The following is a 239,367-nucleotide window of genomic DNA, read 5'->3' as shown; positions in this document are numbered from 1 at the left end:
TTGCCGCTCCTACCGCCGTAAGTGTAAGTACAACTACATCATCAAGGCTACGATCGAAGATAATCAGTTCAGCACTGAAATAATAGCGGTGGAATGCCAGTATAATATTTAATTATTTATTTTAATTTTATAAATTTAATAGCAAAATAAATAGCGAATATAGGATACTCGTACAAGTAAATCTGTAAAGATCTTAGGGGTACATCAGCCGACATATATTATTAAATTTTATTTTGTCGGCCTTAATTAAATTTCCACCCTGCCGAAACTTTATTTATTTAAATTTTTAATTGAATTGATTTTTCGCCTTATGAATAACCGTATAGAGTAGTAAATAACATTTTACATCTGACTTAATGACATCTGGGTTTATTCGGTTTAACTTTACAAAACGCGTATCTCGACAAAGCCATAATAGAAAATAGTTAACAATCAAATGAATTAAATTAGAATTTAAATACGTCACGTGTGACATGAACAGACAAGGAGAGCAAGATTTAATGTATTGTTTCTCTTTCTTCTTTCAATGGAACGTTTTTACAGTTTCTGTTCCTCAAAAGAGGTCAGTGGTTAACACTAAACTCAAAACGCAATCTTAAAAAAACTTGATGGGTCAATGACCTGTCCCAGTAAAGTGAGGTAGTGTGCGTGAAGTGCGCTTGTGTGTGAAATGGGGTAAATTGACAGAATCTGAAAATTTACCCACCTCTACCGTCACCTTAAATGACATACTTGTAGAAGTAAAGTCAAAGACGGTGCAATATAGGGATATAGACAATAAGGGTAGGTCTCCGATTTGCATAGCTGTCATAGAGAAAAAAATACATAGAGTGCTCACTCCATACATCAGTTCAGACTATTAATTTCAGTGTCTACATCTAGCATCGAGTAGCGGAACTATCAGTACTGCTACTTGACAATAGATGTAGCACCGACCGGAAAGTCTTATCTCAACAGCATAAGACTTTCCGGTCGGTGCTACATCTATTGTCAAGTAGCAGTACTGATAGTTCCGCTACTCGATGCTAGATGCTAATAGTCTTTTTGGTACTAAAACTGATGTATGGAGTGAGCACTCTATGTATTTTTTTATCTATGTAGCTGTTGACTTTCGTTGTCATAGGTTGAAAGATTTTCATCGCGAGTTTTTTGATTCTATAATACAAGACAGTGTCTAACGACTAGTATACAGAAACTTGCAGTAGGTATAGGACTGAAGTGTAATAATTAATAAAACTATGTTAAAATTTAAATCAGTAGAATAAAACTAAAATCTAAGTAGGTAGGTCGTAGTCGTAGGTCTGTACTCTAACTACGATCTCACAAGACACGGCCGCAAACGACAGTTTACTCGCATCCAATTTTGAACATCATTTTATAACGTTACAAGTAAAAGTCGTTATTATTTTATACTAACCTCGGCATAAGTGCTGGTGGCCTAGCGGTAAGAGCGTGCGACTTGCAATCCGGAGGTCGCGGGTTCGAACCCCGGCTCGTACCAATGAGTTTTTCGGTACTTATGTACGAAATATCAATTGATATTTACCAGTCGCTTTTCGGTGAAGGAAAACATCGTGAGGAAACCGGACTAATCCCGATACGGGCCTAGTTTACCCTCTGGGTTGGAAGGTCAGATGGCAGTCGCTTTCGTAAAAACTAGTGCCCACGCCAATTACTGGGATTAGTTGCCAAGCGGACCCCAGGCTCCCATGAGCCGTGGCAAAATGCCGGGACAACGCGAGGAAGATGAACCTAGCCATAGTAGCTGTTAGAATATGGATTTTAAAATCTGAAATAAACAATAATTATTTTTTTCTACTCCAGCACTTAAATGTGTCAATTAAATGACTGACAGTGATATCTAAAGCAATGTCATTTGAATGATTTGTCTATAGGCTCATAAGATGACTGCTAGCAGTCTGCTAGTAGTTTTTTTTAAAGATACAAGTTCCGATCATCTTGATTGGAAGAGGTATGTTTTCATTTACAATACTCTTTTTTTTTTAAATAATAACTCAATTTTTTTTAAATAATAACACTTTTTTTTTTAATAATAACTCTTTTTTTTTTTTTTTTTGCTGCAGCTGTCATAGAAAAAGTAATGTATGCAACAGCTCATAATTGGTTCTTAAAATTCTCGGGTCTTTTTTTACAAAACTCGACTACGTCTCGTTTTGTAACTTCGACCCTTGAATTTTAAGAACCCTTATTATATCACTGTTGCATAAACTACTATTTTATTTTTAGGGACTATTGTTACTGCTGAATAAAACCCATCGTAATATTTAACCGTATATTCATCGTTTCTTCTTGTTCCCCCCATGATTACTCCCCCCCTTCCCCTTCCCCTTGATCCGGCGCCGCACGCCGGCCGCATTCTCCGTATCATCATCATCATCATCCGCGCCGCGCTTGCGCCCCTTCGTGTTCCGCTTGTCTTCTAACTCTTTCATTTCCTAGATATAACAAGAGAGCAATTCTTAAAAAGCGGCCAAGTGCGAGTCGGACTCGCCCGCCGAGGGTTCCGTACTTTTCAGTATTTGTTGTTAAAGCGGCAACAGAAATACATCGTATGTGAAAATTACAGCCTGGTGACAGACAGACGGACGGACAGACAGAGGAGTCTTAGTAATAGGGTCTCGTTTTTACCCTTTGGGCACGGAACCCTAAAAACGACTTATGCACATTTGAATACCTATGAATTGGCGATTATCAGTAATGCCTTCGTTGATATAGTTGAGGAACGGACTTATCATGTTCAAATGTTTTAAATATTGGCCAAGATATTTATATATACAATTAATTAGTTGTTATTAGGTAGGCACTTATGAAAAACGACCGTAGTTATAAAAGGACCTTCGTGAATAAACATAAAAAGTGAGGCTGGATTGTGTTTTGAATATCGCAAAATAAGTAAGGTCAAATGTGGCTAATTCCGTCATACTGACTATTCCGTCTACTAGTGTTTTTCTCAAACAACGAACAAAATTGATAATTTCATCGACAAAGCCGCGATTGCTTTTAGTTTCAGCAATCGAAAGCGGATGTTTTTTTTTTCCTACGATTTCAAAAAACAAAGAAATATACGCGCGTGGACGGAGTAGGACGGAGTTAGCCACATTTACCTTAATGTTAACTAGCGACCCGCCCCGGCTTCGCACGAGTTAACAAATTATACGTAAACCTACCTCTTGAATCACTCTATTTATAAAAACCGCAACAAAATCCGTTGCGAAGTTTTAAAGATGTAAGCATACACAGAGACAGACAGCGGGAAGCGACTTTGTTTTATACTATGTAGATATTGACATTTCTAAGTCATAAAATTTGCCTCGTCGAGATTGGAACCTATGTTATGTCTGAAAAAGTCCCATACAATATACTTACAATTTTGGTGAGCCTCTGCGCCTCGGCCACCCGCTCCTGCAACACCATCACCTCGCTCTCCTCAGTCGGATAGAGCGGCATCTGCTTGCCGATCAGCTGCTCTATGCGCTGGTACAGTTCCACGTCGTACTGAAACCATAGCGGGGCTATAGGGTAGGTGCGTTAGTTTCATTTTCATACAAATTGAAAATGTGAAATTTAATTTTGACCCCAAAAAAACTATTGATACTGGATAGGAATGGAATCGATTGGCATACAAAAATAGCATGTGAAAAATATAAGTTTTCATTTTCATACAAATTGTATGGGAAATGTTTTCCTCGATTTGTGGCTTTTCTAGCCGGAATTTTTTTTTGGTTCCATACAAGCTTTTGATCCTCAATACGAATGGGATCGATTGGCATCAAAAAAAAAAGTTTGTCAAAAATGACCCTTTTCTCGCACCCTGTATGTTTTTTTCAAAATCTGAAAGCCAATCTTCATTAATTTGAAATCGAGGGAAGGTCTTCTAAGACCGTTTTCTCGTAGCAGCACGGGATCTGGTAGCTGCCCTCACTGACCCAAAAAGAAAATCCACCCTGTATTGTTTAGACATTAGGATTGCAATAAGTCCTGTGCAGCAATGTAGGTTTATATTCAAATTACGTCAAGTGGACGAAAACTAGAGCTGGACGAAAATTAACGCACCTACCCTACAACGCCGAACTAACAATCCTGGGTGAACACGTTTACCGCTAGTGACTGCTACTACTCTGTTCGTTGGCGCTTTGCGCTACAAAGCGGAAAAACACGTTATCGGCTACAAGCGTAGCGCACAGCTCGCTCTGACAGTGAATGCGTTAACGTGCTAGCTGAAATTACATCAATATCAAAATGAAAGAAAAAGTTTAACACATTCATTGCCACCCAGGCAAACAAGACATCCGCGCCAGGCCATAAAAATTTCGTCACATAAAGCTGTAGTACCACGATCCCGACTATCGGGTCGGGTTTTCGGCACTGAATGTGAGTTTACCAAGGATAGGCAAGAACTCACTTCATTAGAAAGGTCTGAATGGGCGGTTCCAAAGGCCGCAATGTCTAGTATCCTATCCTATCTAAAGTCTATTTTTTTATTCGGTAGACTGAAATGACAGTTAATAGTATGGAATGACATTTCATGTTCATACTATTAACTGTCATTTCAGTCTACCGAATAAAAAAATAGACTTTATAGTAGGTATATATTGATAAGATAAGATAAAAGATAGTTTATTCAAGTAGGCATAATTACAATGCGCTTATGAACGTCAAATAAAGCTAGGTAGACCGGCTCCAACCCTACACCTCTGCCCCGAGAAGATTTAAATCCCCCCTCAATTGGAGGAGGGTATCCCAATATGGGACCGGCAACAAACTCGGCGGGACACATCTTTTCAAAAATAATTACATCTTATAATTAACATGCATTACGAGAAAATAAGGGAAAAAATACAATTTAAATTACTATAGAATTCATTGTTACCTGTGAGACAAAGGTGACGGCCTTACCGGCCCGGCCGGCGCGGGCCGTGCGGCCCACGCGGTGGATGTAGTCCTTGCTGTGCAGCGGAATGTCCAGGTTGATGACTACGTCCACATGAGGGATGTCCAGACCTCTGCACAATAAGGTACAATAGGGATGATGACTGATGTTGAATTTTATAACAAAATCTAGTAAAATAGATAGCAAACGAGCAATTTATCACAATAATGTGGATATTGTTGACGACCGGTCTGGCCTAGTGGGTAGTGACCCTGCCTGTGAAGCCGCGGTCCTGGGTTCGAATCCCAGTAAGGGCATTTATTTGTGTGATGAGCACAGATATTTGTTCCTGAGTCATGGTTGTTTTCTATGTATTTAAGTATTAGTATATTATATCTATCGTTGTCTGAGTACCCACAACACAAGCCTTCTTGAGCTTACTGTGGGGCTTAGTCAATTTGTGTAAAAATGTCCTATAGTATTTATTTATTTATTTTATTTATTTATTAAAAAAATTAAAATAAAATATTGAAAAATTACAAAATTACAGGACCTGAAAGTTTCAAAATTTAAGTTTTTTTTAACTTCCAAAAACGATAAAAGTAAGGGTACCATTCGATTCCTTACATTTCATACAAAAAAATATTGTATAGCAACTATATACATAAACGCAATATTTCACCGACAAAAACGCAATTTTCTTGTTTTGTCCATACTAAAAGAAGGGCGATGACGTCACGGCCTCTGGCCGTTTTGTATAGGGCGTTTCGCGAGTGAAGTGCGACTGTCGGACTTTGACTACAATTTCTGACTTTTTTGTTACTTTAATGCAATGGGTCCCATATAGACATTTGATCCTAAAAACAAACCCGATCGATTGATACCATAAAAAAAAATTAGTCATGTAGCCTATTGTGAGATTGTAACACAGTTAACAGACTTTCCTTTAACCTTTTAACCGCCAGACGGCGAAGGAATATGCCGTGCTCTCGACGCCAGGCGATCGCAATTATTTAAGCGAAGTTGAACTTTACGAAGTCCCGCGTAAATCCCTATTACATTGGCGAAGTTGTCGGCTGTAGCCGTCGTTAGCAAGACTTTTCGATGACGGCCACAGCCGACTGTGGCGGTCAATGGGTTAATGACCAGGTTAGGTAAAAGAAAGATTCGAAAGGTCTGCTTTGCTCAGGACACGATAATCGATAATAAGAGACGTTTATACATTTTCACCACACCAACTAGTATTTAAAGACTCTCTTGTAATTTTATAAGTAACACGGGACTTAATCGCGTAAAACTTCAATATAAGGCTCTCTTGATTGTTCAAAAACTGATAAGAAAGTTGCATTTTATCCACATGTGAGGAAAAGTAATCAAATGCAAATCTTGAGTTGTTTCCTTATGTTGGTTGATAGAATTGAATTTTAAATGATGATTTTGCATGATCAATATTTAAAAACATTCATTTCGAATTGATCTTGTTTGATATTTTACAGTTAGTATTTTCCTTGTGTGAAACATGAAAAATTTTGAATTTTTAAAATCTCTAAATTGCACTTTTCGAGTGGTTTTCGAGTCGCTAGTGTCGCTAAGCTCGTGGTTTTTGGATTTCGCAATCTTTCGCTTGCTCGGGTATCAATATTAGCACGAGCGGTTAAACAACAACTATGCTCCCTTGTAAAACAAATAACTATTATCGTTTGCGTCAAATCCGGTAGTTCTGATTTTTTACATAAGGACACACTAACCTGGAAGCGACATCAGTACAGATCAAAATCGATCTGAGAATTCTTGAACTTGTTCAAGGCCGCCAGTCTCTTGTTCTGTGACATCTGCCCGTGCAGCGGTACAGCGGCGAGGCCTATAGTTCGTTTTTTTTAGCATTAGAAATAAGATAAACAATCCTGACGTGTCTTTTTATTGAAAAACACGTTTTAAAAATAAATAATGGCAAATATGTAACAATTATGAATCTAATACGATCATTTATATTCTTCGGCTTTCATAAGTAATGGTTACTGATTTTTAAAAAGCGTTTTTCAATTAAAAGACATGTCAAGATCGCTTACCTTCTTTCTAATGCTAAAAAAACGAACTATAGGTTGCGCAGTAGTAGCGCGGCTCGCAGTGCGCCGGCGCACGTCGCCACGAACACGATGAACGAGTTGCCAGAGAGCTCGTTTAGGATGTGTACGAGGTATTTGTAAAACAAATAACTATTAGCAAATCCGGTAGTTCTGATTGTGCATAACATACTAACCTGGAAGCGACATCAGTACAGATCAAAATCGATCTGCTCTTATTCTTGAACTTGTTCAAGGCCGCCAGTCGTTTGTTCTGTGACATCTGCCCGTGCAGCGGTACAGCGGCGAGGCCTAGGTTGCGCAGTAGTAGCGCGGCCCGCAGCGCGCCGGCGCACGTCGCCACGAACACGATGAACGAGTTGCCGGAGAGCTCGTTTAGAATGTGTACAAGGTACACGTCCTGGAAGAAATTAATTTATTATCAACCCCTCGGCGACTGAAATCCTGGTATCCACCCTGTGCCGCAGCTGAGAGCCTGAGTAGCTTTAACATTTCGGATAGGTGGAAAGCGGAATGGTCTGCTTCGGCAACGTTTATCTGACCCAACTAAAGAACCAAAAGTGTTTGACCTTCCTCGGAAAACCTGGTGCCAACTGAATAGGCTGAGTACCGGACAGGGCAGCTTCAATTCAGCCACACACAAATGGGGATGTACGGCTTACCCACTTTGCGAATGCGGAGAGGAAGAGTAGACCACTGAACATATCTTCCAACGCTGCCCACTCCACTCATACCCTGGGCCTGCTGAGGACCTGAACACCGTGACACCTGACTTGGTTGCAAGCAACCAAGCCAAGGCTTGGCAACCTCAAGGCTACACTCTGATTGCCCTCAATGTATATTATTGCCATACGACTAAATAAAATAAAATATTTAGGGCTTCAATAGACCTTTCAACAAATGGCAAACGAAATGGTTAAGTAAGAGAAAGAATTCAATCGATCAATCAACAACATTAACTGTAACTTTCTTGACTATTCTAGAATGCACTGCTTCAGTAATTGACTATTCACTCTTGCATGTAAAATACCAAGATAGTATTAATCGAAGAGCACAGACTACAGAAGTGAATTCCAATCCATAGAAGTCTGCATCTGTATTTTCCAAATTCTTAGGAAAATACTAATTTGTACTAACCTTATATTTCACGGGGATGAACACATAGTACTGCTGTAGCTTATCCACCGTCTGGTACTTAGTGGACACCTCCACCTTCACCGGGTTCTGAAGAGACGCTCGCTGCAGCTTTTGCACCTTCTTGGTCATGGTGGCGGAGAAAAGGTACGTGCGGCGCTCCCGGGGGATCACGCGGAGGATCTTGTCCACTTCCACTTCGAAGTCCATGTTGAGGATGCGGTCTGCTTCGTCCATGACCTGAGAATGTTTTTATTACTTCTGTTGGTTCTATAATTGGTGATACAGACTTTGCATTCCGAAGTTTATAAACACCATAGAAGCCCTTAGTTGCGGTAAAGGCTTGGCCAAACACAGAGCGCGCCACCGCTCGCTGCCTAACGTCCGATCCGACTGATGTGACCCAGCGCGACGCGGCGGCCCGCCGAGTCCGCGCGGCGCAACGCTGCGCGGACGCAAGCGGCCGCGCGGCGCGGGGCGCGACAGAAGCGGGGCGTGAAACCGGCGGGACGCAGTCTGTTTGACGTCGGTAACCTGAGCATGTGCCGCGGACGCGGCGCTGCGTCGCGCTCTGTGTTTGGCCAAGCCTTAAGCCACATCAATCAGTGCACTAAATACCTTCTTATAGAACTGTCTTTGTTCACAATGGTATATTATATATTATAGCCTTTTCTTCCATACTCCTTCTTTTAGTTTATCTATGCGTTTTCGAGCAAGTTGTTTTGTTTGTTTGTTGTTTGTATGGATCCCTCTCTGGGTGAAGGCCTCCTCCAGTTTTTTCCAACTTTCTCTATCTTCACCTGTCTCCATCCAATGGTAATTACAAACATAATATCGTCAGGTGACAAGCAGAAGTCACCACAACAAGTTCATAGCCATAGTGACCCATATTAGTATAATTACGACAAAGTATGTGGTGTGCAACTGAGTTGCCAGTTTGGCATTAATTCTTGTTGGTATTATAAATTAAAGTATTTTTTATTAGTGCATCTTTTTCTATACCCTAGTCATATAAAAAATAAACAGGATAATAAAGCCACTTACCAGATATTTCAATGCCTTCAGGTTGAATCCTTTAGTATTTTCCAGATGGTCAACAAGTCGGCCGGGCGTGGCGATGATGATGTGCGGTTTTTTAGAGAGAGTGAGGGCCTGCGCCACCATGTCCATGCCTCCCACTATTACTGCACATTTTACTCCTATACTGGCTCCTATAAAAAAAATTAGTATGAATGAATTCGGCAATACAAATATTCTCTGTTGAACATCATATTAAAAAACTCCCTACATGGAAAATTATGTTATTGAAATCAAGAAATGGAAATTAACCAGGTTAATCATGTTTATGAGTCATAAACATGATTAACCTTGTTAATTTGTCATAAATTATGACAATGTGTAATATGATGAATGATGAAGCCCCTGCTTGGCGCCTGAAAGCCCCCGTCCTTTTTAATTGCATATAACTTTTAAAATTCATGTTTCTAAAGCATGGCTCACCAAATGGCTGACCGCGGTTCGCAACTTCGCATCCAGACTGCCAACCTATTATATTTTTTTTGGTTATTTAATAAACTCAAGGAGAAACGGACCACAATGGTCACTTTATTTTAAGCACCGGACACCTGTAGAAACTAATTGGTGACCCCTGATCTAAAGCATTCCTAAAACAAGTTTTTTATAGTATAGAAAAAAAAATATGTTTCTTAAACTTACCAAGTGCTTCAAACTGTTCTGAAATTTGGAATGCCAACTCTCTAGTAGGTGTAAGTACAAGGGCAAAGTATCTCTGTGGGTTTTCGAGCAGCGCCTGCAGGATAGGCAGTGCAAAGGCACCAGTTTTGCCAGATCCCGTCTCTGCAAGACCTATGATGTCTTTGCCCTGCAGTGCTAAGGGTACTGCCTCTTTCTGGATTTTTGACGGGTTCTTCCATTTTAATTCCTGACATGCTTCGCATAATACGTCGACTACGCCCTGAAAATGTAATAGATAAAATACTGACATGATATAACCTCAAAACAATAGTTTCTCCAAATGTTTAAATGTACAAATATATAAGGCAGATGAGCGATTTAACGCAAACTGTGGTTATATAGAAAATCTAAATCAAAACAATACAAATATAAAAGTACCACATACCAAGTCTTTAAAAGTTACAGTTTCTTCGGTTTCAACAATTTCTTGCGGTTGTTGTTCCTGCTCTTCTTCTTCTACAAGTTCCTGCTCTTCTTCTTGGCTCTCATCCCCAGATTCTCCGTTGCTAGAAGAATCATTGTCTTCAGTCATTTTAATGATTTTTTTATAAAATCTTTAATAAATAACACGCAACACGTGAGAACTCTCCGTACCCCGTACACAACTGTCACTGTCACTGTCAAGTCAAAGTCAAAGTCAAAAGATTTTTTAAATGTCGTTTACATACTAGAAGAGAGCACGTGTTAGACGTTTAAAATTATACCTCAAACATTCCAAGACACTTTTATTGAGGTGTTTTTCAATAAAGTTAATAAAAACAGTGTTTCGGCACACAAATCTTGGTTTCTCAAGCATTTCAGCGGTATTTTTCCAGAAAAACTCCCTAACTGAAACGTCATTGACGTCAAATTCGGCGTCGTCTTGTAGAGGTTATAGTATTGTTGTTTTATTAAAATTTATACGAAATAAGACAGTAATAATGGCTAAGCATCATCCTGATTTAATTTTCTGCAGAAAACAGCCCGGCGTCGGTAAGTTTTAGTAATTACATTGGTAAAGTATCTTCACGATAATAAAGTGCAATCATAAAGCGTTTCGCTTTATATTCTCAGCTATTGGCCGACTGTGTGAGAAATGCGACGGTAAATGCGTGATATGCGACTCGTACGTGCGGCCGTGCACGCTCGTGCGCATCTGCGACGAGTGCAACTACGGCTCGTACCAGGGACGATGCGTGATCTGCGGTGGGCCCGGCGTTTCTGACGCGTATTACTGCAAAGAATGCACTATCCAAGAAAAAGATGTAAGTAGCTCATACTTAACAATACTTACTGGCAACTAGACCCTCTGAAAGCCTAAAGCTTGTAATGTCCACTTTTAAGAAACCCTTGCCTTTAGTGGTGTGAAAAAACTTATGAGGCAAATGGAGACAGACAGGGACAGATTAGGGTGCCCTAACAGATTGAGCCATAAATATCGCATATACATACATTTCTAAATCAGGGCTATTGCTTTGTATGACAGAATCCTTTAGCGGGACTTGTCTATTTGTAATTCAGTTAAGTCATTAACAGAAACTTAATATTTCACCACTCTAAAATGATGTAGGTCACCTAAAGGGTTATCAGAAAAACTAAACTTTTAAGTCCACCTGTAGTGACATTCCTAGGCTCTTGTAAATTGCCCTAATATCAAGCTAAAATACCACCTACTTTAGTATCTATCCACTACATGTCTTGATATTATTATTTTTATTTTTCAGAGAGATGGGTGTCCAAAGATTGTGAACCTGGGAAGCTCAAAGACTGATCTGTTCTACGAGAGAAAGAAGTATGGATTCAGAAGACACTAGTAGTAGCTGTAACTTTAGGCTATTTGTATTATTAAATGTGTGACTTGGACTTTAAAATGGGTTTAACCTTGGTTTAACTTAGCCCTAAGTGAAACCAAACCATATGCAAATGTATGATTTGTAATTTTTCTTTTATGTATTTTTTATGTATATTTCATAGTAGTGAAATGTTTACCGATCTGCTGATTGTGGTCGGTGCAACCAGTGGGAATATATTTAAACCACAACATAAGCACCTAATCACAAATTTGGTTTAAAAAGGACACTACTTTTCTGACAAAATGTGTAATATATCTTAATTTAAAAGAAATATTTTGGTCTGCAATAATATATGTATTTCGTTCCATACCTTTGTGATAACCTAAAAGTTTTTTAAACAACAAAACTGTTCCAACTTACTATTCCATAAAGTATTTTTTCCATTTGCTTGTATGACCATTCCTATAAAACCTGACACAAGAACAAAACATTTGTAAATAAAATTCCAATGTAATTTTAGTTTTAATAAGCCTTTATTTACAATACATACAAACTTCAACCTGTTTTGTTTGTTATTCAAGAAATGACAATATTAAAAAATTAAGGGCAAACCTAATTTCATATTGTATTTATTTTATGCCTACATCTACAATTTATATGGAGGGCTCAGTGAAAACTAAATACTATTACTACTTATACTATACTAAAACTACAAGGAAACACTTTATTGTCAAGTATAATATTTACCTACTACTAAAACTAGTTATTATTATGTTGAATAGTCTTTACATAAATATATACACTATACAGTCAACTGCACAAACAATAAAACAGGATTATTTTCCTAACATATTTTATATTACAATATTAACTTAGGCTACTATGCAGTGTATACCACTTCAGGTTACAGTTACACAGATAAGTCACCTTTTAAAACACTATATATATAGGTAGTTAATTTTACCTTTATTACACAAAAATACCATATTAAATGTAAACTAACATATTTAATTAAACTAAAACTACAAATAAATTAAAATAAATACTAAAATAAAAGAAACTTACCTATACAATAAAATAAAAACCTAATCATAAGAAGAATACCCCATCCAGCAGGTCCGCCTGTGGCATAAGGTGAGTATAAGGTGAATTTTTCGACTTGGGCTGGTAGTGAAAGTTCATCTGATAAAGCTCAACTGTACTTCAAACTGTCATTTCTTACGACTTGTGTAACTGTAACCTGCGTGGCAGTAAACTCTAGCTGCCTCTACTGCCTGCGCTGACGACGCTGTTGGTCGACGAGCCAGCGGGATTAGTCCAGATGTTAGGCTGGTCCGATGATCCCATGTCAGAATACGCGGGGCGCGCGGGTATGATCGGCGAACGAATGCATACGCTGAAAATAGTAACACTAGTTAATTTGAACAATTTTGCATGGTAAGATCTTGGTAAATTATTGGTGCTTCGGTAAAAAGGAGCATTAAAGTGATTATGAAATATAGTTTGGTATTTAGGTCACTAAAAAAGGCGCGAAATTCAAAAAGTGTTAGCATGGAAGGTTGATACGCATGTTATGAATTTGCCGCCTTTTTATTAGTGACGGAAATGGTTGGCCAAAGTATATGTTAAGTACAAATATTATTATGGAAGTTATCTACATATAAATGTAATTTAAAATTAAATCAGTGTCTCAAAAGATTCATCTAGTTTTCACACGTGGAATAGGGAATGTGCTTGAAAACTATTAGCGATGTTGGTTAACATTTTATAATTTATTTATTTGTTAATATATTTTTAAGTAAGTAGATAATTTTATTACCTATAGACATGCATTTGTATTATTATATTTGAATTTAGATTTATTAATTTAAGGCCCTAGCCGTCAGCAAAATTTCGGTACGGGTTTGTGACGTGGAAATCTGCTGACAGCTTTTGCCGACTAAAGCGACCGGAGGGTTAATTTTGTTATGTTACTTTGCGTGCGTGCCATGCGCGGCAAGTCTTACGACTAACCTGTCGGGGTATCAGCTTCCGAATATAGTCCTACGAACATTTATACATTATTAAAATGGCATATTAAATTCATATATTGTAGCACATTTTGTCCGAGTAGGAAAATAAATAACCTCACTGTTTTTGGCAGATCCTCAAGTTCGCCATTTCCTCGGGTGGCAGTCATTTAAACTATTATACTTACGTGAAACTTTACCTACCAAGTGATAGTCAGCAAAAACTTGTAGGTCCCGCCATACATTGGAAACAGGTCCCGTAGATAACATGCCAATCGCTGACGCTCCGTAGTGAACGAAACGCAACTGTCACTGTCACATTATAAGTTCGTTTTTTTAGCATTAGAAAGAACTTGAAAGAAGGTAAGCGATTTTGACATGTCTTTTAATAGAAAAACACTTTAAATATCAATAACTATTACTTATGAAAGCAGAAGACTATAAAAGATCGTATTACATTCATAATTGTTACATATTTACCGTAACATATTTTTAAAATGTGTTTTTTAATTAAAAGACACATCAAGATTGTTTACCTTATTTCTAATGCTAAAAAAAACGAAGTATAATATGGAAGAGTGATAGAGAGACACAAAGCGATTCGACGGCGAAGAGATAGCGATTGTCACCTAGACCACGCCAAGAAGAGATGCAATGGCAAGAAACAAGATGCGACATGCAGGTTCTGCCAGGAGTCAGAGGAGACTGCAATGCACATTCTCTGTTCCTGTGGACCACTAATGTCAAAAAGAAGTACCTACTTAGGGCGGCATGTATTGCAAGCCTATGAGGTACAGAACGTTACGGCCCAAAGCATCTGTAATTTTCTGGATGCAACGGGCATTAGTAATGAACTTTAAAGGGCCGTCACAATAGATCAATACTTGGTCGACGTGACACTCAAAGGCCCGATACCACCCCAACCCCAATAATAATAATAATAGACCACGCCCGTTCGTTCTTTCAGTCTTTTCTGCAGAACGGTATCGGGTGTTTGTTAATTCTACAACTACTTTCTAAAGACAAAACCACACAAATACATACAAACTTACGAGTTGACATCCTCCAGTTTCTTCAGCAGCCGCTCGTTCTCCCGGCTCAGCAGCTCCTGGTCCCTGAGCAGCTGGTCCCTCACGCCGAACAGGTCTTGGTTCTCGGTCCTCAAGGCCGAATTCTCGTCCATGTGGAGTTGGACGAGCTCGACTAGCTCTGATTGGGGCAGCTGGTAGAGCTTGTTGGCTTCGAGTGCTGGAGGGGTGTTGCGGGGACGTTGATGGTCTGTGAATAGTAAACATAAGTAGGTACTAAAACCGGCCCAGTGCGAGTCGGACTCGCGTTCCAAGGGTACGTAAAGTCCGACTCACGCTTGACTGCACATTTCTAATAGGTTTTCCTGTCATATATAGGTAAAGAACTATTTTGTGTATTTTTTTTTCAAAATTTTAGACCCAGTAGTTTCGGAGACAAGGGGGGGAATGGTCATTTTTTGCCTTTTTTCTTGAATAACTGCTAAAATTATAAAAAATATATATTTGAGATTCTTACAATGAGCTCTTTCATTTGATATGTAACACGATATAGTTTGAAAAACTTTATTTTTTAATTTTCTGACGTACAGACAGACGAGTGCATGATCCTAATTAGGGTTCCGTTTTTCCTTTTGAGGTACGGAACCCTAAAAAAACTAAAATGGGATAGAGTGGGAGCAAGCTGACTCTGCATGGAATTTGCAATGACACAGTGCAGAATGTCATTATTAATTTCTATGAATGACATGTTTATATGTTTAAGGCTCATTTAGACGGCGCGCGAACTCGCATGCGATTTTAGTTACATTGCGGACCATTGAGGTTACACCAATTCAGCCGACCGATCAAATAACGCAATGTAATGAAACTCGCATGCGAGTTCTCGCACCGTCTAAATGAGCCCTTATAATGACACACTCTCACTTTGTTCTGTTCGCATCGGTGGTCGGTGCACAGTTGGCGTAGACTCTATTATGTATGAGACGATGTATTAAGTCGGCGATTATTCCTTCTATGAATGGATAATTTCAACTTGTAAATTTGTAAGCAGGGACTTAGAACTCAGTTTTGGTCCTTCGAACCGGATAATGTTTCGTGTAGGTACTTACTGCTGTACTCCATATTGTAATCTGTATGGACGTGTAGCGCAGTTCTGAGGTGTTGGTTTTCTGCTTGGAGAGCTTCCACCTCTCTCTTCAGACTCAGAATGAGCGCATCTCTTGCGTCCTGCAATCAATTAATTCTCTTGTATTAGGTACCTAGAATATGTGCAATTCATGATTTGTTATTAACTTATTAAAGATGCCTACAAATTCTGTAAATTTTTGTAATGACATGAGTAATCGATCATATCTGCGGCCTAAATTTGCAGTGTACGTAAAGCAGTTAATGTTTTGAGAGTGCCTAAAGTACGGTACCTATATAAAAGTATCTTATAGTGTGCAAAACTTGAATCATTGTTTGTCATAGACGAAGTTATTACCATTTTGACGATAGGCTTGGTTTTGATCTTCTTAGCTCGGGCTGCATATCGTAAAGTGTTGACCGTTTCGCTTATGTTTGATCTCGAAGGGGCTATACACGCTATCTGTGGTAAAACAATTTTCACATGTGATCGCTTGACGAAAATAAAGCAATTTAATTTTAACATGAGAATCATGGGAATGTGCGGGAATCAATACAATAATAAAGCAATTTAATTTTAACAGGAGAATCATGGGAATTTGCGCGAATCAATACAAATAGACCTACTGGAACAGCTAAAATTAATTGTTAAAAAAAAATTTAATGCTTTGATCTCGGACTGTGTAGAACACAAAATGACTAGTGTAATATTTTGCCTATATCTCTTTTAGTCTACATCGCAAACGGTCTAGATTTCTAGAACACAAAACGACCACATATAGGTAGGTTAGGTTCGTTAGGTATCTTCAAATGGCCGAAGGCCAAACCGCACAGAAATAGGAGCCCCGCGCAGCGGGGCTCCGTCGACATCGCTAACGTAAAGATAAACCGACGAAATGTAGGTAAATAAAGGTCTAAATAATTGTAGTCATTTTGTGTTCTAGACCGTTTGCGATGTAGACTAAAAGGGATATAGGCAACTACACTAGTCATTTTGTGTTCTAGACAGTCCGAGACCAACCCTATACAGGTATAGGTATATATAGGTATACTTACTGTTGCTCTAAGTTAAACTCTAAGGTCTTTCTTTACAAGCTCTTACTACAATACAATAAACACAATACAATACAAAACTCTATTAAACTCAGAGTTCAAAAGGCAGGCCAGGCAGTGCCCATAATTGTCTTGGCCAGAATACCGTAAAGGTTTATCTTACCATTAGAGTAACACCATTGCCCGCCAGACTGTCAGCTAACAGTTTCGTCAGCTTGCTGTCCCGGTACGGTATGTGGCCTCTCTTCCTACCGTCGCTTAGTTGAGCTATGCAGTATCCTGGAAAAAGGAGTAATTACTTCTACTTAGTCAAAAGTGGTCATGGTGGCGTCAGAATGAAGAACATAGACGAATTTACATCTCATTTCCCGCCAAAGTTGGGAAAACCTTAGGTCCCCTAGGAAGGTGACAATCATATATGTATTGTGGTTTCTAACCGAGGTAATGGATGTGATAACACTCTCCTGAATGTTAACACATTCATTGCCACCCAGTCAAACAAGACATCCGCGCCAGGCCACAAAAATTTCGTCATAAAAAGCTGTAGTACCACGATCCCGCGACTATCGGGTCGTCCGGCCTGGGAACGAAATCATAAAATTCCCGATAGTTGGGTTTTCGGCACTGAAAGTGTTACAGAATCACCATTACACCACTCACCTAAAACCATAAGACTTCTATTAATATTATTGGCCTCCTCCAACGTCTTGCCCGTGCTCTGCGTCTTCTTGGTCATCTCGCTGCCCGCCAAGTCCACGAAGTTGATCTTGCCGTGGGTGGAACAGGTCACGTCGCCGTCGGTGCGCAGGTCTCTTCGCACCCGTACGCAGAGTAACGTGTGCGAGCGGGATGAATGGCTGTTCATCGCGTGCGCGCCTACTGCGCGGTTACGCATGCCTGAGGGGAAAATTTTGAATTAAAGTCGTATAGTCAACTGAAGAGATACGTTACTCCTGAAGTGATTCTCTGCATAGGCAACTGAGCCTTGCCATGACCTCACTGTACTGAGACTTCCCTTAACCTTAAGCATCACTGTCCACGTAGAATCCTCTGCTCTCCTTCGACCATCGCATTTGTAGCGGCTTCTGAGCGCTGCCTGGGTTCAGCAGGTCTATAAAGTAGACTATGTGGAATGCCCTGAGCTTACCTTCCTTCAGCACAGCGAACAGGTCATCCAGCTCTTCGCAGTCGACAGTGAACAGGTTCTCTACGTAGAACCCTCTGTTCTCCTTCAACTATCGCACTTGCAGTGGCTTCAGTGCTGCCTGGGTTCAGCAGGTCTATAAAGTAGACTATGTGGAAGCCCTTGAGCTTACCTTCCTTCAGCACAGCGAACAGGTCATCCAGCTCTTCGCAGTCGACAGTGAACAGGTTCTCTACGTAGAACCCTCTGTTCTCCTTCAACTATCGCACTTGCAGTGGCTTCAGTGCTGCCTGGGTTCAGCAGGTCTATTAAGTAGACTATGTGGAAGCCCTTGAGCTTACCTTCTTCCAGTACAGCGAACAGGTCGTCCAGCTCTTCGCAGTCGACAGTGAACAGGTTCTCTACGTAGAACCCTCTGTTCTCCTTCGACCATCGCATTTGTAGCGGCTTCTGAGCGCTGCCTGGGTTCAGCAGGTCTATTAAGTAGACTATGTGGAAGTCCTTGAGCTTACCTTCCTCCAGCACAGCGAACAGGTCGTCCAGCTCTTCGCAGTCGACAGTGAACAGGTTCTCTACGTAGAACCCTCTGTTCTCCTTCAACTATCGCACTTGCAGTGGCTTCAGTGCTGCCTGGGTTCAGCAGGTCTATTAAGTAGACTATGTGGAAGTCCTTGAGCTTACCTTCCTCCAGCACAGCGAACAGGTCGTCCAGCTCTTCACAGTCGACAGTGAACAGGTTCTCTACGTAGAACCCTCTGCTCTCCTTCGACCATCGCACTTGCAGGGGCTTGCGAGCGGTGCCCGGGTTCAGCAGGTCTATCACCTGAATGTCAATATTACAATGTATGCGTGTTCTGATCAGGAAACAAATAAAAACAGAATGTTCGTTGAGACGGTGAATTAATTACATAAAAAGAGCCGTCCAAATGGGAGACACTTAAAAGTAGCTTTGTGGAGATAGGAACTCTACCAAATAATCTAATCAATAGGTAGTTAGACTAGTTAGCTATAAAATCGTTTCAGAAGTGTGGCGTTTGAAGTTGTTGAATAATGATCTTAAGAATTTTAAAATGTCATATTAATAATCTGGTTGTGGTCTATCTATGCTCGTTAATTTACGCATCGCACAAGCCATGTATGGTCTTCAGCATATACCTACAGTTTTTGGCGTGGTCCCCTTAGAATCTTCTTAATTGGATCTTACTGTAGTTACTAGACCTCTTTCAATTATTTCAACTGCAAAACTAACCTTCTCATTGTAGATCTCAAGGAAGCTAGCTTTCAGTATGAAGTGGCATTCCGGACGGTCGTGTATCAGCCGGAACAGGTACACGAAAGACCGCACCACCAGTCCGTGTTCTTCGGAGTAAGGGCTTGCTCCGCGTTCCACCTGTAGGCGAAAATGGTATTTATCTCAGCTTTAGCTGCTGACTGTACTTAAGGATGAGAAATCTAACATCAAACAAGCTTTATTAGATACTTTCCACCGTTAACGTTCCTCGTTCGTTTTAGATTAGGTACCTTAATTTTACTGCTGTATTTAATTTCGCAATTAACTTAACGCCGGTATTAAAGAACAGTTAGCTTGAGAAAATTATATTAGTAGGTACCATACTTTCTACAACATATTATATAGTACTAATTGTAATAAGTGTGTAAAGTAACCTGTTTGCCACTCTATGGTTCTCGAAATGAAACCCTGTCCTTAAAAAGGTCGACTGGATTCGAAATAAAGTCGGAAACGACCCTATTAACAACCTTAATGTTATTTCTAAAGACTTATCGAATGATGTGGCACACGTTTATTTTATAGGTAGGTACTGTAGGTAGGTACCTACTCAATTTTTTTTCACTTTTAATTACATGTATGTATGGAGTGACGGACATGACGAAACTATAAGGGTTCCGTTTGTGTCGTTTTGGTTACGGAACCCTAAAAAGAAAATAGGGGTAACCAACACTGTTTATCGTCAAATTTATTCCAGGAACCTTTAGCATTTTCATCCCTATAAATAAATCGTTTCTTTAAACACGGGTCTTAAATTAGTCCATGTGATTTGGTGATGACCCATAATCAATAGACGGACATCACATATGCTGATGCTGGCACAATCGCAAACATACGACAGTTTTCTTTTGTCACGATTAGCTGGCCAGACTACCTATATAACAAATTGACTATTTCAGAATTCAGTTTTGACGCCGCCGTGTTGTGTATGAATTCTATATTTTTTAGGATAATTAGGTACTTAAATGTGATTTCCATTAATTTCAAATGCCATTAATATAAGACCCGATAATATTATATGGATGTTGGCGGGCGAGATAATGAACTTTTATGGCTAAAAAGTACCTATGTGAACTTGGCACCCGACCTTGACCAATTTTTTATTTATATTTTTTTTCTTATAGTATTTTGTTTGTAGTTGATTGTAGTTAAAAGGATTTTATTTGTAGTTGCCCCAAAAAAAAGTTATGGGGGTGAGAAAAATCCCAGCACCCCACTTTTGAAATCTTATGCTTTAATTGTTGATCCTGGCTTAGAATCGTTTGTAGTTGATTGTAGTTCTTTTATTTTTATTTGTACTAGCCAATTAACTCCAAAAAATAAAAAAATAAAAAAAGCCTTATGAGCCCGTTGATGTCTTTTCCCGATAAAGAGCTTTTTGGTGAAATTAAACACGAGAGCGCGTTTATGTCTTTTACAAGGAAAGGACAAACGGTCCGTTGTACCAAACCGTCAGTCACCCTTAAAGTATTCTCTTAAAGTTATAATATAATGGTAATTACACACCATCACTACTAAGTGACGTTGAACAGTCTGTCAAGTGTGAATGCTGCAACTGACCCTAAGTATGATAAAACTTGATAAATCCCACACTGTGTTGATTGATTATGGGTAAAATCGTTTATACTGTTTGTAGTTATTTGTAAATCTTTTAATTTCATTAGTTGTTGCCAAACTAAACGACTAAACTTTGTTTTAATTTCACTATGAGAGCTTTTTCAGGATAATTTAATAATATTTGAAAAACTTGGAAAATCGTAAACGTTTATGATGGATTCTGGTTCAGAATCGTTTGTAGTTATTTGTAGTTCTTTTTATTTCATTTGTAGTTGCCAAACAACCCCACAAAAATCGATTCGATTTCACTATGAGAGCTCTTCTCATGACAATTCAATAATATTTGAATAACTTGGAAAATCGTACACGTTTATGATTAATTCTTGTTCACAATCGTTTGTAGTTATTTGTAGTTCTTTTCATTTCATTTGTAGTCGCCAAATAACCCCACAAAATTCGATTCGATTTCACTATGAGAGCTTTTCTCATGACAATTCAATAATATTAGAAAAACTTGGAAAATCGTAAACGTTTATGACGGATTCTGGTTCAGAATCGTTTGTAGTTATTTGTAGTTCTTTTCTATTCATTTATAGTTGCCAACCAACCCAACAAAAATCGATTCGATTTCACTATGAGAGCTTTTCTCATGACAATTCAATAATATGTGAAAAACTTGGAAAATCCTAAACATTTATGATGTATACCGGTTCAGAATGGTTTGTAGTTATTTGTAGTTCTTTTCATTTCGTTTGTAGTTGCCAAACAACCCCACAAAAATCGATTCGATTTTACTACGAGAGGTTTTCTCATGACAATTCAATAATATTTGAAAAACTGAGAAAACCGTAAACGTTTATGATGGATTCAGGTTCAGAATCGTTTGTAGTTATTTGTAGTTCTTTTTATTTCATTTGTAGCTGCCAAACAACCCCACAAAATTCGATTCGATTTCACTATGAGAGCTTTTCCCATGACAATTCAATAATATTAGAAAAACATGGAAAATAGTAAAAGTTAATGATGTATTCTGGTTCAGAATCGTTTGTAGTTATTTGTAGTTCTTTTCATTTCATTTGTAGCTGCCAAACAACCCCACAAAAATCGATTCGATTTTACCACGAGAGCTTTTCTCATGACAATTCAATAATATTTGAAAAACTTGGAAAATCGTTAACGTTTATGATGAATTCCGGTTCAGAATCGTTTGTAGTTATTTGTAGTTCATTTCATTTCATTTGTAGTTGCCAAACAAAACCACAAAATTCAATTCGATTTCACTATGAGAGCTTTTCTCATGACAATTCAATAATATGTGAAAAACTTGGAAAATCATAAACGTTTATGATGGATTCTGGTTCAGAATAGTGTGTAGTTATTTGTAGTTGTTTTCATTTCATTTGTAGTTGCCAAACAACCCCAAAAAAATTGATTCGATTTCACTACGATAGTTTTCTCATGACAATTCAATAATATGTGAAAATTTTGGAATATCGTAAATATTTATGATGGATTCTGGTTCAGAATCGTTTGTAGTTATTTGTAGTTCCTTTCATTTCATTTGTAGTTGCCAAACAACCCCACAAAAATCGATTCGATTTTACTATGAGAGCTTTTCTCATGACAATTCAATAATATTTGAAAAACTTGGAAAATCGTTAACGTTTATGATGGATTCTGGTTCGGAATCGTTTGTAGTTATTTGTAGTTCTTTTCGTTTCATTTGTAGTTGTCAAACAACCCAAAAAAAATCGATTCGATTTCACTACGAGAGCTTTACTCGTGACAATTCAATAATATTTGAAAAACTTGGAAAATCGTTAACGTTTATGATGGATTCTGGTTCAGAATCGTTTGTAGTTATTTGTAGTTCTTTTCATTTCATTTATAGTTGCCAAACAACCCCACAAAAATCGATTCGATTTCACTATGAGAGCTTTTCTCATGACAATTTAATAATATGTGAAAAACTTGGAAAATCGTAAACGTTTATGATGGATTCTGGTTCAGAATCGTTTGTAGTTATTTGTAGTTCTTTTCATTTCATTTGTAGTTGCCAAACAACCCCACAAAAATTGATTCGATTTCACTACGATAGTTTTCTCATGACAATTCAATAATATGTGAAAAATTTGGAAAATCGTAAATGTTTATGATGGATTCTGGTTCAGAATCGTTTGTAGTTATTTGTAGTTCTTTTCGTTTCATTTGTAGTTGTCAAAAAACCCAAAAAAAACGATTCGATTTCAATACGAGAGCTTTTCTTATGACAATTCAATAATATTTGAAAAACTTAAAAAATCGTTGACGTTTATGATGTATTCCGGTTCAGAATCGTTTGTAGTTATATGTAGTTCTTTTCATTTCATTTGTAGTCGCCAAACAACCCCACAAAATTCGATTCGATTTCACTATGAGAGCTTTTCTCATGACAATTCAATAATATGTGAAAAACTTGGAAAATTGTAAACGTTTATGATGGATTCTGGTTCAGAATCGTTTGTAGTTATTTGTAGTTCTTTTCATTTCATTTGTAGTTGCCAAACAACCCCACAAAAATTGATTCGATTTCACTACGATAGTTTTCTTATGACAATTCGATAATATGTGAAAAATTTGGAAAATCGTAAATGTTTATGATGGATTCTGGTTCAGAATCGTTTGTAGTTATTTGTAGTTCTTTTCGTTTCAATTGTAGTTGCCAAACAACCCCACAAATTTGAATTGTATTCTAGTGCCAAAGCTTTCTTATGACAATTCAATAATATTAGAAAAACTTGGAAACTTCGTCACTTTTATGATTGATTCTGGTATAGAATCGTTTATTAATGAATTTAGTATTTTCTTTTCCTTTCATCATCTTCCTCGCGTTGTCCCGGCATTTTGCCACGGCTCATAGGAGCCTGGGGTCCGCTTGGCAACTAATCCCAGTAATTGGCGTGGACACTAGTTTTTACGAAAGCGACTGCCATCTGACCTTCCAACCCAGAGGGTAAACTAGGCCCGTATTGGGATTAGTCCGGTTTCCTCACGATGTTTTCCTTCACCGAAAAGCGACTGGTAAATATCAAATGATATTTCGTACATAAGTTCCGAAAAACTCATTGGTACGAGCCGGGGTTCGAACCCGCGACCTCCGGATTGCAAGTCGCACGCTCTTACCGCTAGGCCACCAGCGCTTTTCCTTTATAAAAGCAAAATAACGGGAGAAAAAATAATTTCACTACGAGAGCGCGTTGATGTCTTTCACAAGGAATTGGCTAAGTTAGGAAAAAACTTGATCAATCCTACAATTTCCTCGTTGATTATTGTTCAGAATCGTTTGTAGTTATTTGTAGTTCTTTTCATTTCATTTGTAGTTGCCAAACTACCCCACAAAAATCGATTCGATTTTACTACGAGAGCTTTTCTCATGACACTTCAATAATATTTGAAAAACTTGGAAAATCGTAAACGGTTATGATGGATTCAGGTTCAGAATCGTTTGTAGTTATTTGTAGTTCTTTTCTTTTCATTTGTAGTTGCCTAACAACCCCACAAAACTCGATTCGATTTCACCACGAGAGCTTTTCTCATGACAATTCAATAATATTTGAAAAACTTGGAAAATCGTTAACGTTTATGATGTATTCCGGTTCAGAATCGTTTGTAGTTATTTGTAGTTCATTTCATTTCATTTGTAGTTACCAAACAACGCCACAAAATTCAATTCGATTTCACTATGAGAGCTTTTTTTTTTTTTTTTTTTTTCAATTTATTTGGGACAAAAAACAGTAACACACAGGGTTAAGACACAGAAATAGAATACAAAGGGTAATAAAGTGTGAGACCAACAACATCGTCCACAGATTACTAGATTACCTTTTCTCATGACAATTCAATAATATGTGAAAAACTTGGAAAATCATAAACGTTTATGATGGATTCTGGTTCAGAATAGTTTGTAGTTATTTGTAGTTCTTTTCATTTCATTTGTAGTTGCCAAACAACCCCACAAAAATCGATTCGATTTCACTACGATAGTTTTCTCATGACAATTCTATAATACGTGAAAATTTTGATAAATCGTAAATGTTTATGATGGATTCTGGTTCAGAATCGTTTGTAGTTATTTGTAGTTCTTTTCATTTCATTTGTAGTCGCCAAACAACCCCACAAAATTCGATTCGATTTCACTATGAGAGCTTTTCTCATGACAATTCAATAATATGTGAAAAACTTGGAAAATCGTAAACGTTTATGATGGATTCTGGTTCAGAATCGTTTGTAGTTATTTGTAGTTCTTTTCATTTCATTTGTAGTTGCCAAACAACCCCAAAAAAATGATTCGATTTCACTACGAGAGCTTTTCTCATGACAATTCAATCATATTTGAAAAACTTGGAAAATCATTGACGTTTATGATGTATTCCGGTTCAGAATTGTTTGTAGTTATTTGTAGTTCTTTTCATTTCATTTGTAGTCGCCAAACAACCCCACAAAATTCGATTCGATTTCACTATGAGAGCTTTTCTCATGACACTTCAATAATATTTGAAAAACTTGGAAAATCGTAAACGTTTATGATGGATTCAGGTTCAGAATCGTTTGTAGTTATTTGTAGTTCTTTTCATTTCATTTGTAGTTACCAAACAACGCCACAAAATTCGTTTCGATTTCACTATGAGAGCTTTTCCCATGACAGTTCAATAATATTTGAAAAACTTGGAAAATCGTAAACGTTTATGATGGATTCTGGTTCAGAATCGTTTGTAGTTATTTGTAGTTCTTTTCATTTCATTTGTACTTGCCAAACAACGCCACAAAAATCGATTCGATTTCACTACGATAGTTTTCTCATGACACTTCAATATTATGTGAAAAATTTGGAAAATCGTAAATGTTTATGATGGATTCTGGTTCAGAATCGTTTGTAGTTATTTGTAGTTCTTTTCGTTTCATTTGTAGTTGCCAAAAAACCCTACAAAAATCGATTCGATTGCACTACGAGAGCTTTTCTCATGACAATTCTATAATATGTGAAAATTTTGATAAATCGTAAATGTTTATGACGAATTCTGGTTCAGAATCGTTTGTAGTTATTTGTAGTTCTTTTCATTTCATTTGTAGTTGCCAAACAACCCCACAAAAATTGATTCGATTTAACTACAATAGTTTTCTCATGACAATTCCATAATATGTGAAAAATTTGGAAAATCGTAAATGTTTATGATGGATTCTGGTTCAGAATAGTTTGTAGTTATTTGTAGTTCTTTTCATTTCATTTGTAGTTGCCAAACAACCCCACAAAAATCGATTCGATTTCACTACGATAGTTTTCTCATGACAATTCCATAATATGTGAAAAATTTGGAAAATCGTAAATGTTTATGATGGATTCTGGTTCAGAATAGTTTGTAGTTATTTGTAGTTCTTTTCATTTCATTTGTAGTTGCCAAACAACCCCACAAAAATCGATTCGATTTCACTACGATAGTTTTCTCATGACAATTCTATAATATGTGAAAATTTTGATAAATCGTAAATGTTTATGATGGATTCTGGTTCAGAATCGTTTGTAGTTATTTGTAGTTCTTTTCATTTCATTTGTAGTTGCCAAACAACCCCAAAAAAATCGATTCGATTTCACTACGAGAGCTTTTCTCATGACAATTCAATAATATTTGAAAAACTTAGAAAATCGTTGACGTTTATGATGTATTCCGGTTCAGAATCGTTTGTAGTTATTTGTAGTTCTTTTCATTTCATTTGTAGTCGCCAAACAACCCCACAAAATTCGATTCGATTTCACTATAAGAGCTTTTCTCATGACAATTCAATAATATGTGAAAAACTTGGAAAATCGTAAACGTTTATGATGGATTCTGGTTCAGAATCGTTTGTAGTTATTTGTAGTTCTTTTCATTTCATTTGTACTTGCCAAACAACCCCACAAAAATTGATTCGATTTCACTACGATAGTTTTCTTATGACAATTCGATAATATGTGAAAAATTTGGAAAATCGTAAATGTTTATGATGGATTCTGGTTCAGCATCGTTTGTAGTTATTTGTAGTTCTTTTCGTTTCAATTGTAGTTGCCAAACAACCCCACAAATTTGAATTGTATTCTAGTGCCAAAGCTTTCTTATGACAATTCAATAATATTAGAAAAATTTGGAAACTTCGTCACTTTTATGATTGATTCTGGTATAGAATCGTTTGTTAATGAATTTAGTATTTTCTTTTCCTTTATAAAAGCAAAATAACGGGAGAAAAAATAATTTCACTACGAGAGCGCGTTGATGTCTTTCACAAGGAATTGGCTAAGTTAGGAAAAAACTTGATCAATCCTACAATTGCCTCGTTGATTATTGTTCAGAATCGTTTGTAGTTATTTGTAGTTCTTTTCATTTCATTTGTAGTTGCCAAACTACCCCACAAAAATCGATGCGATTTTACTACGAGAGCTTTTCTCATGACACTTCAATAATATTTGAAAAACTTGGAAAATCGTAAACGTTTATGATGGATTCAGGTTCAGAATCGTTTGTAGTTATTTGTAGTTCTTTTCATTTCATTTGTAGTTACCAAACAACGCCACAAAATTCGTTTCGATTTCACTATGAGAGCTTTTCCCATGACAATTCAATAATATTTGAAAAAACTTGGAAAATCGTAAACGTTTATGATGGATTCTGGTTCAGAATCGTTTGTAGTTATTTGTAGTTCTTTTCATTTCATTTGTAGTTTCCAAACAACCCCACAAAAATCGATTCGATTTCACTACGATAGTTTTCTCATGACAATTCAATAATATGTGAAAAATTTGGAAAATCGTAAACGTTTATGATGGGTTCTGGTTCAGAATCGTTTGTAGTTATTTGTAGTTCTTTTCATTTCATTTGTAGTTGCCAAAAAACCCTACAAAAATCGATTCGATTGCACTACGAGAGCTTTTCTCATGACAATTCTATAATATGTGAAAATTTTGATAAATCGTAAATGTTTATGACGAATTCTGGTTCAGAATTGTTTGTAATTATTTGTAGTTCTTTTCATTTCATTTGTAGTTGCCAAACAACCCCACAAAAATTGATTCGATTTCACTACAATAGTTTTCTCATGACAATTCAATAATATGTGAAAAATTTGGAAAATCGTAAATGTTTATGATGGATTCTGGTTCAGAATCGTTTGTAGTTATTTGTAGTTCTTTTCATTTCATTTGTAGTTGCCAAACAACCCCAAAAAAATCGATTCGATTTCACTACGAGAGCTTTTCTCAAGACAATTCAATAATATTTGAAAAACTTGGAAAATCATTGACGTTTATAATGTATTCCGGTTCAGAATTGTTTGTAGTTATTTGTAGTTCTTTTCATTTCATTTGTAGTCGCCAAACAACCCCACAAAATTCGATTCGATTTCACTATGAGAGCTTTTCTCATGACAATTCAATAATATGTGAAAAACTTGGAAAATCGTAAACGTTTATGATGGATTCTGGTTCAGAATCGTTTGTAGTTATTTGTAGTTCTTTTCATTTCATTTGTAGTTGCCAAACAACCCCACAAAAATTGATTCGATTTCACTACAATAGTTTTCTCATGACAATTTAATAATATGTGAAAAATTAGGAAAATCGTAAACGTTTATGATGGATTCTGGTTCAGAATCGTTTGTAGTTATTTGTAGTTCTTTTCATTTCATTTGTAGTTGCCAAACAACCCCAAAAAAATCGATTCGATTTCACTACGAGAGCTTTTCTCATGACAATTCAATAATTTGTGAAAAACTTGGAAAATCATAAACATTTATGATGGATTCTGGTTCAGAATAGTGTGTAGTTATTTGTAGTTGTTTTCATTTCATTTGTAGTTGCCAAACAACCCCAAAAAAATTGATTCGATTTCACTACGATAGTTTTCTCATGACAATTCAATAATATGTGAAAATTTTGGAATATCGTAAATGTTTATGATGGATTCTGGTTCAGAATCGTTTGTAGTTATTTGTAGTTCCTTTCATTTCATTTGTAGTTGCCAAACAACCCCACAAAAATCGATTCGATTTTACTATGAGAGCTTTTCTCATGACAATTCAATAATATTTGAAAAACTTGGAAAATCGTTAAAGTTTATGATGGATTCTGGTTCGGAATCGTTTGTAGTTATTTGTAGTTCTTTTCGTTTCATTTGTAGTTGTCAAACAACCCAAAAAAAATCGATTCGATTTCACTACGAGAGCTTTACTCGTGACAATTCAATAATATTTGAAAAACTTGGAAAATCGTTAACGTTTATGATGGATTCTGGTTCAGAATCGTTTGTAGTTATTTGTAGTTCTTTTCATTTCATTTATAGTTGCCAAACAACCCCACAAAAATCGTTTCGATTTCACTATGAGAGCTTTTCTCATGACAATTTAATAATATGTGAAAAACTTGGAAAATCGTAAACGTTTATGATGGATTCTGGTTCAGAATCGTTTGTAGTTATTTGTAGTTCTTTTCATTTCATTTGTAGTTGCCAAACAACCCCACAAAAATTGATTCGATTTCACTACGATAGTTTTCTCATGACAATTCTATAATATGTGAAAATTTTGATAAATCGTAAATGTTTATGACGAATTCTGGTTCAGAATCGTTTGTAGTTATTTGTAGTTCTTTTCATTTCATTTGTAGTTGCCAAACAACCCCACAAAAATTGATTCGATTTAACTACAATAGTTTTCTCATGACAATTCAATAATATGTGAAAAATTTGGAAAATCGTAAATGTTTATGATTGATTCTGGTTCAGAATAGTTTGTAGTTATTTGTAGTTCTTTTCATTTCATTTGTAGTTGCCAAACAACCCCACAAAAATCGATTCGATTTCACTACGATAGTTTTCTCATGACAATTCAATAATATGTGAAAAATTTGGAAAATCGTAAATGTTTATGATGGATTCTGGTTCAGAATCGTTTGTAGTTATTTGTAGTTCTTTTCATTTCATTTGTAGTTGCCAAACAACCCCACAAAAATCGATTCGATTTTACTACGAGAGTATTTTCACATATTATTAAATTGTCATGAGAAAAGCTCTCATAGTGAAATCGAATCGATTTTTGTGGGGTTGTTTGGCAACTATAAATAAAATGAAAAGAACTACAAATAACTACAAACAATTCTGAACCGGAATACATCATAAACGTCAATGATTTTCCAAGTTTTTCAAATATTATTGAATTGTCATGAGAAAAGCTCTCGTAGTGAAATCGAATCGATTTTTTTGGGGTTGTTTGGCAACTACAAATGAAATGAAAAGAACTACAAATAACTACAAACTATTCTGAACCAGAATCTATCATAAACATTTACGATTTTCCAAATTTTTCACATATTATTGAATTGTCATGAGAAAACTATTGTAGTTAAATCGAATCAATTTTTGTGGGGTTGTTTGGCAACTACAAATGAAATGAAAAGAACTACAAATAACTACAAACGATTCTGAACCAGAATTCGTCATAAACATTTACGATTTATCAAAATTTTCACATATTATAGAATTGTCATGAGAAAAGCTCTCGTAGTGCAATCGAATCGATTTTTGTAGGGTTTTTTGGCAACTACAAATGAAACGAAAAGAACTACAAATAACTACAAACGATTCTGAACCAGAATCCGTCATAAACGTTTACGATTTTCCAAGTTTTTCACATATTATTAAATTGTCATGAGAAAAGCTCTCATAGTGAAATCGAATCGATTTTTGTGGGGTTGTTTGGCAACTATAAATAAAATGAAAAGAACTACAAATAACTACAAACAATTCTGAACCGGAATACATCATAAACGTCAATGATTTTCCAAGTTTTTCAAATATTATTGAATTGTCATGAGAAAAGCTCTCGTAGTGAAATCGAATCGATTTTTTTGGGGTTGTTTGGCAACTACAAATGAAATGAAAAGAACTACAAATAACTACAAACTATTCTGAACCAGAATCCATCATAAACATTTACGATTTTCCAAATTTTTCACATAATATTGAAGTGTCATGAGAAAACTATCGTAGTGAAATCGAATCGATTTTTGTGGGGTTGTTTGGCAAGTACAAATGAAATGAAAAGAACTACAAATAACTACAAACGATTCTGAACCAGAATTCGTCATAAACATTTACGATTTATCAAAATTTTCACATATTATAGAATTGTCATGAGAAAAGCTCTCGTAGTGCAATCGAATCAATTTTTGTAGGGTTTTTTGGCAACTACAAATGAAACGAAAAGAACTACAAATAACTACAAACGATTCTGAACCAGAATCCATCATAAACATTTACGATTTTCCAAGTTTTTCACATATTATTGAAGTGTCATGAGAAAACTATCGTAGTGAAATCGAATCGATTTTTGTGGGGTTGTTTGGCAAGTACAAATGAAATGAAAAGAACTACAAATAACTACAAACGATTCTGAACCAGAATCCATCATAAACATTTACGATTTTCCAAATTTTTCACATAATATTGAAGTGTCATGAGAAAACTATCGTAGTGAAATCGAATCGATTTTTGTGGGGTTGTTTGTCAAGTACAAATGAAATGAAAAGAACTACAAATAACTACAAACGATTCTGAACCAGAATCCATCATAAACGTTTACGATTTTCCAAGTTTTTCACATATTATTGAATTGTCATGAGAAAAGCTCTCGTAGTGCAATCGAATCAATTTTTGTGGGGTTGTTTGGCAACTACAAATGAAATGAAAAGAACTACAAATAACTACAAACGATTCTGAACCAGAATCCATCATAAACGTTTACGATTTTCCAAGTTTTTCACATATTATTGAATTGTCATGAGAAAAGCTCTCGTAGTGCAATCGAATCGATTTTTGTGGGGTTGGTTGGCAACTACAAATGAAATGAAAAGAACTACAAATAACTACAAACGATTCTGAACCAGAATCCATCATCAACGTTTACGATTTTCCAAGTTTTTCAAATATTATTGAATTGTCATGAGAAAAGCTCTCGTAGTGCAATCGAATCGATTTTTGTGGGGTTGGTTGGCAACTACAAATGAAATGAAAAGAACTACAAATAACTACAAACGATTCTGAACCAGAATCCATCATCAACGTTTACGATTTTCCAAGTTTTTCAAATATTATTGAATTGTCATGAGAAAAGCTCTCGTAGTGCAATCGAATCGATTTTTGTAGGGTTTTTTGGCAACTACAAATGAAACGAAAAGAACTACAAATAACTACAAACGATTCTGAACCAGAATCCATCATAAACATTTACGATTTTCCAAATTTTTCACATAATATTGAAGTGTCATGAGAAAACTATCGTAGTGAAATCGAATCGATTTTTGTGGGGTTGTTTGGCAAGTACAAATGAAATGAAAAGAACTACAAATAACTACAAACGATTCTGAACCAGAATCCATCATAAACGTTTACGATTTTCCAAGTTTTTCACATATTATTGAATTGTCATGAGAAAAGCTCTCATAGTGAAATCGAATCAAATTTTGTGGGGTTGCTTGGCGACTACAAATGAAATGAAAAGAACTACAAATAACTACAAACAATTCTGAACCGGAATACATCATAAACGTCAATGATTTTCCAAGTTTTTCAAATATTATTGAATTGTCATGAGAAAAGCTCTCGTAGTGAAATCGAATCGATTTTTTTGGGGTTGTTTGGCAACTACAAATGAAATGAAAAGAACTACAAATAACTACAAACTATTCTGAACCAGAATCCATCATAAACATTTACGATTTTCCAAATTTTTCACATATTATTGAATTGTCATGAGAAAACTATTGTAGTTAAATCGAATCAATTTTTGTGGGGTTGTTTGGCAACTACAAATGAAATGAAAAGAACTACAAATAACTACAAACGATTCTGAACCAGAATTCGTCATAAACATTTACGATTTATCAAAATTTTCACATATTATAGAATTGTCATGAGAAAAGCTCTCGTAGTGCAATCGAATCGATTTTTGTAGGGTTTTTTGGCAACTACAAATGAAACGAAAAGAACTACAAATAACTACAAACGATTCTGAACCAGAATCCATCATAAACATTTACGATTTTCCAAATTTTTCACATAGTATTGAAGTGTCATGAGAAAACTATCGTAGTGAAATCGAATCGATTTTTGTGGCGTTGTTTGGCAAGTACAAATGAAATGAAAAGAACTACAAATAACTACAAACGATTCTGAACCAGAATCCATCATAAACGTTTACGATTTTCCAAGTTTTTCAAATATTATTGAACTGTCATGGGAAAAGCCCTCATAGTGAAATCGAAACGAATTTTGTGGCGTTGTTTGGTAACTACAAATGAAATGAAAAGAACTACAAACGATTCTGAACCTGAATCCATCATAAACGTTTACGATTTTCCAAGTTTTTCAAATATTATTGAAGTGTCATGAGAAAAGCTCTCATAGTGAAATCGAATCGAATTTTGTGGGGTTGTTTGGCGACTACAAATGAAATGAAAAGAACTACAAATAACTACAAACGATTCTGAACCAGAATCCATCATAAACGTTTACGATTTTCCAAGTTTTTCACATATTATTGAATTGTCATGAGAAAAGCTCTCATAGTGAAATCGAATCGAATTTTGTGGGGTTGTTTGGCGACTACAAATGAAATGAAAAGAACTACAAATAACTACAAACAATTCTGAACCGGAATACATCATAAACGTCAATGATTTTCCAAGTTTTTCAAATATTATTGAATTGTCATGAGAAAAGCTCTCGTAGTGAAATCGAATCGATTTTTTTGGGGTTGTTTGGCAACTACAAATGAAATGAAAAGAACTACAAATAACTACAAACTATTCTGAACCAGAATCCATCATAAACATTTACGATTTTCCAAATTTTTCACATATTATTGAATTGTCATGAGAAAACTATTGTAGTTAAATCGAATCAATTTTTGTGGGGTTGTTTGGCAACTACAAATGAAATGAAAAGAACTACAAATAACTACAAACGATTCTGAACCAGAATTCGTCATAAACATTTACGATTTATCAAAATTTTCACATATTATAGAATTGTCATGGGAAAAGCTCTCGTAGTGCAATCGAATCGATTTTTGTAGGGTTTTTTGGCAACTACAAATGAAACGAAAAGAACTACAAATAACTACAAACGATTCTGAACCAGAATCCATCATAAACATTTACGATTTTCCAAATTTTTCACATAATATTGAAGTGTCATGAGAAAACTATCGTAGTGAAATCGAATCGATTTTTGTGGGGTTGTTTGGCAAGTACAAATGAAATGAAAAGAACTACAAATAACTACAAACGATTCTGAACCAGAATCCATCATAAACGTTTACGATTTTCCAAGTTTTTCACATATTATTGAATTGTCATGAGAAAAGCTCTCATAGTGAAATCGAATCGAATTTTGTGGGGTTGCTTGGCGACTACAAATGAAATGAAAAGAACTACAAATAACTACAAACAATTCTGAACCGGAATACATCATAAACGTCAAAGATTTTCCAAGTTTTTCAAATATTATTGAATTGTCATGAGAAAAGCTCTCGTAGTGAAATCGAATCGATTTTTGTGGGGTTGTTTGGCAAGTACAAATGAAATGAAAAGAACTACAAATAACTACAAACGATTCTGAACCAGAATCCATCATAAACGTTTACGATTTTCCAAGTTTTTCACATATTATTGAATTGTCATGAGAAAAGCTCTCGTAGTGCAATCGAATCAATTTTTGTGGGGTTGTTTGGCAACTACAAATGAAATGAAAAGAACTACAAATAACTACAAACGATTCTGAACCAGAATCCATCATAAACGTTTACGATTTTCCAAGTTTTTCACATATTATTGAATTGTCATGAGAAAAGCTCTCGTAGTGCAATCGAATCGATTTTTGTGGGGTTGGTTGGCAACTACAAATGAAATGAAAAGAACTACAAATAACTACAAACGATTCTGAACCAGAATCCATCATCAACGTTTACGATTTTCCAAGTTTTTCAAATATTATTGAATTGTCATGAGAAAAGCTCTCGTAGTGCAATCGAATCGATTTTTGTGGGGTTGGTTGGCAACTACAAATGAAATGAAAAGAACTACAAATAACTACAAACGATTCTGAACCAGAATCCATCATCAACGTTTACGATTTTCCAAGTTTTTCAAATATTATTGAATTGTCATGAGAAAAGCTCTCGTAGTGCAATCGAATCGATTTTTGTAGGGTTTTTTGGCAACTACAAATGAAACGAAAAGAACTACAAATAACTACAAACGATTCTGAACCAGAATTCGTCATAAACATTTACGATTTATCAAAATTTTCACATATTATAGAATTGTCATGAGAAAAGCTCTCGTAGTGCAATCGAATCAATTTTTGTAGGGTTTTTTGGCAACTACAAATGAAACGAAAAGAACTACAAATAACTACAAACGATTCTGAACCAGAATCCATCATAAACATTTACGATTTTCCAAGTTTTTCACATATTATTGAAGTGTCATGAGAAAACTATCGTAGTGAAATCGAATCGATTTTTGTGGGGTTGTTTGGCAAGTACAAATGAAATGAAAAGAACTACAAATAACTACAAACGATTCTGAACCAGAATCCATCATAAACATTTACGATTTTCCAAATTTTTCACATAATATTGAAGTGTCATGAGAAAACTATCGTAGTGAAATCGAATCGATTTTTGTGGGGTTGTTTGTCAAGTACAAATGAAATGAAAAGAACTACAAATAACTACAAACGATTCTGAACCAGAATCCATCATAAACGTTTACGATTTTCCAAGTTTTTCACATATTATTGAATTGTCATGAGAAAAGCTCTCGTAGTGCAATCGAATCAATTTTTGTGGGGTTGTTTGGCAACTACAAATGAAATGAAAAGAACTACAAATAACTACAAACGATTCTGAACCAGAATCCATCATAAACGTTTACGATTTTCCAAGTTTTTCACATATTATTGAATTGTCATGAGAAAAGCTCTCGTAGTGCAATCGAATCGATTTTTGTGGGGTTGGTTGGCAACTACAAATGAAATGAAAAGAACTACAAATAACTACAAACGATTCTGAACCAGAATCCATCATCAACGTTTACGATTTTCCAAGTTTTTCAAATATTATTGAATTGTCATGAGAAAAGCTCTCGTAGTGCAATCGAATCGATTTTTGTGGGGTTGGTTGGCAACTACAAATGAAATGAAAAGAACTACAAATAACTACAAACGATTCTGAACCAGAATCCATCATCAACGTTTACGATTTTCCAAGTTTTTCAAATATTATTGAATTGTCATGAGAAAAGCTCTCGTAGTGCAATCGAATCGATTTTTGTAGGGTTTTTTGGCAACTACAAATGAAACGAAAAGAACTACAAATAACTACAAACGATTCTGAACCAGAATCCATCATAAACATTTACGATTTTCCAAATTTTTCACATAATATTGAAGTGTCATGAGAAAACTATCGTAGTGAAATCGAATCGATTTTTGTGGGGTTGTTTGGCAAGTACAAATGAAATGAAAAGAACTACAAATAACTACAAACGATTCTGAACCAGAATCCATCATAAACGTTTACGATTTTCCAAGTTTTTCACATATTATTGAATTGTCATGAGAAAAGCTCTCATAGTGAAATCGAATCAAATTTTGTGGGGTTGCTTGGCGACTACAAATGAAATGAAAAGAACTACAAATAACTACAAACAATTCTGAACCGGAATACATCATAAACGTCAATGATTTTCCAAGTTTTTCAAATATTATTGAATTGTCATGAGAAAAGCTCTCGTAGTGAAATCGAATCGATTTTTTTGGGGTTGTTTGGCAACTACAAATGAAATGAAAAGAACTACAAATAACTACAAACTATTCTGAACCAGAATCCATCATAAACATTTACGATTTTCCAAATTTTTCACATATTATTGAATTGTCATGAGAAAACTATTGTAGTTAAATCGAATCAATTTTTGTGGGGTTGTTTGGCAACTACAAATGAAATGAAAAGAACTACAAATAACTACAAACGATTCTGAACCAGAATTCGTCATAAACATTTACGATTTATCAAAATTTTCACATATTATAGAATTGTCATGAGAAAAGCTCTCGTAGTGCAATCGAATCGATTTTTGTAGGGTTTTTTGGCAACTACAAATGAAACGAAAAGAACTACAAATAACTACAAACGATTCTGAACCAGAATCCATCATAAACATTTACGATTTTCCAAATTTTTCACATAGTATTGAAGTGTCATGAGAAAACTATCGTAGTGAAATCGAATCGATTTTTGTGGCGTTGTTTGGCAAGTACAAATGAAATGAAAAGAACTACAAATAACTACAAACGATTCTGAACCAGAATCCATCATAAACGTTTACGATTTTCCAAGTTTTTCAAATATTATTGAACTGTCATGGGAAAAGCCCTCATAGTGAAATCGAAACGAATTTTGTGGCGTTGTTTGGTAACTACAAATGAAATGAAAAGAACTACAAACGATTCTGAACCTGAATCCATCATAAACGTTTACGATTTTCCAAGTTTTTCAAATATTATTGAAGTGTCATGAGAAAAGCTCTCATAGTGAAATCGAATCGAATTTTGTGGGGTTGTTTGGCGACTACAAATGAAATGAAAAGAACTACAAATAACTACAAACGATTCTGAACCAGAATCCATCATAAACGTTTACGATTTTCCAAGTTTTTCACATATTATTGAATTGTCATGAGAAAAGCTCTCATAGTGAAATCGAATCGAATTTTGTGGGGTTGTTTGGCGACTACAAATGAAATGAAAAGAACTACAAATAACTACAAACAATTCTGAACCGGAATACATCATAAACGTCAATGATTTTCCAAGTTTTTCAAATATTATTGAATTGTCATGAGAAAAGCTCTCGTAGTGAAATCGAATCGATTTTTTTGGGGTTGTTTGGCAACTACAAATGAAATGAAAAGAACTACAAATAACTACAAACTATTCTGAACCAGAATCCATCATAAACATTTACGATTTTCCAAATTTTTCACATATTATTGAATTGTCATGAGAAAACTATTGTAGTTAAATCGAATCAATTTTTGTGGGGTTGTTTGGCAACTACAAATGAAATGAAAAGAACTACAAATAACTACAAACGATTCTGAACCAGAATTCGTCATAAACATTTACGATTTATCAAAATTTTCACATATTATAGAATTGTCATGGGAAAAGCTCTCGTAGTGCAATCGAATCGATTTTTGTAGGGTTTTTTGGCAACTACAAATGAAACGAAAAGAACTACAAATAACTACAAACGATTCTGAACCAGAATCCATCATAAACATTTACGATTTTCCAAATTTTTCACATAATATTGAAGTGTCATGAGAAAACTATCGTAGTGAAATCGAATCGATTTTTGTGGGGTTGTTTGGCAAGTACAAATGAAATGAAAAGAACTACAAATAACTACAAACGATTCTGAACCAGAATCCATCATAAACGTTTACGATTTTCCAAGTTTTTCACATATTATTGAATTGTCATGAGAAAAGCTCTCATAGTGAAATCGAATCGAATTTTGTGGGGTTGCTTGGCGACTACAAATGAAATGAAAAGAACTACAAATAACTACAAACAATTCTGAACCGGAATACATCATAAACGTCAAAGATTTTCCAAGTTTTTCAAATATTATTGAATTGTCATGAGAAAAGCTCTCGTAGTGAAATCGAATCGATTTTTGTGGGGTTGTTTGGCAAGTACAAATGAAATGAAAAGAACTACAAATAACTACAAACGATTCTGAACCAGAATCCATCATAAACGTTTACGATTTTCCAAGTTTTTCACATATTATTGAATTGTCATGAGAAAAGCTCTCGTAGTGCAATCGAATCAATTTTTGTGGGGTTGTTTGGCAACTACAAATGAAATGAAAAGAACTACAAATAACTACAAACGATTCTGAACCAGAATCCATCATAAACGTTTACGATTTTCCAAGTTTTTCACATATTATTGAATTGTCATGAGAAAAGCTCTCGTAGTGCAATCGAATCGATTTTTGTGGGGTTGGTTGGCAACTACAAATGAAATGAAAAGAACTACAAATAACTACAAACGATTCTGAACCAGAATCCATCATCAACGTTTACGATTTTCCAAGTTTTTCAAATATTATTGAATTGTCATGAGAAAAGCTCTCGTAGTGCAATCGAATCGATTTTTGTGGGGTTGGTTGGCAACTACAAATGAAATGAAAAGAACTACAAATAACTACAAACGATTCTGAACCAGAATCCATCATCAACGTTTACGATTTTCCAAGTTTTTCAAATATTATTGAATTGTCATGAGAAAAGCTCTCGTAGTGCAATCGAATCGATTTTTGTAGGGTTTTTTGGCAACTACAAATGAAACGAAAAGAACTACAAATAACTACAAACGATTCTGAACCAGAATCCATCATAAACATTTACGATTTTCCAAATTTTTCACATAATATTGAAGTGTCATGAGAAAACTATCGTAGTGAAATCGAATCGATTTTTGTGGGGTTGTTTGGCAAGTACAAATGAAATGAAAAGAACTACAAATAACTACAAACGATTCTGAACCAGAATCCATCATAAACGTTTACGATTTTCCAAGTTTTTTACATATTATTGAATTGTCATGAGAAAAGCTCTCATAGTGAAATCGAATCGAATTTTGTGGGGTTGCTTGGCGACTACAAATGAAATGAAAAGAACTACAAATAACTACAAACAATTCTGAACCGGAATACATCATAAACGTCAATGATTTTCCAAGTTTTTCAAATATTATTGAATTGTCATGAGAAAAGCTCTCGTAGTGAAATCGAATCGATTTTTTTGGGGTTGTTTGGCAACTACAAATGAAATGAAAAGAACTACAAATAACTACAAACTATTCTGAACCAGAATCCATCATAAACATTTACGATTTTCCAAATTTTTCACATATTATTGAATTGTCATGAGAAAACTATTGTAGTTAAATCGAATCAATTTTTGTGGGGTTGTTTGGCAACTACAAATGAAATGAAAAGAACTACAAATAACTACAAACGATTCTGAACCAGAATTCGTCATAAACATTTACGATTTATCAAAATTTTCACATATTATAGAATTGTCATGAGAAAAGCTCTCGTAGTGCAATCGAATCGATTTTTGTAGGGTTTTTTGGCAACTACAAATGAAACGAAAAGAACTACAAATAACTACAAACGATTCTGAACCAGAATCCATCATAAACATTTACGATTTTCCAAATTTTTCACATAATATTGAAGTGTCATGAGAAAACTATCGTAGTGAAATCGAATCGATTTTTGTGGGGTTGTTTGGCAAGTACAAATGAAATGAAAAGAACTACAAATAACTACAAACGATTCTGAACCAGAATCCATCATAAACGTTTACGATTTTCCAAGTTTTTCACATATTATTGAATTGTCATGAGAAAAGCTCTCATAGTGAAATCGAATCGAATTTTGTGGGGTTGCTTGGCGACTACAAATGAAATGAAAAGAACTACAAATAACTACAAACAATTCTGAACCGGAATACATCATAAACGTCAAAGATTTTCCAAGTTTTTCAAATATTATTGAATTGTCATGAGAAAAGCTCTCGTAGTGAAATCGAATCGATTTTTTTGGGGTTGTTTGGCAAATACAAATGAAATGAAAAGAACTACAAATAACTACAAACGATTCTGAACCAGAATCCATCATAAACATTTACGATTTTCCAAATTTTTCACATATTATTGAATTGTCATGAGAAAAGCTCTCGTAGTGAAATCGAATCGATTTTTTTGGGGTTGTTTGGCAACTACAAATGAAATGAAAAGAACTACAAATAACTACAAACGATTCTGAACCAGAATCCATCATAAACATTTACGATTTTCCTAATTTTTCACATATTATTGAATTGTCATGAGAAAACTATTGTAGTGAAATCGAATCAATTTTTGTGGGGTTGTTTGGCAACTACAAATGAAATGAAAAGAACTACAAATAACTACAAACGATTCTGAACCTGAATCCATCATAAACGTTTACGATTTTCCAAGTTTTTCAAATATTATTGAAGTGTCATGAGAAAAGCTCTCGTAGTAAAATCGAATCGATTTTTGTGGGGTAGTTTGGCAACTACAAATGAAATGAAAAGAACTACAAATAACTACAAACGATTCTGAACAATAATCAACCAGGAAATTGTAGGATTGATCAAGTTTTTTCCTAACTTAGCCAATTCCTTGTGAAAGACATCAACGCGCTCTCGTAGTGAAACTATTTTTTCTCCCGTTATTTTGCTTTTATAAAGGAAAAGAAAATACTAAATTCATTAAATAACGATTCTATACCAGAATCAATCATAAAAGTGACGAAGTTTCCAAGTTTTTCTAATATTATTGAATTGTCATAAGAAAGTTTGGCACTAGAATACAATTCAAATTTGTGGGGTTGTTTGGCAACTACAAATGAAACGAAAAGAACTACAAATAACTACAAACGATTCTGAACCAGAATCCATCATAAACATTTACGATTTTCCAAATTTTTCACATATCATCGAATTGTCATAAGAAAACTATCGTAGTGAAATCGAATCAATTTTTGTGGGGTTGTTTGGCAACTACAAATGAAATGAAAAGAACTACAAATAACTACAAACGATTCTGAACCAGAATCCATCATAAACATTTACGATTTTCCAAATTTTTCACATATTATTGAATTGTCATGAGAAAAGCTCTCGTAGTGAAATCGAATCGATTTTTTTGGGGTTGTTTGGCAACTACAAATGAAATGAAAAGAACTACAAATAACTACAAACGATTCTGAACCAGAATCCATCATAAACATTTACGATTTTCCTAATTTTTCACATATTATTGAATTGTCATGAGAAAAGCTCTCGTAGTAAAATCGAATCGATTTTTGTGGGGTAGTTTGGCAACTACAAATGAAATGAAAAGAACTACAAATAACTACAAACGATTCTGAACAATAATCAACCAGGAAATTGTAGGATTGATCAAGTTTTTTCCTAACTTAGCCAATTCCTTGTGAAAGACATCAACGCGCTCTCGTAGTGAAACTATTTTTTCTCCCGTTATTTTGCTTTTATAAAGGAAAAGAAAATACTAAATTCATTAACTAACGATTCTATACCAGAATCAATCATAAAAGTGACGAAGTTTCCAAGTTTTTCTAATATTATTGAATTGTCATAAGAAAGTTTGGCACTAGAATACAATTCAAATTTGTGGGGTTGTTTGGCAACTACAAATGAAACGAAAAGAACTACAAATAACTACAAACGATTCTGAACCAGAATCCGTCATAAACGTTTACGATTTTCCAAGTTTTTCACATATTATTGAATTGTCATGAGAAAAGCTCTCATAGTGAAATCGAATCGATTTTTGTGGGGTTGTTTGGCAACTATAAATAAAATGAAAAGAACTACAAATAACTACAAACAATTCTGAACCGGAATACATCATAAACGTCAATGATTTTCCAAGTTTTTCAAATATTATTGAATTGTCATGAGAAAAGCTCTCGTAGTGAAATCGAATCGATTTTTTTGGGGTTGTTTGGCAACTACAAATGAAATGAAAAGAACTACAAATAACTACAAACTATTCTGAACCAGAATCCATCATAAACATTTACGATTTTCCAAATTTTTCACATATTATTGAATTGTCATGAGAAAACTATTGTAGTTAAATCGAATCAATTTTTGTGGGGTTGTTTGGCAACTACAAATGAAATGAAAAGAACTACAAATAACTACAAACGATTCTGAACCAGAATTCGTCATAAACATTTACGATTTATCAAAATTTTCACATATTATAGAATTGTCATGAGAAAAGCTCTCGTAGTGCAATCGAATCGATTTTTGTAGGGTTTTTTGGCAACTACAAATGAAACGAAAAGAACTACAAATAACTACAAACGATTCTGAACCAGAATCCATCATAAACATTTACGATTTTCCAAGTTTTTCACATATTATTGAATTGTCATGAGAAAAGCTCTCATAGTGAAATCGAATCGAATTTTGTGGGGTTGTTTGGCGACTACAAATGAAATGAAAAGAACTACAAATAACTACAAACAATTCTGAACCGGAATACATCATAAACGTCAATGATTTTCCAAGTTTTTCAAATACTATTGAATTGTCATGAGAAAAGCTCTCATAGTAAAATCAAATCGATTTTTGTGGGGTTGTTTGGCAACTACAAATGAAATGAAAAGAACTACAAATAACTACACACTATTCTGAACCGGAATCCATCATAAACGTTTACGATTTTCCAAGTTTTTCAAATATTATTGAATTGTCATGAGAAAAGCTCTCGTGGTAAACTCGAATCGATTTTTGTGGGGTTGTTAGGCAACTACAAATGAAAAGAAAAGAACTACAAATAACTACAAACTATTCTGAACCAGAATCCATCATAAACGTTTACGATTTTCCAAGTTTTTAAAATATTATTGAATTGTCATGGGAAAAGCTCTCATAGTGAAATCGAAACGAATGTTGTGGCGTTGTTTGGTAACTACATATGAAATGAAAGGAACTACAAATAACTACAAACGATTCTAAACCAGAATCCATCATAAACATTTACGATTTTCCAAATTTTTCACATATTATTGAATTGTCATGAGAAAACTATCGTAGTGAAATCGAATCAATTTTTGTGGGGTTGTTTGGCAACTACAAATGAAATGAAAACAACTACAAATAACTACACACTATTCTGAACCAGAATCCATCATAAACGTTTATGATTTTCCAAGTTTTTCACATATTATTGAATTGTCATGAGAAAAGCTCTCATAGTGAAATCGAATTGAATTTTGTGGGGTTGTTTGGCAACTACAAATGAAATGAAAAGAACTACAAATAACTACAAACGATTCTGAACCGGAATACATCATAAACGTTAACGATTTTCCAAGTTTTTCAAATATTATTGAATTGTCATGAGAAAAGCTCTCGTGGTAAAATCGAATCGATTTTTGTGGGGTTGTTTGGCAACTACAAATGAAATGAAAAGAAGTACAAATAACTACAAACGATTCTGAACCAGAATCCATCATTAACGTTTACGATTTTCCATGTTTTTCTAATATTATTGAATTGTCATGGGAAAAGCTCTCATAGTGAAATCGAATCGAATTTTGTGGAGTTGTTTGGCAACTACAAATGAAATGGAAAGAACTACAAATAACTACAAACTATTCTGAACCTGAATCCATCATAAACGTTTACGGTTTTCTCAGTTTTTCAAATATTATTGAATTGTTTTGAGAAAACCTCTCGTAGTAAAATCGAATCGATTTTTGTGGGGTTGCTTGGCAACTACAAATGAAATGAAAAGAACTACAAATAACTACAAACCATTCTGAACCGGAATACATCATAAATGTTTAGGATTTTCCAAGTTTTTCACATATTATTGAATTGTCATGAGAAAAGCTCTCATAGTGAAATCGAATCGATTTTTGTTGGGTTGGTTGGCAACTATAAATGAATAGAAAAGAACTACAAATAACTACAAACGATTCTGAACCAGAATCCGTCATAAACGTTTATGATTGTCCAAGTTTTTCTAATATTATTGAATTGTCATGAGAAAAGCTCTCATAGTGAAATCGAATCGAATTTTGTGGGTTTGTTTAACGACTACAAATGAAATGAAAAGAACTACAAATAACTACAAACGATTCTGAACCGGAATACATCATAAACGTCAACGATTTTCCAAGTTTTTCAAATATTATTGAATTGTCATGAGAAAACTATCGTAGTGAAATCGAATCAATTTTTGTGGGGTTGTTTCGCAACTACAAATGAAATGAAATGAACTACAAATAACTACACACTATTCTGAACCGGAATCCATCATAAACGTTTACGATTTTCCAAGTTTTTCAAATATTATTGAATTGTCATGAGAAAAGCTCTCATAGTAAAATCGAATCGATTTTTGTGGGGTTGTTTGGCAACTACAAATGAAATGAAAGGAACTACAAATAACTACAAACGATTCTGAACCAGAATCCATCATAAACATTTACGATTTTCCAAATTTTTCACATATTATTGAATTGTCATGAGAAAACTATCGTAGTGAAATCGAATCAATTTTTTTGGGGTTGTTTGGCAACTACAAATGAAATTAAAATAACTACAAATAACTACACACTATTCTGAACCAGAATCCATCATAAACGTTTATGATTTTCCAAGTTTTTCACATATTATTGAATTGTCATGAGAAAAGCTCTCATAGTGAAATCGAATTGAATTTTGTGGGGTTGTTTGGCAACTACAAATGAAATGAAAAGAACTACAAATAACTACAAACGATTCTGAACCGGAATACATCATAAACGTTAACGATTTTCCAAGTTTTTCAAATATTATTGAATTATCATGAGAAAAGCTCTCGTGGTAAAATCGAATCGATTTTTGTGGGGTTGTTTGGCAACTACAAATGAAATGAAAAGAACTACAAATAAGTACAAACGATTCTGAACCAGAATCCATCATTAACGTTTACGATTTTCCATGTTTTTCTAATATTATTGAATTGTCATGGGAAAAGCTCTCATAGTGAAATCGAATCGAATTTTGTGGGGTTGTTTGGCAACTACAAATGAAATGAAAAGAACTACAAATAACTACAAACTATTCTGAACCTGAATCCATCATAAACGTTTACGGTTTTCTCAGTTTTTCAAATATTATTGAATTGTCATGAGAAAACCTCTCGTAGTAAAATCGAATCGATTTTTGTGGGGTTGTTTGGCAACTACAAATGAAATGAAAAGAACTACAAATAACTACAAACCATTCTGAACCGGAATACATCATAAATGTTTAGGATTTTCCAAGTTTTTCACATATTATTGAATTGTCATGAGAAAAGCTCTCATAGTGAAATCGAATCGATTTTTGTTGGGTTGGTTGGTGACTACAAATGAAATGAAAAAACTACAAATAACTACAAACGATTCTGAACCGGAATACATCATTAACGTCAACGATTTTCTAAGTTTTTCAAATATTATTAAATTGTCATAAGAAAAGCTCTCGTATTGAAATCGAATCGTTTTTTTTGGGTTTTTTGACAACTACAAATGAAACGAAAAGAACTACAAATAACTACAAACGATTCTGAACTAGAATCCATCATAAACATTTACGATTTTCCAAATTTTTCACATATTATTGAATTGTCATGAGAAAACTATCGTAGTGAAATCGAATCAATTTTTGTGGGGTTGTTTGGCAACTACAAATGAAATGAAAAGAACTACAAATAACTACAAACGATTCTGAACCAGAATCCATCATAAACGTTTACGATTTTCCAAGTTTTTCACATATTATTAAATTGTCATGAGAAAAGCTCTCATAGTGAAATCGAATCGATTTTTGTGGGGTTGTTTGGCAACTATAAATGAAATGAAAAGAACTACAAATAACTACAAACGATTCTGAACCAGAATCCATCATAAACGTTAACGATTTTCCAAGTTTTTCAAATATTATTGAATTGTCACGAGTAAAGCTCTCGTAGTGAAATCGAATCGATTTTTTTTGGGTTGTTTGACAACTACAAATGAAACGAAAAGAACTACAAATAACTACAAACGATTCCGAACCAGAATCCATCATAAACTTTAACGATTTTCCAAGTTTTTCAAATATTATTGAATTGTCATGAGAAAAGCTCTAATAGTAAAATCGAATCGATTTTTGTGGGGTTGTTTGGCAACTACAAATGAAATGAAAGGAACTACAAATAACTACAAACGATTCTGAACCAGAATCCATCATAAACATTTACGATATTCCAAAATTTTCACATATTATTGAATTGTCATGAGAAAACTATCGTAGTGAAATCGAATCAATTTTTTTGGGGTTGTTTGGCAACTACAAATGAAATGAAAACAACTACAAATAACTACACACTATTCTGAACCAGAATCCATCATAAATGTTTATGATTTTCCAAGTTTTTCACAAATTATTGAATTGTCATGAGAAAAGCTCTCATAGTGAAATCGAATTGAATTTTGTGGTTTTGTTTGGCAACTACAAATGAAATGAAATGAACTACAAATAACTACAGACGATTCTGAACCGGAATTCATCATAAACGTTAACGATTTTCCAAGTTTTTCAAATATTATTGAATTGTCATGAGAAAAGCTCTCGTGGTAAAATCGAATCGATTTTTGTGGGGTTGTTTGGCAGCTACAAATGAAATGAAAAGAACTACAAATAACTACAAACGATTCTGAACCAGAATCCATCATTAACGTTTACGATTTTCCATGTTTTTCTAATATTATTGAATTGTCATGGGAAAAGCTCTCATAGTGAAATCGAATCGAATTTTGTGGGGTTGTTTGGCAGCTACAAATGAAATAAAAAGAACTACAAATAACTACAAACGATTCTGAACCTGAATCCATCATAAACGTTTACGGTTTTCTCAGTTTTTCAAATATTATTGAATTGTCATGAGAAAACCTCTCGTAGTAAAATCGAATCGATTTTTGTGGGGTTGTTTGGCAACTACAAACGAAATGAAAAGAACTACAAATAACTACAAACCATTCTGAACCGGTATACATCATAAATGTTTAGGATTTTCCAAGTTTTTCACATATTATTGAATTGTCATGAGAAAAGCTCTCATAGTGAAATCGAATCGATTTTTGTTGGGTTGGTTGGCAACTATAAATGAATAGAAAAGAACTACAAATAACTACAAACGATTCTGAACCAGAATCCGTCATAAACGTTTACGATTTTCCAAGTTTTTCTAATATTATTGAATTGTCATGAGAAAAGCTCTCATAGTGAAATCGAATCGAATTTTGTGGGGTTGTTTGGCGACTACAAATGAAATGAAAAGAACTATAAATAACTACAAACGATTCTGAACCGGAATACATCATAAACGTCAACGATTTTCCAAGTTTTTCAAATATTATTGAATTGTCATGAGAAAACTATCGTAGTGAAATCGAATCAATTTTTGTGGGGTTGTTTCGCAACCACAAATGAAATGAACAGAACTACAAATAACTACACACTATTCTGAACTGGAATCCATCATAAACGTTTACGATTTTCCAAGTTTTTCACATATTATTGAATTGTCATGAGAAAAGCTCTCATAGTGAAATCGAATTGAATTTTGTGGGGTTATTTGGCGACTACAAATGAAATGAAAAGAACTACAAATAACTACGAACGATTGTGAACAAGAATTAATCATAAACGTGTACGATTTTCCAAGTTATTCAAATATTATTGAATTGTCATGAGAAGAGCTCTCATAGTGAAATCGAATCGATTTTTGTGGGGTTGTTTGGCAACTACAAATGAAATAAAAAGAACTACAAATAACTACAAACGATTCTGAACCAGAATCCATCATAAACGTTTACGATTTTCCAAGTTTTTCAAATATTATTAAATTATCCTGAAAAAGCTCTCATAGTGAAATTAAAACAAAGTTTAGTCGTTTAGTTTGGCAACAACTAATGAAATTAAAAGATTTACAAATAACTACAAACAGTATAAACGATTTTACCCATAATCAATCAACACAGTGTGGGATTTATCAAGTTTTATCATACTTAGGGTCAGTTGCAGCATTCACACTTGACAGACTGTTCAACGTCACTTAGTAGTGATGGTGTGTAATTACCATTATATTATAACTTTAAGAGAATACTTTAAGGGTGACTGACGGTTTGGTACAACGGACCGTTTGTCCTTTCCTTGTAAAAGACATAAACGCGCTCTCGTGTTTAATTTCACCAAAAAGCTCTTTATCGGGAAAAGACATCAACGGGCTCATAAGGCTTTTTTTTATTTTTTTATTTTTTGGAGATAATTGGCTAGTACAAATAAAAATAAAAGAACTACAATCAACTACAAACGATTCTAAGCCAGGATCAACAATTAAAGCATAAGATTTCAAAAGTGGGGTGCTGGGATTTTTCTCACCCCCATAACTTTTTTTTGGGGCAACTACAAATAAAATCCTTTTAACTACAATCAACTACAAACAAAATACTATAAGAAAAAAAATATAAATAAAAAATTGGTCAAGGTCGGGTGCCAAGTTCACATAGGTCTAAAAAGTGACGAAATACCTACACGAGTACACAACCAGTTTTGTACCTACGCCGATCGATGATGGGTAGTAACTAACGGGGACAATTTTAGATTCCATCGTCAGATTGCGGCCAAATAGCTTTTGAATAGTGCTGTTAAATCTACCTACTACTCAATTATTTTAGTCATTTTAAGAATTCAGTTTGTGACGCCGCCGTGTTGTGTATGAATTCTATATTTTTTAGGATAATTAGGTAGGTACTTAAATGTGATTTCCATTAATTTCAAATGTCATTAATATAAGCACCGATAATATTATATGATTATGGATGTTGGCGGGCGAGATAATGAACTTTTATGGCTAAAAAGTGACGAAATACCTACACGAGTACACCTATGTACCTATATTAGGTAACTAATAAATAATAATGGAATATAAGGAACCTACATCGCATGCAAATTGAAGATAGCTAAATTAGCAAAGTTGGTTTTCGCTGCGAGTGCTGATTTTGAACCCCAAGCAAGCGAAAGACTACAATAGAAATACGGACCCACACAAGTTTTCACCTCAGCGGCGGTAACATAATTATATTACAGGAACCTGATTCAGATTTGAGAATTTGTTACATCATCATCTTCCTCGCGTTGTCCCGGCGTTTTGCCACGGCTCATGGGAGCCTGGGGTCCGCTTGGCAACTAATCCCAGTAATTGGCGTGGGCACTAGTTTTTACGAAAGCGACTGCCATCTGACCTTCCAACCCAGAGGGTATATAAACTAGGCCCGTATTGGGATTAGTCCGGTTTCCTCACGATGTTTTCCTTCACCGAAAAGCGACTGGTAAATATCAAATGATATTTTATACATAAGTTCCGAAAAACTCATTGGTACGAGCCGGGGTTCGAACCCGCGACCTCCGGATTGCAAGTCGCACGCTCTTACCGCTAGGCCACCAGCGCATTATCCACCAGCGCATTATTAGAATTTGTTACGGTTTTGATAATATTTTAATATGACCCTAAAGATAGCTCACGCTGATTGGTGCATGCGAAATGAAGTGAAAGTCGTGCGTGGAGACGATCGTCAAGGTCGTATCAAATGCATAACATATTGTTAAATTCGAATCGCCCTCCAGGGAAAAATATCAAAGCAAATATATTTGTCGATAGATAGATAATAGGATCCTGTCGGTTCTTATATCATCATGTTTATCTACAACTATTACCAATAATGACCATTTCCAAATAAATCAGGACCCCATCCGTGAATTAGGTACCTACTCCTTCAACAATGGCCTATATGTTATACACGACACAAAAGATTTTAGTGCAACACGTGACGTTAAATGTCCACGTCCATCACACGATTTGAATAATGACCATGCGCCAAAGGACACAGATAAATGGCCGCAGCGTCACGCTACGTAATCAGCGCCCATACATAAATAATCGAGGGTAGTTCAGTGTCGTAACTACCTTTGAAATTCAAACTAATTTAAACTTTATTATTGTGTAGAAAGCGGCAAAGTTGAGTGGGGGCTTCGTGAAAAGATTTCGGGTGTCGGATTGTGATTTGGGAAAGTAAATTTGTCGGTTTCATTTGTTTAGTGTATTGTCTGTGAGCTGTTAAAATATCCTTCAGGTGACAAGCGTGATATACGACATATGTATGTTACACTAGTAGGGCAAAGAAACTTGTAACACGTGAAAATATAGGGCGAGCGCCGCAGTGACAGGGGCAAGTGTATTGCAAAAGAGGTGAAGATACTTGCAGAATAGCCCACCGATACCTCTATCACTGTCAGTATTTAGAGGTAGGATGATTTCTTCGCATTTTAAATAAATCAGTATCCACATTTTTCAGGGTAGTGCGTATTCCAGCAAAACAGGGCACGACCGGGATTTGAACCCGGGACCTCTCACACCCAAAGCGATAATCATACCGCTAGACCATCATGCCGCTCGGTTTTCATTTTATAAATCTTCAGCACAATCCATAAAGGTTGTTTCGAACATTTGTGTAAATTTATACACCTTTGTTTTACGTCTGTACTGTACCTACAGATCATCATTATTTTATGACTCATAGTTTGACTGCAATAACGTATGGCTTTAATTGCGTAATAATTGTACAGTACATTTTAAGTACTACGTATGAAATCACAGAAAAGTGTGCCTAAATAATGAAAGCGATGTGTTTAAGTATGAAGTCCCAGGTGTCTTAATTTGCCAGACAAAATTGTATTGTTTAAAATCCACAATACAAGGGTTAAGGGTTCTTTAAGTATCATCCAGGAAATACTTATTTTGAAATCCTAACTTCGTGCGTAAGGTAACCCTAAATAAGTTTACTAATAAGGTTTCAGTCGTAAACCTTTGGTTTGGGTACGGAACCCTAAAAACAAAGCACCTAAAGTCTATTTTTTAATAGACTAAAATGACAATTCTTAGTATGAAATGACATTTTATGTTCATACTATGAACTGTCATTTCAGTCTACCGAATAAAAAAATAAATTTTAATATTAGTTAAACAATTAAACTTATTCCAGCTTAAAATGATCTTACCAAGCCCGGTGGGCCGGTCAGAGTGTGCGTCTTGCCGCTGCCTGTCTGCCCGTAGCAGAAGGCGGTGCAGGAAAACCCTTCGACTGCCATCTCTAAGAGCCGCTTCACACCGGAGTACTCCAGGACGTCCTCCTGGGAAATATAAACAACAATGTTAAATGCTAAAACAGCCCTACATTTGATGATATAGCACAGAATAAATAATAGTACTACCGTACAGAAAGGAAACTACCTACAAAACCGAAGTTTGACAGCGGTTCAGGGTCGAATCATGCTCTCCATTTCTAATATATGGCACTATTCCTTTCGGCTATTTAGAGTTGTCAAAATTCAAGTAATTATCTTATGTGTGGTCGTGCTCGCAAAGGGACGTCAAGTGCCAACCCTAATAATTGCTCGGAGCAATGCTGAACCGAACGGAGCCGAGTTTGCTCGAAGCGAGGAGTTTCGCACCCCTGGCTATAAGTATCAACTACATTGGCTATGTCTCTGGAAACGAGATTTAGCTTCAAAACAAGTTTAAAATAGTATATTTTGTATAGTTTTCTACGATGATTGCACATCAAAAAGAAAATCAAAGATTCAAGATGATAGGTATTCCTTCTCACCTGAGTAGCTGCAGGCTCGAAGACCACATTGTACGAAAACACCTTGGACTTCTGTCCCGGGTTATGGCAGATGACTTGTCCCTTGCCGGGGAATTCCAGCATGTCACGCTCTTGGCGCGCACGCTCCTTGTGGTTGAGGGGACGAACTCTGAAAGAAAAGCTTAGGTTTTAAAAATGGCTGCTGTGTTGGACGATGGTTGGAAATCGTTATGATTCAGTAGGTACTCCTAATCGCTGTCAGAAATAGGTATTTCTGACAGCGATTACGTTTTACGTTTCTAATGACGTTTTTAAGGTTAAAAACGTCATTAGACGCAATTAGGAAATGCACTCGTGCCTACTTTTTTTACGATGAAATGCAAAACAGGGCACGACCGGGATTTGAACCCGGGACCTTTCCACCCAAAGCGAGAATCATACCGCTAGACCATCATGCCGCTTGATTTTCATCCTGAAACCACCAGCCAGTAGAAAAATGTCTGGATCAAACACGGACATAGCTTTCCTTACTAGACCTAGACCTTGTTGTCTGATTAATCCATATTGTAAGATTTAAAAATTTCCAAGTATTTATCAACAACCTCCCGGTCCCGGGTTCAAATCCCGGTCGTGTCCTGTTTTGCTTTACCTACCAACAGCGCAAATGATTATGAGTATGAGTATGTTCAGGTAAATTAGAACTTATAAGCTTATAACAGAGGTCGTAGACTACCTACATAAAAAACATAGACGTTTGAGCTATTTGTAATGTATTTAATGCAAACTTTTGCCTACTTTTAATGGTATCTTACACTGTTAAAGTGTTTTTATAGGTACAAAGTTTCTCATGAAACAAGTAAAATTGTGGATTATAGAATCCACCATGGCGTCCATGACAGTTTGTCAACCACTTCGGGCGTGCTGTCATGCTGTGACACAATCCAATATAAATAATTACAGTGTTCGCCGATGTATGGTATGCGGCTTTGGGTTCATGGTACAAGTCATAGGCGAATTTGCAAGAAACACACAAATACATGAGCTTATGAGTATCAAAAATAGTATGACGGAGGATTATAGGATGCAGAGTTTTTGTAAATAACGTAGGTACCGTAAAGTAAAAAAAATAGTAGGTAGGTAATATCCGAGCCACCTCATTAAAGTCCGTTCTGCACCAACTTTGTCAAAAAACGCTCGACATGTTTCACTTCGTACCGAGAAGTGTCATCAGGAGCTTGCGTTTACGGTGACGGACCGGCGCAGACTGCGGGCCGCAGCTCTCCGCGCCCCGTGACCCGTTTTTAATATATTTACTATGTCTTTTGTCTCACGGAAGTTTTGTTATTAAAACTTTGTCAAACGTCATAATTTGGGGCATTATCTATGAAAAGGGACCTTATTGTCGATGGCGCTTACACCGCACAGCGTCGCACGGCATTGTATATATATCGGAGCATCGTTAATAATGGCGTAAGCGCCAACGACATTATTGTCGCCTTATGCATTGTCGGCATTATTGGGACCTTATAACGTAACATTTTCATAGTAAATTCACGTTTACGGTGATCCTTCACCACCCTGTCTTTGCAATTAATTGTGCAGAGTCCGCTTGGTTCGCCTATAGGCCTCATGCAAAGTTTATATACTTGGTCAACCAGATCTTGACAGTAGAAAAAGGCGGCAAATTTGAAAAATGTAGGCGCGAAAGGAATATCGTCCCATAGAAAATTTGAATTTCGCGCCTTTTTTTACTGACAAGATTTGGTTGACCAGCTATATTTGAACGAAATGTTTTTTATTACGATGTTTGTTACCGTTATATCATGTTACAAATGCATTTTCCGTTATTGAATTATCATTTAAATGCCTAAAATAATAAATAAAAAGTACAAAAATTTGCCCGCGTGAAGCTAGTGAGGGAAACGCTACGCCATTGGTAGAAACGTCACGTGACGTCAATCGTTTCAACAAGTTGTTAAGTTAAGACCAACCAAGAGTGAAAGGAATGGCATTATTATCTGAGTAGCAATAAACGGCATACGTCAGTTGCATGCAAAAGAGCTGCGTGACGTCATCACGCGCGTCGAATTCTCGCCAAAAATTACGAGCGTTTCAACCGCTCAAAATTTTTCAACATTTTAATATTTTTTAATAAAATAATGGCAATTTTTATAAAAGTATTTTTATTTTTCCGGTGTTAAAACGATATAAATAATGATTAAAAAAAAGAAAAAAAAGTCATGTATGAAGACTATGAAGCTAATTGAACATGCCGCTACCACTTTTCTTTTGTAACTCTTCTTCCACAATGCAACGTCACAAACATGGTTTCATTCAAATGAAAATCGATTACTTTAATGCGAAGTCTGTGTCAACAGCCGCCGTTAATATTCGGTGACCATTCTAACCGTCTTTGTTCGTCTTTCCTTGTTCTTGTTCTATGGAAAAGGTTTTTCACCTGCAATTTGCGATTATTTAGCGTGTTTAGTTTGGCCTTCCACTTGACTTTAGCAGCTTTAGGTTGAAGACAAGGGCTAGACAAACAAATGGTGGGTGGTTTGATATTATCAAGGGAAATGTATAATGTCGAGGACAAATATCAATTCCGAAAATAATAGTTTCAATTGAACTAATGCATTGTTTACATTTAACACCTTCCAACGTGTGGGTCGTTTAAAGGAAAAAGAAAGGAAAATTACTCTTTAAATTGTCCATATGTACCTACCTATATGACCTATATCTGATCTAATTGTTTAAATTAGTAAATTTTTTCGGGTTAGTATCATATAGTCAAAAACGCAGGTCGTCAGTTGCTTCATGGACCGTTTACGTTTTAGACTATCTGCAAATTTGCCCAAATGATTTTTAGGCGAGTTGACGCTGTAGACACAGTACACTAAGAACAGTAGTGAATCTAAGGCCGCTCGGCAAGTTATTTACCTACTCTTGCATTGGCGCTTAGGGTTGTCACTTTTATTTTTAGTTAAATATTATTTGCGTATTATGAGTAGCACTAGATTTCTATTTATATAATATAATGAAATGTTCTATCAATTCATAAATGTGGTATAAATTAAGGCCGGTAAGAGCAGGCAAATGCGAGCGTACTCGAATGCGCGCGATTACAGTCGCGGTACGGCCCACACTGTCGCCACCGTATTCCCCCGTATATTATGCGAATGTGTGCGTGGCAGCGCGTGCGTACACAGCGCCCGGCGCGCACGCACACATTCAAGCCGGCAGCGGCACATTTCTATGAAGATTCACTACTGTTCTTGTACTGTGCTGTAGACGACCTGCGTTTTTAACTATATGATACTAACCCAATTTTTGAACCAAAAAATATGATTTTCAAAATATAAGTGCCTACCTTTTACCTAATTCCTGAAGCGGGTTTCGTTCTGGACAATAGGTATTCATAATTCAGATGTATCTGTCATTGACCATCAATCTCTGTGATAACCCTTACAGTTTTTAAGTACTTAATAATTTAGGTTTTCAAGTTAGGAATTTGAAAAAACTATAAAATATGTTCACATACACATATGTACATTTGGATTATTAGTAGGCACTTAATACTGTAACCGTATGGTTTACCTGACTACGACGTTGATGTTGTCTTCGTCCGAGTTAAGGGTGGTGCTGGAGCCCCGGGAGCTCCGGTCCAGGCTGCCGGCCCTGCTGCCACTGAAACAAGACCATGGTGATTAGGATGGACTATTGAAGTTTCAATTGAGTAGAAAGTAGGTAGATGTAAAAAAGCGGCCAAGTGCGAGTCGGACTCGCCCATGAAGGGTCCGTATTTAGGCGATTTATGACGTATTAAAAAAAACTACTTACTAGATCTCGTTCAAACCAATTTTCGGTGGAAGTTTACATGGTAATGTACATCATATATTTTTTTTAGTTTTATCATTCTCTTATTTTAGAAGTTACAGGGGGGGGGACACACATTTTACCACTTTGGAAGTGTCTCTCGCGCAAACTATTCAGTTTAGAAAAAAATGATATTAGAAACCTCAATATCATTTTTGAAGACCTATCCATAGATACCCCACACGTATGGGTTTGATGAAAAAAAAATTTTTGAGTTTCAGTTCGAAGTATGGGGAACCCCAAAAAATTGTTGTTTTTTTTCTATTTTTGTATGAAAATCTTAATGCGGTTCACAGAATACATCTACTTACCAAGTTTCAACAGTATAGTTCTTATAGTTTCGGAGAAAAGTGGCTGTGACATACGGACGGACAGACAGACGGACAGACGGACAGACGGACAGACGGACAGACAGACAGACAGACAGACAGACAGACATGACGAATCTATAAGGGTTCCGTTTTTTGCCATTTGGCTACGGAACCCTAACAACGGTTGCACTCCGGGAGTGCCGATAGAAGTGAAAACTCACCTCACTATGCTACCGACGCCCGGTAACACGATACATACGTTTAGCGGAGTTATTCTATTTATTTATTATATATTATTATCATTCTCAAATAAGATCACACTTTTTCATTGACATGTTTATTTACATACTGCCATGACAACGTCAAATTATTTGAACATAGGTAAAGAGTCTTGAAAAGGAGTCCGCAACATAAATGTCAAATAACATTGAGTTTTTCTTTATTGATTTAAATGCCATTTAAATTATGAGTGGCCACCTTACGGTCACGTGATCGCCTTACGCTGTCTCGAGTTTATCATTTTTTCCCCACCTCAAAAAGTGCCCAGCGCCGCTAAAGAAGTTTTCACTTCAAAAATTGGATCACCAGTGTGTGTCTAATCTAATAGATGTTTTATTACATTATCTGTTAACAATACCGGCGATAGTATACGTTCAGACGTAAGTAAATGCGAGCGTACATTACAGACTGATAATCCAATTTAATTTCAACCAGATTAAGACTGAATAAGGTTGGTGACATATTTTAAATTTAGGGAAACTGGGGAGGGTTGATCACCCCTTTTGTTTTTAGCATACATTTTCTTAACTATTTGTAGTATTGAAAAACTTTATAGACCATACGACTCAGAATTTATCTCTTCATTAATAGTTTGAATTAGAACAGATTTGTGCAATAAATTAGATCATTATTTAATGAAAACCCATACTGTTGACTTTTACCATGTGTCCCCTATGTAAGGGAGACTTGTTTACCCCTGGTCGGGAGCCTTGATCCTAGGGGGATCAAGTGACCCTGGTTCTTGGGACACATGGTAAACATATTTTTACCATGTCTCCCCATACCAGATTCTCATTGATTATATAACTCGGATCGCTATTAGCAATGCATCTATAATTTGGAAAATACACAGCAAACATATATATATTGCATCTTCCATGCTTTGAAGTTGTATTTCCGGTAATCAGATGTCTAAACCGAAGGGATCAAGTCTTCCAGATTTGGGGACACTTGGTAAAAAGATTTTAAGTGGCAATGTCATATTTCGAGGGTAGTATCTACATTAATTTATTCACTTTTTCTACTCCAGCACTTAAATGTGTCAATTAAATGACTGACAGTGATATCTAAAGCAATGTCATTTGAATGATTTGTCTTATGAGTATAATACAACTGCTTTATTTTTTTTAAAGATACAAGTTCCGATCATCTTGATTGAAAGAGGTATGTTTTCATTTACAATAATAACTCTTTTTTTTTTAAATAATAACTCAATTTTTTTTAAATAATAACTCTTTTTTTTAATAATAACTCTTTTTTTTTTGCTGCAGCTGTCATAGAAAAAGTAATGTATGCAACAGCTCATAATTGGTTCTTAAAATTCTCGGGTCTTTTTTTACAAAACTCGACTACGTCTCGTTTTGTAACTTCGACCCTTGAATTTTAAGAACCCTTATTATATCACTGTTGCATAAACTACTATTATCTACAGAAAATTAATATATGAAGATATCAAACACATATTAATCCATAATCTTATACTTTTAAAAAACAATGTAATCGTATTATCCATAAAACAACATAAAATAGGGAATCAATTTTTGTACAAAAAAAAAAACAAAAATCTAAGTTATTAACATAAAATTTCTTGTAACAAGCTAATATTTTTAAAGTTCTTATGAAGGTATTTTTAGCGTCAGATACCTACACCAATTTTATTTTTTTTACCCATCACTGGTCGTTATTGTTTACTATAATAAATAAGTTTAGAAATTTACTGCTCACGTTTCGAGGACGGTGTTTGAGCTGCATAATCCTAAAATCCTTTCTATGGACCGTCGGTTATATAGTACATAAGGTCGGAAAGCCATTGAAATAGTATTTCATCCATAAAAACAAATATCGTCGGTTGAAAACCAAATATCGTTATAAGTGTTTTTTGTCGACCGAGTAACATCCCCTGTGTGTAAAACGTTTAACTTGATAAAAAAAGACCAAGTACGAGTAATTCGTAAAATGTTGATGTCAACTTTAGTCAGTCTTTTCAAACGCCACGGGGATAATTCCGTTTTCGATGTCGGTTGTATAGTTAAAAACTGAATTATACGCCATTAAATTCCGTTATAATAAACAATAATGAGTCAAAAACCTTGAAAGTTTAAATCAGTGTTTCTCTGGTCGTACTTTCGCAGCATGATTTACTAAAGAAAAGAAAATATTTATGATAGCTCTATGAATCATTTTGTAAGTAAATTTATTACAATGTATACTTGATCGCTTTGGGGGTGATATGATCCCGGAATCATATCTCCCCTGAAGAAAAAGACAAAGTCTCCCCATACATAGTAAGATTATAAAACGTGCCGTACTCGAAACATGTGTTCGCGTATATCAATGTAATCCAAGTTAATCATCACTTCAATAAACAACAAATAAAATAAGCACACTCAATAACATCATTTCCATCTCATATTATAAAATAAATCCAGTTAAAGCTTACCGAAAATTTAATATAGTACGCAGAAAATCTTTCACCGTCCGCCATTTTTGAACCACTGACTTTTCCGATACAGTGCCATGACAGAACGTGAAGTTAGGAACGAATGAATGAGTGTTACCAGCGCAAAAAATTGTATCTCGTTTGGTTTGATTAAAAATGAAGTTTACCAAGTGTCCCCTAGGGATCGACCCTCCCCACCCTCACCTAGTTGTGTGTCACCTGTAGGGCTAAGATGGTCGACTCTTTATCATTTGTCACCATGCGATGCGTGTCTACACCGTGTTTTTATTGAATTCCGTTAACTTCGGGGTATGGTTAAGTACGTTTAAGAGAACTAAATGGCATAGTTAATTTTGAAAAAAAAAATTTTTTTTGTTTTTTTTTTTTACAAAAAAAAAATAAGTTTAAAAACTAATTAAATGTAGCATGTAGCGTTGTTGTAACACGGGCATTACATTTAACTCAACCAAACAATTGAAATCTGTGACATATCAATGTCATTTCGAACATCGATCGATCGAGATTGTACCTAAGTTTACTAGCAAATGTATGAACTCATTCTAAACACTAATCAATATGTAAACCGGCCCTAAGGCAAGTGTACACGCTTGTAGAGGCCTTATAGGAAAAAAATAAATTATTGATGATCTCCGAAATGGAGTTAATTAGAATATCGGTGTCTTTGAGAAAGTTACTTGATTTAAGCTCAGGAATGCACCCTTGAAATTAACGGAAATCAAAAAAAACACGGTGTATATCAGGTCTATATACGGTCTAACAAATATGTAAGTACGAAAGTGACGCATCGCATGACAGGTGATAAAAATGCGACCAATACCGCTGCTAATAGCGACTGCAACTCTATATTCGACTCTATCATTATCATTGCATCCGCCAATATCGGCTATTAAAAACTAAAACATACAAAGTTGACAATGTCACATAATTGCAGAATACTTATACCTTATTGCAATAAAGATAGGAATCATTACGGCATAATGACTGCAGCAAACAGAGCCTTGTAGATATAGATCGAATGTGACGACAATTGCCTGTTTGTCCGCTCATCTGTTGACATTAGTGTCGATCGGTAAACAACTGTTATTTTATCCATATTTTACTGATAGATAAATCGTCAGGTGACCACCAAAGCTCACTAATTACTACCACAAGTTAATAGCCATAGTGAACGATAATATTGCCAAAATAAGGTACATTTTGGTTTAAATATTCTTTTGTAATTAGTGTGTTTTGCTTGTCACCTGACGAATAGTTTGTCATTGATTAGTTTTTAACAGTTTTCAACCAGCGAGTGTAATTGTGATAAACTGAAATATATATGTCATATACGAAAGAAAAAATGACCAAGACCGCCAGTGCCCAGAGCTGGAATCGAACTAGTGTCCCTTTTCGTTTTGCGCAGTAGGGCATCTGCTCACCAAATTTCACTACAATGAGTGGAGAAATGCGAGCTGTAGGGGAGAGAATACGAGTATTTTGCCAAGCCGAAATGAAAGCCTTCACTCGGTCAATAAAGATTCTCAGTTTCGGTTACATCTCGCCAAGGGATGATGACAAAGATATAGAGAACATAAAATGGATAACATTTAGTATTCGATTGAAAAATAAACAATCTCACAATAATATTTCAAATATCACGTTCGCTGCAGTAACGGGTCGATTTGGCCCTCTCTGTAAGTATGGCTAATTTAGTCCCTGGCGCACACGACAAAAAAGTACGATTTACGCCAAATGATGATGATGGAATTTCCTTTTGCAGAGTTGCTCCTTTTGACTCACAGATTGATTTAGGAAGGGGAGCCAATCGAATTTATGATGCACAATTTTGACTTCAAGGGGGGTGCCCCCCGAAATTTGTAAAAAATAAGGTTTTGCTATTTGGTCAAGTTTGGTATCATTTTCGTGTAACTCAAGGATGATAAATTCATTTCAGAAATTCATTTATATGGTCTCATATAAATAATATGAAAAAAAAAATAATAATTTGCTATTTTATTTTTTTCCGAATAAATGCCAAAAAAATTCTTATTTTAATATATACACCAAAAATAAAAATTTCATGAAATAGCCCTACTATTCCTCATTATAAAAAGTATACACATGGCATATTTATTTCTAAAAAATGTGAAGAAAAAAAATAAAATGTAGACCTACTTTCCACCACAAGCTCACCGAATAGTATACAACGATGTGTGTTACAGCTATTAGAGTTACGGCGTTTGATGATGATGAGATACCTTTTAGCATAATGAGTCCTTAGAACCCTTAGATCATTTTAGGAAGGAGAGCCACCTTGATTTTTGGTGCGGTATGGATGAAAGGGTGGGGTGTGATTTGTCCCATACAATCATAAAGTTATGAAAGCACCTGTTTAGGTTTCTGCATTAAGTTTGGTGTCATTATCGAGAAAATTAAAAGAAAAAAAAGGGAAATGGACAAATAATTACATTATTTCGTATTTTAAAGATTTTACCACCTATATATTTGTTTACACTCATTAACATTGCTTATGCTCGGTGCACAACCTAATCCGATTTAAGAGACGTAGCTATACGGAGGAAAATAATTTTGTATTTTGAAGATTTAATCACCTAAATGATTTCTTCCTTTTCATTTACTCAAGAATGTCACCAAACTTATTGCAGAAACCTAAACAGGTGCTTGCATAAATTTATGATTGTATGGGATAAATCATCCAAACCTTTTCATCCCGACCGTACCAAAAATCAAGGTGGCTCTCCTTCCTAAAATGATCTAAGGCTTCTAAGGACTCATTATGCTAAAAGGTATCTCATCATCATCAAACGCCGTAATTCTAATAGCTGTAACATACATCGTTGTATGATACTATTCGGTGCACTTGTGGTAGAAAGTAGGTCTACATTTTATTTTATTTTTTTCACATGTTTTAGAAATAAATATACCATGTGTATACTTTTTAGGGTTCCGTAGCCAAATGGCAAAAAACGGAACCCTTATAGATTCGTCATGTCTGTCTGTCTGTCCGTCTGTCCGTCTGTCTGTCCGTCCGTATGTCACAGCCACTTTTCTCCGAAACTATAAGAACTATACTGTTGAAACTTGGTAAGTAGATGTATTCTGTGAACCGCATTAAGATTTTCACACAAAAATAGAAAAAAAACAATAAATTTTTGGGGTTCCCCATACTTCGAACTGAAACTCAAAAATTTTTTTTTCATCAAACCCATACGTGTGGGGTATCTATGGATAGGTCTTCAAAAATGATATTGAGGTTTCTAATATCATTTTTTTCTAAACTGAAAAGTTTGCGCGAGAGACACTTCGAAAGTGGTAAAATGTGTGTCCCCCCCCTGTAACTTCTAAAATAAGAGAATGATAAAACTAAAAAAAAATATATGATGTACATTACCATGTAAACTTCCACCGAAAATTGGTTTGAACGAGATCTAGTAAGTAGTTTTTTTTTATACGTCTTAAATCGCCTAAATACGGAACCCTTCATGGGCGAGTCCGACTCGCACTTGGCCGCTTTTTATAACGAGGAATAGTAGGGCTATTTCATGAATTTTTTATTTTTTGTTTATATTAAAATAAGAAAAATTTTGGGATTTATTCCGAAAAAAATAAAATAGCAAATTTGAATTTTTTTCAAATTATTTATATGAAACCATATGAATTAAATATCAGAAATGAATTTAGCATCCTTCAGTTACACGAAAATGATACCAAACTTGACCAAGTAGCAAAACTTTATTTTTTACAAATTTCGGGGGGCAACCCCACAGAAGTCAAAATTTTGCATCAAAAATTTGATTGGCTCCCCTTACTAAATCAATCTGTGAGTCAAAAGGAGCAACTCTGCAAAAGGAAATTCTATCATCATCATTTGCCGTATAATTAAGTATGCACCAGGGACTAATTGCGATGATAACTAATCGCCACAGCGAATGTGAGAAACTAATTTGTTTTGTAATTAATATAAAATTTTATCGAACAGGTCTGTGAGCGATATTACATTTATTACATTAAAGAAAAAAAATCAAAATTCACCGCTTCGGATAAAACTTGAACTTCTTCTGAAAGTTCGCGAGTTCTAGTTTTTACGCAAGTTTACCATTTTTCCTTTAATTTATTTTTATTCCAGATTCCGTGAATCCACGTGTTTTGAGACTTTTGAGCCATGATTCGAATGGTGTTTGCTCGGATGAGCAATTGAGCATAGTTTATGCATGTCACTGCCAATGCCAGGGGTGTATCGATTCAAATCGCGCGATAACAGCGGTTGCATTACTTATTCATGTATTATTACATAAATTTATAAATATTATGGAGTTATTGGAACTTATAAGAACCACTTTTTAGGGTTCCGTACCCAAAGGGTAAAAACGGGACCCTATTACTAAGACTCCGCTGTCCGTCCGTCCGTCCGTCCGTCTGTCACCAGGCTGTATCTCACGAACCGTGATAGCTAGGCAGTTGAAATTTTCACAGATGATGTATTTCTGTTGCCGCTATAACAACAAATACTAAAAACAGAATAAAATAAAGATTTAAGTGGGGCTCCCATACAACAAACGTGATTTTTGACCGAAGTTAAGCAACGTCGGGCGGGGTCAGTACTTGGATGGGTGACCGTTTTTTTGCTTGTTTTGCTCTATTTTTTGTTGATGGTGCGGAACCCTCCGTGCGCGAGTCCGACTCGCACTTGGCCGGTTTTTTCATTACACTTGGACTAAGAATCAATTAATAGTGTAATTTTATATTAATTAGTTTTCATTTCTCATGCTCTGAAAGAGACTGTTTATTTATGAAGCGAGTTAAAAGTGAGGTTTTGCCCTAGGGAGTTTTACTTTCCAAGTACTAAGCTAGTATTGATCTGGTATTGATCTGTTGTTGTCCTAGACCCAGGCAAGGGCCCAGTGGGGTCATGAGTAGGTATCATGACCGACATGACATAAGTCTAAAACGTATCACTAACTACCGGTACCGGACTTAAGTTATTTCGTGGGTGTATTTTATTTTAGGTTCAATGAAAGCGAAGTAAACCATAAAAAGTAACGTTATAATTATAAAAAAATGTAAACAATATAATGTAATAGAGTGCGTGACTAGGTATAACATCATATTGTAATCCACTTCACATCGTTACATAACCTATAGTATAGGTAATCGACTTTAATAATTGTGTAGGTACAGTTTAATTTAAAATAACCCTACCTTAAATTTTACGTAGGTAAGTAATTTTTAGGGTTCCGTAGCCAAATGGCAAAAAACGGAACCCTTATAGATTCGTCATGTCTGTCTGTCTGTCTGTCTGTCTGTCTGTCTGTCTGTCCGTCTGTCCCTCTGTCCGTCTGTCTGTCCGTCCGTATGTTACAGCCACTTTTCTCCGAAACTATAAGAACTATACTGTTGAAACTTGGTAAGTAGATGTATTCTGTGAACCGCATTAAGATTTTCACACAAAAATAGAAAAAAAAAACAATAAATTTTTGGGGTTCCCCATACTTTGAACTGAAACTCAAAAATTTTTTTTTCATCAAACCCATACGTGTGGGGTATCTATGGATAGGTCTTCAAAAATGATATTGAGGTTCCTAATATCATTTTTTTCCAAACTGAATAGTTTGCGCGAGAGACACTTCCAAAGTGGTAAAATGTGTCCCCCCCCCCCCTGTAACTTCTAAAATAAGAGAATGATAAAACTAAAAAAAATATATGATGTACATTATCATGTAAACTTCCACCGAAAATTGGTTTGAACGAGATCTAGTAAGTAGTTTTTTTTTATACGTCATAAATCGCCTAAATACGGAACCCTTCATGGGCGAGTCCGACTCGCACTTGGCCGCTTTTTTTATTTATGTATAATTTGAAAAATATTCAAAATAGTATTATTTAAATGACCTATCGCTATCGGTCGTGCTTCTAACTAGGCTCTACTCTAGAAAGTAATACTTAACAACAATAGACTTATTGTCTGGCAAGTATATTTTTTCAGCCGAAGGAGGCTAATATAAAAAGAAAGAAAGGCGCACAGGTCTCATACAAACGTGTTTTTATCAACTATGTAACGCAATAGGTAGCTAATCAAATATTCGTCAAGTGACAACCGTTTATAGAACAAAACGACAATCAAAACTTAAATAATGTACCTACTCTTATGGAATTGTAAATTTTTGATCGCAGTTGTTATCGCGATTCATTAACCGACTTCCAAATCTAAAAAGGACGAGATTATCAATTCGGTTGTATGTTTTTTTTATGTAAGTTTTTATTTCAATTTGCGTTTATTAATCAACGATTGTAATATTGGCTACTGCCTTGATATGCAGATTAATACGCTCGCTGCGATACGGGGTTCTTTTGACCCCGTTTATAATATAATGATATGGTTAATTGATTACTTGCAATCGTCAAGAATTAATGTGTTGTTTATTGCATAAGTCCTCTAACTATAAGTAGGCCTAATAATTAGCCAGCTCATAAAAATAGCGCTACCACATTTGACCTTTATTAATATATTCTGCGCCTATTGTATTTTTAGTTTTTGGGATCTGATATATTTAATTAAGCACGCATATTTTGCGAGTTTATGCAGACTATGCAGAGTAGTTTAATTTTAGTTATGCTAATTATATTTTATTGTACTTACCTATTGTTCAAGCAAACTACCGCGTCCTGTCTAATGATCTTGATAAGTTCATGTATTTAATTATGCTTGGACAGAACGAGGATAAATTGGCGATATTAATACCATAATACCCGATTATTTAACTATTTTTGGCATATATATATATATATATGTCGGAATCGTGGGCATATCATACTATCAGGAGCACATCAGGACCTTCAATCATGGATGGCGAGCCCTCGTCAATGAAATACGTTATTCAACTCACAGTCTTTACTGGATAAGACTGATTACAAATTGCACACGTTACACTTCTTATTCAAAGCAAACCAGTGGATTAGACCCAGGAACCGCCACAGACGTCATCTTCTCCCGTTCTTTCTCATCATGTTCTCGTCTGAAGATTGATTGACAGCATAACTTCAATTCTTCTGGCTTTCACATAGAAGGTAGCATCCTATAGAAGTGGTCTACGCGTGCCTCCGTGAGGGACAAAACATATAAAGTCGACCAATCATAGCGTCGTATTGCGACGTTATGATTGGTCGAATTTATTTGTTATGGTGGGCAACAAATGAATTTGACTAATCACGGTGGTCAATTTACGGTGGGGAATAAAACAAGATGTGAGACTGTGACAAGGACAAACAATAATAGCGCTTTCTCTGCTACTCCTACTGAAAGATACATAAGACTATCCCGTTCTGTCAGTTATCCCCACCACTCATGCCTAATCCAGTTATACTTGATTCATGGGCTTTCATTTGTTTTTGACAGCGCACTCTATGACGCCTTGGCGGAACTGCGCCGAACCCCACTCAGGTGTACTAGCTGTAACACCCTAGTTTGCTCTATTTGTCAAAGATTGCGTGATGAAACGCCTCTTCAAGGCGATAGACGGCACAATTCAGTAATGTATTAAGGCCAGATGTAAACACGACTGCAAAAGTACATACCTACTCCCTTCATGAATTCATTCATCAAGTGGGTACGCACTTTTGCAGCTCGTTGTATAGGACTACGCATTGATGATGTAGGCACTCTTTTTTAACGGCAGGGCAGTCTAGTAAAGTTATCCTTAAAATTTGGGGTCCTTCTTCAAAAAAATAAACGAAGTTCTCAATTCGTCTCAATGTTTTTTTTTAAATATGTCTTTTTAAGACTTCAGTATATCACAGCAAAAATTCTAAAATCCCCTTTAAAAGACTGCTTAACCATTTCCTCAAGTTACCGAGTTAATATTTAAGAGTACGGTCAGGAGTGACAGCCGCTAGCCGCCGTCGAAATGTCAAGGGCTCTACCTGCTTAATATGTATAGGCTTTTAGTGAACCTAATTGATTGGGAGGGAAGTTTTGGGTAAGCAACATCGATTTTATAATATGTTTTTGTAAGGGAAATTAAACAACGAGGGGGAACATCGAATGTTCTGGATGTGGAGTCTACTATTACTGTTACCTAGATTATACAATACAATACATACATACATACATCACTAGCTCAGTGACCCAAAAAGGATCTTGGCCTCTGACACAAGAGAGCGCCAGTCTGCCCTATCCTGCGCCACTTCGCCACTTCACTATCTAGATTATAATGTGTAGGGCCCATTTAGACGATGCGAGAACTCGCCTTAAAATACCTGTATTACTTGCGAGTTTCATTACATTGCGGGTTTTGATCAGTCGGTTAAATTGGACGTAACCAACAGTCCGCAATGTAACTAAAATCGCATGCGAGTTCGCGCGCCGTCTAAATCAGCCCTAATTATTCTAGGTTAAAACTCTAATTTAATGTTTATATTTAGGTACATTTTATAAGTCAATACATTAATTATAATAATTTTAGATCACAGCTACTTGCGACTTGGAAATTGGAATCTTGACATTTAATGTAGGTATGTCACTTTGTCTATGTAAAAATCTATTAGTATGGTATAGTTACTTTTTAGTCTTTCTACCCCATTTCCACGTAGGGGTTTAATTTCGAAACACACTTTTTAATTCTTAGTGGAGCCTTATAACATTTCAAATTTCAAGGATAAAGTACCTTCAGGTTTATTTATTCAGGTTTTTAGGGTGTGCGTTCTAGACAGCAGGTAAATATCTATCTATCTATCTATCTAATACCTTTAAACGAGCAATTCTTGTTTATTTATTTATTTATTTATATATATATATATATTTCGGGGATCTCGGAAACGGCTCTAACAATTTCGATGAAATTTGGTATGTAGGGGTTTTCGGGGGCGAAAAATCGATCTAGCTAGGTCTTATCTCTGGGAAAACGCGCATTTCCGAGTTATTATATTTACACGTTGAGTAATTTACCCTGTAATTCTAGGTAGACTAGACTTAATTAATTCGCTGAAAGCACCGTGCTGTTAAAAGACAAAATGATCAAGCAATCCATAACATGCAAACGTAGGTTTACCTTACCTACTTGAATTAAACTAAACTAACTAGTAATAAATTAAAATTGGAAAATACAATCTTGGGTGGGACTTGAACCCACGACCATTTGACACGACTTACAGATTGGCAGAGACTGGGCTATCGATCCAGTGGTGCCATGCCATCTGAGCTACCAAGACCGTACATAGCTAAGAACCACCGCCAGGAAACCCGCTATCACGTAATAAAACCTTGCCGAAATCGGTCCATCCATTGGAGAGCTACGACACCACAGACAGACAGACCCCTCTTTTTGCTTCGGGGGTTAAAATATATTACCTATACAAAACAAATCGATTTTAGATCCTTTTATCGATCGTAGACTTCAGGGACAAATGTCAATCGTCTCTAAGGGGCCCACTGATTAACAGTCCGCCGGACGGTATCGGCCTGTCAGTTAGAACCAAAAGTTGACAGTTCCGAACAACTGACAGGCCGATACCGTCCGGCGGACTGTTAATCAGTGGAGCTGCCTACACCAATTTCTTAGAACGACCACTCAACTTCTTGAAAGCATGAACAATCCGCAACACGCAAAGCTCAACTGAATCACTTGATGGAGCGTTTCGGCCGCCCGCGAGGTGCTGTTTCTCACTACATCACGCGTAAGTGTGAGATCATAGCTCTTTGTATTGCTGAGGGATTACTGTGAACTTGAGTCACTTGATTTACATAGATGGTAGATAAGGTTGAATTATTGTGTGTCCAATTATATGGTTCATACAGCTGGTCCAAAAGAGTTGGTCAAGTTCAACTTGGAGATAAACGTACTTTATACGCAGTAACTTACAGATTAAATAACTGGCGAAACTTATGCAGTGTCTCTACACGAATTTAGAACGAACGTTGTAATTGGATCTTAAATATCTTAATACACTAGTCTTCAAACATAAGTTGTTATTTATTTATTTATTTAAACTTTATTGCACAAAATATATACAACAATGTACAAATGGCGGACTTAATGCCAAATGGCATTCTTTACCAGTCAACCATAGGACCAAACAGAGATACCTTCAATTGGTGCAGAGAGAGAAAATATATTGAGTGAATTAAAAAAAGCAAAGTATACGTATAAATTACATAAATAAATAAAATATATATAAACTACCACATATTTATAAAATACATACTATAAATATAATAATGATGATGGATAATATATTATTCGAACTCTTGCTTTAGCAAATGCTTACGTAACATCCGCTTGAAAGAAAACTTACTAGTAGCTTGTCTAATATTTAGAGGGAAGTTTTTAAAACAAATAACGCAGTTTTCAGGCATCAAACTAGAACCCTAGAAATTGAGAATAAAAAAAAAAAAAAGTTTAAGCTTCTTCATCTTCCTACAGTTGCCCCAACTTTATGCTACGGCTCTCTAAGGAAGCCTGTGATCCGCTCGGTTACCTTATCCCAAAAAATTGCGCTGGAACTAATTTGACGATTTTCCTACCCAAATGGAGGGATTAGTCCGGTTTCCTCACGACGTTTTCCTTCACAAAAATGGTAGAAGGGCCAAAAAAATGTACTCAATTTACTTTCCACGCATTTCCGCAAATAATAGTTGGCACTTTTACTGAACTTATAATCGCATGCAATATCGGGGATGACTGTGAAAAATGTAAAACGGTAAAGGTTAACCTCCTCCGCGCATTGAAGGGCTTAATGAGTTCCATTGCTATCAACCTTGGTCTAAATAGTTAATACGCACCGTCATTATGTGAGAAACATATTATGTCTTACAAATTGGAGTTTGGCTAGTGTTGCTGCCTTTTCCGCTGTTTATGGGTGTCTTAAATTTTTGCAGTAAATACGTAATTTGGGTAATTGAAGCAAATTTAACGTGTCATATACTTTCTAGCGGTGACATATATGGTATCGTACAAAATTCAAACTCACATAAAAAAAATTACGACAAATGTACGAAATTGTACGCTAGTTTAAAAAAAATGACGTACTTATGAGGGTTTGTTAGCTGTACGTCCAATACGCAGTTCGTCCAAATGATATTTCAATTCGCATTTCGTCCAACACGTATTTGGTCCAACATGCATTTCGTCCAACAGCGTTTCGTCCAACGCGTATTACGTCAACACGTATTTCGTCCAACCGCATGCCGTCCAACATGGATTTAGTCCAACACACATTTTGTCCAGTAGGCATTCCGTCCAACTCGTATATGTAGAAGTCTTGTCAAGAAAAATATAATTATGCGTCTCTCATTACTGCAGCCACGGGTCATTTATGAAAATTCGAACCGTTTGTCTGAGTTACGTACACCTTTGTACGAGTTGTACGACACAGCTGTGCGTGAGCGGCGCGTTTTCGTGAACCTTGTAGGAAGACACGAAGGTGGACATTGGGCTTTGGGCGGTAGCCGCACGCGTCAGTTGACGTATTTGGCGGTCAAGGGGTTAATGGAATGGAAACAAAGATTCATTGATTGGCGAACGAGCGAGCGAAGCGAAGTTCTACCAATCAACTGGAACACAAGGCTGGGTAGAGAGAGGCACGTCCCGGCATTTCGATATTTCTTGACTGAACTATCCGAGGATTTTTTTTTGTTACTTATTTATAATAACAGTACAGCTATCATGACAATGCCCAATGCGATAGTGTAGCAAATATTTACATAGGACAAAACAACACAACACAACAATTATTTCTAAGAATTATAACATAATACAAAGTGATTTTACTGAAGTCATTCTCCGAACAATGAAACACATCAATCCGGGTAGCAACACGATTGAGCGTGCGCAGGGCCCTCGTCCACGGCGCCTCGCGCAGCAGGCCGGTGCGCGCGCGCGCCTCCGCCAGCAGCGGCGGTCGGCGTCGGCGCCACACATACCGCGGATAGTTTGTTACGCTATAACTAAATATAGTATATTTGTTCTAATTCAAATGAAATTAGGTAAACGGTAATTTTACTCAAATGGTACCTTCTCCCTGTCACTGTCACAGATATATGCCTCGTTCACACAACTTTACATGAACGCGAGATTTCCAAGCATTCCCTGCGCAAAGTTGTCAGCTCGCTCGCAAACCAAAGAGTCTACCGCGAACACTGAAGTCCGCAAATTGCGGGCATTTTTCTGTTTAACTCCAATTGGACGTAATTAAAGTGACAGAGAAAAATGCCCGCAATTTGCGAATTTCGGTGTTCGCGGTAGACCCTCAGGATGGAACTGTCGCATATTTGTTAATCAACATTAAGTAACGAACGTCAATGAGGAATTTCACATGCTCAATGTGTGTTGTGTAGGTATTTATTCTTATCCTAGTCTTCCTTAGTCTTGTCCCAGAGAACGGGACGAGCTTCCACTAGTGAAATTAAAAAGTCGACATCTAAATTGTCAGCCATTTTTGTGCATTAATTAGCACGTGAGAACTATGCAACAGCAAAACAATAACTACCGAGCGGTGCGCCGTCCGCCGGTGTAGCGGCACCGTGCCGTCGCACCGTGCGCGGCACCGTACACGGCACCGTGCCGCGGCACGACGCCGTGCCGTTACACGGTGGCCGGCGCCGCACCGTGGACATGTGGCCGGGCCCTAACAACAGTAACACCAGCGGGTCCCAGTAGCACCATATCATCGGCGTAGCTGATATTATTGACATTTTCTCATTTCCCATATCCTCTTAATAGACGAATCACGAAATGGACGAACTCCGTAATGATGAATCGCGAAATGGACGAAATGCAGAGTGACAAATCGCGAAATGGACGAACTGCGTATTGACGAATCACGAAATGGACGCATCATTTATGGACAAACTGCGTAGTAGACGAATGGACAAAATGCGATTTGGACGAACTGCGTATTGGACGTCCAGCTAACAAATCCTTATGAGAAAACACTTGACAACAATGACCAATCTATCACCGCTAGGAAGCATACTCTCTGTCGGGCACTATCTACGAGTATTATGTAGTTTTCGAGTTTTAGACTTAACTTGTAGATTAGAAAATACGTACGAGAAGCATTTAAAGCGGTTCTTTTACCATTTTACCTTACCCCTTTGGACAGCAGGCATATATGTAAGTCTCGCGTGCCGTACGGGGGTCAAGAAGCCAGCCCCTACGGCCATTACCGCCACAACCTTCATTATTTAATCAATATCAAAGGTGTCTTCCAATCCAATATTACTCGTAATACTAAGTGCTATGATTTATTGTTATTTTTGTATTGGTACTATCTTTTACGTCTAAGCATAACGATTTTTCCGAGACCACGGGGACAACGCCGTCCTCGAAACCTCGGAGGTAAATCTTAAAACTTAGAAAGGTAAGCGATTAAGTCCCGTTGATAACAATAACAACACAACAACAATTTAATAATAACGATTTTTTCCACAAAATTCTTTGAAATACTTAAGAATTATTAAAAGTTTGGAGGTATGCGATACCATAAATCATGTAAGTGATTTGGAGGATATAGCGGATCTGATGATGTAGTTGGAACCTTCCAATCAACTGGTCAAAAGGACGCTTCCATGAAAAAATGCAACCACATGAAGTTTCGGCTCATTAAAAAGGTTTCGAGGTAATTTGATAGACAAGCAAAGGACATGCGTCATATGAGGATTATAAGGTACAATCTTGCATGTGCAATTATTTTTGAATGACCTAGAAACTGTTAAGGCACAGCTCTGGAAAATTTCTCGCAGACCTCAGAAGTCTACTTCATTAAATAATGGGTCAAGGTGGTGGAACATTAAATTTTAGGCAGAACATACCTGAAAATTTTCTTGTTTATCGCAGGTAAGTCAAGGGAGTTTGATCTCTTCATGTAAGTACCGTTTTTCTCCATACTGGTAGGATGAAAGCGGCGTATGTTCACAGACCTCCCACTTCTCCACAAGTACCATTCATTCATTCTTCCGAAAGCCTTTTTCTGTCGATAAGAAATTTTATAAAAGGTTAGGAAAGGTCCCAAAGACTGAAGTCTGTTAAGCCAGTTAATCATTATTCTTTTTTAACGGAGTAAAGTCGGGAGTAGAATATTATAAATGTACACCATAAATATCAAATTTCAATGAAAACCTGCTGTTTATGATGGTCTTGCCAACTATATTTAACTGTAGACTTAACTTAGACGGATTTAAACAGAATATTAAAAAGCTTTCGGAAAAATTCATTACAGAGAACTGAGTTTTAGCACTCTCACTACCCTCTTAAGGATTTTAGACCAGGCATACTCGATCTTTTTTTATAAGGACCACGATGAATTTGCTTAAAGGTGACGGCAAGGTTATGTAACTATACCAGGATCACCTGACGGGCCGCAGGTTGGTCTATAGACTCTAGACTAAAGAACCTAACTCACCTGCCATTCCTAGACCGGCTGCGCAGACTGTCGTCATCTCTGCCCCAGGTCTTGCCCAGGGCTGGAAGTTCTACGGAGCTGGAGCCTTTGGTAAGCCCCGAGGCCCCGGGTTGCTCCGTGCTGCGCGCTTTGCGAGTTTTTACTTCTTTCCCTGCAATCATTTTGAATGTTTTGATATTTTTTATTGAGACTAATATGTCAAGGGTTACCCTGAATAATACGAGTATATGACCATCAAAATCTCAAAATAATACATAAGTATTAGATTTAACAGTAAATAACAATGAACAAGAATGAACAATGAAGAAGAAATGTTAGTTGACCTCAGGATCGACTGAGGAAGGGATTAACAACTCGTACTCACTCGTAAGCTACTTTTGGCACACTATTATACAAAATACTTACCTAGGTACCCTTATTTTTCGTACCTTTTCTCAATTCCCTTCGGCCCTTCCCTTTTGTCGGTACTATCCTTAGTTTTAACACTCTTCGAAATGCTCCTTGATAAAGCCGTTGACGGCGCCCCCATCAGCGTCTGCCGATGGTGGTACAACGGTACACCATAACACAGCCCGACTGCTGGAATACCTGCAAAACCCTCACCTTCCATACTAGCCAAGTCTTCAGCGCTCTTTTTCTTAATTCTCCTGAACAGAGCAAGTAGGTGGTAATACACAACGGCTAAGACCTGCAAACACCTTACCTTTCGTACTGGCCAGGGTTTCGGCACTTCTCGAAATGCTCCTCGATAAAGCCGCTGGTGTGGCCCGCATGGGCGTCTGCCGATGGTGGTACACCATATCACGGCTCAACGGCTGGAACAGCTGTAAATTCTCCAGCACCATCTTGGTTTTTCATTTTTACTTAACGGTCTTTTGACAGTTCTTGTATATGACTGCACTGCGGTTTTATTTAAAATTGGACGGCGTTTGGACACCTATTAAGTAGAGCGTTAGTAATGATCCAGTAATTTTATACATTCTGCGTTTGCGTCAAATCCGGTAGTTCTGATTTTTTGCAGACTTGTTTATGATGTGGGCCCAATGAATAATCCAAGTTTGTGACCTCGAGCGCCGAACGCAACTTTGTCAAAAATCGAAAAATCCGCGAAAATTTCGTTTTTTTTTTAGTTTTGGGCGATTCTAACCCTAAAGGACTAGTTTTTGATAGTACCTTCCGTAGACGTTTTTAAATAAGGCTACATTTGCTACAATACGAGATTAGAACTGTCTCTGTAGATTGAACAGTTTCCGAAATAAAGGCTTTCAAAATTTAGATTTTTTGAAAATGAGCTCGTAAGCTAAGTGAGTGCAGTGAGTATGCACTTTTGACTCAGACCATGCCGCTTGGCACGATTGTTCCTAAGGTCAAACAAAGCTGATTTGGCCCAGTGGCTACGAGATCGTACCGTGCCTACCCCCCCAAAAAGGGAGGGGAAAGGTCGGATCCCCAGGTCCAATCTTTGCTATATTTCTTTCTACTCTTAGCAACTAGGGCAAGTTATATATAATTTTCATATAATTTAGTTTAAGGAAGGTACTATCAAACACTAGTCCTTTAGGGTTACAATCGCCCAAATCTAAAAGAAAACCGAAATTTTCGCGGCTTTTTCGATTTTTGACAAAGTTGCGTTCGGCGCTTGAGGTCGCAAACCTGGATTATTAATTGGGCCAACATCATAAATAAGTCTCCAAAAAACAGAACTACTGGATTTGACGCAGAAGAGCCACGTTACAAAATTCTACAATTTCACTGGATTATAAACTTAGAGTGTGAAGAGTTTTAAATGATTTGTTATTAGTTAACAAATGCGGGTCGTAGAAAGTAGACAGTAAAATATTTTATGTTTTGATAAAACGTGAATTGATTACTTGTTTTCTATTTGCGATAAGCTGATAGATAAGATTTCATTGACTGCCAAACAAGTCGAATTTATTAACGCTACCTGCGCTGAAAAGTAAGTAATTGGTTTACACAACAAAAAAAACTTACTTTTCAGGTGTACTAAACTGTGTAAAATAAACATAATATTGCCCAATGTTTCTGTAATAACTATCGATAGAACCAAATATCAGAATTGTAAAAGTGTACCCCATTGTCTGACCTACAAAATATGTCATGTCACAACATAACAATCGATTTAAATATCGTCTTCCTCAGTGTCGTGTGAACGTCCGAGTGTCAATGGACATCGATAACACATTGTTTGTTAATAATGCCAGCACAACACTAAAACATCTACAAACTTATATAAATTTAAAAAGTAAAATCTATTTCAGTTGACAGTATTTTTTTTAAATATTTCACATTCCGAGTGGAAAGGCGGGAATTTTTTTCAATATGGCGGCGCGGGTGGCGGCAACGCGCGCGAGGCTTAGACTGAATTGCTTTCAGCCATAGGGGTTAATTCAACCAAAGCTTTTTCGTCGATACAACTATAATTTCATATTTTGTAATGGCGTGGGCCGCGGGGTATATTTAATAGACGTTCCTCTAATAAGGGTGAGTCGTTAGTATTTCAATTTTTTTGTTTCTACGAGGGTAAGTACAAGTAGGTACCTATATTACCTATAAGTATATCAGCAGTTCTGTTTTAGCACCTACCCATTTCTGCGTAAAAATAAAAAAATCAAAGAGAGCTTATAATTACTAAAACAACTCAAAAAATAAAATTCACGATTAAGGCATTCAGAGAAGACTCCAGAGAGGTTACTTTTTTTAAACTTTTCAGTTACAGTGAAAAAGATGTGTTGGCCCAATCGACTAATCAGAAAACTGCAAGCACTTTTTAAACGTAAAGGGCCCACTGATTACCAGCCCGCCGGACGATATCGGCCTGTCAGTTGTTCGGAACTGTCAAAATTTTGTTCTAACTGACAGGCCGATACCGTCCGGCGGACTGTAAATCAGTGAGCCCCTTAACAGTCTTGTATTTTAGCCAATAAAAAACATATCCGATGAGAATCTTAACTTGCTTGTATCTTGTAAACTTGGCAACGAAACAAACCCCTAATGCCGAAAAGGCGTCGAAGAGGGTATATTTATGACAAAGTTTTTTTTTGCTTAGTATTTAAGTAAACTTCAATTGGCCTACAACTCTACATGCAGCTACTTAACTATGAATTTAAAATAAAATAAAAACTATACGTATGGACCGAAGTCTAAAACAAACGATTTTTTCTTTAGGGTCAAAAACTGATCATGTCATAAGTAGAGTTACAAAGGCTCAATATTATTTGTTGTATGCTTAAAACGATAAATCAACCCAATCTAATGAATTAATAACCGCTTCAGTCTTTCACACTTGCGTAACATTGTTTAAATAGCTAGAAATACTGTCGGCGTCAATTAAACCTCAATTTCATAGTGTTATGTTATGTTACAGACTTCTATCACACACATCATTATTATGACTTTCTCGTGGGCGTTTGTCTATCAATCAAGGTTAAATATTACAAGGTTTTAGTAAAATGTAATTTTCCAGGAATATATTTTCCACAATTCCACATATTGCATGATAAATATGAATATTATTCACTAAACATTGCCCGCCTATTCACTTATATATTTTAGTAATTCATATTTTTTTAGGGTTCCGTACCCAAAGGGTAAAAACGGGACCCTATTACTAAGACTCCGCTGTCCGTCCGTCCGTCCGTCCGTCCGTCCGTCTGTCACCAGGCTGTATCTCACGAACCGTGATAGCTAGACAGTTGAAATTTTCACAGATGATGTATTTCTGTTGCCGCTATAACAATAAATACTAAAAACAGAATAAAATAAAGATTTAAGTGGGGCTCCCATACAACAAACGTGATTTTTGACCGAAGTTAAGCAACGACGGGCGGGGTCAGTACTTGGATGGGTGACCGTTTTTTTGCTTGTTTTGCTCTATTTTTTGTTGATGGTGCGGAACCCTCCGTGCGCGAGTCGGACTCGCACTTGGCCGGTTTTTTATGATATAGGAGGCAAACGAGCAGACGGATCACCTGATGGTAAGCGATTACCGCCGCCCATGGACACCCGCAACACCAGAAGGGTTGTTAGTGCGTTACCGGCATTTAAGATGGGAGTGCGCTCTTTTCTTGAAGGTTTGAAGTTCGTATCGGTCCGGAAATACCGCAGGCGACAGTTCATTGCATAGTTACTAGCTGTGCGAGGCAGGAAGTTTTCAGTCAAAAGTAAAATTTGTTTTTTAGGCTGAAGTAATAAGGTGATGTACTATTGTAGGTGATGTGTTATTGGCCACCACAATCGTAAAGAAACGAGCTAATTGAAGCCGTATTGTTAATTAGGAGTGGCCAGATACTATGTAGTGGCCAATAAATATATACAGTAGTCACGCTAACTTATAAAGGATTAAGATTAATGATCATTATTAATATGAAAAGTAGGTACCTATCATAAACGTGTAGTTATAAAAATATTTGAAAGGGCGGAAAAGGATCTTTCCAATAACTAAATATATAATTCGTAATTCGTAAACATAACTATGACCACGACAATGCTTCTCGAAGTAATTTATTCAAGTACACTATTAATACATATATTATGCATAACATACCATCCCATCCCCCAAAATCCAAAGACCTTCTCAAAGTGAATTTTAAATCGTAAAACAACTGAAAGGTCGAAAACTTTGGGAATAGTTAAATCTTAAATTAACATTGACTCTGATAAGTAGTTAATATTGTTTTTCTACTCCAGCACTTAAATGTGTCAATTAAATGACTGACAGTGATATAGTCTAAAGCAATGTCATTTGAATGCTTTGTCTATAGGCTCATAAGATGACTGCTAGCAGTCATCTTATGAGTATAATACAACTGCTTTATTTTTTGTAAAGATACAAGTTCCGATCATCTTGATTGAAAGAGGTATGTTTTCATTTACAATAATAACTCTTTTTTTTTTTAAATAATAACTCTTTTTTTTTTAAATAATAACTCTTTTTTTTTTAAATAATAACTCTTTTTTTTTTTAAATAATAACTCTTTTTTTTTAAATAATAACTCAATTTTTTTTAAATAATAACTCTTTTTTTTAATAATCTCTTTTTTTTAATAATAACTTTTTTTTTTTTTTTTTTTTTTTTTTTTTTTTTTTTTTTTTTTTTTTGCTGCAGCTGTCATAGAAAAAGTAATGTATGCAACAGCTCATAATTGGTTCTTAAAATTCTCGGGTCTTTTTTTACAAAACTCGACTACGTCTCGTTTTGTAACTTCGACCCTTGAATTTTAAGAACCCTTATTATATCACTGTTGCATAAACTACTATAATAAGTCAAGAAGGTTATGAGTAATGAGGGCCGTCAGCTGCTTCGTTCCATAGCTTTGACGCTATTTCAGTTTACACTTGACATTATTCACCACCCGAATGTTTTATGCGTATGGAGGACAGCCCCTGTAATGGACAAGGTCATAATGTGTGTGTTTTTAGGGTTCCGTACCCGAAGGGTAAAAACGGGACCCTATTATTAAGACTGCAAGTGTCCGTCTATCTGTCACCAGATTGTATCAGAACCGTGATAGCTAGACCGTTGAAATTTTCACATATGATGTATTTCTGTTGCCGCTATAACAACAAATACTAAAAACAGAATAAAATGGATATTTAAGTGGGGCTCTCACACAACAATGATGATTTTTGGGTAATGGTACAGAACCCTTCGTGCGCGAATCCAACTCGCACTCGGCCGGTTTTTGCATTCTATTCTTTGCCACTTTTGTTGATAAGTGTGTCTTTAAGAGTGCGTGTGGTGAAATAGTACATTACATACCTAGGGAGGTGAATTCATGAATGCTCCAGATCACAGGTGTTTGTGGCCCGAACCGAAGGACATAGGCCATAAATATGCGATCTGGGGCTTTACGAATTATACCGCCCGTGGCGGCCCGTGGTTTGTCTAAAGTTTTACGTCTTGCCTTGGTCTTGTCTTGGCTTGGCTACGCGAGGAGAAAATCCCACTTACGGGCCTAGGGTGACGTAAAATATGTTTCACTTGTGTTATACTAGTAGGTAGCTAGTAGTTTAAAATTGCCCATCTATTTTTGCGTGCCATGCTGTACTGTATAAACCTATCAATTATTAACTACGTACAAATGATGTAGGGCGACACTCAGAGGGTGACGAAGGCCGTCGACCCGACTGACCACTGATTTAACGTGTCTGATACACATTAATAATTGAGAGCTTGCCGTAATAGTATTCGACATGTGAAAATTTAAATAATTTGAGTTTAACAACAAAATTTAACGTCTGCGAACGATGCTATTAAACTTCGAAATAAATTAAAAGTGGAAAACAAAATACAATAATTAATTTAGTATGGGATAGCGCATCATTACTGGTGAAAGTGGTGAATTTCCAATATGATTTGGAACTCTGGTAGCCGTTTAAGAAGTGTAGTACTCTTCCGGTAGATGTCGCTAAGAGCCTCCCTAGGGCTCATATAGGTGGAAATATTCGCTGAATTGGGTACGGTATTAGTAGCTCAGATGGCAGAGTGGCTCTGTACTAGTGATCCAGTGTTCCAGTGGTCGTGGGTTCGAGACAGTGAATTTTTCCACTTTTAATTTATTTCGAAAATATAATCATCTCAAGCGTAGTTGGTAGCCTCAGCGTAGCCACTAACAGGCGTTCCTCTCTGTCGAAACTCGATGCCCAATGGTCATACACATTACGAGTATATGGACTGACGTTTATCTGACATTACGTTACGTTACGTACAAATATCCATACATTTGACGTGCCCCTCCCCCGCAAAAATCGGCAGACTGTTTTGTACAGAAAATTATAGACAAGGCGTCTCCACTTGGTTATATCCTCCAAGTTGGTAGCCGTGAAAAGCCAAGTGGGGGATTATGAGTTTTTCCCCATCATTTTTGCATCTATTTTAGCATGTAGTCTTGGTGGTTGATATTCGTGTTCCGTGATTTTATGAATAGAACCTTATTTGCTTTCCAATCATCGTCTTTGGACATTCTGTTGAATGAGTAATGGTTTCCGATACATCAAATATCAATAAAAACGGGCCACTACCCATAGAAGTTTTCATACAAAATTACGCATTTTCTTAGATCTTGAGTGTAGTTTAATTATCCGTGGCATTCAGCTTTCTTAATAAAACGTGTATTAATTGTGTGTAAAATAATTAGTGGAAAATAGTTTTCTTTCGTGACTTAGACATTTACTTATTTACTTAAATAATTGGTACCATTAGATGCCAAATTATTTAAGGAACAGTAGTTTTAAACGCATCATTAAGCTATAATTTATTTATTCTATTTTATTATTTAGTTAATAAAACTGGTAAAATATGTAAGTACCTATGCTATGTAGATTTGGATAACCTACCTTTAAGTACTCGTACTTAGTTTAGTTATACCTATTATACCTAATGCGTAACTTGTTATAACTTCACTTCATTGGTGGATTTAAAACAACAAAAATAGCCACAGGAAGCAGTTGTTTTTAAGTAACATACAATAGGGTATTTGAGTACTATAAGTCAAATCAGTTTCTTTTTTCGAACTGTCAAAACGATTTTGCTCCTATGGAATTTATATGAAACACTCGCATGTGACGTCACAATCAAATTACCTACTCTTTATAATTTTATACGGGTTTTAAAATAGAATTATTGTCTAAAGGTGACAGTCCATTTCCAACCGCAGCTGTACTGTTCATTTTACTATGGACATTGACAGTAACAGCGGCGCGTTCAGTACCAGTAGTGCAGCTGCGGTCAGAAATGGAATGTTACCCTTAAAATAACTGCTGTCGACGTTTCTCTATTAATCTTCTGGTGCTTTATTTCATGCATGATGTAAAATAACTTATTTTAAATACAGTCAAATACCCTATACAATAATAAAAACTTCTGAAAACTTGAAAACTGAAAGCTGAAACGGAGACATTCACTAACGCTCGGTCAATAAATGCGAAAATAGGTAACTAATATGTCTGTCTGTTAACTTCTCCACGCTTAAACCGCTGAGCTGATTTAGATGAAATTTGGTATGGAGATAATTTGAAAGGGCTTAAATGACAATTTATGTTAATCATCATCATGATGCCACGCAGACGAAGTCACGGGCAAAAGCTGGTTTTGTATATTATTGTCTATGGTATAATTTATGAAGCATGAGTCACAATGTCAACGTCCACTCCGTCACGCTTGACGCGGACATCTGTCATCCGCCGTACCCGCGAATTTAAAACGAATTATCATCAAAATGGCGGCTTATTGGCAAATAACGACGGCAAATTGTGCTAAGTGATTGTTGTTTTAACGATGTAACCGTTAGGTTTGGAAGATTTATAATTTCATTCATTATATCTAGTACTTGGTAGGTTTTTGTAGTTTTTGTTATGGAATGTATCGATGAAATGATAATACGATCAAACTTTTTCATAGTTACAAATTAGTAGTAGAACCGGAGCTACGAGGACGAGTGGTTTAAGTTAGCAAATTCCTATTCTAAATATATAATAATAATAATTTGAGCCTATATACGTCCCACTGCTGGCCACAGGCCTCCTCTCATGCGCGAGAGGGCTTGGGCTATAGTCCCCACGCTAGCCCAATGCGGATTGGGGACTTCACATACACCTTTAAATTACATTTATTATTCTTTATTTAGTTGAACTCTTAGGCTAGGTGATTTATTATTCTCTTTATTCATTTTTCGTCTTAAGTTAGGTTTTATTACAATATGGATATAAAATTAAAATATAAAAACACTTACAAAAACAATATAAAAATATTATACACATATTATAAAAAAACCTAACCTAGGGTGCCGCCAGCAGCGGGGCAAGGCCCAAGCTGCCGGTGGTCAGGGCCGCAGAGAGAGGAACCGGCGGACTATCCGCGCCGTGTCCAAGATCACCGCCTTCTGCATCTGGCCTTATTATTATTATTACATATGACATCTAAAGAAATCGTATAAACTAACAAGACCAAGAGTCACCATTTGCTACACTTTATTTTTAAATAGTGTCGGTTTTCCTAGCTCCATATTAGATGACTTAGGTTAATACAGTTAATAGAAACAACATCAAACAAAAAACTTAACAATTTCGCGGAGTAATTTGTCAAAAAAACACTAACGAGGGGTTCTAGTGTATGGTCGGTTGGCCACAAGCCCCTCGACGTGTCAGCCACGGTTCGCTGCGCCGCCATTTTCGGTTCAGGTGTAGTTTAGATACGCCTTGTTCGCATTCACATACGATACGGCACTAATTGTCTACCGCGGAAAACAAAAAATAATTATTAAAGTACATATGGGGCTTTTCCGCACTAGTGCGTAAAATAGCACTTTTCGTGCGTATGTCGAAACCTTAAAGTGCCATATGTACTGTAAGACGTTGTTCGATACACGTGCGAATAGGTAATTCGCAACTCGTGTCGATTTAAAACACTCCCTTCGATCGTGTTTTAATTTATCGTCACTCGTTTCGAATTTCCTCTTTTTCGCACTTGTATCGAAAATAACTATTTCGCGGCCTATATTACGCCGGCTGAGAATACGTTTGTGCCATATCCATTTTTGAGCAAAATCGTTTTTTAATGATTTCTAAAATAACAAAAAATATGCTATAGGTAATTGACACTAATCGGTTTTTGAAAAATAATATTTTTCGAAAATGTTGTGCCATAATCCGCATTTTACTATGGGATAATTACACTCGGTTAACAGAAAATTATCACAAAAGTTTGACATATCTAAAACTTTTGTGTCATATCATGTATTGTACGTTTAACATTTCCTCATCATAAACGGATATGGCAATTATAAAAATGCTTTTATTTCACGATTAGCTCTATATTCACAATATTTGTATGGTACTAGAAATAGTAAACATATGTGTCTAAATGATAAATAAGTTCAATATTTCCTAAATGTAAAACTATTCGAAAAACATTTATTTTTTATTTTTTCGCTGTCCTGTAAACCAATGTAAGTGGCGTATGGCACAAACGTATTCTCACCCGACGATTAGTTGCCGATGGCAATCACAGCAGTTTGAGAAGTGGCGATAGGCAGCAAATAAGCAATCGGCTATTTTCTGGCACAAGAAAGTTCAAGAAGTTGGCGGCCTAGCCAAGGTGACAATCGCTTGCGCTTCGCCATAGAATCGCTTGGTGTCTCTCTATCACTCTTCCATATTAGTGTGACAGTGACAGTTGCGTTTCGATCGCTACGGAGTGTAGGCGATTGGCACGTTGGCTACGCGGTCAGAGTGGACAGAATCTTACTTACTGCTGTGGCGTAACGACCCGAAGTGGATCTTAGCCTCTGACACGAAAGACCGCAATGGTGTGGATAGAATCTCGTGTGAACAAAAGAAATACATAATATTAATTGCCACTGGGGATGTCCTTAAAGTATGTTTATGTGTAGCCGCCTTTTTTCTCAGACTTAACTGGACAACTCCCGTGAGATTACGACATATTGAAATATTTTAAATTTAGTTAGTGGTTAATTTTTTTATAATTTTATATAACCCCTGGTACAAGTTCAATGAGTTTTCCAAGAGACATCACCACCACTAGAATTATTAATAGATGACACCTTGCTGTCACCTCTATTGACAATTACTTAAGTTTCAAGATGAAGTGTACTGGGACCGCGTCGAGCACCAGTACGTTTACCTTACTAGAAGGACTGTAGAAACTTTGAATGGAGGTGGAATAGCCAATAACTAGAGGTACTTATTAAGTATACAACATGGCCCTAGAAATGAAGTGGGTATCTCAAAGTTCTGGTCATATCCATGGACCTCAGGTCAAACAGTTTAGAGACCTCTGGTATAATGGAAACAGTGTGCGATGGAAAACAATAGCGCTTCCTCTTCCTAGGTACTTGATCTAAGTTCACATCTCTCAAACTGTTCGCATTTAATTTGTACGCAGTTGAGGTGAAATAATAGACAATAATGGCACGATGACGCGGGCTCTTTGTACATTTATTTTTTGGATTTTATGTAAATAAGGCTAAAGCTAAAGAAAATAACTGTTCGCGTGCCAGGAACTTTATTTGGTCACAAAAGAGATAGTAAAACTATTAGTTCACCTCTCTCAAACTGTTCGCATTTAATTTGTAGGTACTCGGTTAAGGTGAAATAATAGACAATAATGGCACGATGATGCGGGCTCTTTGTACATAATTACTTATTTTTATTTTATGTAAATCCGAAGGGCTATAGAATAACTGTTCGCTTGCCAAGAACTTTATTTGGTTACAAATTAATCAAATTACTTACAACTGTCTTTAGAGATAGTATGTATCAGAGGGCCTACCTGGAACCACGAACGATGTTTTACCTCTATGTCGCAGTTACGTACGAATTCACAAGTGCGAGAGAGGGGCAAAACTTCTTTCTTGTTTTGCGGTAGGCCCTAAGATCCGATTCGCGGCGACCCATCCAATGTAGAGCGGTAAAAGCGTAGGTATATTTTAGGTACCTATAGAAGCGGGAGAACCAAACACCTGGGTGCTTAGCCAAGATGTCAATCGTTCGCTCCGTAGGTAGCGGTAATCTCACTCTATCACTCTTCCATATTAGTGCGACAGAGACAAGGGGAGGAGGCTAGGGGAGGGCAAGTTGATATGTTGCGGAAGAGTACCTACTTCGGCGTTCCTGGGACCTCGCCGTATAGCATAGCATAGCGTATAGTTTTAGTGGGTAAACCTGGGGTCTCATTAGCCCACAACAGGGAGTCCCACATAACCATCCCGGCCCGTCCCCGCGCCGGGTGGTATGCGTAAAGCATTTCCCCTCTTTAAAAAAAATCGCCGGAGGCCTAGGTTACAGCCATTTTACTCGGAAACTAAAGAGTATAAAATAAATAAATTAAGGAATTCCGGCGCCTGATTCAATAAATTATTTAAAATGCATATTATTAATTACATTTGAAATACTTATACATAGTATGTATAAGTATTTCAAATGTAATTAATAAGATACTTCCCTATATTGTAAAACCGCTCCCTTTAATATAAAAAAACCGGCCAAGTGCGAGTCGGACTCGCGCACGGAGGGTTCCGCACCATCAACAAAAAATAGGGCAAAAAAATTGTGTTTGTTGTATGGGAGCCCCACTTAAATATTTATTTTATTTTATTTTTAGTATTTGTTGTTATAGCGGCAACCGAGATACATCATTTGTGAAAATTTCAACTGTCTAGCTATCGCGGTTCATGAGGTACAGCCTGGTGACAGACGGACGGACGGACGGACGGACAGCGAAGTCTTAGTAAAAATACCTAAAATTCGATACAGAATTATAGTTTCTTAAACAATGGGCTCGAAAGTAAAAAAAAAAATCTTTTCGACAATAACCTGTCCAGTAACTCACATACAATGTAAAGGTACGCGCAAAATCCATCTCCCATCGCAAACAGCCGCACAGCCTTCGAAAAGTTCATCTCATACAGACGGATGGACGACCAAACAAAAAAGCCAACGATTTGCCTTAATTATAACAAGCGCAGGGCGCCTGCGCGAGCGGTCAGTCCGCCATAGGCCAGCGCGCAACGCACAGCGCAACGGCCAATTCAAAATCAAATTCGAATTTTAAATCCAACTTCAGTTTTTTTAGTTTTTAATTTTATAATCTGTATCATAGACAAAGGAATGTAAAGGCTGGTACAGATTGCGTTTTTGTCGTGCTTGAAACTGGTTTGCGTTCAGTGCATTTGCGGATGAGAATGAACTTTTTGTAGAAATTACAAGTGATTTCATACTGAGATGGGGCGCCTGAACATGCTGGTAAGATTTTACGAGTTTTTGCAACATGCCTCGTTAGATTAAATATAATGGAGTACCTACAAACAAATAGGTTGAATTTAAAATGTGAAATGACCATAACTATTATTTGGATTTTTTATTTTAACTTCCTGTCTAGATTAAGTAGGTACATCGGTTTGATCACCATTTAGTCAAACTTCTTGCGATTATTTACCGAATGACTATAATTTCTTAAAACAATAATCAGCCAAAAAGATAACAAGGTCATATGTGATTTTCACACATTGCGTGTTAAAAAAAACCCATAAAGATATACCTATTGTATAAAATCACACAGCTATCCTATAATCTTGATCTATCGACCATGGCACAATTATAAAGCGATTACGAACAAACCAGCCGCAGTGTGTAAATATGTATAGTGTGTAGACAACTTTAAAACTACTAAATGGCAAAACCATAGCATGTGTGTTAGGAATAAAAAATAGTGAGTGGGACTTGCGCTTCGAGTGTTTCGTACCATCAAACAATACAAATCCTCGTTATTGCACGTCAAAATAAAATTACAGGAAAACACTCATAATACAATAAAGACAGAGGTAAACAAAAGGCGGCCTTATCGCTAAAGAGCGATCTCTTCCAGACAAGTTTTAGGAGAAATAAAACTGTAAATTCAACTAATCATACAGTTTTATAACCTTTTAAATATTTATGCTTAAAATTATTTAAAAAAGTTCCCTTAAATATTTAATTTATTATTTATTTTTCAACATTTTTTGTTATCGCGGCAATAGAAATACAAATACACACTGAAGAAAAGAATCCACTGTACCTATATTACAGTTAAGAGCCCATCAACGTGCACACTAGCACCACTGCCAAATAATCGTGATTATTTCAATTAACGAAAGATATTTAAATAATCTTTAATAGAAAAAACCGACTTCTCTAACTACTAGCCTATAACCCACTTAACGGCGCTTATACTTTATTTGGTAATACGAGTATATATACATTTTATGGTAATCATAGGGGTTTATTTAGTTTAGGTATCATCGTGGTTTTCCGGGTCAAGGTCCGGGTTCGAGTACGGGTCCGAGTCCGGAGTCCGGGGCCCGGTCCAAGTCAAAATCGAAATTCAAAATCACAAAACGTGTACTATGCGTCGTTAAACAGTTCCACTTCATCAAGTGTCACTTTTTTGAATGTATATGCTTGATTTGTTGATAAAAACACAAAAATCACTATTACCTACCTAGTCACTAGTACCTATGCCTTTAAGATTTGAGGAGTTCCCTCGATTCCTCATGGATCCCATCATCAGAACTGGGTTTTGACAAAAACGGGACCAATCTGTATGTATATACATACAATAAAAAATTTTTTTTTCAAAATCAGTCTAGTAATGACGAAAATATGGAGTAACAAACATAAAAAAATAAATAAAAAATAAACATACAACCGAATTGATAACCTCCTCCTTTTAGTTTTGGAAGTCGGTTAAAAAAGGGGGCCGCTACTTACTGTAACTTGTATTAAAGTACCTTTTGAATCCAGCAACTTAGAAACTAGTTTGATGTATTCAAAAGGTACATTAATACAAGGTACAGTACGTAAAATGTCATTCAATAGAACTTGCTAACTATGTAAACAAACCGCCATACTAAAATTGACACTGAATGTCAATTTACTAGTAACTTTTGTTTACATAGTTAGCAAGTTCTATTGAATGATACTTAGCGGCCCCCTTTTTTAAAATATCTTTCGTTAAATTGAAATAATCATGAAATAATCACGATTATTTAGCAGTGGCGCTAGTGTGCACGTTGATGGGTTTGCAACTTTGCATAAGCTTCACAAATATGTGGTTTAGAAATATTATAACTTTAATAGATATAAGGTAAACGTACCTACTGATGGTGCTCGACGCGGTCCCAGTAAATGTCATCTTGAAACTTAAGTAATTGTCAATAGAGGTGACAGCAGGGTGTGCATGTCGAGCATTAGTACGTTTACCTTACCTAAGACGCGCATATTTTCCGAATAAGGGTTTAAAAACGAACGCTAAATATCTCGATCCACTAACCTCCATAAATAGTTCAATACACAAAAACCAACAATTAACCACACACGCAAAAAATCCAATGTTTAATGCGTGGCCTCCAAAAAACAATAGGGTGACATCACATGAAATGAAATTGCCAAGTACGAAGGCCGGATTATAATCATTGTAATGTTTGGTTACTTGTGCCGGAAGGGGGCTATTACGTTGAATAAGTCTTGACTCTTGCGACATGGGACGTGTGGTCAAAGGTTGACCAGCCCTTATTTTGCAATAATCACAGAGTGGCTATATGTTGCGTTGTTCTGTAGGTTTCGAATATGTTCTTGAAAATCTGCGTGATCCTACTTGATATATATTATATACAAGCACATATAGATGCACCGCTGATGTGCCGTTAGAACGTTTCTAAAATTGCTGAGTTTCCATATTTTTTTATGGGATCCAAAATGTTCCATTCCAAAATGAACGTTTCCTTTGTTTCCCGTGAAATTTTCCTGAACTTTCCAAGAACATAAAATTTTCCAAATATTTGGAAACTTTCTGTAACGCGTTGTAACAGAGCAGGGGTCGGTAACCTTTTTAAGAAAAGAGTAGAATTCACCAGTTATATGAATCTCAAACAGTTGAAGAGAAATGTTGTTTTCAGTGGTCTATAAGAACTCTCAAAATTATTCATAACCTCCCGAGAGAGTATTTTTTGGTCTCAAAATTATTCATAACCTCCCGAGAGAGTATTTTTTGGAATACTTATGTACCTACAAAAATTTGTACTTCAGTCGCAGGGGGAGAGGATAAATATCAGTGTTTCATTATTTTACCGGTGGCCATGTTATCCATACACCAATTAGTGCAAAACGTACCGCGACCTGACCCCAAACGAGTTTAGCGGACCCAAGAGCCACCTTTAATACCTTTTCAAGTAAATATGGGTCATACATAATGGCTAGGTTGTCAAAAATATACGAGTATACGTCAATAAAGCTTACTAAAATATTGGACTTAATAGTTAATAGTACATGTACCTAATTTATTATTGTCATTAATCATTCAACAAAAACCAAACGCTTCAATATGATAAGTAAAAACACACGCAAAGCATAAAAAACGTGGAAAACATCAGAGTTCTCCTAGTTAACTATTTACATATTACATTGTAGCCTTAGATATTCTGTAAGTACAATAATTTGTGGTTAGGTACACTTTTTAATTTTTCCCCAACGTATACCTATCCTACGACGACATTTTTTAAAGCAAAAGACCTAAACTTAATTTCTTGATGTATTAAGTTTAAATTACAACTACAAGGACCTAATACCAAGGACCATATACACCCTGTTCGGTAAACTCGTGCCTAAACACCTAGTAATTGCCTAGATCGCGTGAGATCGTATAACGTAAGTAATATTACATCTCCGCCAACAATGACTTCGCCTATTAAAAGATTTTATCGCAGTACCTAACTCATTATTGTTAAAAAATGGTTAATGGACATCATATTTATGTAAATATATACCTTACACCTGCTTCCTTGATCTGCGGACCCGGAAATATGGTAATGTTACTAATGTTCTATTAATAGACTACCTAAGTAATTTCAAATTGGGTTTTTTGTTACATTTAGTAGTACATAATTGTTCCAAAGTATACCTGAATATCTTATGTAGGTATGTTAATTGAGCCAATGTCGAATCAAGCCATTTAGAATTCTGAACCATATTTTTACCTTATTATAGTACAGTAAGTGGCCCAACCCACGTTGCCACACTAGCTGTACATAAAAGAGGATCAGGGTACTTACCTACTTATGTTAGGGTACCAACTGTACCTGCCTACCATATCATTAAGTCTTCATATGAATGCCACACCATATCCATATTTAATTATTTAGACAACATTATTTAAACTCTTATTTAATTATGTACCTACATTTTTATTAGAATTTAACACCTTTTTCAGCTATAGAGAAAGTGCAAAATGGTTTTTTTTTACAATTTTCTTCTTATATTTCAGGTGTTTTCAACTGTCGCATTGACATATCTCCTGCAAGCTTCAAACGCAGGAGAGACAGTCCTGTCCACAGTCCTAACACCATCCAACGCCGTGGTCCTGAGCCGACAAGGTCGGAGTTACTACGATGATCGATACGGCCTCGGGCGACCCTACGACCGGCTAGAGTACGACCGACCGGCGCGTTGCGGTCGCTGCGACGACCGCTACGACGACGATTACGACCGCTCACGAGACCGCTACGATGACGACCGCCGTGGACACAGACCCTCCAACCGCTTAGACAAAAACAAAAACTACGACGATGATGATGACAGAAAATTCGGATCCGATAGAAGAAAAACGAATGGAACAGATGATACTGACGATGACGGTAAAAAGAGACCGTACGATGACGAAAAAAGACCAAGCGGCGGCAGGAGAGACCGCGACAGAGATCGCGATAGGAACCGCTACGATGACAGAGACCGGTATCGACCGGACTACTACGATAGGTTCCTAAGAGACCCTTACAGGGAAAGAGAACGGCCGTATTACGATGATCCTTACAGACGACCGTCGTATGAACGATATCCTAACCAGGAGCGATACGACGATGGGTACAGTGGAGGGTATGGCGGTGGATACGGTGGTGGAGTCAGCGGGTATAGAAGGCCAGTGGGAGGGTACGATGAGCGGTATGACAGAGGCAACGGATATGACGACATTTATGGAGGCTATGGACCTAGCGCTGGCAGAGGGCCGCATGATAGGTGAGTTCATAAAACATTAACTACTAAGTAACTTATTTTAACTGTAAATTGCGCGCAGTTGCAATTCTACCTCACTATGCTTAACAAACCCAAGTAAGTGATATTTGAAAATTAATTACATTTTTTGTCGTATTCTCACTTACGCAATAACTTCAAAGTTCATACTGGTAACTCCAATATGAAAAAAGTTAACATAGATAATTTGGAAAATAAACCAGAAACTATATTTTAGTTTTAAATCAATATTATGTACATTTGTCTTTGATTTTACAAATCCGCAATCCATTTTGGTTATGTTACGAATGCATGCGGTCTGTCAAATTCTAATTTAAAGGCGCCCACTGATTAACAGTCCGCCGGACGGTATCGGCCTGTCAGTTGTTCGAAACTGTCAAAATTTTGTTCTAACAGTGGGCCCCTTAACGGACCTTTTCTACGATGAGATTAATTTGATATTGTATCATAAATCAGGTCGCACTAATGTGTCACTCAATTGCGAAGTTCAGTGGCAGAAAATGACCAGTCCGTTACACGTATCCATGTCGGTTGTCAATAGAGCACGCTTTCCCGAATTACTGCGATATATAATGGCATAACTGTTTGTCAATGGATCATCATTGTCCTATTGTAGATAGCGTGAAGAGTTGACCGAACTTTTTAGAATTGCGTAGTTTTGATACAACAAAAATCTGGTCTGTGTGATTTACTTAGGTACTAAAATTAGCCTCTTTGTTCACATAGGTACCTGTTTAAAAAACTCCCTTCCTTTCCGAGAGAGAGACTGCCGTATTCGAACTTCAAGATATTCACAAGAGACGACACGTACTAGATCCATTCTAGATACGTTATAGTTTAGATTTCAACTAGTTCTCTTTTGCAGCGCAATTCGGGCAACCAATGTCACTTTTACGATAGATCGTGTTAGATATCTATTAGATGTGAATTAGATCTATAATTAATATCTTGTGGAAATCGTTCAAGAGTATCTCCAGAATCGCGGAAATGTCAAATTTGACAGGTTAAATCTTAAACATATCGTTATCGTATCTTGGCGATGTCTAAAAGATATCTAATAGATGTCTATTACAAGATCCGAATCGGACCCAGAGATTCATACACGCAAAGTAGGTAAGGTACGTAAAGCTAGTCTGTGCGGAAAGAGAACAGTCGTGGAATGTATGGGGCCCAATACAATCCACGACTCTTCTCTTTCTGCACAGAATCTACGCTACACATTTTTTTATTGTAGGTATAGTTTGTCAAAGGACTGTCTCATTTCAAACATAGAGAAAATCACACTATATTTGTCTTAAACTATTTGTATATACTAGCACCCAAAAAAAAGGATGAGTATAGTTTTTTTGGTTCTTATTTACTGACACATTGGTTTGACCAACTATAGATAAGATGATAATCGCTTACCTAGCTTACCTACCATCAGGCTATTCGTCTGCTCGTTTGCCACCGCCATATATGTACATCCGTTCAAATAGATTTTATCTATATTCAGTCACTTCAAAATAATCGCGATGGCAATACCGTTACAATTGAAATTGATTTGACAAAAACTCGACATATATAATTGGACCACACATATCTGACACAACCGAATAGGTAATTCTCATAAAAAAAGTTCTTCTGATATGTGCCGCCATATCCGTAGCGATTGGCATGCGATAGACATAATGACATGACAAACTTGATATTTCTACTTATAAAAAAATTGCTGTTTTGCAGCAACACTAAAGTATATCTTAGGTATAATCTTAAAAAGGATTCTCATTTTCTCAAGGATTAAACGCTTCACACACCTTAGAGGTGCTTCATTCAGTCGTACTAATCCATTGACATAGATATCTAGGGACTGGCTTTACGGGCAATAATAATGAGGCATGACAGGGGCCAGTACAGCGGTGTGAAATCGCTACAACGCGATTGGTTGATGAGTTCGCATCACGCGCGCGATTGGTTGACGAGTTCGCAACGCGCGCTATTGGTCGCAACTAGTCGCGATAGACTGCGCGATTGGCTGGAATTCGTGGGTAGCACCGCTGAACTAGTACGATGTTTAGTGCCCCATTAGCCCGTCCTTAGATATTATACGTCAATGTACTAATCCTATCTGATTCTACAAAAAAATCCTTGTTCGTCCAGTCAGACTGTGACTAAACGCGGTTACACCTTTACGATTTAAGATTCTGAATTAAGTCTGATACTGTGTCTTAATACATCTAAGGGCCCACAGATTACCAGTTCGCCGGACGATATCAGCCTGCCAGATGTCCGGAATTGTCACCTTTTGCGTTTAACCTTACGTTTAACGGACAGGGCGATAACGTCCGGCAAACTGGTAATCTGTGGGCCCCTTTAAGCGCTTGCACTTTACGTAATGTTTACTTACTAGGTAAGTACTAAATAAATCAAAACACAAAATAAATATTTTCTTAACTTACGTTTTAGTATTACCTAATCTAAAACGTACCTACTGCTCGATAGCTTTTAACTTGGTATTAACTCTAAGAAACACATCGAAACAAGATCCTCAACATGGTACTTAGACGTCACAATAGCTGCAATAGCAGTTAGTTCAACATAACGCCAACACCGATTTCATTTAGACACCTCGTAAACGCAAGACAAAATCTACACACTACATAATTAACAGTACTTTATATCGCTATCTACCTCTAAATACCTAACTTGCTGGAATTAATTCACCTAAGTTTTTTCCCGCCATGTTTTTCACCGCCATTTTTTTACGCTGGCTGGGCAGCGGTTGAACCCATACGGTTATTGAACTTGCGTTTCCTGGGTGTTCCAATTTCAAATTGAGACGGTCGTGAACCATGGACAAGTAGGTGCTTAGTTTTTTTTATCAATCACTGTTAGGGTACTCCCCTACCATTAAAAATAGAGAGTACTTTATTTTACCGTTATCCTAATTACTCAAAGTTTGTTGCCCTTTTTATTAGCACCAAACGCAAACTACGCTTTTGTTTTTGTTACAGAGATATTTATTCCTCACTCGATAACGAGCATGAAAGAAATTTCATAAATTGCTTTATTATGTAGAGTATTTTAAATGTATCGCCCTAATGAATTCAAAGTGGCTAATGTTGTTATGTTACTATTTAATTACTGTTTTTCTATCCTGATGAACTGCTACAACAATTTTTCGTCATTCAGTCATTTAATTCTCTTTCCTCAGTCATGCCCTTTTCGAAGTGGTTGTGGTTATTAAATTAAATTAAATAAATAAATTAAATAAATAAATTAAATAAATTCTTTATTTCATAATAGTATACATTTTTGTGATACAGGGGATGGAGCCGCCCGGTAAGCTTATGCTTGTGTTGGGAGGCACCGCTCTTCCCTAGGTTTATAAGTAGTACAATATTTATTTTATTTTATTAACATTAGGTAACTAAGATAACTAAGATATGTAGGTAATTATACAGAATTACTAGTTAATATGTTTTAACTTAATTCTAAAACATGCATTACAACACAGCTACAAGTACACTGTTTCTGTTAATTCTTACTCGTTTCGTTTGATTTAAGGTGTGAATATCGACTGAGACAGGTGTTTGTGAGTGTGTGCGTGTGCGTGTGCGTGTGCGTGTGCGTGCGTGTGTGTGTGTGTGTGTGTGTGTGTGTGTGTGTGTGTGTGCGCGTGTGAGTGATTGAGTGTATTCTAGTACTCTGTTCTTAGCAGCTTCTCTGTTTCGTCGAAGGTTTTAGTTTTAAGCCATTTAGTGAGATGTAATTTACATTCGTGGTATGTTTTTGAATGAATATCTAATTCTCTGTTAATTTTATTATAAAGGTAGGCCGACTTTGAATTAAACTGCGATCTTGCAAAGTAAGTTCTCGTACGTAAAAATTTAGCTACATTGACCATATTTCTTTTGTTTTTATAATTAGGGTTGTAGGGTATTAGTTTGTGTTTTTTCAATATTGATTGCAGAACATATAATTTCCTTACCGATAGAAGATCAGTAGTTTGATAAAGCATTTCAGTAGGATATCTAATTTTTTTGAAGTACATGACTTTTATGAGTGCACGTTGTGCTCTTTCAAGATAGATAAAGCGACTTTTCGCTGCACCACCCCAGACCGATATGCAGTACAATAAGACAGATTGCACCAGGGAGACATAAATTTCGTTTAAGATGTTGCGAGGCTTTGTAAGATTTGTTTTACCTGGTGTAATGTGCCTTAGCGACTTAAAGATCCAGAGCAGTTTTCTGACTCTACCGATTACTTGGTCAAGGTGGGAATACCAATTTAAATGCTCGTCCAGTTGTATACCTAAATATTTCGTTTCAGATACTTTTTCAATAGTTGGACAGTTACAAGTAGAAAAATCAGTTTGCTGACACGAATGAATTTTTAAATCTATTAGAGTAGTCGGTTGTGAGATGCTAAAACAAACATATTTTGTCTTATTGGTGTTTAATGTTAGTAGGTTCCTCCTTAACCACTTTGATATGTGTACCATTCCGAGTTCAGCTCCGACATTTACCTCTCCCCATGATTTTCCACTAAAAATGACAGCTGTATCGTCAGCATAAGAGAATATTTTTGCGCCAGGAATGGTCATATCGCAGAGATCGTTGATGTAAACTAAAAATAAAGTCGGACCCAGAACACTTCCCTGCGGTACGCCATATTGGACATCCTCATCCTCGCTGACATATTCGCCCAGTTTAACCCGTTGCTTTCGGCCATAGAGATAATCTTTAAAAAGTAAAAGTGGTATTCCTCTGATACCTTTTCTCTCCAACTTTTGCACAAGAATGGGAAGAGAGACTGTATCAAAAGCTTTCTTCAGATCTAGAAAGACAGCTAGGCACTTGTTGTTGTTATCAAGGTTTTCTACAACTGAGGAGGTAAGAGATATTACTGCGTCCTCAGTTGATCTTCCGTGTCTGAATCCGAACTGTGAATTAGATAAGAGATTAAATTTGGTTAAGTATTTTAGTAATCTGTTATTCAGAATTTTTTCTAGTATTTTCGAAATCACTGGCAGGACTGAGATAGGTCTGTAGTTGCTGATGTCGTCTCTCTTTCCACTCTTGTACACGGGAGTAATAATAGACGTTTTAAACGATTTAGGGAAAATTCCTAAATTAAAGCTAAGGTTCATTATGTGAGTTATGATAGGGACTATTTCATTGGCAACATATTTAAGAAATTTTGTCGATACATTGTCCCAGCCAGGCGCACTACTTGATTTAAGATTTATAAGTGTAGTGTACACTTCGTCTTGGTTAGTAGGTAATAATACGAAGGATCCAGACTGACATGGAAGATTGCTGAGGGAAGCGTTTAATTCTTCTTGAGAGTCAGGGCAAATTTGTTCGGCAAGCTCTTTTCCTATGTTAGCAAAATATTTGTTTATAGTGTCAGCTGATTCCATAACAGTAGGTTTGACATTTAAAAGCTCAGCATTAAGTTTATTAGGTTTATTATTGTATGTAAGTGTTTTTATATTTTTCCAAAGGAGTTTATTATTATGCATAGATTTTTCTAAGAGTTCTCTTTCGTATTTTCTTTTAAGTTTTTTTAAAAGATTGTTACAATAGTTTCTGTATCTAATGTACGTTATTTTTGTAATTGCGTTATAAGGATTATTTTGAGCCTCTTTTTGTAGCTTATTGCGATTTCGAATGCAGCGTAATAACCCTGGAGTGATCCACGGCTTTATAATGCGTTTTGAGCTAGGTATTAGGGCAGTTTTAGTATTTCTTTTTATAGCTTCACTAAGCGTACTTGTAAGCCGGTCTGTGACAATGTCAGGATCAGCACAAAACATTAGTTCAGGCAGGTTTTGTTGTTTTAAGTATTTGAGGGCATTTTCAAAGTTTATAGTGGTTTTTTTGTAATCGTTAGAAGGTATTTTTTTCGATTTGGCTACAGAAAGAAATGTCGTGTAATGGTCAGTTATGGTTGTCTTTATAATGGCTATAGTAGGGGTAGATTTGGTTTTATTAATTTTTAAGATAAAGTGATCTAAACAGTTTTTGTCACGCGTTGCTTTCGTGTGACCAGCTAAGAGTCCAAATAATGATAACGTGTTTAAATAGTTAGTCCTGTTTTTATATTCATATGACTGTTCGATTTCATTAGGTTTTTTTATTAAGTTTATATTAATATCACCAGCGATTATTACGTCGCTGCCCGGCCTTAACGATTCTAAGCTAGTTTTAAGAGTATCTATAAAAGGTTCTGCATTGCTATTAGAAGGAGATCTGTAAATACAATAAACTATATTATTTAGGATATCCACACGAAGACAGGATGCCTGGGATAATGATATTTCTTGTACATAATGTTTTATGCTATTCCTAACATATACTACCACACCGTCGTTCTGATTCAGCTGGCGTGAGGTACAATAAGCGTCATAGCTTGAAAGCTGGGGCACGGGCTTGTTAGAATTTAGCCTGCATTCCGTGAAGATAATTAAATCTGGCGTGTGTGCAAAGCTGGACAGCATGACTGAAAAGTCATCAAAGTTGCGATAGATGCTTCGTATATTTTGTGAGATTATTGTAAAATCATTTTTATTTGTGTGTAATGTTTTTGTCAGTTCCTCAATACTTTCGCATTCAATAATGTGTGCTATCTCAATATCATCTATTTCAGTTATAGCATGTAAGGTGTCACACATTTTTAGGGCTCAAGTGTAAACACGTCAGTATTAGTAAAATGTTATGTATGTAGTAGTTAAATATGGCTAATAAAAGACTGTATTGATGACTGTAGTAGTACGGCAGGAACCAGAGTAAGCGTAGTGGGCAAGTAGCAATTAATAAACTAAGAGTTTGTAGATAGGCGGGTGGTGTGTTTTTAATTCGGTAAGTGTGTGAGTGTTTGTTACGTTTGTATGTGAGTGAGAGTAAGCTAAGTGTGTACAAGTAAACAACATTAATTCTAAGTAAAAACACAAGCATTATGACTAATAATACAAGCAAAGTCCGATAGTGCACAATTAAATAACTCATGTTCAAATCCAAGCTTAGAGTATGCATGTTACCGATGCCGGCTAGTCAGTCCTGGAACAAGCGCTGAACTTGTGCTTCCGAGTTTATTTGGATTATTTGAGATTCGTCAGTCTGTCGAACGTAAACCTTGCCATAGGAAGTCCAGCAATACTTATACCCTTTCGACTTCTTGAGGTCTCGAGCGAGGAAGTGGAGCCGGGAGCCTTTGGAAGTCAGGTGCTCCGATATATACACCGGGGTGTCTTCCTTGGTTTTAAAACCTAGATGTTTAGCACAAAGCTTTGTTGACTTACTGTTGAAGGTCTTGGCTGCCTTTATAAGTTCTAATTTTAGTAAAGCGGAGTTTGTTTCTACAATAATTGGCATGTTCTGTTGATCTTGTCTCTTCCCTCGCACCCTGTAGATATCCTTTATGTCCCCCTTGTTTATATTACATTCTAGATTTCTAGATAGACAGGTTACCATATCCAGGAGGTCCTGCTTGGTTTCATTCGTTTTCCTCGGTACGTTTTTTATTTCTATATTCGTCTTGCGGGTCCCAATTTGGATTATGGTTATGGTGATAAGGATGACACCTTGTCCCTGCTATCATTAGTGTCTTCATATCCCTAGTCGCTCTTTCGAGGCTTGTGTGTCTCCAGTGCTACAGTTTGCATTACATACTCGACAACGGATTGCTAGACTAGAGTCCGTCTAAGCTTACTCTGCTCAGAGCTCAGACTTGACAAATCAAGGCAACCCACGTCAAACTCTTTTAAACTATGTTTGAAAGATTGAGCTTTTTCAACAAGCCACTGCCACATTTTGTTGGTGGAAATTACCTAGGTGCAAAGATAACTTAGACGTCATCATCATTTCTGCTTATTAAATACTAGCAAGGACCATAACCAAATATATTATATTATAATATTGGTTATGGTCCTTGATACTAGTATTCTCAAAGAACCCCCCTTGTTAGCCCCTGCAAGGCAAAAAAAACATAACTGTTTGTCCTAGTTTCAGACCTTGGGACGAGACCTACCGTGGCCAAGCGGGTTGGGACGCGGGCGGCAGGGGCTACTACTTCGCATCCGGAAGACCAGACGCCGGCGCAGCTGGTGCTTGGGGCAGACCGCAATATAGCAGGTAAGATTAAGATGTTCCACGGCAAAAGGTACCTTATGGCAGTTGGAGCTTACGTCGCATGGCGCCGCAATAATAATAGCGCGCGGCGGCGGAGCGGCGTTAATAATAGCGTAAGCGCCAACGGCCATAAGGTACCTTTACCCGTGGGACGTCACATATATACTTCTATTTAAAAAAAAACGCTTCGTAATATTACATGCCTAACATGTCTAACAGTGGCCAAAATAACATACCTAATATGTATCATGATTATCATGTCACTATATAGGTATTTTTATTTTTCATATTTTGGTACCCTTGTGGAGTTTTTTCGGACCAAGATTGGTCTCCAACATAAATATTTATATTTACTTATTGAGAAACAAACAGTCATTCATTAACATTAATCAGATGATTAAGCAGCAGTAAATAGACCTATAGTTTCCTTAATTTACGTATATATTTTTTTTGACATAGGTATATAAAGGCTTATTTGTAACTTGTAATACAAGTGGAAGTCCCTTTCTAACATAAGCTGTCAAAGAGTGACATCCGCTTGTATTACAGCTTTTGAGAAACGGGCCCCAGGACTTTGTAAACATTTAATAAACGTATAATTATCAATATTTCAGCAGACCTGAAGTAAGCAATGGATGGCAGAACGTCTACCGCGATCCTTATGCTAGCGGCGGCGGTGGCGGTGGCTACGCACCAGATACAGGCTACGGTGGCTACCGGCAGGACTCAGGAGCCAGCTACGGCCGGCCTAGTGGCTGGCACAGTGTGAGCGCACGGCCTTATAGAGACCAGAGGTGAGAATCGATCGTATCAGCCACTTTCAAACGTCTACATTTAGATACAGAAGGCCTAGAGGTTGGCGTTAGTGATCGGCCTTATAGAGACTTGCAGGCGTATTATGGATGGCTTTATCCACGTGATAAAATAACAGTCACTTTTTAACACTGCGGGATTGAAAATGACGGACCTATATTCAGACATGTCTACCGCGATCCTTATCCCATCGGCAGCTAGGTACCTATGTGACTTTAAAATAGAAACTAAAGGTATACTTGTTCTGGTATTCTCCGAGTCTTAATAATCGTAGAACGCGTATCTTGTATGTTTAAATAATTAGCCTAAAAGTGAAATGTTTCACTCCTGATTAATTAACAGAAGCTAATCAATGTATCGTGATAATATTATCACGATACATTTATTATAATCGAGTATTACTAGTGCATGCTGCTACTATAATTCATATGAATTCAAGTTTACAAATATATAGGTAGGTACCTACCAAAACTTTATACCTACTCGTATGTTACAGATAGGGTTGCCAGTGCATGTGTTCCCGATTCCCGACAAAGTGAAAATTGTCCCGAAAACCAGCATCAAGTTATAAAACAATAATTTCAAGCTCTGAACTGAGCGTCTACCGCGAACCACGTTCGACGTGTTGCCTCTCTGTCGCACTTGTAAATTCGTACGTAAGTGTGATAGGGAGGTAACACGTCGAACGTGGTTCGCGGTAGGCCCTCTGTCGTCGAGCGAACCAGCGACCCGCGTCGAGCCCGTCAGCGCGCGCGCGGGGCGCGCGTGGCGAGATTGGGCAGAGCAGCTGACGTAGTGCCAATAATGTAAAATATCGTTGTTTTTAATACAATTAATTTCATTTTAATGGTTCATTTTCCCGACTTAAGGCCCAAAATCCCGAATAATTCATATTTTTTCCCGATAATAGCGCCTTTCGATCTGGCAACCCTAGTTACAGACGTGTATTCTCTTTAAAGTAATACAAAATAAAATGATATTTTTTAAATTTCAGCGGAGTAAACTCCTTGGACACCAGACCAGCTTACAACCAGCCATCCCGCACCCAATCCAGCGCTTACGGGCAGGATAATCGTGGCCAATCCAGCGCTTACGGGCAGGATAATCGTGGCCAATCCAGCGCTTACGGGCAGGATCATCGTGGTCAATCCAGTGCTTACGGGCAGGATAATCGTGGCCAATCCAACGCTTACGGACAAGATAATCGTGGCCAATCCTACGGCCAGGCCAATTATGGCCAAGCCACTTATGGTCAGTCCACGTCTGGAAGCAGCAGCACTACCCCTGGGACCAGCTACTTGTATCAGCGGGAAGATGAACAAGTGACGACGAAAATAGTTGATGAGATCACTAAGCCGCCATCTTAAATGTTGAGCTGGAAAAAGACCCTTAACCCTTATAGAGCACATTTAGCACGCCAAAAATGACCAGCCTATAAAATCATCTTTTCGTATTTTTTCTTATGCAGAATTTTTAGGAGTTTAAAAAGGCGATGAGGCTTGAAAAGTGTTTTTTTTTTTAATTTGGACCATTAAAGGGTTAAGTTTAACTGCCTAATTTAAAAGTATGACATTTCCAAGAATTTTTAGAAGATGTGTAGGTAAATGTATTATGGCAATACGTTTTTAAGCTCAATCGTGGTGATTTTTTTGGGAAGTAGTTTTACAGATAAAAAAACGTGGGAAACATTTCATAAATTCGAAAAGTGACTTGAATTTATGAAACCGAATCCACCTTGAATTAGAGATACATGTTAAATGTTAACTTAGACATATAGACATTAAAAAAAATTGTATTAAGGATATTATTGAATAAGATTCAATTAAGGAACAAATGTATTGTGTGCTCATATCAACTGCCTCTTCTTTTATTTAATGTTTGTACAGGAGGCTGCAAAATTGCATGGACACGACACGTATGCAAAATTGCATTTAATTTCTAAATCAGTAAATTTATTCATAAACTCGTCATCCAATCTTGCGACGACTCTAACGCCTTGACATTTCGACGACGCGTGTTCAGATATTTGTGAGCGCCTTGGCCGCTCCGATGTATATGATGGCGACTGTACAATAGATATTAAGAACAATAGGATACTATAAATAGGTAACAGATAAATCTATGCCACTTTCTTACCAGTTCTCAAAAGTAAACAAGGTGTACTTATTTATGTATGTGCTAAATAAGTCATTTGATAATAATAAACAATTAAGTACATTGCATGAAGTTTTACATAACATAAACTTATCTATGGTTTAATTTTAAGCACATTTGAATACCGCAAAGCATACGCCATCTAGCATAGAGTAGTGACATCATGTTGATTGAAAGTTATTATAGAGGGCGCAGGGTGTCTCACTTAACAAATATTACGGGAATCCCCGAATAACCCGAGTTAATGAATAGGTTAACATACATGTAGGTACAATAAAATGCAAATACTCTTTGTGCAATAAATCACTTCAATAGAAAAAAAACAATACAAAATAAAACTGCAACATAAGCAGAGGTAAACAACAGCCGGTTAACTGTTTAAAAAATATTTAATTTTATATACATAGGTATAGTGACTGCTTGAGGTATAAGACCTCGTGAATCTCTATTTCTCCGCCATTTTGAAATATTTCCACAAACTGATTCGAAAGCATTTTTCAAAGCGGAAAGTGTTGAAACGGAGACCTCCACTTCGCTCGGTCAATGAATATCAAAAGATAAAAAAATATTTATTTTATACTTGAAGTTGTCGTTAAATTAATAAGCTTTTGTTTTTCTGTAACTTTGCCTTCATTAGAAAATAATAAAATTAAAAATACTTATAGTCGATAAAAAGGCCTCCGTTTGCCAGGTTAGTTCAGACGAGCATAATTTTAACTACTATTAAGTACATAAAATATACTTACAATGTAAGGCTTTTTTTTTTCAAGCGAACTCTATATTAGTCAGACACTCAACAGACACCTGTGTCAACAGCCGACGTAAGATTAAAGCGTGGATCGACAATGTGAAACAATTACTTACTATATTTGTAATTACTCATCTCTACGTTGTAGTAAAAACAAAACAGTTGATTACGAAGCACGTACGTTGTAGTAGTTGCCCTGACAACTGTAAGTAATGTGTGTACCTTATTTACCGAAGGCATTAAACAGCAGGTTTAATCACTTTTAAATGCCTCTCTCACTCACCTGGCAACAAATTGCACGATTTTGGATACATTGCCGGCTAAGTTAGTTCAAAGAATTCAAATAATCGATCAAAAGCAGCAATGTATGTATCAAAACGTCTTGAAAGCCAAGAAAGCAAAAACCATTCTACTCGTACATAAAATAACTTAGGTGCTTTGCCGAACAGCCTTGATATCCGCTTAACTCAACAATCAGTCATCGAGAGGAATTCAAATTATTGGCGTCAATCGAGCAATTAACGATAACATATTGATAAAATAAAGGATTATTTCTCTATATCTGATAACGTCGTTCGCTCGTCCACTAGGCTTGCTGCAACTCCTTGGCACCGCCACGTCGGTAATACATTTTTTTTAAAACAAGTGTCAAACGGAATCAAGAGCTTTTAGTGCGCCTAACTTTTGAAAAAAATAAACTGCTTTTTCAAGCGGTTTATTTTTTTTAATTTCGCGTATTTGGTTTAGATACCCAGTGATTTTGGCAAAATGACGCAACAGGACTCAGTGAATGTGACGGAAAATGCTGAATCAACAGTTCAAGCAGTTGACAATGCGGGCTCTTCGCTTCTTGTTCCCGGTAAAGGGTAAGTTTAAATAAACACGATCCTTATAAAATACATACTTATCAGTATATAATATTAGTAGGTAGGTATAGATGGTCAACCAAATCTTGTCAGTAGAAAAAGGCGCGAAATTCAAATTTTCTGAGACGATATCCCTTCGCGCCTACATTTTTCAAATTTGCCGCCCTTTTCTACTAACAAGATCTGGTTGACCAAGTTTATATTAATTATATCACCGATGACATTTAAGATATCGTTCCATGCTCTACTGAACTTACAGCTCAGTCAGAATAGATTACCCAAATATTAAAACCTTAACCTATATATAATTTCGACGGGACAGCCTAAGATAGGTACTTTATCTCAAATCATCTCAAATAAAACACTTGTAAATGATACGATAAATGTTTGTAATTATTTTCCAATTGCTATAGGATACATGATATGTATTTGGTAGTGCAGTACATAAATGATTAGAGAAATAAGCGTATAAATCAACAAATAGTTTCTACCATATCTAAAGCCTTGAGCCTTTTATCCAAATCATTAATTTATCAGTATTATCTATGATGATCGCTTACCTAGCTTACCTACCATCAGGCTATTCGTCTGCTCGTTTGCCACCGCCATATATGTACATCCGTTCAAATAGATTTTATCTATATTCAGTCACTTCAAAATAATCGCGATGGCAATACCGTTACAATTGAAATTGATTTGACAAAAACTCGACATATATAATTGGACCACACATATCTGACACAACCGAATAGGTAATTCTCATAAAAAAAGTTCTTCTTTTTTTATGAGAAATTACCATTAAAAATAGAGAGTACTTTATTTTACCGTTATCCTAATTACTCAAAGTTTGTTGCCCTTTTTATTAGCACCAAACGCAAACTACGCTTTTGTTTTTGTTACAGAGATATTTATTCCTCACTCGATAACGAGCATGAAAGAAATTTCATAAATTGCTTTATTATGTAGAGTATTTTAAATGTATCGCCCTAATGAATTCAAAGTGGCTAATGTTGTTATGTTACTATTTAATTACTGTTTTTCTATCCTGATGAACTGCTACAACAATTTTTCGTCATTCAGTCATTTAATTCTCTTTCCTCAGTCATGCCCTTTTCGAAGTGGTTGTGGTTATTAAATTAAATTAAATAAATAAATTAAATAAATAAATTAAATAAATTCTTTATTTCATAATAGTATACATTTTTGTGATACAGGGGATGGAGCCGCCCGGTAAGCTTATGCTTGTGTTGGGAGGCACCGCTCTTCCCTAGGTTTATAAGTAGTACAATATTTATTTTATTTTATTAACATTAGGTAACTAAGATAACTAAGATATGTAGGTAATTATACAGAATTACTAGTTAATATGTTTTAACTTAATTCTAAAACATGCATTACAACACAGCTACAAGTACACTGTTTCTGTTAATTCTTACTCGTTTCGTTTGATTTAAGGTGTGAATATCGACTGAGACAGGTGTTTGTGAGTGTGTGCGTGTGCGTGTGCGTGTGCGTGTGCGTGCGTGTGTGTGTGTGTGTGTGTGTGTGTGTGTGTGTGTGCGCGTGTGAGTGATTGAGTGTATTCTAGTACTCTGTTCTTAGCAGCTTCTCTGTTTCGTCGAAGGTTTTAGTTTTAAGCCATTTAGTGAGATGTAATTTACATTCGTGGTATGTTTTTGAATGAATATCTAATTCTCTGTTAATTTTATTATAAAGGTAGGCCGACTTTGAATTAAACTGCGATCTTGCAAAGTAAGTTCTCGTACGTAAAAATTTAGCTACATTGACCATATTTCTTTTGTTTTTATAATTAGGGTTGTAGGGTATTAGTTTGTGTTTTTTCAATATTGATTGCAGAACATATAATTTCCTTACCGATAGAAGATCAGTAGTTTGATAAAGCATTTCAGTAGGATATCTAATTTTTTTGAAGTACATGACTTTTATGAGTGCACGTTGTGCTCTTTCAAGATAGATAAAGCGACTTTTCGCTGCACCACCCCAGACCGATATGCAGTACAATAAGACAGATTGCACCAGGGAGACATAAATTTCGTTTAAGATGTTGCGAGGCTTTGTAAGATTTGTTTTACCTGGTGTAATGTGCCTTAGCGACTTAAAGATCCAGAGCAGTTTTCTGACTCTACCGATTACTTGGTCAAGGTGGGAATACCAATTTAAATGCTCGTCCAGTTGTATACCTAAATATTTCGTTTCAGATACTTTTTCAATAGTTGGACAGTTACAAGTAGAAAAATCAGTTTGCTGACACGAATGAATTTTTAAATCTATTAGAGTAGTCGGTTGTGAGATGCTAAAACAAACATATTTTGTCTTATTGGTGTTTAATGTTAGTAGGTTCCTCCTTAACCACTTTGATATGTGTACCATTCCGAGTTCAGCTCCGACATTTACCTCTCCCCATGATTTTCCACTAAAAATGACAGCTGTATCGTCAGCATAAGAGAATATTTTTGCGCCAGGAATGGTCATATCGCAGAGATCGTTGATGTAAACTAAAAATAAAGTCGGACCCAGAACACTTCCCTGCGGTACGCCATATTGGACATCCTCATCCTCGCTGACATATTCGCCCAGTTTAACCCGTTGCTTTCGGCCATAGAGATAATCTTTAAAAAGTAAAAGTGGTATTCCTCTGATACCTTTTCTCTCCAACTTTTGCACAAGAATGGGAAGAGAGACTGTATCAAAAGCTTTCTTCAGATCTAGAAAGACAGCTAGGCACTTGTTGTTGTTATCAAGGTTTTCTACAACTGAGGAGGTAAGAGATATTACTGCGTCCTCAGTTGATCTTCCGTGTCTGAATCCGAACTGTGAATTAGATAAGAGATTAAATTTGGTTAAGTATTTTAGTAATCTGTTATTCAGAATTTTTTCTAGTATTTTCGAAATCACTGGCAGGACTGAGATAGGTCTGTAGTTGCTGATGTCGTCTCTCTTTCCACTCTTGTACACGGGAGTAATAATAGACGTTTTAAACGATTTAGGGAAAATTCCTAAATTAAAGCTAAGGTTCATTATGTGAGTTATGATAGGGACTATTTCATTGGCAACATATTTAAGAAATTTTGTCGATACATTGTCCCAGCCAGGCGCACTACTTGATTTAAGATTTATAAGTGTAGTGTACACTTCGTCTTGGTTAGTAGGTAATAATACGAAGGATCCAGACTGACATGGAAGATTGCTGAGGGAAGCGTTTAATTCTTCTTGAGAGTCAGGGCAAATTTGTTCGGCAAGCTCTTTTCCTATGTTAGCAAAATATTTGTTTATAGTGTCAGCTGATTCCATAACAGTAGGTTTGACATTTAAAAGCTCAGCATTAAGTTTATTAGGTTTATTATTGTATGTAAGTGTTTTTATATTTTTCCAAAGGAGTTTATTATTATGCATAGATTTTTCTAAGAGTTCTCTTTCGTATTTTCTTTTAAGTTTTTTTAAAAGATTGTTACAATAGTTTCTGTATCTAATGTACGTTATTTTTGTAATTGCGTTATAAGGATTATTTTGAGCCTCTTTTTGTAGCTTATTGCGATTTCGAATGCAGCGTAATAACCCTGGAGTGATCCACGGCTTTATAATGCGTTTTGAGCTAGGTATTAGGGCAGTTTTAGTATTTCTTTTTATAGCTTCACTAAGCGTACTTGTAAGCCGGTCTGTGACAATGTCAGGATCAGCACAAAACATTAGTTCAGGCAGGTTTTGTTGTTTTAAGTATTTGAGGGCATTTTCAAAGTTTATAGTGGTTTTTTTGTAATCGTTAGAAGGTATTTTTTTCGATTTGGCTACAGAAAGAAATGTCGTGTAATGGTCAGTTATGGTTGTCTTTATAATGGCTATAGTAGGGGTAGATTTGGTTTTATTAATTTTTAAGATAAAGTGATCTAAACAGTTTTTGTCACGCGTTGCTTTCGTGTGACCAGCTAAGAGTCCAAATAATGATAACGTGTTTAAATAGTTAGTCCTGTTTTTATATTCATATGACTGTTCGATTTCATTAGGTTTTTTTATTAAGTTTATATTAATATCACCAGCGATTATTACGTCGCTGCCCGGCCTTAACGATTCTAAGCTAGTTTTAAGAGTATCTATAAAAGGTTCTGCATTGCTATTAGAAGGAGATCTGTAAATACAATAAACTATATTATTTAGGATATCCACACGAAGACAGGATGCCTGGGATAATGATATTTCTTGTACATAATGTTTTATGCTATTCCTAACATATACTACCACACCGTCGTTCTGATTCAGCTGGCGTGAGGTACAATAAGCGTCATAGCTTGAAAGCTGGGGCACGGGCTTGTTAGAATTTAGCCTGCATTCCGTGAAGATAATTAAATCTGGCGTGTGTGCAAAGCTGGACAGCATGACTGAAAAGTCATCAAAGTTGCGATAGATGCTTCGTATATTTTGTGAGATTATTGTAAAATCATTTTTATTTGTGTGTAATGTTTTTGTCAGTTCCTCAATACTTTCGCATTCAATAATGTGTGCTATCTCAATATCATCTATTTCAGTTATAGCATGTAAGGTGTCACACATTTTTAGGGCTCAAGTGTAAACACGTCAGTATTAGTAAAATGTTATGTATGTAGTAGTTAAATATGGCTAATAAAAGACTGTATTGATGACTGTAGTAGTACGGCAGGAACCAGAGTAAGCGTAGTGGGCAAGTAGCAATTAATAAACTAAGAGTTTGTAGATAGGCGGGTGGTGTGTTTTTAATTCGGTAAGTGTGTGAGTGTTTGTTACGTTTGTATGTGAGTGAGAGTAAGCTAAGTGTGTACAAGTAAACAACATTAATTCTAAGTAAAAACACAAGCATTATGACTAATAATACAAGCAAAGTCCGATAGTGCACAATTAAATAACTCATGTTCAAATCCAAGCTTAGAGTATGCATGTTACCGATGCCGGCTAGTCAGTCCTGGAACAAGCGCTGAACTTGTGCTTCCGAGTTTATTTGGATTATTTGAGATTCGTCAGTCTGTCGAACGTAAACCTTGCCATAGGAAGTCCAGCAATACTTATACCCTTTCGACTTCTTGAGGTCTCGAGCGAGGAAGTGGAGCCGGGAGCCTTTGGAAGTCAGGTGCTCCGATATATACACCGGGGTGTCTTCCTTGGTTTTAAAACCTAGATGTTTAGCACAAAGCTTTGTTGACTCACTGTTGAAGGTCTTGGCTGCCTTTATAAGTTCTAATTTTAGTAAAGCGGAGTTTGTTTCTACAATAATTGGCATGTTCTGTTGATCTTGTCTCTTCCCTCGCACCCTGTAGATATCCTTTATGTCCCCCTTGTTTATATTACATTCTAGATTTCTAGATAGACAGGTTACCATATCCAGGAGGTCCTGCTTGGTTTCATTCGTTTTCCTCGGTACGTTTTTTATTTCTATATTCGTCTTGCGGGTCCCAATTTGGATTATGGTTATGGTGATAAGGATGACACCTTGTCCCTGCTATCATTAGTGTCTTCATATCCCTAGTCGCTCTTTCGAGGCTTGTGTGTCTCCAGTGCTACAGTTTGCATTACATACTCGACAACGGATTGCTAGACTAGAGTCCGTCTAAGCTTACTCTGCTCAGAGCTCAGACTTGACAAATCAAGGCAACCCACGTCAAACTCTTTTAAACTATGTTTGAAAGATTGAGCTTTTTCAACAAGCCACTGCCACATTTTGTTGGTGGAAATTACCTAGGTGCAAAGATAACTTAGACGTCATCATCATTTCTGCTTATTAAATACTAGCAAGGACCATAACCAAATATATTATATTATAATATTGGTTATGGTCCTTGATACTAGTATTCTCAAAGAACCCCCCTTGTTAGCCCCTGCAAGGCAAAAAAAACATAACTGTTTGTCCTAGTTTCAGACCTTGGGACGAGACCTACCGTGGCCAAGCGGGTTGGGACGCGGGCGGCAGGGGCTACTACTTCGCATCCGGAAGACCAGACGCCGGCGCAGCTGGTGCTTGGGGCAGACCGCAATATAGCAGGTAAGATTAAGATGTTCCACGGCAAAAGGTACCTTATGGCAGTTGGAGCTTACGTCGCATGGCGCCGCAATAATAATAGCGCGCGGCGGCGGAGCGGCGTTAATAATAGCGTAAGCGCCAACGGCCATAAGGTACCTTTACCCGTGGGACGTCACATATATACTTCTATTTAAAAAAAAACGCTTCGTAATATTACATGCCTAACATGTCTAACAGTGGCCAAAATAACATACCTAATATGTATCATGATTATCATGTCACTATATAGGTATTTTTATTTTTCATATTTTGGTACCCTTGTGGAGTTTTTTCGGACCAAGATTGGTCTCCAACATAAATATTTATATTTACTTATTGAGAAACAAACAGTCATTCATTAACATTAATCAGATGATTAAGCAGCAGTAAATAGACCTATAGTTTCCTTAATTTACGTATATATTTTTTTTGACATAGGTATATAAAGGCTTATTTGTAACTTGTAATACAAGTGGAAGTCCCTTTCTAACATAAGCTGTCAAAGAGTGACATCCGCTTGTATTACAGCTTTTGAGAAACGGGCCCCAGGACTTTGTAAACATTTAATAAACGTATAATTATCAATATTTCAGCAGACCTGAAGTAAGCAATGGATGGCAGAACGTCTACCGCGATCCTTATGCTAGCGGCGGCGGTGGCGGTGGCTACGCACCAGATACAGGCTACGGTGGCTACCGGCAGGACTCAGGAGCCAGCTACGGCCGGCCTAGTGGCTGGCACAGTGTGAGCGCACGGCCTTATAGAGACCAGAGGTGAGAATCGATCGTATCAGCCACTTTCAAACGTCTACATTTAGATACAGAAGGCCTAGAGGTTGGCGTTAGTGATCGGCCTTATAGAGACTTGCAGGCGTATTATGGATGGCTTTATCCACGTGATAAAATAACAGTCACTTTTTAACACTGCGGGATTGAAAATGACGGACCTATATTCAGACATGTCTACCGCGATCCTTATCCCATCGGCAGCTAGGTACCTATGTGACTTTAAAATAGAAACTAAAGGTATACTTGTTCTGGTATTCTCCGAGTCTTAATAATCGTAGAACGCGTATCTTGTATGTTTAAATAATTAGCCTAAAAGTGAAATGTTTCACTCCTGATTAATTAACAGAAGCTAATCAATGTATCGTGATAATATTATCACGATACATTTATTATAATCGAGTATTACTAGTGCATGCTGCTACTATAATTCATATGAATTCAAGTTTACAAATATATAGGTAGGTACCTACCAAAACTTTATACCTACTCGTATGTTACAGATAGGGTTGCCAGTGCATGTGTTCCCGATTCCCGACAAAGTGAAAATTGTCCCGAAAACCAGCATCAAGTTATAAAACAATAATTTCAAGCTCTGAACTGAGCGTCTACCGCGAACCACGTTCGACGTGTTGCCTCTCTGTCGCACTTGTAAATTCGTACGTAAGTGTGATAGGGAGGTAACACGTCGAACGTGGTTCGCGGTAGGCCCTCTGTCGTCGAGCGAACCAGCGACCCGCGTCGAGCCCGTCAGCGCGCGCGCGGGGCGCGCGTGGCGAGATTGGGCAGAGCAGCTGACGTAGTGCCAATAATGTAAAATATCGTTGTTTTTAATACAATTAATTTCATTTTAATGGTTCATTTTCCCGACTTAAGGCCCAAAATCCCGAATAATTCATATTTTTTCCCGATAATAGCGCCTTTCGATCTGGCAACCCTAGTTACAGACGTGTATTCTCTTTAAAGTAATACAAAATAAAATGATATTTTTTAAATTTCAGCGGAGTAAACTCCTTGGACACCAGACCAGCTTACAACCAGCCATCCCGCACCCAATCCAGCGCTTACGGGCAGGATAATCGTGGCCAATCCAGCGCTTACGGGCAGGATAATCGTGGCCAATCCAGCGCTTACGGGCAGGATCATCGTGGTCAATCCAGTGCTTACGGGCAGGATAATCGTGGCCAATCCAACGCTTACGGACAAGATAATCGTGGCCAATCCTACGGCCAGGCCAATTATGGCCAAGCCACTTATGGTCAGTCCACGTCTGGAAGCAGCAGCACTACCCCTGGGACCAGCTACTTGTATCAGCGGGAAGATGAACAAGTGACGACGAAAATAGTTGATGAGATCACTAAGCCGCCATCTTAAATGTTGAGCTGGAAAAAGACCCTTAACCCTTATAGAGCACATTTAGCACGCCAAAAATGACCAGCCTATAAAATCATCTTTTCGTATTTTTTCTTATGCAGAATTTTTAGGAGTTTAAAAAGGCGATGAGGCTTGAAAAGTGTTTTTTTTTTTAATTTGGACCATTAAAGGGTTAAGTTTAACTGCCTAATTTAAAAGTATGACATTTCCAAGAATTTTTAGAAGATGTGTAGGTAAATGTATTATGGCAATACGTTTTTAAGCTCAATCGTGGTGATTTTTTTGGGAAGTAGTTTTACAGATAAAAAAACGTGGGAAACATTTCATAAATTCGAAAAGTGACTTGAATTTATGAAACCGAATCCACCTTGAATTAGAGATACATGTTAAATGTTAACTTAGACATATAGACATTAAAAAAAATTGTATTAAGGATATTATTGAATAAGATTCAATTAAGGAACAAATGTATTGTGTGCTCATATCAACTGCCTCTTCTTTTATTTAATGTTTGTACAGGAGGCTGCAAAATTGCATGGACACGACACGTATGCAAAATTGCATTTAATTTCTAAATCAGTAAATTTATTCATAAACTCGTCATCCAATCTTGCGACGACTCTAACGCCTTGACATTTCGACGACGCGTGTTCAGATATTTGTGAGCGCCTTGGCCGCTCCGATGTATATGATGGCGACTGTACAATAGATATTAAGAACAATAGGATACTATAAATAGGTAACAGATAAATCTATGCCACTTTCTTACCAGTTCTCAAAAGTAAACAAGGTGTACTTATTTATGTATGTGCTAAATAAGTCATTTGATAATAATAAACAATTAAGTACATTGCATGAAGTTTTACATAACATAAACTTATCTATGGTTTAATTTTAAGCACATTTGAATACCGCAAAGCATACGCCATCTAGCATAGAGTAGTGACATCATGTTGATTGAAAGTTATTATAGAGGGCGCAGGGTGTCTCACTTAACAAATATTACGGGAATCCCCGAATAACCCGAGTTAATGAATAGGTTAACATACATGTAGGTACAATAAAATGCAAATACTCTTTGTGCAATAAATCACTTCAATAGAAAAAAAACAATACAAAATAAAACTGCAACATAAGCAGAGGTAAACAACAGCCGGTTAACTGTTTAAAAAATATTTAATTTTATATACATAGGTATAGTGACTGCTTGAGGTATAAGACCTCGTGAATCTCTATTTCTCCGCCATTTTGAAATATTTCCACAAACTGATTCGAAAGCATTTTTCAAAGCGGAAAGTGTTGAAACGGAGACCTCCACTTCGCTCGGTCAATGAATATCAAAAGATAAAAAAATATTTATTTTATACTTGAAGTTGTCGTTAAATTAATAAGCTTTTGTTTTTCTGTAACTTTGCCTTCATTAGAAAATAATAAAATTAAAAATACTTATAGTCGATAAAAAGGCCTCCGTTTGCCAGGTTAGTTCAGACGAGCATAATTTTAACTACTATTAAGTACATAAAATATACTTACAATGTAAGGCTTTTTTTTTTCAAGCGAACTCTATATTAGTCAGACACTCAACAGACACCTGTGTCAACAGCCGACGTAAGATTAAAGCGTGGATCGACAATGTGAAACAATTACTTACTATATTTGTAATTACTCATCTCTACGTTGTAGTAAAAACAAAACAGTTGATTACGAAGCACGTACGTTGTAGTAGTTGCCCTGACAACTGTAAGTAATGTGTGTACCTTATTTACCGAAGGCATTAAACAGCAGGTTTAATCACTTTTAAATGCCTCTCTCACTCACCTGGCAACAAATTGCACGATTTTGGATACATTGCCGGCTAAGTTAGTTCAAAGAATTCAAATAATCGATCAAAAGCAGCAATGTATGTATCAAAACGTCTTGAAAGCCAAGAAAGCAAAAACCATTCTACTCGTACATAAAATAACTTAGGTGCTTTGCCGAACAGCCTTGATATCCGCTTAACTCAACAATCAGTCATCGAGAGGAATTCAAATTATTGGCGTCAATCGAGCAATTAACGATAACATATTGATAAAATAAAGGATTATTTCTCTATATCTGATAACGTCGTTCGCTCGTCCACTAGGCTTGCTGCAACTCCTTGGCACCGCCACGTCGGTAATACATTTTTTTTAAAACAAGTGTCAAACGGAATCAAGAGCTTTTAGTGCGCCTAACTTTTGAAAAAAATAAACTGCTTTTTCAAGCGGTTTATTTTTTTTAATTTCGCGTATTTGGTTTAGATACCCAGTGATTTTGGCAAAATGACGCAACAGGACTCAGTGAATGTGACGGAAAATGCTGAATCAACAGTTCAAGCAGTTGACAATGCGGGCTCTTCGCTTCTTGTTCCCGGTAAAGGGTAAGTTTAAATAAACACGATCCTTATAAAATACATACTTATCAGTATATAATATTAGTAGGTAGGTATAGATGGTCAACCAAATCTTGTCAGTAGAAAAAGGCGCGAAATTCAAATTTTCTGAGACGATATCCCTTCGCGCCTACATTTTTCAAATTTGCCGCCCTTTTCTACTAACAAGATCTGGTTGACCAAGTTTATATTAATTATATCACCGATGACATTTAAGATATCGTTCCATGCTCTACTGAACTTACAGCTCAGTCAGAATAGATTACCCAAATATTAAAACCTTAACCTATATATAATTTCGACGGGACAGCCTAAGATAGGTACTTTATCTCAAATCATCTCAAATAAAACACTTGTAAATGATACGATAAATGTTTGTAATTATTTTCCAATTGCTATAGGATACATGATATGTATTTGGTAGTGCAGTACATAAATGATTAGAGAAATAAGCGTATAAATCAACAAATAGTTTCTACCATATCTAAAGCCTTGAGCCTTTTATCCAAATCATTAATTTATCAGTATTATCTATGATGATCGCTTACCTAGCTTACCTACCATCAGGCTATTCGTCTGCTCGTTTGCCACCGCCATATATGTACATCCGTTCAAATAGATTTTATCTATATTCAGTCACTTCAAAATAATCGCGATGGCAATACCGTTACAATTGAAATTGATTTGACAAAAACTCGACATATATAATTGGACCACACATATCTGACACAACCGAATAGGTAATTCTCATAAAAAAAGTTCTTCTTTTTTTATGAGAAATTACCATTAAAAATAGAGAGTACTTTATTTTACCGTTATCCTAATTACTCAAAGTTTGTTGCCCTTTTTATTAGCACCAAACGCAAACTACGCTTTTGTTTTTGTTACAGAGATATTTATTCCTCACTCGATAACGAGCATGAAAGAAATTTCATAAATTGCTTTATTATGTAGAGTATTTTAAATGTATCGCCCTAATGAATTCAAAGTGGCTAATGTTGTTATGTTACTATTTAATTACTGTTTTTCTATCCTGATGAACTGCTACAACAATTTTTCGTCATTCAGTCATTTAATTCTCTTTCCTCAGTCATGCCCTTTTCGAAGTGGTTGTGGTTATTAAATTAAATTAAATAAATAAATTAAATAAATAAATTAAATAAATTCTTTATTTCATAATAGTATACATTTTTGTGATACAGGGGATGGAGCCGCCCGGTAAGCTTATGCTTGTGTTGGGAGGCACCGCTCTTCCCTAGGTTTATAAGTAGTACAATATTTATTTTATTTTATTAACATTAGGTAACTAAGATAACTAAGATATGTAGGTAATTATACAGAATTACTAGTTAATATGTTTTAACTTAATTCTAAAACATGCATTACAACACAGCTACAAGTACACTGTTTCTGTTAATTCTTACTCGTTTCGTTTGATTTAAGGTGTGAATATCGACTGAGACAGGTGTTTGTGAGTGTGTGCGTGTGCGTGTGCGTGTGCGTGTGCGTGCGTGTGTGTGTGTGTGTGTGTGTGTGTGTGTGTGTGTGCGCGTGTGAGTGATTGAGTGTATTCTAGTACTCTGTTCTTAGCAGCTTCTCTGTTTCGTCGAAGGTTTTAGTTTTAAGCCATTTAGTGAGATGTAATTTACATTCGTGGTATGTTTTTGAATGAATATCTAATTCTCTGTTAATTTTATTATAAAGGTAGGCCGACTTTGAATTAAACTGCGATCTTGCAAAGTAAGTTCTCGTACGTAAAAATTTAGCTACATTGACCATATTTCTTTTGTTTTTATAATTAGGGTTGTAGGGTATTAGTTTGTGTTTTTTCAATATTGATTGCAGAACATATAATTTCCTTACCGATAGAAGATCAGTAGTTTGATAAAGCATTTCAGTAGGATATCTAATTTTTTTGAAGTACATGACTTTTATGAGTGCACGTTGTGCTCTTTCAAGATAGATAAAGCGACTTTTCGCTGCACCACCCCAGACCGATATGCAGTACAATAAGACAGATTGCACCAGGGAGACATAAATTTCGTTTAAGATGTTGCGAGGCTTTGTAAGATTTGTTTTACCTGGTGTAATGTGCCTTAGCGACTTAAAGATCCAGAGCAGTTTTCTGACTCTACCGATTACTTGGTCAAGGTGGGAATACCAATTTAAATGCTCGTCCAGTTGTATACCTAAATATTTCGTTTCAGATACTTTTTCAATAGTTGGACAGTTACAAGTAGAAAAATCAGTTTGCTGACACGAATGAATTTTTAAATCTATTAGAGTAGTCGGTTGTGAGATGCTAAAACAAACATATTTTGTCTTATTGGTGTTTAATGTTAGTAGGTTCCTCCTTAACCACTTTGATATGTGTACCATTCCGAGTTCAGCTCCGACATTTACCTCTCCCCATGATTTTCCACTAAAAATGACAGCTGTATCGTCAGCATAAGAGAATATTTTTGCGCCAGGAATGGTCATATCGCAGAGATCGTTGATGTAAACTAAAAATAAAGTCGGACCCAGAACACTTCCCTGCGGTACGCCATATTGGACATCCTCATCCTCGCTGACATATTCGCCCAGTTTAACCCGTTGCTTTCGGCCATAGAGATAATCTTTAAAAAGTAAAAGTGGTATTCCTCTGATACCTTTTCTCTCCAACTTTTGCACAAGAATGGGAAGAGAGACTGTATCAAAAGCTTTCTTCAGATCTAGAAAGACAGCTAGGCACTTGTTGTTGTTATCAAGGTTTTCTACAACTGAGGAGGTAAGAGATATTACTGCGTCCTCAGTTGATCTTCCGTGTCTGAATCCGAACTGTGAATTAGATAAGAGATTAAATTTGGTTAAGTATTTTAGTAATCTGTTATTCAGAATTTTTTCTAGTATTTTCGAAATCACTGGCAGGACTGAGATAGGTCTGTAGTTGCTGATGTCGTCTCTCTTTCCACTCTTGTACACGGGAGTAATAATAGACGTTTTAAACGATTTAGGGAAAATTCCTAAATTAAAGCTAAGGTTCATTATGTGAGTTATGATAGGGACTATTTCATTGGCAACATATTTAAGAAATTTTGTCGATACATTGTCCCAGCCAGGCGCACTACTTGATTTAAGATTTATAAGTGTAGTGTACACTTCGTCTTGGTTAGTAGGTAATAATACGAAGGATCCAGACTGACATGGAAGATTGCTGAGGGAAGCGTTTAATTCTTCTTGAGAGTCAGGGCAAATTTGTTCGGCAAGCTCTTTTCCTATGTTAGCAAAATATTTGTTTATAGTGTCAGCTGATTCCATAACAGTAGGTTTGACATTTAAAAGCTCAGCATTAAGTTTATTAGGTTTATTATTGTATGTAAGTGTTTTTATATTTTTCCAAAGGAGTTTATTATTATGCATAGATTTTTCTAAGAGTTCTCTTTCGTATTTTCTTTTAAGTTTTTTTAAAAGATTGTTACAATAGTTTCTGTATCTAATGTACGTTATTTTTGTAATTGCGTTATAAGGATTATTTTGAGCCTCTTTTTGTAGCTTATTGCGATTTCGAATGCAGCGTAATAACCCTGGAGTGATCCACGGCTTTATAATGCGTTTTGAGCTAGGTATTAGGGCAGTTTTAGTATTTCTTTTTATAGCTTCACTAAGCGTACTTGTAAGCCGGTCTGTGACAATGTCAGGATCAGCACAAAACATTAGTTCAGGCAGGTTTTGTTGTTTTAAGTATTTGAGGGCATTTTCAAAGTTTATAGTGGTTTTTTTGTAATCGTTAGAAGGTATTTTTTTCGATTTGGCTACAGAAAGAAATGTCGTGTAATGGTCAGTTATGGTTGTCTTTATAATGGCTATAGTAGGGGTAGATTTGGTTTTATTAATTTTTAAGATAAAGTGATCTAAACAGTTTTTGTCACGCGTTGCTTTCGTGTGACCAGCTAAGAGTCCAAATAATGATAACGTGTTTAAATAGTTAGTCCTGTTTTTATATTCATATGACTGTTCGATTTCATTAGGTTTTTTTATTAAGTTTATATTAATATCACCAGCGATTATTACGTCGCTGCCCGGCCTTAACGATTCTAAGCTAGTTTTAAGAGTATCTATAAAAGGTTCTGCATTGCTATTAGAAGGAGATCTGTAAATACAATAAACTATATTATTTAGGATATCCACACGAAGACAGGATGCCTGGGATAATGATATTTCTTGTACATAATGTTTTATGCTATTCCTAACATATACTACCACACCGTCGTTCTGATTCAGCTGGCGTGAGGTACAATAAGCGTCATAGCTTGAAAGCTGGGGCACGGGCTTGTTAGAATTTAGCCTGCATTCCGTGAAGATAATTAAATCTGGCGTGTGTGCAAAGCTGGACAGCATGACTGAAAAGTCATCAAAGTTGCGATAGATGCTTCGTATATTTTGTGAGATTATTGTAAAATCATTTTTATTTGTGTGTAATGTTTTTGTCAGTTCCTCAATACTTTCGCATTCAATAATGTGTGCTATCTCAATATCATCTATTTCAGTTATAGCATGTAAGGTGTCACACATTTTTAGGGCTCAAGTGTAAACACGTCAGTATTAGTAAAATGTTATGTATGTAGTAGTTAAATATGGCTAATAAAAGACTGTATTGATGACTGTAGTAGTACGGCAGGAACCAGAGTAAGCGTAGTGGGCAAGTAGCAATTAATAAACTAAGAGTTTGTAGATAGGCGGGTGGTGTGTTTTTAATTCGGTAAGTGTGTGAGTGTTTGTTACGTTTGTATGTGAGTGAGAGTAAGCTAAGTGTGTACAAGTAAACAACATTAATTCTAAGTAAAAACACAAGCATTATGACTAATAATACAAGCAAAGTCCGATAGTGCACAATTAAATAACTCATGTTCAAATCCAAGCTTAGAGTATGCATGTTACCGATGCCGGCTAGTCAGTCCTGGAACAAGCGCTGAACTTGTGCTTCCGAGTTTATTTGGATTATTTGAGATTCGTCAGTCTGTCGAACGTAAACCTTGCCATAGGAAGTCCAGCAATACTTATACCCTTTCGACTTCTTGAGGTCTCGAGCGAGGAAGTGGAGCCGGGAGCCTTTGGAAGTCAGGTGCTCCGATATATACACCGGGGTGTCTTCCTTGGTTTTAAAACCTAGATGTTTAGCACAAAGCTTTGTTGACTCACTGTTGAAGGTCTTGGCTGCCTTTATAAGTTCTAATTTTAGTAAAGCGGAGTTTGTTTCTACAATAATTGGCATGTTCTGTTGATCTTGTCTCTTCCCTCGCACCCTGTAGATATCCTTTATGTCCCCCTTGTTTATATTACATTCTAGATTTCTAGATAGACAGGTTACCATATCCAGGAGGTCCTGCTTGGTTTCATTCGTTTTCCTCGGTACGTTTTTTATTTCTATATTCGTCTTGCGGGTCCCAATTTGGATTATGGTTATGGTGATAAGGATGACACCTTGTCCCTGCTATCATTAGTGTCTTCATATCCCTAGTCGCTCTTTCGAGGCTTGTGTGTCTCCAGTGCTACAGTTTGCATTACATACTCGACAACGGATTGCTAGACTAGAGTCCGTCTAAGCTTACTCTGCTCAGAGCTCAGACTTGACAAATCAAGGCAACCCACGTCAAACTCTTTTAAACTATGTTTGAAAGATTGAGCTTTTTCAACAAGCCACTGCCACATTTTGTTGGTGGAAATTACCTAGGTGCAAAGATAACTTAGACGTCATCATCATTTCTGCTTATTAAATACTAGCAAGGACCATAACCAAATATATTATATTATAATATTGGTTATGGTCCTTGATACTAGTATTCTCAAAGAACCCCCCTTGTTAGCCCCTGCAAGGCAAAAAAAACATAACTGTTTGTCCTAGTTTCAGACCTTGGGACGAGACCTACCGTGGCCAAGCGGGTTGGGACGCGGGCGGCAGGGGCTACTACTTCGCATCCGGAAGACCAGACGCCGGCGCAGCTGGTGCTTGGGGCAGACCGCAATATAGCAGGTAAGATTAAGATGTTCCACGGCAAAAGGTACCTTATGGCAGTTGGAGCTTACGTCGCATGGCGCCGCAATAATAATAGCGCGCGGCGGCGGAGCGGCGTTAATAATAGCGTAAGCGCCAACGGCCATAAGGTACCTTTACCCGTGGGACGTCACATATATACTTCTATTTAAAAAAAAACGCTTCGTAATATTACATGCCTAACATGTCTAACAGTGGCCAAAATAACATACCTAATATGTATCATGATTATCATGTCACTATATAGGTATTTTTATTTTTCATATTTTGGTACCCTTGTGGAGTTTTTTCGGACCAAGATTGGTCTCCAACATAAATATTTATATTTACTTATTGAGAAACAAACAGTCATTCATTAACATTAATCAGATGATTAAGCAGCAGTAAATAGACCTATAGTTTCCTTAATTTACGTATATATTTTTTTTGACATAGGTATATAAAGGCTTATTTGTAACTTGTAATACAAGTGGAAGTCCCTTTCTAACATAAGCTGTCAAAGAGTGACATCCGCTTGTATTACAGCTTTTGAGAAACGGGCCCCAGGACTTTGTAAACATTTAATAAACGTATAATTATCAATATTTCAGCAGACCTGAAGTAAGCAATGGATGGCAGAACGTCTACCGCGATCCTTATGCTAGCGGCGGCGGTGGCGGTGGCTACGCACCAGATACAGGCTACGGTGGCTACCGGCAGGACTCAGGAGCCAGCTACGGCCGGCCTAGTGGCTGGCACAGTGTGAGCGCACGGCCTTATAGAGACCAGAGGTGAGAATCGATCGTATCAGCCACTTTCAAACGTCTACATTTAGATACAGAAGGCCTAGAGGTTGGCGTTAGTGATCGGCCTTATAGAGACTTGCAGGCGTATTATGGATGGCTTTATCCACGTGATAAAATAACAGTCACTTTTTAACACTGCGGGATTGAAAATGACGGACCTATATTCAGACATGTCTACCGCGATCCTTATCCCATCGGCAGCTAGGTACCTATGTGACTTTAAAATAGAAACTAAAGGTATACTTGTTCTGGTATTCTCCGAGTCTTAATAATCGTAGAACGCGTATCTTGTATGTTTAAATAATTAGCCTAAAAGTGAAATGTTTCACTCCTGATTAATTAACAGAAGCTAATCAATGTATCGTGATAATATTATCACGATACATTTATTATAATCGAGTATTACTAGTGCATGCTGCTACTATAATTCATATGAATTCAAGTTTACAAATATATAGGTAGGTACCTACCAAAACTTTATACCTACTCGTATGTTACAGATAGGGTTGCCAGTGCATGTGTTCCCGATTCCCGACAAAGTGAAAATTGTCCCGAAAACCAGCATCAAGTTATAAAACAATAATTTCAAGCTCTGAACTGAGCGTCTACCGCGAACCACGTTCGACGTGTTGCCTCTCTGTCGCACTTGTAAATTCGTACGTAAGTGTGATAGGGAGGTAACACGTCGAACGTGGTTCGCGGTAGGCCCTCTGTCGTCGAGCGAACCAGCGACCCGCGTCGAGCCCGTCAGCGCGCGCGCGGGGCGCGCGTGGCGAGATTGGGCAGAGCAGCTGACGTAGTGCCAATAATGTAAAATATCGTTGTTTTTAATACAATTAATTTCATTTTAATGGTTCATTTTCCCGACTTAAGGCCCAAAATCCCGAATAATTCATATTTTTTCCCGATAATAGCGCCTTTCGATCTGGCAACCCTAGTTACAGACGTGTATTCTCTTTAAAGTAATACAAAATAAAATGATATTTTTTAAATTTCAGCGGAGTAAACTCCTTGGACACCAGACCAGCTTACAACCAGCCATCCCGCACCCAATCCAGCGCTTACGGGCAGGATAATCGTGGCCAATCCAGCGCTTACGGGCAGGATAATCGTGGCCAATCCAGCGCTTACGGGCAGGATCATCGTGGTCAATCCAGTGCTTACGGGCAGGATAATCGTGGCCAATCCAACGCTTACGGACAAGATAATCGTGGCCAATCCTACGGCCAGGCCAATTATGGCCAAGCCACTTATGGTCAGTCCACGTCTGGAAGCAGCAGCACTACCCCTGGGACCAGCTACTTGTATCAGCGGGAAGATGAACAAGTGACGACGAAAATAGTTGATGAGATCACTAAGCCGCCATCTTAAATGTTGAGCTGGAAAAAGACCCTTAACCCTTATAGAGCACATTTAGCACGCCAAAAATGACCAGCCTATAAAATCATCTTTTCGTATTTTTTCTTATGCAGAATTTTTAGGAGTTTAAAAAGGCGATGAGGCTTGAAAAGTGTTTTTTTTTTTAATTTGGACCATTAAAGGGTTAAGTTTAACTGCCTAATTTAAAAGTATGACATTTCCAAGAATTTTTAGAAGATGTGTAGGTAAATGTATTATGGCAATACGTTTTTAAGCTCAATCGTGGTGATTTTTTTGGGAAGTAGTTTTACAGATAAAAAAACGTGGGAAACATTTCATAAATTCGAAAAGTGACTTGAATTTATGAAACCGAATCCACCTTGAATTAGAGATACATGTTAAATGTTAACTTAGACATATAGACATTAAAAAAAATTGTATTAAGGATATTATTGAATAAGATTCAATTAAGGAACAAATGTATTGTGTGCTCATATCAACTGCCTCTTCTTTTATTTAATGTTTGTACAGGAGGCTGCAAAATTGCATGGACACGACACGTATGCAAAATTGCATTTAATTTCTAAATCAGTAAATTTATTCATAAACTCGTCATCCAATCTTGCGACGACTCTAACGCCTTGACATTTCGACGACGCGTGTTCAGATATTTGTGAGCGCCTTGGCCGCTCCGATGTATATGATGGCGACTGTACAATAGATATTAAGAACAATAGGATACTATAAATAGGTAACAGATAAATCTATGCCACTTTCTTACCAGTTCTCAAAAGTAAACAAGGTGTACTTATTTATGTATGTGCTAAATAAGTCATTTGATAATAATAAACAATTAAGTACATTGCATGAAGTTTTACATAACATAAACTTATCTATGGTTTAATTTTAAGCACATTTGAATACCGCAAAGCATACGCCATCTAGCATAGAGTAGTGACATCATGTTGATTGAAAGTTATTATAGAGGGCGCAGGGTGTCTCACTTAACAAATATTACGGGAATCCCCGAATAACCCGAGTTAATGAATAGGTTAACATACATGTAGGTACAATAAAATGCAAATACTCTTTGTGCAATAAATCACTTCAATAGAAAAAAAACAATACAAAATAAAACTGCAACATAAGCAGAGGTAAACAACAGCCGGTTAACTGTTTAAAAAATATTTAATTTTATATACATAGGTATAGTGACTGCTTGAGGTATAAGACCTCGTGAATCTCTATTTCTCCGCCATTTTGAAATATTTCCACAAACTGATTCGAAAGCATTTTTCAAAGCGGAAAGTGTTGAAACGGAGACCTCCACTTCGCTCGGTCAATGAATATCAAAAGATAAAAAAATATTTATTTTATACTTGAAGTTGTCGTTAAATTAATAAGCTTTTGTTTTTCTGTAACTTTGCCTTCATTAGAAAATAATAAAATTAAAAATACTTATAGTCGATAAAAAGGCCTCCGTTTGCCAGGTTAGTTCAGACGAGCATAATTTTAACTACTATTAAGTACATAAAATATACTTACAATGTAAGGCTTTTTTTTTTCAAGCGAACTCTATATTAGTCAGACACTCAACAGACACCTGTGTCAACAGCCGACGTAAGATTAAAGCGTGGATCGACAATGTGAAACAATTACTTACTATATTTGTAATTACTCATCTCTACGTTGTAGTAAAAACAAAACAGTTGATTACGAAGCACGTACGTTGTAGTAGTTGCCCTGACAACTGTAAGTAATGTGTGTACCTTATTTACCGAAGGCATTAAACAGCAGGTTTAATCACTTTTAAATGCCTCTCTCACTCACCTGGCAACAAATTGCACGATTTTGGATACATTGCCGGCTAAGTTAGTTCAAAGAATTCAAATAATCGATCAAAAGCAGCAATGTATGTATCAAAACGTCTTGAAAGCCAAGAAAGCAAAAACCATTCTACTCGTACATAAAATAACTTAGGTGCTTTGCCGAACAGCCTTGATATCCGCTTAACTCAACAATCAGTCATCGAGAGGAATTCAAATTATTGGCGTCAATCGAGCAATTAACGATAACATATTGATAAAATAAAGGATTATTTCTCTATATCTGATAACGTCGTTCGCTCGTCCACTAGGCTTGCTGCAACTCCTTGGCACCGCCACGTCGGTAATACATTTTTTTTAAAACAAGTGTCAAACGGAATCAAGAGCTTTTAGTGCGCCTAACTTTTGAAAAAAATAAACTGCTTTTTCAAGCGGTTTATTTTTTTTAATTTCGCGTATTTGGTTTAGATACCCAGTGATTTTGGCAAAATGACGCAACAGGACTCAGTGAATGTGACGGAAAATGCTGAATCAACAGTTCAAGCAGTTGACAATGCGGGCTCTTCGCTTCTTGTTCCCGGTAAAGGGTAAGTTTAAATAAACACGATCCTTATAAAATACATACTTATCAGTATATAATATTAGTAGGTAGGTATAGATGGTCAACCAAATCTTGTCAGTAGAAAAAGGCGCGAAATTCAAATTTTCTGAGACGATATCCCTTCGCGCCTACATTTTTCAAATTTGCCGCCCTTTTCTACTAACAAGATCTGGTTGACCAAGTTTATATTAATTATATCACCGATGACATTTAAGATATCGTTCCATGCTCTACTGAACTTACAGCTCAGTCAGAATAGATTACCCAAATATTAAAACCTTAACCTATATATAATTTCGACGGGACAGCCTAAGATAGGTACTTTATCTCAAATCATCTCAAATAAAACACTTGTAAATGATACGATAAATGTTTGTAATTATTTTCCAATTGCTATAGGATACATGATATGTATTTGGTAGTGCAGTACATAAATGATTAGAGAAATAAGCGTATAAATCAACAAATAGTTTCTACCATATCTAAAGCCTTGAGCCTTTTATCCAAATCATTAATTTATCAGTATTATCTATGATTGCCGACATTTCATTTATTGTAATATTACACTTGCGTGAACTGTTATCTCTTGAGTATTCTTTACCTACTTATAATGTAATTATCGATCACTATATACCAATGATATAGGTATTATATACCGTAAAATGGGGCTAATTGAGAACCACGGGCTATTTGGAAAAAAAAAAATAAGTTTTGAACCCATATATTTTCTTTCATGGCCCTGGTAGAAACGTGGATCTTCGCCTGACAATAGTCAATGTAATGTAGTGTTGGTTAATGGCCACAATGACGCCGAGGAATTCACACACGAGCTGAAAATAATTTTACAGTACATATGGGGCTACTTTTCCGCACTAGTGCGTAAAATAGCACTTTTCGTGCGAATGTCAAACTTTAAAGGGCCATATGTACTGTAAAACGTTGTTCGATACACGTGCGAATAAGTAATTCGCAACTAGTGTCGATTTAAAACACTCCCTTCGGTCGTGTTTTAATTTATCGCCACTCGTTTCGAATTTCCTCTTTTTCGCACTTGTATCGAAAATAACTATTTGTGTATATTGTTGGAAAATCAGTGCGTTATAACGTCGTCCTACTTCTATTCAGATTTTGGTTCTTGGTAGGTTAAAGCTTCTTTAAATGTACCTACCTAATAGTACACATTCTTGCGATTATTTTAAGCTATATGGCATAATTGTAGGCCTTTATTTTGCATTCAATTTTGTCGATTTTATGAAGTGGGGCTTTTTAAGACGATTTTTGGGGCTAATTAGTTTCAAGTACCAAATACCTACCTTGTAAACATTTCTATGAAGGAAGGTTGTCCATGCTTTATTTTAACGGGATAATGCTACAAAATAAAGATATACTATATCATAGATGCCCTAGGACAAAAATCTACCCTACATGTCATGTACTTAAGAGGCATTAGTTACGTTTCATATGTTTTTTGTGGACTGTAACAAAAAGTTAATTTGCGAACGATAGGACTGCTATCGATACTGCTATTCATGCCTATTATTATTTAAGAACCATGTAGATTTACCAGATACACTTTGGTAACTTTTTCATAAAGATTTAGAGTCAGGAAAAGAAAAATATTCCATCTTGATTTGACTAAAGTATATATTCAGATTATCTCCTTTTTTCTTTTGTTTTAATTTGATTTACTGCTGTCAAAAACGTCAGTTTTATGTAATTTTAAAGGCGCACATTTTGGGTACATATACATGTGAATATAGTTAAATAAAAGGTATTTTACAGCAAAAAATAGATTTTCGGAAATCTTGTTTAGTGTGCATAACTTTGTGAATTTTTTTGTCCCGAAATTTATTAGAAAATTGTAGTTACCCTGTTTTTCCTCCTTCCTGTCGATTCTAAAGCGTATCAAATAGGCACAGTGACGTTTAAAACAACACAAGCTTAATAATTCAGTAAAAACCAGTGAGAGACCCATCGATTTCCATATAGCCCCAACCAGGAAATATTTGGGAACACCTCTTTAAAAAATCATTACTCGTTCTGTGTTAACAATTCAAACATGTGTAGTACATACAATAAAGGAGAAAGATGCGTTTTATCCATTAAAAATATAAAAAAATATATTATTGAAATAAAATATGGAGTTATAGAGGTTTTACTCCAAAAATTGTACCGAATAGGCCCATTTTACGGTAATTAAATATAGGCTATACTCATACATAAGGAGCATATAAAATACTTCCATATTTATTTCTATACTTACGAAGAAATTTGTTATTTTTGATTAATTTTCGCATTCCACTCATCTTTCGGTGAGCGGAAGCTCGTTAGCACGTATTTCTCGCTTGCCCAAGTGTAAGTTATACGATACGTATACAACTATACAGCTACAAAGGTAGAAATGAAATGATATGTGTGTGTATTTTGATGATGTTATTATTGTATAACTAAACTTAGCTTCAATTTGTATATATTTAGTTTTAGTACCTAGCTAGTAAGAAAAATTTGCATGCTTCTTCAAGTGAAATGTACGCCTCCAAAATTATTGTCCACCTATGTCTATCACTACATTTTTGCAAATAAATATATCTTTATCTTTATCTTTATCTTTACAAATACGTAATTATAAAGGCAGAAATATCTGCCTAAATACTATTTGTAGAGCTACATTAAAAGTTATATCAGGCTCACTCAGCGATTTCCTCGCGTCGCTACAAGTACCTACAAGTGCATGTGGACCAATTTTGGTGTCTAGCCATTGTAGTAGTTGCCGCGTACCGCTAAAGAACGGATGACTGCTCGCGCTTGCGCCACCTAGCGGTCATATCTGTCGTAATAGACGCGTTTTGTTAGAGTGAATATTCTGTACCTAGCAAGTATTATTTATTCTGTGGTTCCATAAACCTCTAGCACAGAATAAATAATAGTACTAAGAACAGAAGACTCACTCTCTAACAAAACGCGTCTGTTACGATCAGCACAGATATGGCAGCTAGGTGGCGACAGCACCACGCGCGGCTTATGGCTTTCCCCAAAATTGGGGCCGAATGGATGTACTTTTAGCTACCTGTAGCAAAGCGACGAAATCGCAGAGTGAGACACGCCTGCCTCTAGTCGCCGCAGCTACTTTTCCCCAGCACAGCTGCTTTTCTTTACGGATCATCCTACATCCGACATCGGATCGGACAGTGTGAAAACACTTTTATGGCATAGGTACGAATAAACAATTCTGTTTTTTAAATTTTGTTTATTTACTGTATAATCGTAGGTGATGTATAATTAATAAAATATTTAGGTACACAAATAGTACTCTGCTAAAGCAAGTACTCGAAACAAGTCCAAGTCAATATATCGGAAAAGTCCTAAAGTTGCGGCCACGGATGGTTACCCATCCGGTTACGCGGTGTCGGATGACCATAAACTAGATGGACGGATGATCTTGTACGCCTCGCTGGGAACCGATGGCTGCAGTGTGCTAGGGACTAGGGATTGCTCCAACGGTGGCGGTCTGGAGAGGCCTATTTCCAGCAGTGGGCGTCCGTGACTGATAGGTAGGTAGGTAGTGTACTGAGAGTAAATAAAATTTATTTCAGCTGAACTAAGTCCAAGCGGCATTTATCACATTGAAGAGGGCGTAAGACTGGTGACATAGCTGGAAAGATATAGAACAGAACAGAAGAGATTAACGTTCTGTGGTATTGGACACATATTTATCAACCCTCTCAGGGCATTTTACGTACTACAATTTAAATATTTAATTTCTAAAAAGCTATTTTTAATCTTTCGTTAAACGTCCAATGTAAAAAGAACCAGAGGGCCTACCGCGAACCACGTTCGACGTGTTACCTCCCTGTCACACTTACGTACGAATTTACAAGTGCGACAGAGAGGCAACACGTCGAACGTGGTTCGCGGTAGGCGCTCTGATATTCTGATGGCTACATCTCTCTCCAGTCAGACCATGAAAAGTATATATACTATGATCTAATGCGGGCCAGACTCTTATAGGTAATTCTGGTATACATATATAGGTATAGGTAGGGTCGGCAAAGTAAAAATACGTGTTGACTGTTCAACGTTCTGTATTCAAGTGAAGCAAGAGTAATCATATTGAACGAATGACAGATTGAGTGAGTGAATGCATTTATACAATGAATGAATGAATGGAAGGTAGACTTGGATTTTTGTAATATACCAACAACATACATAAATTATATAACCTTGCAATCCGAACGTCACCTTTGCCAAACTCATCTTTCGGCCCGAGGCTAGAGTCTGCGCGGAAAGAGAAGAGTCGTGAAATGTATTGGGCCTATACATTCCACGACTCTTTTCTTTCCGCACAGACTCTACGAGGCAACAGCTTTAAGGCAAGCAGTCTTTGTGGCCCTTATAAAACAAGGTTATTGCCGGCTGGTCTAGGTAGTACACTAACCTCAGAAAAAGCGTCCAGGTTAACAGTTCGGAACAGCGTCCGGATGGCCACGTCTCTCTCCAATCGACACATGATGATGCACAGAGTCCGGCGCATTGCTGAGTCCGGGTACGCTTCCCATCCACTTGCGTACACGCACATTCGGAGGCTTAAACCCTATAAATCCATAGAAATAAAATAAAAAATCTACCTTTAAAAATAAATCATAGACAACATATAGCATATATGTGATGGGACAATTTCTTATTGTCTTCTCTTTTTTCTGAGATGCCTTTAGATACCGGTAGAATGAACATTTTTCCGGTCAGAAATGTCAGAATCCAGGTCCTGATATGTCCATACCTACTACTTCTACCAAGTGGCAACCGGATTGCAGATGAAGCGTAGAAACGTTAATTTTAAAATTAATAAAATGTTTATTGTTAATAATAAATGTGTGTGATATTTTCTGCACGTTTTCGGATAGGCGTCCCGTGCCCCACACAGAGCTCGACTCAGATTTAACATCTAGTTACGGTTTAGATCTTAATTTGACACGACCGATGCGCGCCAATCAGCAAGCAAGACGATTGTCAAAGTCGTATCAAAATCAGTTCAAACCCGTAACAATTCGTTAAATTAGAATCGGGCTCAAGAGTATGTCCCCCATGCATTCTGATATAGGTAGTATAAGAAAACAAATAAACTTAGTAGTAACATAATCACCCGTCTATTACCACATATCACCTACCTTTTCCATGAGTAGATCGCTATAATAGCACGGCGCAAAGCAAAGCACGACCCCAGCAACAATGAACGTCATGAACTCTATACTGAGCCGCGCTTCTTTCAATGCCTGTAACATAATATATAGGCTTCTATAAAAATGCCCAAGTGATAATAAGACAAACTATTTTTATTTAAATTTGTCTGAATTTCTCGCACTTGTATGAAATTATAGGTATAATTATCCCTATACTAATATTATAAATGCGAGAGTACTTAACGCTTAAATCGCCCCTAGTTTGAGTCCCTGGGATCCTTCCCTATATCGTCGTAGGAATAGTTTTAGTAGTAGTAGTAGTAGTAAACACTTTATTGCACAAAACAAGTACATAACACAGAGATCATCCAGTAAATGTGTACAAAGGCGAACTTATCCCGTTAAGGGATCTCTTCCAGCTAACCTTTAAGTAACTGAGAGATACATTATGAAATTCATCACGGAAATTCATTCATCACGGAATTCATTTTTCATTACGGAATTCATCATTCTATGCACCGGAACTACCTATACCTAGATTTTTTAGAAAAATAGTAAACAATCTTGACGTGTATTATTACTGAAAAACGTTTAAAAACATTAGTAACTATTACTTATGAAATCCAAAGAATGTGACTGCCACTTTGGCTACGACACCCTAAAAAATAGCATATTTTACGCACGCACGGATGTTGTATCGATCTATTTCCCGGTATTTACAAATAGAATGCTTGCTATGAAAATACTTAAATGGAATAACACAATTCAACTAGTCCATAAATGGCAGTTCCAAAGGATATACCTATTCAAGTATAAACATATTAAACGCAAGAAGTTCTCAAAAAAATCTGCTAACATTAACTTATTATAGGACAATAGATATCTTACAATTTTTTAATGAAATAGACTGTATATCGTGAAAACCTCAAAATTATTCTTACAATTTGTGTTTCTTGCCACAAATTAAGATGTTGTCTACAAGTGTAGTAACGTTTTGCTGGGACTGTATGATTTGCAAGTCTTCCTTGCAAGCAGTACGAGCAACCCTGGCGAAGAGTCAAAGTGCTCAGTTGAGAAGTCAACCAAAAAGTCAGCCTTATCGGAAAATGCAAGCAGAGAGTCAGCCAAGTCAGTCAATCGTCAAAAAAAGGTATTTAATATTTAATTCTATAACAGAATATCTGTTGGTTGATATAACAAACATATTTCTTGTTTAAAGAACAAGATTATACAGAAAAAATGGTTATTAATTTAGGATTTATAGGTACTGACAATTAATAACGAATTTGCATACTTACCTCAAGGATTTCGTATAATGCAATTGGGATGACAATAGTGGTAGCTTTCATGTATACCTCGTAAACTACTCGGAATGTCTCCTTTAAAAGATCTACAAAACTAAATAAATAAATCATTAATCACAACATTTACTTAAGGTGGATGTAATTCAAGCTTTTAGCATATCTGTGTATTAAGATGTACTAACTCCAATACATCTTGCAAAGGCATCAAAATATTCTTCAATCGCTGTTGTATCTCACGCGGATCATAATGCTCCCCTTCAAACAGTTTACTAATCCTATACTTCACAATCTCTATCCTCCCACACGCATGCAACATGAAAATCAGCCCCAAAGGCGTGAACCCCACGTACATAAGCAACACATATAGCCCATAATAAATCTGCATGAACAATAAGAACAGATACGTATACGTCTCATTCTTGTTCGTCTCTAAAGCTTCTGGATACGTCATCTGGTACATGTGGACGAATTGAAAGTCTCCAATCGCGTAGTAGTAGATGGATAGCACAAGAACTTGCGTCGGAAATACGGAGAAGACAGAGAAGGATGTGAGAAGCCATACCTTCGTTACCCAGCTAGCTCTGTTAGCGTACTCAGAAGTAATAGCTTGTTCTTCAGAACATAAACGCTTAGCGGACGCGTAGTCGCCTTTTACTTTATTTATAGCAAATGTTATATCTTCTGTTTTCGTTAACAAAACTGAGTATTTGAAGGACACGCATATGAAAAGGACTGCGAATATGCCGCTCGTGCAGGCGGCGGTGAAATTGTCGTTTTTTAAATCGTGGAATATCATACTGTTACTGATCAAACAGAAGACGAAACAAAATAAACCGTACATGGGAATCACGCTGAACAACCACAACTTGTCTTTAAGGATCGTGGGGTACGAGCGATTTATCTTCAAAGCCAGTATGGATATCTTAAACATTTCGTCGTAGTTTAAATTCAACATTTTTCCAAAGAAAACAGGATGATTTTTAAAATGATGACGTTTTGTGTTTGTGGAAATTCTTTATGCAAGCTTTTCTGTAAATGCAATGTTTTAATGGTGTTCTGCGCTTTTATATTTTTATGACAGCTACTTAATAATTTAACAGCAACCCTTTCATTTTACAATGCCGTAGAAAATTATCGAGACTCAACTTAAGAGGAAGCATTTGTAGAGGAAATATGAATGGTAGGTAAGTAGTAGAGTGAAATTTCCTCGACTGGCCGCCACCCCTTTGCCTTACGCAGCAAAAATACGCTTTTTTTATCATGCAATGAATTAGAAATTTCACTCATGTACCTATTTAAGTCAGAGGCATTTGCCCAGCAGTGGGACATTTTAGGCTCCCAATAATAATAAATAGTAAGTCATGATGGTGACATATGGTCATGATCATGTACATACACACCTATTACTAAGATATTTTTTAGAAAATACATTTCCTGATTAGTGATTACAAGTGAAAGTGCTCCTTAACTGTACAGTAAACCATAATTGCACATATTGTTTTCCTGTAATTTTGCATTTTAATGAAATGCAAAATTGCCTGGTGTTTCAGTTCGCAACTTACATGGAGGATTAAATAATACGTGATTATGCCGTTTCAAGGTTTTAAGACATCCACGTATAAAACAGTATTTTTAAGGGTTCTGAAGTCAATAAGGAACCCTTATAGCTTCGACAAGTCCGTCTGTCTGTCTGTCCGTCTGCGGCTTACGTCAGTGTGATCGTTAACTGTGTAGATATAGGTAGGTACAATATATCGGTAGACAAAACAATGTTTTGCAAACTACTTTGCTCGCTGGTAAAGTTCACGCGCCCACACCTTATATTATACCTATGCTACTTGACCCACAAGCACTCAACATTGTGCTGGCAAAAATACTGTTATGGTGTGCTTGAATTGTGATGATTTGAGGCAAAAGATAAAGTACCTGTCACTGTCTATTTGTTCTACATACTTGGACTCTTCTTTTAGTTAAGCTAACTATTACAGAATGGTAGAGATAGGTACTTTTGACACGTAGCCTGTTACGTTATTTTTAAATCTGACTGTACCTAAACACGTAGTAGTAACTTTTTTTGTTGTTAGTGAGCATTTCTCAAAAAGTTTGTCCATTTCGATGCTGGTAAAGTACATGAAGCTGAACAATTTCCACCATATTTCCCAAAATGTCCCAGAAAGTTTGTATGAAACATTCCTTTTTTGTTACCAAATGTGTAAGGAAATCTAGTAACAAAAAAGTGCAAAAAATGCTCTAGTACCTACAGTTTTTACAGTTACATTAATTAATAGCCTCCATGGATTAATTCTAAATACCCTCAGTTAAAAATTTAGATCAGGATTAAAAAGAACATATTAAAAGTAATATAATCTTTTGGCTCGTATATATTACGATAACAATAAAATACATTGATTACCTTCGCAACACAAAATTGTTTCTTCTTAATCTCTTATCAAACATTTGTTATCTTATAAAACTATGTTACAACATTTATATGATCGTTAAGATTGTGATTTGGCAGAAAGTAGGTTCAGTATACAGGATACATAAATAGATTAATAAAATGCAAAAACTATTGAGAGTATTGATGAGTAAAGAAACAAAACCCTTTTTAACTTAAACGATCTATTTTATGGCCCATAACCTAAATTTATAGAAAACATTTATATTATTGATAAATGGTAACATTGAAAACGTATAACTTAACGAATAGGAACAGATGTTAATTTGCATATAATTTTACGATCAACAAGATTTGCATGACCGAAATCGATTTATGACTAAGTATAGTTAGGTACGTCATAACGGATTATGTAGGTATATTTAAAGAAATTTATATGAGTATTATAAAGCCGATGCATAAAACAGACAAAGCCAGAATCACAAACTATTAAAAAATTGTTTTTAATAAGTACTTATTCTCAATTTGTTATTCAATTATTACATTAAGGATTACGGAGCAGCCGAGCAGACCGTACACCAGTACACCACACAGTATTTGACTGTCCTCTAACCGAATAGGTATAGGTACCATGGGCAAGTTGAAGATCTGAGGGCCTACCGCGAACCACGTTCGACGTATTGCCTCTCTGTCGCTCTTGTAAATTCGCACGTAAGTGTGACAGGGAGGCAACACGTTGAACGTGGTTCGCGGTAGGCCCTCTGACCACCTTAACCATAGAAGCGGTACAGTACCTACTAAAAAACTGTAAATCTCTGAAGTAGAGTAACACAAAAAGCCATACGAAAAAAAAATTACCTACATTAAAATTAACTATAAACCAAATTAAATTAAAACTAAATCAAACAAAGCCTTTAAATTATATTTTTAAAGCAAATCATGTTACACCATATTTATTTTGTAAAATTACTTACCTACATTTCAACATTCACAATAAAACAGTAATCAAAAGAATTAGGTACCTTCATTACGCATTCGATACAATACCCATTGTATACAATTTCCTAATAAAATACTAATTCACTTGAACGTGCACTAAACTAATGTATGTGCATGAATTAAGATATGTGTAAAGTAATCTCGGTTTCAAAACATTCTGTTTGCAGATTCTCGCAATTGTGGATTTAATGACGTTACTTCGGCCTTGGCAAAATATATAAAGATTGCATTTCAACTTTATTATTAGTTTTATTTCTTTTAATTTGCTTTAAGTGATTATTTTTTTATTCAATAAAAACATCATTAGATGAGATAATGTACAAAAATCATAGTCCGCTCCACTTTTTTTTTTTCTTTTGTATGGTCCTTCCCGTTGGTGTTAGTCAAATTTACTTACTATAAGTAGTAACTTAAAAGTAGATGTTTGATAAATAAAAAAAAGACTAACAATTTCTTTTAATATCATAATATTCACAAATCTACATTTTGCCAGATACTAGCTACGTCCTTTTCCAGGTGCCGCCGAATAAGATATAGAATGAATGTTGTAATATAAACATTAGTAATTATTAAAGGGAGTCCGGGAGACTTGCCCAGATGCGAGACTTAAAAAAAAGTACCAAATTCTAAATATACTGGGTCAACCAAATCTTGTCAGTAAATAGGAACAAAAAAAATTATACTCATCCTTTTCTTTTGGGTACTAGTACTAGTGTAAGACAAAGATAGTATGATTCTCTCTGTCTATGTTTGAAATCAAACAGACCTTTGACACACTATATGTATGTTATCAGCACTCCAATATTAGGTGGTATCTAATTCTAATCGGACGTGACGTGAAGCATGCATGCTGAATATAAACATAAAATTAAACTATTTTGTTATGGCACTTTTCTTTTAAAATGGTTCAACCCTCCGACCTGGGCCTGGGCAAGTATCCCAAACTCCCCCTACAGATAAAACAATTGCATTTATTTATTGTAAGAAGTTACCATTTTCCAAACAATTACAATACATGTACACTTTGTACGCGGCTTTCAGTAACAGTGTATCCAAGAGAAGCGTCGTTTTCCATACATGGCGCTAAGCTAACACAGTGTTTCATTTCGCGGTAGATGGAAAATGCGCAACAAAAGGATGACACAGAAAGCTCTTTGACCGACCGTCTGGTATGATGACGCCAGTCCTTTACCCACTCTCGCAACGAGACCATGTCACGCGCGCGGCATTCAAACTAACTGGCCGTTAACGAAATATATTTCGAATTTGGAATCGTTAATTATAAACTCTAGTGTGTTTTTGTTTTATTTATTTTTTTATAAAAAGGGCTGGGAAAATATTTCCAGCCAACGTCGAAAGTGATAGTGATAAGCGATCGATCTGTTTACCCACGTTTTCGGCAAATTAAAAAGTGTAGTGCAGTGATGCATTGTGTGGGAACTTGGAATCGGGTTCAGGTTTGAGCGAGGTAAGACGATTGTGTTTTTTGCGAATTTTCGAGATGCGGTCGTTGACCTAAGGGGGTAAGAATTTCCTAAAACGTTGCAATTACTTTATTTTGTAATCGGCTATTATGCCTTTCTAAGAAGTTTCAAAGCATTTGTAATGGATTCAAACTTTCAACCCCTTTTTAACCCTGTTAGGGGATGAAGTTTCAAAAACGCTGAAATTACTTTTCCTGTCTTATAATAATATACCCATATGCAAAGTTTCAAGTCCCACACTCACAAAAATATTTGATCTCCATACAAACATTCAACCCCTTTTTCACCACCTTGGGGGATGAATTTTCGAAAACGCTGAAATTAGTTTTCTTATTTTTTTATATAATATATTTTCACAAAGTTTCAAATTCCTAGCTTAAAATAAATCTTGAACCCCATACAACCTTTCATCCCCTTTTTAACCCTTTTAAGGGATGAATTTTTAAAAACGCTGAAATTACTTTTCTTGAGTTCTAATAATATGGCTTTATACAAAGACTCAAGTCCCGCACCCTCAATAATATTTGATCTCCGTACAAACTTTCAACCCCTTTTTCACCACCTCGGGGGATGAATTTTTAAAAACGCTGAAATTAGTTTTCTTGTTTTTTAATTTAATACCTTTTTGCAAAGTTTCAAGGTCCTAGCTTAAAATAAAATTTGCACCCCAAGACAAAGTTTCATCCACTTTTTACCCCCTTAGGGGTTGAATTTCCTAAAACGTCGCAATTACTTTGTTTTGTAATCGGCTATTATGCCTTTCTAAGAAGTTTCAACGCATTTGTAATGGATTCAAACTTTCAACCCCTTTTTAACCCTGTTAGAGGATGAATTTTCAAACACGCTGAAATTACTTTTCCTGTCTTATAATAATATACCCATATACAAAGTTTCAAGTCCCACACTCACAAAAATATTTGATCTCCATACAAACTTTCAACCCCTTTTTCACCACCTTGGGGGATGAATTTTCGAAAACGCTGAAATTAGTTTTCTTGTTTTTTAATATAATACATTTTCACAAAGTTTCAAATTCCTAGCTTAAACTAAAACTTGAACCCCATACAACCTTTCATCCCCTTTTTAACCCCCTTAGGGGTTGAATTTCACAAAATCGCTTCTTAGCTCTTGTACACTTTATAAATGCAACCTAGTGTCCAAATTTCAACTTTCTAGCATTTGTAGTTTCGGCTCTGCGTTGATGAGTCAGTCAGTCAGTCAGTCAGTCAGTCAATCAGTCAGGACACGTGCATTTATATATATAGATTATATATATCTATATTATTATATATTATATATTAGTATGGATTGTCAGATACCCTTATTTGAGTTTTCTTGCGATAACGTAGGGCCGTAGGCCAATAGTTTTATTTATGTACAGTCAGCAGCAACAGTAGGGAGTAAGTAAGTAAGTATAAATATGTAGGTGAAAGACATTTAAAGGTTATGAGATTAGATTCCTACATATTTCTTACATGTCCCATAAAGTGGCACTACATACGATACGAGTACCTATAACTACCCTACACAATGAGTATGTTATTCCTTTCGGTATCATATTTGCTGGCCTGCTACACGGCCATCAATGGGACCTTTGTATGTCTATGATGAATCATCTTTAGACAATCGTAGAAGGAACTTCAATAATTTAATAATATTTTTATAGTTTTGTCTAGGCAGCGTGCTTTATCCTATTTATACGTATGGGTACCTAGTAGGGTAAATCGTCAATTAATGTAATGTTTAATAACTGGCCACCTTATAGGTACCTATGTTGAATCATCTTTGAACTTATATGACCTACATTGTACGAGGATCGAAACATGGTTTTTTTTATAATATGCATATTTATACCTCCGGTCATGTTGTAAATATTTTTATTGAATGCGATAAGCATAACGACGGTTGTACTATTAGTTATTCTGTGATAACGACCGCCATTGTGTTTAAATATTTCGATAAGCACGTAATTTTATTAATTGATAGACCACGTTTAAGTCAATTATTTAGCCGAAATTAAAAATATATAATGTACATTGTTTATAAGGCCATTACGGGAATTGACAGCTCGTAGGCATTGACGTATAATATCTAAGGACGGGCTAATGGGGCACTAAACATCGAACTAGTTCAGCGGTGCTACCCACGAATTCCAGCCAATCGTGCAGTCTAACGCGACTAGTTGCGACCAATAGCGCGCGTAATGCGACCTCGTCAACCAATCGCGCGCGTGATGCGAACTCATCAACCAATCGCGTTGTAGCGGTTTCAAACCGCTGTACTGGCCCCTGTCATGCCTCATTATTATTGCCCGTAAAGCCAGTCCCTAGATATCTATGTCAATGCTAGTAGGTTACTCACAAAGTAAACATTACCATCGCCATGATGACACAATAAGAGTAAATTGTGACTTAGTATTATGTAAAACGGATGAATCAGCTGGCGGCGCAGCTACGTAAATAATACGAGACAGCTTACAACCTCAGTTTCTTAAGATTTTATAAGTAGAAATTTGAGCTTTATTCCCATTAAATAAGATTCATGTTTTATAACACAGTGCGAAATACGGAGCGATCTCGGAGCTGAAGTTTTCACAATCTTATTTGAGGGTTTTATGAACTTGGAATGTATTTTTTTTTTGTTGGCCAAGGATTTTAATATCTGTAGGTATCTGAAAGTTTATACTTTTAACCGATAGAATAGAAGACATTTCGGTAATGTAACCGATTTCACATAATATCACATGTATAACCATTACTAAAAGCTCTATATATATATACGTACAAAAGATTTGAATTTATAAATATCTCATACAAAAATACAAAAAAATATATTTTATATATTTTTTTTACTTTTCAACTGTATTTTTATTTCTAAAGCAGACTACTTATACCAGTTGTGGTGTTGAAGGTGAGGCATGTAACAAAGTAATTTTAATAGACATATTAACATTGAGTATACGACGCGTATGGTTGGTCATTAGAAAAAGTCATTAGGTAGCTATAGTCTTTACGACACTGTTGTTGTATCGATTAGTATGTTATCGCGTGGTTATTCTAGGCAAACAGTAGGCGTCATCTAGAAATAGATTTCTATATTTCTTTTATTATTTACTTAATGTATAGAATTCGTTATGGTAGAAATTTGGCAACCGACTTGAATAAGTTTTTCAATAGGAACCTTTGCATCAAGCTGCAGAGCTGGTCTAATCATGGAGACTAAATGTAGACATAAGTATGTATAAACTTTTCAATAAAATGGCGTAAATTTTCGGTCTGTTCAGGATGCATTAAATTAGTAGTTAGATTACCGTGTAACAGAAAATCGGCCATAAAGGAAGGAGAAAAACAAAAATGTCAAAAACTATTGATCTAGAATCTAGATTATGCACTACAAGACTGTCGTTGGAAATTTATCAGTTTTTCCCGAGTGAGTGCCTGTGTGGTTACCCGCATAAATCATACATATCTAGACGTCATATTGTGTCCCGTGCAACAATCATGGGAAAGAGATTGTGCGTGCAACGGATCACTTCCCATACATGGGAGAACCAATTGAATTACATTATATACTTGGTCAACCAGATCTTGACAGTAGAAAAAGGCGGCAAATTTGAAAAATTTAGGCGCGAAGGGATATCGTCCCATAGAAAATTTGAATTTCGCGCCTTTTTAGGGTTCCGTAGCCAAATGGCAAAAACGGAACCCTTATAGATTCGTCATGTCTGTCTGTCTGTCTGTCCATCTGTCCGTCTGTCTGTCCGTCCGTATGTCACAGCCACTTTTCTCCGAAACTATAAGAACTATACTGTTGAAACTTGGTAAGTAGATGTATTCTGTGAACCGCATTAAGATTTTCACACAAAAATAGAAAAAAAACAATAAATTTTTGGGGTTCCCCATACTTCGAACTAAAACTCAAAAATTTTTTTTTCATCAAACCCATACGTGTGGGGTATCTATGGATAGGTCTTCAAAAATGATATTGAGGTTTCTAATATCATTTTTTTCTAAACTGAATAGTTTGCGCGAGAGACACTTCCAAAGTGGTAAAATGTGTGTCCCCCCCCCCTGTAACTTCTAAAATAAGAGAATGATAAAACTAAAAAAAATATATGATGTACATTACCATGTAAACTTCCACCGAAAATTGGTTTGAACGAGATCTAGTAAGTAGTTTTTTTTTTATACGTCATAAATCGCCTAAATACGGAACCCTTCATGGGCGAGTCCGACTCGCACTTGGCCGCTTTTTTTTTACTGTCAAGATTTGGTTGGCCAGCTATAGTTACTATGGGAGTGCTAATAGGCTGTTTTATCCTGTATTTATAATATTCGTTACTTAATTAGGCAACGTTATATATGCATCAAATATATTAAATGTGTAATTTATTACGAAACAACCGTTCGTGCCCACCTTCGCCCAAGTAAAATAATGATTTTATCAAGAAATAGACATCCACTGATTAAAAAAGGTAAATAAAATAAAAAAAATCTTTAAACATAATTCCACAGTAAAAAATACACATTGATAATGGGGTTGTGGTCCCGTCCGCCAGACAAATAAGACAGGCACATCTCTACGATTGAGTACATCCCTAGCTAACATTCCACAGATGACATAACCTCAAAACGTCCTCATGATCCACTAATGCACCTGAAACCCTTACGTAACCATGTGGGCTAGGTCGGGCCGCGCCTCGCGAGGGCACGCCGGCAACCTATATCACCACCACTATATTTTGAACCTTCTTACTCTATTCACCAAACTCTTTCAAAGATCTTACAGCAATGGACGCTCCTGTAACACGTCCATTCATTCCTGAACGGTGGTTTCATACTTGACACAAGTAACTTAAGGTCAGCTTATGCTGGTTGTTAATACTTGGTTACTTTTTGCTTAATGCAGTAGTATAAAGACGTAAGTGTGACGGATTTTCGCAGTAGTTACATCGTTTTGAAAGGTTTGTGTCACGATGAGTTGACAGGTAGAAATGTGCAGTTTTATTAGTATCTAGTTCGAGAAGGGTTAAGTTTCTTCATACAAATTTACAAATCTCTCTCTTCCAAGCTATACCTATATGATGAGGTCAGAGGGCCTACCGCGAACCACGTTCGACGTGTTGCCTCCCTGTCACACTTACGTACGAATTTACAAGTGCGACAGAGAGGCAACACGTCGAACGTGGTTCGCGGTAGGCCCTCAGCTCTCCGTGTCTTTCGCTTCCACTTCGCTCTATCCTCGACGTCATTTTCGGATACTTTGCATACATATGTACATTGCATAGTTTCTTGATACTAATATTAAATATAAATGGTGCTTTTATGACCTTTGTGAACATAAACATCAAAGGGTTTATGTAATGTAGCCATTGATGGATTAAAGTTACTTATTAGGTACTCAAGTTTAGAAATAGGTCAAAGTATTATCATTATTTTTGTTATGATATAGGAGGCAAACTAGTAGACTGATCGCCTAATGGTAAGCGATTACCGCCGCCCATGGACACCCGCAAGACCAGGAGGTTGAAAGTGCGTTGCCGGCATTTAAGATGGGAGTACGCTCTTTACTTAATGTTGATATTGCTGATGTTCCGTAATACAAGGAAGAATGCGTTGTTTTGCATACTTCTTACTTATTAATAGGCGCCTACCGTTTTGAGTCACACTGTGAGATCACCCGTCTCCATATGTCAAGTCGGTCAAATCTTAAATGTATAGAATCTTGGACCTTAAGTTATAGGTATAAGATTCAAAGTGTATTGAATCCAAAACCATGACTGTACCGACATTAAACGTATGTCAATTCCTTTTATAAATCAATTGTCATGCTCATCGTCAGGTAGGCTTTTGTGTTAATGTTAATTTTGGTTGATTAACTTTCAAGCCTGAAATTAAATAAACAATATTATTTAAAAATTTAAAGTTGCTGTCATTTTGTATTTTTACCCCTCCCCTAGTTTTCATTAATACATCGGCTTCGGGCCTATCGGGTTTCTATTGACTCTCGTTAACCGTTTTAGCCAAATACAAATACAAAATTCTTTAATTCATAAACAACTGTAAGTACCTACATATAATTTGAGGGATGGTGTCTCCCGGTAAGCAATATATTTGCCTGTGTTGGGTTGGGTGGCACCGGTCTTCCGTGCTTATTGAAAACCAAATCGCCCTTATTGCGTAAAAGGTACTACTATTTCAACTTATACATACAAATAAGCACAAAAGCTTTACTTGATGGTTTATTCTTGCCGAGTCACTTTTGTTTCTCATACTGAAGAATTAAACAAACTCAACTCGATAAAGAACCACTTCGTGAATTTTTGAAGAAACAACAAAACAAATGAAACATCGGCCCATAAAGGTTTACACAGTTTATGTGGGACATGTGGTAGCCGTATAGGTGGTAGCCAAACTCCGGTGTTCAGCATTGCAGGCACGTACACCTCAATCCGGCCACTCCCTGCTTTTGGCTAAGTGACCGTCCAAGTCCAAGTTCGTCAATCTCCGTCCCTATCTTGCAATACTAGAGTGATAGAGACACATGGACTTCGATTTTCGAGGTTCGCGGATTCAGTTTTGGCGTGGCGTTAACCTCTTACGGCCTTCCTTATACGGTGATGGTAACTTGTTTTATCGTCATGTGAGATTTATGACCGAAATTTATTTCGGCGATGTGCGCGGAATTTCACTGCAAGAAAGTTTAACCTAAGTGTCCAGTAGGATTGTTGTTTGAATTTGGTAACGTAAAATGGGGTGAGTAGGGTCAAAACTGAAATTCAAACCTCGATAACTTTTTATTTTTACATATGAAAACTGAATGGTGTATATAATAAATGTTCCGGACGTTTGTATTTTAGTTTTTATTTTATTTTTGGTAGTTCCATTTCATAACTTTGACGATAAAGAGGAAAACCCACCTCACCCCGTAGTGCTTCGTATTTAGGGTGAGACGGGTTTTCATACAAAGGTGATTTTTTTTATTATGCGTATTACTATAGCACCATTTTAAATCGGAATACATTATTTTTGTAGCAGTAGCCTTAAATGTGGCTAATTCCGTCATAGCATAGGGGCTATTGCGTCCACGAGCATATATTTATTTGATTCAATCGTAGGAAAAAAACACTGCTTTTGATTGCTGAAACTAAAGGCAATCGCTGCTTTGGCGATGAAATTATCAATTTTGTTCGTGGTTCGAAAAACCGCTAGTAGACGGAATAGTCCCTATGACGGAATTAGCCACAATGACCTTACTTATTTACAACGTTTGTTCCGGGTATGAGTCATGTTAACCGCTCCTTCCATCTTCCATATGGCGGAAAATACGATTTTATCTTTCTTTTAGGAGCTATTAAAAGCGATGTTTATTTTATTTACGACGCCACCAAGAAATGACAAATTGCAAACTTAAATCATTTAAGACAATCACGGCTAATAGGTGCTACTTTCTCCTAAACGTACCTACTCGTGTTTATCGATCATTAAAACACTTAAAATTTTAGTTGAAATTAAAAACTAGATTTTATAAATTGTTTCTGTACCGCATCTCTCTCTTCCGTTGTTATGATTCGTCTCCACCGGCTTGTCTCCATAAATAATATAATATAATATAGCCTTTTATTTCTACATAAAAATTTTACATTTCAATGTTTATATATGTATATTTTGTTTTATGTGGATCCCTTATGGGTGAAGGCCTCCTCCATATCCTTCCAGCGTTTCCTGTCCCTTCCTAGTAGCATCCAAAATTTGCTTGTCTCCATAGGTAACATTAATTGACTCGTAAAATGACTGGATAAAACAGTTTTATTGAAAATTTCTATCCACAGAGATAGCACCTCAGGTACTAGGTGCTACCGCAAATATCAAAAAATATCGTTATCTGCCTATCAATCGTAATAAATATTGTAATATACAAGAGCAATAGAGAAGCTGATAACGAAATTTAGATTTTTCTATATTTGCGGTAGACTGGTTTAACCTGTGCCAAATTTCTCCAGTCGATATTTTTATTTATCAGCCGCACAGAGATAACACCTAAAACAATTTCTAACCAGATTAGTTATCTTCCATTTCCTATTCACGAAAACTTATTATTCCAACTATAATAAATAAATCTTGTCAGTAATCTGTAGCAGAGTTTACTGAGAAATCTGTTGAAGAGTACAAAGCCCAGGTCACTCACTCACCTCTGAGATGCTCTCAGAGATACAGATAGCATCTGTTCCGTTGCACTCTCGTTTCGTCGTATCTACGTATAGATGTTCAACTCTATAATAAAGAACCTTCACCTTTTAGCCAACTGGATTTCTGCAAAAGGGTTTTAAGATATACCTATAGTTCGTTTTTTTAGCATTAGAAAAAGACTACGCGATCTTGCTTTTTTGAAAATCAGTAGGTAACTATTACTTATGAAAGCAAAAGACTGTAAATAATCGTATATGATTCGTAATTGTTACATATTTGCCTTGACTTATTTTTCAAAAGTGTTTTTAGATCAATACGACACGTCAAGATTGTTTACCTTATTTCTAATGAACTACAGGATAGGTATAGTTTAGGTAACCTAATTTTGCTTTTGTTCCACCTAATTATTTCCACCAAACTTTAACAGATAAAAACAATATGAGGATAAACGCGCAAAGTTAACCGCAGATGTCGCTGCAATCGTTTAAAAATCGTTATTGGATATAAGATATGCCAAATCAAAACCACATTAAACCACAGACTTTATTTGGATTCCTGGCTGCTGGAACCATAATTATATGTATAATCATATAATGTATGTTATTACCTCATATCGCAATAACAGAAGAATAACAGAATTAAATTGTAACTTAAGGACATTTCATTGGTACTTTTAGTCATTTCTAGTTTCTTAATTTAATATAGGTAATATATTATCGAGGTTATTACTTATTAGCATAACGCAAAATTAATCGTAAAAATAACCGTGTACTATAATAAATAAGCGTCATTCACCTTCACACGAGTATATCAAACCGACATACACTTAATGCCCGTGTCGACCTTAATCCGAAGACAATAAGCCTATTATTGCCTGACCTAAGTCGTCTCGGTTTCACTCCAGAATCAAAAGGACGTAAACATCCAACACGTTCTTACTATATACGTCACTTTAGACGTGTTTGGCGTCTGATATGATATGATCTAATACGGAGAGTCGGCAACCGTGTTAGATAGATCTGAGGCTAGGACAGGTTGGCCTTAGACCTTTGTCTACGGTTCAGAACTGGTGAATACAAATGCGGTTAGAAGAGTATCGTTAATTGTCAAGGCACTGCAGCTCTCTGCAATAAGTACAGTCGCCATCGGATATACTGCGGCCAAGGTGTTCACAAATATCTGAACAAAACCTCTATTACCAGACGCCACTTCTCCCACCTTCTTCGGCTTCGCATCTTGCCAATAGCCCAGAAGATATGCTATGCAAGTTTTCTGTTTCAACACTGGATATTATCACTGGATATACGGTAGGGACAGGATAAAAAAAATGGAAAACTTTATTTTCAGGCAACTATTGGCCCATAGAAAAATACCTTAAAACTAGCATACATATTATTAAAAAATATATGTTAAGACTAAAAACACACAATTATGGCTGCAATTTCGCAACCCCGCAGTGTCAGGGAGCCGGCCGCGGAACCGCCGGAACTTGACAGTTGACACTCTTCGGCCAAAACTCCTCCTTAGTGAAGGTCGCTAGGTGTTCAGTCGGAACGCTCACCACAAAGGAATGATAAGACTACTTATCAAAATGTGCGTGCTCACTTGTTCAACTCTGTACCTACGACCTAATTACATGTATCGACTGTCACATGGTGATACAGCTTACCTAACCCAACCTAAACTTGCGACATTTTCCACACTATAGTTGTGGTGAACGCCGTCACATAGCATAACTCCGAATAAAGCGTTGTAGCCACACGACCCCCGTGTCGCGTTACATTATACCTATGTCGTGTCGGTGTCGTGAAAGCAGCTGACGCGACATACGATACACTGTAGGTTCTGTTTCGTTGGACAGAAGGTGCGAGAGTAGGCAAGTATGTTAGCAGGGGCCAGGGTTATTTGACTGATTGATCGAGCGTTAATGAATGGTATCATGTTCAGTCTGGGTAAAAATGCTTTCGTATGTCCGGATGTTTTCCTCTACAGGTCGCAATTCTCACTGATCTCAGTGATTAAACAGATATTTTTGTAGATTCCGTTTTTGGATATTTTTAATGGACGAGCCATACATTTATGCGCGAGGTCTTATGTTGACTAATTTGACGTTCGTTCCATCAATGACTATACTAGCAGCTAGTTACTGTAGGTCATTAGATTCTCGATTTAGACAGTTCATAGTTACTGTAAGTCATTAGATTCTCGATTTAGACAGTTCATAGATTTCTCGTCTAACTTAAAACCTCTAATCTATCCATAACGAATCATCTTTCGTCCTGATTTCACGGAATCTTTTCAATTTAAAGAATTTACGACACAATTGCATGTCATAATAAATCGTGACAATAACAACCACTTAAAGCATTGAATACTTGAATAGCTTGAAGATAACTGTCGCCAGTAGTCGCCACAAAACAAAATTGCTTAAGTGACTTATCGATTAGTATTCTTTGCACGATTTTGAGTTACTTAGATTTAAAAAGTACCGTTTTTTAGAATTTTCTTCCTTCCAATGTTTTGGATATAGGTAATGTGCTTTTAATATTTTAACCCCAAAAACCCGATAGCAAAACGACTTACTTATTGCAGCTTTCCAACCAATAATAGGGGTTTACTTTGTGTTTAATGATATCTAAATAGGACTTTAAATATCACAGAAGGTTATATCTACTTGATAATGGAACCAACTGTGAAGTTATACCTAAGTACCCTTTAAAATAAAATAAAAGGTCAAGTGGTCGTCTTCGATTAATCGGAGAACGTGACATATTGGTAAAAATACTAAAAACAGACCATTTCCTGTCGCATCACAGTTCTTTTACTGAGTCACAAATGCTCACCAGGAAGAAAATAGCAGTACCGACCGGTCATACCACTCATACCAGGTATTTACTTCATAAACATAGGTAAGTATTGACAAAGGCGGCCTTTCTCCGGGTTTAAGAAGGCAACAGGCCATCAAACAAAATAACCATTTGCAAACAATCATTTTCTGCGTAATACTGTTTGCTTTCTCTAACATACCTACTATACCTACTCTACAGTTGAAGTTTTTTTGTTTGTTTTGTATCCCGATAAACCATTAGTTTTAGCTGAAAGAACAACGAAATAATTTAGGTATAAGTTTCATGATCGTTATACTGTTATTGTTACATATTTACTTACAATACAACACATTGAATAAAGGTACACATTGAAATAAATGAATAAGTACAATCGTATAAAATAAACAAATTAGGGGGCATAACCAAAAGGTGACAATCGACAAACGGTAAACGACTATAGAAAAAATGTATCGAGTGACTGATGCCACGAATATTCACGTGACTATTTCCATACATTAGTTATAGCAAAAAATATTAGTTATAGCAAAAATATAGCAAAACGACTTACTTATTGCAGCTTTCCAACCAATAATAGGGGTTTACTTTGTGTTTAATGATATCTAAATAGGACTTTAAATATCACAGAAGGTTATATCTACTTGATAATGGAACCAACTGTGAAGTTATACCTAAGTACCCTTTAAAATAAAATAAAAGGTCAAGTGGTCGTCTTCGATTAATCGGAGAACGTGACATATTGGTAAAAATACTAAAAACAGGCCATTTCCTGTCGCATCACAGTTCTTTTACTGAGTCACAAATGCTCACCAGGAAGAAAATAGCAGTAACGACCGGTCATACCACTCATACCAGGTATTTACTTCATAAACATAGGTAAGTATTGACAAAGGCGGCCTTTCTCCGGGTTTAAGAAGGCAACAGGCCATCAAACAAAATAACCATTTGCAAACAATCATTTTCTGCGTAATACTGTTTGCTTTCTCTAACATACCTACTATACCTACTCTACAGTTGAAGTTTTTTTGTTTGTTTTGTATCCCGATAAACCATTAGTTTTAGCTGAAAGAACAACGAAATAATTTAGGTATAAGTTTCATGATCGTTATACTGTTATTGTTACATATTTACTTACAATACAACACATTGAATAAAGGTACACATTGAAATAAATGAATAAGTACAATCGTATAAAATAAACAAATTAGGGGGCATAACCAAAAGGTGACAATCGACAAACGGTAAACGACTATAGAAAAAATGTATCGAGTGACTGATGCCACGAATATTCACGTGACTATTTCCATACATTAGTTAAGTTTCGGTTGGCGTTTTCTATCAGCGATTAAGTATCATCTTAGCTAGGCCTCCAGAGATTCCTGGTCCAGAATTCTCTGCCACTGACAGATCATAATCTTACCCGTATCATAACAAAACATTAAAGCAGAATCGGCCTCCAGTTGCGCACAGATGCAGATATTGCGTAGGTAGATAGTGAGATTAGTGAGTAGTAAATAATAACAGTGTGCTGAAATCGATTTCCAAATCAATAGATTGATAGGTGACGAAAAATAATACACGGCTTTGTAACGCCGGATTGATAATGGCGTATTAAAGATTGAATCAAAAAGATAAAACTACACTCAGACCAGTTAGCATTTTATAGTAAACCAGTTTGTGTGAGTCGAGCAATCGGTCAAGGCAGCCAAAGGTTACTAGACCGATCTTTCAACTAATTTGGTTTTTAAGTTAGGTTTTAAAATATACAAAATTATTTATAATAAACCATTCTTGTTAGTATTTCAGTTTTAGCTTCATTTTAATTTATTTTGTAGATTTCCATTTTTTTAAGGTTATGATGTGTTACTTATTAACTTATTAATTGAATTATAATTACTCAAGGCACAGTTAACTCTTGTTATCAAGATCATCAAGAAGTGCTTAAGTATTTCCGATTTTTTTATCAACAAATTAAATTGTCAAACAACGTGAAAGGTCGCGAGCTGGTCCCTCCTCGAAGCTCAGTCCTAATGAATTGGCCTTCAGAAAAAAAAAAACGGTCAAAGATAATTAATTAAGTGCCTGTATCCCGTTGCTAATTTAGAGATGGACCAAGTTAACTCTGCACGTACATTTGGTGACAAAATATGGTACCCTACGATTCAATATTACGACGTTTATTGTGGCCCTTCTACTCTTCGTCACCTCAAACTCCCTTAGACGTTCTCTATTTATTATTAAGTAATTAAGTTTCCTCATAAACGTATAGTAAGTAAACACTAGAATTACAAATAAACACTAAACAATAATCTTCACTCACTCAACAAGGAAGTGCGACTCGAACAAACAACGGTTCGTAAAATACAGTTGCTATGCACCTGTCATAGTCCGTTGACATTAATTAGCTGGTTATGGCGAGTCCGTTACTAGATGCTAGTTAACATACAATACGTACAGGTATTTAAGTCAAGCCTAGGAAGTCCGCTAATGTATTGTATAAGTGTATTGCTTAATAATTAATAAATGAAAAAAGCAATTCAAAAAAACCTGCACAAAGAAAAGTGCGAAAAAATGCTGCAGGTATAGGAAATGAGCCTTCGTCCAGTGAGCACGATATACATATTTTTATTTTTTTACATCAGGATAGTGATCCTGATGTAAAAAAAATAATAATTATGTACCTATGTAGCATGCATTTTGTTAATTTAGCTGATAGTAGTGAATTCTTTAGCGCCTAATGTAATCAATAAAAAACTGGCAAACTAGGAAAAGTGCCATCCTGCGAGACAGGCATAGCCTAGTGCAGGTGTCACGGGCAATTTATATATCTGGCAACAACTTTAGCAGTGTTTAATCATAGAATAAGTTTACGTAAATCTTGTTAATCATAAGTTTCACTGTCTCAATAAACTATTTTGTTTTTTTTTTATTTTGACCTATATCGTGTAACCAAATGAAGGAACAAACGCTGAACGAATTTTACTAGACATTATGTAATAAAAATACGATAAAAACGTGTTTCATTCATAATTTTTTAAATTAAGCCTTATCTAAAAAGAAGGTTCTTTCATAGGGACCATCATTCGACGCGAGAGATATATTGTCGTTTATTTTCGCCTTTCGCCAGTAGAAGGCACATAATTAAGTATTCCCGTTAGTCTTCTTCTTAACGTGGTTGTTGTTTACCTTTTATGTTCCGTCAAGTAAACATATTCGTCATTGTGACTAAGAATATAAACATCCCGTAAAATAACTACGACCTTTCCAGGAAATGGTGATGGGTTTCCTTTCCTGTTGGCAACAGGAAAGGAAATGCGATAAAATTATAAGACATAAGACATTAATTTGAATGAGCAGGTTACATATTATCTATTTCCTGGTTCCTTTACCAGGCAAGACACCTAATCAATCTAACCAAAAAAAAATTCAATCATTCTTAGTGGTGTTCCTCTGTGTATATTGTGTGAATATGTATGTGTGTATAAATCACAGACTTGAAAAGTATTAATTTTGCTTTATTCAATAACCCCTTGAGGCCCCATTGCAGACATTGATTGTGATTTTGTAAAGGTATGTTGCTTAAGGACTTGAATTTGTATCTACGTCTCTACTTGCATGAGTTGCATGAAATCCGAGACAAGAAATATATTTTTTTCGTAAACATTACAATGATTTTAATGGTAGGTAAAATTCTAGGACATACGGGAAAATCTAACATACAATTTGAACTTAATCACCGACATGTATATCACAATATCTCCAATATAACACAATTGGACGATAGCCTACCTAGTAGTCCAGATTGTGACAATCTAGAGTACCTACTCTAGATTAGAACGTTTTGTTGGTGGCTTGAAATAAAACTAGAATAAATAAGTCTAAAAGTCAACATGCTTATAAATTAGTTATCAATCAAGCAAATGGAATTCACAAATATGAACCAAAGCTCAGAGCCCTGTATGATCATCATATCATCATCATCATAAAAGTCAATAGAAAGATTACTTACTTTATGAGTCAGAGCGCGATTTCGCTCAACAGTGTTGTTTTAACCTGAAGCCAAATCCTGTTCTTAATTTAGCGCCGTGTAAGGTGATTGACTTGTTCCGTTTTTGGTAACAAATACTCGTAGGTTCACCGCTAAAATAGTCCGTCGCCTGCGGGCTTTTAGAACTCGATCTTGTGACGAATGTACGCATATGTTTTTAATTTGCTTTCAGTATCAATGCGTGACATGCGTAGTGTGCTAAGCGCCACTTGCCCAGGGTTAACCGGTTAAACCAGGAGTTACCATGGTTGCTAGTAAAATTTGACACTGGGTTAACGGTTTAACCGCATAACCCCGGGTTAGTGGGTTTGGTGCAAGTGTGCTTGTCTTGGATAGCTATTTCGTACAGCTTTTGTATTTCGAAAAATTTAGAAAAAATCCATAGGTAGGTACGAATACTTTATGATATGCATTTATCTGGGAAGTAAATTGTGAAAGTAACTGTATTGTTTTAACAACTCAGTAGGACTAATCATTTCAGTAGTACTAGATTTGTTTACCACAGACTCAGATCAATCTAATTGAAATTTCAAGATGTTAATTAGGTACTGGTAAATTAGCTTAGCTCGTGTTGCCTACTGTTCTCAAGTTTTTGCGTGACTCAAACGACCTCATTGTTCTAAACCCACCTCTCTCATTTCACATAATTATGACTTGCCACTGCTTGCCACCTTAAATTGTTTATTCATAAAACAAACTTGATAAATGAACACCTCTTGCACTTTTGACATGTGAATGTCAAAATATTGTATCGATAGTTCTGATCTTCATCTGAGTCATGGGTGTTTTCTATGTATTTGTATGTTATATATGTATAATCGTTGTCTGAGTACCCGCAACACTAGAGATATAGTTGGTAAACTATACTCATCCTTTTCTTTTGGGTGCTAGTACTAGTGTACGACAAAGATAGCATGATTTTCTCTGTCTATGTTTGAAATGGACAATATCCTTTGACAAACTATATATGTTTAATTTGAAATGTGCTTAATAAATAATCTTCACCAAAAACTGGGTACCAAAGGTGAAAGGTGGGCGTTTTTAGGGTTCCGTAGCCAAATGGCAAACAACGGAACCCTTATAGATTCGTCATGTCTGTCTGTCTGTCTGTCCGTCTGTCCGTCCGTATGTCACAGTGTGGGGTATCTATGGATAGGTCTTCAAAAATGATATTGAGGTTTCTAATATCATTTTTTTCTAAACTGAATAGTTTGCGCGAGAGACACTTCCAAATTGGTAAAATGTGTGTCCCCCCCCCCCCCCCCTGTAACTTCTTAAATAAGAGAATGATAAAACTAAAAAAAATATATGATGTACATTATGCAAACTTCCACCGAAAATTGGTTTGAACAAGATCTAGTAGGTAAGTAGTTTTTTTTAATACGTCATAAATCCCCTAAATACGGAACCCTCCATGGGCAAGTCCGACTCGCACTTGGCCGTTTTTTTTTGTTGTCCCCTACACTTTTTTTTTCAAATTTGGGATTTTTTATGTTATTTCTACTCAGAATCACGAGCTCTTTCTATCCTAATAGGAGAAAAAATGTGTCCCAAAATTTCCATACATTTTTCGATCTTTCCATTCCGCGACCGCCGTACAAAGTCTATGAAAAATGGTGACGTAATGGAAATAAAAACCTTAGGACACTTTTTTTCTTCTATTAGGATAGAAAGAGCTCCTGATTCTGAGTAGAAATAACATAAAAAATCCCAAATTTGAAAAAAAAGTGTAGGGGACAACAAATAAAAAAACGCCCAGGTACATACTTATAACATTAAAAAGGATTTATAATCAAAGAACATGATTAAAAAACCTCCTCCTATGAAGTTATAAAGTCGGTTAAAAGAACAGACATTACCTACGGAACAGACATTACTTACGAAACAGTCTTGACCGTAATTCAACTTCAGTAGTTCTTAAGGAGATTTTTGGCCCAATTTAATAACCTATTGAATTGTCACGGAAAACGAAACGGAAAATTAAACTTAATGTTAATGAATGCCAAAAACATGACTAATTAGTTAATTACAGAGAATTAGTATTTTAAACGAGTCAAGGCGCGTGGTATAGTAGGTAACTCATTATTACTCGCATTAGTTCTTGTTGATGGTTTATTCACGGGTTTCTTACAAAAACATATTCTTAAGTGATAGATTTTCTATAAAATGTGATAATTACGTCTTAAGTGAAGCCTACCAACTAACCTTTAAAAAGATATAAAAAACAATTCGACTGTGACTGTAGATACACTACGTGTGTGTGAGTGTAATGTAACAACCAAAGAATAAAGTAAGTACCTATATGTATCTAACAACACTACGTGACACTGCTGAAAAAACTAAAACACTTAGCTAATAGTAATATGTAATACAAAGAATTAGGTACCTACTAAAAACTTTTGGTACTTGATATTGAACGTTATACCTGTGTATTTACATTATTTGTATAACGTTTGTATGTTAGAGTAGGTAAGGTTGATTTATGTCACTAATAAAGACGAACCCTAGCGACACGACGCAAGACTTGCTAAATAAGTTATGCCGAATCACAGGTAAGCTAAGAAAGAGAAAGAGAGAAAGTCGCGTAAAAATGATAAATGAGATACACTGAAGTTCAGTTAAAGCACATAGTATATCTAAATGACCCTAAACCCTAAAAAGTGTATTAAATCATGAAACATTCGACCAAACCTCCATCGGAATTGGTTAAACAATAACACCGTTCTGACGGCCGTAATGGAAATGGGTCGGCTCCCGGCGGCTCTGGCACGCTACCATTATTGATGGACACAAAAAATGAGCACACTAAATAACATGCCCTAATATTGTCGTACTTGGGCTCCTGGGGAATTGCTGGTAAACAAAAAATATAGGGTAGAGTCCACAAGGCCGATAGAAACGCTAGTAAACGTATATTAAATATTAAATATTAAATAAATATTATTATAGGACATTCTTACACAGATAAATATTCCACAGGTAGATATTCTTACTAAAATAGCGACTAAGTTGCAAATTAATAGAAATAAATTGCAACAATGGTCTGAGACGTTCTTGAATATGTCATTACTGCACATTTACTTGAGTTACGGTGTAAACTATTCATAGCACCCCATCGATATACGTTATCAATATCCGTTTGAAGCTTACTTACATCAGATGGATTTTGTATGGACATAGCGAGCTTGACATCATCAGCAAACATTAATATCATCGAATGTTTTATATATTCTGGAAGGTCGTTTATTGTTATTAAAAATAGTAAAGGTACAAGACTGCTACCTTGACCAATGCCCGAAGTGACGGAGTACGTTTCTGATTTAGCTGTATTGTACATAACATATTGCTCGCGTCCAGATAGATAATTGACAAAGAATGTTAATAATGGCTCAGTAAACCCAGACCTGGCCATTTTCTGCAATAAAACATCACAGTCTATCCTATTAAAGGCCTTTCGGAAGTCTAAATGTATCTTGAAGGCCTCGACGGTTGACTGAACATCAACGACAACTGACTAATAAAGGCCCTAGAAGCTGCCATATCTCTAAAATAATAAATAAATAAATAAATAATAATAAATAAATCGTTTATTTAGATGAACTAAACCCTAACATACATATTTTTTTCTTCTGGCAAACTGCAGGACAGTTTGTTGGCAGAGGGAACTCCCTTAAAACATAGATGGGTAAACTTAGCTAATTGCCTAATTAATTGTTAACAGTACATCTTATTGCTTATGGTGGTAACTTTAATTTAATAGGTATCTAAAAGGGGCTTGTAAACTTAAGAGGAAGGAGAGGTTAATTAGGTATTCAAAGTGAATACACGACGCGACACCCACTAACCTGATACATACCTCGTATCAGTGGGTGTTGAGGTCATTGTTGACCGGACATGATATCGGAATAAGGATGTGATACGACGGGATTTAGTAGAGTGACATCACCTGACTTCCAACCAGGACTAGACACGTGCAATTGCATTACGGCAATTACGCAATTCAATACAATTATTTATTTACTAATCAGGAGATCCATAGGCTTAATTTTATTTTTGTAAAAAATACTTCATATTGATAAAAGTCGATAATCTTCATCAGATTATCGACTCTTACCTTACCTTCAAGATAATTGCAACGACTATTTTACAAAGTAATCAATATCTTCGTTGTCTATAAGACCGACTTCCGACTTGCTTCATCCCATCCCAGTGTCAGTGTCAAATTATACTGGTAACCATGGTAACTCCAGGTTTAACCGGTTAACCCCGGGTTAGTGGAATGGGCCTAAGTGGATTAGCCAAAATAAAACTATTTTTTTAAATATTTACTTAAGTGGTTTGAAGCCTGGACCTCTTTTCGGAATTGGAAATCGCACTCTTTAAGTACCTTAAGACTACTTAATATCATTTTATGAAAATGTCGCATTCTCTGTGCAGACAGCGAGACGGCATTAATGGCATGTTATGGCCGTCTCATGGTATTTCACAACGGCGGTGACATTCGCAAATATCACGACGATTGGGGTTTGGCGTACGACAAGTTATTTAGCAGGACGTCTCTATGTACATATAGCAGTAGCAAGGGACTACCTAATAGATCTACTAGCTCGGGCACTTATTATAAGACAATTGAACACCTTGACTAAGATAAAACTTTTAGTATTTGAATTGGTTCAGGATTGCCTATTATGTATTATTATTCCTCTTTCAGCATTATAAAAACTTCACATAAGTATATATATATCTTCTTTACTTTATAGGCACCGCTCCTTTTTAAGACCCCCTTACTATGAGCCCCTCGAGAAAACCTCGGCAGGGAGCGATGCGGTATGCGGTAGTTATACATAATGTAAAATAACATGATAATTACACACTTATTTACTTTAAAAACCGGCCAAGTGCGAGTCGGACTCGCGCACGGAGGGTTCCGCACTGTCAACAAAAAATAGAGCAAAACAAGCAAAAAAAACAAGCAAAAAAACGGTCACCCATCCAAGTACTGACCCCGCCCGACGTTGCTTAACTTCGGTCAAAAATCACGTTTGTTGTATGGGAGCCCCACTTAAATCTTTATTTTATTCTGTTTTTAGTATTTGTTGTTATAGCGGCAACAAAAATACATCATCTGTGAAAATTTCAACTGTCTAGCTATGACGATTCGTGAGATACAGCCTGGTGACAGACGGACGGACGGACGGACGGACGGACGGACAGCGGAGTCTTAGTAATAGGGTCCCGTTTTTACCCTTTGGGTACGGAACCCTAAAGATGTACCGCCTCTTATAACCTTGTACTTACACACCTGAGGAGTTATTGTTATCCTAAAAAAACGTAAACTCTAAACTTTACCGACACGCAAACGAGGTCTCAATGGCGCCCAAACGCGCTTAAACTTTAGAAAAGGAATATCTTATTCTGTAGCTAAATATTATGCATAAATAACCTCTGACATAACCCAGAGTATATTTTTACATATTGCAGAATTGTTTTCCGGGAGGAATAATGGTTTGTTTTATAGTAGTTTTATCTTATAGTTAGAGCTTAATGAGGTCATAGGGTAAACAACCGTTGACTGCTAATTGTTCTTTTATCGGCTTTTATGGAAGTCGTTCAACAAACTGAGATATGTAAGTAGGTACAATAAATATTATCCGCACTGTTTTAGGAATTTGGTATCTGTGCCACTGGTTATTCTGAATATTTTCCCTGAAACTAATTTTTTCAATGATGCTTTCACTTTTGATATAATTTTCACTTATACCACAGAATAAATAATAGTACTAAGTACAGAAGACTCTCTCTAACAAAACGCGTCTGTTACGATCAGCACAGATATAGCCGCTAGGTGGCGACAGGGCCAGGCGCGGCTTATGGCTTTCCCCAAAATTGGGGCCGAACGGATGTACTTTTAGCTACCTGTAGCAAAGCGACGAAATCGCGGAGTGAGACACGCCTGCTTAATAAACAATTGATTATATAAGTGAAAATTATATATCAAATGCTCAATAGTCTAGAGTGTAGAGTAACATATTGAAATTGAGTATTTAAGTGAAAACTATATCAAAAGTGAAAGAATCAGTGAAAAATGCATTTTAAGTATATATAGCCACATCTTTCACTAGAATGACTAATTATTTAATTATCAGATAAATGACACACTTTGTTTACATGTATTAAGTAAACTAACTCGCTAACACGTTACTAGTAACAATTACAAAATCATTTGTTTATCATTTACTAACATCGTAGATCCACGAAAGTCAGTCATGCAGTTATCGTAGAGTTGTTGTGGATAAACCATGAACACAGTGCAGTGGTGACAGTAGTGACAGTTACGGAATATGGGTTACAAATGTTACAATTCCTACAATGATGTCCATGATGCAAAATTTGGGACGTTGTATAGAATACATACACTGCGGTAAGAGATCTACGCTATCAAATCTTAATTATTATCTATTTACGCGAATTGCAAATACTTAGGGCTGAATATGTTTATTTTTTTGAAGATGTCGTTACTTTATTATATTAAATTAATTCAGCGAATTTTTAATTAAACTAACTAACTAGTGGTCCTGTGAGCTAAAGACCTCGCGAACCCCCATGGCTTCGTAATTTATTTAAATTTCCAAAACTTTATCGATCAAAAAAATCTAGGGTGGGGAGGGGTGGAGGTGGTTATAATGATAAAACAATGCAACCTAATTGTGTTGAAGTTTGTTACAATTATCAAGATGAATATTCGTAACTCGGTAACTGAGACCCGTGGTAAATTGATCGCATGGCTCAAACTACTCTGGGATCCGGGCCCATGGTATTTTACCCGCTTACTACCCTATAGTCACGCTCACGCTCCAGAAGCATTTTTGTACCATGCTGCATACTTAGTTAGTAGTTAGTTTTCCTGTAGGGCTAAGATGGCCGGTTCTTTATCATTTATCACCATGGCTGTCACGTTCTAACAAATATGTAAGTGCGAAAGTGACGCATAGCATGACAGGTGATGAAAATGCGACCATGACAGCTGGTCAGGGCATTTTCCGCAAATCGACAACCACTGTGCCTATTTTGCGTGATACGAGGTAGCCCTACTCTAACCACCCTAGCTCCTCCACGAAGCCTAGCAAGCTCGTCAGGTTGCTGACAAACTCCTTTAGTGTGCACGGATTCCCTAGGTATTTGCTCCTGTATATGCTGCATACTTAATATGTTGCTCGTTCCAGATTGCTGCGGCCGGTATCGGTGGCCGGCACGATGGAGCACGCTCTGCAACATCGCGAGCGCGTCGGCGTGCAGGACTTCGTGCTGCTCGAAGACTATCAGTCTGAGGCCGCCTTTATTGACAATCTGAGGAAGAGGTTCCACGAGAACATTATCTATGTGAGTATTAGGGTCACTTGCACCATCCCACTAACCCGGGGTTAACCGGTTAAAGCGTTAAACCAGTCAGGCGTGGCCCACTCCGCGATTTCGTCGCGTCTGCGACATGCGACAATGTTGGTGTCGCGCGTAGTTGCCGCGCACCGCTAGGTACGGATCGAACGCCTGCTCGCGCTTGCGCTACCTAGCGGTAATACTAATAACTGTCGTAATAGATGCGTTTTGTTAGAGTGAATCTTCTGTACTTACTATTCTGTACTAAGTATTATTTTTCTGTGACCCAGTGTCAAATTGTACTGAAGCACTTCTAATATGTAGTAGATATGTTCGTCGATGACTACCGGTCTTAAACCGCCTATATCAGATAATCTAAAGAAGAGGTTTCCAGCGAACATTATCTATCTAAGTAGGTATCACGTCCACACTGTTAACTGACAATTTGCAAACCTTATTGGAAAGGCATAAGTTCCACCGATTACTGAATATTTATAGAGAAGTGTATGTACCTAAAGAACCATCACAAGATAATAGGCAGTAGGCACAACTACATTTCTACACATATTGACACAATTATTATGCCAAACGGCTAATAAACACATCTTCTCGACGTAGGTCATATTTTCCTATCCCTGGTTATTGATCTTAAGTTAAGATATGTAGATTTAAATCTATTTATTTCGCGAATAGAATGTTTTTTTAAATTTATTGCAAAAACTTAAATATAAATACAAACTAAAAATATAAAAAAAATAGTCGGCTGTCCCTGACGCAAAGGTGCCCATCACGCTCGCTGCGTTGCCGCGTTGTATTGCGATGGACAGCCTACCTTTATTTCGCTAAAAAGTATTAATTTCTTAGTGGCCTCAAAGGCCGTGTTTTATTTAAAGTTTATTTATAGATTGTTTGCATTATTATTTTATAGCTTATTTAATGTTCCATGTTTATTTAATTAAATACACAATTGTGTGTCTTAAATAAATGTTTTTCTTAGACTACTGATGGAAAAATATCATATTTCTATTGTGTGGTTTCGAATGAAATTAAGGGTGTAATCTCGTAAGTGGATTAGCCGAATGGTGCGACCGTCGAAGCCTTTGAACCTCCGCCACATTAGTGAGCTGCTAATATTTGCCCTTTTGTAAAAGGTATAAAGTAATTATGTGTCAGCGATGCACTTAAAACCTTTATAAAATGATGACAGGAAGACATGCTATGCAAAAGGGCGACAACCCAAAAACGTGCAGACTAGGCAGACAGACTAAAGAGTTCAGACGAGACAGACCAAGCAAATGACCTAAAGGTCTGTCTAAAATTCATTGTTCTCTATAAATTTCGTTACTTAAAAACTACTTTCTGAATTAGGGATGTTTTTTGTCAGAACTGCGGGTCAAAATTTTCGTTTTGTCCTCTAGTATGCGTGTGCCAATTCAAATGGCTAAAGTGTACCTACATCGATTTGCGGGTTTTCTTTGCAATTGGGCTCGTACGCCGTCCACTATACGAAAAATTTGTAGCGACACATATTTCCCACAATAACTGAAGAGTCATCATACCTACGAACCCACGGTTCACTTGTCCACAATCTTAAGTAAAATAAACATTAATTTATATCCATTGTCCCACAGACGTACATCGGCAACGTGCTTATCTCCGTGAACCCTTACAAGAACCTGCCCATCTACACCGAAGAAAAGATCCAGCAGTATTATAAGAAAGCCTTTTTTGAGGCTCCTCCACATGTGTAAGTTTTATTATTTACATATTTAGATAGGAACAGTAAATATTTTAATAATGGTTGCTAAAAAAAAATGTGTTGCGCTCTTATTTAGCGCACTTTGCATTTCTTTGGCATATCGTCCAAGCACATCTTTCCTCGTAAAATTTTCAACGAATGGTGAGAAAACGTAAAGGTACGTTACGTCGGTAACATGAGGGCTACAAATCCAGCTTGAATTTAGAAACATTTTGCCGGAAAATGCCTAGAAAAATCTTCTGTTTTATAAAAGCCCAACATCTATTTGTATAAAGTATGCTTACTTAGGTATCTTCTCTACAGCATATGTTACGTATTACTTACCAAGAGGGCTCAAGTGCACATAATTTACTACACTTAAACATGTTGTTTATATGTATCACTCAGCACTTAAAACATGAAATAAGATAGTACTATTTACTATTTAGAATACGGTCTGACAAATGAACTATACATTTTCCACGGCTATTTAGGTATTACCTACATATAAATACGAAACCTTTCCGTTGCCGGACATCAGACCGTCAACGTCCCCTGCAGCACCTCCCGATGATTTTTGTACTTTTCGTTGTGGCTTGTTATATTTATTTGCGATGCGGGGGTGGGAATACTTTCTGTAGTAACTGTAGGCCTGGCACAGGAGGGGCGCGACAATATCTCGCCCACGACATAGACTAACCGCCTTTTTCTAATATAGCTATAGCGTGATCAAATTAAGCTGTCAATTTTAAACCACGATTTGTACTAGACTCTGTAGAGTCTAGATGTGTACATCAATGAATCTACGTAGAACTTAAACCAGCGATTAGAACTTAACTTAATATCTGTCAATCGGCGGTCAGACTTAAACTGGTCTTCCAACGGCAAAATGAATGTCTAAACGTTGAAAATCGCCAACCTTAGAGATTATGCCAATTTCACAGCGAATCTGCTATAGTAATAAGTTATTATTTCAATTGCTTACTCCAGATGAGTCGAACCATTAGATGAACCAATCGTACTCTTAACTAGTTTCTGTCAAGTGAGACTTGAACTCACGGCCTCTGGATCGATGCTCCAGCGCTCTGCCATCTGAGCCACCAAGACCTCATCCATAGCCAGCAAATCTTTCCACCATATGGGTCAAGGGGACCCGAGCGACATCTACCGTAAGAGCGTTAAGTACACTTCTTGAATAGCATAGAACGCAGACGTTTCTGCTTGTTAAAAATTAAAAATTTGTTTCTCTTAATCCCAAAAGCCCGTAAAACGACACAACCTTCACTACCCCAAGATGTTGCCGGTGATAATATTCATCTAAAGTGGCCAAATGCCACAAATGTAGACGAGAATGTCGGTCCCTCATTAGCTCATATACCGGTACCTATAACCCAGAGAGAAAATGAGCATTACGTATAGGCGTTGCTTAATTGCTTAGAGCATTTTTGCATTCGCTGGTTTAGCAGAATCTTCAACCCGACTACGTTCTCAAGAAGCAACGAGAACACTCCGCCTATTGTTGCAATTTCACAGCAATTCTGAGCAGATCGACCGTGGATTAGAACTGTTTCTAATAGACAATGCCGGTCATGTATAGCTGTCCGGTTTTAGAAGATGTTTGTGGAAACAATGTCGTGACGAATTAACACATACTGCATTCATGTACCTGCATGGTACCTGCTTATCACATCACCAATCCAGTTGAATTTATAAATATCAACCGGGATATAAGTAAAGATAAAACTGTTAAATAATTGAGGTTTTGCATTATTTACGAGTAGGTATATGCGTGACTCTGTTCTTCGACGTCATAACATTTCCTTACATTATTTGACTGCGTCGAGAGTCGAGTGTATTATCAACAACGATAAAACAATACGTTATTGGAGCCGGGACTCGATAGCCTCGATGTATGGAAGCTTCTAGCTCTATTCATTGTTACTATGAAATCTAACAGTAACTGTTACTACCCAACATTCACGTTCTCTTTCTTAGTGCCTAATAGGATTTCTAGACGGGGCACCATTTTAAAATGGAAACTACACATAATAGTTTAAAATTCCTTAGATCACTCGATATTTTTCAAAAGTTCTAATGGCAGAATTTGGTTGTTATTGATCTAAAAATTTGAAATAAGTTTTAAACAACAGTTGCATTCAGCAGTGGCTCCCAGCATAGTCCCACTTCAGCTAATACCATCACCCACACTGTTAAGTGACCGTTCGTAAACCTTATTACAAAAGACATAAGGTCCACCGATGGACAATTAAGTGTTGCTGTTTGTACCTACATCATCATTTATTTATCTAATAGGATATTTTTATTGCAGGTTCGCGATAGCCGACAACGCCTACAGGTCACTAGTTTACGAACACAGGGAACAATGCATTCTGATCTCAGGCAAGATACTTACATTTATATGGAATAACTAGTTTAACACCCTTACATCATAGATACTTACAAAATGTAAAATTTTATTATTCCCACAATCAACTCATCAAATTTTTCTCCAGGCGAATCCGGCTCTGGAAAGACCGAAGCCTCCAAAAAAGTTTTGGAATACATCGCGGCACGTACCAAGCACCTTCGGACCGTGGAGACAGTCAAGGACAAGCTGCTGCAGACCAACCCCTTGCTGGAGGCCTTCGGTAACGCCAAGACCAACAAGAATGACAACTCTAGCCGCTTCGGAAAGTACATGGACGTCCAGTTTAATTATGAAGGTGAGATATTCGGCAGCTGTATGATATTCGACCATTGATCCTTTATCTAATACGATTTTGTGATAGTCGTTCTAGACAAAGACATCACCCATGGTCCCCATGGATCCAGAGGGTCTACCGCGAACCACGTTCGACGTGTTGCCTCCTTTTCAAACTTACGTACGAATTTACAAGTGCGACAGATATGTATTAGGCAACACGTCGAACGTGGTGCGCGGTAGGCCCTCAGTATCGCAGACTTACTTACATGATTTATATTCTGTCGGTTTTTAAGGCGCTCCGGTCGGAGGCCACATCCTCAACTACTTGCTGGAGAAGTCCCGCGTGGTCAGCCAGATGACAGGCGAGAGGAACTTCCACATCTTCTATCAGCTGCTGGCCGGCGCGGACCAGGAGATGATGAGCTCCCTCCGTCTGCAAGGAAGACCAGAAGCTTACAAGTTCTGCAACACTACGGATTCGGTAAAATGATTCAGAAAATGATTTCTCAGTGTCTTTCAATCATCTAGAGATAAGGCAGTTGTCAATTTAAAATGGTGTTTGCCGCATACGGACCTTATGAATTACATAAGCTCTTTAGAGAAAAACTATTAGAAATATTTTGTACCATAAATCAACACAACATAGGTATTTAGTTGCCATGTTTCACTTTGGCAGAATGCGTTCCTGTCCTCTATCATCTTTTACTTATAAAATACCACAAAAGGTTTCTTTATGTATAATAACTTTTAACAGAATAGTTTCAATTTCTCAATCGTATGCCATATCTTTATGATTTTCCACTGCATATCCAAAATTCCAAAGGTCCCGACGAATTGGGAACTCCTTCTTTAAAATCGCATGAGACCGATTTCGATTTCAATCGGTCTCATTCGATTTAGCTCCGAAGTTGTTTCTGGCCTCCCGTATAACATATTCCTTCCATTCCAGCACACACAAGCATCCAAGATAAGCGACGCCGACCAGTTCCGCACCATCCGCGAGGCCATGAAGGTCATCGAGATCGGCGAGGTTGAGCAGGCCGAGATCTTCCAGATAGTTGCCAGCGTTCTGCACTTGGGCAACGTCAAGTATGTGCAGAACGACAAGGGCAATGCGGAGATCTTGACGCATGACGCTAGCAGCGGAAATGTTGCTGAGGTAAGGATATGTCGAACCTGAGTGGGAGAGATGTAGCGTGTAGAGATCTTCCAGATTGTTGCCGGTGTTCTGCGCTTGGGGAATGTGAAGTTTGTGCAGAATGACAAGGGCAATGCGGAGATCTTGACGCATGACGCTAGCAGCGGAAATGTTGCTGAGGTAAGGATATATGTCGAAGCCTGAGTGGGAGAGATGTAGCGTGTAGAGATCTTCCAGATTGTTGCCAGCGTTCTGCACTTGGGGAACGTCAAGTTTGTGCAGAACGACAAGGGTAACGCGGAGATCTTGACGAATGACGCTAACAGCGGGAACGTTGCTGAGGTAAGAATTAGTATATTTGAAGTTGTAGAGTTTCTCGCAGAAACAGTTTGTTCATGTCTTAGAGCACAAAGGAAAATCTTAAAACCCGGTGGTTTTAGTACTTCTTACAGTTCTTTTACAACAAAGTAATCCAAGTATTCCAAGCGCTGGAACATCAGCTGGCATTTAGCTTTGTAGTAGGTACATACTTTAATTCTTGCTGTTATGCAGACAAGCTGAAGACTAAGCTACTTTGTGATATCTATTACGGGTGCTAATTTACATGTTAACTGATCCAGTCGCTCAGACAACTCATTAAAATTATGGTAGGTATTTACATAAAGCGAATTAGTGACATAAACATTGAGTTAGTACATTTCAGCCGCATGTTTTCCTTTTATAGGTTTTCCTGCGTAACCATTGTACAAACAAATGCCGAAGGACCATTCCGTAAATAAATATGTATGACGCGCGTAGTCAGACGTGTTTGTTAAAAGTAATCTGACCTAATGTATTGCAATACCTTGTAACACATAGGCCTTACGCATTATACTGTCCGACAGGAAATTGTAGAAATTAAAAAGTGGCAAAGTGGTGTCGTCCCTGACGTCCCTTTCAAATCAATCTAAGAAAACGTAAAGTACGGGACTTTTTCGCAACCCGGTTGAAATTAACTATTGGCAATAGATCGTATATTCTCGTAAACGTAAAAGATAATCACGGCTCGGCGATGTTTATCATTTCGCTGCGGACGCTGCGGTATATTAGTTAAGATGACCGCTCCTCACGCATATGTGAGTGGGTACAGACGAGTGGAAGTGGAATTATGAACTATACTAAAAGATTTATCGTATTCATTTTAGTGCGCGTCGAATAGAAGTCTCCGAATTCTAACACTACAAGAAAATTTAAAATTTGATTTTCATGTCGCCTTATCTTAAATTGTTGTTAACCTAATTCTAATCCTATAAGTGTAATAAAGCGTAGCTGTTTGATAGTTAATATATGAAGTTATCTAAGGTAGATACCTAATGCTCATACCTACTTAAATTGATTAGTAATAACTTTATTTTCCTTGTTCTTGAAATAAATTTAAAACGATTTGATACTGCGACTCCTTTTCTATTCGACTGTACGTATCTCAAGTGTCTACTAAATTCTACTGAACTCATTGTGTCCTCACGTCACGCCAGTGCCAAGACGTCCACGACTGAATGTTGTGGACCAATTAATTTATTTGATTCATTATTTTCTAACTCGTTAGTATTGCCACGAGCCACGACATCAGCTGATGACAGAATGTACTTTAGCCGATCACAAACGCTTCAATTGAGTTCTGATCAATCTGCATTGATGGGGCATCGATTAAGTAGCCATGTTTGAGTCCGTACTGTTCAAAACTTTTAACGTATCGAAATGGGTTATATTAGTAAAGAAAGTAGGTACTTAGTAATACCTATAATGTCATATTGCAGTGTCAGTTTGCCCGCTCTACTGCATGCACTTTTTATTTGATACCATTTTAAGCGATAATATTTTTTTTTTTATTTCAAAATTTGCATAAAATGCATAACCACCTTGTTTTTTTTACCTCGTCAGGTGCTACCTAATAACAGCCGCCTGATAGCAAGTAAGAGCCTGATAGCAAGTGTTTAAACCTTGAGAATGGACAAAGTATAATAGGGCCTAGCAGTGGCGGCGGGTCAAACATATACATAGGCAAGCCGGGGCTAATTTGGCTTACATATTTCCTTTACAACTCTGCTCAAACGTCCAAAAACAGGCAAGCCGGTGGGAAATCGGCTTTAACACCACGTTTTTATCAACTGTCTTCTCCTCCCCAGCTCCTCAAAGTGGACTCTACAAAACTGCGTTCAGTCCTCACCAGTCGCACGATCGACGCCCGTGGAGACGTGGTCAACACCCCACTGGACGTCGAGCAAGCGCAGTTCGCCAGAGACGCCCTCGCCAAAGCCATCTACGATAAACACTTCAGCTGGCTTGTGAAGAGACTGAATGCTTCGCTGGCCCCGGATCAATTAGGAGACAGGGACTCTGTTATTGGCATTCTGGATATCTACGGTTTTGAGATCTTCCCTAAGAACTGGTGAGTGCTTTGTGTTATAAAACTTTTAACTATTGTAGCCAGGGTCAGAAACGTGTAGTCTAGTAAAGGGAAAAGTTTAAATGTTGAGTCTACCCTTGCTCAATGTGGAGAAATAGGGACTCCATGTTTACATTATGATTGTTTTCCCTTCGCTTTTTAACTTGTGACTCGCGAGACATACTCAGACTCAGTGAAATTCAATAGCATTCCAAAAAAGTCAACCACACAATTGATTACTGTTCCCATAAATGATGAGAATGCGTCATCCTGCCGATAAACGTGTTTATCATGTGATATCACGATAAGTAATAGAATAGTTATGAACTGATAAACACCCACAGCTTTCGCTGGTTACATGATACCTACATATCTCTGTTTACCTAATATGGACATCCTTGTTTACCTAACATGAAATGAAAAGTGATGTTTGCGTTTGCAATATCAATTCTAAAAGTCAATGACATCTTTCCTTTCGTCGGGTCTAATCCCGGGATTCAACTTCATAACTCATAACATTTTGAACCGATACTAAATCAGATATTACCACGTAATATTATATCCTCCGAATACCGGACTATCAAATACGGTCAAGGCTGTATTACAAAGTACTGAATAATTATTGCCATTTTGAATACGATGTTTCAGTGTCATAATTGGGTCCTTTATAAACAACAAGAGGTGTTAGAAAAATAAACAATATAAACATACCATGCAGCTTTGTTTTGACAAGTTACTATGTCGATGTACATGGCTTCAAAAAATTTCATAAGTCCTGTTTTCCTTCCAGCTTCGAGCAGTTCTGCATAAACTACTGCAACGAAAAGCTGCAGCAGCTGTTCATCCAGCTGACGCTCAAGCAGGAGCAGGAGGAGTACCTGCGCGAGGGTATCGAGTGGGAGCCGGTCGTGTACTTCAACAACATTGTCATCTGCGACCTCATTGAGGCTCGGCATCAAGGTAACTTGCAGCATACACAAGAGCCTTGAGAGTTGACACCTCTAACTTATGATAAACACTAGCTGTTGCCCGCGACTTCGTACGCGTGGATTTGTATATTGGTGGTTATAAATTCTACATTAGCTTGGAACATTATGCAGCAAAAGATAGCAGTAGGGATGGTTAATCATTTGTTAATTATTATACAACGCATGAGATTTGTCTTTCACAACCTGGCTACGAAGTTTCAAGCCCCTAACTGAATAAAATAATGTTCTCGATATAATCTCTCTCAACCCCCAGAAGATTTTCAAGTCCACTATTTAATAAAACCTAAAACCTTTAGTTTAGTGTTTAAACCTTTAGTTAGGGGATGAATTTTTAAAAACGCTAAAATTACTTTTCTTGTATTCTAATAATATGCCTTTATACAACGATTCAAGTCCCGCACTCAAATAAATATTTGGGTTCCATACAAATTTTCAACCCCCTTTTCACCACATTGGGGGATGAATTATCAAAGACTCTGAAATTAGTTTTCTTTTCTCTTAATAAAATACCTTTTTACGAAGCTTCAAGTTCCTAGCTTTAAATAATAAATTATAGGTAACCTAAACAAACTTTCAACCCCTTTTTAACCCTGTTATGCGATGATTTTTTAAGAACGCTGAAATTAGTTTTCTTGTGTTCTAATAATATGGCTTAATACAAAAATTTAAGTCCCGCATTCTCAAAAATATTTGATCTCCATACAAACTTTCAACCCCTTTTTCACCTCCTCGGGGGATGAATTTTTAAAAACGCTGAATAGGTTTTCTTGTTTTTTTAATAAAATACCTTTTCACGAAGTTTCAAGTTCCTAGCTTTAAATAAAATTTGAACCCTATACAAACTTTCAACCCCTTTTGGACCCTTATAGGGGATTAATTTTTAAAAAATCTGAAATTACTTTTCTCGTATTCTAATAATATGTCATTATACAAAGATTCAAGTCCCGCACTTAAAAAATTTTTTGACCTCCATACAAATTTTTAACGCCTTTTTCACCACCTTAAATGTTGAATTTTGAAAAACGCTGACATGAGTTTTCTTCTCTTTGAATTAAATAACTTTTTACGAAGTTACAAATTCGTAGCTTAAAATAAAATTTAAACCCTATACATACTTTCAACCCCTTTTAACCCTTTTAAGCGAAGAATTTTTTTTAAACGCTGAAATTACTTTTCTTGATATCTAATATTATGCCTTTATACAAAGATTCAAGTCCCGCACTCTCAAAAATATTTGATCTCCGTACAAACTTTCAACCCCTTTTTCACCACCTCGGGGGATGAATTTTTAAAAACGCTGAAATTAGTTTTGTTGTTTTTTAATTTAATACCTTTTTGCGAAGTTTCAAGGTCCTAGATTAAAATAAAATTTGCACCCCAAGACAAAGTTTCATCCCCTTTTTTACCCCCTTAGGGGTTGAATTTTACACTACACAATTTTAATTTTAATTTTACAATTACTTTTTTTTGTAATCGGCTATTATGCCTTTCTAAGAAGATTCAAAGCATTTGTAATGGATTCAAACTTTCAACCCCTTTTTAACCCTGTTAAGGGATGAATTTTTAAAAACGCTAAAATTACTTTTCCTGTCTTATAATAATATACCCATATACAAAGTTTCAAGTCCCACACTCACAAAAATATTTGATCTCCATACAAACTTTCAACCCCTTTTTCACCACCTTGGGGAATGAATTTTCGAAAACGCTGAAATTACTTTTCTTGTTTTTTAATATAATACATTTTTACAAAGTTTCAAATTCCTAGCTTAAAATAAAACTTGAACCCCATACAAACTTTCATCCCCTTTTTAACCCTTTTAAGGGATGAATTTTTAAAAACGCTGAAATTACTTTTCTTGATTTCTAATATTATGCCTTTATACAAAGATTCAAGTCCCGCACTCTCAAAAATATTTGATCTCCGTACAAACTTTCAACCCCTTTTTCACCACCTCGGGGGATGAATGTTTAAAAACGCTGAAAATAGTTTTGTTGTTTTTTAATTTAATACCTTTTTGCGAAGTTTCAAGGTCCTAGCTTAAAATAAAATTTGCACCCGAAGACAAAGTTTCATCCCCTTTTTTACCCCCTTAGGGGTTGAATTTCCTAAAACGTCGCAATCACTTTTTTTTGTAATCGGCTATTATGCCTTTCTAAGAAGTTTCAAAGCATTTGTAATGGATTCAAACTTTCAACCCCTTTTTAACCCTGTTAAGGGATGAATTTTTAAAAACGCTGAAATTACTTTTCCTGTCTTATAATAATATACCCATACACAAAGTTTCAAGTCCCACACTCACAAAAATATTTGATCTCCATACAAACTTTCAACCCCTTTTTCACCACCTTGGGGGATGAATTTTCGAAAACGCTGAAATTACTTTTCTTGTTTTATAATATAATACATTTTTACAAAGTTTCAAATTCCTAGCTTAAAATAAAACTTGAACCCCATACAACCTTTCATCCCCTTTTTAACCCTCTTAGGGGTTGAATTTTTCAAAATCGCTTCTTATCTCTTGTACACTTTATAAATGCAACCTAGTGTGCAAATTTCAACTTTCTAGCTTTTGTAGTTTCGGCTCTGCGTTGATGAATCAGTCAGTCAGTCAGTCAGTCAGTCAGTCAGGACACTTGCATTTATATATATAGATAAAAGTAGAAATAAAAATTAACTTTTATATCGGGTACGACATACTAGCACGCCTTCTAGCGAAAGTTTCAATAATTGCTGTAGAGATACTAGATTGTCGTAATGTTACCAAACACTAAGCAACTTTGTTTCTCAGTTCTGACTATTTATTAATCTAATCCTCACACACATTGCACATTGTTCGATTTTATAAAACAACCCGGCTATTGTGCGATTAAATTTCGCAACCGCGGCGGCGCGCGAACCCGTTACCTCACGTGGCAGGGTCGCCATGTGGTGCGGGAAGTTGGAGGAGCAACTAAACAAGTGAATGCTGATTTTTAAAGACTAAAGTTTTATTCAATAAACACGTTACGTAATTTATAGCTACAAAAACAGCAAGGTTGCATTATTACTTACTTATGAACTAACTCCTTTCATAGGCAATTCCGACTATTAAGAGAAATAGTGACACAGGCCGATTGTCTTACTCACCAGGTATTATCTCAATCCTGGACGACGAGTGCCTACGGCCTGGAGATGCTTCGGACGCTAGCTTACTCGAGAAACTGAACCAGCGTCTGGACAAACACAAGCACTACAAGAGTCATCGCAATGTCGACACCAAGACGCAGAAGCTGATGGGACGAGATGTAAGTTTCCTTTTGTACCAACTCCATACAATTTTTATGCGCTGTGCTATAGCACGATCGCTTATAAAATAAACTATAATGCAAGTATAGGTAGTGTACGCTATAACTTACTTACCTTCATTTTCTAGCTTTCTACCAATCATATTGACATACTAGCGACCCGCCCCGGCTTCGCACGGGTTAACAAATTATACATAAACTTTCCTCTTGAATCACTCTATCTATTAAAAAAACCGCATCAAAATCCGTTGCGTAGTTTTAAAGATCTAAGCATACAGACAGACAGGAAAGCGACTTTGTTTTATACTATGTAGTGAAGGTCAATGGGGCTAATTTCGTCATGGGGACTATTCCATCCACGAACGTATATTTCTTTGAATTTCAATCGTAGGAAAAAAACCATTTGCGTTTCATTGCTGACACTAAAAACAATCGCTGTTTTGTCGATGAATTTATCAATTTTGTTCGTTGTTCGAGAAAAACCCTAATGAACGGAATAGCCCTATGACGAAATTAGCCACTTTGACCTTATATGCATCACATTTTTGGATATGACAAATTGCGTTTATGAGGTGATTGATTGTTTAAAACCAACCTAAATTTCTAGGAATGTTTATTGTGTTTTAGGATTTTTAACCAGTATAATAAAACTCATCCATGTATATGTTGACAGGAATTCTGCATCGTCCACTACGCGGGTGAAGTGACGTACAGCGTGAGCACTTTCCTCGAAAAGAACAACGATCTTCTGTTCCGAGATATTCAGGCCCTCATGGCTACTAGCGGGAACACCATCGTGGAACAATGCTTCAAGGTATACTTCTACTATCACCGCTATATACTATTCAAATTGCGGGCATTTATCTCGGTCACTCTAATTACGCCTTCATTGGAGTAAAAGAGAAAGTACGCAATTTGCGAATTTCGGGTTTTCTGGTAGCCCCTCGGCTTGCAATTTCATTAACAAAGAAGGCGTTAAACTTGCCCTGGTCGGTTTCTAGCACTCCTGTATAATTTTTGAGCCTCAATTTTAGGAGATGAAATTAATGATAAAACATACCCCATTGTCTTATTTCATATTATCAATGTCATGTGGATCCTAAACAATTAATTGTCCAACCTGCAATATAGCAGAATTATCTGCACGACGATCAAAATGTAATCGTTTAGGTACTAACAGCAACACTCTTTAACAGTCTGTCTTTGGACCTTATGTCGTTTTAATAATTAGGTACCGTTCGTAAAGTTTATTACAAAAGGCATAAGTTACACATTCGAGCACCGTTAGAGAAACAAATATTTATTTAAAAACACAAAAGTACCAAAACAGTAAATAAATAATTTTAACTAAGGCTATTCCTCTCTAATTCGTATATTTGCACCAACAGGACTCCAACCTGACTAGCAAGAAGCGGCCCGAGACTGCCATCACGCAGTTCAAGAACTCCCTAAACGACCTCATCAAGATCCTCAGCAGCAAGGAGCCTTCTTATATCCGCTGCATCAAGCCCAATGACTTCAAAAAGCCTAGTAAGAAATTCTTCTTCCTATCCATCATACAGTCTTGTCCAGAGTAGAGCTTGGATAATATTGTTCCTCTTGCTTCGGTTTTGGGTAGTTTGGGTCATCTCCTCCTACCACTGTCTCCAACACACTCCTTTCTCTCGAGATCGAAAGGAGGGGGAGTCCGATTGAGCCCTGGTTGTGCCATGAAAAATGGTACAACTCCTACTAGATTTATTAACACTTGAGAGGAATGTTAAAATGAAAAATCTCACGCAAATTTAAAGGAAGACGTCACAACTTCTTGTTTTTGTTCACAGTGCAAATGGACGACAAGCTGATCTCTCACCAAGTGAAGTACCTCGGTTTGATGGAGAACCTGCGCGTGCGACGCGCCGGCTTCGCCTACAGGCGCACTTATGAGGCCTTCCTCGAGAGGTAATCAAATGTTACCGACTTCACCGGCACAAACCAAAAGTGGTCCCTTGTATAATTTCGATTTTGAATTTTTTATTTTCCAAGAAAGGAATACGACGATAGGTAGGGAAACTCGGCTATTTCCAATACCACCCAGAGAATGACTTTAGTATTTTTGTTATCATTTAAACTTGCTATTATGACCTTCAACATCATTAATTTAGAATCTCTCGACGACTGGTTTTCTCAAGAACTCTCACAAGAATTGGTCAAATCTGATAAAGACCTCTGATAGAGGAGTGCACCTTGGTCTAGAAATGTTTAGGGCCATTATGTTAATCTTAGTAATCACCTGACAAGTTTTCCTGGACACATTTGTAGCTGATTTCTTTGTTTAGGTACAAGTGCCTGTGCGCAGAGACGTGGCCGGTGTGGCGCGGACCCGCAAGCGACGGTGTGCGCAAGCTCGTTGAAGTCATGAACTACGAACGCGAGGAGTACAGGATGGGCAAGTAAGTAGCCAACGTGCCAATCACTTACGCCCCGTAGCGATCGAAACGCAACTGTCACTGTCGCACTAATATGGAAGAGCGATAGTAGTAGACACAAAGCGTTTCATTGTCGAAGCGATAGCGATTGTCAGCTTGGCTAGGCCGCCAGTAACGAACGGTCGCGCCATTCTAAGAACTTTGTTACATAGGTCAGTCCACCGCGTTCGCCGTTAAAATAGTAAAGTAAGAGATATATAGAGCCGATGCTTTTAGAGAGGATACAATAGGATACCGTCTTAAAAGATATATACATGTTTATTTTACTTAGGTAACTATTTAAATTTCTCAAATCTCTTCACCAGCACAAAAATCTTCATCCGCTTCCCCAAAACGCTCTTCGAGACCGAAGACGCCTATCAGATCAAGAAGAACGACATCGCAACCATCATCCAGAGCCGTTGGCGCGGCTACTGGCAGCGCAAGCAGTACCTGAAGATGAGGGCGGCCGCCATTATCATCCAGAAGTGGGTGCGGCGGTTCCTGGCGCAGAGATTGCTGGCTAGGAGAAAGAAGGCTGCTGAAGTCATCAGGGCTTTCATCAAAGGTACTTTATTTACTGCTTAATTCTTGACTGAATTGATCAAAATTCTGGCATGGTTTTATACAAAGCTCCTGCGGTAATCATTACCTCCATATCTTCTAGCAACGCAAGCAGTAAGTACCTGAAGATGAGGGCAGCCACCATCGTCATTCAGGAGTAGGGAAGGTGGCCGACTGCTAGCTGGAAGGATAAAGACTTATGGATGTTTTATAATAATAAAGTACTTTCATCAAAGATGTTCGTTCTTCTACAGACATAGTACGAGTACTGGTGTGTGGAATCAAACCAACAAAAAATCACCGTTTCAATATGCCTTCTTTACTTTTTACAATTTCCAGGCTTCATCACCCGCAACGGCCCCGAGACGCCGGAGAACCGCCGGTTCTTGGGGATCGCGAAGGTCCACTGGCTGAAGCGACTCTCCACCAGACTACCCACCAAGATCCTGGACCTCAGCTGGCCCGTCCCTCCCGCTACATGCCAGGAGGCCTCCAAGTAAAGCCCTTCCTCTATCCCTTACTCTCTTTGTACTACAAAATTACACAAATTCGATCGATCTGATCGGTGTTCGTCATCCATGCACATGCACTCTTCCATCACGCTCAATTTCTCAGTATTTATCCATCAGTTGTTCGAAGTTTTTGCTATCCTTTCTAGCAATATGCCTAAAAAGATCCAAAATCCTGCGAAGGCAGATATCAGACAGTCAAATTTTTATGCCAGGATCTTGGAAGGACGGACTAGTTGGTCTGAAATTCTGTCCGAGGAACACCACACTATTGAAGGAAGTTACTGCGGATTTAAAGGGTCCATGCTCCACCCCAGCTAGAAAAATCATAGCGATAGTCTAGGCTTAAATCATAAGTATACTATTGCATATATTTCAGAGAGCTGCAGAGGTTGCACCGAGCACTTCTCTCCCGCAAGTACCGCCTGGCGCTGTCGCCAGAGAACAAGAAGCAGTTCGAGCTCAAGGTTCTCGCCGAGAAGATGTTCAAGGGTGAGTTGGTATCCAGGTACTACAGCAACACTCTTAAGTGTCCATTGATGGACCTTATGTCTTTGCAATAAGGTTTACTATCTTCTAAAAAAATGTTAGTACTGTTAAAATTAGTTACTTAGTCATCATAATCAGCTCCATTGTATCTCAACTACGTTTATTAAATAAAATTCCTTAGCAACGTAAACTATTAAGAAAACAATTAATCGAACGTAAACTGTCGTGAGTTCCGTTCTAGTTTTACATTAGCAATTCCAGATGAATATAAGGTAAGAGAAAAGGTATGAGGATTCCCTATTGGCAACGTGCGAACTCGGTGGAGGGGGAAGTGGCGCTGATCGTCACAAACACAGGTAATCTTATGGAATGTCCGATATTAGTACTAGCGGCAGCCGCTTGTACTATAGCCTGACCAGTAATATATGATAATTGTCAAGAGGGCGCTGTTATTCTCATGTATGGGGTGACAATTCAGTGTAGTATGAAAAAATTAGTTCCAGTGAAATTCCGCAACATGGCGCACCCTCAATAGATCCTGGTTCACCTATAATTTTACTCCATAAGATTTAACGTAGAAAGTCCGAGTAGGTAAATGAGGGCAGCACCAGTCGTGCACGTAGCGAATACAAGTGTTTCTCTTGCCCATCCCCATCATTCCCCAACCTTATCTATAAGATTTAAGGAGTTCCCTGAACCGTGTTCGAATGTAACAGGCAAGAAGAACAGCTACCCAGCCAGCGTAAGCAATCGCTTCGTGGTGGACCGTCTCAGCAACGAGCTGCAAGTTCTGCGCGGAACGTTCATGGCCTCCGCTGCCTGGCCCACGGGCGAGAAGCTCATCGTACGTACTTGCATATATACTTGTCTTGTATATATTCCGGTAGGATCCATTTTTTGCTGGGGCGCATGGGCGTCGCCAGCTGATGGGCTAGGGGGAAGGACGTTGATATGTGGTTGATATGGTCGGTGGCCAAGGGTAGGGGAAGAGCATTCATTTTTAGGGTTCCGTACCCAAAGGGTAAAAACGGGACCCTATTACTAAGACTCCGCTGTCCGTCCGTCCGTCCGTCCGTCCGTCCATCCGTCCGTCCGTCCGTCCGTCCGTCCGTCCGTCCGTCCGTCTGTCTGTCACCAGGCTGTATCTCACGAACCGTGATAGCTAGACAGTTGAAATTTTCACAGATGATGTATTTCTGTTGCCGCTATAACAACAAATACTAAAAACAGAATAAAATAAAGATTTAAGTGGGGCTCCCATACAACAAACGTGATTTTTGACCGAAGTTAAGCAACGTCGGGCGGGGTCAGTACTTGGATGGGTGACCGTTTTTTTGCTTGTTTTGCTCTATTTTTTGTTGATGGTGCGGAACCCTCCGTGCGCGAGTCCGACTCGCACTTGGCCGGTTTTTTTCTCTAGGCCGCTGACCCCCTGCCACCCTCTGGCGACGACGGTCATTATGTAGTTATGTACCTTATCTTAGCGGTTCCTATTGAACCCAGCAAAATAATCTATGTTCCCTTTACCCAACATGACCTATACTTATTTCCTTTATTTCTTTTCAAACTTAACCTATACAAAACTTATTATAATAGTATTAAGACTAGGGCATTATTTCGTTTGTCAGAAAAATATATATGGAAGGCTTTAGAAATGCTAATTTGTAAATATTTCTCGTTTGCACTTTCAGCGATGTCATACGATGTTTACTTTTCAGTATTCCAGCGAAGCCATAAAATACGACCGGCGAGGCTACAAGCCCCGCGAGCGCGCACTTCTCGCCTCCGACAAGGCATTGTATGTCCTCGACGCCGCTGGACGAAAGACCTTCAAGCTGAAACACCGGCTGCCACTTGACAAGTTGAGGGTCATCGTGACTAATGAGACGGATAGCTTGGTGTTGATCAAGATTCCGCAGGAGCTGAAGAAAGATAAGGTAAGCACTACTCACCTCTCACTCTGAACGGAGGTACTTTAAGCTCAAACACCGACTGCCACTCGACAAACTGAGGGTCATCGTCACCAATAAGACGGATAGCTTGGTATTGATCAAGATTCCGCAGGAGCTGAAGAAAGATAAGGTAAGCACTACTCACCTCTCACTCTGAACGGAAGACCTTCGAGCTGAAACACCGTCTGCCACTTGACAAACTGAGGGTCATCGTGACCAATGAGACGGATAGCTTGGTGTTAATCAAGATTCCGTAGGAGCTGAAGAAAGACAAGGTAAGCACTAATTACCTCTCACTCTGAACGGAGGTACTTTAAGCTCAAACACCGTCTGCCACTTGACAAGCTGAGGGTCATCACCAATGAGACGGATAGTTTCGTATTGATCAAGATTCCGCAGGAGCTGAAGAAAGACAAGGTAAGCACTACTCACCTCTCACTCTGAACGGAAGACCTTCGAGCTGAAACACTGTCTGCCACTTGAGAAGTTGAGGGTCATCGTGACCAATGAGACGGATAGCTTGGTGTTGATCAAGATTCCGCAGGAGCTGAAGAAAGATAAGGTAAGCACTACTCACCTCTCACTCTGAACGGAGGTATTTTAAGCTGAAACACCGTCTGCCACTCGACAAACTGAGGATCCTCGTCACCTATGAGCGAGACTGAAAGCTTGGTGTTAAACAAGATTCCGCAGGAGCTGAACAAAGATAAAATAAGCTCAAAAAATATGATAATAATCACTCTTATTCGTTATCGTCATTATCTTATTATCAGAATGATGTACATTTGCTGGACTTCGGTCTCCCCCAACGATCTGCAAAATGACTGGCCGTGCGATCTCCTCTCCAGCGATTCCCTGCAATCTTCTTGAGATCATCGGTCCACCGTGTTGGAGGTCTTCTACTCTTCTTTGTGTCATCTTCTTTGTAATTGTAATCACTACTCGAAGACCTTTCTGCCCCAATGACCACAGGTTACTCACGTATTATATTTTTTAAATAATTATTTAAAGTAATCTCATAAAACATAAATGTTTTTCTTTGACAGGGTGACCTGATCATCTCGGTGCCGGAGCTGATCGAGGCGCTGACCATCGTCACCGACTACACCAAGAAGCCCGAGCTCATCGAAATTGTTGACACTAGGACGTAAGTTGCTACACAACTAGTGCTTAAACTCTCTCAAAAGTTAGACCGAATCCACTTATGTTCAATGTTCATCCGGTTCTAAGGACCATATCTATGCATGTTGTCAAAATATCCAAAGCGTTTTATTAAGCCCCCTCCAGACTATGTGCGTGAATCGCGGCGCGAAGCCGCGAACGCAAGTGTGGAGTCGATTTCGCTGTCTGCGAAAATCGACTCCACACTCGCGTTCGCGGATTTGCGCACGAGTGTGGAGGGGGCTCTAGGGATACTGTTTTTTTATAAATTCAGCCTATGTACTAAAATATGTCATATTGTGCAGCATCGCGCACAACCTGGTGAACGGCAAGCAGGGCGGCACCATCGAGGTGATCAACGGGCCGCAGCCCGCCATCCAGCGCGCCAAGAGCGGCAACCTGCTCGTGGTGAGTTGTACTGAGTATCCACCATATACAAACAAACCACTATGTATACTGTGACCAATGAGTATCTTTTCGAAAGATGGCGCACCATACCTTTGGCCTATTCTCGCCTAGATGGCGTTCATTTCAATATAATTACAAATTAACACTTATCAGTGAAAGAATAAGGATCAAAGTCAAATGGCGTTCTAAGTTTTAATCTTCTGTCAAAAGATGGCGGTGTATTTACTGTGGCTACATAATTTACCATGACAGTAACTCTCTATGAAAACTATACTCTTTGCTGTGACTCTGACTGCTATAGTAGGTAACTGGCCCTTCCTAACAAATCAGAAAGAAACAAGCGAATTGCCTTATTGTTAAGAGTGGCCAATTAGGTAATGTACTGTATTAGTGGCCAATAACTACCTGTATAGGGTGACTATTATGTAGTCACCCTACACAGTATCCTATCGCGAATTCGAACCTTTTGGCATTGTTCGCCTTTTGTACGATAAATTTTCCTTTTGTGCAATAAAGATAATATATACTATAAACAAATAAATAATCGAAAACTAGTAGATTTGCTAATGTGCGCAATATTACTAGCGAAGTAGCGACATCTAGTGAGGACTTGTGTACAATAATCATTTAACAATGTAGATACGTTTGTTTTAGCATGAGCCTATATTTTTCTGTTTGACAAAATAGCATAGAATATTAAAGCACTAAGTTAGTATTAGTAGCTAACTAAAGATTCAATTATAATAGTAAGAGCACCTTGGGGGGCAGTCAGTATATCATGCTTATGTGATTTATAATTCTATATTTTACGTTAATTTTGTTCACAGGTGGCCACTCCCTAAACGCACCGACCAGTATTGAGATTATTGAGAGCGACACCTCTTCCTCTTATTCATATTTTCATCGATCCATAATTTATTTATCATCTAAACATCTAAACCGACTTTTAAATTCCTATATCTTGAAAGTGAACCTTAGTGTTGGAGAGAAAAGTCGAAATTAGAACAAACGAGTAATTTATCTAAACATTTGCAAAATCAGTCATCCGAAAGTGCCTTTTTATGAAATATGGCAGGGCCATTTGTATTCAAGTAAAATCTAAGTAAAATGTAGTAGGTAAATATTTTTCCTGGATACCTATAAGAAAAAAAACATGATTACTGATATCTGTTGATACAATACAAAGTCATATAATTATTATTATTATGAAACCTTTTATGTATAAAATACTTTTTATTGTGTATATATTTATAATCAGTTTTGAAAATATTTTTTATGGCAGGTTTACACACGGTTTACAATTTTACATTATGCAAGTGACTAATAGACTTTTGGTCTATGCAAAACTAAAAACCGGCCAAGTGCGAGTCGGACTCGCGCACGGAGGGTTCCGCACCATCAACAAAAAATAGAGCAAAACAAGCAAAAAAAACGGTCACCCATCCAAGTACTGACCCCGCCCGACGTTGCTAACTTCGGTCAAAAATCACGTTTGTTGTATGGGAGCCCCACTTAAATCTTTATTTTATTCTGTTTTTAGTATTTGTTGTTACAGCGGCAACAGAAATACATCATCTGTGAAAATTTCAACTGTCTAGCTATCACGGTTCGTGAGATACAGCCTGGTGACAGACGGACGGACGGACGGACGGACAGCGGAGTCTTAGTAATAGGGTCCCGTTTTTACCCTTTGGGTACGGAACCCTAAAAAGTCAAAACAAATATGTACCACAAATAATGTTGAGAAATCTTTCCTTCCTCTTTTTAGAAGAGTTATCAGAAACGGTGTTCTAAAAAGGAATTTATAGGAAACACTCATCGACATCAATATCAATAGGATCATTCGGCCTAGTTGCTATGGCAACTCGGTCAGAAAATCCTTTTTTAAGTATTATAGGTACCTTAATAAGTATTTTCATCACACCCGTGGTTTTAAGCCAGTCACTCGCCGAGTGTAAACTTTCCTTAATTTAATTATACTTTATACTCTTCCTAATGTTTTTTTTCTGTTATGTTATTATACGAATGAAGTTTTTTGTATGGAGGTAATTCCTAACATATTTAATGTTAATAAATATTTATATTTAATAGTGAGATAATTTTATAAATCTACGTACAAAGTACTTAAGTTAACTTTTTGTATGCCATAAACTAGGTACGTAAGGATCGCAAAATGTGTCAAAAGATTAGGATTTTTTGCATTGTTACATATTTATTTGCAATTAAAATTCAGTTTTAAACCCTAATTTGTATGATACATTTTGCTCTGTTGAGATGTAAGCTGAATCGAAGGTGCCTATCTATCTTGTAGTCAATCATACTTTCTACTAACTGGCACTTTAAATTCTTTCCGCACGTGTATTAAAAACAAGAACTAGAACCTACACACACTTAAAGGAGTTAAAGGTATCTATTTTACACTCGTATACAAAGTTATATCGATCGATATTAGGTACTGGTGTAAGTACGTAACTGTATCTACTTCTACCGCTTGTGTCTATGCCCGTGTGTGTCGGTTTCACTTCATCATTTTAGCCATAGTTGAATACATGCGAAAATGTGCCTTGGAGATTTAAGCGAGTGCCTTAACAGTCATTTGAGTAAATAAATGTATTTTGATAAATTCGTCTTTTATTTAAAGTTACCTATTTTGTATCTGATAGAGGATAGGTAATTGATTATTAAGTACTAGGTATCCCTAGTGTTGTGGTTCTATATTCATCGGTCAACTTTATTTAATTACAATTTCTAACGAAAGTGCTATAGGTATGTGACATACATGATACGTATCTATGTCAATGTCATTTTTCGCGCCTAATCGAAATGGTCAGAGCTGCCTAGTGTTTGCATACGGTGTTAGTATACAGTTTACAAAAACGCTATATATGACAGCTTATATGTTCATAGAAAAAGGCCCTTTAGGCAAGTTTTACCTGTACCCTATTCCCCTGTAACTAAATTCAAATTTTCGAATGAAAACAAGATAGTAAAACATTTCAATCAATTTTATTAAAAAAATGTTACATTTATACAGTTTATGTTATAACAATCCAGAGTTTCGGCGACAAACATCCTTACAATTTCATTTTCAGTCTTACAAAATACATTTAAAAAAAAACTATGAATACAACATCGGTAACGTCATATAATTGCCAGAAATGAGTTATTTTATCAAGAATACTAAAAACATAATAACACTAATAACTGGCTCGGATCTCTTCAAGAAATGACAACTAGGTACCTACTGGTATCCAGTAAGCATCAAAAATAGCCAAACAAAGTACTCAAAAATAAGGATTAGGTAATAGGTAGATCATTTAGAGCCTGCGTAGGTACTTTTGCTGCTAACTGTACATAAAACATGTATTCAAGTGAAGATTTCAAGTGTATAAGCTAAAAAACATACCCCACTCTTACGTATATTGCGTTGTCCCATAGAAAATATGAATTTCGCGCCTTTTTCTACTGACAAAGTGGGTGTGACAGAGTATAGTATCCCAGTAAACTAACGTTGCATTCCTAAATACTTAATTAACCACGCTCATAACAGGTATAAAACAACACTGATGTGTTTCTCCCAAACTCCGGATTATTTAATATAGATATCTTACAGCTATATAGTACAAGTATTATTTTCAAGTGTTGGGCTGATTTTAGAGCGCGATATAATGTAACTGTTTATTGTCATACCTACTATTAAGTAGCATCTAATGAATAAATGGTTTGCGAATTTGAGTCTTACATCTAAACGTGAATTTACGTCACTGACAGGGACTGAGTATGAACACAGCGATGGGCGAGTCGAGTTATCTGATTCGAATAATTCGAATCAGCCTACAGATGAGTTAATTCGAATCAAGACTATGGGCAATTCGAATCAACTCGACCACTAGCTAACTCGGCGAACAACTCGCCGAGCCGAGTCAACGCTATCACACTGCTACTAAGGCCATTCAAAAATAAACCTTAATACTGTAGCCCGAAGGCTCTTTTTACAACAACTGCCGCTCGATTCGCCGTCTCAACTCGAGTTGGTACTATGACCATTCAAAAATAAACCTTAATTCCGTGACCCGAAGGTTCATTTTACAACAACTGTCGCTTGATTCGCCATTCCAAGTATCCCAACTCGAGTTCACTGCTAGTATGGCCATTCAAAAATAAACCTTAATTCCGTGCCCTGAAGGTTCTTTTTACAACAACTGCCGCGTAACTCGCCGTCTCAACTCGCTCCGCGCCTGTCCCTGTGACCTTGTCGCGAACCACGCGAATCGTCGAGTCGAGTCAACTCGATTTTGAATTCGAATCAGCGGCCGAATCAATTCGAATGATTCGAATTGAAAAAAAGTGGACTCGTCACATCGCTATGAACACGGCTGTTGATTTTTATGCCAAAGGTGTAGAAAAAGTCGGCAAATTTGAAAAATGTAGGCGCGAAGGGATATCGTCCCATAGAAAATTTGAATTTCGCGCCTTTTTTACCGACAAGAAGCGCCATCGACAATAAGGTCCCTTTTCATAGATAACGTCACATATTCGCTCACGTCTACGTAACTTAATTTATTTGCATTTCGCTCGTACTAGCATATTAGTGCAAGCGAGATGTATAGAAAGTAAGAGCAGTTACCTATGCAGTTAGCCGAAGAGACCTATTAACCCATTCAGGGCCAGCGACTCAGCGTATGGGTCATGCTCAAACAGTTCCGCAGGGCCAGTGACTCACATGTGAGTCCTGAATAAATTCTGATTTAAACTTAAACGAAACGTAATTTGATGTAATAACGTAAGTAACATATAAGCTAACAATCATTTCTATAAGGCATATTAGGATAAAAATTATAAACACGTTTTTTATAATGAAAACAGGGTCTCGAATATTCAAGTTCGGTTTACTATCAGTGCAATATAGTAAATATACTGAAATTCTAGATACATAATGCGATGCAAGCAAACAGAAAAATCTATATTGAAAAAATACAAAAAATATATATATTTCAGAAGTTATTGACAGGGCTCAAGGTATGGGTCACCGTGGCCTGGCGCTACTTGTAAAAACTGCTAATGTTTCCGTAGCAGGCTAAAATAAACTTTATTGGCTGGTTTTAAAGCTTATTTCATGTTGAAGCTGTTTGATATTGTACCATTTTACAACTGATTACTGTTTGGATGATGGTAAGCAACAATTTGTAGGAACCAAGCCGTAGTATAATAATATTTTGTTTTGTATGAGGGGTAAGGCAACGAGGATTTTTCCCACTGTACTTTTATGTCATAATATTTGGTGATCGTTGTATTGTATCTTAGGCAATTACCTACTAACAATGATGTTAAAGTTAATTTTTTTTTCGTTTCAATATAGAACAAGGCGGTTGAAACAGTCACGACTAACTAATATGTATTGTATAACAAATAGTTTGTGACAAATATTACGTTTAAACGTTTAAATTAACACTTGCACAGGCTGGGCTATAAAATTTGCTACCAACTTAGCTTGGTCAGACATTAAACGCTTGTAGAAAGTAAAAATATTCACTCCTACAAACTGCAATAATTAGTTTCTTTTTTGATAGGCACAGAAAATCGGTGGTTAGTAAAAATGTTGCATAATGCTGTCCAACTGGCCGGCTTCATAAGCGGCGATTTATTTACCGTTCGCGCCAGGCTCGAGACCCATAAGCTGAGTCATGCGTTTTAGCTAAAAACGATTTGTATGGTGGCCTGGCGTATTGTGTACGCTCGGCGGTTCGTGGCCATGAATGGGTTAACCTTTTCCACGCCGTGTCAAACACAAAAGCTGTCACTCAGACGCCACATCATTGAAGTGTCAAAACTGAAGTTGAACTTTATGTATATGCACGTATGTCTATGTTGCTCTGTGGTATGTGACCGATTAATCGGTCTTTGGCGTTGAACCTACGGTGCGGATATATCGGTCATTGGCGTCCAAAAGGTTAAGAATATCAAAACCCGGATCTTTGCGGTTGCCAGCTGTCAAATTAGTACATTAGTAATAATAACCTAAGGTCAATGTGGCTAATTCCATCATAGGGACTATTCCGTCCACGAGCGTATATTTCTTTGATTTTCAATCGTAGGAGAAAAAAATTTGCTTGATTGCTTTTTAGGTTATAAAAGGCGATGACTGTCAAAAGCAGGTTTTCGTTGTGAATTTATTTACTGTAAAGCCCCCGCCACACTAGTGCGCGAAACGCGGCGCGAAGCCGCGAACGCGAGTGTAGAGTTAAGTTCGCACATCTGCAAAATAGACTCCACATTCGCGTTCGCAGTTTCGCGCCGCGTTTCGCGCACGAGTGTGGAGTGTGCTTAAAATAATGCATCAGAACGCAACTCTAGAATCAGCCTACCACATCTTCAATAACGCGTCCTAAAGCAGAATTGACTTATAATACGAAAATATACAACACAGTCAAAGTCAAGCACACAATGAAAGTGTCAAATTGCCAAAATGCAAGCACAATTTGTATCAAAACAATAACAAAGACTAATTCGACAAAATTGTCAAATACAGAGTTACTTATAAACTTTTTATCTTAAGGGTGGTCTTCCACCTGTCCAATTTCTTTGTCCAATGTGCATAGCGCATGTGCATGTGCATAGCATGAGAGAGTAAGAACTCTCTCATTGAGAAAAATGTGAGACGCAAATACGCATTCCACCATTGACGTATAATATCTAAGGACGCGCTAATGGGGCACTAAAAATGGTACTAGTTCAGCGGTGTTACTCACGAATTCCAGCCAATCGTGCAGTCTAACGCGACTAGTTGCGACCAATAGCGCGCGTAATGCGAACTCGTCAACCATTCGTGCGCGTGATGCGAACTCATCAACCAATCGGGTTGTAGCGGTTTCACACCGCTGTACTGGCCCATGTCATGCCTCATTATTATTGCCCGTAAAGCCAGTCCTTAGATATCTATGTCAATGCATTGGACAGATGGAATACAATCCTTAGTTACCCCTCACAACAATAATTCATTTAAACCGCGCATTTCATGGAAGATTCTTATACAAATGGAACAGAAACATCGTAATAGCCTAAATACGATACCTACTCAAGCACTATTTACATGTTCTTATAAAAATAATACATAAACTGACTCGCCAAATTCGATAAATGTACAGTAATCTGAGGCGATTTCCCATTATCGTTTTACATAATCTGTATACCTAGAAATTCGCGTGTAGACACGCCGTAATATACATATTACTTACATACTTATATTATAAATGCGTACTACATTTGGGTCCAGGGTCCTTTGTAAGAAAATAAAACTAATTTATTATAATAAGGACCTTTATTAATATACTAAATTAAAACTAACGAAGGATTACACGATACCCAGACTCGTGGCGTAAATAGGTCAATTCCGATATCGGTCACTAAAAAATCACAGAATTATATTAATACGTCTTTTAACTGATATATTCATCGATTTATACATGTAAATTTCGCGTACTATAAGTTAAGGGTAAAAACAAGAACAAAAATGTTCCTACTTTGAAAATCATATACTCCGAGACGGTATTTACATATTTATGCACAATTTGCGACTTTTATACATAGCTCTGTACTCCAGAACTGATACTTTGGTTAAATTTTATTACTGAATTTTGGTTCTCGATTATAATTTGTAATAAACATTGGGACCGATTTAACTAGATCCTGTAGATGCCGACAGGCACAAACGGTTCGTATGAACACAAATGCATCAACCACTACAGACCGAACCTTCAAAATCCACAATTCAGAACCACTAGACACCACCACAATAAGTTAAATCCTCAACCGGGCATGACACTACATCCTTAATTATTTCAAGCCCGTAAGGGTCCTAACGTGCATGCGATTCCAATCGATAATAATTATATTTCATACTTATGAGACGCGGTTAAGAGTGATGTTTTTGGCATTGTAATTTCTCGCAACGAAAAACAACACCAGTGGCCTGTTTATCAAAAGCTTGTAACTTGTAATACAAGCGGATGTCACTTTTTGACAGCTTTTGTTAGAAAGGGACTTCCACTTGTATTACAAGTTGCAAGCTTTTGAGAAACGGGCCCCAGACATATATATATGTATTTGTATGTCTGTTCCATAACACGAGAGCATAACTCCGATAGTACGGCTGAGGCCAAGTTCTCGGGATTCTATCCCAGCCATACAAACGAAACATCCAAAATTTGCCACTGAAAATTGAACCAAAATTTTAGGAAATAGAGTTGATTTTCCGTCGTTTGAAAATTGAACGAAACAAAGGAAAAGCGACTCTGTTCCAATTGAACATGATTTTAATTACATCGAACTGAATAGGTACTATAGGTAGGACCTTGGGCCTTAAGCTGATGGATTCCTCCGAAAACGGTGCCGTCATATAGCGGCAGCAAAAGACGGCCGTCTTTACAGTGGCGACATGTGGAAAGTACCACGGCGTCATAACACACCGTCATAACAAGGTCAAAGCGGCAAATTTGAAAAATGTAGGCGCGATGGGATAACGTCCCATAGAAATTTTGAATTTCGCGCCTTTTCCTACTGACAAGATTTGCTTGATCATCTATAATTTATTTGGAGGATGAAATATCATCAGAAGAGGAAAATAATCTTAGTACGGAATCATTTATTCAAATCTCGTGTCATTTATTCAAAATGGCGTCACCGCTATCTAATAAAACGTTCACGAAACTATCGACACCGTCATGACGGCCGTCATCTTACGTTACGTTGACAATCAACGTAACGTAACGCCGTCTAGGAAACCGCGCCATCTTGTTTACATAGACAACGTTCTAGTGACGTCAGTCAACGCTATATAGCGGCCGTAATATGACGGCACCGTTTTCGGAGGAATCCAAAGCTTTAGGAGGCTATGACTACGCACGATTGCAAACGCAAATCGGAATCCGTAAGCACGTATGCGTCTTACAAGTTCACATGCGTGTGATGCCCGGCCTCGTATATAGCTACACAGCACCATAGAGAAAAAAATACATAGAGTGCTCACTCCATACATCAGTTCAGACTATTAATTTCAGTGTCATACATCTAGCATCGAGTAGCGGAACTATCAGTACTGCTACTTGACAATAGATGTAGCACCGACCGGAAAGTCTTATCTCAACAGCATAAGACTTTCCGGTCGGTGGCTACATCTATTGTCAAGTAGCAGTACTGATAGTTCCGATGCTAGATGCTAATAGTCTTTTTGGTACTAAAACTGATGTATGGAGTGAGCACTCTATGTATTTTTTTCTCTATGACAGCACCATGAGCCTATCCATAATGTCCGTAGTAGTGCTCCGTGTACTATTTGACGGGCGGCGCGGTGTCGGGCTGGGGTTGCTCCTTATAGGGCTCGCTCTTGAAGGACGCATCGGACTGGTTGGAAGAGTCCTGCTTGAAGGCCTCCTTGGCTTCCTCGCCGTATGATGCCCGGTATCTGATCTGTAAACGCAGCACCGTGAGCCTATCCATAATGTCCGTAGTAGTGCTCCGTGTACTATTTAACGGGCGGCGCGGTGTCGGGCTGGGGTTGCGGGAGCTCCTTATAGGGCTCGCTCTTGAAGGAGGCATCGGACTGGTTGGAAGAGTCCTGCTTGAAGGCCTCCTTGGCTTCCTCGCCATAGGGCTTGGGTTTCTGTTCGTGCTCGCGCTGCTGGCGCCGCCGCTGCTTGGACCACAACTCGTGGCAATCCTGCCAGGTTGGGAGGGACGGTCCCGGCATCCTGAATACATTAAAGCTTTGGTTTCCTCGGATAGCGGTGCCGTCATATAGCGGCCGTCTCCATACAAATACTACGACATCCATATTTAGCCGTATTATTTAGTATGGAGACGGCCGCTATATGACGGCACCGCTATCCTAGGAAAACCGATCTTAAGTTTGTCATCGATACAGTTAGCTCATTCGTGGATCTTATTGCGATGAGATAAGGTTCACGAATGGTCAGGTGTTTGTTGGAACAGAACTCAATACACAATAAATATTTCATTACATAAATTATGACTATGAATTTAGACCTTACCTAATCTGGGATGCACTGCATGGTATGTAGACTAAAGGTATGTACGGACAAGATCGCGGGCTTATCGCCTGTAGAAACTAGTACAACTATAGTGTTTTATACTCACTAGTCTGGAACCACATTCTTCAGCCTAGAACTCTTAAAGGCATCTTCCGCCGTCACCTTTTTATCAGGATCAAGCTCCAATATCCTATCCAGCAGACTAAAGACCTAGAAGCTAATTCTACAAGTGGGTTTATACTCACTGGTCTGGTACTACATTCTTCAGCCACGGGCTCTTGAGGGCATCTTCCGCCGTCACCCGCTTATCCGGATCGAGCTCCAGCATCCGGTCGAGCAGAGACAGGGCGTGTGCTGGCATGAAGGCGAAGTGGTCGCGCACATATCGCCTGTAGAACCTAGTACTATTGTGTTTTATACTCACTGGTCTGGAACTACATTCTTCAGCCACGGGCTCTTGAGGGCATCTTCCGCCGTCACCCGCTTATCCGGATCGAGCTCCAGCATCCGGTCGAGCAGAGACAGGGCGTGTGCTGGCATGAAGGCGAAGTGGTCGCGCACATATCGCCTGTAGAACCTAGTACTATTGTGTTTTATACTCACTGGTCTGGTACTACATTCTTCAGCCACGGGCTCTTGAGGGCATCTTCCGCCGTCACCCGCTTATCCGGATCGAGCTCCAGCATCCGGTCGAGCAGGGACAGGGCGTGTGCCGGCATGAAGGCGAAGTGGTCGCGCACGCAGCGCTTGTGGAAGCGCTTGGGCCGCAGCGTGTGCCAGAGCGGCAGGTTGACCACGTTGGGCCACACGCCGGGCACGGGCGTGCCGCACACGCGGGATATCATCTCTAGCTGCATCATTTCCACGTTCGCCTGGAACAACATGTGGTATATATGACACCGTAAGATTGTGAACCCGTTAGTTTATAATCGAACGTAGGTTAGGTTAGGTTAGATTATAATCTCCCTACCGTCAGTTTATAATGTAACTTGCGAGATTATAATATGACGAGTGTTTACAATTTTACGGTGACATATACATGGCTATAACTGTGAAAATCGAAGTTCGAAAATTGTGGGCATTTTTGTCTGTCACTCTAATTACGCCTTCATTGGAGTACAAGAAAAAAGATCCCCGCAATTTGTGAATTTCGGTTCGCGGTAGCACTTCTGATCTAAACTTTCACGATTTTTACACATATTAAATTGTAAAACGGGACTCAATCGCGTATTTAAGTTCTATTATTTTTAAGTCGTAAAACTTAAATACGGAAATCTGATACAATTATTGCGTTTTTGTTAATTTTAACAGATTGTTGAGTGTTCCATTTTCGAAAACTTTTGGCTGTGGCGGTAAACAATTATTTCATGACACTAAGAAGGCACGCCTATCGTGTCAAATCATACGCCACACGTTAAAAACATTGATGACACGTCTGTCGTGCCATCCGCACCGAAACGGTTAACTTGTCGCGACTTGTGCCTCATAACTGAGGTGGGAACCATCATCGAGGTGGCTTAATCTGTCAGCTCCCAGCGGCTCATATTTGAGCCAGAACGCTTATGGGTGACGTCATATCGTGGGAAACGACAGGTTAATTTGAGGAGTCCTCACCTGGAACACGGGGTGTTTGAGGAACAACTCGCCCAGTATGCAGCCCATGGACCACACGTCGACGGCGGGGCCGTAGCGCTCCTCGCCGAGCAGCAGCTCGGGCGGCCGGTACCACAGCGTGATCACCTTGTTGGTGTAGGGCCGGGCGCGGTCTTCGGCGGACCACAGTCGCGCCAGACCGAAGTCGCCGAGCTTCACTTCGCCCCTGAAAACATTATCAACGACAAATAACACCAGTGGCCTGTTTATCAAAAGCTTGTAACTTGTAATACAAGCGGATGTCACTTTTTGACAGCTTTTGTTAGAAAGGGACTTCCACTTGTATTACAAGTTGCAAGCTTTTGAGAAACGGGCCCCAGACATAGATATATGTATGTCTGTTCCATAACACTAGAGCATAACTCCGATAGTACGGCTGAGGCCAAGTTCTCGGGATTCTATCCCACCCATACAAACGAAACATCCAAAATTTGCCACTGAAAATTGAACCAAAATTTTAGGAAATAGAGTTGATTTTCCGTCGTTTGAAAATTGAACGAAACAAAGCAAAAGCGACTCTGTTCCAATTGAACATGGTTTTAATTACATCGAACTGAATAGGTAACCTGAAAAAACCAGAAATAGTTATTTTCGATACAAGTCTTTGACGACCGGTCTGGCCTAGTGGGTAGTGACCCTGCCTGCTAAGCCGATGGTCCTGGGTTCGAATCCCGGTAAGGGCATTTATTTGTGTGATGAACACTAATATTTGTTCCGGAGTCATGGGTGTTTTCTATATATATATATATATAAGTATGTATTTATCTATATAAGTATGTATATCGTCGCCTAGCACCCATAGTACAAGCTTTGCTTAGTTTGGGGCTAGGTTGATCTGTGTAACATGTCCCTCAATATTTATTATTTATTATTTTATAAGTGCGAAAAAGAGGAAATTCGAAACGAGTGGCGATAAATTAAAACACGACCGAAGGGTGTGTTTTAAATCGACACGAGTTGCGAATTACCTATTCGCATGTGTATCGAACAACGTTTTACAATACGTATGACACTTTAAAGTTTCGACATACGCACGAAAAGTGCTATTTTAGGCACTAGTGCGGAAAAGCCCCATATGTATTGTAAAAAATGTTTTGGTTGAATTAGGTTTTTTACTGTTAAAAAACAGCGACGTAACGCACGATCTTTAAAAAAATATGCACAAATCTGGGTCATCAAGAGCTCATTTAGACGGCGCGCAAACTCGTATACAATTTCAGTTACATTGCGGACCATTGAGGTAACATCAATTCAGCCCACCGATCAAATGACGCAATGTAATGAAACTCGCATGCGAGTTCTCGCACCGTCTAAATGAGCCCTAACTCAAGCAAAAACTTTAAAGCACGATTCAGGATATTTACTGGACCAAACAACTCCATCTAGTATGAGATTCGTGAACTAGATCGAAATTGCGTGCAGCTCATGTCACCATTCCAAGAAAAATCTTATTAGCGTTTCAGGATTTTTTGTACACAGAACAGCGCCATCTAACGTGCGACTGGTAAACTAAACAAAAATGACGATCATTACTTCATTACACCAAAAAAAATCATGATAGCGCGATTCAGGATTTCTACTACACGTAATAACGCCATCTAGCGTACATTTCGTGAGCTTAATTTGCACGCAGCTGGGGTCAATATTCCGAGAAAAATTTGATAGCGCGATTCAGGATTGTTACGTACACGAAACAGCGCCATCTAACGTGCGATTTGTAAACTAAATAAAGTTAAATTTGACGCTGACGGTCAAAATCCCAAGTAAAAGAGTGCGATTCATGATTTTTCTACACAGAACACAAGCATTTGTACTCACTTATTGTTCATAAGTATATTACTGCACTTGATATCCCTATGTAGGAAATTCTTCCTGTGGCAGTACGCGAGCCCGTCGAGCAGCTGCCGCATGATGCTCGCGTTGTGCGACTCGGTGAAGTCCACCATCTTGGATTCCAGTAGACCCATCAAGTCGTGGTCCATGTACTCGAATACTAGGTAAAATGAGCCTTTGTCCTGAAAAGTAAAGCAAAAGATATATTTGTTATGAAGGTTCGAAATATCTTAATAACAAAACTTCCGTGAGACAAAGACATATTAAATATATTAAAAACGGGTCACTCACGTATTTTAAGTCGAAAAACGCTCGAAATGTTTCACTTCGTACCGAGAAGTGTCATCAGGAGCTTGCGTTTACGGTGACGGACCGGCGCAGACTGCCCGTTTTAATATGTTCGAAATATCATTTCATTTACAATATTTGTATCTACAATCTTATACCTTTAAACGAGCAATTCTTGTATATTTATATATTTATTTATATATTGAGGATCTCGGAAACGGCTCTAACGATTTCGATTAAATTTGCTATATGGGGGTTTTCGGGGGTGAAAAGTCAATCTAGCTAGGTCTTATCTCTAAGAAAACGCGCATTTTTGAGTTTTTATATGTTCCCAGATATTTTGTATGTACATGTAATGGATTTTTGTGTTTTTTAAAAAAATTGTTAGGGGAGTGAATCAACTTTTTTTGTCACTCGTTGACATAGTTACAATGGGCTGTCTACCAAGCTCGATAATAAGAGTTCTTCTACCAAACTGTGCTACTATTGACAACTTAGTGATAATAGGACAGAATAACAACAAGAGATAGTTGTCGTTGTGTTGTTGTTAGCCGCGACCACGACCAGTGAAACCTGTGTCGAAACTTCGGTAAATAAAGGTAATAAAATAAAATAAATTTCGCGATAGACCTGTCTATAAATGTGTATTACATTAGGATCGGATACCCATCCATTCACTCCAAAGCAGTATTTATTATCTAGGATCTTCAAAAAGAGCAATAAGTACATACCTTCCTAAAGTCCAAGGCGTCCTGTTTGTCAGTGACAATCTCCCTCAGGTTGACGATGTTCTTATGGTTCAGCTGGCGAAGAATCTTGATTTATCGCACGGCCGTGATGGAAGCCTTCCTCATTCTAAAGATTCTTGAGAAACAAACGTACCTTTCTAAAGTCCAAGGCGTCCTGTTTGTCAGTGACAATCTCCCTCAGGTTGACGATGTTCTTATGGTTCAGCTGGTGAAGAATCTTGATTTATCGCACGGCCTTGATGGAAGCCTTCCTCATTCTAAAAATTCTTGAGAAAGAAACGTACCTTTCTAAAGTCCAAGGCGTCCTGTTTGTCAGTGACAATCTCCCTCAGATTGACGATGTTCTTATGGTTCAGCTGGCGAAGAATCTTGATTTATCGCACGGCCGTGATGGAAGCCTTCCTCATTCTAAAGATTCTTGAGAAAGAAACGTACCTTCCTAAAGTCCAAGGCGTCCTGTTTGTCAGTGACAATCTCCCTCAGATTGACGATGTTTTTATGGTTCAGCTAGCAAAGAATCTTGATTTATCGCACGGCCGTGATGGAAGCCTTCCTCATTCTAAAGATTCTTGAGAAAGAAACGTACCTTCCTAAAGTCCAAGGCGTCCTGTTTGTCAGTGACAATCTCCCTCAGATTGACGATGTTTTTATGGTTCAGCTAGCAAAGAATCTTGATTTATCGCACGGCCGTGATGGAAGCCTTCCTCATTCTAAAGATTCTTGAGAAAGAAACGTACCTTTCTAAAGTCCAAGGCGTCCTGTTTGTCAGTGACAATCTCCCTCAGGTTGACTATGTTTTTATCGCTCGCACGGCCTTGATGGAAGCCTTCCTCATTCTAAAAATTCTTGAGAAAGAAACGTACCTTTCTAAAGTCCAAGGCGTCCTGTTTGTCAGTGACAATCTCCCTCAGATTGACGATGTTCTTATGGTTCAGCTGGCGAAGAATCTTGATTTCTCTCACGGCCGTGATGGGGAACCCTTCCTTCTCGTTCTCGAGACGGACCTTCTTGAGCGCGACCAGCTGGCTGGTGTTTTTGTCGCGCGCTTTGTACACCTGCCCGTAGGTGCCTTCGCCGATTTGGGTTATCACCTAGAAATAGATGGAGTTTTAATGATTTAACTCTTTTACAGACCGCATTTACCTATGTGTTAAAAAAAACAACGGGTTGCCGGCAGAAGTGAAAACTCAATGACTAGTCCAAAATGCACTATGTACAATCGAGGTTAACGCCATCTAGCGTTAGCGTTAATTACTTGAAACCCCTAAGCACATCACTGTTAGTACTCTAGTTATATAAATACCAGTTAGAGCGAAACTCACTACGTGGCATTTAAATCAATAAAGAAAAACTCAATGACATTACATGTAAGTTTTTCGATCAGGTCACGTGTCCGTCTTACGGTCACGTGATCGTCTTACGCTGTCTCGAGTTTATCATTTTTTCCCCACCTCAAAAAGTGCCCAGCGCCGCTAAAGAAGTGTTCACTTTAAAAATAGAAGACATTTACTTTGATATGCTAATTAGTAGTTTTAGCCTGCATCCAGTCGTCGTTAGCAAATTTAATATTTTTAATATGATATTAAGGGCCTACTGCAGCCGCGTCTGGCGCTTCGTAAACCACGCCCGCTAGTTCTTCCCTCCCCGCTAACACGCACACATGGAAACGCTTCGCGCCGCACGTGAAGTTTGTGTGACCTTTTAGCACCATCTAACGTTACAGAAGTTAACTACCATTATACGCGGTCGCTGCGGTCGGCCAGAAACTTAAATTCGGAAAAAATTTAAACAGATGGCGTTGTTACTTGTTCATAATAGCAAACAATAAAAATAATTAATAAACCTGAATATTTATTGTTGTTTTGGAAGATGTTAACAGCATAGAAGCAGCAGCGTATATAGCATATACGTTAAGAGTATTGATAATAAGAAAATAGCACAAGAACAGAAAAGAGATTATTTTTGATAAAATATGATGAAAACAGATTTACTTGATTACGCTCACCTGACTTTGCGGTCACTAAATGCAAATTTCAACCTTATTGTTATGGGGTTACAATACCCCTGGGGTTGCAGGTGTCCATAGTCGTTATTATTATAAATACTTTGGTTGAAATGCTTTTTAACCCTCGAATTTTTCATAGGTACAGTCACCTGCAATAATATGTTACTCTTCGACGGCCGCAAAAATATGCGACACGCTCGCTCTTATGGCTCTACAAATAAGATCTAACATGATCTACCGCAAAACGGCCTTCGGTGTGTAACATATTATTGCAGCTGACTGTACTCGTATTCATTGTTGTATAGGTAGGTATTAATATCTTTTATCCGATCGATTTGCATTTATTTGAAATAAATCACAGTGTTTAGTAATTATATGTTTTATTGAATAAGAGATTATTTAGGTATGTAATGAATACAGGGTGCCTTTTTGAAACACTCATTTTTAGGGTTTCGTAGCCAAATGGCAAAAAACGGAACCCTTATAGATTAGTCATGTCTGTCTGTCTGTCTGTCCGTCTGTCCGTCCGTATGTCACAGCCACTTTTTTCCGAAACTATAAGAACTATACTGTTGAAACTTGGTAAGTAGATGTATTCTGTGAACCGCATTAAGATTTTCACACAAAAATAGAAAAAAAAATTTTTTTGGGGGTTCCCCATACTTAGATAGAACTGAAACTCAAAAAATTTTTTTTCATCAAACCCATACGTGTGGGGTATCTATGGATAGGTCTTCAAAAATGATATTGAGGTTTCTAACATCATTTTTTTCTAAACTGAATAGTTTGCGCGAGAGACACTTCCGAAGTGGTAAAATGTGTGTCCCCCCCCCCTGTAACTTCTAAAATAAGAGAATGATAAAACTAAAAAAAATATATGATGTACATTACCATGCAAACTTCCACCGAAAATTGTTTTGAACAAGATCTAGTAAGTAGTTTTTTTTTAATACGTCATAAATCCCCTAAATACGGAACCCTTCATGGGCGAGTCCGACTCGCACTTGGCCGCTTTTTCTGGATAATTTTGAATTTCAATTGTCAGGGGTGCCTACATTATTTTTTAATACATTTTACAACGACAACAAACAAAAGTTCAAATTCGCCGTATTTTTATTACCCGGGTCGATCGCAACAAAATAGAAAATCATGTTTTTCAAATCTAAGCGTTATTGTAATTTATCTCAAATAACCAAAAAGTCAATCTGACTAGAACTTAAAAACGAACTGAATTATTTTAATATGTCGATTTTTCTTGGTGACCCAGGAGAATTTTTTTTGTATCCCATATAAAAAGAGCGTATCCCAATTCCCAATCGCGTATCGGTTTTGGTTTTTACTTATAAGTGTGAAAAATATATTTCATATTTCATTTATTGCATAGTCATGAACATAAATTACATAATAAGATGTTACAGTTAAGTTGGTCAATTCATGACACCCTGTTAGGGCACACAATATTTAGCTTACTATCTAATACCTATAAAACATTTCATAACATATCTATCGTTATCAGTGTGTAAAAAAGAAATAGTCAAATAATAATAACATGGTAAAATTAAATAAAAGATAAAATTAAATAACATTCCATACATTAACATTTCATGCAATAATTCAAAATTCCATGTCACAACAAATTAAGTTTGACGTATTTTAAGTAGGTGATAGATGATATAAAAAAAAACATCGACAAATTATGTTCAAAGAATTAATATCAAAACAGATGTCATAATTAGGATTGGCTACTTTAAGAAAGGGACAGAGAGATTTAATCCTCTCGCTCTGCACGTTTTTCTCATTCCTCCTTGTCAAGCCAAAATAAACTATAAAATGATAGTAACACAGTACATTGTAATATTCACTTTTTCCACGGTATCATGTCATTGTAAATTACTTATGTGAAATTGTAGTGGCGTGCGACTTTCAAACCGGAGGTCACGGGTTCGAACCCCGGCCCGTGCAAGTGAGTTTTTGTAAGTAGGGACCTATTTTTAGTGGTACTTAAATATAATAACTTTTCGTATTATTGAAATAAAATATTTTATTCAAACAAACTTAATAATATAATAATTAAAACGAATAATATCCATTAGTTTTTAATATTTATTCAATTATTTTAAATTATTTGAGCATGAAACATACTAGATTTATTTTTATCATTACAATAGAAAAAAAGCAAAAAATATATTCTTATAGATAGTTTATTTTCAAACAAAAATAAAGCAAAAAGTTACGGTTAGATTCTGATGGCTAAATACCAAACAGCTACCGATACATTTCAATATCTGTCGAAATTTCCTAACCCGTTGTAACTGACAAAGAGTATAGATTTCGACGTAGCATGACGTAGCCTAGCAAACACGCACACATGCGTAACGTATAGGCCTGTAAGAAGGCACCATCATAGGTTTACCTCCGATTCCGTTACTACTCAATGGAGTTACGACTCAACGTTTATTGGATATTAAAATTTTACGTAATTCGGAGCGCTGCGCGAAGTGACATAGGTCTTACCTCTTTGAGGCACGACGGCCATCTAACATTACTGGCATAAAGGATGCATTTATGACTTTGACGCATGACAGAATGAGAAACCGAACTGCGTAAAATGGGCGTTTGCTGTTGAATTCATAAAATCAAAAATCGATAATAAATCCATCGGTAAAGGATAATAAGTTAATATTTAGTTCTTTGAAAGTTAAGACGAGATGAAAACCTTTGCTGTAAGGTGGGTTGTGCTGGATATGGATGTGTTTTCTAGTTGCACGAAGCTAAAACCGAAAAATGAACACGTAAGTTTGGATTTATTTTCTATCGAGAAAATTTTAAGCATTCGTGTTTCGACTACTACGAAATCTCTTATCATATAGTCAAGAAACATATATCCGAAAATCACTACTGTTTGTTTCCGGGGCTAGCCACTGCCACCTTTCTAAGATCCTGTTATTTTTCGATGCACGGCCTTAAAGAGATTAGACTTGTTCTAGGCAAGTAGACAATCCAGGTAATACAGACCTGGAAACCGTCGACGCACTTCTCGCCCCAGTCCTTGGCGTGGTGCGTGGGCGTGGCCACGGGCACCACCTTGGACCCGCGCCGTTTCAAGATCCGCGGCCTTTTTAGTTTCGACAGCGACTGAAATGTTACATTCCAGTGAATATAGTGATCTTAGTTTTCTAAAGAACTGATCGAAAGAGAAAATGGTTTGCAAAATAACACCTTTTTCAAAGTCGGTTAAAAGTGAAGCCTATATCACCTTCACCTGCGTCTGAAACATCGATTTGTGTCTGATGCTTGCGTAAAGAACCGGCATAAAGAAGATTGCGACAGACACTTTTGGCGCGTTGTATCATATTATGCGAAACTGCGTAGGGGGCGCCAATCCCACAATAAGTCACAATGTAAGGGTCTACCTAAAACGAGAGAGTCGACATTTTGTTATCTATCCTCTCTATCACTCTTGCATATACGAGCGATAAAGAGGCAGATAGCTGAGTTTCGATTTGCGTTTCCCGGTAGGACCTTTGTAAACAAACCGCCTTGATGTATCAATGTCATATTTGATTGTCTGTGAAAACTTGTCAGAAAACAGTTGAAGGCACAGTATGTATAAGCTACTCTATGATTTACTAAAGGCGCTAGTGCTGCAATCTGGCGGCAAAACATTGCAGTAATAGGGATGATGACACATGTTGAATTTTATAACAAAATCTAGTAAAATAGATAGCAAACGAGCAATTTATCACAATAATGTGGATATTCAAATAAAATATTGAAAAATTACAAAATTACCTGAAAGTTTCAAAATTTAAGTTTTTTTTACTTCCAAAAACGATAAAAGTAAGGGTACCATTCGATTCCTTACATTTCATCCAAAATAATATTGTATAGCAACTATATACATAAACGCAATATTTCACCGACAAAAACGCAATTTTCTTATTTTGTCCATACCACAAGATGGGCGATGACGTCACGGCCTCTGGCCGTTTTGTATAGGGCGTTTCGCGAGTGAAGTGCGACTGTCGGACTTTGACTACAATTTCTGACTTTTGTGTTACTTTAATGCAATGGGTCCCATACAGACATTTGATCCTAAAAACAAACCCGATCGATTGATACCATAAAAAAAATTAGTCATGTAGCCTATACTCCCTATTTGTGCATACACATGTAGCCCGCGTTTTTACTTGATAAAAAGATAAAGATAAAAGATAGTTTATTCAAGTAGGCATAATTACAATGCGCTTATGAACGTCAAATAAAGCTAGGTAGACCGGCTCCAACCCTACACCTCTGCCCCGAGAAGATTTAAATCCCCCCTCAATTGGAGGAGGGTATCCCAATATGGGACCGGCAACAAACTCGGCGGGACACATCTTTTCAAAAATAATTACATTGCTGTGTGTAACATAAAATATATCAGTTATTAATATACGTACATTTTCCTTGCCCTTCCTGGAGTTGAACACGTGCGAGTACTGGTCGCTGGCGGCGGGCGGCGGCGTGCTGCCGTCCAACTCATCACCGCTCAGCTCCTCCGAGCCCGGGATCACTGGAAATACAACTATAATGTTATACTCGTAAGGTTTCATTTCAAATGTCACATAGTCAAACTGTGTGTACGTGGGTCATAGACTAGGAATCCTCTAGACTGAGTTTAGAGCAATTATTTCATGAAACCGATGCTGCCAAAAATACGGGGGTGCGGGGGGACCAGGTGAGCGAATCCCGTGCCGTGATTGGTCCGTTCAAAGACACGGACCAATCACGGCACGGGATTGACTCGAAGATGGAGTAAAACTACCGTATAAGTGGCAGAGGGGGTAGCGTTACTATGCTCAGTCTAGAGGATGTCTTGTCTGTGACGTGGGTACTTGCGTCGCATTTGCAAGATCTTGACGTTACAGTAACGCACCCTATTCTTTTCTGTCATAACGAGCGAAATTGATTACGAAATCACCAAAAACGTGTGTTCTCGACACAAAAAGGTCCAATATCAATGATAACGCTGGTAATAATAATTGCTTTTTATGAAATTGCGCAAGGTTCGTATTACACCTGTCCATTTTCTTGGTCCAATGTGCATTGCGTCTTACTTTCTCATGCATAACGCAAATACACATTGGACAGAGAAATTGGACAGTTGGAATACCAACCTTAGAGGCAACTAAAAGTTCAGTGTTCATTCAAACTTTATGCTACATTTTAAAAACAAAATTGCATTTCATGAATTCTATAGTAATTTAAATTGTATTTTTTTTCCTTATTTTCTCGTAATGCATGTTAATTGTAAGATTTTTTTTTTAAAGATGTGTCCCGCCGAGTTTGTTGCCGGTCCCATATTGGGATACCCTCCTCCAATTGAGGGGGGATTTTAAATCTTCTCGGGGCAGAGGTGTAGGGTTGGAGCCGGTCTACCAAGCTTTATTTGACGTTCATAAGCGCATTGTAATTATGCCTACTTGAATAAACTATCTTTTATCAAACTAAGTTTTTTTTTTACCAGGTGGCATTGGCAAGTTCATGATTCCAGTCTTCTTGGGTTTCTCGGGCTTCTTGACGGGGCTAGGTGACGGCGTGCTGAGCGGACTCTCGTTCGCGAGCGTCTTTAGATCGTCAACCTGAAAAATATACAATTCAGTAATGTTAGAACTGACCGGTAACTATGCAATGCTGAGCGCGATGCTGGCATAAAAACGAATAGTTTCACTAAGCTTAAGACGCAATTTAGACTACATTTTTTCATGGGCTCTATATCTCGGATCTAAACAGATTTAGGAAAGGCAGCAGGCATCCAGGGAGAAGGGTAAATAGGGTCCCGATTAATACTGTAATCTAAAACGCGATTAACTCTGCAATCGATTTCGCAAGCGACTGAGTGTGTGAGCGCCACCATTGTGAAATTCCTGTGAAAGTTTGTCATTTCATGTGACGTAACTTTTCGTCGCTGCCGAGTTTAGACGAACTCTAGTTTTGTATAATCTATACGTCTTATAAAACAAACTCCCCCACCGCGACTGCCTGTTTGCGTGTATGTATGTTCGCGATAAACACAAAAACTAGTGAACGGATTTTCATGCGGTTTTCACCTATCAATAGTGATTCTTGAGGAAGGTTTAGGTGTATAATTTGTTGAGGTTTACCCGCGGAGTCGGGGAGGGTCGCTAGTTAGTTTGTTGTACCTGTGTGTTGGGCGGCATGGGCAGCTTGACGAGGCTCTTGGGCTTGGGCGGCGGCGGCTGCTGGCTGTTGAAGTAGACGCCATCTACCACGCTACCCCCCACTTTGGGGAGGGGAGGTAAGGCCGGCGTTGGTGCTGCCACTGGGGTTGGGGCTGGCGGGGTAGGCTGTTTCACCTGCGAAATAATACAAGTTTTAATGTCTTGGTTGAGACGATATGGATATTGGCAATTCTACATAAAACGAGCAGAAACCGAGGCAAACGCACGCGCTGTTGTCTCGGCCGAGGCACGTCTACACACAAATCGAGTTGCTTCAGAGTCCACGTTGCTGCTGAGGCAGGTCGTTCTGTGCAAAGCCGCCTAATGATGGGTGTGACTTTTAGTCTATTTGGTAATGAAACCCTTTAAGTCTGTTTGTTTGTTCGTTTTTTCCATTGTATTTGAAAACCTGCATAAATGGATCAGTGCGACCGCGTCAGGTAACAGTACTAGTCACGGCACGGTGCTATATAATATGTGGTCCGATTTTTTTTTAGATTAGAAATTTTACAACTTCAAAAGTAGTGGTAACTTTTTTATTCCAAAATCAAATCTAAGTAACTGCACCGAATTATAGTGCCGTTTACATATTATTGTACAGCTTTATTATTTATCATAGGGACCCTAGAATTTCGGAAGATAACATTAAATATCATAGATGAATTATCATCAATGAATTTGTACATATGTAAATAATTGTGAATATTTTGCATGCTATAGAATATGGCTAATTAAGGAATGTACATAACATTGTAATAACACCTGTAAACCAACCCTTATTATAGCAAAATAAATTGATTGATTGATTGATTGATAGGAAAGAACTCTAGTATTTCGGAAGAAAGAGTTTATTACCAGTACTTTTAAGGCTAGAAAATTTCTAATTTAAAAAAGCGGACAAGTGCGAGTCGGACTCGCCCATGAAGGGTTCCGTATTTAGGCGATTTATGACGTATAAAAAAAAACTACTTACTAGATCTCGTTCAAACCAATTTTCGGTGGAAGTTTACATGGTAATGTACATCATATATTTTTTTTAGTTTTATCATTCTCTTTATTTTAGAAGTTACAGGGGGGGGGGGACACACATTTTACCACTTTGGAAGTGTCTCTCGCGCAAACTATTCAGTTTAGAAAAAAATGATATTAGAAACCTCAATATCATTTTTGAAGACCTATCCATAGATACCCCACACGTATGGGTTTGATGAAAAAAATTTTTTTGAGTTTCAGTTCGAAGTATGGGGAACCCCAAAAATTTATTGTTTTTTTTTCTATTTTTGTGTGAAAATCTTAATGCGGTTTACAGAATACATCTACTTACCAAGTTTCAACAGTATAGTTCTTATAGTTTCGGAGAAAAGTGGCTGTGACATACAGACGGACAGACAGACATGACGAATCTATAAGGGTTCCGTTTTTTGCCATTTGGCTACGGAACCCTAAAAACGGGGTATAGCAGAGGTCAGGGGCATCTTTAAGCTGCAACGCGTTAAGCAATGTGACGTTTTGCGGTCCTTAGCTGTACAGTACCTCTTCTCCGTTGCTCTTGACAGTCTCCTGGGTGCTCTCATCAGCGGCCAGGGCGCCGAACTCGGGCGGGGGCAGCATGGGCGGCGGGGGCCCCGCCCCCGGGAGCGGGATGTTCCCCACGTCGTGCTCGCTGGGGGCGGGGGCGGGGGCGGGGGCGTCGCCGTTCTCCTTGAGTTGCGCGGCGCCGTCCGAAGTGGCGTTAAGCAATGTGACGTTTTGCGGTCCTTAGCTGTACAGTACCTCTTCTCCGTTGCTCTTGACAGTCTCCTTGGTGTTCTCATCAGCAGCCAGGGCGCCGAACTCGGGCGGGGGCAGCATGGGCGGCGGGGGCCCCGCCCCCGGGAGCGGGATGTCCCCCACGTCGTGCTCGGGGGCGGGGGCAGGTACGGGGGCGGGGGCGGGGGCAGGTACGGGGGCGGGGGCGTCGCCGTTCTCCTTGAGTTGCGCGGCGCTGTCCGAAGTGGCGTTGGAAAGCTCGTCGATAGTGAGCACCTCCGGGTTGTTGATGGAGGTGGTGGTCGATAGCGCGCCCTGAGACTCCTCTTTCTGGTCTAGGATCTCCTGTAGTTTCTGTAGGAAGTTTGTGTTGTTTTTAATACTTGGGACCTTACAACCTCAGCTTCAATAAACAAGATATCCATTTGTGATACTTCGATTAAGAAAATGCAGTAAGGTTATGTTATTTTATGCCCCACATTTTGGAAAAGCCCCTCCTCTTCAAACAGCTGGATCGTTTTTATCAAACACTACTCTAGCGACCCGCCCCGGTTTCGAACGGGTTAACAAATTATACATAAACCTACCTCTTGAATCACTCTATCTATTAAAAAAAAACGCATCAAAATCCGTGGCGAAGTTTTAAAGAGCCAAGCATACATACAGACAGACAGGGAATCGACTTTATTTTATACTATGTAGTGATAGCTAAGAAACTCGCTTTCACAATAAAAAAACGCATCTAAATCGATCGCACCGTTTAAGAGCTCCGATGCCACATTGGCATCAATCTTATTACACCCCTCTATTTACGTCGGGGGTTGAAAGAAAAGTAAAAAGTGGTATCAACTCATTAAGCCTTAATCAACATTTTCAAGTCAACGGTCACCTGGGCGTGTTACATACTCGTAAAATGGGTTACAAAAGAAAAATAAGTACTTACCAAAATGATATGAAACCTTTTTAAAGTTCGAAAAATAAAAAAAAATACTTACCTTAGCCCTCTTATGTTTATCCTTAACGAGTTCAGCGAACAAGCTTGTATCGCTGATCTTCTCTTTGAAGTCTATCCTGCGCTGCAGAACTGACGGCGGACTCGGAGAATCATGCTTGGGCCTGTAATATATTAGTTACATGAGTTTCTAGAATAAACGAATATATGACGTTCCAAATGTGGAAAAACTGAATGAACAGTTTTACGTAAGGTGCAAGGGGACAATTTAGACTGCGGGGTAATTTAAACTTATCGAAATATCTTCCATGTTTTACATTATTAACTAGAGTGCCATATATGTCCAGATAGCGAAAAATATGTGTTGTGTCACAGAATAAATAATAGTACTAAGTACAGAAGACTCACTCTCTAACAAAACACGTCTGTTACGATCAGCACAGATATGGCCGCTAGGTGGCGACAGCGCCACGCGCGGCTTATGGCTTTCCCCAAAATTGGGGCCGAACGGATGTACTTTTAGCTACCTGCAAAGCGACGAAATCGCGGAGTGAGACACGCCTGGTTGTGTGTGACTCTAGCTAATAATGTCAAACATGGAAGATATTTCGATTAATTTAAATCACCCCACAGTCCACAGTCTAATGCCCCCCTACACCTTACTGGTATTTTCATAAAATAAGGGTATATTAAAGTGTGTGTACAAAGACAAATTATATGCTGTTCGATTACTTTTTTGTATTGATGCATAAGGGAGCCATGTGTGTTAAGGCTATGGACTCTATTTCTAAATCAATAGGGTCTAAAACTTAAAGAGTAACTTATAGTAGCTATAGTAAACATACCTGTGTCGTTCTCGCGAAGGCTCGCGATGTCGAACCCGATGTCGCGGCGGAGAAGGCGACGACCCGCGCCGGCGGCCGCGCGACAACGAGCGTCGGCGTTTCAGCGATGTGCGGGACGGGGAACGTCTGAAACACGTGGGAAATGTTAAATTTCAATATTTATAAGTGTTTATAGGCAAAAATAAAGAAATTTCCTCCTTCCTCATCACAGGCCTTTGGGAGCGTTCAAGTATTACGTAACGCAATTTTTAGACATTTTCGACCCCCCCTTCCCCCCATGTAACGCGCCGTAACGTTTTTCTGTACTACTCCCCCCCCCCCCCTAGTAAAACGTTACGTAACCATCCAAGAGACCATTTTTTTACCTAAAGACCACAATTATGTGGCGTAAAGTACCTGCCGGCCTAGCCAAGGTGACAATCGCTATCGCTTCGACAACGAAACGCTTTGTGTCTCTCTATCACTATTCGATATTAGTGCGACAGTCACAGTTGCGTTTCGATCGCTACGGAGCGACAGCGATTGTCACTTTGGCTAGGCCGGCTGAAAGGTTAAAATCAATGTTACATAACGCGTAGTTCAAACCCCCCCTCCCGCCCCTGTAACGCATCGTAACGTTTTACAAGAACCCCCCCCCCCCCCTCCCCCCAAATGCGTTACGTAATACTTGAACGCTCCCTTTGCGTCTATTGCAGAAGATTTAAGCATTGCTGTTTAGACAACGGGTTTGGTGACTGTGGAGGCCGTGCGCGAGGCAGCACGTCGCACATGTTTGGCAGAGAAAACTCATGCCACATGAGGTTCCAGTCCCGGTTTGCTTTCTGCTATCTAAAGCTTTAAACCAGGCTTGGTCGCAAAGCCTTCTCCCCTCCACAACACGCTTGCCCAATCCATCACGGTCTTCAGCTAAAGGCCCGTCTCCATTATGCGCGGCAAACTATCGAACATTGGCTCGCGAGGCAGCCGCACGCAATGGATACCGGGTTGGCTCGCGAGCCAGCGCGATCTGATCGAGTTGGCTCGCGAGCCAATCCGGTATCCATTGCGTGCGGCTGCCTCGCGAGCCAATGTTCGATAGTTTGCCGCGCAATATGGAGACAGGCCTTAAGGTTTCCCAGTCATGGTGGTGGCCTCAGCGTCAGGTAACTGACCTGCCGGAGCCTCTGAGGTCCCGGTGGCGGTCCCTGTCCCGGCTGCGGTGCCGAGCTGTAGTCGCGATATACCCACTGTGCAGTATCTAAGTGAGGACAGGTGACTGACCTGCCGGAGCCTCTGAGGTCCCGGTGGCGGTCCCTGTCCCGGCTGCGGTGCCGAGCTGTAGTCGCGATATACCCACTGTGGAGTATCTACGTGACAACAGGCGACAGGTGACTGACCTGTCGGAGCCTCTGATGTCCCGGTGGCGGTCCCTGTCCCGGCTGCGGTGCCGAGCTGTAGTCGCGATATACCCACTGTGGAGTATCTACGTGACAACAGGCGACAGGTGACTGACCTGTCGGAGCCTCTGATGTCCCGGTGGCGGTCCCTGTCCCGGCTGCGGTGCCGAGCTGTAGTCGCGATATACCCACTGTGGAGTATCTACGTGACAACAGGCGACAGGTGACTGACCTGTCGGAGCCTCTGATGTCCCGGTGGCGGTCCCTGTCCCGGCTGCGGTGCCGAGCTGTAGTCGCGATATACCCACTGTGGAGTATCTACGTGACAACAGGCGACAGGTGACTGACCTGTCGGAGCCTCTGATGTCCCGGTGGCGGTCCCTGTCCCGGCTGCGGTGCCGAGCTGTAGTCGCGATATACCCACTGTGCAGTATCTAAGTGAGGACAGGTGACTGACCTGCCGGAACCTCTGATGTCCCGGTGGCGGTCCCTGTCCAAGCTGCGGTGCCGGCGCGGGCTGTAGTCGCGATATACCCACTGTGGAGTATCTACGTGACAACAGGCGACAGGTGACTGACCTGCCGGAGCCTCTGATGTCCCGGTGGCGGTCCCTGTCCCGGCTGCGGTGCCGAGCTGTAGTCGCGATATACCCACTGTGCAGTATCTAAGTGAGGACAGGTGACTGACCTGCCGGAGCTTCTGATGTCCCGGTGGCGGTCCCTGTCCCGGCTACGGTGCCGGCGCGGGCTGTAGTCGCGATATACCCACTGTGGAGTATCTACGTGACAACAGGCGACAGGTGACTGACCTGCCAGAGCCTCTGATGTCCCGGTGGCGGTCCCTGTCCCGGCTGCGGTGCCGGCGCCGCGGGGAGCCGCGCGAGCGGCGCCGGTGCCGCCGCGGGCTGTAGTCGCCGCGGCCTCGTGATATCGCTCGTTCAGGGGAATCTGCAAAAACAATCACTTAGAGCAGCGGTCGGCAACCCGCGGCCCGTGAACCTGTCACTTGCGGCCCGCGAGCGTCCCTGGCAATTTTGTATGTAACATTGACAAACGACAATGTCTGATAAAGTCATAAATATTAACAAAGTGCGGCCCGCGTCAACTTCGTTAACTACTATGTGGCCCTTGGCTGCTAAAAGGTTGCCGACCGCTGACTTAGAGCCCATACGCAGTTACTTCATAAACCATTGGCTGATCTGAAATCTGACAAAACTAGTTACATTCAAAGTTGTTCTAAGAAATATGTTGTCAGGTGACTGAGGCCTTGTTGGGGGTCTGTATCTATAGTCGTACTCTCTCTCTCTCTGTCTTTTATATTTGAGCGATAAAGAGGACATATTCGGATTTTTTGTACTCCTGCTCGTCGCCAAAATATAGACTCCGTCATTGTCTCGTGGTATGTGGTCAACAGCTTATGTTGTGGAATTCTATAAGGTAATCATAAGCATATTTACAAGCATAAGGATATTTAGAAGAAGGAAATAGGATATTACCAGAAATTATCATAATTGGTGACTGGGGCCTGTGTTCAGGCCAGTAATCCCGTCTGTGTTCATAGTCCTGGTCGTCTCCCGAGTCTATCGTCACGGTCTCGTGGTACGGGGGCGCGACCGGCGTGTGTGGTGTAGTGGATTTTTGTCTTCTCCTGTCAAGTGTGACACTTATTTTAGAAGAAATAAGACTTATTTTCGTGAAATGTTGTTTATAGAGCTGTGATAAAAATGAGGAGAATATTAACCCTTTAAACGCCAAGTATCCTCAAAGGCGTCTTGAGTTTGTACCCATAGCAGAGAAAGTTTAGCACATGCTATCAAATTACGGCGTTATTCGTAAATGTCTGCTAAGTTAATCAGCTGATGATCGTCGTTTGTCCCTCTCTATGGCATAACGACAGATAGGGACAAACGACGTTCATCAACTGATTAAGTTAGCAGTTTATGATTTTTATGAATAACGAAATTAATCTTTACGTTTTTAACGTTTTAGTTTATATTTGATAGATTGTACTAATGGTGTTGGCGTATGTCTGTTGGACAAGAGAAATGGCGTTCAAAAGGTAAACAAAATTTAACAAAACACTACTAACACATTTTACCATTTTTCACATGAAACTTTCGTCATTAAAAACTTTCCGTCCTAAGTTAAATTTAAATTTTCAACGTATAAATTTGCTTCAAGATTGTGTAAATTATATTTAAACAAGTTTACATTGCAAGTTACATGAGAAAACTGCATGTAATGTCGCACTATTCGGTAACTAAGGACAACAGCATATGTAGAATCAGTGTTGCCATGTGAACATACACCAATGCCCTGTTTATCAAAAGCTTGTAACTTGTAATACAAGTGGAAGTCCCTTTTTGACAGCTTTTGTTAGAAAGGGACTTCCACTTGTACTACAAGTTACAAGCTTTTGATAAACAGGGCACTGCACGTTAGCTTCTGAATGACGGAGTTTTTACATTTGAATTACTACTTTATCGTGATAATCATAAAGTTTATATTACAAGTAGACCATGCGTGTTTTAAACGAGTTTGTTATTTTTGTGTTAAGGTAGAAAAGCTAATGGATTAAAAGTTAAAACAATCAGTCAATCACAAGCAATTTAGAAGTGATAAGGCGGGTCCACACAGAACGAGTCACGCGATGAAATTGCAGCGCGGCCGCGATGCCTCGAGCGAGCTACGCCTTCAAAGACCTAACTGCCTCGCGCGGCAAACTTCTCGCGCGGCAAATTCGTCGTTCTGTTTGGGGCCTTACCTGCCGGCTTAGTATACGAACGCCGCGACAGTATCTCGCCCGCGAGATGACTACCCGTCTTTTTCAAACTGTATTAATTAGAGAAACGGGTAGTCTCGCGTTCGAGATACTGTCGCGGCGCTCTTGTGCTAAACCTACTACAGATGCTAGCAAATTTGTGTGAGCTTAGTGCGCATTGAATGTCATTTGCGGGCTACTGTACCATGTATTTATTATATACTAATTATAGTACTGGCAACAAGAGTTGTGTGAATTAATTACACACACAACTAAGTAATGAACGAATAATTAATTAACAATAATTAATGTAATTTTGTAAGCTAACTTAATTTGGTCAAAATCAAAGTCCATATTTAGGTAAATATAAAGTATAAACCGCTGTTTAAAGGCATGTATAAGTTTATTTTGAAGATTTTATTTATTTATTATTAAAATCAGTAAATGTCAATAATCAAAGTTAAGTTTAGTTTGGTCTTCTACGATAATTTTTGCCGCATGGCAGGGGATCCCCATTTAAAATCCAAGCTGTGCAGATAAAACGGAACGGCCAAGGTGCTCATAAATATCTGATAAAGACTCTATTACATAAACGCTAAGTGGATTTTCAGATATTTTTTTGGATATCTCTGATGGCAACTGTACATGTTGTGTGTATTTATGTACTATTCATACCTGTGTTGGACAAATAAACGATTTTATATTTGTATTTTGTATTTGTATTAACCATAACTCTCGTTGCCATACCTATAGTTATGTATATAAGAATAAATAAAACATTAAAAATATAAATTATTGCATTAGAAATTACCTTGTATCAATATGGCTGCATGAAAGAGAAAACACGTTAAATAAAAAAAGGTTACATTATTCAAAATTAGTAGGTAATTGAATTGTAAAATTTGTAAATGGTCAAATTTTCCGGAAAATTGCTTGTAAATTGTAATAATTTGTGGTACGCGTAATTGTAGATTTTTCGCGACAATTTACATATTTGTATAAATTTTCCATTACAAATTTGTCATTTGTGAATTTTGTGATATGCCCAGTTGTACTAAACACATATATTTGTAACTTGTCACTTGTAAATTGTAATTGTAAGTTTCGTGGTATAGGCCCCTGATGGTGACTGTACAACATTGTAAAAGCTACAAAAAGCTACAAGTTTAGCTTTGTGTAATAAACACATTTAGAGCGCAGGGTAATGTTGAATAACAGAGAAAAAGATAAAACTTGTATGGCATTAGTCTGCTTTTTTGGTTCCTATATCATAAAAACCCTCCCTTATGATGTGTTAATAAACAAAAAACAGTACTAAAATAATCAGTTATGTCCCACAAGGAAAATGGAGTAATAGGAGTAGATGAACTTGTGAGGATTGATTGACCTTTTTTGATTAGATAAATAATGCTGGACTACATAAAAGCTTCTTAGTTATAGATATTACATTATCCAACAACGGGGTATTCATTCATGGTTGTTGGTACTGTCTTTTTTTAATAAATCAAAATTGATTACAGTATAAAATATAAGTTCTAGTATTTTGTAATTTGTTTTTGCAAACAAAAACCATAGCTAGACAACAATGTCTCTAGCAACCACTTAGCGGAATAGAATTTCATTTTGATTTATATAGGCTCTGAGAGTTGTTTGTCCTACTATTGGCAATAAAAGCATGCATACAGAATACATTATCATGCATTAATAATAATCAATGCTCACCTCATTAGTGGAGATCTCTCTCTGGGAGAGTAAGGCAACGGATGCAAGGGCTCTGCGATGAGCGGAGGGCGCAGCCTCGGCGACGGGTCTCGACGAACTTCCCTGACCAGTGGCGGCGGTGTCGATGGGGACACCGGTGAGCAAGAACCATTCTGCAATGGAGATGAGGCCTTTTCCCATTCGCTCACAGGCACTTGAGTATATCTCTGAGGACTTGGTGGCCTCCCAGGAGTAGCAGTAGGTAAGTTATCATCCGGAGACACACTTTCTAAGCTAGCGGATCTCGACCGGTGCTTGCTTTTCTTCTTTTTCTTTCTTTTGTCCTTCTTCCGCTTATCCTTCTTCTTCCTCAACCGGTGATCTTCTAGCTCCAACTCTGTTTCCACAAAGTCTAAGCTGCGCCTCTTCTTAGAAGCTGCCGAAGAAGAATCACGGGTAAGAGCGTACTCGTCTACAATGCGTCGGCTCGTCGTCGTGACTGATATCGTCTTGTCGTCGACGAAAGTGCGTATCGAGTGGGACTTCCTCGTCCGGTCGAGGTCGTCGGCGATGTGCCGGCTGATGGAGCTCGCCTCGCTCTCGATCTCGCCGGCCTCCGGGGCCGACAGAGCCTCGGAACTGACATCCGAGTACTCCACCAGCGGCTTGTGAGAGTTAGCTGTTGCATAAGATTGGTCATGGGTACCGCTAGAGCTCCTGTGCTTTTTGTGCAATCGCTTTTTGTGCTTCTCCTTGTGGTGTTTGCTGTGCCTCTTCTCGTACCGCTCCATGGCCGTGGGGCGGCGCTCCGCCCGGGCAATAACTTCACATTACATCAACTGAAACAACCAGCACACTCAGTCCAACTGCTGTCAACATCACACTGATAACAGATAACCACTTTGACCACTAACAAACTATGATAGAATAGAAACTTCCGAGTCATTTATCATGTCTCCACCTCAGTTATGCATGCGCGGAAATCTATCTATTTTATTACGTTAAACTAGAAAGCGATAGTTTTACTGTATTTAGCTAAAAATATATGTGACTTGAGATGAGACCACTTGCAATTTTCGTACAAAAAAGTGGACACTAATAAAATTAAAAACACCGTAAAACACATGCAAAAATATAAAAACAATAACACTAAGACTTACCTAAACATAAACGGACGTGAATCAGCTTCACACACAAAACAATATATTAGCGAAATTCCTAAATAGTACTTGATAGGATTTAATATCTTTGTATTTTTCCTAGTTTCGGCAAGCTTTTAGCCTGGAATATTATTATATATTAGTTCTTTAGTAGCTTTAGAGCCTTATTTTGCTAATCATGATCATAAAGAGCGCATTTATCATCGAATTACATCGGATTCTTTTTTATAGGAATTTTAGTACGTCGGATTGTAGTAGCCATTTGCTTTTTCATTTCATCATCTATCGGGAACGTGAGCCGTGAACGTGAATTGAATCAAGTAATTTCTTCTCTATGGTTGTTTGTATTGCGCGAATTTTAAATATAATTTTTTAAAATCAAGTTTTGAGCAGCTATAAACTTTTTATCAATAATTCATTAATTATGCTTTATTTTAGGAAGTATATCAGTATAATAATAAGGGACTAATTACTTCCATTAGCTTATAAAATCTCTAAAAGTCATATAGTTGTTTAAAAACAACGCTACATCTGTTTCCGCCGGAAACCTATGCTAACAAACGTATGATTACGTTACACGTGCGTGCCAGATATTCTAAAAAATAATTGCTATCATTATTTAGCCGTTTTTTAAAGAATACCTTGTAAATACTCGTGATGTGCCATAAAAAAGTAGTGTTTTAAAATAAATCAATGACATAAATGTGCGTTTCGTAAGCATTTTACTACAAAATGCGTGAAATGAAACGGCCCATAGACGAATAGCTTTGTGTTGCCACTATCATTAAAATATGCAATTTATAGGCAAAAGATGATAAAATTTTAGACATTTGATTCACTCGATTCATCCGATTTCATCCCATTTAACTTTATATTGTTTGCATAAGATACAGTGAATGCGTGTTATTTTTGAAATGGAATATTTAAACAGACTTTAATTTAATTTAGCTCTATTGTTTAATATTAAGGTGTTAGTTTTTATTATGATGGCAACTAATGCTAGTTGCGGTTGCGATGCGATTTGATTTGCGTCCATAGCACTGTGGCATTTTTCTAAATAAGAATTAATTAGTTAATGCACTGGAGAAATAAAACAGCACTGTGCAATTGAATGATTACAAACGTGTAGTTTTATAAGGCGTTAACCAAGTGCTTGTATATTTATTGAATTCGTTACAATGACCCCTGAGTTCACGGCTACACTTGCTAGCGTATCGTAATATTTAACCAACCATCATGAGAAAAATATTACTAACATTTTAGATGTGACATTACTCGTAATTTGACGGTATTAACACTCTTAAAAAGTGTAATCTCTCGGAACAATGAGTTTTCGATGTTATGATCAATAAATGGTTAACTCCGTAGTTGAACGTCGAGGCGGCATGGTGTTACTGTGACATTGCGATTTGGAAATATGTAAATAAACATGAACGATATAAGCGTGAAAATAGTGGATTTCGGTAAGGAACAGACGGGAGTCGATATTGTGGCTCCAGTTGATACTGCTGAAAATGAAGTGGATCCTCTAGCGATAGACGAATCAAAGGTCGAAGAAGCGGAAGTCCAGACGGTCGAGGTACTTGAAGTGCCGGAGAAGTCGGAAGTTGAGAAAACGGTGGAAAGCTGTGATCAGAATGCCAAAGATGAGAATTTAAGTGTGAAACAGGATTTGGAAAGTGAGGAATTGAAATTGCAGACACAACAGATTAAAGGTACTCTTCATTCAGGATCTTATCTTAGATTTTAAGATATTATTGTTACTTTTTATTTTACTCCTTTGCTTATTTGCTCATACCATAAACCGGTTGCATATTGCACATGTGCTGTAATGTTATAATGTAATGTTATAAAACCAAATTACAGGCACTTGGTCCAATATTTTTTTACTACTTATATTTAAAAATAAAAGAAAAACTATTTATGTAATATATCTTCTGAGAACATCACAAGTTTACCATTAATTTTCTCACCCAAATGATTCTATTTACCTTTTGTCTGTTCTTTTAGATACCTATGTTTAAAAAAATTAATTATTGCTAATCCACGAAATAATAATGTGCTTGTGCTAGTCAATGAGTGCTAACCCATTATACCTATTTACTTGCGTATCAATACATAGTATAAAACAAAGTCGCTTCCCGCTGTCTGTCTGTCTGTATGTATGCTTAGATCTTTAAAACTACGCAACGGATTTTGATGCGGTTTTTTTAAATAGTTAGAGTGATTCAAGAGGAAGTAATTTGTTTGTTGACCCGTGCAAAGCCGGGGCGGGTCACTAGTTTAACATAAAACAGGCTTGATGGAATTATAATTAAAAATTGTAAATAAATTTGACTATACATCGATTTGTATTTCATACAGACTACACAGACACTGCATTATGAAGCGTTAAGCCTGGTATCCATTGCGCGCCGCGAGCTAATGTTCGATAGCTTGCCGCGCGATATGGTGACGGGGCTTGATCGAGTTGGCTCGCGAGCCAGCCCGGTATCCATTACGCGCGGCTGCCGCGCGAGCCAATGTTCGATAGCTTTCCGCGCGATATGGAGACGGGGCTGTACACGAATACAGAGAGCACAAGGTCTTAGGTCCTAGTTTACTTGTAAAGTGCTACAATTTGAGCATGACCACCACAACAGCTGTACTATACAACAGCTATATTAAAATGATAAACGAGACAGCGTAAGGCGATCACGTGACTGTAAGGGGCGTAAGGCGATCACGTGACCGTAAGCCCCGTAAGGTGGCCACTCATAATTTAAATGGCATTTAAATCAATAAAGAAAAACTAAATGTTATTTGACATTTATATTGCGGAGTCCTTTTCAAGACTCTTTACCTATGTTCAAATAATTTGACGTTGTCATGGCAGTATGTAAATAAACATGTCAATGAAAAAGTGTGATCTTATTTGAGAATGATGATAATATATAATAAATAAATAGAATACCTCCGCTAAACGTATGTATCGTGTTACCGGGCGTCGGTAACATAGTGAGGTGAGTTTTCACTTCTATCGGCACTCCCGGAGTGCAACTGTTGTTGCTTGTTTTTTATTTATTTAGGTAAGGGCAACATCTAAGCTTGACATGCTTGAACGTAAAAGTTTGTCTTTTTTTCCCAACTCAGCCGGACTCAGCCAAGTGAGGATGCTGTTTTTTTTTAGCAACTACGCCGTTTGTGAAGGATTATGTTACAAAAAGAAACATTCAAAAAAGTTCAATAGTTTTTTTTAATAAATAATTGCTTCACCCCGGAATTTCTCAACAAAAGTCAAAAGTAATCAAAATAAAAATCATAATTCGAAAACTACGAAAAGTCGGCTAACATACATATTCTGATAGCCCACAGCGTGAGGAATCTAAAAAAAATGTTTGGACGGCAAGGTTTGGACCAACCTGTATAATATAACACATGCCGTGCCAACATCTCTCGTTCTGTGATACTAGAATGCCGTGAAAAACCTGTGTCAGGTATTGAGAGCATTCTATCCAGAGTTTCGGTGTGGGATCGGGAGAATTTAGTTCAATTCAATCCCACCAAGGCTCAATTTTGCGCGTTTACCGCTAAGAAAACCTCATTTTTCAAGGCACAACCCTTCCCATGTCAGGGAGTATTGGGAGCCTCGGTGTTGACATCTCCATCAGTGACGTCCAATAATTTAGTAGCCACCTTGCTGGGTAGGCTCGTATCCAAAAAACTCGGTGTGCTCAATAAAGGGAGGCTATACTTTACTCTGGGGCAGACAGATCCATAGGCGTACCCACGGTGGGGCAAGGTGGGACAGTTGTCCCACCCTGGTCTCTGACCATAAGCTAAGAATCTCTGTTTCAACCGTGCCCTGTTACAACGTCCCCAGCCTCCCCTACTTCTGCCCCACCCCTTAAAAAATGCTGCGTACGACCATGGACAGATCCCATATAATGAGTACCTACTGCTGTCACCTTTGGGCAGGAGCACCTAGATGCCACCTTGGTCCCTTCAAATCAGTCTAAAGGCGCGCTATGAATAGTCTACGATCCCAAACTTACAAGCGATATTGAATCTTTCAAGTCTAAGGAAATCCCCAAAAAACAAGTGTATAAGTTTTAAAATGGTCGGCAACGCGCATATAACGCCCCTGGAGTGTAGACGTCCATAGGATGCGGTGACCGCTTACCATCAGGTGAGTCGTAAGCTTGTTAGCCACCGATGGACTAAAAAAACACTGTGTTGTAGCACGATTTATTTATACCAGGCTGGTTATGTGATGCGCAAATAACATTTTAAAATGGAATATTTAATTACAGAAGATCTACTGAAAGAAGATACTATATCATTAGCAAGCACCACAGAGGATCCTACAGAAGAACCAGAAACCCTTCAAAATGGTGCTGACCTTGAGGCCACACAAACAGAATCAGAATCAATAGCAGCACCCAGCGAAGATGTAGAACGCATCCCTGAAGAGGCAATAGAGGTTCCAGAAGTCTCTGAGGCTCCTGTCCCAGTTAATGAAACCGCAACAGTATCAGACTCAGTTGTATCAGAAGCCCCTACAGTCCCAACTGTAGTAACTCCTATTGTTCCTACAGTCGCCTTCGCTCCTGCTGTGTCATTAACACCAACTGTAGCTACCCAACTAGCAGCTGTTATCTCAGTAGTGCCATCAGTCTCTGTCGCTCCATCTTACCCAACACAGGCTGTGCCAGTGGCACCAATCTTCCCAGCAGCATCAGTAGTAACAGCAACACCAACTATCCCTATAGCACCAACACTTCCAGCAATCCCTGCTGTTCCTTTAACCTCAGCTGTTTCAATATCTCAAGTGTCTGCTTCAGTCACACCAGCTGTATCAAAACTTTTTCCAGTATCTACAGCTCTTCCAGTAGCGCCCACTGCCTCTACAACAGTCCTTCCAGCCCCTGTTATCCTTTCTATCCCAGAGACACGAGTAAAAGAGCCAAGTCCGCCTAAAGAAGTGCCTGTAACGGAAAAGGAAGAAGAGGTGAAATTGCTGGAGAGAATAGTCGAGAAGGTGGTGGAGGCTGATGTGGAGATGATTGAGGCTCCGATCAAAGTGAAAACTGAGAAGACTGCCAAACAGACTGTTAATGGGGATGTGGCTAAGGTAGTTTGATTCTTTTTTTTTTCTCGCGTTGCCCCGGCATTTTGCCACGGCTCATGGGAGCCTAGACACCTAATCCCAAGAATTGGCGAAGGCACTAGCATTCACGAAAGCGACTGCCATCTGACCTTCCAACCCAGAGGGTAGGCTAGGCCTTATTGGGGTTAGTCCGGTTTCCTCACGATGTTTTCCTTCACCGAAAAGCGCCTGGTAAAGGTTGATTTTTAATCAACTCTACTGAAGTAAGCATGAAGTTCTAAATTGGGCACGTGGTACTATTTTGAAGTAAATATTACATCTGCCGAGTTATGTCTAATGCTAAAAAAACGAAGTTAAAAAGTTAAAGGTGTTCCGGGTGTGTTTATCGTTAATTTTCCATTACTGTCACCAAGATGACTGCAAGGGAAGTTTTTTTAGACTATGGTCCCTATTAAAGGAACTAGATTGTTACAAAGTTATTTTGTTTTAGGAGGACCAAGCAACAAAACGACGATCAAGCGAAGAAACCGAAACCGAATCTCCACTCAAGAAACTCTGCCAGGAAGTAGAAAAGACGTTCCCGCATCACGACACTATGATCAATGACTACATACAGACCGCCACCAAGAACAATATCGACGAGATACAAAGACACACCGAGCAATTACTCTCAGAGATACAAACACTAAGGGAACTAGCGCAGAAAAAAGAACACGAATGGAACAACATCCTACACTTAAAGAAAGTCAAAGAGGAAATACTTCTAAGGTTACTGCGTAGAAAACAAGTGCTATCGTTCGAAAAGGCAGCTGATGTGAACGGTTCAGACCGCACTGATCCTTTCGACTACCTAAACCAAGCTAAAAACTTAGCTATAGATAAAAGCGATGAGATATCAGGGTTGTCGCTGAAACCGCCTTGTTCTACAATGAATCCTATAATACAACCGTCTGTTATGCCGGTGACCACGCATTTCAACCCTATGGTAGGGTTGCCACCGCCTTATGATAAAGCAGCTCACATGCAGTCCATGCCTAAGCCAGTATTCCCTCAACCGCTTCTATTACCTGGTCCGACCTTGCCCGGTTTCCCTAGAGACATGAACGGGCAGCTACCTACAGGTTTTGGCATGCCAATGGGCCGCCAAGGCCCTACGAAGGATGTCAAGTCTATTATAGCGGACTACAGACAGAGGAACCCGGATATAACGCCTAGAAGGGGGCGGCGAATGAAGTCCATTCTGAATCCGAATATGATGAACAACCCGAGGGCTATAGCGCCGAAGATGATGGACAACATGAATAGTTATAATAATCTCAACAATTTGAATATGCTTTTCAATAATTTGGATATGGTAAGTCTCATTTTTTCTAATACCTACACTAATTCGCTCTCTTCTAGACTAGAATACTTAAACTAATCATACTGACCAAAAAGTACATACGAACTAATAGAGGTCAATTAATAAATGTTTACAATTAGTTTTAAGCACTTAGCGACTGATGCATACAAACTCAAGGACAAGGTACAGTACAAACGTTCATCTATTATTCTAGGGTATCTGTTGTTTCCCAAAAAGTTTTTAAGTCATAATGTATTTTTTCCCGCATTTTCGTTAGTCATAATTTATCTATAGGATAAACTTACGAAAATCCTGAAAAGTTAACGGTTTCAGTTTTATGACTAAATGATAATATGACAGACAATACATTATGACTTAAAACTTTATGGGAAACAAAGGGATCCCATTATTCTAATTAATCTCTTTGGACCTTAAGTCCTCCTTGGATATTAAAAAGGTCCAAAAATCTGAATCAACAACATTATAATTATCGAAGCTGCTCCCAAAACTACACGAAAATCGGTTAAGTAATGGCCTGTGGGAGAACAGCCGAAATACACAAACATTTTAGTCCAAACTGAATCGAAACGATTGGCGGTCACTCGGTTAAATATGGACGTTTTCGGGCAAAAGGTACCACATTGTTGTCAATAAGGTCGATTTTTAATTTATTATTTATTATGGCAGTTGCACCTTGTCGACTATTATCAGACGCATTATTTCAGTCCAGCATTTTAAAGTTTATAAAGTGAAGTGAATGTTAAATAATAATGAATGTTATATAAAATGTTGAAACGCCTCCACCATAAGGTCAATGCCCTTTGTGACCTTAGTGCGCGCTCAGAGCGCTGTTCGCGTAGCAGTAAGCCGTGCGACTTTTAAACCGAAGGTCGCGGGTTCGAACCCCGGCTCCTACCAACCCAACCAACCAACGTTCTTGCAACTGGTGTACGAAATATCATTAGAAATTTCGATATTAATAAATAAATGTTATAGGGTCCCACGGTAAGCTCAAGAAGGCTTGTGTTGTGGGCACTCAGACAACGATAAATTAATATAAAATGAGAATATCTGTGCTCATCACACAAATAATTGCCCTTCACCGGGATTCGAACCCGGGACCATCGGCTTCACCGACAGGGTCACTACCCATTAGACCAGACCCGTCGTCAGATATTTACCAATCGCTTTTCGTTGTAGGAAAACATAATGAGGAAAGCGGACTAATTATTTGCTCTCGTAGGATAAATGCATGTCATGTCCCATAATATCCTTACCTGTGAAGTTTACAGACACACCGTCATATCCCACGGCTCATATATGAGCCAGAACGCTTATGGGTGACGTCACACGTGGGAGTTGAGAGGTTAATATGCCTCATTCATTTATATATATACGAGGGGTGTTCAAAATATTCTCGGTATGAGAATGAAAACAAACAAGTACGAAAAGTTTGATATTTTTATTTTTCAATATACTCCCCCCCTATGTTCATACACTTAAAAGATCGATCAATTATTTTTTTTAATCCCTCGTAAAAATATTTTTTATCTTTCGTGTAAAAATGCTCCTCCACTGCCGCCTTCAATGCTTCATCGTCAGAAAATTTATTTCCACGCAGATCCTTTTTAAGATTGGGGAGCAAAAAGAAGTCGCTGGGGGCTAAGTCCGGACTATACGGTGGGTGAGTAACAGTTTTAAACCCACATTCAACAATAGCTGCCTTGGCAATATGAGCAGTATGGACGGGGGCGTTGTCATGCAGAAGCAGAATACCTTTGGTTAACTTTCCTCGCCTCTTTTCTTTAATTACACCCTTTAATTGACGTAGAATGTTAGCGTAGGACTGTCCTGTGATATTTACACCTTTTTCTTTATAATCGATTAGTAATACTCCTTCACAATCCCAAAATATCGTGGTCATGACCTTGCCAGCTGAAGGGATGACCTTGAACTTCTTGGGATGAGCTGAACCCTTAATGTGCCACTGCATGGACTCTTGTTTACTCTCTGGGTCATAATGATGAACCCAGGTTTCATCTCCAGTAACTATTCTTTGCAGCACCTCATCAGGATTTTCATCGCACAGGTCAATAAAATCGGAACAACAAGCTACACGCATGTCTTTTTGAAGCCGAGTCAGGATTCGCGAAACCCATCTTGCACTTACTTTTGACATATTAAGATGGTCATGTATAATATCATGTACGGTACCAATAGAGAGATTGGTTACTTGTGCTATAGATTTTACCTTCACTCGACCGTCTTCCAATATAAGTTTTTCCACTTTATCAATATTTTCTTGTGAAGTAGCTACTACAGGCCGGCCAGGTCTAGGGTCATCTTCAATACTCTCCCTTCCACGTTTAAACTCGCTTGACCACTTTTGAATGGTAGATAAAGAAGGAGCAGACTCACGGTAAACACAATCCATTTCCTCTTTTATGGTTTTTTGATTTTTACCCTGTTTTGTCAAGAATTTTATCACGCATCGATGTTCTAATTTAGTTAACATTGTCAATTCGCACATGATGTTCATGTTTGTTCAGCAATTGCAGAAAAACAAAAGACTATCTCGGTTCGAATTATACTTTTTTTTAATGTCAATGAATAAACCTTAGCGGCCAGTAACGAAAGAAATTTTAGAAGAGGTCGTAAGATATCAATACCGAGAATATTTTGAACGCCCCTCGTATGTAGCGAAGGCCCTGCGATCATCGCTCCTTATTCAACATCCTTGGCCCCAATTTCCAAGGCGCGTTTACGTATCTACATATGTCTGATAAACTGCCATGTCTTAATGACTAGAAAAAAATATTTATCTAGTACTAAAAGGAACTTCACTAGACTTCGCCCGCGACTTTTTCTGCGTGAAAGTCTTTAAAAGCTTTAAACCGCACCAATAAAAAAAAACTTCTATTAAAGCATGCACTCACATGAGAAAATAGGTCACCGTTTTAAGAAATGTCTATACCAACCAACCTATTTCCATTGCTCTTAAATGTATTAAAAATAGATCTTAAAATGTATCAACTCATTGCTTCCTAAATGGTAAAGTACACGCGTACGCGTAACTTTTTTACATCGTATTACAGAATAGATAAAAGGTCACAGAGGTCAAATCGTGCCCAATGATTAGTCCATTCATTACGAATGGTATGAAAGTCCATAATTACAATTTACAATTAAAACTGGCACTCTCGATCGATTGGATATTTTACGGCATTTTTATTGCAAATTAGTTAATGCAGGCACATAGCTATGCTAACAGCAACATACTTTGACTATAGGTGGTCCTTAATTCGTTGTAGTAAGGTTTAATATAGGTCAGTTAACAGTGATAATGATATTGATGATATTTCTACCGTATACCTATACACATTACGTCTGAACTTTCAAGACTCTGTGAAGAACATTGACGTATATATATCTCAGGACTGACTGCAGGCATAAATGGGGCAAGTACAGCGGTGTGACACCACTACAACGCGATTGGTTGATGAGTTCGCAACACGCGCGCGATTGGTCGCAACTAGTTGCGTTAGACTGCACGTTTGGCTCCAATTCGTGAGTGACACCGCTGAACTAGTACCATTTTTAGTGCCCGTAAGGCCCGTCCTGAGATATACGTCAATGGTGAAGAAATATTTAGCCATCCACCCGACGTGAGGGTAGATGGTATTTTTCGATTACGATTCGATCGTGCCCAAAAAACCGCTGTACCATGCGAGCCAGGCGAGCGCGAACCGAACCGCGAGACGAGCCACGAGCCTACCGCTTACACTCGCGTCACGTGGCTCGCACGCGAATGTAAACAGCTATGTGACATTGCCCCGTGTGCTTGTTTCTCAAACGCTCCGACCTTACCGGAATAAAAACCGCGACCCGCGCGACCTTTCATGCATTCAATTGATTTGCGAAACAGTTGCTTTGCTCACGCACTCCATTTTAGAAAATTGTTTTTGAATATTTTGATCATAAATCATTATAGACTCAAAAATCCCTTACATTCTTAAATTAAAGACAAGATAAATTGTTAAGAGCCAACAGGAGTGGTCATTTCTCCATACAAACGTACTCGACTGTTTCCTCCGTGGGTTTTGAAGCTAGAGCAATGATTTTTTCAACACAGATTAATATTGTCAATATCTGTGTCGGACCGTTTTGATTTTTTTGATATTTTTGTTTTTTAAGACGCTAGAGCCCTTCAAAAATGGCCAAAATGGCCTAATTGACTATGCGGCAATGAGAGGCGTGCTATTCAAAACTGATATCAATTAGTCAAAAAAGCAAAACGGTCCGACACAGATAATGTCATTATCATTTAGATTTCCAAATTTGGTTACGATTGGTTAAGTTTTGGAGGAGGAAACAGTCGAGTACAAAACCTCGATTTTTGAGATTTTTACGCAGGATTTTTCGCCTTGTCCTTATCGCACTAGTTTTAGGAGCCGCTTCCGTTAGCGAGACGGGTATATTTACCTAAAATATTTAAATCTTAGCTCCTATTGGCTCTTAAAAAATGACGGAGATCAGCGTCTGACCTCTTTTATATTCAACAAATCTTATAAATTGTAATCCGCATTATTACAATCTGTTGTGTCGTATATATAAATAAGTTTATGGATAAAAAATAGACTATAATAGGTTTTACTCTACATACAATACAAATGAGAGCGAATTTCATAAAAGTTGCCCCGGTTAGCAAAATTTTAGACACAGAAAAATTTAATTTGAGAAAATATAAATTGGCCAATGGAATTCCAATCAAATGAAAATGTTACTTTTCTCTGAATAATACCTAATAGAAGAGGTATAATTCTAAGAAATGTTCGCGCAACTGAACTCTGTGCTTGTGAGAAGTCGATGTTTGACTCAAACTCGTGGACACGAATTTTTCATAAAAGTGACACCTCTCCTACATTCAACATCTTTCTGTTTTCATCTAAATCTTAAACCTCGTTTCCAGAACCAAAAAGCCATGCTAGAGCGCCTCCAGCAAATCCAAGCCGGAGCGCTGCCCAACGGCGTGTCCTTCAAGGACGTGCTCGTCCAGTTCGCCAACATGCAGCAGAGCCCCGGCATGCCCGGGATGCCCAGGCCTCCGGAGACCGTCACAACTAGGCCTGAACATGTCCCAACCCGCCCCGAGAGGAGACAGCAGACTCCCCGGGAGAGGCACGAGGAGACGATACAGAATGTAAGTTATATTCGTCAATATATAGTCATGTCCACAATGCCAACATGCAGCAGAGCCCCGGCATGCCCGGGATGCCCAGGCCTCCGGAGACCGTCACAACTAGGCCTGAACATGTCCCAACCCGCCCCGAGAGGAGACAGCAGACTCCCCGGGAGAGGCATGAGGAGACAATACAGAATGTAAGTTTTATTTATCAATAACAATATACAGGGTGCTTCCTGTAATAGGGGCAATAAATTAAACTAAAGGCTGTACTCCTCAAACTGACCAACATTTGTTCAGCAACTTTTAAAAATTATGAATCCTTTAGACTTTGAATGAATCTTTTTCATACAAAATAAATATTGCCTTCAATGTACGCTGATATCAGTGTGTTTGACGTTGCTTGTCACGCTTTAAACATAACAAAATTTGCAATACATTGCGTCTTAGAATAAACTTTAAAGTGTAATAAAAATCAAAACATGAGTTATTTTCAAAAGTTGCTGAACAAATGTTGGTCAGTTTGAGAAGTACAGCCTACAGTTTAATTTATTGCTCCTGTTACAGGAAGCACCCTGTATAATCATGTCCGCAAGCAAAGGTATGTCGGCCGCGATCGCTAGATAGATTCAAATACTTTGGCATTGGGTGGGCCATCTATTAAGCATGTTAGTTGACCGTGATACATTTCTTGTGACAAACTGTGCCACTAATTATTGTCACTTGGACAACGACGTTAACGACCCAGAATCATCATCATCTTCCTCGCGTTGTCCCAGCATTTTTGCCACGGCTCATGGGAGCCTGGGATTTGCTTGGCAACAACCCAGAACAACAAAACAAAAAGGTTGATCTACCTGATAACTAGATGGACACGCGTATGTCTAACTAGAGTTGCCATATCAAAGAAACGAATGTCACGACAAAAGTCCGCCGTCACCATAACAATCCTGACTATTCCTGGACCGCCATTCCTTCAAAACCGATTAGGGTCTCTTTAATTTAGACCTCCGTATCTCGCAGTTTTTTTTAATCTCTTGTAGCTGCAAGCCACAATATGCTGTAGTTACATTTCCAAACTTTTAGCTAGCTTCTAGTTAGTTGAAGTTTGAAAAAACCCTGACACTAGCGAAGTCCCCCCGCAACCCTAACAAAGAACGAAAAATCCTGACAAATTAGAGGAATTCTTGACGTATGGCAACTTAGCAACCCAGTCTAACGTAATTCAACTCTTTAAGAGGCAACAGGAGTGGTCATTTCTCCATACAAACGTACTCGACTGTTTCCTCCGTGGGTTTTGAAGCTAGAGCAATGACTTTTTCAACACAGAATAATATTATCAATATCTGTGTCGGACCGTTTTGCTTTTTTCGATATTTTTGTTTTTTAAGGCGCTAGCTCCCGTCAAAAATTGCCAAAATGGCCTAATTGACTATGCCGCAATGAGAGGCGTGGTATTCAAAACTGATATCAATTAGCCAAAAAAGCAAAACGGTCCGACACAGATAATTCCATAATCATTGAGATTTCCAAATTTGGTTACGATTGGTTAAGTTTTGGAGGAGGAAACAGTCGAGTACGAAACCTCGATTTTTGAGATTTTTACGCAGGATTTTTCGCCTTGTCCTTATCGCACTAGTTTTAGCCGCTTCCGTTAGCGAGACGGGTATATTTACCTAAAATATTTAAATCTCAGCTCCTGTTTCGTCTTAATTTCCAGAAGCAAGCAGAACGCATGGCCTCCCCGAGCCCCCGCCTCCCGCCGCCCCCCTACCCCGAGATCTCCCTGCTGCCCGTCACCACTAGCCAGGACACGCCCACCACGCAGAACTCGCTGTTGCACGGCATACTCACTAAGGTACGACGAGAGGTTCCAACCAGGGATGTTGCGAATATACGCATCCGCAACCGCGGAACTTCCGCATTGTTTTCAACATCCGCATCCGCATAAAATCGATGCGGATTTAATGCGGATGTGGAACAGGTCGGTACAGGAACGTGTTAGCATCGGCGTAAGTGCTAGACTGCTAGGTAATTTAGTAATTAGCCAAATAAATTTATTAGAAATTAGCAGTCGAGCGTGAGTGGGACTTAATGTACGGAACCCTTGGAACGCGAGTCCGACTCGCACTTGACCGGTTTTTTGAAATAAAAATTACTAAAATGTAATATTTGACGTTTTTTATATACCTATTTTGACATCCGCATCCGCGGATGTAAGCCTTTAAAAATCCGCATCCGCGGATGTCAAAAAATCGGCATCCGCAACATCCCTGGTTCCAACGATCTTTCAATCAATGCACTTTCAGCTGAGATGTCATTTAGATTTCATTTCGATTGCGGTTTTGTTACACGCTTGGAGGTATTATCAGCGCGTATAAAAAAATCGTCAGTAACGACAATTTTGAATGAATAAATGAATGAATGAATGAATAACATTTATTTCAGGACAAGTCCCATATTATGTTAGCAACAAGATAAATACTTAAAAAAACTTAAAATTAGTGTTAGTGCAATTTTGACTTCATACGTGACAGGTCACAATAGCCAAAAACGGTTACAACTTGAAATAATGCTTCATTCATTCCAATAATGTTCATAATAGTCGTCTAAATTATTTTTACAAAAAATATGGTTATTTCCTAGAGCCAAAATGAATTGTTTCACAGCAGCCATTTTCTTATTTTCGGAGTTAGTATACGGAGTCCATTGTACAAAAATGTATTGACGTTTCATAAAGAGTAGCTATATTGACTGGTCGCTACGTTACCCTTTTGATTGGAGGTCTGAAACTATATAAATTCTCTCTCTACTCTAAGCGCGTCACAGAATCGCAATCCCACACCTGAGGGGCTAAGATGGTCGCCCCTTTATCATCTGTCACCATTTCTGTCACGTTCCAACAGTACTCAAGTGCTCACAGAACAGAACACAGGCGATAAAGGCGCAGCCACCCCCAGTATTATTATAAAGCATTCATTGATCTCGCTTGAATGGGTGTTGCCAACGTTCCAGCAGGCGACCCCTGCACAGAGTTACTCGCCGACTCTGGCTAAACTGCTGACGTCACCGGAACGCAAGCAAGCGCCCAATCTGCCGGCGTTCGGTCAGGCCAAGGTACCCACATAGTACACGATCGGTGTTACAATTGGCCTTGATCATTCCAAATTCTAAATTTAGACTAAGATGCTGGTTATTTAGTTGATGAAGTTGACAACAACATGTCGGCTCTGTCGACGATGTGAGAATTCTCATTACGGCTCGGCCACGACATTGAGCGACTTGCGAAGGCGGCAGCGATAACCATAGATTGGAGCGAGACAGCGATTGGACCTTTCGTTCCCACCTATGGTTGCCGCTGTCGCCAGACGCGTAAAGTCGTGGCCGAGCCGTTAGAGTTTAGTTACATTGCTGACATCTTTTGATCTAATAAAGTAAGGACGCTAAGCACGAAGAATTTCGTACAATGACCCGCGATTCCCTATCTCTATCGCTCGCGCATAATTCTATTGCTATCCCGCCCGCACAGTGGCATTGACCGCCGGCATCATGGGCGAGACAGCAATTAAATTACGCGCGTGCGATAGAGATAGGATATGGCGGGTCAAAGTACGTAATTCTTCGTGCTTAGCGTTCTTAGTTTATAGAAATGTAACTAAACTTGCATGCGAGTTCGCATGCCGTCTAAATGGGCCTTTATACTTAATGGAATTATGTCAAGATAATTGAGTCAGTCAATCGTGGTAGAAAGTAGCTAAGAATGCAATTAATTTATCACTAATCAGATAGGTATCTCAATAAATAACCAAATTTTATTGATGTTAAACCTTGAGTGAGATGAGACCCATCCATCCTTGAAAGTTTCTTTTAGAATTGTTTGAAGTGGTATGGTGTAAGCGTGCTATTTAAGTTACTAATAGTTAAATATTAAATATGTACCTGAACACAAACTGAATAAATTCGACATTTAGTAAAACACACGTACCTAGAAGAAATACTTGTATTATAGATTTTATTATTGCTTTGATAAGATAGAAAATAGATTTGAAACCAACTGTCAAAGAGTATCACTGTCACGATTGGTTGACCTGACCACATCTTGACATAATTTATCTTTTCATCAACATATCAACTATTTAAAAAGCTTATTATAATTGTTTGAAATCAACATTTGATCTATACTACATTTTCGTTTTGAAATGGCAATACTCATCGAGATTATGCCACTACACGTCACACTGCATACAAGCAGCAAAGCAAATTATATTATTTACTGTTTACTGACGACTATAAAATACCTGAAGAGGTGAATATAGCCTATTTATTTAGGTTCTAGTATGCTATTAGCCTGTGCACACCGGATGCGAGTGTGTAGACGTGCACGTGTGCTAAATTGTTGGAGCGGTGCACACACACGTCACGCAAGCGGTGTGCCGTCTCTCATAATGACCTGTTTATTACAACGCGCCCGCCCGTGCATGTCCAGGTCTACGCAAACGCATCCAGTGTGGACAGGCCTTTAGCGGTGGGTGTTTTATTGTTGTCAAAATGTTGTCATCTGTAAATCTGTGTAGCGAGCAATACATTGTAGTCGGAAATTTGGCACCTAGATGGCGTTGTACGGCAATATGCGTTTTGTGGTAAGTAGATTTGGATTGTCAAACGCTATCGCTTGACAACGTAGTTATGGGTCAGTACAGTCGCCTACTGATATATCGGCACGGGCAAGGTGCTCACAAATATCTGAACACGCCTCTATTGTCAAGGCGCTAGATTGCGTGTTCAGATATTAATTAGAATTACCTTAGCCGCTCCGATATATCTGACCGCCAGATGAGTTGCGTTCTCACGGACGACTCATGCTAGACCGCCTGATGGTAACTGTGCAGGGGCATCTGTTTCAGGTGCCAATTTTAATTAGCTATCAATTTTTCAGCTGCAATATTTTGCTCAACTTTACAAAGGCTATGAGAATTCTAAAACATGTTCTACTCTTGTGACTCGGCAAACTCATCAGCATCGTCAAGCTAAAGTGAGCCTTGTGCGTTATAGAATTGTGGCGAGATTACGATAACGCCGGTGCAGCCCACGCCGCCGCCCGCCGACGCGCCGAGCGAGAAGGAGGAGGTCGTTCAGTTGGTGAGTTTGTAATGTTCAAACATTTTATGCCAAGAAAGATAAAATTACCCAGTATGTTTTATTTTTTTAAGCGCCATTGAAGTTGTGAACATACTGGGTAATTTTATCTTTCTTGGCATTAATTTTTTTTTTAATTCCATTCAAAGATCTAACGATAGTAAATGTTACCATACTGAATTGGCCTATCTATCAGCTTAGCACACAAAAAAAATCAAGCATCTACCGCAATAATTCACGTCACCATAAATAAAAATCTCATCGTACTCGGCGATAGGTTAAAAATTTAAAAAAATCATAACTCCGAAAATACGAAAAATCGCGGAACATACATGGGGGTGATTCAGATAGCCCTCTAGGTCCTCTACCTCCCAGCTTCAGTATATCACTACTTCTTGGGACACCCTGTATATTAGTCATATAATTTAAAGGTCAGATCTGTAATTTACAATTATCGATAAAGTATGAGTATGAGTATCATCAGTCGGGCAACCGTTGGTGTTTTAAGTGGAATCGCCATAGAGACACCAGAACAGACAGACAAACAGTGTGTGCGTGCGATTGAGAAATTCGCGGGGGAAGGGAGCGCCATTGGTAGTCCGATTGGCGGCCAAGTATGAAATACAGCATATAGCGTCATACTAATAGGCAAGGCTCGGAACCGGTTATTTCTTCGTACAAAAAATACCGGTATTATTATGTTCTTTTTCGTTCTCTGGTTTATTATTTCATTTTTAATGGGACAATCTAATAATACGAAGTTGTTACCGAAAAACATGATTCAGTCCTACGTAAAGAGCATAATATTATTAAAAATATTGGGCTCTTTTGAGTTTAAAAAAACCGGTTCCTATACTTCGTTTTATTTAGCATTAGAAATTTGGTAAACAATCTTGATATGTTTTTTAATTGAAAAACACATTTTAAAAATAAGTTACGGTAAATATGTAACAATTATGAATCTAATACGATCTTTTATAGTCTTCTGCTTTCATAAGTTCAAAAGACATGTCAAAATCGCTTATCCTCTTTCAAGTTCTTTCTAATGCTAAAAAAAACGAACTATAGCCCTGCTAATAGGGATGATGAGTTATGTGTCATCACACAATGAGACGAAGCCTGCGCTCCGCAGTAGACTGAATGATTATCATGATGTTTAGCACAATCTAAGGAAGCCATTTGTCAAATATAGCTGGTCAACCAAATCTTGTCAGTAAAAAAAGGCGCGAAATTCAAATTTTCTACGGGACGATATCCCTTCGCGCCTACATTTTTCAAATTTGCCGCCTTTTTCTACTGTCAAGATCTGCTTGACCAAGTATAAAAAAAATATATATATATTTATTCGTTATCTTAATTTAAATTACAATATTTGATCCGGTGCCTCTTTTTAAGTATTTAAAATACTTGTGTTAAGAGAACACCGCTCTTCCACAAATTGTAGCTTTAAAGTAGATGTTATATAATAAACAGGTGGTTTACAGTAATTTTAATTTTAAACATTTGGAATAGACGCGCTGAAGGTTTACAATATAAAATAATAAGAAGAGGTATCTAGATAAGTAGAGGTACAGTAGGTACTCGAGTACAATATAAGGAGAAAACATATTTGTGGTGTGTGTACGTGTGTGTGTGCGTGTGCGCGTGTGTGTGTGTGTGTGTGTGTGTAATAATAATAATAATATAACCGCCATGTGGGATGTTGATTCGACGATCATTGTCCCGATAGTTGTATCAGCGAACGGTCTAATAGCGAAGAGTCTCGACCAACATCTTGAGAGACTCTCGCTAGGTGGTTGGATCAAGGGTCAGATGCAGAAGGCGGTGATCTTGGACACGGCGCGGATAGTCCGTCGGTTCCTCTCTCTGCAGCCCTGACCACCGGCAGCTTGGGCCTTGCCCCGCCGCTGGCGGCACCCTAGGTTAGGTTTTTTATTTATAATATGTTTATAAGTATTTTGTATTGTTTTTGTAAGTGTTTTTGTATTTTATTTTTATATCCATATTATAAAATAACCTAACTTAAGACCAAAAATAAATAAAGAGAATAATAATATCTTGTTACAGGACGACGAGGAATCCCCAGCCTCGGAGGGGTCCGCAGCGGCGTCCCCCGCCTCGGGCGGCCGGCTCGTCATCGACGAGGGCTCCGACGACGCGCCGCCCTGCCAGGGCTGCCGCCGCCGCGCCGCGCAGTTCGTGTGCGCGGGCTGCGCCAACCAGTGGTACTGCTCCCGGGACTGCCAGGTCAGTGTCATAGAGAAAACCGGCCAAGTGCGAGTCGGACTCGCGCACGGAGGGTTCCGCATCATCAACAAAAAATAGAGCAAAACAAGCAAAAAAAACAACGGCTCGTCATCGACGAGGGCGCGGACGACGCGCCGCCGTGCCAGGGCTGCCGCCGCCGCGAGGTACTGCTCCCGGGACTGCCAGGTTACTTTAAAATATAACATATTTATTAGTGTTAAGGTAGTTTTTTAAGCACCGCTGTACTCCTAAGTCTCAGTCATCCTATGTTCGTTTATAATATTTATTTGGAAATTTAATTCAGGCAACAAGGCCCATATTACAAATACCTTACAGACTAACATACATATGTATTTTATAAACTTAAAACTAAACACTAGCTATTTAGTCGATACCTATAGGATAATATACCTATAGGTGCATGATAAAATAAAATAAAACCGGCCAAGTGCGAGTCGGACTCGCGCACGGAGGGTTCCGCACCATCAACAAAAAATAGAGCTATACAAGCAAAAAAACGGTCACCCGTCCAAGTACTGACCCCGCCCGACGTTGCTTAACTTCGGTCAAAAATCACGTTTGTTGTATGGGAGCCCCACTTAAATCTTTATTTTATTCTGTTTTTAGTATTTGTTGTTATAGCGGCAACAGAAATACATAATCTGTGAAAATTTCAACTGTCTAGCTATCACGGTTCGTGAGATACAGCCTGGTGACAGACGGACGGACGGACGGACAGCGGAGTCTTAGTAATAGGGTCCCGTTTTTACCCTTTGGGTACGGAACCCTAAAAATACATAGAGTGCTCACTCCATACATCAGTTTTAGTACCAAAAAGACTTAGCATCTAGCATCGAGTAGCGGAACTATTAGTACTGCTACTTGACAATAGATGTAGCACTGACCGGAAAGTCTTATGCTGTTGAGATAAGACTTTCCGGTCGGTGCTACATCTATTGTCAAGTAGCAGTACTGATGGTTCCGCTACTCGATGCTAGATGTAGACACTGGAATTAATAGTCTGAACTGATGTATGGAGTGAGCACTCTTGTCTTACTATATTTCTCTATGGTAGTGTGTACCAGGGATGTTGCGGATGCCGATTTTTTGACATCCGCGGATGCGGATGCGGATGCGGATTTTTAATGGCTCACATCCGCGGATGCGGATGCGGATGTCAAGATAGGTACATAAAAAACGCCAAATATTACATTTTAGTAATTTTTATTTCAAAAAACCGGACAAGTGCGGCTCGGACTCGCGTTCCAAGGGCTCCGTACATTAAGTCCCACTCACGCTTGACTGCTCATTTCTAATAGGTTTTTTTTGGCTAATGACTAAATTACCTAGCAGTCTAGCACTTAAGCCGATGCTAAGACGTTCCTGTTCCACATCCGCATCCGCATTAAATCCGCATCGATTTTATGCGGATGCGGATGCGGATGTTGAAAATAATGCGGAAGTTCCGCGGTTGCGGATGCGGATATTCGCAACATCCCTGGTGTGTACCCACAGACAATCCAACCTCTAGACATAGCATAGTCGCGCTACCCCCTCTGCCACGCATACGGTAGCGTTACTCCATCTTCGAGTCAATCCCGTGCCGTGATTGGTCCGTGTCTTTGAAGGGACCAATCAGGGCACGGGATTCGCTCACCTCGTCCCCCCGCACCCCCGTATTTTTGGCAGCATCGGTTTCATGAAAGAATTGGCCTAAGCTCAGTCTAGAGGTTGGATTGTCAGTGTGTGTACCACACCGCCACAACTCGAGTCTTCGTCACAATGTACAGAAATCAAAATAAGTGGGAAAACTTCCTGCCTCGGGTGAGACTCGAATTCGAAACTTCGAGATCCCGGCTAGGGAATGCAAATCGGTTAAAACCGTAAAGCTTTGGTTTCCTCCGAAAGCGGTGCCGTCATATAGCGGCCGTCTCCATACAAATACTGCGACATCCATATTTAGCCGTATTATTTAGTATGGAGACGGCCGCTATATGACGGCACCGCTATCCTAGGAAAACCGATCTTAACCGAAATAAGCTGTTATAACCGATTATCGGTTCTTTTTCGGGCATAACCGTAAGCGAAACCGGTTATGAACTTTGATCGGTTATTGCGTTCCGTAGTCCCAGCCCGCCGCTATACCGACTGAGCGGATAATTCCACCATATTATTCTACATATGCGACATTCGCTAGTAACATCTAAAGCGGGGCTCTCCAAACCACGGCCCGCGGGCCAAATCCGGCCCGCGAAGCGTTCCAACCCGGCCCGCGGAAGCCAGGCTCCAGATGTTCAGCCCGAATACACATACAGTTTTTTGACACAACAAAAACAAATTATAGCTGGTCAACCGAATCTTGTCAGTAAAAAAGGCGCGAAATTCAAATTTTCTATGGGACGATATACCATCGCGCCTACTTTTTTCAAATTTGCCGCCTTTTTCTACTGTCAAGATCTAGTTGACCAAGTATAATTCCAATTTAGAGAGACTAGACGTGATGTCCCAAAGGGGCGTACATTCGAATCTTGATTTTGTAAAAATACATTACGCGATTAGCCGATTATGCGGCCTTAAGCTTTGGATTCCTCCGAAAACGGTGCCGTCATATTACGGCCGCTATAGCGTTGACTGACGTCACTAGAACGTTGTCTATGTAAACAAGATGGCGCGGTTTCCTAGACGGCGTTACGTTACGTTGATTGTCAACGTAACTTAAGATGACGGCCGTCATGACGGTGTCGATAGTTTCGAACGTTTTATTAGATAGCGGTGACGCCATTTTGAATAAATGACACGAGATTTGAATAAATGATTCCGTACTACGATTATTTTCCTCTTCTGATGATATTTCATCCTCCAAGTAAATTATAGATGATCAAGCAAATCTTGTCAGTAGGAAAAGGCGCGAAATTCAAATTTTCTATGGGACGTTATCCCATCGCGCCTACATTTTTCAAATTTGCCGCTTTGACCTTGGTGGATGACGGTGTGTTATGACGCCGTGGTACTTTCCACATGTCGCCACCGTAAAGACGGCCGTCTTTTGCGGCCGCTATATGACGGCCGTCATATGACGGCACCGTTTTCGGAGGAATCCAAAGCTTTACAAGTGTAGTGCGTTAGTACTAGTAAGTCTTCACACATCAATCAGGCAATTTCTAGCTCTTCACTATCCCTAACTTAGCTCTCATTACTATCCCTAACCCTTTTTAGGGTTCCGTAGCCAAATGGCAAAAAACGGAACCCTTATAGATTCGTCATGTCTGTCTGTCTGTCTGTCTGTCTGTCTGTCTGTCTGTCCGTCTGTCTGTCCGTCCGTATGTCACAGCCACTTTTCTCCGAAACTATAAGAACTATACTGTTGAAACTTGGTAAGTAGATGTATTCTGTGAACCGCATTAAGATTTTCACACAAAAATAGAAAAAAAAACAATAAATTTTTGGGGTTCCCCATACTTCGAACTGAAACTCAAAAAAACTTTTTTCATCAAACCCATACGTGTGGGGTATCTATGGATAGGTCTTAAAAAATGATATTGAGGTTTCTAATATCATTTTTTTTCTAAACTGAATAGTTTGCGCGAGAGACACTTCCAAAGTGGTAAAATGTGTGTCCCCCCCCCCCCTGTAACTTCTAAAATAAGAGAATGATAAAACTAAAAAAAATATATGATGTACATTACCATGTAAACTTCCACCGAAAATTGGTTTGAACGAGATCTAGTAAGTAGTTTTTTTTTAATACGTCATAAATCGCCTAAATACGGAACCCTTCATGGGCGAGTCCGACTCGCACTTGGCCGCTTTTTCATTAATTTATTATGGAAATTAAATTTCTGAAATAAATAATTTATTTTGAAGAAGGGTTTTTATTTAGAAGCGGTGGTGGCCGAGTGGATATGACGTCCGACTTTCAATCCGGAGGTCGCAGGTTCAAATCGTGGCTCGTACCAATGAGTTATTCGGAACTTATGTACGAAATATCATTTGATATTTACCACTAGCTTTTCGGTGAAGGAAAACATCGTGAGGAAACCTGCATACATCTGCGAAGAAATTCAAAGGTGTATGTGAAGTCCCCAATCCGCATTGGGCTAGCGTGGGGACTATAGCCCGAGCCCTCTCGCGCGTGAGAGGAGGCCTGTGCCCAGCAGTGGGACGTATATAGGCTCAATTTATTATTATTATTTTATTTATTAAATAATTTATTTTAATTAAATCCAGGTGGCAGCGTGGGACGATCACTCGGAGATGTGTTCCGGGTAGCGTCCACAGCGTAACGTAGTGACATTTGCCTTATAACCTACCGTCACCCAGGTGACACGTCACGCAGGTGACACGTCGCGCAGGTGACACGTCGCGCAGGTGACTCGTGAATCTCGGTGTGCGACCTTCGTGCAGCTAGAAAGGTCTAATTTATTTCATGTTTGTACAATGTAGCTGCAACTTTTGTAACCAAAATATTATACAGTGATGGTTTTAAGTTGGCTTTGAGTTTTTGAAGGTCAGATACAGGTACTGTGTTCTTTAAAAATACCTAAACTACGACATATAATGCTGTTTTTTTGAAGGCAAGTTGTTAGTTTTGCCTTTTTTTAGATCCTGAAAACCTATTTTGATCTTGTGATAAGGATTTTAAGTATACATAATGTAAATTGGCAGCTACTAGATATACTTAAATGTAATTTCATCTTAATAAAACGGTGACTTTCATGACATTATTTCGTTTAAAAGCTTCCACAACAAAAGCTTCAAAGCCACTATTTAAAAACGTCACTGTCTTATTCTATGTAGGTATTGATTTTTCCTATATTATAGTAGAGTGTCAAGCTTTTTCGCGCTCTTTAGAAATGCTATTTTCAACTATTAGATATAGTATATAGTATTTTTTCAATGTGACTACTGACTAGAGTGTGTTCGGAAAGAGAAGAGTCGTGGAATGTATTGGGTTCCATACATTCCACGACTCTTTTCTTTCCGCACAGACTACAAGAATGTAGTGAATAATTTTCTAATGAAGCCATTTTATTATTATTTTTTGATATTGGACTTATTGACAGTTTTTGCGGTAATGAAATCCCGTGCACTCAGCTTTTGTGATATGTTCCTTTTGACACAAATAAATGGAAAAATTAAATGATGACAAAAAGTAATCATTCAACTAAAAACTATATTTTTATTGTGTAAACCAGTATAGACAATAAAGTTGAATTTGTTTTCTTTTTAAACAAATACGACTGTGCTCCATGAAAAAAAAAAACATTTAAATAAAAATGCCTGAGGTGTATTATTACAATATTTTTGTAAAACAATACACGCGTAATCCAATCAAATGTAATGGTTGTAACGATTTAAATAAAGTTATTTAAATTATTGACTGAAAATTTTGTGGTATTTATTTTAGGCACTATGCCTATATTTTTACATACATCCCATCTATGTAATCTTCATAGAAAATATCATAATAAACAATATCACAATCAAAGGTTGTGAAACAACACTTAGTCGCAAAATAAACACATATTGATCCTGTGAAATATGGTGGCATGAAATAGAATATTTGTGCCATTCTTAACCAAAAAGGTACCACATTGTCGGTTGTCGATAAGTTTGATCTCAAATTGAAGCTATATGGAAATAGCGCCTTATTAACAACCGACAATAAGTACCCTTTAAGTTGAGAATGGCACATTTGGGTGAAAATACTGCACAATTGGCCTGAGTAGAGTTTCAGTTCAAACATGGGAAAAGTAAGCCTGGTTCACAAATAATATCACTGTCCATAATTTTTGACTTCCCACATGAAAATGCACCTTATGGCAACAGCATAAGGTACTTTTTGATCAGTAACGCTGTTCCATCTGTATTGAATATTAGAATCGATCGCTTAACCCAAATACTTCTGGAATATTGTGTATCAGGAAAAATTTGCATAAATTTTGAAACTCGGTGGGCAAAATAGTCAACTCGCCATCTCTAATTATGGAGTACGATTGGAAAGAGATGGATACATGGAGTCGTGTAGATTTGCATTGTATTAATTAATTAATTTTACATTACAATGACTTGTATTATTTAATCAAATAATGTTTACGAAGCCCACTACTATATTTAGGCTATTCTTTATATATCGGATGCTATGTATAAATAAGCTATATATATCGTAGCGAGCCGTAGAATAAACATACAATACAATAAATGTTATTTATGAATGTAAATATTATCAAATTATATATATGAGTTCTGGATTATGCCGCACTGTATCTTATTCAAATCAAATTATATTCCCTGCCAAATTGTTTTAAGCTTGGCTGTAATAAAAATAGTTGTTCCGGAGAACATACAACTTTATAGAAGTTTTTTTTTTATTATATTAGGGATACTTGATTATTTGCTTAAATATTTCTCAATACTGAAAAATACGAACAAATTTCGACCGACGTGTCATAGATCTGATAAATAATGAATATTTGAAATATAAAAAAATATAACTGCTTAACGAGAAATATTTAGACAGCGAGTCTCCCCCGTCGTGCCTTTAAGAACACCAGAGGGCCTACCGCGAACACCGCAAATTGCGGGCATCTTTCTCTGTCACTCCAATTACGCCTTTAGAGTAAAAGAAAGATGCCTGCAATTTGTGAACTTCAGTGTTCGTGGTAGGCCAACAGAGCGTGGCATGGTTCAGAGCTGTGTGTGCCTGCGTGTATACGCACCGGAACTTAAGACACGTCTATAACGTGTGCACCCGACAGTTTGAGCCCGAATCTTAGCTTGAAGGCTCATCAGTACCACTACCACCAGCTTGGCACTGACATAAACGTAATTTACTTTCTATGCATCTCGCTCGTACTATATTAGTGCAAGCGAGATGCACACATATTAGTGCAAGCGAGATGTATAGAAAGTAAATTATGTTCTCGAAAGCGTTAATGACAGTTTTGACACTGTCAATGACTCCATGGTACGGGCTCAGGGCTTGAGCTAGCTTGTTCGTACTCCAGTTTGGATGTTATTGGATAATTTCGGTTTGTCGAAACGGCTGCCGTCCTTTCACTCTTAGGCCATGGTCGGCTGGTTTTCACATGGTTTTTTAAATATATTAATAATGGTAATTCACGTCGATCGGTTAGCCGACGAATTGTGTCGAGCAATATTCGATTTAACCTTTTGAACGCCGAGAACACCTACTAAAGTAGTCGTGCCCACAACGCCTAGGAGTGTTATGGCGGACGCTGTCAAAGTAAACCTTCACACTTTCAAGTAAGCTTTACATTAGCTTGCTTGCGCCCGTGATGTGTAAGTGACGTTTTTGTTTATAACGTAAAGCGTTCAAAGGGTTAAACATACATTGGTGACCTGTGTTAATATATTTAATAATTCACATGTGTAAACTATTAAGATATCAGACTTGAAATTATCCAACCACAAGTGCTTCAAAAATTACTTCGTCTTTAATTCGCCTTGAAATTTAGACACGGATGCTAGAACGTTCTAGGTTTGTATAACTCAAGTCTATGGATATTTTAGTTAAATAGTTTAAGATAAGGCTGGCATAGACTACCTAAAATCTAATTAATCTTAAGATACTGAGACAAGCGTAGCTCTTATACACATATGCAACGTAGGTATATAAGAGTGAATGACTATATAGGCAGATTCATATGAGCTGGCGCGAAAACACTGAAATGTCAAAATTGACTTAAAATCCGCGTCATCTTTCGTAAATCAGCCTAGACTAAAGATCGGTTTTCCTAGGATAGCGGTGCCGTCATATAGCGGCCGTCTCCATACTAAATAATACGGCTAAATATGGATGTCGTAGTATTTGTATGGAGACGGCCGCTATATGACGGCACCGCTTTCGGAGGAAACCAAAGCTTAAGGAACATTTTTAACTGACCCTCGATGAACCTTAAGTCTTTTCAATAAGGTATATTATCAGTTAACAGTGTAGACCATAATCCGTACACGGCGGGAAGAAGTTGATAACTCGCAGGGAAAAATGGAAGAAATTTGAACCTTATGTAATTTAATTTAAAGTTCTAATTTCTTTAATAAAATATCTCGAGTTATCAACTTATTCCCGCCGTGTACCGTATATGCGAGAGCTAATAATGTTTGTCTTGAATCCCTAAAATGCGTATAACGCATTTCCCTTCCAATAGGGAAAGCATGAATAGCATGGTCGCAGCTAGCGACATTTCGTATTCTATGCAAGTCTCGAATAAGTTTTTAGAAATAAATAAACACTGGAATTATGAATGAATAACTAACAATAA

The 239,367-nt window shown here is 37.8% G+C and overlaps 9 protein-coding genes, 1 long non-coding RNA gene and 1 other non-coding gene across 13 annotated transcripts; 6 read left to right on the top strand and 5 right to left on the bottom strand.

The window, feature by feature from the left end:
• Positions 1-2,279: 2,279 nt before the first annotated feature.
• Positions 2,280-10,439, bottom strand: LOC134653124 (probable ATP-dependent RNA helicase DDX47). The gene is made up of 8 exons (XM_063508429.1): positions 10,250-10,439; positions 9,826-10,084; positions 9,154-9,320; positions 8,113-8,349; positions 7,152-7,375; positions 4,892-5,024; positions 3,388-3,516; positions 2,280-2,456 (listed from the first exon to the last, which is right to left on the bottom strand). Exons 1-8 carry the CDS (start codon positions 10,394-10,396, stop codon positions 2,298-2,300), a joined length of 1,455 nt encoding a protein of 484 aa, XP_063364499.1. The 5' UTR covers positions 10,397-10,439; the 3' UTR covers positions 2,280-2,297.
• A 283-nt stretch (positions 10,440-10,722) lies between these two features.
• On the top strand, positions 10,723-11,734 carry LOC134652635 (PHD finger-like domain-containing protein 5A). The gene is made up of 3 exons (XM_063507795.1): positions 10,723-10,836; positions 10,918-11,108; positions 11,568-11,734. Exons 1-3 carry the CDS (start codon positions 10,785-10,787, stop codon positions 11,655-11,657), a joined length of 333 nt encoding a protein of 110 aa, XP_063363865.1. The 5' UTR covers positions 10,723-10,784; the 3' UTR covers positions 11,658-11,734.
• A 1,095-nt stretch (positions 11,735-12,829) lies between these two features.
• LOC134653126 (kinesin-like protein KIF12) lies at positions 12,830-74,530 on the bottom strand. The gene is made up of 14 exons (XM_063508430.1): positions 74,302-74,530; positions 73,599-73,749; positions 71,583-71,591; positions 55,875-55,958; positions 52,299-52,446; positions 51,691-51,822; positions 19,245-19,385; positions 18,677-18,818; positions 17,512-17,748; positions 17,015-17,130; positions 16,157-16,261; positions 15,783-15,900; positions 14,698-14,923; positions 12,830-13,032 (listed from the first exon to the last, which is right to left on the bottom strand). The coding sequence occupies exons 1-14, from the start codon at positions 74,441-74,443 to the stop codon at positions 12,894-12,896; spliced, it is 1,890 nt and encodes a 629-aa protein (XP_063364500.1). The 5' UTR covers positions 74,444-74,530; the 3' UTR covers positions 12,830-12,893.
• Positions 51,012-51,083, bottom strand: Trnap-ugg (transfer RNA proline (anticodon UGG)). Its single transcript has one exon. It is a non-coding gene; the product is annotated as a tRNA-Pro (tRNA).
• Positions 74,531-86,121: 11,591 nt separating the features above from the next.
• On the top strand, positions 86,122-101,530 carry LOC134653152 (uncharacterized protein DDB_G0283697-like). 2 transcript variants are annotated; one of them, XM_063508489.1, is made up of 6 exons: positions 86,122-86,378; positions 90,433-91,181; positions 99,188-99,316; positions 99,931-100,107; positions 101,121-101,179; positions 101,312-101,530. In XM_063508489.1, exons 1-6 carry the CDS (start codon positions 86,358-86,360, stop codon positions 101,491-101,493), a joined length of 1,317 nt encoding a protein of 438 aa, XP_063364559.1. In that variant the 5' UTR covers positions 86,122-86,357; the 3' UTR covers positions 101,494-101,530. The 2 variants fall into 2 exon arrangements, with proteins under 2 accessions (XP_063364559.1, XP_063364558.1); XM_063508488.1 differs by having other exon boundaries at positions 99,928-100,107.
• Positions 101,531-109,792: 8,262 nt separating this feature from the next.
• Positions 109,793-111,814, top strand: LOC134652634 (uncharacterized). Of its 2 annotated transcripts, none has more exons than XR_010097204.1 (3): positions 109,793-109,919; positions 110,534-110,710; positions 111,724-111,814. It is a non-coding gene; the product is annotated as an uncharacterized LOC134652634 (long non-coding RNA). The 2 variants fall into 2 exon arrangements; XR_010097203.1 differs by having other exon boundaries at positions 110,531-110,710.
• Positions 111,815-114,399: 2,585 nt separating this feature from the next.
• LOC134652759 (uncharacterized) lies at positions 114,400-122,736 on the top strand. The gene is made up of 5 exons (XM_063507920.1): positions 114,400-114,497; positions 120,394-120,522; positions 121,134-121,313; positions 122,327-122,385; positions 122,518-122,736. Exons 1-5 carry the CDS (start codon positions 114,400-114,402, stop codon positions 122,697-122,699), a joined length of 648 nt encoding a protein of 215 aa, XP_063363990.1. The 3' UTR covers positions 122,700-122,736.
• Positions 122,737-124,866: 2,130 nt separating this feature from the next.
• LOC134653166 (unconventional myosin IC) lies at positions 124,867-179,616 on the top strand. The gene is made up of 22 exons (XM_063508515.1): positions 124,867-125,100; positions 158,783-158,939; positions 160,565-160,680; positions 163,001-163,071; positions 163,185-163,394; positions 163,669-163,856; positions 164,325-164,534; positions 166,679-166,941; positions 167,729-167,898; positions 171,061-171,215; positions 171,889-172,029; positions 172,604-172,745; positions 173,039-173,156; positions 173,534-173,647; positions 173,989-174,230; positions 174,566-174,722; positions 175,115-175,227; positions 175,941-176,068; positions 176,943-177,161; positions 178,223-178,323; positions 178,643-178,745; positions 179,573-179,616. The coding sequence occupies exons 1-22, from the start codon at positions 125,003-125,005 to the stop codon at positions 179,585-179,587; spliced, it is 3,231 nt and encodes a 1,076-aa protein (XP_063364585.1). The 5' UTR covers positions 124,867-125,002; the 3' UTR covers positions 179,588-179,616.
• On the bottom strand, positions 128,683-132,769 carry LOC134653155 (uncharacterized). The gene is made up of 5 exons (XM_063508491.1): positions 131,778-132,769; positions 131,590-131,689; positions 130,280-130,384; positions 129,550-129,705; positions 128,683-128,766 (listed from the first exon to the last, which is right to left on the bottom strand). Exons 1-5 carry the CDS (start codon positions 132,548-132,550, stop codon positions 128,713-128,715), a joined length of 1,188 nt encoding a protein of 395 aa, XP_063364561.1. The 5' UTR covers positions 132,551-132,769; the 3' UTR covers positions 128,683-128,712.
• An 8,621-nt stretch (positions 179,617-188,237) lies between the features above and the next one.
• On the bottom strand, positions 188,238-212,398 carry LOC134653123 (cyclin-dependent kinase 12). Its single transcript, XM_063508428.1, has 17 exons — positions 212,087-212,398; positions 210,948-211,765; positions 210,037-210,051; positions 207,961-208,112; positions 207,274-207,412; positions 205,090-205,215; positions 204,288-204,408; positions 203,317-203,646; positions 201,505-201,678; positions 200,826-200,943; positions 199,762-199,874; positions 198,335-198,454; positions 194,178-194,405; positions 192,263-192,459; positions 190,406-190,610; positions 189,395-189,663; positions 188,238-188,491 (listed from the first exon to the last, which is right to left on the bottom strand). The coding sequence occupies exons 2-17, from the start codon at positions 211,715-211,717 to the stop codon at positions 188,266-188,268; spliced, it is 3,303 nt and encodes a 1,100-aa protein (XP_063364498.1). The 5' UTR covers positions 211,718-211,765; positions 212,087-212,398; the 3' UTR covers positions 188,238-188,265.
• Positions 212,399-213,091: 693 nt separating this feature from the next.
• LOC134653122 (uncharacterized) lies at positions 213,092-235,579 on the top strand. Its single transcript, XM_063508427.1, has 10 exons — positions 213,092-213,801; positions 216,379-217,199; positions 217,666-218,529; positions 223,487-223,717; positions 225,420-225,557; positions 226,715-226,816; positions 228,752-228,838; positions 230,903-231,082; positions 235,310-235,418; positions 235,451-235,579. The coding sequence occupies exons 1-9, from the start codon at positions 213,516-213,518 to the stop codon at positions 235,349-235,351; spliced, it is 2,751 nt and encodes a 916-aa protein (XP_063364497.1). The 5' UTR covers positions 213,092-213,515; the 3' UTR covers positions 235,352-235,418; positions 235,451-235,579.
• Positions 235,580-239,367: the final 3,788 nt, after the last annotated feature.

Source organism: Cydia amplana, chromosome 12 (genome assembly GCF_948474715.1).
Source record: "Cydia amplana chromosome 12, ilCydAmpl1.1, whole genome shotgun sequence".
Taxonomy (NCBI): domain Eukaryota; kingdom Metazoa; phylum Arthropoda; class Insecta; order Lepidoptera; family Tortricidae; genus Cydia; species Cydia amplana.
The sequence above is the reverse complement of the archived record's forward strand: the minus strand, read 5'-3'. Positions and strand labels throughout refer to the sequence as shown.

What these genes read in the sequence shown, in the direction of transcription:
- LOC134653126 (XM_063508430.1), bottom strand. Translation starts at nt 74,443, where the DNA reads ATGGTGCTGGAGAATTTACAGCTGTTCCAGCCGTTGAGCCGTGATATG. An exon ending in GTTCGCTGTGCTGGAGGAAG is followed by an intron (nt 17,749 to 18,676) that starts GTAAGCTCAAGG and finishes TTTTCCCCTCAG; the next exon opens with GCATGCGTAACCGCGCAGTA. An exon ending in CCAAGCCTATCGTCAAAATG is followed by an intron (nt 15,901 to 16,156) that starts GTAATAACTTCG and finishes AATTGATTGCAG; the next exon opens with GACGCAAGAGATGCGCTCAT.
- LOC134653152 (XM_063508488.1), top strand. Translation starts at nt 86,358, where the DNA reads ATGGGGCGCCTGAACATGCTG. An exon ending in GGCAGAGGGCCGCATGATAG is followed by an intron (nt 91,182 to 99,187) that starts GTGAGTTCATAA and finishes TGTTTGTCCTAG; the next exon opens with TTTCAGACCTTGGGACGAGA. An exon ending in GGCAGACCGCAATATAGCAG is followed by an intron (nt 99,317 to 99,927) that starts GTAAGATTAAGA and finishes TCAATATTTCAG; the next exon opens with CAGACCTGAAGTAAGCAATG.
- LOC134652759 (XM_063507920.1), top strand. Translation starts at nt 114,400, where the DNA reads ATGACGCAACAGGACTCAGTGAATGTGACGGAAAATGCTGAATCAACA. An exon ending in GGCAGACCGCAATATAGCAG is followed by an intron (nt 120,523 to 121,133) that starts GTAAGATTAAGA and finishes TCAATATTTCAG; the next exon opens with CAGACCTGAAGTAAGCAATG. An exon ending in CGGCCTTATAGAGACCAGAG is followed by an intron (nt 121,314 to 122,326) that starts GTGAGAATCGAT and finishes TTTAAATTTCAG; the next exon opens with CGGAGTAAACTCCTTGGACA.
- LOC134653122 (XM_063508427.1), top strand. Translation starts at nt 213,516, where the DNA reads ATGAACGATATAAGCGTGAAAATAGTGGATTTCGGTAAGGAACAGACG. An exon ending in TTAATGGGGATGTGGCTAAG is followed by an intron (nt 217,200 to 217,665) that starts GTAGTTTGATTC and finishes ATTTTGTTTTAG; the next exon opens with GAGGACCAAGCAACAAAACG. An exon ending in CGGCGTTCGGTCAGGCCAAG is followed by an intron (nt 226,817 to 228,751) that starts GTACCCACATAG and finishes TGTGCGTTATAG; the next exon opens with AATTGTGGCGAGATTACGAT.
- LOC134653124 (XM_063508429.1), bottom strand. Translation starts at nt 10,396, where the DNA reads ATGACTGAAGACAATGATTCTTCTAGCAACGGAGAATCTGGGGATGAG. An exon ending in CTGTAACTTTTAAAGACTTG is followed by an intron (nt 10,085 to 10,249) that starts GTATGTGGTACT and finishes TTACATTTTCAG; the next exon opens with GGCGTAGTCGACGTATTATG. An exon ending in CCGTCACCTTTGTCTCACAG is followed by an intron (nt 3,517 to 4,891) that starts GTAACAATGAAT and finishes CTATGGTTTCAG; the next exon opens with TACGACGTGGAACTGTACCA.
- LOC134653123 (XM_063508428.1), bottom strand. Translation starts at nt 211,717, where the DNA reads ATGGAGCGGTACGAGAAGAGGCACAGCAAACACCACAAGGAGAAGCAC. An exon ending in GACATCAGAGGCTCTGGCAG is followed by an intron (nt 205,216 to 207,273) that starts GTCAGTCACCTG and finishes CACGTGTTTCAG; the next exon opens with ACGTTCCCCGTCCCGCACAT. An exon ending in AATATACTTATGAACAATAA is followed by an intron (nt 190,611 to 192,262) that starts GTGAGTACAAAT and finishes TAATGTTTTCAG; the next exon opens with GGGCGAAGTGAAGCTCGGCG.
- LOC134653155 (XM_063508491.1), bottom strand. Translation starts at nt 132,550, where the DNA reads ATGTTGAATTTAAACTACGACGAAATGTTTAAGATATCCATACTGGCT. An exon ending in CATTATACGAAATCCTTGAG is followed by an intron (nt 130,385 to 131,589) that starts GTAAGTATGCAA and finishes ATTATGTTACAG; the next exon opens with GCATTGAAAGAAGCGCGGCT. An exon ending in GCGATCTACTCATGGAAAAG is followed by an intron (nt 129,706 to 130,279) that starts GTAGGTGATATG and finishes ATGGATTTATAG; the next exon opens with GGTTTAAGCCTCCGAATGTG.
- LOC134653166 (XM_063508515.1), top strand. Translation starts at nt 125,003, where the DNA reads ATGACGCAACAGGACTCAGTGAATGTGACGGAAAATGCTGAATCAACA. An exon ending in CATTGAGGCTCGGCATCAAG is followed by an intron (nt 167,899 to 171,060) that starts GTAACTTGCAGC and finishes CTTACTCACCAG; the next exon opens with GTATTATCTCAATCCTGGAC. An exon ending in CCACGGGCGAGAAGCTCATC is followed by an intron (nt 176,069 to 176,942) that starts GTACGTACTTGC and finishes TTTACTTTTCAG; the next exon opens with TATTCCAGCGAAGCCATAAA.
- LOC134652635 (XM_063507795.1), top strand. Translation starts at nt 10,785, where the DNA reads ATGGCTAAGCATCATCCTGATTTAATTTTCTGCAGAAAACAGCCCGGC. An exon ending in CAGAAAACAGCCCGGCGTCG is followed by an intron (nt 10,837 to 10,917) that starts GTAAGTTTTAGT and finishes TTATATTCTCAG; the next exon opens with CTATTGGCCGACTGTGTGAG. An exon ending in GCACTATCCAAGAAAAAGAT is followed by an intron (nt 11,109 to 11,567) that starts GTAAGTAGCTCA and finishes TTTATTTTTCAG; the next exon opens with AGAGATGGGTGTCCAAAGAT.